The following is a 276,990-nucleotide window of genomic DNA, read 5'->3' on the forward strand; positions in this document are numbered from 1 at the left end:
ACCGGTGGTACCATCGCCATTGCCTTCTCCTCCTGTTCTAGTCGAGGGAAACTTGGAGTTCGAGATCTCCAGGATTCTCGACTCGAGAGCTCTCCGGGGTTCCCTCCAGTACCTGGTGCACTGGAGGGGATACGGTCCTGAGGAGAGGATGTGGGTTCCGGCGTCAGATGTCAACGCCAGCTGACTGGTGAGGGCCTTTCATAGGTCCCATCCGGATAAGGTTGGTCCAGGGTGTCCGGGGGGGGGGTACTGTCATGCCCCACTCTGACGATGTGCGGAAGTCGGCCAGGATAGCAGCACGAGTTTAGTATTTGTTTTTGTGTCGTGCTGGATCCGCCTCTCATCAGGTGCACTGGGTGGAGTCATTAGTTTAAATGGTCTCCAGCTAAGTGCTCTGAGCGGATTATACTGATCATTCTGGTCTGGGAAGTTTGGAGGAAAGGTTGGCTGTCAGTTCCTGCTCTCAGAGATAAGTGGCATTTCTAGTTTGGTTGTTTGTGTCATCTAGCCCATCCAGGTTCTGTGCGAGCAGGCTGCTCCTTTCTTCCCACTTCACCATCTCAGGGAGTTCAGGGTTTGGTCAGTCCAGGCTGGAGGACACAGCACACCTACCTTCAAGGTCTGCCTGTGGGCTGAGCAGTGCAGGGAAAGAGGTCAGGGATTTACTAGGAGGTGACCCTTCCCCTGTCTCTCGTCCAGAGCCTGGTTGGTGTGTTATTGTTTATACGGAGTGCACGTCCGCCGTGACAGCAGGTAGTCCCGGTATAAGGGGTTCTGGTTCAGGTGCGGGTCTCTCTTGATACCGTAGAACTCCGCTTTCCTCCTCCTTCAGGTGGCCAACCCGACCCCGGGCAGCTGGGTCTTCCTGCCAGCGGACACTGGGACCATTGGTTTTGGGAGTAGGCTCACTCCAGCGGCAAAGAGGCCTTTTGTAAAGACTCCCTTTTGTAAAGACTGTGACAGGCGTGAAGAAGATATGGCCTTTTCACAGACTGCCTGTTTACAAAAAGTTCTGTCCCCGAACGGTCATCTTGAATAAACCCTGTACCTCTGTCTATGTTGAACTTGAACCACAGCACAGTTCCAATCCTGCACTCTACTACGGGTTGTGAGGCAGCGGTCGATCAAGCAAAGGACCCAGTCCTCAATAGCTTTGTGATACTCCATGCATCGGTGGTTTGGCTGTCACTCTCCAGGGCACCATGGGATTGAGAGCATCAGTCTTTTCGCTCTTTCTGGGGGTGGCTCGCTTCCTCTGAGCGGCGGAGTGGTATCTCGTGTATCTGGTTGGAAGGTTGTTGCCACTAGGAGACGTATATCTCCTCATGTTCAGGCTTGGCTCCAGGGTCCTCACTGTCCCACACCAATTCCACCCCAGTCCGGCTGGCGAGGTCACTGATGCACCATCTTGCTTGCTCTGGTACTGGAACAGACAGAAAATGAAGGAGGGGCCTTCTGGGAGGGGCTTCTTCTCCCCCCTCTTCATGCAGTAACATCGCTCCTGGTGGGCAGGGCTGAGACCCTCCTGCTCCAACTGGGGGCGCTCCTGAACCTTCCCGCTCTAGTTGGGCATGAAGAAGCTGTGCCATTACATGTAAAAATTGCGTATTAACCCTTTGGTCGCCAGCGTGCAGCGTTTCGCACTGGTCACTCCACAACAGGTGCATTAAAGTCATTTTTAACTGTATATTTGTAAATCCAATAGGCTAATAAGTTCGTAGGCACACAGATTGGTACTGTCCCGCATCCTGTTCGTGACGTCAAAAATTGCAGCGCACCATGGGTGCAACGTCGGCCAGGGGATCCCTTTAAGATGTTAATAAAGGTTAAAGGTTTGTTGTGACGCCAGTTGCATTTCAGCAACGAGGGACTGGGTCCCCCTAAGTAGATGGTGTTGGTGGTACCAAGGTGTAGGAATGCCAGAGTGGGTGTAAGGGTTGCCTATAATGTCCCTTGAGGTGTGGCTTGTGGCACGTGTCAGGCGTAGTCGTCCGCAGCAGTGCAACTAAGATGGATAGGTGATGAAGGTGAGGATGAAATAAACTGAGTCCAGACTTGTTTTAAACGTTAAAAACAGCTTTACTTGAATAAACTTGCATCAGAAAACAATCTTCCAGCTTTATCTTGGTCACCAGCAAGCTTTGCATAGGTTCTGGTAGGCAAACACATTCGGCTCTACTACATCTGTCACTTTATTTAGCTCTGCTGTGCTATCAGATCAAATAGAAACTATATCTTTTCTGCTGTACTTAGCTTAGTAGTCTGACTCTGTCTTTATCTCTGTCTTGGGTATCTTTAGCTTTATCTTATCTCTGGTATCCTTAGTCCTGTCTTTATTCAGGGAATCTTTACTACTCTTGACTCTGGAGGCATTCAGCTTAGGCCTCCGGAGCCAGCAGGGAAGACAGTACTCAGAACTGCTACTGCAGGCTCGTCCAGCAGGGACAAGGGCCTGCTGCTTCACCTTGGAGGGGGTAAGCTAGACTCACTTTCACTAACTTAACTCCTCCCTCTCTAGAGAAGGCTAGAATGAATAGAAGATTCCATTATAGGTAAACTAGCTCTGCCATTGTTGCCGCCATCTGCTGGTGAACCAGACACACTGCATGAACGCAACACTTACATAGGAAAAGGAATGCACATTTATAAAAGTAATTAAGTATGTGACATTACATTAACATAGGAATCAGTGATGGTAATTACTGATGAGCGGCAGGGGCAATATTCAAATTTGCGATATAGTAAAGTTGAAAACCAGGCAAAAGGTAAGCCCACATAGTGGGTAAAGAGTCAAGAGGCAATAGATCAATAAGATCGAAAAACTGATGAACTATACTTGGTTATTTGTTTAAGAACATTTTCCAATCCTTCTTTGAATTATATCGCGGATAAATAGAGACTGGATACTCCTCACAAAGATTGCCAATTAGATAGGAGAAGTCACTTGTGCACTAGCGCTACTTGTGTATACATAACAGGATACAAGTTGATACACATAGCGCTATTTGTGCATTCATAATAGGATACAGAGTTGATACATTTGTGTATTCATAACAGTCTATTCGCTAAGGACAATTAGCGACGCTTAATACTCATGTGTATGTTTCATTTGGATATAGGATTATAATGTTTAATGCATTTTTAATGGTATAGAGGACAAGATCAGTTTTTTGGTCGAAGGCTGCCTATCCAATACAACCTCTCTACCTTACAATTGTATTGGGATACACTCCAGTGAGGTTTATTTGGACCAGACGACCTCTGTTCAAAAAATAAAAAATAAAAAAAATTTCTATATTCTTTTATATTTTTTATTAATAGTATTTTATTGTTTTACTGCTGTTTTGTTGTATGTTTCAAAAAATCCTGTCCTGTATTTCCATATATGAGTGCCCATCCATATTCTTTTTTCATCTGCTGGTGAACCAGACACACTGCATGAACGCACACTTACATAGGAAAGGAATGCACATTTATAAAAGTAATTAAGTATGTGAACATTACATTAACCATAGGAATCAGTGATGGTAATTACTGATGAGCGGCAGGGGCCAATATTCGAATTTGCGATATTTTGCGAATATTTGGGCGAATATTCGTCATAAATTCGCGAGTTCGAGAATTTGCCATTATTTTCTTTATTGCGAAAATCAGTAATGTAATATGCGCTTATTGCTCGCGCAATACAGGCGTGGGTCACTTTTACTACATTTTTTCAAGCTACTAGAAGTTCCTAAGACTGGAGAAAATGGTTGACACGGCAGAACATTCAATAGCTTTATATGCAGATAGAGTGCTCCAATATATTCGCTATTGCGCAAATCAGCAATTAATAATGTGCATATTTTGGCGCAATACGTGCGACTTCACATTTTACCAGGTCTGACTACATATTACTGATTGGTGCACTAAGTATTGTTGTGAACTTGTGACATCACAGCACTATGTCTGCAGCATGTATGTATGGACAGCAGAACCTATCACACTACCTAACACCCTGCACTGGAACCTATCAACTACACTATATCAGGATCTAACCTACACTGACTATCTCCCACTAACTATCTGTATTATATATATAAGCTAACAAACTATCTAATGTAGTGACACAGCAAAGCACAGAGCACAGCAATGACACTGCTGTCTCTCTCAGAACTGCAAAAAACTGTAGAAAATGGCTGCTGGGGAGGTTCTTATATAGTAAGGGGTAGGCAACTTTCCTATTGGTTGCTAGAGATGTTGCTAAGCTCAGACAAAGACATTGCAGCCTTCTCATTGGCCCACAAGCAAGAAGCAGGGAGGGATAATGGGTTCAGATGAAAAAAAATATAGAATATTCGCTAATACGAATATATAGCACTATATCCTAATCTTCGCGAATTCTCGTAGTGGCGATATTCACGATTAAAATTTGCGATTCGCCTATTCATGGCCAACACTAGTGGTAATGCCCCCTAGCTGAGCGTTACATGGGCAGAAGGAGAGTCAGGGTGCTAATGTTGGCATGACGGCCTTGAGGCAAAACACGGAGCATGGGAAAACCGTGCCACTCTTTTCTTCCCATTGACTTTAATGTCGTCTATTGCTCCTGATGTTCCTCCTCTTCCTTTTCCTTGTCACTTGTTTTGACAGCAATCGATCACCCAGGTGAGTGCAAAAAGAAAAAGTGTGCATGCACTCATCCAGCTGAACGTGCCACCAGGCCAAGTTGCTGGTACTATAGTCACTCCATTTCCATGTTTGTTGACTATGGAAGTAGTATGTAGTAGAATATGGAAATCATTCTTTTTTTATGCACCCCTTAGGGGGGCAGTCTCAATTATGACCATCCTCATCTTTTGCTGGCTATACTTCTTCCAAATTATCCTTTGCGGTCTCTATGTCTGAGAAAATTCAGCAAGATGCAGAGAGAGGAGGAGTTGGATATTTATGATGACATATCAATGGTAATTAGATGATATGGAAAAGCAGATGGCAGAAGATGGTTCTTTGACCTGTAGGGCCACACACCTAAGGCCTCATGCACACAAACATATTTTGTTTCCGTGTCCGTTCATTTTTTTTTGCGGATAGGATGCGGACCTATTCATTTCAATGGTTCTGCAAAAAATGCGAACAAGAACACCATGTGCTATCCGCATCCGTATGTCCGTTCCGTAGCCCTGCAAAAAATAAAATAACATGTCCTATTCTTGTCCGTTTTTAGGCATTGTTTACAATAGATCCGCAAAAAAAACGGATGGCATACGGACGTCATCCGTTTTTTTTCCGTCAGGCGTGGTTCTTGACACTCTCGTGACAGTACCCCCCTCTCTACGAGGGGCCTCCGGACACTCAGGACCAGGTCTCTCAGGATGAGAGGCATGAAAAGCCCGAACTAGCCTGTCGGCGTTTACCTCAGACGCAGGAACCCACATTCTTTCCTCGGGACCGTAACCTCTCCAATGCACCAGATATTGAAGAGAGCGGCGGACCCGACGAGAATTAACAATTTTGGATATCTGAAACTCTAGATTACCATCCACAACAACAGGAGGGGGTGGCAGCGGTGACGGTTCTAGAGGTGGAACATATTTTTTGAGTAACGACTTATGAAAGACGTTATGGATTTTAAAAGTCTGAGGTAGCTCCAGGCAAAAAGCCACAGGGTTGATGATGGCTACAATTTTGTAAGGGCCAATGAACCTAGGACCTAGTTTCCAAGAGGGAACCTTTAATTTAATATTCCTAGTAGACAACCACACATAGTCATTCACTCCTAGGTCCGGACCTGGCGACCGTCTCTTATCAGCCATGCATTTGTATTTACCTCCCATATTTTTCAAGTTAGCTTGCACCTTCTGCCATACCGATGAAAGAGATGACGAAAACCGTTCCTCTTCGGGAACCCCAGAAGAGCCCCCCTCTTTGAAAGTACAGAATTGGGGATGAAAACCATATGCACCAAGAAATGGTGACTTGCCAGTGGATTCCTGACAACGATTATTTATGGCAAACTCAGCTAACGGTAAATATTATGACCACAACTCTTGGTTTTCAGACAAAAAACATCTTAGATATGTCTCCAGGTTTTGGTTGGTGCGCTCAGTCTGTCCATTCGACTGAGGATGGAAAGCTGAGGAAAAGGACAAGTGTACCCCCAAACGGGAACAAAAAGCTTTCCAAAATTTAGAAATAAACTGGGTACCCCGATCCGAAACAACATCGGAAGGGACCCCGTGAAGCTTCACGATTTCACTAATGAATACCTGAGCAAGAGTCTTAGCATTAGGTAGTGCGGGTAACGCAATGAAGTGTACCATTTTGCTAAACCTGTCCACTACTACCAAAATAACTGTTTTACCCGCAGACAAAGGTAAGTCAGTGATAAAATCCATTGACAAATGTGTCCATGGTCTATTGGGAATGATGAGTGGTAATAGAGACCCTGCAGGACGTGTATGCGAAACTTTTGCGCGCGCACAGGTAGAACAAGAAGACACAAAATCCAATACATCCTGACGCAACCTTGGCCACCAAAAACGACGAGACAATAGCTCCAAGGTTGCTTTACTACCCGGGTGCCCAGCAAGTGCCGAATTATGATGTTCCTTTACTAATTCGAAACGCAGGTTCAACGGTACAAACAATTTCTCTGAGGGGCAAGAGACCGGGGCGTCCCCATGGGCCTCTAACACCTTCCCCTCCAAAGCAGAGTGTACCGCAGAAACAACCACTCCTCTTTGAAGAATGGGTACCGGATCACTCACATTACCCTCTCCAGGGAAACAACGAGATAGTGCATCAGCCTTGGCATTCTTTGCCCCAGGACGATAGGTAATAACAAAGTTAAACCTGGTAAAAAATAGCGACCACCTAGCTTGTCTAGGGATGAGACGCTTAGCTGATTCGAGGTACAGAAGATTTTTGTGGTCCCATAATCACAGTGACGGGGTGGACTGCCCCCTCTAAAAAGTGACGCCATTCTTCAAACGCTAGGTTAATAGCTAATAGTTCCCTATTGCCAATATCGTAGTTCTTTTCTGCTGCAGATAGTTTTTTAGAAAAGAAAAGCACAAGGACGCCATTTGCCAGGAGACGGACCCTGAGACAGCACCGCCCCCACTCCCACCTCTGACGCATCGACTTCAACAATAAAAGGCTGAGAGACATCAGGTTGGACTAGTACAGGTGCCGAGGTAAACCTCTCTTTTAGAGAGGAAAAAGCAACTTTAGCGGCGTCAGACCATTTAGAAAAATCAGTCCCCTTCCTAGTCATGTCAGTAAGGGGTTTTACAATAACTGAATAATTTTTAATGAATTTCCTATAGAAATTCGCAAAGCCCAAGAACCGTTGCAGTGCTTTGAGGTTCTCAGGAAGAGTCCCAATCTAAAATTGCCTGGACCTTCCTAGGATCCATACGGAAACCTGAAGCAGATAAAAAATAAGCCTATGGAATTGTATCTCCTGAACGGCGAAGACACATTTTTCAATTTAGCAAATAATTTATTTCGTCCGTTGGACCTGCAGTACTTGTCTGACAAGCACCTCATGTGTTCTCAGATCAGACGAATAATTAAAATATCATCTAGGTATATTACCACAATCCTGCGATTAGATGACTAAAAATGTCATTAACGTAAATGTTGAAAGACGGCAGGAGCATTGGTCAGACCGAAAGGCATAACTAGATTTTCATTAATGCCCCTCAGGGGTGTTAAAAGCTGTCTTCCACTTATCCCCCTCCTTGATACGAATCAGATTGTTGGCCCCCCTAAGATCAAGTTTGGAGAACCACCTAGCACCGCAATCTGGTTAAACAGGTCAGAATGAGAGGAAGAGGGTATGGGTCTCGGATGGTTATCCGATTTATTCACGAAATTCTAGGCAAGGACCGCAGGCCCCCATCTTTCTTTTTAACGAAGAAAAACCCTGCAGCAACGGGTGAAGAAGAGGGTCTGATGTGTCCCTTAGCCAAGCTGTCGGAGATATAATCTTTCATGGCTTGTCTCTCTAGACCCGAAAGATTATATAACCTGGTCTTGGGTAATTTTGCGCCGGGAATAAGGTTAACCAGGCAATCATAAGGACAGTGAGGTGGTAACTTCTGACAACCCTTTTCAGAAAAAACGTCCTCAAAATCCGAAATAAATGTAGGTAGGGTAGTTATGGAGGCGACTAAGCAATTGCTATTTAAGCAATTTTCTCTGTAATGCTCACTCCACTCCGATGTCTCCCTGGCCTGCCAATCCACCACTGGATTGTGCGCTACCAACTAGGGAAGGCCCAGCACTACCGGAGTGGGAAGCCCCTCCAGAACATAACATGAAAGCATCTCGTTATGGTGGTCCCCTACCCGAAGGTGTAAATTATGAACAATGTGGGTGAGGTTTCTCTGAGACAGAGGAGCAGAATCAATAGCGAATATGGGAATAGGTCTCTGTAGCGTACAGAGAGACAAACCCATAGTGCGGGCAAAATGGGCATCTATCAAATTTACCCCTGCTCCACTGTCTAGAAAGAAAGAAATAGTCTCCGTCTTAACACCAAAAACAATAACCGCTGGCAACACAAATTGCGATGTACGTATGGAGGAAACATATACCCCCCGGCTGACATCCTCCACACAGCCTGGGGTTAGTAGTTTTCCGACGGTCTTTTGTTTCTGAGGAAAGAAGGACAGACATTAATGAAATGACCCCTCTCCCCACAAAAAAGACAAACCCCACGCCTACGGCGAGCCTCAGGAGGACGGACCTGACGAGTAGTTCCTCCTAGCTGCATAGGCTCGTCTAAGTCCGTACAGACTAACTGCTGCTTGGGAGGGGTTACCAATTGCTCCGGTTTTTTCAACCTGTCCGTAAGGCGTCTATCTATTCGGATAGAAAGGGACATAACCGCATCAAGGGAAAAGGGGGTCTCATATAATGCAAGCGCATCCTTAACCCTTTCGGATAACCCAGAGCAGAACTGACCCTGAGAGCCGGGTCGTTCCATTGGGTATCCGTAGCCCACCTACGGAAGTCAGAGCAATACTCCTCTACCGGCCGCTCTCCTTGTTGGATCTCTTACTAGATTCTAAGTAGGTAAAAAAAAAAAAATTTTTTTTTTTTTACCCTACACAAAAATAAGGGCCAGATATAATGTAATGAGTCACGGCACAGGGAGGGAAAAGGGAAAGGCCCTGCCCAAGGGAGAGGGGAAAGGTGGGTGACCCCTGAATCACCTTGCGGCTGGCACCTGACTTCCCTGACGTCCCTAGACGGGTTCCTCACCCGTGCGGCGATCACGTGCCCTAAACCCTGGCTTTCCCTAAAATGAGCCCTAGATAGTGAACGGGTCCGGTGGGATCGCTAGTCCGCACCACTGACACTAAGAGGGAAACACCAGGGAGAGGACAGAGCAATACAGACAAACACATACACCCAGGTGGGCGACCACAGCAGACCACAAAGGTCCAACAGGGATCCGGAGGGTAACGTTCTGGACCAACAACCAGAGAACGCAGCAACACAGCTCCAGAGGGTCAGTATAGAAGTCCAGACAGGAAGCTCTATATCTGGCAACCAGAGAAGTGTGAGAGGGGAATATAAGGAGGTTGGGAGTGCTGGACAAGGAACAGCTGAAGAGAAGGAGCTACGGATCCCTGAGTGAGCCAAAAAGGGTTGCAAAGCAAACCAGAAAGCTACCATAAGGAAACAGCCCTATCTTACATAGAGCCGCGCAGCCAACCGCTGCTGACTTCTAGACCCAGGGTATAACGGAGTCGGCGAGGTTCTTGACACCCTCGTGACAGCTAATCATGGACCCATTAAAGTGAATGGGTTCCGCGATCCGCTGCGGCTGCCCCACAGTCAGTGTTCATGCATTATGACCCGGAATTTGCGGGCCGCAGCACGGTCACACAGGGCGCACACGTTCGTGTGTACGAGGCCTAAAAGATCTAGTAGGGCAGTGGTGGCGAACCTATGGCACAGGTGCCAAATGCGGCACTCAGAGCCCTCTCTGTGAGCACCCGCACCCTAGAAAAAGTCTATGGTGTACCAATATGCCTTAGACATAGATGCAATATGATCAGCACAGGCAGCGCATTGAATGCAGGCAGGTTATTAGTAGCAAAATTATAAAGTACATGGAAGATATACTATATTGGTGATTCAGGTTAAATTGCCGTGTTGGCACATTTGTGATAAATAAGTGGGTTTTGGGTTGCAGTTTGGGAACTCGGTCTCTAAAAGGTTCACCGTCACTGTATTAGGGTGAATAGTATTTTGACGCGCTTCCTACTGAGCTGTGCCTCGTGCACAGCACAGCAGGGAGGCTACCATGGCAGTCATGGGAAACTTCAAAAGCATCCAGGCTGCCTTGGTAACATTCGAAGCCCCTTGATTTCACAGTGGGGGGCTCTGATCGGAAGGAAGAGGGAGCCGCATGCCTCTGCCTTACCTCACAGATGCTGCGATCAGGTGTCTGCTATATGTTACTGTCTGCACCCGCACGTCTGGAGCAGGCTCACTGCAGAAGTCAGCTCCATACATTGCCTCATTCACCATGATGTAGTGGATATACCTGATTTATCATGATTTGCATCAAATAATTCGTTAGTCAAATCGAATTTCTTGTTAAAGTTCGGTGAATAGGCCGAATCAAAATTTTCAAAACTTCTAATTGCCAGCCTCCGCAATAAAAGTCCCAGATGGGTGTTACCGAACGGGGGGGGGGGGGGTGGGAGCCTCCCATCTGGTAACACCTATGTGACCTTCATTGCAAACTGCTAACAATTAATTCACGTCTGTAGGATAATAGGAGGACTGCACAACATAAACTTATGCAGCATACGGGTAGGTTACCCGACACTGCTAGAATGTAATGTGTGTATTCCCTTTAATCCAGTAGGCCCTGGTGCAGGCAATCTTTATTCCAGCCAGCAGAGGGGAGCCCCCCAGTTCAGTATAAATAGGCTAGGGCCTAGCCAGGAAGGGAGTTCAGAAGTTTCTAAAGCCTGAGGAAACTGGGAGAGAGACAGAGGCAAGTCAAGAAAAGCAAGAGGTACTCAAGACAACATTCTTTAGCCCCCAGCATGATGCCCTTTACCATGCCTTACTATTTCGGGGCCCCATGGTTTCCCCGCTATAAAGGAGAGACCCATACCCTAAGAGACTTTAAAGAAAAGTTCCTGGCATTATTCAAACTGTACCCCATAAATGCCGACCAGCAAATGGAAATCCTGCTAGCGCAACTGGAGGGAGCTGCCCGCAGGGAGGTATTATCCTGGCCTGCTACTGAGCGGAGTACTCTAGAGCAGATATTCACCCGCCTCAGGGCCACTTTTGAAACTAGGACTGCCTCAGAGATAAAGATGCACTTCTTTGGCAAGAAACAGAAGTCCGGTGAGTCCCTCCGTGACTATGCCCTATCACTTCAGGAGGCTTTAGGGGCTGTAATTCAGATAGATCCCAAAGAGGCTGATAACCAGGACCAGACCCTGAGGGAACAATTTATCAACGGGGTGTCTAGTGAGCAAATAAGGACCCAATTAAAGATGCTGTCCGCCCAGCACCCTAACAGTGCCTTTCTGGACTTTAAAGAACTGGCTATAAAAATTCTGGGGTCAGCAGTATCTACGGAGTTGAGCACCCCACCTGAGTCATCAGCCTGCAGGCCAAAACCGCTTATCTCTAACCAAGCTCAGGCCGGTCAAGCTGTTCAAGTGTCAGCTACCGATACTATTGCCATGCTGACAGAGCAAGTAAATCACCTCACTAAAAGTCTAGAGAAAGTGTGCAGAAAAATAGAGGAATGGGAAAAACCCATAATGACAGAAGAAGAATTCCTGTCACCTCCTAGGCCGTTCCCACCTCCTTACCAAGAGACTCACCCCAGGGATCCTGGGAGGCGTAATAGAGGTCGCAAGCGGCCCGTGTGTACATACTGCAAAAAGCTGGGACACACAGAATCCACGTGCTGGCAGTTAAACTGGCAACCCCTGAGGCTGAGGACACACCCTCGGGAGGTAGAACACTAGTTCCAGAGGATCCAAATTGATGCCCACGTTATGTGGTGTAGGATCCCATCCTAAAATCAATATAGAGATCAACGGGGTCCCCCCCTTTGAAGCCCTATTAGATACTGGGTCTCAGGTCACTACTATTCAGCTGCCCGCCTTTGAAAGATTCTGGACACCAACCAATTGACCCAGCCGCCTGAATCCTGGGTGGAAATTATCGCCAGCAATGGCAAACCAGTAAAGATTCATGGATACTGGGGAAACCCACCCTGCAGGTGGGAGAAGTAACCTTACCCACAACAGGGTGATAGTAGTACAGGCCGTCGACAGAGGAGGACAACCTGTCATTCTAGGCACCAATGTCTTCAAAAACTGTTATTCAGAAATACTTGCCGTTATTACACCAGACATTGCCCACTGCTTCCTCTGCATCCAAGAGGGTGATTCAAAAGACTATTACGGTGTTAAGTGCCCAGCAGAGGTTTGCTAATGGGAAAGGAGAAATTTGTACTGCCAGGATTAGTGATATTAAGCCTGTGACTTTGCCTCCTAATTCTCAAACTCTTTTATGGTGTCGTGCTGTCCTGGGAGTCCAAGGCCGAGATTATCCAGCCCTGGTGGAACCAATCCAGATGGAGGATTACCCTTATGTGAGAGCTGCCAAGTGCCTGGTGAACGTCTCCCAAGGTAAAGTACCTGTCCGTCTGATTAACCTGAGTGATCATCCTGTGGCGCTTACTAAGCATTGCCGTGTTGCCCAGCTTTCTCAGGTGTCCTTCCAAGACATCATTCGTCTTCCAGTGACAGAAAAGCCGCCAGCTGCAGGCAGTGGACGCCCGTCAGTGACCCAGCCACAAGTGCCCTGGTGGGAAGAGCTCCATGTAGGGGACGAGACTACCCCCCAACATCAACATGAAGGGATCCTACAGCTGGTCAAAGAGTACCACCAGGCCTTCAGTAAGCTGCTACTGATTATGGAGAGGTGAGTGCCATACAACACACCATACCTACTGGCTCTCATCTCCTATCAAGGAGATGATACAGACCTTTACCGCCTACTTCATATCAGACTGTAAAAGAAATGATCCAAGAGATGAAAGACTCTAAGTAATCCGGGACAGCCGTAGACCGTGGGCTGCACCCCTGGTCCTTGTAAGAAGAAGGACGGTGGTATCCGTTTCTGTGTGGATTATAGGAAAATTAATCAAATAACCACAAAGATGCATACCCACTGCCCCGCATTGAGGAGATCACTAACTGCACTTGGGCTCCTCTGCCTATTTCTCCACATTGGGACATGACCAGTGGCTACTGGCAAGTACCCATGGCCCCTGCAGATAGGAAAAGACTGCTTTCACTACTCCCATGGGCCATGTTTCGAATTCAATGTATGCGTTCGGGCTATGTAAAGCCCCAGGAACTTTCCAGAGACTAATGGAACGGTGTTTTGGGTCACAAAAACTTCGAAACATGCTGCTGTATCTAGATTACGTCAATGTGTACTCAAAAACATATGAAGACCATCAGGAAACATTTGCAGAAGTATTTGAAATCCTTATCAAATATGCTTGAAGGTAAAGGCCATCCAAAGTGTCACCTGCTCAAACCTCAGGTAAGATACCCTGGGGCATGTGGTCAGCGGAGAGGGCGTGCAACCTGACCCTGATAAGCTAGCGCTGTCCGTAATTGGCCGGTTCCTACTACTGTCAAGGAAGTGAGGGGTTTTCCTTGTTTTGCCGGCTACTATAGACGTTTTATCCCCCATATTTGCTCAAATAGCTGATCCTATCCAGGAGCTCTTGATGGGTCAACCCAAGAAAAGTCCTAGAACTCCTGTGCCCATTGAGTGGAATGAGGAAAGAGAGATAGCGTTCAATTGCTAAAAAAAAAACTGACCGAGCCTCCTGTGTTAGGTTATCCAGACTACAGCAAGCCCTTCCATCTGAATACTGATGCTAGCAAGCGAGGCCTGGGAGCTGTGTTAGCCAATCCAAGAGGGAAAAGAAAGAGTGATAGCTTATGCAAGCCGCTCCTGAAAGGAGCTTGAGAAAAATGACCAGAATTATAGTTCCTTCAAACCTAGAGTTCCTGGCATTAGTGTGGGCAGATGAAGAAAAATTCAGGATTATCTAGCCGCCACCCCGTTCATTGCATTCACTGACAATAACCCTCTGGCACATTTAAATACAGCTAAATTAGGGGGCCTTGGAGCAGAGATGGGCCTCCCGCCTCGCCAACTATGATTTCTCTGTAAAATATCGGGCTGGACTACTAATGAAAATGCTGATGCTTTATCCAGGCTTCCCACAAGGACAGCTCCTGATGATGTGCGAGATGCTTGGGAAGATGTAGAGATGCGGCTTTCTATAACAAATTTGCTCAACAGGATCAGGCTCGAGCTACCTATGAAAGAGCGGCAGTCCCTTCACCCCTCCAGTAGGCTGATCCTAAAGAAGAAAGGGTGGGTGAAACTACGTCAGAAAGTTAGAGTGCTGGGTGAGTTTTGGACTTCATACTAGTGGCAGAGCCCCTGAGAGGATTCGGCGTAAGAGTGCAGATCCTGAACTCATCAAACTGTGGAGACAGCGCCATCAACTCTTCATACAAAAGGTGTCCTATTGCTACGAGAAGCCTAGACCCCAGTGTCCAACGAGAGAGTGCACCAGATTTCTCATACCCCGACGAGATGCAGGTATGGTGTTGGAGATGTACCACAATCAATCCGGTCACTTTGGGGTCCAAAAGACTGAGGCTACTATCCGCCAGCGGTTTTACTGGGTGGGCATGAGAGAAGACATGGAGAAGTGGTTGTCGGGAGTGTGTAGCCTGTGCCTTAAAAAAAACGAAGTGAGCACCATGATCAGAGGGCACCACTGAGACCCATTGTAAGTACTCGTCCTCTGAACTTGTCGCCATCACCAGGTGAAACTGGGATCCAAGTCGCTCAGGGTATGCTTATGCCATGACTATTATTGACCATTTCACTAAGTTTGTTGTAGCGGTGCCTGTGAGAGACCAGACAGCCAAGACTACAGCCGAACTGTTCTGGAAGCACTTCCTCCTGCCCTACGGATGTCCAGAAAAGATCCTCACCGATCAAGGACCTGCTTTTGAGTCCCATCTGTTCCATGAACTGTGCTGCTTACACAACTGTAAGAAGATCCGGACAACGGCCTACCATCCTCAAGGTAATGGATTATGTGAAAAAATGAATCAGACCTTGATAGAGATGCTGAGGGCCGTGCCTCCTGAAACCAGAGGAGATTGGCCTAATCTGTTGCCACAGCTCATGTTCACATACAATCATACCATACATTGTTCCACCGGGTATACCCCTTTTTACTTGATGTTTGGGCGCCAAGGGACATTGCCTGCTGATCATTCATTGGACATACACGTACCTGATTGCATTAACCCATTACCTAACACTGACTGGGTTGCTGAACATCAAAGGCGATTGAATACAGCCAAAGCCATTGTTCAGGAACGTATGGACTATGCTAGGGACCGACAGCAGAGAGACTATGATCAAGCAGCCCATGCAGAACCCTTGACAATAGGGGCCGTGGTATGGTTAAAGAATGACCGCCGTACCAGTAAACTGGACAGTAAATGGGAGCGAAGTCCCTATGTTGTCACTGCAATCCCAAATGTTGGAACTCACACTTATGAGATCACCCGGGAAGGCAAGGGATCCCAAATTGTACACCGAAACCGGTTAAAGCTCTGCCTGACACCAGAACCCAGTGCAGAGAGTTCTGGATCTGAATATCCTGTGTCAGAGTCAGCAATACAGCCCGAGGATCCTATGCAGGCTGTCAGTAATCTAAGATATGACGCTGATCCCATGCATTGGCTTCTGACACCGTGGCTGAACTTGTTGGTGCCCGCTCCAGCACCTACTGTATCTTCACCTCCAGAAGAGCCGGTTCGAGATGCCCCGGATCCAGTTCCCCCTGTAGTGGATATTGTTGTTCCTGTTGTTCCTGACCAAGATCTCACTGATGGAGACCCTCCTGTTGTTTCTCTCTCTTCTACCTCGTTGCTAAGGGAAGAAGAGACCCCTATATTGAGAAGGTCTACCCGGATGACCAGGGGACGCCCGCCAGTCCGTTTAGGAGACTTTGACTATTCTGGTGGTGTCTCCTCCCAAACAGTTGCTACTGGTAATGCCTTGCTGGACATTTGTGCGCAAGAATGGACTCCCCCACGTGAGCCCTTGCCTGTGATGCACCCACAAGAAACTCCTGGGTAGTTCTGTTATTATACTGTCACCAAAGACAATGGACTAACCTGGTTCACCCTAAGTCCGCTGTGCCAGGTCAGCGGCCGTGCCTAAGAAGCAAGAAGACGCCCCTTTCCCTTGTGTCATTTGTTCATTGAGTTACAAATGTTAAATAATTATTTATTGTATTTATAATGGAATGCATATGTTATGTACCATGTTATGCCGGTTCAGGAAGGTGTGTGAGTACGAGGCCTTACTCACGTTAAAGTCTGGGGGTGTGCAGCATACGGGTAGGTTACCCGACACTGCTAGAATGTAATGTGTGTTTCTCTTTAAGCCAGTTAGGCCTGGTGCAGGCAATCTTTATTCCAGCCAGCAGAGGGAGCCCCCCAGTTCAGTATAAATAGGCTAGGGCCTAGCCAGGAAGGGAGTTCAGAAGTTTCTAGAGCCTGAGGAAACTGGGAGAGAGACAGAGGCAAGTCAAGAAAAGCAAGAGGTACTCAAGACAACAGAGGAGGTACTTGATAGAGATAAAACCAAGGATATACGCCAGAGCTAGGGCATTGGACCTTGGAGAAGAGTCTCTATGTTCCAGGATCAGTCAGGAATAGAGTGCAAGCTGCCTGTACTGCAAGTCCTGTGTTTAACACTCTAAAGTCACCTTGCTATATCTATATATATTGCCTGCATCAACTGTATTGAAAATCAACTGTCTTCAAAGGAACTGCGCTTCCGTCAATGTCCCTATATGATGACTACTAAAGTTTTGAATTCTGATATAACATCACGTGGGTTCCTCAATTATTCCTGCTATCAGTCAAACCGGCGTGCACCGTTTAATTGGCACTGGCGTCACGAACATTCTCATCATCACCTGCCCTTCAGAGAGTCAGCCGTCTCAGGTTAGTGTCTATTGCACTACAACACCCAGGAACACTATAACCCTAACTTGAGTACGCTGCACTTATATTAAAAGATGCTCCAGAATTATTACATGGGAATGCAAGCAGTTACTCGCAGTATGGATATGCGAAAGGTAGATCTCTAATAGCGCTATCGCCACTTACGGGGATTACCGGCGTTCGTTGGTCCTTTATTTACTTCCTGGGATTTGCGGGTCACCTAGCGGTTTTCCACAGGGCCGCGGACTGCGCATAGCGCTGCGCGACGACATCTCGACGCGCTCCGTGACGTCTGAAAGCGCCGCGCATGCGCGGTGAGCAGATGGGGACGCGCTGAGTGATGTCGCCGTGTACCATGGAGCTTTCCGCGCCCGAGTATGTGGACCACAGGTGTGTTTCATGAAGGTAATTCCCCCCACCCACCCACCTCATTTTCAGTCTATATATACCCTGCTTACATATAATTCTGTACCTCCTGACGAAGCCGTTGAGGTGAAACGCGCGTCGAGGTCTCGCGCTCAGGGTTTGACTTTCCATCCATCACCATGTCCTCAGGTACGTCCTGTCACTAGTACTGTATTACATCTTGCATGGGACCTTTGCTCGTATCAATAGTGAGTCTCCCATACAGATATATTTCTTCTGTGCATATTGGTACCATCCCTTCTCTCCGACTGAGATATTTATTTCTATCTTTAGTATCTACCATTATATTGGCCAGTCTAGGTATTTATGTACTGTGTCAGGTGCGAATCAGCCCATGGACTATCAGGTATGGTCATTTGTACAGTGGGTGCATAGTCCTACAGTGGCACTCACCATCCTGGTTCTCCTTGAGCTTTGATTTGGATTCATGGACTGCATCCTACTGTATGCTATATTTCACAGTAGTATTGGTGATTGATTGGTGTCATTTACCCTGTGCTTTTCCGTATCTTTGGATATCATCCTGTAGTTTCTCCACATTTTATATTTTATAAATAAACTTATATTTTGATACAACATTTCCACTTGTTCGTTCTGGTCTATCATAGTTTTCAAGTGGTAAATTATAGCTGTCTAGTTGGCAGTTGGCCTTTTTTGTAGGTTAATAGCATTGCATATATATATATTCATAGGCAATTCCTCATACATGGATTTCCGATCGCGTGATAAAAATTGGGTGTCACAATTGGGATCAGTTTTTGGCGACACTACAGTACAGGATACGGAGAAATGTGACAGCAAGGAGTTAAAGCACAAAATTAGAGAGGCCCTTAAAAAACGGACCAAGTTGTGGTGGAACAAGGCCGCCTTAGAAAATTACCTTAACAGGAATATTATACACGGGGGCTCCGGGTCCAGATTTATCCTACCTAGAGGGCGAGGACCCCACATTTACTTCTAAATGGGAGGAAACCCTCACGAAATGTTCACAGACTCTAATTGAACTACTAATTGGGGCGGATCGAGATCATTGGCGGCTGTGGAGAAGGACATTGACAGCCACAAGGACATATCCAGCAACTCCTGACCAAGTAGGAACTGGAGGGCTTTGATAAAAGTCTAGAGGAAGATCTGGTTTAAATGGGAAAGAGAGATCCAGACCATTAAAACCAAGAAATTCCAGAGAGATCTGGGAGATATCAGCAAAATAAAGTGTTCAGGTGGCAACGTACGAACCATTAGATCTGACCACGTTCACGATCCCAATCCCTATATCCTCTTTATCGGAAGAAGATGTGGCGGGTCTTTTTTAGAAGGACGTCCGGCCACTGTCCGTGGTCCGGATCCAGAATGGGTGGGTTACAATCTACGCACCCAGTACACAAACGGAAACATTGGAATGGGAACGGCCGAGGGAAGAGAGCAAAGAACTAAAGGTAATAAATCTTTCTACCATTAGTCTCAACCTCAGCACAACAACAGGTTTTTGCAGAAAGGGCTTATCTTTCTCTCCGGTTGGCAGATTTTGACTACTTTGAAGTAGTCCAAGATTAGAACTATTTGCCCGGAAATTACTGTTTAAAAAATACTACAATCGTGGCCATGAGGCTACCGCCTCTATGTCACCAGTTGAGAGACAGGCGATTAGAGACCTGGAATCCCTTTTGGAAGATCAGGTGGAAGTGACACCTAGTAGATCTCCCATACATCTGCACAGGCGCTCACAGACGTTCCCCTCCAAAACATTATGTCCCGCAGTGGATGTCTTTGTGAAGCTTGTCAAACAAGATCTAAATATCGATCACCCATATATTAGGGGGGATAACTTGACACGCCCACAGAGACAGGCACTGCGTGAGCTTCAAGATCTTAAAGAGGTAGTGATTAAACCTGCCGATAAGGGGGGGAATGTCGTGATATGGCCTGTGCAGATGTATGAAAAGGAGGTTTTTCGGCAATTGAATAACAAACAATGCTATAGCAGGATTGAGAGAGACCCCACCTCCATCTATAAGAAGGAACTTGATGACATCTTGAGGGATGCCTATGATCAGGGCATCATTACCCTTAAAATGATGGAGGGTTTGCGGGTTGATTTTCCCGTTAAACCTACTCTTTACCTGCTCCCCAAGGTGCACAAGAGCCGTACCCATCCTCCTGGACGCCCGATCGTTTCGGGGATCGGGAGTCTGTGTACCAATGTGGGGAGGTTCATTGACTTTTTTCTGCAAAAAAGTGTGGAGATTCTCCCGTCTTTCGTAAAAGATACGACTGACATGTTGAGACGGCTGAATGGAATTCACGTCGATGATGACGTAGTTCTCGTCACATGCGATATTGAATCGCTATACACGTCTATATACCACGACCAGGGAGTGCGGGCATCCAGATCCTTTCTAGTCATGACCGATTACGAGAATGACATGATTGAATTTATTTTGGCGTTATTGGAATTTACATTGACGCACAATTATTTTCTTTTTAAGGACCGCCTCTTCCTGCAGCTCCAGGGGACAGCAATGGGGGCATCTTGTGCCCCCTCATATGCCAACCTGTTCCTGGGGCTGTGGGAGAGGGAGGTCGTCCATGATACACCTGGATATGATGCCGCACTCCTATGGTCGAGGTATATAGACGATGTGTTCTTCTTATGGCAGGATACCATTCCTGCCCTAGAAGACTTTTTGGCTCGTCTTAACACGAATACACGCAATATCAAACTTACCTGGAAATACAGTCTTACGAATGTCGAATTTTTGGACATAATGATTATAAAGGGTCCTGATGGATATTTGTCCACCGATCTCTTTAGGAAGTCCACAGCTGTCAATGCCCTTCTCCACGCCTCCTCTGCTCACCATCCGAATACGATACAAGCAATACCCACAGGGCAATTCTTGAGAACTCGCAGGATTTGCTCTAATGAAGAGCATTTCGAACAGCAGGCATCAGCTTTGACGCAGCGATTCCTTGAAAGAGGATATAAAAACAATACGATCCAGCGGGGCTATGAGAGGGCCAAAAAAACATCAAGAGACTCGTTGCTGGTGAGTAGAATTAATAACAAAACCAAAAAAGATAATAATGTGAGATTTATTACCCCATTTAACAACAAGTGGAGGTTTATTCAGTATATTCTACGTAAACACTGGCCGGTCCTGCAAACGGATGGCGATCTGGCAGTGAGCCTTCCGGCATATCCTCAGATTACCTGGAGAAGGTCGCGCAATCTGCGCGACATCCTCACTAAGAGCCACTATATACCCAAATCTGTGGGAGGCATCTTTGGAAGTAAGGGCCCAAGCTGGGTACTTCCACCCTACGGTTCTGGTCATATAGTCACTTTGGATGGGTCGATTAGGTGACCCCCATGAGTATTAGCGCACTGAGTCTTGTTATTCACCAGGAAGCTATTTCCTGTAATTTATTAATTATTTATTAACTGTCACTTTTTGTTTGTGTATAGACAAGATTTTCTATGCCCATATGATAGTGTCTCTTTTTTAATTATGAATATAGGATGCGTCTTGAATCATTAGGTTTTGTTGAATAATTATATAAGCCATTTGCGCATCTTATATAGATTGGTTTTTAATCATGTGACTTATTATTATATATCGTGTATTATACCATCTCTGTATTTACAATATATAGACACTAATATATGGTGCATGTACTTAGATATATATAACTATCTGTATCTTGTCACAATATCTTATTATATTCACATGTATTTATGGCACTTTTGGTTCCATGTACCATGGTCCCTTTATATAAGTCTCTTGTTCTCACGGGTTTTTTTTAGTGTATGTGTGGGCCAGAGCAACGATTTGTATTTGAATGGGCTCTGTCCCACACTCTCACATATTTATATTCTACTCTATTCTTATATATTTAACTTTCTTTCACATATAAGTCATTCTTTTGGTTTCAGGCCCGTGTTATTTGTTGGGGGACTCAGTATGGATATGCGAAAGGTAGATCTCTAATAGCGCTATCGCCACTTACGGGATTACGGCGTTCGTTGGTCCTTTATTTACTTCCTGGGATTTGCGGGTCACCTGCGTTCCACTGGGCCGCGGACTGCGCATGCGCTGCGCGACGACATCTCGACGCGCTCCGTGACGTCTGTAAGCGCCGCGCATGCGCGGTGAGCAGATGGGGACGCGCTGAGTGATGTCGCCGTGTACCATGGAGCTTTCCGCGCCCGAGTATGTGGACCACAGGTGTGTTTCATGAAGGTAATTCCCCCCACCCACCCACCTCATTTTCAGTCTATATATACCCTGCTTACATATAATTCTGTACCTCCTGACGAAGCCGTTGAGGTGAAACGCGCGTCGAGGTCTCGCGCTCAGGGTTTGACTTTCCATCCATCACCATGTCCTCAGGTACGTCCTGTCACTAGTACTGTATTACATCTTGCATGGGACCTTTGCTCGTATCAATAGTGAGTCTCCCATACAGATATATTTCTTCTGTGCATATTGGTACCATCCCTTCTCTCCGACTGAGATATTTATTTCTATCTTTAGTATCTACCATTATATTGGCCAGTCTAGGTATTTATGTACTGTGTCAGGTGCGAATCAGCCCATGGACTATCAGGTATGGTCATTTGTACAGTGGGTGCATAGTCCTACAGTGGCACTCACCATCCTGGTTCTCCTTGAGCTTTGATTTGGATTCATGGACTGCATCCTACTGTATGCTATATTTCACAGTAGTATTGGTGATTGATTGGTGTCATTTACCCTGTGCTTTTCCGTATCTTTGGATATCATCCTGTAGTTTCTCCACATTTTATATTTTATAAATAAACTTATATTTTGATACAACATTTCCACTTGTTCGTTCTGTTCTCTATATATCAATGCAAATTGATATACTCTTCAGGTTTAGTGGAAAGCTGGGTGTTTGTATTTACTTGTATTTGAAACAACATGGTGGGAAATCGACTTGTACAGAGTAGGTTGGTAGTGGTGTTGGGAAGGTTGCGTCACCTGACATCACACGGCAGTAGAAGTGTCCATTGGGTGAAGGAAGGGTAGTAGTGCATAAGACCATGCTTCCCACGGGGATGGACCTGGAGCACAATGGAGGAAGTCATGGGTAAAGGGAGGGAGAGCACCCTGGCTCGCTGGTATGGGCATGTTAGAAGGTCCTGTGACCCACCTGGATGGAGTCCAGGACATGTACTTTGCCTGGCAAATTGGCAAAAATGAAACAGCAGACAGAAAGTGTACCCACCAAAAAATACCCCTCGCCTTTTGACAGTCCCAGCATTCCAGTGAGTGTGTGTCTGGCTGGAGCGGTACCGCCTGTGTAGCAGTGTCAAAACATTACAGCTTTATGATATACAGTATAAGGGTTCATGCACAGAACGTATTTTTTGTCCGTCTCTGTTCAGTTTTTTTGGAAATGACTCCATGTGCATCCCGTATCCATATGTCTGCAAACCCGTTCCGAAAAAAAATAGAACATGTCCTATTCTTGTCTGTTATGCGGACAAGGACAGGCATTGTTACAATAAAAAATAAATAAATGTATGTAACACGGACGTCACATGGATAGCATCCATTTTTTTGCAGATCTGTTTTTTGCTGACCGCAAAATACATACGGTTGTGTGCATGAGCCCTAAGAAAACCAACATTTAACTATACATTAAAATATAGTTTGCACTGGTATGAAATGTATGCTTCTGCATTGTACTATGAATGGGTTAATCAGGTAAAGTGTGGGAAGAAGTTATGTATCCTTAGAGAGATTATTTTATGTGACTTCTATAGTCATACATCATTTAATAAGTAGTCACTTGCATGATACTGTAGTGATTTTTTTGTCCACAAGATGGCACAGTAACACTCCTTACCTTCCATACGTAACCGTCATAGGTTTTGTAGAGCTATGGCTAAAAAAATAATGAAAGCATTTTATTTTTTTTCAGTAATAACACCACTTCCAGATGTTAGCTCAAGGTCTATAGTAAATATGAAAGGCGCGACACACAAGCTTTTATTTATTTATTATTATTATTTTTTGCTACTGGCGTTTTTGCTCATTATGTTGTGCATACTGGAGCTCTTAGCGCTTCTTCAGGTGTTTTGCCAACACACCTTTTCTATAGGGGGGAGAACACAATGAAGAAAATGCTAGTGGTAAGACATTTCTACTGTGTGCAAAAATGCCTGAAAAAAAATACACAGTAAACATTGCAAAAATCACAGGTGTCCAGTGTTTTTTTTTTTTTTTTTTTTTTTTTTTACAGGAAAAAAGGACAAGTAAAAACTTTGCGTGTAGGAACCCTAAAGTTACTGTAAGTTTTGACTATTGAATATTGATGTACTTTAAAAAATGCAGCTGCACTCAGGTGGGGTTTTATAGCTTTAAACAAAAGCAGCACATGCTCAATTGTGGAAAACAACCTTTTATCAATCCTGGGACCTATATATATATATTGTGTTTTTTTTTGCGGACCGCAAAATACATACGGTAGTGTGCATGAGGCCTAACTCATGCAGAACTCCAGTGAAGGTTTGCTGAAGACAATAGTCTGTTCTCAGGGGTGCACCACCAATGAGGCCAGGTGAGGCGATCACCTCAAGCAGCACCAGGAAGAGGCAAGAGGGGGGCAGCGTAAGGGCCATGGGCAATGAGCGCTTTCATTGTGGCAAAGGGGTTAGGTTAAGAAATTGGCATGGGGGGCGCCGTTTCAGTTTTCGCCTCAGGCAGCAGAAAGGCTAGGTGCACCCCTGTCTGTTCTCTATATATCAATGCAAATTGATATACTCTTCAGGTTTAGTGGAAAGCTGGGTGTTTGTATTTACTTGTATTTGAAGCAACATGGTGGGAAATCGACTTGTACAGAGTCAGTGGTTGGTAGTGGTGTTGGGGTGAAGGATGGGTAGTAGTGCATAAGACTATGCTTCCCACGGGGATGGACCTGAAGCTCAATGGAGGAAGTCATGGGTAAAGGGAGGGACAGCACTGGTATGGGCATGTGAGAAGGTCCCGTGACCCAGGGGCGGCCTGGGACGGGGGGGCAGGGAGGCAATTGGGCCCTTTTTAACAAATAATGTTTTATTTTTTTTATTCCTCAGGGCCGCACCGCCGATCACCACAGGCGGTGCGGACCTGGATGTAATTGCGGCGGCGGTGGTGGCGGCGGGCAGTAGGAGTTGAGCGCTTCAATTGTGGAAGCGCTCATCTCCATATTCATCTGTATCGCTGTCCTCAGGACAGAGATACAGATGACTGTGCTGCGGCAGGGCAGGGGAGGAAGAGGCGTCTCCCTTCCCTGTTCTTCTGATAGGCCGCAGGCACCGCTGCATCGCTGCTGATGGAGGTAAGTATTAGTGTTTTGGGTTTTTTTTCTTTGCGGGGGGATCTGGCACTATGGGGGGAGCTGGCATTTCTTACAGCCCCATTTTTTTTGGGGTGGCATTCTGGGCATTTCTTGCCCATTTTGGGGGGGCACTATGGGGGCATTTCTTACTGGCACATTATGTGGGGGTACCATGGGGAAGAGGAGCACTATGGGGGCATCTGGGGGCTCTAAAGGGGCTTTTTTTATTATTATTGGCACATTATGGGGGGCACTATAGGGGAGAGCGGCACTATGGGGCATCTGTTGACACTATAGGGGCATTATTTGGGGGCACTATGGGGAAGTGGGGGCTCTAAAGGGGCCTTTTTTATTGGCAAATTATGGGGGCACTATGGCATCTGGTGGCACTAAAGGGGCATTTTTTACTGGCACATGATGGGAGGAATTATAGGGGAGAGCGGAACTATGGGGGAGTGGAGCACTATTGGGGCATCTGGTGTCACTAAGAAGGGGCATTTTTTACTGGCACATTATGGGGGAGAGGAGCAATATAGGGGCATCTGCTAGGGGCACTAAGAAGGGGCATTTTTTTAACTGGCATATTATGGGGGACACTATGGGGAAGGGGGAGAGGAGCACTATGAGGGCATTTACTGGGGCACTATATAGGGGTATTTTATACTAGTATACATTATGGGGACATTAGCTCAACTGCGGGCACTAAGCGGGGGTATTTCATGTACTGTCATATAAGGAGAATTATTACTACTAGGAGGTATTATGGGGAGCTTTACTATTACTAGGGGGCTATGAGGAACATAATTACTAGTATGGGCACTATAGGGGCATTATTACTACTAAGTGTGGTCTGGCAGATAATTATTTCTATTGGTGGGATTTTGGGGAGCACTGTTACTTTGGGGGGCACCCTGGCACAGTATCAGCTTAGCACAATTATTTTTTGTGGGACATTATCTTTATACTATTAGTGTCTGGACGCAGTTATTTTTTAGAGCACTGTGTGCCAATAATTGTTGAAGGGGGCACTATCTGTGTGGTAGTAGTATTTCCAGGGGGACTGTTTCTGCAGTATAGTATTGGGGGTGGCAGGAAAGGGTGTTCAGAAGATGTGAAGATGATGGAAATGTGGGAAACTAATGTCTGTTTGTCAATCTCTGCAGAGACGGAAGATGGCTGAAAAATCATCATGGCGGTCTGGTCTGAATGGAGAAGATAAAGAAAGAGAACGTCTACAACAAAGGTGACATCACTGGATGTAAGAGGTATGGGGCGCTATGTAGGAGAGGAGATGCTCCAGCTCTTCCCCCTGCCATTTGCAGAAGGAGGATTCAGAGCTGGGTGAGGACGGGCAAAGGGGGCAGCAGGCCACAGGCGGGTGGCAGATGGTAGGGGGAACCACAAGCCTTGAGCAGGATCAGGGGAGGGAGGAGAGCGGAGGAGCTTCCTGGCTGTAGCCTGCTGTTTATTGTATAATGTGAAGCAGGCAGTGCAGCCAGGACAGGCCTCCCCCTCTCTCCGTATGATGTGTAGCGACAGGTCTCAACAATAGAATTTCAGCTGTACAGTGTTTGTTGGGAGTGGCCTATTATATGTAGGAGGGGCTTTTAATAATGGGCGGGGCTAAAATGGGCCACTTGACTGGATTTGCCCCCCAGGACTAAGGCTGCCAGCCCTCCCCTGCTGTGACCCACCTGGAAGGAGTCCAGGACATGTACTTTGCCTGGCATAATGGCAAAATTTTGTGTGTAGGAACCCTAAAGTTACTATACGTTTTGACTATTGAACATTGATGTACTTTAAAAAATGCAGCTGCACTCGGGGAGGGTTTCATAGCTTTGAAGAAAAGCAGCACATGCTCAATTGTGGAAAACAACCTTTTATCAATCTTGGGAACAATATATATATTTAGAGAAAATTCAAAAAGCCAGCAGCACTCCAGTAAAGTAAAAAAATCAACGTTTCAACTGCTTGTTGCGGTCTTTCTCAAGCTATGTGAACATGTGTTACAACAGCAGTATATAAAGGTGTACCAATTAATTACATAAAATATCCAATTAAAATAAAAACAATCAGAATTCATAGGAGCTATGTTTAAATAAATACATACTCATTAGGATCAATGTGAAATTACATATAATACAGATAAACATATAATACAGATAAAGTGACAGTGCTTCATGCAAAAATACATAGTACATGACAAAAGTGCATGATCAAATATAATTGATAATTAAAAATACAAGTGATTCCAATGTGTGGTGTTGATTAAAAACTTACAAAACCAGTTGGTAAACTGTGTCAGCCGAGCATCACGGTCTCAAGAGCGTCCACATTCAGTTAATGCGCATGCGCGAGATCGCTAGTTCCCGCGATATCCCAGGCGAAAAAGAACTCTATGGAAACCTCATCAAAGATGGCCAAATCTGAGGATACCTACATGTGCGCATGTCTGAGCAATAGATGCCACCCAAAACAAGGTCATTTGATCGTAGTTACATGATCCAGATCAAAACAGGTAAACATGGTCACTAATACATACAGGATCACAGCGACTGACAGCGAATCTAGACTGTGTCAGCAGTCAACGATTCACTAATGGTAGGTGGTGGAGACGCCGCCATGCGTCCCCAGGGCAAAGCGTCCCCCCAACTTCCTTCACGCTGTATAGACCCAAAAGTGATCAAAGTAAACTAATATAAAACCCAGGATTGGAAGTGTCTCAGCAGTCAGGTCATCACTGTTGTAGGGAGGCGAAGGCGTTGGCACGGGTCACCGTGTCAAACCGTCAGCGGCGCCCAAAAGACTTTAAACAAATCCAAACGTATGGCAAATGTAAATAGAAAACGGACCTAGTGTAAGAGAATATCATAGATAGTCATATGTACAAGTGGACAAAAATTGCGATTTACAGCATGACACATGTATAGTACTACAATGTATTAAAAAAAAAAAACTGAATGTGGATAGCTGGTGTAAGGCCGCGATGCTCAAATCATCACACCGGATGCCCTCTGGAGTTGTAACTCGTAGCTGAATCTAAAAATAGTAAACTATAAGCCTAGTTATTAACACACATGTCCAAAAGGACTACAACAGGGAAGGAGAACAACACGACACACGGGGAGAGACACCACTAGTTCACCCTGAAGTCAACATTCAGGCCGTTTGGTTTAAGTGTCTTCAAAGTGAATATCCAAAATAATTCTCGCTTTTTAAGGAGAGCTTTCTTATCACCACCACGTCTGCCCATCTGTACCTGCTCTAATACACGGAACCTAAGGTCTTTTTAAGAATGACCTGCCTCCTTAAAATGTTTGGAGACCAGCAAATCCATTTTCTCCTTCCTAATGGAATATCTATGTTGGTTTAAACATGTTTTGACATCCCACGTGGTCTCCCCAACATACCATGCCTCACATGGACATGACAGTAGGTAGACCACGTGGGACGAGTCACACGTTAAGTATTGAGCAATCTTGATTGTTTTATTTGTCACTGGATTAAGGAAGGAGTCCACCTTGAGCATGAGGCAACAATTCACACAGTGGTAGCATGGATAGCAACCAGTCCGTGTGGCAGGGCCGCCATCAGGGGGGTACAGCCGATACCCCAGTAAGGGGCCCAGACCCCGGGGGGGCCCGGTCAGTTCCAATAAAAAAAAAAAAAATTCTCCTTCCATTTGTCAGCAGGGGGGCAATTGATTATTCCTTGCCCCGTTGCCCGACCCCCCCCCGGGCCCCCGCTCCGCTGATTCCTGTATCATTTATACCAACCAACAACCTAACCTGCGGATGGTATCCGGCTCCGGCTGCATTCCCCTTTAAAAGTCTCTGAGCCACTGCGCAGAGGAATGTAGCTGCGCAGCGGCAGGTGACGTCAGAAGCTGTCGCTGCCTGCTGCTGCCTCACGCCGTGACGCCGCCGGCCTTCAGATTAGCGCGGCAGGAACTTCTCTTCTGGCCTCTGGCTGGGAGTGGGGGGGGGGACTGCCTGGCCCTGGAATCAAATCTGGAAAGAATTGTGGAGGTTGTGGAAGCCTGCCCAGCTGCCCTAGTGCCCTCGCCCCTCCATCACACACATGTTGTTGGACTTGGACTTGGATGGACCCACCTAATGATTCATTAAGGTCCATTAGGTTAGGTTATTACTTGACTTGTTTTCATAAGGGGCTGGGTGGGCTGGCAAGGGAGGGGTTAATAACAATAAGTGATGGATCATGGAGGATCATCATGGCCCTGGATAATGTTGCTCGGTCTTTGCTGGTCTTTGCTCGGGGGTAAAATGCAAAGCTGTTTTCTCAATTATTCCACAGGGCCATGATCCTCCATCACTTATTGTTATTAACCCCTCCCTTGCCAGCCCACCCAGCCCCATTTAGCTGTGTGTTCTGCTTTGAAAAAAAAGTTTAGACCATGAAGGGGTTAATTAAGTGTTGGAGGGGGTGTTATATATGTGCATATTGTGTTTGGGATCCATTTAAAGGGGTTGTCTGGGTTCAGAGCTGAACCCGGACATACCCTTATTTTCACCCAGACAGCCCCCCTCAGGCTAGCATCGGAGCGTCTCATGCTCCGATGCGCTCCCGTGCCCTGCGTGATTTAGCTCTTTTGTTTTCAATAACACACTGCCGGGCGGTAACTTCCGCCCGGCAGTGTGTTCGGTGACGTCACCAGCTCTGAGGGGCGGGCTTTAGCTCTGCCCTAGCCGTTTTACTGGCTAAGGCAGAGCTAAATCCCGCCCATCAGTGCCGGTTACGTCACCGGGGTTCCTGTAGCCCCATGGAGAGCCCCGGTACGTCACCAGAACTCCTAAAAATGCCTTTGCCCTGCGCAATTTAGCGCAGGGCAAAGGAGAGCATCGGAGCATTAACTGCTCCAATGCTCATGTCAGGGGGGCTGCCGGGGTGAAAATGGAGATATGTCCGGGTTCAGCTCTGAACCCGGACAACCCCTTTAACAAGTTTGACCAGTTGGGTTTGAGAGTGGTTGAGTGTCATCCACCGATCCCCCATAAAAATGTGTCATCCACAGCACCCCCATAAAAATGTGTCATCCAAAGATCCCCCATAAAAATGTGTCATCCACAGATCCCCCATAACAGTGTGTCATCCACAGATTCCCCCCATAACAGTGCTTCATCCACAGACCCCCCCCCCCCCCCCCCCCCATAACACTGTAACAGTAAACCTTGTGCTTTTCAGGTGTTTTTTCTTAAATGTGCCAGGGGCAGATTGCTAGGGCAGATTAGAACAGGTAGTGTAGTTAGTGTTAGTGTAGGGTCCTGCTTAAAGGGAAACTGTCACCAGTTTTATGGTGTCCTAACTAAGGGCAACATAAATAAGTGATTGATTCTCTTAGCACAATGCTGGGTCACTTTCTTTAATTGACCCAGTCAATCTGCCAACATCTTGTATTGAAAAGCTCCAGCTGATAATGATGAGTCCTGAATATTCATGAGCTCCTGACTCTCCCCGCCCACCTGCTGCTGATTGACAGTTTTTTTTCCCTATGAACCAGCAGCTGGTGGGCAGGGGAGTGGCTATAGCTCTGAATTAAATATACGCTGGACTCAATGACATCACGCCGGACTCTAATCAGATAATTAGCATGCGGCATCTTTGTGTGTATATTATGAGGTAACCATCTGTCACACCAGTAAGTGAATACATCTAAGGCACTGTTTAGTAGTTAATGATTGTATATAATTAGTTAGATTATAATCAAATATCCACATGACAGGTTCCCTTTAAAGGGTCTACCTTGTCGTGGTAGCAGGCTTCATATTATTTGGTCAAAAAATAATTCCTTACTGAAATCACAGATTATCACTTTTTACTGTCTTTGTAGTTGTAAAAAAAATATGAAATTGGGGGTGGGTCCTTGGGGGTAGAGGGGGGCCGGGAGGCGGAGTCTGGATGGATTCTAAAGGGGCACGGTAGGAGGGGGGGCCCAGGCCTTGAGCTGTGTAAGGGGCCCCAAAATTTCTGATGGCAGCCCTGCCGTGTGGGTCCACAAAGTGACCTCACAGTGGTCCTGTTGCTGCCTACATCAGACCTGACTAATCTATCACCCAAATTCCGCCCCCTACAGTAGGAAAAAAGTGGGGGTGTCCGAAACTCCTCAATCTGAGGGAAACTGTTACCAATAATCTTCCAATGTTTTCTGATGGCAGACGCAATTTGCGGACTGTCAGCAGAATACTGTGAAATAAAAGGAATGCGTGGGGCTACTGTAGTTTCATTGCAGGGAGTCTGCGCCTGGTTATTGTCAACCCGCAACCTGCTCTCTGAGTTTCTTGGGATACCCTCGAACTGCAAATTTCTTGCTCATTTCCATAAAACGTAAGTTCCTGGTGGATTTATCCCTCACAATCCTCTTAACACAAAGGAATTGGCTGTAGGGTATCGACTGAACCATGGAACCATGGAACGTGGTATAAATAACAGTATAAATAACAATAAATTATTGGTTTCACTATTAGATAATATGCAAAACACAGTCATGTCTGTGATGATTATATCAGAAGACAGCAGCACTATATCAGGACCAGGATTAAAGGTATTTACCAGAAATTCTGCACTGATGGAGTATCCTCGGGATAGGTCATCAGTAGGGATGAGTGAAGTTTTTAAAAATTAAATTCCGCAGCTTTGCCGAACTTTGAACTTTGACTTTGACTTTTTTTTTTCTTTTCTGGACAACTTATTAAAAAAGCATGGACAGTCAACATTTTTACGGACGAATTGGAAAGCACACTAAATGATAAAGATTATAAGTAATACAGGTTAATATACTGACAAAGATGCATTAGCGGTCTTTAGTTGGAGCCAGAAGATGATGATAATTATAAACACAATGATCTACTCAAGTACCACCAGCCTCAAGAAAATCACAGACACATCTATTTTTTTCACAGACGATGGAAAAAAGTGCCTTAATTTTTACAGACTGTCCAGACATTTCTGGATGGTTGGCCACCCTGGCCTCCACATATACGACGACATGCAGTTTAGTGAAGGGCATCCACAGCATACTGGGTGACACGGCTAATAAATGATGTCATTTTAAACTGAAAGCTGCTGTAAAGAGAAGCACAGTGAGAGAGATTTCTTAATAGCATCGTATTTTGTGCCTCTGCCATTTTTTTTATTTTCTATCATATTTATGAATAATGTCTTCTTTGAATTTGTCCTTAAAGGGGTTCTGCACTTTGTTTAAACTGATGATCTATCCTCTGGATAGATCATCAGCTTCTGATCGGCGGGGGTCCGACACCCGGGACCCCCGCCGATCAGCTGTTTCAGAAGGCAGCGGCGCTCCATCAGCCGCGGCCTTCTCACTGTTTACCGCTGGCCGAGTGAGGTCACGACTTGTATCAACTAGCGTGGGCAGGGTTAAGCTCTGTTCACTTGACTGGAGCTTAGCCCCGCCCAGGCCAGTTGATACTAGTCGTGATGTCACTGGGCCTGCGGTAAATAGTGAGAAGGCCGCGGCGCTGCTGGAGAGCCGTTGCCTTCTCAAACAGCTGATCGGCAGGGGGTCCCGGGTGTCAGACCCCCGCCGATCAGAAGCTGATGATCTATCCAGAGGATAGATCATCAGTTTAAACAAAGTGCAGAACCCCTTTAATTATTTTGTCTAATTTTACAACACTTTTTAGACCACCTTGTTGATAGTATAATTGTTGACCACAAGATTCGACATTCATTCACACATCTGTGTCTGTGCCTAAATCCGTAAAAAGGTGGTCAGTGATGCCTCCTTCAAGATGTTCGTGATGGATCCGTGTTGGGTCCGTGTGTCTGTTTTTTGCTGTCCACGTGTCATCCGTGTTTCACTGACACTGAACAGCTGAAAAATAATTTTCAAAGCATCTCTTCCTAATGATCCATGAAACAGGGCTGGCATCCGTGTTGCATCCGTGGTTTTCACGGACCCTTAGGCCCCTTTCACACGGGCGAGTATTCCGCGCGGATGCGATGCGTGAGGTGAACGCATTGCACCCGCACTGAATACCGACCCATTCATTTCTATGGGGCTGTTCACATGAGCGGTGATTTTCACGCATCATTTGTGCGTTGCGTAAAATCGCAGCATGCTCTATATTCTGCGTTTTTCACGCAACGCAGGCCCCATAGAAGTGAATGGGGTTGCGTGAAAATCGCAAGCATCCCCAAGCAAGTGCGGATGCGGTGCGATTTTTACGCACGGTTGCTAGGAGACGATCGGGATGGAGACCCGATCATTATTATTTTCCCTTATAACATGGTTATAAGGGAAAATAATAGCATTCTGAATACAGAATGCATAGTAAAACAGCGCTGGAGGGGTTAAAAAAAAATAAAAAACCATTTAACTCACCTTAGTTCACTTGATCGCGTAGCCGGCATCTTCTTCTGTCTCCTTTGTTGATCACATGGTATGTCACATGATCTTTTACCATGGTGAATCACCATGGTAAAAGATCATGTGACGTACCATGTGATGACCGGAGTGACGTCATCAAAGGTCCTTTACCTATAATTAATGCTCACCACAGGTCCTATTCAACAAAGGAGACAGAAGAAGATGCCGGCTACGCGATCAAGTGGACTAAGGTGAGTTAAATGTTTTTTGTTTTTTTTTTAACCCCTTCAGCGCTGTTTTACTATGCATTCTGTATTCAGAATGCTATTATTTTCCCTTATAACCATGTTATAAGGGAAAATAATACAATCTACAGAACACCGACCCCAAGCCTGAACTTCTGTGAAGAAGTTCGGGTTTGGGTACCAAACATGCGCGATTTTTCTCACGCGAGTGCAAAACGCATTACAATGTTTTGCACTCGCGCGGAAAAATCGTGGGTGTTCCCGCAACGCACCCGCACATTTTCCTGCAACGCCCGTGTGAAAGAGGTCTTAGACTATAATGGGCGTGATGGATCTGTGAACACGGACAAAATAGAGCATGCTAAAAACATGGACTCCTTAGACCATGCTAAAACACTGAATTGAACACACATTAAAATGAATGGGGGGGGGTGTTCTATCCGTGGAGAACACGTACAGCTCATGTTCGTGGAACACTGACGTGTGAATGCGGCTTAAGGCTGCGACTAAAGGAGGTGCAAAGTAGATCGACACAAAAAGTTGGCAGAAAAAATTGATTTGCAGACAGTCGTGACCTGCATGTCGCAAATTCTAGCCCATGTACTGTACATAATATACTCATCAAATTCTGGCACAAATAAAATAGGATTCTAGACATACAATAAAAGGGTTGGCCCATCTCATACATTGCCACCAATGTCATATAGGTGCAGGTTCCACCCCTGGGACATACACCTATCTCTAGAACGGAGCCCGCAAATTGAAGGAGAGCGGACTGGACAGTACATGCATGGCACCATTTCTATGGGACTGCCAAAAATAGCTGAGCACTTGATTACCCCTTTAATGCTTCTACCAAACGGCCGGGACCAGTGGTATGCCGTGTGGACCGGAGCAGCATTGGAACTGCAGCAACGGGGCACTAGTGGAGTTGGGTAATGCTTTTTTATTTTGAACCCTTTCTGCTTTTTTTTTTTCATTTGCCGTTTGTTTTTTTTGCCGTGGATTTTGTTTCTGAACTCATAGCCTAAACACCCCAGGTGAAATCCGTGGCAGAAATCACATATACTTAGGGTCCATTCAGATGACTGTAAGTGTTTAGCGGTCCGCAAAACAAGGATACCGGCAGTGTGCGTTATATATATATATATATAGAAATACCTTTTGTTTGCAGAACGCACACGGCCAGCCCTATATAGCAATGCCTATTCTTGATCACGGACAAGAATAGGACGTGCTCTATATTTTTTGCAGGGCCACGGAACGGAGCAATAGATGCGGACAGCACATGGTGTACTGTCTGCATCTTTTGCGGCCCCACTGAAATGAATGGGTCCGAACCCGTTCTGCAAAATGGATGCTGACCCAGAAATACAGTCATCTGAATGGACTCTTAAGGTGCATTTACACGCGCAGAGCTAAAGCTGATTGTCAGGAAGGAAGCGTTCCTTCCCGACAGTCGGACGCTCTTTCAGTGCGGGTAAAGCGCTGCATTTACATGCATTACTATTGCGATCGCTCCTCCTCTTATAGCATTGTTTCTAGGTGGCAGATCGTTGTTTGGACCGCACAATCTGCTGCACAGAAACTATAATTTATATGCCTGCACTAACGATCATTTAGCTCGTCTATCAGGTGATCGATAGCACCTCTAGACGGGCAGACTGTCGGGAGCAAGTGTTCGTAGGAACATGTATTCATGATAATCTTCCTGAATATCTGGACGTGTAAATCCAGCTTTAGTCACAATCCTTGAGATTTATAATCAGGTGTGTAATCTGCAGATCTTTTCTGCAGTGTGAGGATGAGATTATGTACTTGTCATCCACTTTGCTGGTACCGTAACACGATGCAGAGTGTATATGTCACGTGTGAACATGCTCAAAAGAGGCAATTTATAACAAGATTTTTGAGTGTACTAAAATTTTCACCACTGCTATGGGGATTTCACATTTTTTATTATCCTTAGACTATATGTACTGTATATTACACATAGTGATGAGCAGATCCGAATTTCAGGATAAATTTGATTCGCCGCAAAGCCAAATTTCCTCATGCTTCAAGGTAGCCAATCGATTTAAACTGAAATAGTGTAAAAAACAAAAAAATAATACTTACCTGATCCATTTGCTCGTGACGAGCCAGCCGCTGCTATCTTGCTTGACGTTCTCGGCCACAATCCTGTGCGTCACCACAGGCCGGGCGAGATTTTGTGCCAGACCTTCAAGTAAGATGGCGGCAGCCATCCTGTCGTGAAAAAATGGATCAGGTAAGTATTTTTTTTTTAAATGTTACACTCTCTTATTAACGGTATATCAAATGCCACAAGCATGTACAGTCATGTGAAAAAATTAGGACACCCTTTGAAAGCATGTGGTTTTTTGTAACATTTTTAATAAATGGTTATTTCATCTCCGTTTCAACAATACAGAGAGATTAAAGTAATCCAACTAAACAAAGAAAACTGAAGAAAAGTCTTTTCAAGATCTTCTGTAAATGTCATTCTACAAAAATGCCTATTCTAACTGAGGAAAAAGATAGGACACCCTCACATGTATTCCCTCTTAAATTGGCTCAGATCTCACACAGGTATATCACACCAGGTGCACATAATTAGTAGATCGTTACTCTGCATGTTGAATGAGGCTTGCCCTATTTAAACCTCAGACATTTAGTTTGGTGTGCTCCTGACTGTTGAAGTGAGAGTGAGCACCATGGTGAGAGCAAAAGAGCTGTCAGAGGACTTCAGAAAAAAGATTGTAGCAGCCTATGAGTCTGGGAAGGGATTTAAAAAGATCTCAAAAGATTTTGAAATCAGCCATTCCACTGTCCGGAAGATAGTCTACAAGTGGAGGGCTTTCAAAACAACTGCCAACATGCCCAGGACTGGTCGCCCCAGCAAGTTCACCCCAAGAGCAGACCGCAAGATGCTAAAAGAGGTATCCAAAAACCCTAAAGTGTCATCTCGAGAACTACAGCAGGCTCTGGCTACTGTTGATGTAGAAGTACATGCCTCTACAATCAGAAAGAGACTGTACAAGTTTAACTTGCATGGGAGGTGTGCAAGGAGGAAACCTTTGCTTTCCAAGAGAAACATCGAGGCCAGACTGACATTTGCCAGCGATAAAGTTGACAAAGACCAGGACTTCTGGAATAATGTTCTTTGGACAGATGAGTCCAAAATTGAATTATTTGGACACAACAGCAGAGGACATGTTTGGCGTAAACCAAACACAGCATTCCAAGAAAAGAACCTCATACCAACTGTGAAGCATGGAGGTGGAAGTGTCATGGTTTGGGGCTGCTTTGCTGCAGCAGGACCTGGTCAGCTCACCATCATAGAATCCACGATGAATTCTACTGTGTATCAGAAGGTGCTTGAAGAACATGTGAGACCATCAGTTAGAAAATTAAAGCTGAAGCGGAACTGGACCATGCAACATGACAATGACCCAAAACATACTAGTAAATCAACCAAAGATTGGCTGAAAAAGAAGAAATGGAGAGTCCTGGAATGGCCAAGTCAAAGTCCAGATTTGAATCCCATTGAGATGCTGTGGGGTGACTTGAAAAGGGCTGTACGTGCAAGAAACCCCTCAAACATCTCACAGCTGAAAAAGTTCTGCATTGAGGAGTGGGGTAAAATTTCCTCAGACCGATGTCGAAGACTGGTAGATGGCTACAAGAACCGTCTCACTGCAGTTATTTCAGCCAAAGGAGGTAACACTCGCTATTAGGGGCAAGGGTGTCCTATCTTTTTCCTCAGTTAGAATAGGCATTTTTGTAGAATGACATTTACAGAAGATCTTGAAAAGACTTTTCTTCAGTTTTCTTTGTTTAGTTGGATTACTTTAATCTCTCTGTATTGTTGAAACGGAGATGAAATAACCATTTATTAAAAATGTTACAAAAAACCACATGCTTTCAAAGGGTGTCCTAATTTTTTCACAAGACTGTATGAACGTGGCATCTGAGGGGTACAATGACGGGGAGCAGTGCAATCGCTGATCACTGTTATTGCATCCACTACTTACAGTACAAAGAAATGTGCTTCATGACAAATTACTTCTTGACAGATTTTTTTTGTAAAATTCGGCAAAGCAAACAAAACGAATTTTTTTATATTTCGCACATCACTAATTATACCTAAATATAAAATCTGAATGGGAATATTCTACATATTTTATGGTACTGTACATATCTTCAGTCTTTTTGGAAAGTTTTAGAAGCTATTAAATGAATAGATGAGTCTGTTATTTGATGCTCAGACAAAATAACAAAAAAACATGGTCATAAAAGGCAGAAAGATGCTCAAAACCCCATATGCTGTTGCGCATATATAATTAGGGGAGCAAATCCTGCAATCCCCAGCAAAAATGAATACAATGGTGGATGCCGGCAGCCAGGGCCGGCGCCACCCATAAGCAGAGTAGGCCACCGCGTAGAGCGCCACTCTTGCTGGGGGCGCGTTGCAAGGTATGTGCAGCGGGTGCAGGCCGCATCGGGTGACACCAGTCTGATGGGGTGTCACCCGCCGGACCCAAGTTCCCAACACCACTAGCACCCGCCCCCTTGTACTTGTGTGGCTGATCTGATCCTGTACTTGCCGGCTGCGTACGCATGAGTTCAGTCACTTCGGCGCGCAATCCTGCGAGACCCGTGACCTCCCGCGGTGGATCTCGCGGGATCCCGTGCCGCAGGACGGGATTGCGCGCCGAAGACACTGAACTTAACTGAACTCATGCTCACTCAGCCGGCAAGTACAGACTGTACAGGATCAGCGACACAAGTATGGGGGAAGGGCAAACTACATAATGGTGGGCAGTCTGGGGGCAAAATTAACTTGTGTGGTGGCAAAATTACTTAGTGGGGGGAAAATTACATAATTGAGGGCAGTGTGGGGGCAAAATTACTTAGTGTGGGGGCAAATTTCTTAGTGGGGGGCAAATTACATAATGGAGGGCAGTGTGGGGGGCAAACAACATAATTTGGGGCAGTGTGGGGGCAAATTAATGTGAGGCAGTGTGGGGGCAAATAACATAATGTGGGCAGTGTGGGGGGCAAATTAATTAATGTGAGGCAGTGTGGGGGGGAATTACTTAATGTGGGGCAGTGTAGGGGGCAAATCACATCATGTGTGGGGCAGTGTGGGGGCAAATTACATAATGTGAGGCAGTGTGGGGGGCAAATTACATAATGTGAGGCAGTGTGGGGGGCAAATTACATAATGTGGGCAGTATGGGAGGCAAATTACATAATGTGAGGCAGTGTGGGGTGCATATTACATAATGTGGGGCAGTATGGGAGGCAAATTACATAATGTGAGGCAGTGTGGGGTGGGGAATTACTTAATGTGGGGCAGTGTAGGGGGCAAATCACATCATGTGTGGGGCAGTGTGGGGGGGGGCAAATTACATAATGTGAGGCAGTGTGGGGTGCATATTACATAATGTGGGGCAGTATGGGGGGCAAATTACATAATGTGAGGCAGTGTGGGCTGGGGAATTACTTAATGTGGGGCAGTGTAGGGGGCAAATCACATCATGTGTGGGGCAGTGTGGGGGCAAATTACATAATGTGAGGCAGTGTGGGGGGCAAATTACATAATGTGAGGCAGTGTGGGGGGGCAAATTACATAATGTGGGGCAGTATGGGGGGCAAATTACATAATGTGAGGCAGTGTGGGGGGAATTACTTAATGTGGGGCAGTGTGGGCGGCAAATTACTTAATGTGAGGCAGTATGGAAGGCAAATTACATAATATGAGGCAGTGTGGGGTGCATATTACATAATGTGAGGCAGTGTGGGGGGGGAATTACTTAATGTGGGGCAGTGTAGGGGAAAATCACATCATGTGTGGAGCAGTGTGGGGACAAATTACATAATGTGAGGCAGTGTGGGGGCAAATTACATAATGTGAGGAAGTGTGGGGTGCATATTACATAATGTGTGGGCAGTATGGGGGGCAAATTACATAATGTGAGGCAGTGTGGGGGGGGAATTACTTAATGTGGGGCAGTGTGGGGGGCAAATTACTTAATGTGAGGCAGTGTGGGGGTTATATTACTTAATGTAGGGCAGTGTAGGGGGGAAATTACTTAATGTGGGGCAGTGTGGGGGGCAAATTACTTAATGTGAGGCAGTGTAGGGGGCAGTATTACTAATGAGGGTATTCTAGAAGGGAATTACTATTGGTGGGACTATGAGGAGCACTATTACTATGGGGGCACAATTATTTCTTCAGGACAGTATTTGTGGTATTGGGGCCGGGGCACAGCGAGCAGCAGGAGAACACTGTGGGGACTCCAGGTTGGGAGATAATGATAGAAAAGTGAGGACACTAAGATGTCTGTGTGTCACATTCTGCAGAGACGAGGTGGCTGAGAAAAGTGTCCGGACCGAATGGAGAAGATGATGACAGAAGATCTACATTGGAGGGACGTCACCTGGAGGCCCTGGATGTGAGAGGTACGTGCTGCTGTATATGTGCAATGCTGCTATTTATGTTTTGCATATGAGAAAATGTTTACAATTAAAATGTTTTAATTAAATGTTCTATTTTACTATTTTTATTATTTGGTCGAAAGGCTGATTGGGGAGGGGGGATTATAACGGGACTGCTGTAGAATATCTAAAATTAGCTGGTCAAGTAAAACAATCATTAAATAGGTGGCCGGCAAAAAAGGGGCGGTGTAACGGTCGCGTACACACACACACAGGGGGGAGGGAAGTGACCACTGCGCTCCACCCTTACCCCTGGCCCTGCCTACTTGCCTCGCGAGTCCTAATGACAGGGGACAACTGGACGGCAATCCCTAACTTGGAGTTAGTGCAGGGATGACAGACAGACAAACAACAGGACGTGAACGGACCGAGTCAATACCAGGAAAGCTGCAAAGTACAAATGGAGCAAGCAGAGAATTGTCAGGAGAAGCCGGGGTCATAAATACCAGGAGAGCAGAGAAGTACAAGAGGAGTCCTAAGAGAGTAGTCAGGTGGGAGCCGAGGTCACAATACCAGGACGGATGCGCAGTACAGGAGGATCAGGCAAAAGGATGGTCAAGGAACAGGATCAGGTAAGTATTCAGCAGTCCAACAAATACCAGGAACCTAGAAATTAACAGGCAACCTGTAGCCAGCAGGCTGCCTGTATTTATAGTGGGGAGTGAGGGTCATGTGACGTGGCCAGCGTCACATGACCGACAGACCAACCAGTCGAGCACCGAGTGATCAGCTCGGCGCTCAAGGCAGACTTAGGAGCAAGGAGCCAACCAGCTAGTAAAGCCGCCCTGGGAATGAGGTCAAACACAGAACCTCATTCCAAAAGCTAAGCAACAGTTCTGCAGGCAATGGGGGACCGAGTGCACCTTCGGAACCCCGTGACAGTACCCCCCCTTTTACGAGGGGCCACCGGACCCAAGACTTCAGGCGATGGCTTTTCAGGGTGTTCTAAATGAAATTTACGAACAAGTCTAGGAGCATGAACCTCCCTGGCAGGTACCCAAGATCTCACTTCAGGTCCATACCCCTTCCAGTGAATCAGGTACTGCAAGGAATTACGCACCTTCCTGACATCCACTATTTTAGACACCACATACTCGACAGCATCATTAACAAGAACTGGCGGAGGCGAGGCTTTTGATGGTACTACCGGTTCAAAATATTTTTTAAGCAGAGATTTATGGAACACATTATGAATGTGGAATGACTCAGGCAGCTCCAACCTAAAAGATACCGGGTTAATCACTTCCGTGATCTTATATGGTCCAATAAATCGAGGAGCAAATTTTTTAGAAGTTACCTTGAGAGATAGATTCCTGGAGGACAACCATACTTTATCCCCAACCTGAAAGTTTACCCCCCTTGAACGTCTCCTATCGGCCTTGAGTTTTTGAGAACATTGAGCCTTTTCTAGGTTCGATTGAACCCGGGCCCAAACTGTGCACAGTTCGGAGGAGAGTTTATCAGCTTCAGGGTTAGAGGTGGAGATGGACGACCCAGAATGAAAACGGGGATGAAAACCATGGTTACAAAAGAAAGGGGAGACCCCAGCAGAAGAATTGACACGGTTATTCAGAGCAAATTCAGCCAACGGAAGGAATTTGACCCATAATTGCTGGTCATCAGCAACATACAACCTCAGGAATTGTTCCACAGACTGATTAAGGCCTCCTGCACACGAACGTATTTTTTTGCGGTCCGTGACCGTTTTTTTCGTCCGTGGGTCTTCCTTGATTTTTGGAGGATCCACGGACATGAAAAAAAAGTCGTTTTGGTGTCCGCCTGGCCGTGCGGAGCCAAACGGATCCGTCCTGAATTACAATGCAAGTCAATGGGGACGGATCCGTTTGACGTTGACACAATATGGTGCCATTTCAAACGGATCCGTCCCCATTGACTTGCATTGTAAAGTCTGGAGTCCCTTTTATACCATTGGATCAGAGTTTTCTCCAATCCGATGGTATATTTTAACTTGAAGCGTCCCCATCACCATGGGAACGCCTCTATGTTAGAATATACTGTCGGATATGAGTTAGATCGTGAAACCTCATTTCCGACAGTATATTCTAACACAGAGGCGTTCCCATGGTGATGGGGACGCTTCTAGTTAGAATATACTACAAACTGTGTACATGACTGCCCCCTGCTGCCTAGCAGCATCCGATCTCTTACAGGGGGCTGTGATCAGCACAATTAACCCTTCAGGTGCCGCACCTGAAGGGGTTAATTGTGCTATCATATCCCCCTGTAAGAGATCAGGGCTGCCAGGCAGCAGGGGGCAGACCCCCCCCCCTCCCCAGTTTGAATATCATTGGTGGCTAGTGCGGCCCCCCCTTCCTCCCTCTATTGTAATAATTCCTTGGTGGCACAGTGTGCGCCCCCCCCCCCTTCCTCCCTCTATTGTAATAAATCGTTGGTGGCACAGTGTGCGCCCCCCCCCCTTCCTCCCTCTATTGTAATAAATCGTTGGTGGCACAGTGTGCGCCCCCCATTGGCCCCCCTCCCTCTATAGCATTAACAACATTGGTGGCCAGTGTGCGGCCTCCCATCTACCCCCCCCCCCCCCGATCATTGGTGGCAGCGGGTTACTAGCAATAGTACAATAGTAAAAGATTCTTCATACTTACCTGGGAGCTGCGATGTCTGCTTCCGGCCGGGAGCTCCCCCTACTGGTAAGTGACAGTTCATTTAGCAATGACACTTACCAGTAGGTGGAGCTCCCGGCCGGACACGAACATCGCAGCAGCCGGTAAGTATGAATCTTCTACTATTGTACTATTGCTAAGTAACCATGGCAACCAGCGTCCTGGTTGCCATGGTTACCGATCGGAGCCCCAGCGATTAAACTGGGACTCCGATCGGAACTCCGCTGCCACCAATGATGGGGGGGGGGGAGATGGGAGGCCGCACACGGGCCACCAATGTTGTTAATGCTATAGAGGGAGGGGGGGCCGATGGGGGGCGCACACTGTGCCACCAACGAATTATTACAATAGAGGGAGGAAGGGGGGGGGGCGCACACTGTGCCACCAACGAATAATTACAATAGAGGGAGGGGGGGGGGCCGCACTGGCCACCAATGATATTTAAACTGGGGAGGGGGGGGAGGGTCTGCCCCCTGCTGCCTGGCAGCCCTGATCTCTTATAGGGGGCCGTGATCAGCACAATTAACCCCTTCAGGTGCCGCACCTGAAGGGGTTAATTGTGCTGATCACGGCCCCCTGTAAGAGATCGGGTGCTGCCAGGCAGCAGGGGGCAGTCTTGTACAAAGTTTGTAGTGTATTCTAACTAGAAGCGTCCCCATCACCATGGGAACGCTTCTGTGTTAGAATATACTGTCGGTTCTGAGTTTTCACGAAGTGAAAACTCAGCTTTGAAAAAGCTTTTATGCAGACGGATCTTCGGATCCGTCTGTATAAAAACTAACCTACGGCCACGGATCACGGACACGGATGCCAATCTTGTGTGCATCCGTGTTCTTTCACGGACCCATTGACTTGAATGGGTCCGTGAACCGTTGGCCGTGAAAAAAATAGGACAGGTCATATTTTTTTCACGGCCAGTAAACACGGATCACTGATGCGGCTGCAAAACGGTGCATTTTCCGATTTTTCCACGGACCCATTGAAAGTCAATGGGTCCGCGAAAAAAAAGCGGAAAACGGCACAACGGCCACGGGTGCACACAACGGTCGTGTGCAGGAGGCCTAAGGCGTTCAGTCTGCCCATTACTCTCAGGATGGTAGGCGGAAGAAAAAGACAACGAAATTTTACATCTTTGACAGAAGGCCCTCCAGAATTTGGACACAAACTGCACACCCCTGTCCGAAACAATATTTTCCGGGATACCATGCAATCGAACAATTTCTTTCACAAAAATAGACGCCAGGGTTTTGGCATTCGGGAGTTTAGACAGGGGAATGAAATGGACCATCTTGCTAAACCTATCCACCACTACCCACACTACAGTCTTACCCTCCGCCAGCGGTAGGTCAGTTATAAAGTCCATCGAGATATGGGACCAGGGTCTACTGGGAATCGGTAGGGGTCGTAGGTTACCAGCAGGGAGAGTCCTAGGTGTCTTGGACCTGGCACAAACCTCACAGGCTGACACATAGGACTTGACATCCCTAGTTAGAGTGGGCCACCAATAAGATCTAGAAACCAGATCCTTAGTGCCCTCAACACCCGGATGTCCACAAAAGGCAGAATCGTGACACTCACCCAACAGCTGGAGACGAAATTGTACGGGAACAAACAACTTATCTGTTGGGGTGGATACCGGTGCCAGATGTTGTTCCGACCTAATGCGAGCCGAGATATCCTGGGTAAGAGCTGCTAAGAAGATTTTTGCTGGTAGGATGGATTCAGGTGGTACCTCAGTAGGTTGAAAAGCCTGGAAGCTCCGAGATAATGCGTCCGCCTTCACATTTTTACTTCCCGGCCTGAACGTGATGGAAAAATCAAAACGAGTAAAAAACAGAGCCCATCTAGCAGACTCGAGAAACATAAGGTTTTTATGGTCAGTGACAACAGTTACACAATGCCTTGCCCCCTCCAGAAAATGCCTCCACTCCTCAAATGCCCATTTAATGGCCAGCAGCTCCCTATTCCCTATGTCGTAGTTTCTCTCCGTGGGAGAGAATTTCCTGGAGAAGAAGGCACATGGTCTCAGATTAGTGAGGCTGGCAGGACCTTGTGAAAGGACTGCTCCTGCGCCGTCCTCGGACGCATCCACATCCACAATAAAAGGTTTCTCCTGATCAGGCTGGATCAGAATGGGAGCGCTACTGAATGCCTTTTTTAATTTTTCAAATGAAGAAATGGCCTCAGTAGACCAATTCTCCAAATCCGCCCCTTTCTTAGTAAGGTCGGTCAACGGTTTAGCAATTACGGAAAAATTCATAATAAATTTACGATAGTAATTGGCGAAACCTAAGAACCGTTGTAAGGCCTTTAAGGATGAAGGTCTTACCCATTCCTTAATTGCTAGTACCTTACCAGGATCCATCTTGAAGGCGTGAGGAGTCAGAACATGCCCTAGAAACAGAATCTCCTGCACACCAAAGACACATTTCTCTTGTTTAGCGGATAGCTGATTCTCCCTCAACACCTCTAATACTTGTCTAACATGAGACACATGGGATTCGAAGTCAGGAGAGAATATCAAAATGTCGTCAAGATAGACAATAACAAATTTACCTAAGAACTCCCTAAGAATGTCATTCATGAAGTTTTGGAACACAGCTGGGGCATTGCTGAGTCCAAAAGGCATCACCTGATATTCAAAGTGTCCTACCGGAGTATTGAACGCCGTCTTCCATTCGTCTCCCTCCTTGATTCGGATTAGATTGTATGCCCCTTTCAGGTCAATTTTGGAAAACCAGGTTGCCCCCAGGACCTGGTTAAATAAATCCGGAATCAATAGGAGGGAGTATCTATTCTGGACAGTGATTTTATTTAATCTCCGGTAATCGATACATGGCCTAAGACCACCATGTTTTTTCTTAACGAAGAAAAACCCCGCCCCCATAGGAGAGACAGAAGGTCTAATATGCCCTTTACCAAGGCTCTCCTTAATATAATCTTCCATGGCCTTGCGTTCGGGCATAGAAAGATTATAAATTCATCCTTTAGGAAACTTGGCCCCCTCTACTAGCTCTATGGTACAATCATAAGGTCTATGGGGGGGTAGAACCTCCGGGGTTGGTGATGAGAATACATCAGAATATTCTCTAACAACAGAGGGTAAAGTATCAGACTTTACTGAGACCCCAGCCTGTACCACGGACAGGCACGAGTCACACTTAGGCCCCCATCTCACCAACTCCCCATTGGACCAATCTATAGTGGGGTTATGTAGTCGGAGCCAAGGCAACCCTAGAACCACCTCAGCAGGTAGGTTCTCCAGGACTAGAAGCGAACATCTCTCTGAGTGGCACACACCCACGGTTAGAGAAATCTCAAAGGTACATAAGCTCACCGTACCACCAATAAGAGGAGTAGCATCAATAGCCATGACATGGATAGGAGTTGGTAAGGCAAACATAGGAATACCCAATCTAACAGCATACTCAGAGTCAATAAAGCTAGCCGCTGAGCCAGAATCAATAAAGGCCTTACCCGGCCATTTATCTACTCCCAGAGAAATCGTAATGGGTACCGAAAGCTTACATTTAGAAAATTCAGGGTGTACCTGGTCTTTAGGTTGCCTTGCCTTAGGAGACTTGACAGAGAGGACCTTCTTAGGACACTGGTTGATCCAATGGTCAGAATCTCCACAGTAAAAGCATTCTCCACGTCTGCGGCGAAGATTCCCTCGGGTCATGCCAACCTGCATGGGTTCCTCGGTGGAGACCTCAGCATTGTCTCTGGGATAGGCCTCTGGCTGGACCACCATCTGGGAAGAGAACTGTTGTTCCTGTCGTCTCTCAATAACCCGTCGGTCAAGTCGGACAACAAGGGTCATCATCTCCTCTAAGGTCTCTGGAAGTTGATAACTGACCAGAAGATCCTTTAATTTATCAGACAGACCTGACCTGAACTGACTCTTCAGGGCTGGTTCGTTCCATCCTGAGGGGACACACCACTTTCTGAATTGGGTGCAATAATCCTCCGCTGGTAAATTGCCCTGAACCAGTGCCTTTAGAGCCGTCTCGGCTACTAGAGCCCTGTCTGGTTCATCATAGAGGGTACCTAGGGCCTGAAAGAACTCCTCCACAGAATATAAACAACTGGCGCCAGCAGGTAAAGAGAACGCCCAGTCCTGGGGATCACCCTGTAATCGGGAAATGATAATGCCCACGCGTTGACTCTCGGGGCCAGAGGACACGGGGCGCAAACGGAAGTAAAGTTTGCAACTCTCCTTAAAAGAGAGAAACTTCTTCCGGTCTCCAGAAAAGGTTTCTGGGAGCTTAATCTGGGGCTCAAAATGCGGACTGGAGGCCTGAGGAGTGGAAGAGCCTTGCCCTAACTCAAAAGAGCTGAGTTTTTCCCCTAACTCCTGCACCATCTGCGTCAGATTAGAGACATAGTCAGTCAGGGTCACCAGAGGATTCATAATACAGTGGTTATTGGGCCTGTTAATCTGTAACGGTCGCGTACACACACACACACAGGGGGGAGGGAAGTGACCACTGCGCTCCACCCTTACCCCTGGCCCTGCCTACTTGCCTCGCGAGTCCTAATGACAGGGGACAACTGGACGGCAATCCCTAACTTGGAGTAAGTGCAGGGATGACAGACAGACAAACAACAGGACGTGAACAGACCGAGTCAATACCAGGAAAGCTGCAAAGTACAAATGGAGCAAGCAGAGAATTGTCAGGAGAAGCCGGGGTCATAAATACCAGGAGAGCAGAGAAGTACAAGAGGAGTCCTAAGAGAGTAGTCAGGTGGGAGCCGAGGTCACAATACCAGGACGGATGCGCAGTACAGGAGGATCAGGCAAAAGGATGGTCAAGGAACAGGATCAGGTAAGTATTCAGCAGTCCAACAAATACCAGGAACCTAGAAATTAACAGGCAACCTGTAGCCAGCAGGCTGCCTGTATTTATAGTGGGGAGTGAGGGTCATGTGACGTGGCCAGCGTCACATGACCGACAGACCAACCAGTCGAGCACCGAGTGATCAGCTCGGCGCTCAAGACAGACTTAGGAGCAAGGAGCCACCCAGCTAGTAAAGCCGCCCAGGGAATGAGGTCAAACACAGAACCTCATTCCAAAAGCTAAGCAACAGTTCTGCAGGCAATGGGGGACCGAGTGCACCTTCGGAACCCCGTGACAGGCGGTCAAAGGGATTGACCAATGGGCGGAGTCAAGGGGGCGGCAAAATTAGCTTTTGCCTAGGGTGGCAAAAATCCTTGCACCAGCCCTGCCGGCAGCAGACCACATGTACCACAGAAACATCCTACACGGGAGAGCCAAATGTGTGGATGTAATTGGCTATATAAAGCAAACATTTACAAAGAAAAAGTGGTGCACTACAATGGAAAATGCAATTGACAATATATGGCTAAATCCTCACACTGATATTAAAATGAGACTTTCGCCAATATATTCTTATATCAAGAACATACAAGAGCCCGCACACCCCGTCAAGGTCTCTCACAGTGGCACGGGACCTAACGCTAACCTATCTATGCCATATGAGCAATTACGGATAGGGGCATAGAGTCCGATACACAGCCAAGAACTCCCAGTTACCTCCAGCGTGAAATCACGCATACAATGGGAGGAGGGAGGAGGCTGTGAGTCCTACCTATCACCGGCTCATGTGACGCAGGCCGCACAGGTGCACCTGAATGTTACCATTAAATCAAAATCAAGTCAAACCTGGAGTTGCCACACTTCCAGGCATGCATGTACAGACAAAATAACACCAAAACGTGGTCATAAAAGGCAGAAAGATGATCAAAACCCCATATGCTGTTGCACATATATAATCGGGGGACCAAATCCTGCACATGTGATCCATAGCTAACAGCAATCCCCAGAAAAAATGCATACAATGGAGGATGCCGGCAGCGGACCACATGTACCACAAAGACATCCTACACGGGGGAGCCAAATGTGTGGATGTAATTGGCTATATAAAGCAAACATTTACAAAGAAAAAGTGGTGCACTACAAAGAAAAATGCTCTCTCCTCCCATTGTATGTGTGATTTCACGCTGGAGGCAACTGGGAGTTGTTGGCTGTGTGTCAGACTCTATGCCCCTATCCGTAATTGCTTATATGGCATAGATAGGTTGGTTGGGCTCCGGTATGTTCTTGATATAAGAATATATTGGCGAAAGTAAAAAAATTTAATCTAGAGGAAAAAAAGGAAAGAGGAAATTAAGCAGGCTGGTTTGAGAGCTTCAATTATACAAGCAGGCAAATAATGCGAGTTTGTGACCGTTCGCGTGTTTGAGTTCAAGTGTGTGCTTGTATTAAGTGTGTGACTTTAGATTACGTGACTTGAGATTCAGGGACTTGAGGAGGGGACTACAGTAAGCTAGATTCTTATCACTGCACTATATTGTATTTTTCTCTTTTCTTGCGTAATCCCCACTTAGTATGTGTTCCATTATTGACAGCGCAGTCCAGTGCAAATCTACAGGGAGTGCAGAATTATTAGGCAAGTTGTATTTTTGAGGATTAATTTTATTATTGAACAACAACCATGTTCTCAATGAACCCAAAAAACTCATTAATATCAAAGCTGAATATTTTTGGAAGTAGTTTTTAGTTTGTTTTTAGTTTTAGCTATTTTAGGGGGATATCTGTGTGTGCAGGTGACTATTACTGTGCATAATTATTGGGCAACTTAACAAAAAACAAATATATACCCATTTCAATTATTTATTTTTACCAGTGAAACCAATATAACATCTCAACATTCACAAATATACATTTCTGACATTCAAAAACAAAACAAAAACAAATCAGTGACCAATATAGCCACCTTTCTTTGCAAGGACACTCAAAAGCCTGCCATCCATGGATTCTGTCAGTGTTTTGATCTGTTCACCATCAACATTGCGTGCAGCAGCAACCACAGCCTCCCAGACACTGTTCAGAGAGGTGTACTGTTTTCCCTCCTTGTAAATCTCACATTTGATGATGGACCACAGGTTCTCAATGGGGTTCAGATCAGGTGAACAAGGAGGCCATGTCATTAGATTTTCTTCTTTTATACCCTTTCTTGCCAGCCACGCTGTGGAGTACTTGGACGCGTGTGATGGAGCATTGTCCTGCATGAAAATCATGTTTTTCTTGAAGGATGCAGACTTCTTCCTGTACCACTGCTTGAAGAAGGTGTCTTCCAGAAGCTGGCAGTAGGACTGGGAGTTGAGCTTGACTCCATCCTCAACCCGAAAAGGCCCCACAAGCTCATCTTTGATGATACCAGCCCAAACCAGTACTCCACCTCCACCTTGCTGGCGTCTGAGTCGGACTGGAGCTCTCTGCCCTTTACCAATCCAGCCACGGGCCCATCCATCTGGCCCATCAAGACTCACTCTCATTTCATCAGTCCATAAAACCTTACAAAAATCAGTCTTGAGATATTTCTTGGCCCAGTCTTGACGTTTCAGCTTGTGTGTATTGTTCAGTGGTGGTCGTCTTTCAGCCTTTCTTACCTTGGCCATGTCTCTGAGTATTGCACACCTTGTGCTTTTGGGCACTCCAGTGATGTTGCAGCTCTGAAATATGGCCAAACTGGTGGCAAGTGGCATCTTGGCAGCTGCACGCTTGACTTTTCTCAGTTCATGGGCAGTTATTTTGCGCCTTGGTTTTCCACACGCTTCTTGCGACCCTGTTGACTATTTTGAATGAAACGCTTGATTGTTCGATGATCACGCTTCAGAAGCTTTGCAATTTTAAGAGTGCTGCATCCCTCTGCAAGATATCTCACTATTTTTGACTTTTCTGAGCCTGTCAAGTCCTTCTTTTGACCCATTTTGCCAAAGGAAAGGAAGTTGCCTAATAATTATGCACACCTGATATAGGGTGTTGATGTCATTAGACCACACCCCTTCTCATTACAGAGATGCACATCACCTAATATGCTTAATTGGTAGTAGGCTTTCGAGCCTATACAGCTTGGAGTAAGACAACATGCATAAGGAGGATGATGTGGTAAAAATACTCATTTGCCTAATAATTCTGCACGCAGTGTAGTCTAATGTATGCAGTCCTGTCAGCTCCAGTAAGCAGGGGACCAGGAGAGCAGGGCAGGCCAGAAAGGTGCTGGTAGTGGGAGACTCAATTATTAGGGGTACAGATAGGACAATCTGTCACAAAGACCGGGATAGTCGAACGGCATGTTGTCTTCCTGGAGCTCGAGTTCGACACATCGCGGATCGGCTTAACAGATTACTGGGGGAAGGGGGGAATGGAGAAGATCCAGCGGTCATGGTCCATATCGAAACCAATGACAAAGTTAGAGGTAGGTGGAGCGTCCTTAAAAATTATTTTAGGGATTTAGGTAAAAAGTTTAGGGCAAGGACCTCAAAGGTAGTATTTTCTGAAATACTGCCGGTACCATGAGCCGCACAAGACCGGCAGCGGGAGATTAAGGAGGTTAACAAGTGGCTCAAGAACTGGTGTAGGAAGGAGGGGATGGGGTTCCTGGAGAACTGGGCCGACTTCTCTGTTGGCTACAGGCTCTATCGTAGGGATGGGCTGCACCTCAATGGGGAAGGGGCAGCTGTGTTGGGGGAGAAGATGGCTAGAAGGTTGGAGGAGTGTTTAAACTAGGGACTGGGGGGCAGGGTAATTACGTTATTGTCATGTTCTTACCTTCTTGCTGTTCTCCTTCGTTTGACATGTGCTGGCGGCCATCTTGGTTTCTGGGTTTCTTGTAGCCTTCCACCCTGCGGCTCCTCCTTCCCACTGGGAGGAGCTGGATGCCTAGCTCATATATATAGGAGGTCTGTGGCTTCAGTTCCTTGCTTGGTCCTCCTGTGTTCACATGCTTCTAAGACTGCTGCTGCTTCTGGTTCCTGATCCTGGCTTTGTCTGACTACCCTGCTGGTTCCTGATCCTGGCTTCGTCTGACTACCCTGCTGGTTCCTGATCCTGGCTTCGTCTAACTACCCTGCTGGTTCCTGATCCTGGCTTCGTCTGACTACCCTTCTGGTTCCTGATCTCTGGCCTCTCAAAGACTCTGCTTCGGTTTCACCATTCGTTTGGACTTTTGCTTTACAGCTTTATTTTCAATAAAGCCTTCTTATTTTCACTTATCTCTTGTTGTACGTCTGGTTCATGGTTCCGTGACATTAGGACCAAGCCATGAGTTCTGACGGTACAGGGCCATCCTCGCTACCCATGCTGGTTGCCAGACTTGATCAGCAGGATCACCTGTTGGGTCGGTTCGCTGTGGCGTTGCAAACCCTGCTTGAACGCACGGCTCATTTCGCTCCCGTTGCCGATGGGTCGGTTGTCGCTCCTACTGCCGCTCCGGTTGTTGCGCCAGAGTCTACCCCGACACCTGTTGTTGCGCCTGCGGTGTTTCGGGGTATGATCGGTTCTGCCCCTCTTCCACAGCGCTTTGGGGGAGAGCCAACTCAGTGCCGAGGTTTCCTTAACCAGGTGGGCATTTATTTCGAGTTGCTGCCACATGCCTTTCCTACTGAGAGATCAAAGGTGGGCTTCTTGATCTCGCTGCTCTCGGACAAGGCCTTGGCCTGGGCCAGCCCTTTTTGGGAGAACAACAATCCGGTGGTTGCCGAGTTTTCCGGTTTTGTTGCTTCTCTTCGGAAGGTATTCGATGTGCCGGCTCGTGCTGCCTCTGCCGCGAAGCTCCTTATGTCCATCAGACAGGGTTCACGATCCGTAGCTGAATACGCCATTGAGTTTCGTACCCTGGCAGCAGAGGTGGGCTGGAATAATGAGGCTCTGGTCGCTGCTTTCTCTCATGGTCTCTCGGATGCCTTGAAGGATGAGGTTGCAGCTAAGGACCTACCAGTGGAGCTCGAGTCTCTTATTTCTTTCCTGATATTGATTGACACCAGACTCAGGGAGAGACCTTCCTTTAAGGAGAGCCTGCGGAGGTCTTCTAACAGATTGGCGCCTACGTTTGCTGTCCCACCCGTGCCTCCCTCTCCTCCCACGCCTCCTGGGGATGACTTGTCTGGGGGTGAACCCATGCAGCTGGGGTTTGCTCGCCTGTCCGAGGGGGAGAGGGTACTCCGGAGACGCGAGGGTCGATGCATGTACTGTGGTCTCGGTGGGCATTTTCGGTTGGCATGTCCGAACCGTCCGGGAAACGCTCGTACCTGAGATCCTGTCGGGGGCAGATCTTGGGTGGAGTCTCCTCGTCCCCGGTTTCCCGTGTTGACAAACCACTGATCACTGTTGTCCTCTCCTGGGTCGGGGGCTCGGTGACGACCCAGGCGTTGGTGGACTCTGGTGCTGGTGGTTTGTTCATTGATAGTGTGTTCGCTGCCGCCAATTCCATTCCTCTGCAGGCTCGAGGTTCCCCACTGGCTTTTGAGGCGATAGACGGCAGACCCCTTCTGTCGTCACACGTGACTCATGAGACCCTTCCAGTGGGGATAGCCATTGGTGCCGTTCACAGAGAGTCGGTCTGCCTCCAGGTTATTTCGTCTCCACACTACTCGGTGGTCTTGGGGTACCCCTGGCTCCAGAAGCATAATCCGACTTTCGATTGGAGATCGGCAGAGATCCTCTCGTGGTCACCGCAGTGTGGGGCTAGTTGCATCCATGGGTCTGTCAAGTTGCTGTGTACTTCCTCGGACTCTCTGTTGCCTCCTGAATATGAGGAGTACCAGGATGTATTCGATAAGGTGCGCGCGGTTGCCCTACCTCCGCACCGCCCATACGATTGTGCCATAGAGTTACAACCTGGTGTCGTTCCTCCTCGTGGCAAAGTCTATCCACTGTCGGTAGGGGAGAATGAGGCCATGGAGGAGTACGTGAGGGAGGCGCTTTCACGCGGACACATTCGCAAATCCTTGTCCCCGGCAGGGGCTGGATTTTTCTTTGTGAAAAAGAACGGCGGTGAGTTGAGGCCTTGCATCGATTACAGGGGTCTCAATCGCATCACGATCAAGAACGCTTACCCGATACCCTTGATTTCCGAGCTGTTCGATCGCCTTAAAGGGGCCACGGTCTTTACCAAACTCGACCTGAGGGCGGCATATAACCTGGTAAGGATCAAGGCGGGCGATGAGTGGAAGACCGCGTTTAACACCAGGACCGGTCATTATGAATCCTTGGTTATGCCCTTTGGGTTGTGCAATGCGCCCGCAGTCTTTCAGGAATTCATCAACGATGTTTTCCGTGACCTGTTGCAGCAGTGTGTGGTGGTCTATTTGGATGACATCTTGGTATATTCTGAATCCATGGAGGCCCACATTCTGGATGTCAGACGAGTGTTGCAACGGTTACGAGAGAACAAGCTGTTCGGTAAGCTTGAGAAATGCGAATTTCACCGATCCCAGGTAACCTTCTTAGGTTACATCATTTCCGCTGAGGGGTTCTCCATGGATCCTGAGAAGGTTTCGGCTGTCTTACAGTGCCCCCAGCCCAGTGGTCTTCGTTCCCTGCAGCGCTTTTTGGGCTTCGCCAATTATTATCGGAAGTTCATCAGGGACTTTTCCATGCTAGCCAAGCCTCTCACGGATCTGACCAGGAAGGGCAGTAATTCCCAGGTCTGGCCGCTCGAGGCCATCCGAGCTTTTGAGGCTCTAAAGTCCGCCTTTGTGTCGGCTCCGATTCTGTCGCATCCCAACCCTGGGTTGCCCTTTGTCCTCGAGGTGGACGCGTCTGAGACGGGAGTAGGCGCCCTTCTGTCTCAGCGTAGAACACCAGAGGGTCCTCTGCTTCCTTGTGGGTTTTACTCCCGGAAACTGTCTTCCGCGGAGTGCAACTATCAGATTGGTGACAGGGAGTTATTGGCCATCGTGCAGGCCCTTAAAGAATGGAGGCACTTGCTCGAGGGTTCGGTGGTTCCGGTTCTCATCCTGACGGACCATAAGAATCTGACCTACCTTTCTGAGGCCAAGAGATTGACACCACGTCAGGCCAGATGGGCTCTGTTCTTGTCACGTTTTAATTACGTGGTCTCCTACCTACCCAGTTCCAAGAACATCAGGGCGGATGCCCTATCACGGCAGTACTCCGAGCTGTCCAGGGAAGAGTCGATTCCAACTTCGGTCATACCTCCGAATCAGATCCTGGCCGCCATTCGCACCAGCCTGACCTCTCCCCTGGGTGTGCAGATTTTGGCGGCTCAATCTGGTGCTCCCTCTGGGAGACCCAACGGCAGATGTTTTGTGCCTGAGGAGTTGCGCACTCGGTTGTTGCGAACCTACCATAACTCCAAGACCGCGGGGCATCCTGGAAAGAATCAGCTGTCCTGGGCTGTTTCACGTCTGTTCTGGTGGCCTTCCCTACGTTCCGACATCGCCGCATATGTAGCGGCATGCTCCGTTTGTGCCCACAGTAAGTCCCCTCGGCACCTTCCGTTGGGCCTTCTGCAACCCATAGCCACCGGGGAGCGCCCATGGTCACACCTGGGGATGGATTTCATTGTGGACCTCCCTGCATCCCGAGGCCATACGGTCATTCTCATGATTGTGGATCGGTTTTCCAAAATGTGCCACTGTGTTCCTCTCAAGAAGTTACCCTCTGCACAAGAGTTGGCCACGATTTTTGCCAGGGAGGTCTTCCGGTTGCACGGTTTGCCCAAGGAGATTGTGTCGGATCGGGGGAGTCAGTTTGTGTCCAGGTTCTGGCGCGCCTTTTGCTCCCAGTTGGGGATTCATCTCTCCTTCTCCTCGGCCTACCATCCTCAGTCCAATGGGGCCGCAGAACGATCCAATCAGGCCTTGGAGCAATTCCTTCGTTGCTATGTCTCCGATCACCAAGACAATTGGGTTGACCTTCTGCCTTGGGCTGAGTTTGCCAGGAACACGGCGGTGAACTCTTCCTCTGGGACGTCTCCCTTCATGGCCAATTATGGGTTCCAACCTGCCGTGTTACCGGAGGTATTCTCTCCCCAGGATATTCCGGCTGTGGAGGATCACCTTTCCGTCCTACGTGCTTCTTGGGTACAGATCCAGAAGTCCCTTGAGGCCTCTGCGCAGCGCCAGAGACTCCAGGCTGATCGCAGACGAGCGCCTGCTCCTTCCTACCAGGTCGGAGACCGTGTATGGTTGTCCACCCGCAACCTCAACCTTCGAGTGCCCACTCCCAAACTGGCGCCTCGCTTTGTTGGTCCCTTCCGAGTGCTTCGCAGGGTAAACCCGGTAGCCTATGCCCTTGCGCTTCCTCCTGGCATGCGGATCTCTAACGTGTTTCATGTCTCCCTGTTGAAGCCACTGGTGTGTAATCGTTTCACTTCCTCGGTTCCTCGGCCTCGTCCGGTCCGAGTGGGCAATCATGAGGAGTATGAGGTGAGCAATATCCTGGACTCACGCCTGGTCCGCGGTCGGGTGCAGTTTTTGGTCCATTGGCATGGTTATTGTCCAGAGGAGCGTTCCTGGGTTTCCTCCGCAGATGTCCATGCTCCTGCCTTGCTCCGAGCCTTCCACGCACGCTTCCCTCAGAAACCGTTTTTTGCTCCGCGGAGGAGGGGCCCTTGAGGGGGAGGTACTGTCATGGTCTTACCTTCTTGCTGTTCTCCTTCGTTTGACATGTGCTGGCGGCCATCTTGGTTTCTGGGTTTCTTGTAGCCTTCCACCCTGCGGCTCCTCCTTCCCACTGGGAGGAGCTGGATGCCTAGCTCATATATATAGGAGGTCTGTGGCTTCAGTTCCTTGCTTGGTCCTCCTGTGTTCACATGCTTCTAAGACTGCTGCTGCTTCTGGTTCCTGATCCTGGCTTTGTCTGACTACCCTGCTGGTTCCTGATCCTGGCTTCGTCTGACTACCCTGCTGGTTCCTGATCCTGGCTTCGTCTGACTACCCTGCTGGTTCCTGATCCTGGCTTCGTCTGACTACCCTTCTGGTTCCTGATCTCTGGCCTCTCAAAGACTCTGCTTCGGTTTCACCATTCGTTTGGACTTTTGCTTTACAGCTTTATTTTCAATAAAGCCTTCTTATTTTCACTTATCTCTTGTTGTACGTCTGGTTCATGGTTCCGTGACAGTTATAGGATGGGAAGATAGTGCAGATAGAGACCAGGGCAAGGTAATGGGACTGGGGGAGAAATGGAAGGAGGGACTAGAACAGCTCAAAAGGAAAAGTGTAGGGTACAAAATATACATAAACCTCTTAAATGCATGTATACTAATGCCAGAAGCCTGACTAATAAAACTAGGGAACTGGAATTAGTGATGTGTGAGGAGGACTATGACATAGTGGGAATAACTGAGACATGGCTGGATGATAGCTATGACTAGGCGGTTAATGTACAGGGTTACAGTCTGTTTAGAAAGGATCGCCAAAACCGGAGAGGGGGAGTGGTCTGCCTTTATGTAAAGTCCTGTCTAAAACCCACACTCCGGGAAGATATAAGTAAGGGACATGAACATGTGATGTCACTGTGTGTAGAAATACATGGAGGAAAAAACAATAAAAAAATTACTAATAGGAGTTTATTATAACCAACTAATATACCAGAGTCCACAGAAAATCTACTACTAAGCAAGATAGATGAGGCGGAAAATCATAATGAGGTGGTTATTATGGGGGACTTCATCTATTCAGATATAGACTGGGAAACTGAAACTTGTATATCTCATAAAGGAAACAGGTTCTTGGCAATAACCAAAGACAATTACCTTTCCCAACTGGTCCAGACACGACTAGAGGGACGGCCATACTGGAGTTCGTATTAACCAATAGACCTGACAAAACAAAAGATGTGCAGGTCGGGGGACACCTGGGAAATAGTGACCATAAAGTAATAACCTTCCAATTATCATTCAAAAGAGTGTTTCTTCAGGGAGGAACAAAAATACCAAACTTCAAAAAAGCTAAATTTAGCCAACTAAGAGAAGCTACAGGCCTTACTAACTGGGACAAAGTCCTCAAAAATAAAAATACAGCCACAAAATGGGATATTTTTAAAAGCATCGTAAAATCTAACTGAGAGAGGGACATACCTTATGGGAATGAAAGGTTAAGGAACAAGAAAAAAACAATGTGGATAAATAGAACTGTAAAGAAAGCAATAAATGACAAAAAGAAAGCATTTAAATCACTAAAACAGGAGGCTAGCAAGGAAGCACTGAAAAACTATAAGGAAAAAAATAGAATATGTAAAAAACTAATAAAAGCAGCCAAACTAGAGACTGAGAGATTAATTGCCAAAGAGAGCAAAACTAACCCTAAAATGTTTTTTAATTATATAAATGGTAAAAAGTATAAATCTGAAGGTGTCGGCCCTCTACAGAGTAATGAGGGGGGAGTTGCAGAGAGCAATGAGGAGAAAGCAAAGCTATTAAATATTTTTTTTCTCCACTGTATTCACTGAAGAAAATAAACTGTCAGATGAAATGCAGAATGTCAAAGTTAATTTGCCGTTAAAAGTGCCTTGTCTGACCCAGGAAGAAGTACAGCGGTATCTTAAAAAGATTAAAATAGACAAATTGCCAGGACCAGATGGCATACACCCCCGTATCCTAAGAGAATTAAGTAATGTCATAGCCAGACCATTATTTCTGATATTTAAGGACTCTATATTGACAGGGAGTGTTCCACAGGATTGGAGCATAGCAAATGTAGTGCCAATATTCAAAAAGGGTCCAAAAACAGAGCCTGGAAACTATAGGCCAGTAAGTTTAACATCTGTCGTGGGTAAACTGTTTGAAGACTTTCTAAGAGATGCTATCTTGGAGTACCTCAATGAAAATAAGCAAATAACGCCATAGCATGGCTTTATGAGGGATCGGTCATGTCAAACTAATTTAATCAGTTTCAATGAGGAGATAAGTTCAAGACTTGACAGCGGCGAATCAATGGATGTCGTATATCTGGACTTCTCCAAAGCATTTGACACTGTACCGCATAAAAGGTTAGTATATAAAATGAGAATGCTTGGACTGGGAGAAAATGTCTGTATGTGGGTAAGTAACTGGCTCAGTGATAGAAAACAGAGGGTGGTTATTAACGGTATACACTCAGATTGGGTCACTGTCACTAGTGGAGTACCTCAGGGGTCAGTATTGGGCCTTATTCTCTTCTATATATTTATTAATGATCTTGTAGAAGGCTTGCACAGTAAAAAAAAATTTTTTGAAGATGACACTAAACTGTGTAAAGTAATTGACATGGAAGAGGACAGTATACTGCTACTGATGGATCTGGATAGATTGGAGGCTTGGGCAGATAAGTGGCAGATGAGGTATAACACTGACAAATGTAAGGTTATGCACATTAGAAGGAATAATGCAAGTCACCTGTACATAGTAAATGGTAAAACACTGGGTAACACTGACATGGAAAAGGACCTAGGAATTTTAGTGAACAGCAAGCTAAGCTGTAAAAAAACAGTGTCAGGCAGCTGCTGCCAAGGCCAATAAGATAATGGGTTGCATCAAAAGGGGCATAGATTACCGTGATGAGAACATAGTCTTACGACTTTACAAATCATTAGTCAGACCACACATGGAGTACTGTGTACAGTTCTGGGCTCCTGTGAACAAGGCAGACATAGCAGAGCTGCAGAGGGTACAGAGGAGGGCAACTAAAGCAATAACTAGAATGGGGGGACTACAGTATCCTGAAAGATTATCAACATTAGGGTTATTCACTTTAGAAAAAAGATGACTGGGGGGAGATCTAATAACTATGTATAAATACAGTTGCAAGAAAAAGTATGTGAACCCTTTGGAATGATATGGATTTCTGCACAAATTGGTCATAAAATGTGATCTGATCTTCATCTAAGTCACAACAATAGACAATCACAGTCTGCTTAAACTAATAACACACAAAGAATTAAATGTTACCCTGTTTTTATTGAACACAGCATGTAAACATTCACAGTGCAGGTGGAAAAAGTATGTGAACCCTTGGAATTAATAACTGGTTGAACCTCCATTGGCAGCAATAACTTCGACCAAACGTTTCCTGTAGTTGCAGATCAGACGTGCACAACGGTCAGGAGTAATTCTTGACCATTCCTCTTTACAGAACTGTTTCAGTTCAGCAATATTCTTGGGATGTCTGGTGTGAATCGCTTTCTTGAGGTCATACCACAGCATCTCAATTGGGTTGAGGTCAGGACTCTGACTGGGCCACTCCAGAAGGCATATTTTTTTCTGTTTAAGCCATTCTGTTGTTGATTTACTTCTATGCTTTGGGTCGTTGTCCTGTTGCAACACCCATCTTCTGTTGAGCTTCAGCTGGTGGACAGATGGCCTTAAGTTCTCCTGCAAAATGTCTTGATAAACTTGGGAATTCATTTTTCCTTTGATGATAGCAATCCATCCAGGCCCTGACGCAGCAAAGCAGCCCCAAACCATGAGGCCCCCACCACCATACTTCACAGTTGGGATGAGGTTTTGATGTTGGTGTGCTGTGCCTCTTTTTCTCCACACATAGTGTTGTGTGTTTCTTCCAAACAACTCAACTTTGGTTTCATCTGTCCACAGAATATTTTGCCAGTACTGCTGTGGAACATCCAGGTGCTCCTGTGCAAACTGCAAACATGCCACAATGTTTTTTTTGGACAGCAGTGGCTTCCTCTGTGGTATCCTCCCATGAAATCCATTCTTGTTTAGTGTTTTACATATCATAGATTCGCTAACAGGGATGTTAGCATATGCCAGAGACATTTGTAAGTCTTTAGCTGACACTCTAGGATTCTTCTTCACCTCATTGAGCAGTCTGTGCTTCTCTCTTGCAGTCATCTTTACAGGACGGCCACTCCTAGGGAGAGTAGCAGCAGTGCTGAACTTTCTCCATTTATAGACAATTAGTCTTACCGTGGACTGATGAACAGCAAGGCTTTTGGATATACTTTTATAACCCTTTCCAGCTTTATGCAAGTCAACAATTCTTAATCGTAGGTCTTCTGACAGCTCTTTTTTGCGAGGCATCATTCACATCAGGCAACGCTTCTTGTGAAAAGCAAACCCAGAACTGGTATGTGTTTTTTATAGGGCAGGGCAGCTGTAACCAACACCTCCAATATCATCTCATTGATTGGACTCCAGTTGGCTGATACCTCACTCCAATTAGCTCTTGGAGATGTCATTAGTCTAGTGGTTCACATACTTTTTCCACCTGCACTGTGAATGTTTATATGGTGTTTTCAATAAAAACATGGTAACATGTAATTCTTTGTGTGTTATTAGTTTAAGCAGACTGTGATTGTCTTTAATTGTGACTTAGATGAAGATCAGATCACATTTTATGACCAATTTGTGCAGAAATCCATATCATTCCAAAGGGTTCACATACTTCTTCTTGCAACTGTATATCAGGGGTCAGTACAGAGATCTCTCCCATCATCTATTTATACCCAGGACTGTGACTGTGACGAGGGGACATCCTCTGCCTCTGGAGGAAAGAAGGCTCGTACATAAACATAGAAGAGGATTCTTTACGGTAAGAGCAGTGAGACTATGGAACTCTCTGCCTGAGGAGGTGGTGATGGTGAGTACAATAAAGGAATTCAAGAGGGGCCTGGATGTATTTCTGGAGTGTAATATTATTACTGGCTACAGCTACTAGAGATGGGTCGTTGATCCTGGGAGATATTCTGATTCACTGATTAGAGTCGGGAAGCAATTTTTTTCCTCTGGATCAACTTGCAGGATAACAGGCCGAAATGGATGGACAAATGTCTTTTTTCGGCCTTATATACTATGTTACTATGTTACTATTTTAATATCAGTGTGAGGGTTTAGCCATATATTGTCAATTGCATTTTCCATTGTAGTGCACCACTTTTTCTTTGTAATTGTTATTTGATGCTCCCTGCCTGTATGTATCCTAGGAGAGCTAGAGCACAGGAGAAAGTAAATAAGGATAATAAAAAAGCTATCTCAAAATATTTTTTTATGCCAAAAGGTAATATAAATTAGAAAGAGATCATTTATTTTTATATTGATTATGTAATATTAATATGTAATATTTTTGTATGTAAAATGTAATCAAAACAGAAGTTTTCACCTACAACAAGTGTAAAAAATAGCAAATACTGTAATGTTCCATCCATGCCATGAACAGGAAGAAAAACCTTACAGCAGATGGCACCAACAAGCTATTTTCAAGATTCACTCAGGGTCCTTTCATTTATCATAAATGTAATTTAATGCCATAATAACAGCAAGACCTATACAGCGGATTCAGAGCAAGAAAAAGGGAACAGGGTGACGTGAGCAGCCATCCGTACTCAGGGTCTGGAAGCCAACATAACACTGAAGACAACAGTCCTCTCAGGATGACAAGACACCTGCCGGAGACTTGCAGCAGCTACTACACCTCCAACAACACATTCGTGAATAGTTTCGAATGTCCAAGGAAGGATGACACCGTAGATCTGATATATTGCTGCGGATTTGTTGACTTAAAATATTGCTGCAATGAGCCAGGCAACTACTTCCCATATAAACATGACTACATGTTGTCTCTTAGGTAAGACCTCAACGTTCTTTTCTTAAAAGTTAAATTTTTTCTTATATCATGAATTTGAGGTTGACGTGAGTGAGGTTATAGTTATAGTAACATGATAAGAGAAAATTACAGTTACTTTTATTTCATATGATATTATTTTGATATTAATTTAGAATAATTAATAAGAGGTTAATATTAACATATTAGCTTAAAAAAACTTTTTATTGTGTTTTTTTTAGCTGTTGTAATGTGAAGTATCAGTCAATTTAAATGTTATTTTTTATGAAAGGAGACATTGGTTCAAATATAAAGCAACATGTGTATTAGTAATTATTCAACATTTTAGAAATGGATTGGTCATTAATCAGAACCTAAAATTTTTGTTTATTGAAAAGCTATTTTTTTGCTAATTATTTTTTGTGTTTTAAATTATTAAGCAAGCTTCCAAAAAAAGTTTTCATTTTGTACAGTAGTAGTAGTTTTTTTGCTTGTGTAAACCAGTATTTTAAAATAGATTTAAGATGTGAACAGGTCTTATGGCTCAGTGGTCTGCCACCTGGAGCTCCGGTGTTGTAAAACTTCTAGCTTCACATCTAAGGTGTTGCAGATCTTTGTTATTAAAGGGGAAGACATATGCATTGGCTTCTTGTCCCCACCCCCTACTCACACACTCCATGGTATTATTACTATGACTATAAGATAGTCAGAGGCTTTATGTGTGTATTTGAGGGTTCTACAGAAGGAAGGAGTCAGGCAGCCTTCCATAGAGGTAGTTAACCCCTTTACTACACTACCCTCAACCACCAGGATTATTATTAACCATAAACTACCTTTATTAACTATTTTTACTACCCTAGCTCACCAGAGGTTCTGTCAACTCCCTCACTGCCCTAGACCACCAGGGATGTTACTATAATCACCTTTACTGCCTAGACCCCAAATGATGTTACCATAAACCACACCACTACTCTAGTCCACCAAGGATGTCACCCAACCGATGCTGTATATAAAAATATGACTAACCAGGTGTTTTCTGGAGAAATATGAGCAAAAACATATATTTTTGACAATTATTATTTACGGTAGTTCAAATGTGAAAAGATGTAAGATATAATTACAAAAAACAAAATGGCTGCACACCGTTATATATATACAAACAATAGAGCTAAGAAATGGGGGTCATTCTAGATAAAAGTGGTACAATACCGACTATAAATGAGTATAAATGAATAATGGAAGCTCTTAGCGCACTTACGTGTCGGGCCCACCTACCAGAACCGACACGTATGTGCGCTAAGAGCTTCCATTATTCATTTATACTCATTTATAGTCGGTATTGTACCACTTTTATCTAGAATGACCCCCATTTCTTAGCTCTATTGTTTGTATATATAACGGTGTGCAGCCATTTTGTTTTTTGTAATTATGTTTGCTTCATGGATATGCACCTGTGATTCTGAAGGTTTTAGTCTAAATTTTCTTGCAAGATGTAAGATATAGGCATAGGGACTTAAACTTGTAAAGGGGCCCTAGGTGCCTGTACAGACAGTGGTGTTAAGTGACGATATTGACATCCTACTTACTTTATAATTGTATGTGTGTATAAATATATATATAGTCAGCCAGCTGCTTGACAACACATCTCAGCAAGAATAGAGCATGCACCAGATACAGCCTATAAAAGGTTGCACGGTAACAGGAGGGGTTCTACCTCAGGAAGGAGATGTTGGCTAGACTAGACGCATCACCGTGTGTATTTGGTGATCGGTTTTGCGGCAGTTGAAAAGAAGCGCAAGTGAATGCATCAAGGCAAGAGGTGTGTGTGAAAGAGTACTTGCCAGCAATTATACCAGAAGCATTGGAGAGGCAGAGACAGCCTTGTGTGATGGCAGGGAGGTACACAAATCTCATCGGGTCCTGTAGCAAATCTTAGTATGGGCCCATCTGCCCCACTCAGTACACATGCATGACACACTCCCAAGCAATGCATAACATAGGGAATTGAGTGAATTGATCCTACAGAAATCAAATTTGTTACGAATTTCCTTTGTAATTCACCCCACTTGAATCACTCAAAATGGCAGGTAACATTTCCCAAATCAGAAGATAGAGAAGAAAGCATCTGCCACCATAAAGGGGCAATTTTGACCTTTCTTTAATTATTGAAAAAAGTCTGCAGTGTTACTAAAACAGGCAGTTTGTTACCACCGGCACCCGTACGCTTACCCATAGCCATATATCTCACTGTTACTGACATTACTGATGCTGTCTTGATAGCTTGAAAGGGGTTGCATACAGTCATAGGAGACCTCAGACTTTTCAGGGTAATTGGTGAACTTATGGTTCTATTTATTTGTACCAAATTAAATCCGACGGCTAATTTGAATAGGACAATATAACAAAATAATAGCAAGGACAGGTGCACGCTGCAATCTTACTAAACCCTCAAACTGATTTTAAAATTGAGAGATTAGTCAACATATCCTACCGTGTAGGACATGTCTAAGCCTGGGCACCACGCCAAGGTTTCTCAAGTAGCCCGGGACCTAACATTCTCCTAACTGAGCCGTATGGGCAATACCAGGAGCCAGTGGGCAAATTACAGGAGCATGAGGCCGACTCACAAACAACTCACCAGTTACCTCCAGCATAAAACCATGCTTGCAATGGGAGGAGGGAGGAGTCTGCGAGTCCCACTCAAGACTGGCTGATATGTCCCAGGCTTCACAGGAGCACCTAAATGTGACCTGTAGATGGAAAACAGGCACATTAAAATTGGAGTTTATACACCTCCAGGAATCTCTATATATACAAACTGAAAAGACTAGCGTGGTATTAACCAAGCAGAACGTGCTCAAACCCACATGCAGTTGTGCATATATATAGGGGAGCAGATCCTGCACTTGTGGCCCGTTGCTAATGGCGATCCCCAGCAAAAATGCATACGGTGGAGGATGCCCGCAGCGAACCACAAGTACCACAATAGACATCCTACACAAGGTAGCAATTGTGTGGATGTGATAATCAATATAACAATATAACAAAATAATAGCAAGGACAGGTGCACGCTGCAATCTTACTAAACCCTCAAACTGATTTTAAAATTGAGAGATTAGTCAACATATCCTACCGTGTAGGACATGTCTAAGCGCGGGCACCACGCCAAGGTTTCTCAAGTAGCCCGGGACCTAACACTCTCCTAATTGAGCCATATGGGCAATACCAGGAGCCAGTGGGCGAATTACAGGAGCATGTCCTGCTTGGTTAATACCATGCTAGTCTTTTCAGTTTGTATACTAATTTGAATAGGACCCAAAATGAATGGTGCCTTGCAGCACTGGGGTCCTAGGTTCAAATCTGACCAAGGACAACATCTGCATGGAGTTTGTATGTCCTCATTGTGATAGAAACTTTTAAATACATAAAGGGAATCAACAAGGTAAAAGAGGAGAGAATATTTAAAAGAAGAAAAACTGCTACAAGAGGACAAAGTTTTAAATTAGAGGGGCAAAGGTTTAAAAGTAATATCAGGAAGTATTACTTTACTGAGAGAGTAGTGAATGCATGGAATAGCCTTCCTGCAGAAGTGGTAGCTGCAAATACAGTGGAGGAGTTTAAGCATGCATGGGATAGGCATAAGGCCATCCTTCATATAAGATGGGGCCAGGGGCTATCCATAGTATTCAGTATATTGGGCAGACTAGATGGGCCAAATGGTTCTTATCTGCCGACACATTCTATGCTTTGTATGTTTCTATGTTCATGTGGGTTTCCTCCGGGTATTCTGGTTTCCTCCCACACTCCAAAGACATACTGAAAGGGAACTTAGATTGTGAGCCCCATTGGGGGACACCCTGATGCTAATGTCCATAAAGCGCTGCAGAATATAGTAGAGCAATATAAGAGCATAAAATAAATAAATAAGCAGAGTTAATGTGGATCCAGGAAAAAGAATGGACACAGCTAAGAAGCCAAGAAGAGTTGCATGGGCTAAAAAGAGTTCTTGGTGCATTGTAACCCTGATTATTAGGTGGAGGTAAAGACTGTGGGGTTCCCACAGCGTTGCAGCACATTATAGAGCAGGAGGAGCTGAGCAGATTGATTTATTGTTTTGTGAGAAAAGGTTCAGCTGTTTGAGAAGGCACCGGCTCTCACGTGAGGGCCACGGCCTTCTCGCAGCTTACAAAGCACAGCTCCATACGTTGTATAGTGTCTGTGGTTGGTTTTGCAGCTCTGCCCCATTCACTTCTATGGGGCTGAGCTGCGCCTAGGCCATGTGACAGATGAACACGTTGTTCTGGCCTAGGAAAAGCTGAGAGAAGGCCACAGCACTAGTGCAAGCGCTGGTGCCTTCTCAAACAGCTGATCTGCGGGGGTCCTGGGTGTCAGACCTCCATAGTTCAGATACTGATGACCTAGGTCATCAGCTATAGAGTCTTAAAAAAAACCTTTAAATATCTGCTATTTCGGACTTCAGTTGTACACAGATGAGGCATTATCAGTGACTGACAGTGGAGTAGCAATAGGGGTCGCAGCGGTCGCAATTGTGACCAGGCCCCTAAGCCAGGAGGGCCCACAGGGCCCCCCTTGCCAGTAGCGCACTGCCAATTGCTGTACTTTTCACTTTATAACATGCAGTGCATCTTATAATGTGAATACTAGTATGCAGGAGGCGAAGGAGTAAAGCGCACTGTACTCACCCTCCCTGGTCTTCTCCGGATATCCAGGTCAGCGCTGCACTGTCCTGACTGCGTGCAGATTGACTGCAGGAGAGAACACGTAGAAGGAGAGGTAAGTGAATTTATTTATTTTGGGTTTCAGCTGAGTTCTAATGGGGATCAAACATGGAGGTCTAAATGCAGTGTATCCAGGGGAGGGCTGGCAGCCTTAGTCCTGGGGGACAAATCCAGTCCAGTGGCCCATTTTTATTTTGCAGACTTTTATTTACTTTTATACAGGAACACATTGCATTTACTGCTCCCCAATGTGGCACGTGTAGCGCGCTGCACCAATTCTTTTGCCCGCCCATTTTTCAAAGACCCCTTCATAGTTAAAAATGCGGCACGCGTAGTGTGCTGCACCGATTATTTTGCCTGGCCATTTTTCTAAAAGCCCTGTAGGAATTGAAAAACGCAGCGCGCATTTTTTTTTAGCCCCGCCCATTATTAAATCCTTAACCCCTTAAGGACTCATGACCAGTGTCACTTTAACCCCTTAGGGACACATGACGTACCGGTACGGCATGTTTCCCGAGTCCTTAAGGACACATGACGTACCGGTATGTGTGCACCGTCATGTGTTGTTCCGATCACCGCCGCCCAGCGGGCGGGCGGTGATCGGAACAAGGCGCCTGCTCAAATCATTGAGCAGGCACCTCAGCTAAATGTGCGGTTTGCGGCTTTTAGCTGGTGCGGCGGCAGTGCCATCGAGTCCCCATGGGGCTGTGGAGGGGACCCGATGGCATGGAAGGCAGCGCGATGCCTTCCTGAGGCATCTGCGCTGCCTTCTGGTGAAGAGCCTGTGAGATCCAGCCCCCTGGATCTCACAGGCCCCGGAAGCTGTATGAGTAATACACACAGTATTACTCATACAGCCAATGCATTCCAATACAGAAGTATTGGAATGCATTGTAAAGGAATATACCCCCAAAAGTACAAGTCCCAAAGTGGGACAAAAAATGAAGTGAAAAAAAAAGTTTAAAAAATAAAGTTTCCCCCCCCAAAAAATTAAAAGTGTCAAGTAAAAATAAACAAAAACGTCATTTTACCCAAATAAAGTAAAAAAAAATTGGTAAAAAATAGGGGGGGGGAGTATACATATTAGGTATCGCCACGTCCGTATAGAATATAAAAATATCACATGACCTAACCCCTCAGATGAACACCGTAAAAAATTAAAAATAAAAACTGTGCTAAATAAACCATTTTTTGTCACCTTACATCACAAAAAGTACAACAGCAAGCGATCAAAAAGTCATATGCACCCCAAAATAGTGCCAATCAAACCGTCACCTCATCCCGCAAAAATGAGACCAAAAACTGAAAAAAGTATGGCTCTCAGAATATGGAGACACTAAAATATGATTTTTTTTTGTTCCAAAAATGATATTATAGTGTAAAACTTACATAAATAAAATAAAAAGTATACATATTAGGTATCACCGCGTCCGTATCGACCGGCTCTATAAAAATATCACATGACCTAACCCCTCAGATGAACACCGTAAAAAATTTAAAATGAAGTAAAAAAAAAAACATTTTTATTTATAAAAAAAATACCAAATTTACCAAAAATTTGTAAAAAATTGCAAATTTCCAAGTTTCAATTTCTCTACTTCTATAATACATAGTAATACCTCCAAAAATAGTTATTACTTTACATTCTCCATATGTCTACTTCATGTTTGGATCATTTTGGTAACGATATTTTATTAAGTTTAGAAGCAAATCTTGAAATTTTTCAGAAATTTTCAAAAACTAAATTTTTAGGGACCAGTTCAGGTCTGAAGTCACTTTGCGAGGCTTACATAATAGAAACCACCCAAAAATGACCCCATTCTATCAACTACACCCCTCAAGGTATTCAAAACTGATTTTACAAACTTTGTTAACCCTTTAGGTGTTCCACAAGAATTAATGGAAAATAGAGATACAATTTCAAAATTTCACTTTTTTGGCAGATTTTCCATTTTAATATTTTTTTTCCAGTTACAAAGCAAGGGTTAACAGCCAAACCAAACTCAATATTTATGGCCCTGATTCTGTAGTTTACAGAAACACCCCATATGTGGTCGTAAACTACTTTACGGGCACACGGCAGGGCGCAGAAGGAAAGAAATGCCATATGGTTTTTGGAAGGCAGATTTTGCTGGACTGTTTTTCTTTACACCATGTCCTATTTGAATCCCCCCTGATGCACCCCTAGAGTAGAAACTCCATAAAAGTGACCCCATCTAAGAAACTACACCCCTCAAGGTATTCAAAACTGATTTTACAAACGTTGTTAACCCTTTAGGTGTTACGCAAGAATTAATGGAAAATAGAGATACAATTTAAAAATTTCACTTTTTTGGCAGATTTTCCATTTTAATAATTTTTTTCCAGTTACAAAGCAAGGGTTAACAGCCAAACCAAACTCAATATTTATGGCCCTGATTCTGTAGTTTACAGAAACACCTCATATGTGGTCGTAAACTACTGTACGGGCACACACGGCAGGGCGCAGAAGGAAAGGAATGCCATACGGTTTTTGGAAGGCAGATTTTGCTGGACTGGTTTTTTTGACACCATGTCCCATTTGAAGCCCCCCTGATGCACTCCTAGAGTAGAAACTCGATAAAAGTGACTTCATCTAAGAAACTACACCCCTCAAGGTATTCAAAACTGATTTTACGAACGTTGTTAGCCCTTTAGGTGTTCCACAAGAATTAATGGAAAATAGAGATCCCCCCCTATACATACAGGGGTTTGATTCAGCCATTTGAAATACAGCCATTTGAAATACAGCCATTTTGTGCAAAGAAATCTTTACTTCAGGCCTACACTGATTCAGGGCGTGTGTGATCCCCCCTATACATACAGGGGTTTGAATTAGGCATTTGAAATACAGCCATTTGAAATACAGCCTTTTTGTGCAAAGATATATTTTCTTCAGGCCTACACTGATTCAGGGCGTGTGAGATCCCCCCTATACATACAGGGGTTTGATTCAGCCATTTGAAATACAGCCATTTGAAATACAGCCATTTTGTGCAAAGAAATCTTTACTTCAGGCCTACACTGATTCAGGGTGTGTGTGTGACCCCCCCTATACATACAGGGGTTTGAATTAGGCATTTGAAATACAGCCATTTGAAATACAGCCATTTTGTGCAAATAAATCTTTACTTCAGGCCTACACTGATTCAGCGCGTGTGTGATCCCACCTATACATACAGGGGTTTGAATTAGGCATTTGAAATACAGCCATTTGAAATACAGCCTTTTTGTGCAAAGATATATTTACTTCAGGCCTACACTGATTCAGGGCGTGTGAGATCCCCCCTATACATACAGGGGTTTGAATTAGGCATTTAAAATACAGCCATTTTGTGCAAAGATATATTTACTTCAGGTCTACACTGATTCAGGGCGTCTGTGATCCCCCCTATACATACAGGGGTTTGAATTAGCCATTTGAAATACAGCCTTTTTGTGCAAAGATATATTTACTTCAGGCCTACACTGATTCAGGGCGTGTGAGATCCCCCTTATACATACAGGGGTTTGATTCAGCCATTTGAAATACAGCCATTTTGTGCAAAGAAATCTTTACTTCAGGCCTACACTGATTCAGGGCGAGTGTGATCCCCCCTATACATACAGGGGTTTGAATTAGGCATTTGAAATACAGCCATTTGAAATACAGCCTTTTTGTGCAAAGATATATTTTCTTCAGGCCTACACTGATTCAGGGCATGTGAGATCCCCCCTATACATACAGGGGTTTGAATTAGGCATTTGAAATACAGCCATTTGAAATACAGCCATTTTGTGCACATAAATATTTACTTCAGGCCTACAATGATTCAGGGCATGTGAGATCCCCCCTATACATCCAGGGGTTTGATTCAGCCATTTGAAATACAGCCATTTGAAATACAGCCTTTTTGTGCAAAGAAATCTTTACTTCAGGCCTACACTGATTCAGAACGTGTGTGATCCCCCCTATACATACAGGGGTTAGAATTAGGCATTTGAAATACAGCCTTTTTGTGCAAAGATATATTTAATTCAGGCCTACACTGATTCAGGGCGTGTGAGATCCCCCCTATACACACAGGGGTTTGATTCAGCCTTATGAAATACAGCCATTTGAAATACAGCCATTTTGTGCAAAGAAATCTTTACTTCAGGCCTACAATGATTCAGGGCGTGTGAGATCCCCCCTATACATACAGGGGTTTGATTCAGCCATTTGAAATACAGCCATTTGAAATACAGCCATTTTGTGCAAAGAAATCTTTACTTCAGGCCTACACTGATTCAGGGTGTGTGTGTGACCCCCCCTATACATACAGGGGTTTGAATTAGGCATTTGAAATACAGCCATTTGAAATACAGCCATTTTGTGCAAATAAATCTTTACTTCAGGCCTACACTGATTCAGGGTGTGTGTGTGACCCCCCCTATACATACAGGGGTTTGAATTATGCATTTGAAATACAGCCATTTGAAATACAGCCATTTTGTGCAAATAAATCTTTACTTCAGGCCTACACTGATTCAGCGCGTGTGTGATCCCACCTATACATACAGGGGTTTGAATTAGGCATTTGAAATACAGCCATTTGAAATACAGCCTTTTTGTGCAAAGATATATTTACTTCAGGCCTACACTGATTCAGGGCGTGTGAGATCCCCCCTATACATACAGGGGTTTGAATTAGGCATTTAAAATACAGCCATTTTGTGCAAAGATATATTTACTTCAGGCCTACACTGATTCAGGGCGTCTGTGATCCCCCCTATACATACAGGGGTTTGAATTAGCCATTTGAAATACAGCCTTTTTGTGCAAAGATATATTTACTTCAGGCCTACACTGATTCAGGGCGTGTGAGATCCCCCTTATACATACAGGGGTTTGATTCAGCCATTTGAAATACAGCCATTTTGTGCAAAGAAATCTTTACTTCAGGCCTACACTGATTCAGGGCGAGTGTGATCCCCCCTATACATACAGGGGTTTGAATTAGGCATTTGAAATACAGCCATTTGAAATACAGCCTTTTTGTGCAAAGATATATTTTCTTCAGGCCTACACTGATTCAGGGCATGTGAGATCCCCCCTATACATACAGGGGTTTGAATTAGGCATTTGAAATACAGCCATTTGAAATACAGCCATTTTGTGCACATAAATATTTACTTCAGGCCTACAATGATTCAGGGCATGTGAGATCCCCCCTATACATCCAGGGGTTTGATTCAGCCATTTGAAATACAGCCATTTGAAATACAGCCTTTTTGTGCAAAGAAATCTTTACTTCAGGCCTACACTGATTCAGAACGTGTGTGATCCCCCCTATACATACAGGGGTTAGAATTAGGCATTTGAAATACAGCCTTTTTGTGCAAAGATATATTTACTTCAGGCCTACACTGATTCAGGGCGTGTGAGATCCCCCCTATGCACACAGGGGTTTGATTCAGCCTTATGAAATACAGCCATTTGAAATACAGCCATTTTGTGCAAAGAAATCTTTACTTCAGGCCTACAATGATTCAGGGCGTGTGAGATCCCCCCTATACATACAGGGGTTTGATTCAGCCATTTGAAATACAGCCATTTGAAATACAGCTTTTTTGTGCAAAGATATATTTACTTCAGGCCTACACTGATTCAGGACGTGTGTTTTCCCCCCTATACATACAAGGGTTTGATTCAGCCATTTGAAATACAGCCATTTGAAATACAGCCATTTTGTGCAAAGAAATCTTTACTTCAGGCCTACACTGATTCAGGGCGTGTGTGATCCCCCCTATACATACAGGGGTTTAAATTAGGCATTTGAAATGCAGCCATTTGAAATACAGCCTTTTTGTGCAAAGATATATTTAATTCAGGCCTACACTGATTCAGGGCGTGTGAGATCCCCCCTATACATACAGGGGTTTGATTCAGCCATTTGAAATACAGCCATTTTGTGCAAAGAAATCTTTACTTCAGGCCTACACTGATTCAGAGCGTGTGAGATCCCCCCTATACATACAGGAGTTTGATTCAGCAATTTGAAATACAGCCATATGAAATACAGCCATTTTGTGCAAAGAAATCTTTACTTCAGGCCTACACTGATTCAGGGCATGTGTGATTCCCCCCTATACATACAGGAGTTTGAATTAGGCATTTGAAATGCAGCCATTTTGTGCAAAGATATATTTACTTTAGGCCTACACTGATTCAGGGCGTATGCGATCCCCCCTATGTATACAGGGGTTTGATTCAGCCATTTGAAATACAGCCATTTGAAATACAGCCATTTTGTGCAAAGATATATTTACTTCAGGCCTACAGAGGTTCAGGCCTTTTGAGATACTACCTCTACATACAGGGCTTTGAATTTTGCATTTGAAATACAGCCATTTTTGGCAAAAAAATCTTTTATTGAGGCCTATTCTGGTTCAGGCCGTATGAGATACACCCTTTACATACTGTCGTTCTATTCTACTATTAATTAAACACCCATTTTGGGCGAGATCCTAAATTTAAAAAATATGAGGAGAGCGTCAAATAAGGGAGGTGGCCCAGGTCGTGGTGCTGCTGGTGGAGCTCCTGTTGCAGAGAGAGGACGTGGTCGATCTGTGCCAGCTACACGCACAAGTGAAACCCCTTCCTCAGGTGCAAGTAGGCGACAAAACCTGCAGCCGTATTTGGTCGGGCCTAATGCTGCTCTACGAATGGTGAGGCCTGAACAAGTACAGGCGATAGTGGATTGGGTTGCTGACAGTGGATCCAGTTCCTTCACATTGTCTCCCACCCAGTCTCCTGCTGAAAGACCACAGTTGGCACCTGCAGCTGATGTCCATCAGTCTTTCACCTCACCCCCTTGCAAATCAGCCAAGCAGTCTGAGCCCCAAGTCATGCAGCAGTCTCTTCTGCTTTTTGATGACTCTGTTAGCAGGGTTTCCCAGGGCCATCTACCTAGCCCTGCCCCATAAGTGGAAGAGATTGAGTGCACCGATGCCCAACCACTTATTTTTCAAGATGAGTACATGGGAGGACCATCGCAGCACGTCTCGGATGATGACGAAACACAGGTTCCAACTGCTAGGGCTTTCGAAAGTGTGCAGACCGACAAGGAAGTCAGGGGTGAAGACTGGGTAAAAGATGATGTGGAAGACGATGAGGTCCTCGACCACACATGGAATCAAGGTCATGCGAGTGACCGATGTAGTTCGGAGGAAGAGGCGGTGGTCGCACAGAGCCACCAGCACAGCAGAAGGGGGAGCAGGGTGCAAAAGCGGAGCGGCCGTCCTCTAGACAGTACGCCTCCTACTGCCCACTGCAGCAAGGGACCGAGCACACCAAAGCCAGCTCCAAGGAGTTCCCTGGCGTGGCAGTTCTTCAGACAATGTGCTGATGACAAGACACGAGTGGTTTGCACGCTGTGCAATCAGAGCCTGAAGCGAGGCATAAACTTTCTCAACCTGAGCACAACCTGCATGACCAGGCATTTAAGTGCAAAGCACGAGCTGCAGTGGAGTAGACACCTCAAAAACCAAGAAAGGTCTCTGGCTCCTCCTGCTTCCTCTTTTGCTGCAGTCGCGGCCTCTTCATCCACCTCTGGAATGACAGTGCCACCTGGCAGCCCTCAAACAGAGGATCTGCCAGCAACACCAACACCTGGGTCACCAAGCATCTCCACAATGTCACACGGAAGCGTTCAGCTCTCCATATCCCAAACGCTGAAGAGGAAGAGGAAGTACCCCTGTAACATCCTGGAGTATGTCACTAAACTCTTTCTCCCTGCTACAACATGTCAGGTGCATATGTATTGTCATCTTGTGTAGTCTAACATTGCATTTTCCATTATATGTATTATGTATGCCTGTTTCATATTATTGCTGTAATTTCCATGTACACCAGCAGGTGGCAGCAATGTGTTTAGTTCAGTTTAGTATAGCTAGACTGGAATAGTTCATTCCAGTGTTTAGCTCCCCCTCTTCTAGGAGCAGAAGTGGGCTGGTCCCACACCCTGCAGCAAGGGAGGGAAGAAACCAGTTAGATCCAGTGTGTACCAGCCACCCCGGCTAGGGGAAGGCTGTGTTAGTAGGAGCTCCCAGAAACAGGGATCCCAAGACAGGATCAAGTCTCGGTTGAGGCCAAGATCACTCTTCCCAGCCTGAGCCATCAGCCTCAGCTGGTTGACAAGAAAAGCAGCCATCTCCAGCCTCCAGGAAGAAGCATTCCCTGTGAGCCAAGCTGTGACTACATATCCAGAGACCAGGAGAAGCCAAATTCCTCCTCAGCTAGTCAGGCCCATATCAAGCAGAAGACAGACAGAGCAGAAGATAAATACCTGCCAGACTCTCCGGGCATATAGTATAGGAGCAGAAGAGGCATTAACCCCTGCCATACATTGCCAATACCTGCTGGGACCTAAGGACTATTGCTGTACTCATATGGATTTATGCTGCACCCATTAAGTAAAGACAAGTTGGATTATATCACCAGTCTGGATCTCATTTACTATTACCCTCCTCAGTTGCTCCTATTAACACTTATTTTATTGCAAGTGAGCCAGGATCCAGGAGTCCAGCTGTACCAAGGTAGGAGACATCGTTGACATTACACAGAGACATTATCCCCCTCTGGCATTCCTCACCTGGTACGTGAGTTATTACATCTTAAAGGGCCCTCAGACTAAGACCTGCGCACATTGCAATTGGCGTCACAAACTAAAAGCTATTAATTTTGCGCCAGTGTGCATCAGTCCCAATCCGGCTTACTGCACCCCCCTACCCACCCGCGATCCCTAGCCCTGAATGCCAGCATTTCTAAATTACTTGCCTTTGAAATGCTGTCATTCCGTCTGGTGGAGATGGATAGTTTTAAAGGCCTTATGGCGGTGGCTGTCCCACAGTACGTCGTGCCCAGCCGCCACTACTTTTCAAGGCGAGCCATCCCTTCCCTTCACAACCAAGTAGGGAACAAAATCAGGTGTGCACTGCGCAATGCCATCTGTGGCAAGGTGCACCTGACTACAGATACGTGGACCAGTAAGCACGGTCAGGGCCGTTATATCTCCATAACAGCACACTGGGTAAATGCAGTGGCGGCTGGGCCTGAGGCTTGCAGGGCGCTTCAGTTTGCCTCCTGTTGCTTCCTCCTCCTACTCTGCTTCCTCATTCTCTACCAGCTCCTCATCCGGTCAGCGTAACACCTTCACCAACAACTTCAGCACAGCCAGGGGTAAACGACAGCAGGCAGTTTTAAAACTTATCTGTTTGGGGGACAAACCACACACCGCGCTGGAGCTGTGGACGGGCCTTGAACAACAGACCGATGAGTGGTTTGTGCCAGTCAGCCTCAAGCCCGGCCTGGTGGTGTGCGATAATGGGCGAAATCTCGTAGCAGCTCTGGGACTAGCCGGTTTGATGCACATCCCTTGTCTGGCGCATGTGCTGAATTTGGTGGTGCAGAGATTCCTTAAAAATGACCCCTACATGTCAGAGCTGCTGCATAAAGTGCGGGCCGTCTGTGCGCGCTTTCGGCGCTCTCACCCTGCTGCTGCTCGCCTGTCAGCGCTGCAGCGTAACTTCTGCCTTCCAGCTCACCACCTCATATGCGATGTGCCCACAAGGTGAAACTCCACCTTGCACATGCTGGCCATACTGTGCGAGCAGCAGCAGGCGATAGTGGAGTTTCAGCTGCAGCACGCACGGGTGAGTCGCTTGGCGGAACAGCACCTCTTCACCACCAATGACTGGGCCTCCATGCGAGACCTGTGTTCCTTGTCGCGCTGTTTCGAGTACTCCACTAACATGGCCAGTGCCGATAACGCCGTTCTCAGCGTTACTATCCCACTTCTATGCCTCCTTGAAAAAACGCTCCAGGCGATGATGGAAGAGGATGTGGCACAGGAGGAGGAGGAGGAGGAGGAGGAGGAAGAGGGATCATTTCGTAGGGTTTCCGGCCAGTCATTCCCAAGTTACTCTGAGGGTGGGTTCCTGCACCCACAAACCCAAGGTACACAATTGTCCAGCCAGGGCACAGTTCTGGAGGATGAGGAGGTGGAGGATGAGGAGGAGGAGATGCAAGAGGAGAAACCATGTTCACAGCAGGGTGGCACCCAGACCAGCTCATGGCCATCACTGGTGCGTGGATGGGGGGATACAGAGAACGATACACCTCCCACAGAGGACAGCTTTTCATTGCCTCGGGGCAGCCTGGCACACATGAGCGATTACATGCTACAGTGTCTCCGCAACGACCGCCGAGTTGCCCACATTCTAACTTGTGCTGATTACTGGGTGGCCACGCTGCTGGATCCCCGTTACAAGGACAACGTACTGTCCTTAATTCCGTCACTGGAGAAAGATCGTAAGATGCGCGAGTAAAAGCGCACGCTGGTAGACGCACTGCTGGTGGCATTCCCACCTGACAGCAGGGGCACAGTGGAAGCACAAGGCGAAGGCAGAGGACGAGGAAGAGGTCGCCAACGCAGCTGGGGCACCGCCAGCACCTCAGAAGGGTTAGCATGGCCGAAATGTGGAAAAGCTTTGTCAGCACGCCACAACAACCAGCACCACCAGCTGATATGGAACGTCTTAGCAGGAGGCAGCATTTCACCAACATGGTGGAGCAGTATGTGTGCACACGCCTACACGTACTGAATAACGGGTCTGCCCCCTTCAACTTCTGGGTCTCCAAATTGGGCACATGGCCTGAGCTTGCCCTTTACGCCATGGAGGTGCTGGCCTGCCCTGCAGCCAGTGTATTATCTGAACATGTGTTTAGCATGGCAGGGGGCGTCATCACAGACAAGCGCAGCCGCCTGTCCACAGCCAACGTGGACAAGCTCACGTTCATTAAAATCGTAAAGACTTGTCTGTACCTTGTGCAGAATAGACATTTATACCACCATCAAACATACATTCTTGTACTCAAGTCAAGTGCAATGATTCTTTATTTTCTTTTTATTATATTTGTCCCAATATTTTGGGGGCTACCTACCCCAATAAAAAAAAAAAAAAAAACATTGCTGGCTACCTCCTCCATTGCTGCCTCCACCTACAACACCACATTCACCGCCTCCTCAACCTCCGATTCCATATCCACCTCCTTCTCTGAGTTGCAGGTTAATAATTTGTAATTTTTAGTTATTTTATTTTATTTTAAGTTATTTCCCTATCCACATTTGTTTGCAGAGCAGTTGCCATGCTCTTAAGCACATTTTACTGCCTTTTACATCCCTCTAGCCTTTTCAAGGACTATTTTAGAGCCATTTTAATGCAAAAAAGTGCCAATTTTAGTGCCCTAAATTGAAAAAAAACCATTTTTGGCGTATACAAACCCCTGCTGTGCCTGGGTGACAGGGCCCTAAATCTCTCAAAATCATCTGTTCTATTGCTGGGTGACATGAACCCACCTTTTGCCGTGAATGAACCCCTGCTGTGCCTGGGTGACAGGGGCCTAAATCTCTCAATATCCTCTGTTCTATTGCTGGGTGACAAGAACCCCCTTTTGCCGTGAATGAACCCCTGCTGAGCCTGGGTGACAGGGGCCTAAATCTCTCAAAATCCTCTGTTCTATTGCTGGGTGACAAGAACCCACTTTTGCCGTGAATGAACCCCTGCTGTGCCTGGGTGACATGGGCCTCGTTCTCTCAAAATCCTCTGTTCTATTGCTGGGTGACATGAACCCCCTTTTGCCGTGAATAAACCCCTGCTTTGCATTGCTGACATGGAACTAAATTTAGTGAAAACATTGGTTACTAATCGGAAGATGCGCGACTACAAGCGCACGCTGATGATGGCATTCCCATCTGACAGCGGGGGCACAGTGGAAGCACAAGGCAGAGGAGGAGGAAGAGGTCGCCAACGCAGCTGGGGCACCGCCAGCACCTGAGAAGGTAGGGTTAGCATGGCCAAAATGTGGAAAATCTGCCCTGCAGCCAGTGTATAGTGTGAACGTGTGTTTAGCACTGCAGAGAGCATTATCACAGGCCGCAGCCAATGTGGACAAGCTTACGTTTATTAATATGAACTAGGCATGGATCCCACAGGACTTGTCCGTACCTTGTGCAGAATAGATTTTTATACCAGCCTCAACCATCCATTCTTGTACTCAAGTGCACTTATTCTTTGTTTTATTTTGTTATATGTCCCAATATTTTGGGGGATATCCCAATTTAAAAATAAAAAATAACACAAATCAGTGTTGGCTACCTATTCCTCCTTCACCGCCGCTTCCACCTACACCACCACGTCAACCTACACCATTTGGGTCCCCATTGACTTCAATGGGGTTCGGGTTCGGGGTCAAGTTCGGGTTCCGAACCCGAACTTTTTTTTCAAGTTCGGCCGAACTCGTCGAACCCGAACATCCAGATGTCCGCTCAACTCTAATTACAATACATCTGTACTGTAATGCATTGCCTGTCAGTGTATGACACTGAGTCATACACTAACAGGTTGCCTAGGAGACCCAGCCTGAGGCTGGATCTCCACAGCTCCCCTAGAAGGCATTTCCCGATGCCCAGACACTAATAGTATGAAGATAATGTCCCCCGAAAATAATTTTGCTAAGCTGATACTGTGCCAGGGTGCCCCCCAAAGTAACAGTGCTCCCCCAAATCCCACCAATAGAAATAATTCTCTGCCTGAGCACACTTAGTAGTAATAATGCCCCTATAGTGCCCATGCTAGTAATCATGTTCCTCATAGCCCCCCAGTAGTAGTAAAGCTCAGCATAATACCCCCTAGTAATAATAATTCTCCTTATAAAATGAAAGTACATCAAATACCCCCGCTTAGTGCCCGCAGTTGAGCTAATATCCCCATAATGTATGTCAGTATATAATACCCCTATATAGTGCCCCAGTAAATACCCTCGTAGTGCTCCTCTCCCCCTTCCCCATGGTGTCCCCCATAATATGCCAGTAAAAAATGCCCCTTCTTAGTGCCCCCAGCAGATGCCCCTATAGTGCTCTTCTCCCCCATAATGTGCCAGGAAAAAATGCCCCTTCTTAGTGCCACCAGATGCCCCAATAGTGCTCCACTCCCCCTTAGTGCCCCCAAATAATGCCCCATAGTGCCGCTCTCCCCTATAGTGCCTCCCATAATGTGCCAGTAAAATATGCCCCCTTAGCACCACCAGATGCGATAGTGCCCCCATAATGTGCCAATAAAAAAGGCCCCCTTTAGAGTCCCCACTTCCCCATAGTGCCCCCAAATAATGCCCCTATAGTGCAAATAGATGCCCCATAGTGCTGCTCTCCCCTATAGTGCCCCCATAGTGTGCCAATTTAAAAAAAAAGCCCCTTTAGAGCCTCCAGATGCCCCCATAGTGCTCCTCTCCCCCATGGTGCCCCCCCATAATGTGCCAGTTAGAAATGCCCCCATAGTGCCCCCCAAAATGGGCAAGAAATAAATGTCCACAGAGTGCCACCCCCAAAAAAATGGGGCTGTAAGAAATGCCAGATGCCCCCATAGTGCCAGCTCCCCCCGCAAAGAAAAAACAAACAAATAACACTAATACTTACCTCCATCAGCAGTGATGCGATGCAGCCCTCTTCCGGCCTGTGTCCCTGCTGTATGCTTCCCGGCTCAGGCGGCATGATGATAATGACGTCACTGCGCCGCCTGAGGCGGCCTCTGATAGGCCGCAGGCATTACTGCCTGCGGCCTATCAGAAGAACAGGGAAGGGAGCCGCAGCACAGGCATCTGTATCTCTGTCCTGAGGACAAGGATACAGATGAATATGGAGATGAGCACTTCCACAATGGAAGTGCTCATCTTCTACTGCCGCCCCATCGCCACCGGCAACTAGAACCAGGGCTGCGCCACCTGTGGTGATTAGCGATGCGGCCCTGAGGTATAAAAAAAATTATAAAAATGATTTGTTAAAGACGGACGTTTTTAACATGCTTTAGGGCGGCCTGGGGCGCAATTGCCTCCCTGCCCCCCGTCCCAGCCAGGCCCTGAGTGTATCATTCTGTAGTGGGGCCCTATTTGCAGAATGTCATTTCATGTATTTACAATTGCTGTCATTTCTATAACAGGCTGGTAAACCACCACTTCACATCAGTTACCATTTGGTGGTGCTGGTACTAAAGATATACACTACTCACAAAAAGTTAGGGATATTTTGCTTTAGGGTGAAATTTCAGGATGAGCCTAAAATGCACTCTGACCTTTACAGATGAACTTAATGTGACTTTCTCTAAACCTTTGAATGCACACTTCCAACTGTTCAATCTTTCAGTATTTTTTGCACAACTTGCTGTTCTCTAACAAGAAGCTTAATGGCATTCACAACAGGTGTTTGAACCACAAATCGCCCAATTAATTTTCTGTTTCAATTAGAATTTGTTTTTAAACAGTCCTCCTCATCATGTTGTTCATATTTTGACATTATGAGACCAAGATGACACCCAACGATTGAACCGAAGGCACAACCTTCTTTGAAGAAGGGAGGGTGTCGGGACTCTAGTTCGGCTTAGGAGTCCCTGCTCTGACTCTATATATAGCTATCCATATATGGAGTCAGTGCTTGGGGACACCCCAGTGTATTTAAATCTATTTTCTGAATAGTTTCTGCCAGGATTTGAACTCCCAATGCCATACATTAGGGGCAATGACCTTATCCACTCAGCTATAAAGCTGAATGCAGAACTGTGTTAGAAAAACCTCATAGAAGTTCCTGATGTAGTGAGTATTCCTATTCAGCAGAAGACTTATTTTATATTTCTGTGCAGGTTAACATGTCACTGTATCGTGTAGTGGTTAATGTCCTAATGTACAAGGTTGGGAGTTCGAATCCCAGCAGAAACATTTATATATTATTATAAGTTTTTAGCCATAATATATTTTTATATATTATTATATATTTAGAACATATATTATAATATATGTAAATATATAGATAATGGTAGCAGGCACTCACTAATTACAGCTGGATTCACTGTATTTATTGTTATAATTAAAAATATATATTTGTCAATAAATTAAAATATCAGCAATATAACATATACATTAAAAACTAAATAAAATGACTATACATCCTCAGTTACTCTCTATAAAAGTTACAATTTGTGGGGTCAGCTGAGTATATATCGTCTTTGGGTATTCACTGTTTGTTTGTATTAGCAATGTTAATAGCAGATTCAAGGCTCAGCAATTGTTTGTATAGAACAATTCCAAATATTTTTGAATATATTTATAGTTCCATCATTGCAAAGTGTTCAAGGTCCCAAGAAATAGTCAAATAGTTGTTTGAGCACACCGTATTGAGTGCGCTGGCACCTGGTTTGTTTCTTATAAGCTGTAAAAAATATAGCTGTGGAACAATTGTACACGTGTTGTCAATTTTGGGTAACTCACGGTTTTGAGGGGTGCTGGATTCCCGAGGATGTGCCTGGACGCGGCGTCCCGCGTGGTTTATGGCACTAATCTTACCTCTAAACCTTGCTTCCCCTCTGTGGAATATTCAGTGTAGTCACTTCCTTCATTCGGCGGTATTCCGTGACAGACGCTGAGTGCTCCGTGACAGACGCTATGTAAATATATAATGGCTAAAAACATCAGTAGTAGTTTCCCACATATTATGCATTCATATATATATCAGAAGTATGATTTAAATTTTTTGGGTAATTACACATTTATTTTGTGCCATACCTTTTTTACAATTACTAAAAAAATATAAAATATATAAATTCAAACTCTATTTATGAAATATCCCTGCCAGGATTCAAACTCCCAACCTTATACATTAGAGGCAAGGACCTTATCCACTCAGCTATAAAGCTGAATGCTAAACTGTGCCAGAAAAACTTCATAGAAGTTTCTGATGTAGTGAGTTTTCTGCTTATTTTATATTCCTGTGCAGGTTAACATGTAGCTCTATGGTGTAGTGGTTAACATCCTTGTCTCTAATGTACAAGGTTGAGAGTTCGAATCCTGGCTGAAACATTTCAGAAATAGAGATTAAATTTATATATTTTATAATTTTTAGAAATTGTAAAAAATGTATGGCACAAAATAAATGTGTAATTACTAAAAATAATTATATATATATATATATAAAAAGTAAAAAATCGGACTGCACTCCAAGCGTTTCTTCAAAAGAGTATGTTTTTAATCACCCATATGGTGGCAAAAGCAACGTTTCGGCTCAAGCATAAGCCTTTTTCAAGCATTGGTGAACAGTGAACAGCAAGTATATAAAGGTGTGCCAATACATACATTCAATCAAACAACATAATTGATACTTTAAAAATGATGCATGTGTACAATATATAAATATGTGCATAAACCGCATAATAATCATGATTATTAAAGTGACTAGTGCATTACATAAAATACAACTCCATAATATAGCAAATTACATGTGAAAACACCATAAGACATAAAATTGGTTACATCTGCAACGCATCAATATATCATTAGTGCATCAACTGTAATAGTGCACATGTGCAAATAAGGAAGACTAATGAATTGCTACCTGGGGGAATGATGGTACCCACATATACCATAGCGCTGATCGGTAATCAAAAAGTAATCATTACCTGTGTAGTTTACTGCCTTCTTCGTTCTACATAATCAGTTACTGTGGTTGTTGAATACCACTATAGCGCAGGTTGAATGAGTAACCATCTTTTCCAAAATGGTACACCCAAATCCACTCGTCACCCCAATGCTAGCAGCACGGCAGTGCCATCAGCATTGTAGGATCTTGCCCTGCTTAAATATATAACTGAGAGGGTACTCCTCATTACAACAGAACGCTATTAGAAAAAACGGCAGTATCAACTACAAAGAAAAGGTATAAAGTGCTCCCCCTTGAATTTTATCTTAGCGGGACATACGCATGGAACCCAGAGAAAAAGAGGAACGTAACAAAATTAATTTTTCGTGGGCTCATCATCCACCATTCCGGTTCATCAGTTTTCTGAGGTGCCTTCTGTGCAAGTGCTTCTAAAAAGATAATACACACAGTGTCAGTGACATATATTAATCAAATTACTTATTACACTTATATTAAAATCAGTATGATACTCATAATTTTGTGTTTGCCTATTTTTTGTCTTTTTTTAAACCAATGAATCTGTCATCTACAGGAGATAATGTGGAACTTACATCAGTGAAACATAGGGGCAAACTGACCTCCTCACCCGACTCCACCATATCTATAATCAATATTTAAACCCCTAGGGTGCAGACTTTGTAATGTCTGAATCCAGTGCATTTCTCTTTTTTTGAGTAGAGATACCCGATCTCCACCTCTCCGTGGCATTGGAACTTGATCTATAATCCAACATCTAAGGTCTTTTTCCTTATGCCCTAGTAACCCAAAATGTCTCGGGACTGGCAAATCTTTGCGTCCCTTTCTGATTGTGTAGCGATGGTTATTAAGCCTAGTCTTCAAGTCCGTGGAAGTTTCGCCTACATATAACAATTGGCATGGACAGGATAGGACATAGACTACAAATGAAGAGTCACATGTTAAATGAAAATTGATGGGATATATTTGTCCCGTATCAGGATGTGTGAATGTCCTGGACCTAGGGATCAAGCTGCAGTTAACACAATTCAGACACGGGAAACAATCCGTGCCTGATGGTGCCAACGTTGTCTGTCTGGCAATGGATTTAGGTCCCACATCCGCTCTCACCAGTTGGTCTCTTATATTTTTACACCTACGGTAGGCCCATAGGGGAGATGTTCTAAATTCTGGTACCGTTTTCAGGCAACTACCAAGTATTGGCCCGTGTCTTTTCAGGATTTTATTAATTGCGCCACTGTATTCTGAATAGGTGGACACAAACGTGATTTTTTTCTGTATCTTCCTGTTATCCTTGCCCTGCAATAGGGAGTCCCTGTCTACAGCTAGCGCTTTTTGTCTCTGCTCGGCGAGCAGTTTGTCCGGGTAACCCCGTTGTTTAAACTTAGTAACCATACTGTCAACAGTGTTTTCAAGGGTTTCACTGTCTGCTACAATTCGCCTTGCTCTTAAAAAAATGGGGGTATGGTAAATGTTTTACCATACTGCGTGGATGACAGCTCTCATACCTCAACATCATTTTCCTGTCAGTGGGTTTCGTATATAATAATGTAGATAACATTCCATTGGAGACCACGACATTGGTATCAAGGAATTGAACTGAGGTGTCTGAGTAAGTCACAGTAAACTGTAACTCACTATCCGCATCATTGAGGTACCGGTGGAAGTCTAACAACTGTTGTTCAGTACCTGTCCAGATGAGGAAGATGTCGTCTATGTATCTCCACCACCCCAAAATGTATTGGGCATGGCATGTATTTGGGGTGGTGGAGAAACATAGACGAAAATTGATGTGATATATTAGAAGCAAATGTATATTAGAAGCAAAGACATTAACCCCTACACTATACAGCTGCATGTTAACCTGCACAGAAATATAAATTAAGTCTTCAGCTTTATAGATGAGTGGATACCGTCCTTGTCTCTAATGTACAAAGGGTTGGGAGTTCAAATCCTGGTGGAAACTTTTCAGAAATAGACGCTAAATTACATTTGAGTACACGCGGTGTTCGGCCGAGCATGCTTGATGTACGCTAGCCTTTAGCTACATGCCAGGTGACTGACAGTTGTGCATGTATACACATTTATACAGAAAATGCTATCAGTCACTGATAAAACCTCCCAAGTGTACAGCTATTAGTGACTGAATGCTATCTCTGTATACACACTTACACAGAGAATGCTATCAACCACTGATAAAACCTCCCTGTGTACAACTGAAGTCAGAAATATCAGAGATTTAAATGTATAAATTACATGTTTTACTGAATCTTTTCCCACAAAACTATACATCAACCTGCTCTGCTTTTCCTGCTCTATAACCTGCTGTCTGCAGATTGCACTGCATTTTGTGGTGACAGGTTCCCTTTTAGAATGATTCTATTATATTTCAGCTTCAGCCATTGTTAAAAGAGACTGTTATTGTTAGAGAGACTGTTATAGGTGGGTCCATTATAGTTCAGCTCCAGCCATTGAGGAGAAACTGCTACTATGCATTATTAAGTGCAATTATTGCAGGGCCGTCTTCTGAGTTTTTCCTTTTGTACATATCTTAAAGGGGTTTTCTGGACTTTTAATATTGATGACCTATCCTCAGGATAGCCATAGCAGTAGCGAGCAGGAAGAGAGAAAGGAGACAGCACATGCACACTGCTTGCGCCTTCCCTTCATACAGCTAATCGGCAGGGGTGTCGGACCTGATATTGATGACCTTTCCTGAGGATAAAACCCTTTTAAAGTGGTTGTGTCATCTCAAGCATTGGTGACATATATCTAGGATATGCCAACAATGTCTGATAGCTGTGGGTCCCACCTTTGGGACCTGCACCTAACAGAAATTGGTGGTATATCCTAGTGATATGCCAACAATGTATGAGGTGAGACAACCGCTTTAAAGGGTTTCTATCACATCGTTTCACCTATTTAGCTTTCAGACACTAGCGATCCGCTAGTGTCTGCTTTATCTAACCATCCTAATATAAGAGCTTATTGTCCTGCCGTTTAGCTAAAAAAATAACTTATATAGATATGCAAATGAGCCTCTAGGTGCTATGGGGGCGTGATTAGCACCTAGAGGCTCCGTCTACCTTAACAAACTGCCGCCGCCCAGCGCGTCCCTCCAGCCCGCCCATCTCCTCCGGAATGCGATGCTCCTCGTATTCGGCGCATGCGCAGTGAATGTCTGATCGCTTCCCTGCTCAGACATCTCCACTGCGCCTGCGCCGATGACGTCATAGTGCTCCGAGGAACAGGCGCAGTGGAGATGTCTGAGCAGGGAAGCGATCAGACATTCACTGCGCATGCGCAGAACAGAGACGCGCACGGAGAGGATCGCTTCAGCTGGAGATGGGCGGGCTGGAGGGACGCGCTGGGCGGCGGCAGTTTGTTAAGGTAGACGGAGCCTCTAGGTGCTAATCACGCCCCCATAGCACCTAGAGGCTCATTTGCATATCTATATAAGTTATTTTTTTAGCTAAACGGCAGGACAATAAGCTCTTATATTAGGATGGTTAGATAAAGCAGACACTAGCGGATCGCTAGTGTCTGAAAGCTAAATAGGTGAAACAAAGTGATAGAAACCCTTTAAATGACTCCAGTAAAGAAAGAGTTAGTCTACATTCACACTCGTGTTTTGGCTTTCCATTTGTGAGATCCGTTCAGGGCTCTCACAAGCGGTCCAAAACAGATCAGTTTGCAAATGCATTCTGAATGGAAAAGGATCCGCTCAGAATGCATCCGTTTGCATCAGTTCAGTCTCCATTCCGCTTTGGAGACGGACACCAAAATGCTGCTTGCAGTGTTTTGGTGCCTGTGTGATGAAACTGAACCAAATTGGCACACAATGTAAGTCAATGGGGACGGATCCATTTTCACTGACACGATCTGGCACAATAGAAAATGGATTCGTCCTCCATTGACTTTCAATGGTGTTCAAGACGGATCCGTCATGGCTATGTTAAAGATAATACAAACTGATCCGTTCTAAACTGATGCAGATGGTTGTATTATCATGACGGATCCGCACAAAACGTGAGTGTTTTAACAACCCATATCTTCTATATAGACAAGAATTATAAATTGGTACTTACTGTACCTTACACTGAATTCTTTGAGGGTAGAAATTGCTCAGGGATTCTCACCTGGTTGAGAATATCGGAATTACAGAATTATTAGAGATTTCCCACAGCTTGGCTGGTCTGGTCTGGCTAGGTTTTGTGACAATGGGACACATTTGTTTATAGATTTGTGTGCAAAAATTATCAATGAAAATTGGGTGCCAAATGGATGTTCTGTCACTTTTAATGCAATTTTCGTTGTACGTACATTGATCGTGTTTCAAACTCTCCAGAAGACAATTTGTAGTAATGAAATGGGAGGTGTTGTTTGCATAGATAAATGGTGCTTTTGAACTTCATGAAGCGAACGGTGTTCTGCCCAGCTGGGTTAGAGAATCATTATACGTAGTAGTTCATTCTGCCAGAGCCTTGATAATTCTAAAGTTTTTAATGTTGTTATAGCACTATCTAGCGGTGTTAAGTTGTATTACACTTTGATTTTCCTGTTACAAAGACTACTGCATTGTGGGTGGTGCACTGCATTGTGGGAGTGCAAAGCATCCTGGGAAAGAGAAGCCTCCAGTCTCTAGGACACATCAGCAGAGCTGTTCTTTTGCATATCTCCTTCTGAAACTCCACCATCCCTGTAAAAGCATATCTGGTGAGAGATATACCTTTGTTTCATGGACATATGTTATGCAGAGCTGTCCAGTTAGTTGTAATTGTTACTCAGGGAGTTGTTACTACTGGTAGCTAGACATGTAATCTTATTTACAGGCAGCCATTTTATCAGGAACTTCAGTGTTAATGCAAATGTTATAGTACATGCTAGCTATACTTTATACTTATAGTTGCTATTTGTATTCTTGTGGTTTTACCAAACATTCCTGTTTTGCCAATCAAACAATCGTGTGTTACCAATAAACAAGTTAGACTTCAAAGAACAGTCCTCTTATTTGGAAGACAGGAATGGTTTATGCTGAATGTCAGACTGCACATTGTGTGAACGTATATATAAAGACAGAACACACTGCATAGAGCAGGACGGTAGTATGCTGTAGTAATCAAGTGCCTTTTTGACAGATTTTCTGCAAAATGGCAAATCTTTTATGCATGTTATAAACATTAGCCTGTTACCATTTATGACACAGTGGATAAATGTGAGACGATGGCCCACATTTATCACTGTATATAACAATGTCTCATTTGCTGTAAGACAGCAGATATGTATTAACCACTTGTACCAGGTACTGGGTGTGGCTTATTGCTTAGCCATGATATGTATTTATGAAATGCAACCTATTAACAAGATTAAAAGTGATCTGAAAGGAAGGCAAGGCACACATATATGTTTTTTGATAAAGAAATTTACTTTATACTTACATTTTGGCTAAAATCCTCCTAATACACCCCTGCTATCATTTCATGTGAGCTGGTAAAGAAAAACGATAGGAATTTATCATCCCCCCTTACGCCTCTTTTTGTCGTGGATTTTCAACTTTTCAATGCATTTGTGCTTTTTTTAGTTACAATCTGGATTTTACACTACCCTCATCAAGTCTACGAAAAGGGGGTGTGGCAATGGCATTGCGAGGGTGGGGCCATCAGTCCGGGTTAATTCATCATTATTTGCAACAGAAATTGGCTTAAATAATCACTGAAATCTACTGCATCTCCAAGTTGGAGAAGATTTTATTCCAGGGCACAGGGAGCTGGAGGATGCAGGTAATTTATGATGAGCCCTGAACAGCACCTTGAAATAACTTACGTGCCTCCTCCAGTAGCGCAGGCCCTATCAAGTCCAACGTAGCACAAAGTAGCCTTAATAAATCAGGTCCCAAAACTTGTCTTTATAAGTATGCCATATTTGAACATCAGTCTCAGTGAATCTCATACATGTTAAAACAAAAACAACAATGAAACAGGTGAAAGACAAAAAAGATCAGGGGCCATATTTATCCCTAAATACGCCACTGCATGTTTGCAACTTGCGCAAAAACTTTTGTGAACGTTTTGATGCTGGTGTTGCCACTTTCCCAAAAAGGCACAGTGGCGAGGTGCTGCCAGCTGTTCCAGCTCATCTGCATTGTTGGGTCTGATGTCTCTCATCTTCCTGTTGACAATACCTAATAGATTCACTATGAGGTTTAGGTCAGGTGAGTTTACTGGCCAATCAAGCACAGTGATATTGTGGTTATTAAACCAGGTATTGGTACCTTTGGCAGTGTGGGCAGGTGTCAAGTCCTGTTTAAAAATGAAATCAACATCTCCATAAAGCTTGTCAGCAGAGGGAAGCATGAAATGCTCTAAAATTTCCCGGTAGACGGCTGTCCTGACTTCGAACTTAATATAAAACAGTGTACCAACACCAGCAGATGATACAGCTCCTCAAACCATCACTGACTGTGAAAACTTCACACTGGACCTCAAGCAACTTTGATTGTGTGCCTCTCCACTCTCCCTCTAGACTCTGGGACCTTGATTTCCAAATGAAATGCAAAATTTACTTTCATCTGAAAACAGGACTTTGGACTACTGAGCAACAGTCCCATCCATGTTCTCGTTAGCCCACGTAAGATGCTTCTGACGTTTTCTCTAGGTCAAGAGTGGCTTGACACAACTAAAGTAACAGTTTTAGCCCATGTCCTGGATACATCTGTGTGTGGTAGCTCTTGAAGCATTGACTCCAACCACAGTCCACTCCTTGTAAATCTCCCCCAAATTCTTGAATGGCCTTTTCTTGGCAAGCCTTCAAGGCTGCGGTTTTTCCTGTTGCTTGTGCACCTTTTTCTTCCACACTTTTTCCTTCCACTCAACTTTCCATTAATATGCTTGGATACAGCACTCTGTGAACACCCAGGTTCTTTAGCAATGACCTTTTGTGGCTTACCCACCTTGTGGAGGGTGTCAATGTCTTCTGGACAATTCAGTCCAGTCAGTAGTCTTCCCCATGATTGTGTAGCCAAATGAATGAGACTGAGGGCCATTTAAACATCTAGGAGACCTTTGCAGGTGTTTTGTGTTAATTAGCTGATTAGAGTGTGACACCATGAGTCTACAATATTGAACTTTTTTCTAATTTTGTGATATACTGACTTTTGGGTTTTCATTAGCTGTAAGCCCTAATCATCAACAATAAAAAAAATTAACACAATTCAATTACTGAAATAAGTTAACTTTTCAATAATATTCTAATAAATTGAAATGTATCTGTATGCCCTTAATACACATAATATCATATTCTCTCATTTTCATCCTCTGCCATCACATTCATACTTTTTCTTCCCTCTTTTACTACAATTTACCCAAAGAAATAAAGACTGCTGGACAATATGCAACACATTCTTTTACTATGTTTTCTAGTATACTTACTCTCCTCATAATCACATTCTGGACTTCTACCAAAGCAGCAGATCCTCTTCCTCCCATAGCAGTACAGCCTTGCCTCCCTCCATAGCAGCACATTAGCTTGTTCTCCCTATAGCAAACCATTTTCCAGCTAACTTGCTGTGTGTTACGGCTCCTGGTCCCATGCTGCTTTTGGAGATGGGCTGAGTGTCCGCGAGAGGAGGAGGCACATAAGAGCCTGTTGTGGGAGCCGTCCCAAAGAATTTGTGGGTAAGGAAGTTTGGGGGGTCAAAAGGACCTGTGCAGGTAATGCTGTTGGGGTGCGGCCTTACTGTGTGTTAAGGCTTCTGGTCCCATACTGCTGTTGGAGATGGGACAGTGTCCGCGTGTGAAGGAGGCAGATAATAGCCTGCTGTGGGAGCCATCCCAAAGAATTTGCGTGTAAGGCGGGGTTGGGGGGGTCAAAAGGACCTGATAATGTTGCTGGGGTGCTGCCTCTCTGCTGCCACAAAAAACATTGACCAAGTGTGAAAGATATGTACTGTCCCTTCTCTTAACAGCTGCTCCATGTGTCCACCATGGAGTGCAGCTTGCTGCACAGCGAGAATTGCAAGGAGTGGTACTGTACGTGTTCTCCACCATGTCAGAGTAGATAACACTGTATTGCTTGGGGATGCAGGTTGGCTGTCACAAAGAGGACCAGGAGAAGGAGGACAAACTTGTTCTGATTGGGAGTGCTGGCCAGTTGTATTTTTCCAAAGGACCTGGTGATGCTGCAATAGACCTCTAGTAATATGATTGTGTTTGCTTATTTTATTCCTGCAGATCTTGCACACAGCTGTGGTTTTGTGTGCCTGCCTTGTAGAGAAAAAATGCCATATGGGAGTTGCTCGCACAGACCTACAGGCAGCCGAGCTCGGGCCTAACCCACCCACAGTGTCAGCAGCATCACCAGATTCCGAAGCTCTGGCTATTCTTTGGGAGGTACGTCGCCTCTGTTTTTTATTGCTGCCGTTGCCGCCCTCCGCCACTGATGTTACCTGCTTCTAAAGACCCCGCTCTGGAGTCCACCCCCTCCCTGCCGCTTTTATCCGACTGGGAGATATCATGGTGGGCTCCTTGGTCCCCTCCTCTGCTCTGCATTTGCCTCAACTGCCTCTGTTGCTGACCCCACCACCAATGCTGGGGCTACGGGTGCCACTATTACCACTACCAAAACAGCTATGCAACACAGCCTCTTCCTGAACCTCCTCCTCAGGGCAGCCAAAATGGTGATTGCTCTCCCACAAGTCATTATCAGGAAGACTTTCTTGACTGTCTGCCATTGGCTGTGGTATGGTTTTATTTCCACTTCTTAGAAAAGAGAAAGTTGCCCAACTAGGAAGGGGCAGTGAAGACAGAGTGGACGCCACTGAAAGCCTTCTCTGGGGCTGCAAGGAAGATGAGCAGGAGGAATGATATGACCCCTGGCTCGACGGCATGGTGTGATATTCTAAAGTCACCTGCATATCATCCTGCTGCGACTTAGAGGAGGAGAGCCATCCAATCCACAATCTCATCCTCTTTCTCTTCAATGATAATATTGCGCTTTTCTGATGCCAGCAGGGACATCTGCGGCTTACTACTACTACTACTACTTCTGGCCGGATAGGTGGTGCTGCTACTATCCACATTCTGGGTCTGGGTCTTTCATTTGGAACTCTTCCATATTCCTGACATTTTTGGGCCTAAATAAACACAGTTACACAAAGTATGGAATGGTTTGCAAATCTGGTTTCTAGAAGTTAAATACAGGGAGGCGCAATACAATGTCTTTCCCTTTCGACAAACACACTGAAGACACTGCTACTGACAGATGACTTTAGAAATAATGCAATATTGGCGACACTAAGGCTACTTTCACACTAGCGTTGTTTTAATCCGGCGTTTAATTCCGACACCGGAACTGCCCGCCGGATCCGGAAAAACGTGTGAAAACGGATTACATTTGAATCCTGATCAGGATTTTGATAACAATGAAAAAATGCATTGGAAAAAACGGATCCGCCATTTATGGACTTTAACTTTTTTTTCACATTTTTCGGGTTTAACATGCAAAAGCCGGATCCGGTTTGACTGAACACAAGTCAATGGGAAAAAGACCGGATCCGGCGTTCAGTCAAAGTGTTCAGGATTTTTGGCCGGAGGTAAAAATACAGCATGCTACGTTTTTCTGAAAAGACTGATCAGTCAAAAAGACTGAACTGAAGACATCCTGATGCATCCTGAAGGACGGACTCTCCATTCAGAATGCATGGGGATAAAACTGATCAGTTCTTTTCCGGATTTGAGCCCCTAGGACGGAACTCAGCGCCGGAAAAGAAAAACGCTAGTGTGAAAGTACCCTAACAGATTTGGGCCTAATGTCTTTTGTGCATTAAAATATGCATATTCAGAAAAAGGCTTTCAATAGTGTAAAACACAAGTTGTCAAACTCTTATGCTATTATTCCCCATCACCACACAAACACTTGAACTGTCTAGAGATGCAGCAACAAGGATTTGATGTAAACCGTCCGCTACACTGCGTATTACAAGACACATATATGCTGTGTTAAATCAACCAAAGATATAGAGATATCACGTAGATCACCAAAAATTCTCCAGAAGCTATAGTAATAGGTAATAAGGTCACTTATTGTTAAATCGTAATATTTATAATTAATATTCTTAAAAAAGATGGCCCTCAGATGAATAACTACAAAAATACAAGATTCCTTTCTGTCATACAATGAAAATACAAAAAGCTAGAAGCAATATGTAACTTTAGTGCTTGGCGACACTCAATAAAAACCTTAGTCCTACCACTTAGTAGAGAGGTTCCTTGTTGCAGACATATCCTGAGAGATGTGGATTATGACCAAATTCGCTCATCTCTAGTACCACCCACTGTTTAGCTAAAACAAACTTAAATCACCATATTGGTTCTTTATGCTCGTTCATCTGAACTGCAGTACTTGTTTTTTCCCATAATATGGAAATTAAAGTTCATCTTTATTATGGCCTTGTGAAAGCAACTCTAGCTGATATTCAGAAATCATCAGAGGCTCTACAGGGAGTGCAGAATTATTAGGCAAGTTGTATTTTTGAGGATTAATTTTATTATTGAACAACAACCATGTTCTCAATGAACCCAAAAAACTCATTAATATCAAAGCTGAATATTTTTGGAAGTAGTTTTTAGTTTGTTTTTAGTTTTAGCTATTTTAGGGGGATATCTGTGTGTGACGGTGACTGATACTGTGCATAATTATTAGGCAACTTAACAAAAAACAAATATATACCCATTTCAATTATTTATTTTTACCAGTGAAACCAATATAATATCTCAACATTCACAAATATACATTTCTGACATTCAAAAACAAAACAAAAACAAATCAGTGACCAATATAGCCACCTTTCTTTGCAAGGACACTCAAAAGCCTGTCATCCATGGATTCTGTCAGTGTTTTGATCTGTTCACCATCAACATTGCGTGCAGCAGCAACCACAGCCTCCCAGACACTGTTCAGAGAGGTGTACTGTTTTCCCTCCTTGTAAATCTCACATTTGATGATGGACCACAGGTTCTCAATAGGGTTCAGATCATGTGAACAAGGAGGCCATGTCATTAGATTTTCTTCTTTTATACCCTTTCTTGCCAGCCACTCTGTGGAGTACTTGGACGCGTGTGATGGAGCATTGTCCTGCATGAAAATCATGTTTTTCTTGAAGGATGCAGACTTCTTCCTGTACCACTGCTTGAAGAAGGTGTCTTCCAGAAACTGGCAGTAGGACTGGGAGTTGAGCTTGACTCCATCCTCAACCCGAAAAGGCCCCACAAGCTCATCTTTGATGATACCAGCCCAAACCAGTACTCCACCTCCACCTTGATGGCGTCTGAGTCGGACTGGAGCTCTCTGCCCTTTACCAATCCAGCCACGGGCCCGTCCATCTGGCCCATCAAGACTCACTCTCATTTCATCAGTTCATAAAACCTTAGAAAAATCAGTCTTGAGATATTTCTTGGCCCAGTCTTGACGTTTCAGCTTGTGTGTCTTGTTCAGTGGTGGTCGTCTTTCAGCCTTTCTTACCTTGGCCATGTCTTTGAGTATTGCACACCTTGTGCTTTTGGGCACTCCAGTGATGTTGCAGCTCTGAAATATGGCCAAACTGGTGGCAAGTGGCATCTTGGCAGCTGCACGCTTGACTTTTCTCAGTTCATGGGCAGTTATTTTGCGCCTTGGTTTTTCCACACGCTTCTTGCGACCCTGTTGACTATTTTGAATGAAACGCTTGATTGTTCGATGATCACGCTTCAGAAGCTTTGCAATTTTAAGAGTGCTGCATCCCTCTGCAAGATATCTCACTATTTTTGACTTTTCTGAGCCTGTCAAGTCCTTCTTTTGACCCATTTTGCCAAAGGAAAGGAAGTTGCCTAATAATTATGCACACCTGATATAGGGTGTTGATGTCATTAGACCACACCCCTTCTCATTACAGAGATGCACATCACCTAATATGCTTAATTGGTAGTAGGCTTTCGAGCCTATACAGCTTGGAGTAAGACAACATGCATAAAGTGGATGATGTGGTCAAAATACTAATTTGCCTAATAATTCTGTACAGGGTGTATATGCGACAGTTACCTAGTGTATATTGGATCTTGTACAGATAAGTGTCCTCAAGAGAGCCTGGTGGTGTTTCAACTATTTCTTGATTGTTTGGAGGTTTTGCTGGAACTAAACATTTATGATGTATCTACAAGATCTGTCATCATTATCAGATCAGAGGGGGTTTGATTCCATCACTGCCCTTACAACAGTCTATCAGGAATCAAACCCATGGTCATCACTATTTAGCTCCTTGAAGACCCCTTTAATGGTACATAATATGTCATACATATCACTAATGTCATGGTTAGCAAATGTAAAAATGTTCCATAGAAAAATTATGTGAAAAAATATTTCTGAGGTAGAATGTGGCACTCGTGTCCTATATGTTCAGGTGCTCAAGTTGTGGGGTCCCAACCCCGTTAGACAATAAAATAAACGTAGGCACTCCTTTGGTTTTGTTTTAAATATTGTGTTGATTTTTATTTGGTTTTCATATGCAAGGCAACTTGTCATGTACATGTGACCTTTTTCAGGTCCTAGTTGCCATTGGAAGAGAGGAAGAGAGAATAGTGGGTTGAGAAAGGTGAAATGTCACCATATGACAAATATTTCTGAACATCTGAGTCTGTATGAAGCTTTTATTCTCAAGGACACTGTAACCATGATTGATACTGTCAATTCTATTTCATATTGAATCTACACTCTTAAATAAAACATTATGTAACTAGCAGACAATGAGACTATTCATGAGGAAACCATCTAAAATCTAGAAATAGACAAGATTTCGCTAAGTTTCCCATTGTTTCTTTAAAGAAGTACTCCACAAAAATGTGTATTCTCTGGCCCATTAGAAAGGTAGTGATGGTAATCTTTATAATGGTGACTCTATTTATGTGTCATGTGACTAGCACTCTGACTCTCCAACTAAGGTTACTTTCACACTGGCGTTTTGGCTGTCCGTCTGATAAAACTGAGCCAAACGGATCCGTTCTGACACACAATGTAAGTCAATGGGGACGGATCCGTTTTCTATGACACAATCTGTCACAAATGTAAACTGATCCGTCCTCCATTGACTTTCAATGGTGTTTAAGACGGATCCGTCTTGGCTATGTTAAAGATAATACAAACTTATTTTTTTGACGGTAAATGACACAGGTATCTCCCAAAAGATAATAAGACGATGTACAAGAGGCATTATTATGGGGGGGGGGCGGGGGGGAATTCTCAGCTTTTAATTTACATTTGAGCAAAAAGTAGTCCAGTTCAAAATTATTCATACCCTTCACAAACTGTCACAGTCTGTGGGAAAATCAAAAAGTTCTATACCATTCCAAATACTCCAAGCTGTTCTAAAGCATCCTAATTACCCTGATTAATTGGGAAACAGCTGTTTTAATCAACTCAACAGGTGAAAAACAGCAGCTCTCTGCAGTTGGTTTGTGGACAGTCATGGCTAAGACTCAGTGAGGACCTGTGGCTGCGCATTGTGGCTGCTCACAAGTCAGGAAAGGGCTACAAGGCCATTTCTAAATGTTTTCAAGTTCAGTGGCTACAGTGCAAAGTTATTAGAAAAAAAATACAAGATGTTCCCGCACTGTGGCAAAATTTCAGAGGACGTGGTCGGAAGCCAAAAGTGACACCTGTGCTGGCCAGGAGGATAATTAGAGAGGTGAAAAGAATCCAAGGTCACCACAAAGGCCATCCTGGTGAATCTGGGCTCTGATGGTGGCAATGTCTCAAGGCAGACAATCCAACGGACACTGCACATTGCTGGGTTCCACGGATGCAGACCAAGGAGGACGCCACTTCTCCAGATAAGGCACACAAAAACTCGCTTGGCCTTTGCAAAAGCTTATCTGGACATAGAAGAAGACTTCTGGTCTTCTGTATTATGGTCAGATGAAACAGAAATTGAATTGTTTGGTCACAATGATGTTTCCTTCATTTGGTGTAAAAAAGGAGAAGCCTTCAACCCAAAGAACACCATCCCCACTGTCAAACATGGTGGTGGGAACCTAATGCTTTGGGGGTGTTTTTCAGCCAATAGACCAGGGAACCTAATCATAGTAAACGTCACCATGAAAAAAGAGCAATACATGAGGATTCTCAATGACAACATCAGGCAGTCTGCAGAGAAACTTGGCCTTGGGCACCAGTATACATTTCAGCATGACAATGACCCAAAACACACAGCAAAAGTGGTGAAGAAATGGTTAACAGACAACAACATTAATGTTTTAGAGTGGCCCAGCCAGAGTCCAGACTTGAATCCAATCGAGAATCTGTTGAGGGAGCTAAAGATCAGGGTGATGGCAAGAAGACCCTCCAACCTGAAAGATTTGGAGCTCATTGCTAAGATGAATGGGCAAAATACCTGTGGAGACATGCAAAAAGCTGGTCTGCAATTATAGGAAGCCTTTGATTGCTGTAATAGCCAATAAAGGCTTTTCTATTGATTATTGAGAAGGTATGAATAATTTTGGACTGACACTTTTTGCGTCTTATTATCTTTTGGAGACACCTATGTTATTTCCCGTCAAAAAATTACTTGCTGTTGAATAAAGAAACTTTATTTCAAAATTTGCCAGCCCTGTATATATATTCGCTACAATTTACATCATTAAACTTTCTAACAGGCCAGAAAATTAAAAAAAATTGTTGTGGGAGTGCTTTCTTAAAGAATAAATAACCTGATATGATATGATATGAAATGATATGTCATATCAAAAGTTTATATCTGTGGGGTTTTGAACGATGAGACCCCCACGATCTCTATTATGAGGGAAGAGAAGCGCATACATATCATGCTCTCTCCCTTCGCTGCTGAGGATGGAATCAAAACGGGCTCATAGACTTTTATGAAGCCCATCTTGTGCGGCAAGGAGAGAGAGCATGCTATTTGCATGCTTATCTCCCTCGTTCTAGGGATCAGTAGGGATCTCAAACCCCCACCTATCAACTTTTGGTACAGTATGACAAATGAAAAGCTTTTTGAAAAGTTAGCGACCCTTTAAAGTATTTAGGTTGCATAACCTATACGGTAGGGTAGTATCAAGTAATTTTTTTAAATTAAGAATATAAATAAAATAACTTTTATATACAATACATACAATTTTATTTTCAAAAATGCTCAGACTTACACTCAACCACAAAAAAGTGTAGTATGGGAAATAGCTCACCTCCTCACAACCACGAAGAGGTGCTCAGGTCTATATTGATTCACCCTTCAAGAATGCAAAAATGATATCCAGTACTAGAAGACTGGCACACTCGACATATGGGACTCTATGGATCAGTGTAAATCGCAAAAATTTATTATACATATAAATAAAATGGAATAAAAGGTAAATGTGGTATAAAATGTTTGAAAATTCAAACCTTGTACAATATGATAATAAACACTCGATACCTATTCTAATAAAAATCGCATAATAATTTGCTTAATAATTGCATAATACAGTGAGACAAAACATACATTTTTGCATCCTATACTGTGTGATATCCTTTATGTTGGTCGAATAGTCATCACTAAGAACCTATGACCATTTTCAGGTATAGTTCCTATGGCAGAAAGATCTTCCTTAGTTATGTCCTTTACTACAAAGGACATGCACAATGTCACAAAGCTCGAATCATTTCAAATTGGTTTCTTGAACATGACAATGAGTTCACTGTACTAAAATGGCCCTCACAGTCACCAGATCTCAACCCAATAGAGCATCTTTGGGATGTGGTGGAACGGGAGCTTCGTGCCCTGGATGTGCATCCCTCAAATCTCCATCAACTGCAAGATGCTATCTTATCAATATGGGCCAACATTTCTAAAGAATGCTATCAGCACCTTGTTGAATCAATGCCACGTAGAATTAAGGCAGTTCTGAAGGCAAAAGGGGGTCCAACACCGTATTAGTATGGTGTTCCTAATAATTCTTTAGGTGAGTGTATATACACATATATTCAAATGTATACGCACATTAGAGAACCATCTACATACACTGAAAAAAATATAAATGCAACACTTTCGGTTTTGCTCCCACTCAAAGATCTGAAACATTTTCTACATACACAAAAGACCCATTACTCTTAAATATTGTTCACAAATCTGTCTAAATCTGTGTTAGTAAGCACTTCTCCTTTGCCGAGATAATCCATCCCACCTCATAGTGTGGTATATCAAGGTGCTGATTTGACAGCATGAATATTGCACAGGTGTGCCTTAGACTGCCCACAATTAAAGCCCACTCTGAAATGTGCAGATGTCGCAACGGTTGAGGGAGCATGTAATTGGCATGTGTACTGCAGGAATGTCTACCAGAGCTGTTGCCCGTGCAATGAATGTTAATTTCTCTACCATAAGCTGTCTCCCATGGCGTTCCAGAGAACTTGGCAGTACATCCAACTGGCCTCACAACCGCAGACCACGTGTAACCACACCAGCCCACGACCTCCACATCCAGCATGTTCACCTCCATGATCGTCTGAGACCAGCCACCCGGACAGCTGCAGCAACAATCGGTTTGCATAACCAAAGAATTTCTGCACGAACTGTCTGATATTTGAGTTCAGCTCATGCAAAATGGGAGCAAAACCAAAAGTGTTGCATTTATATTTTTGTTCAGTGTATCTACACGTATATTTGCATGTTAGACATATAGACAGTGCCTTGAAAAAGTATTCATACCCCTTGAACTTTTTAAAAAATTTTCATGTTACACCCACAAACTTAAAGGGAATCTGTCACCTATTTTGAGCCTATAATACTGTTAACATAGCAATGTGCAATAAAGTATCTTCATTCCAGCATGTGTCCTCTTTCTTTTATTCAACTTTTCATTCAGATGAAAAAGCGATTTTTCCGATATGCAAATTAAGTTTCAAGATGCCCAGAGGGGCATTATTACTCTGCTCTAGTGCCCAGTAAAGCCCCCCCGCAGTGCCCAGCCCGCCTTTCTTCCAAGCCCAGCACGCCTCCTAAGAAATAAATGTACTCCTACATCCTTGCCGAACGGCGCCGCCCCCTCCACTACGTCAATTAATTTATTCACTGCACGGTCCTTGCTTCCTCCTATCTTGGCCTCTGAAATCCCGCGCAGGCGCAGTATCGCTGAGTACCTGCGCCTGTACGATTCTCCTGCTCCTGAGGGCTACAGCCTCAATAGTATCACTGGGCATGCGCCGAGCCCAGTGACGTAATCAGAGCGCTGTTGCCCTCTAGAGCAGGAGTATCGTGCAGGCACTCAGCGATACTTTCGGAGGCCAAGAGAGGAGGAAGCAAGGACGGTGCAGTGAATAAATTAAATTACGTAGTGGAGGGGGCGGCGCCGTTCGGCAAGAATGTGGGAGTACATTTATTTCTTAGAAGGCGTGCTGGGCTTGGAAGAAAGGCGGGCTGGGCACTGCAGGGGGGCACTACAGCAGAGTAATAACGCCCCTCTGAGCACCTTGAGACTTCATTTGCATATCAGAAAAATCGCTTTTTCATCTGAATGAAAAGTTGAATAAAAGAAAGAGGACACATGCAGAAATGAAGGTACTTTATTGCACATTGCTATGTTAACAGTATTATAGGCTCAAAATAGGTGACAGATTCCCTTTAAATGTATTTTATTAGGATTTTATGTGACAAACCAACACAAAGTAGCAAGTATGTGTGAAGTGAAAAGAAAATGATACATGGTTTTCAAAATTTATAATATAATAATAAGTAATAATCTGGAAAGTGTGGCGTGCATTTGTATTCAGCTCGCCTGAGTTAATATTTTGTAGCACCACCTTTCTCTGCAATTACAGCTACAAGTCTTTTGGGGTATGTCTCTACCAGTTTTACACATCTAGAGGCTGAAGTTTTTGCCCATTCTTCTTTGCAAAATAGCTCAAACTCAGTCAGATTGGATGGAGAGCATCTATGAACAGCAATTTTCAAGTTTTTTGCCACAGATTCTCAATAGGGTTTAGGTTGGGACTTTGGCTGGGCCATTCTAACACATGAATATGCTTTGATCTAAGCCATTCCTCTGTAGTTTTGGCTGTACATATGTTTAGGGTTGTTGTCCATCTGGAAGGTGAACCTCTGCCCCAGTCTGAAGTCTTTTGCAGCCTAACAGTTTTTCCTCCAGGATTGCCTTGTATTTAGCCCCATCCATCTTCCCATCAACTCTCACCAGCTTTCCTGTACCTGCTGAAGAAAAGCATTGTCACAGCATGATGCTGCCACCACCATACTTTACGGTGGGGATGGTGTTTTCAGGGTGATGTGCAGTGTTAGTTTTCTACCATACATAGTATTTTGCATTTAGGTCAAAAAGTAAAATTTTAGTCTCATCTGACCAGAACACCTTCTTACACATGTTTACTGTGTCCTGTCCTGCTTCTCTAATTAGTGCTGTCCTTGGCTAGGCTGTCAGCTTAGATGGATGGCCATGTCTCGGTAGGTTTGTAAATGTGCCATACTCCTTCCATTTTTGGATGATGGATTAAACAGTGCTCCAGGACATGTTCAGAGTTTGGGATATTTTTTTTATAACCTAACCCTGCTTTACAATTCTCCACAACTTTATCCCTGACCTGTCTGGTATGTTCCTTTGTGTTCATGAAGCTGTTTGATCACTAATGTTTACTAACAAACCCGTGAGGCCTACACAGAACAGCTGTAGTTATACTGAGAATAAATTACACACAGGTGGACTCTATTTACTAATTAGGTGACTTCTGAAGGTAATTGGTCACACTGGATTTTATTTAGGGTATCAGAGTACAGGGGGCTGAATACAAATGCACGCCACCCTTTCCAGGTTTCTGTTTATTAACATTTTTGAAAAGCATGTATCATTTTCTTTCCACTTCACACATACTTGCATACTTGCTACTTTGTGTTGGTGTATCACATAAAATCCCAATAAAATACATTTAAGTTTGTAGGTGTAGTGTGAAGAAATGTGGAAAAGTTCAAGGATATGACTATTTTTTCAATGCACTGTAGTCAAATGTATGCATACATTATAGACACGTCTATACATCTACACACAGATTTGGCAATATAAACATATTTTGGAAATTTTAATATTTTAATATTTTTGTGGGTTTTATAAAACTTTTTGTACATTTTTTTTACTGTCATTTTTGATCCTATTAGGTTGTACCAAAGACTGCAAAATACTACTATGGGATTTTAACTGGTGCCATACACTGATATTTCCTGACCCACCTGGGTCAGCTATTACTGAATAAAGACTACTCCAAGAGGTAGCCATCTAGTGGCTCCCCTGCAGAGCAGACGAGATCCCTGTATAAGGGTAAAATGGTGAAGACCAGGGGGCTGTTAGATAATGCCCTTAGCAGTAGCCCTAGGGTAAATCTGTTCTGTGACATAGTGGGTTCACACCCATTGTGACACACTGATCATATTTCAGGCTATGATTCTGTTGTAAATTAGCATTTCAATTTATGTAAGTTTCCATGGAATAGAAAAGGAAAACAAAAAGGTGCCAGCTTTTGTCCCACAGCTAGTAAAATTTCCATCATGAATTATACTGTCAGCTACAAATCTGTCTCCACTATGTTATTAAAACTAATTATGAAAGAGAGTATTTAATCACACTCTTAAAAACTCTGCATGAACTGATATCATGTAAAAGATAATTAGCCTATAGAGAGGAAAATGGTCTTCAGCATGAAAAGAATTGTTACAACTTATTACTATGATTATATACAGTAGAAAGTAGTATTTGCCAGATTTTTTTGCCATTCTGGGTTGGACTTTGTATGCTGCATCTTTTTTTGACAATGGTATCAAGCCAATTAGAATAGAGAAGGACAGTAAAGGAAGCTTCATTGTTTATACGGGCACATTGGCTCCTTCATAGGAGTGGATACACCTGGTACTGCAGCTTGTTCCCTGGAAGTGAATGAAGCGATGGCAAATGAGATACAAATGAGTCCTTAACAAACTCTGCCTCTAATGCCACCGGATGTAAGGCAACTATCCTATAAGTTAATGTTAGACCTTTTAAATAGGCCTTGAGACATGACTCGGACATTAAATAAGCCAGCACCTCATCTGCAGACAGTTTTTTTGGGGTGATTTCCCTTCATCAGTGCAGAGCAGAGAGTACTGGTTTAACTGGGTCGAACATTGATTTATAGGATAGCTGCCTTACATCTAGTGGCATTAGAGGCAGAGCTTGTTTACATCCCTTTCTTCCCAGAATTCCAGAGGAGCAGGAATGGCCTATAAGTCTCCTCATGCTGATTAAGGATAGTACCTCCTAAATACAGTTATTACCTGTAACATCTCCTCTGCCAGTGGACAGCCCTTCTCCAACAACACATCATGTATTCTTAAAGGGGTTGTCTAGGCTTTTACAATTGATGACCTATCCTGTCTGACACCTGGCAACCCCACTGATCAGCTATATGAGGGAACTTCTGAAAGGAGTTAATAAATACTGTGAATGGGGGACTGCTGAAAGGGGTTAATAAATACTGTGAGGGGCCTTCACATAAACCCTTTTCAGCAGTCCCTCATTCACAGTATTTATTATCCCTTTTCAGTCCCCTCTTCATACTGATTTATTTCCCCCTTTCAGCTGTTCCCAGGACCCACACAGTAGTTATTATTAACCCCTTTCAAAAATACCAGCGCCTGCCCTTCCCCCCTTTGAGCAATACCCGATGGCCCAGAGCACAGACCAGTGAGTACCTCAGCGCAGCTGCGCTCCTCAGAGTCTGTTCCTCCACTTCCTGCGTGGCCGCGCCTGCACAAACCAGAATTGACTGGCGCGATGCAGGCGCTGCCAGAGGTGGGACTGATGTCAGTGCGCTCTACGCCGTGATGTGAGTGATCTTTAAAGTGCCCCATACTCGTCGAGTCTAGAGTCGCCGATGACCACAAAAAAGGAGGACTTTTAGCCGTCCGTCCTGGCCTGGTCACCCTAATAGAGGCATGTGCAGTAAGCCGGATTGAGGTTATGCACACTGGCGCAGGTATAACTGATAGTTAAGAGTTTTTGTTTGTGACGCCAATTGCAGCGTGCGCAGGGTACAGTCTCAGGGCCCTTTTAAGGTGTTGCAACTCACGTACCAGGTGAGGAATGCCAGAGTGGGGATAACGTCTCTGTGTAGTAGCAGTAATAGTGTCAACGGTGTCTCCTACCTGGGTACGGCTGGACTCCTGGATCCTGGCTCACTTGCAATAAATGAGTGTGTTGCTAGTAGGAGTAATTGAGGAACTTGGTAGCAATGAATGAGATCCAGACTTGGAATATAACTCAACTTGTCTTTACTGGAGGCAGCATTAATCCACATGAGATACAGCAATAGTCCTTGGGTCCCAGCAGGTATTGGCAATGTATGGCAGGGATCAATATCTCTTCTGCTCCTATCATGTGCCTGGAGAATATGGCAGGAATCTGTCTTCTGCTCTGTCTATCTTCTGCTTGGTATGGGATTGACTAGCTGAGGAGGAATTTGGCTTCTCCTGGTTATTGGATAGTTACTCACAGTTATGCTCACAGGGAATGGTTCGTCCTGGAGATCTGGAGATGGCTGCTTGCTGGTCACCAGTTGAGGCTGAAGGGCTCAGACTGGGAAGGGTGATCTTTGGTCTCAGACGAGACTAGATTCTTGTTTGGATCCCTATTTCTGGGAGCTCCTACCAGCACAGCCTTCCCCTAGCTGGGGTGGCTGGCACACTAACTGTAACTTCCTTTCCTCCCCATGAGGCAGGATGTGGGAACATTCCACACCTCCTCAAAGAGGGTGGGAGCTAGACTGGAATGTACTATTCCAGTCTAGAAATGCTAAACTGTTACTAAGGTCCTGCTGACACATTGCTGCCACCTGCTGGTGTACATGAAAACTACAGCAAATACATGTAACTGTCACGGCTGTATGTGAGCAACAATAGTATACACCGTAAAAGAGCTACTGACCGGACCCAAACTAGGGAGGATAAAGGGTGACCCCTGTCAGACCCTCAAAGCTCTCCCTATGCTGCTAAAGCACATGCCCGGATCCAAATGGCGGAACGAGGCATGCCCACGTACCTAAGACTGATGACCACTGTAGCCCCTACAATAGTGGAAGGGGCACGGCCACCGGTGCCCTACTCAGTATATGGAGGGAACCGTGGCCACCTCAGATCCAGTCAGAAAATAATCAGGTACACAACAATGTCTGTACACTTAGCTGAAGGTGTTGCAGCCGCAGAGAAGACGGATCCAAGGACAGCTGGCAATATCCGGAGTGCTTGCTGCAGCAGAACACAGGTCCAGTGAACTGATAGCTACAAGTGAAGATACTAAAGCAAGAGCTACAACTGAAATGAGAACTATAATCCACGCCCTACAATAGGAGGAGGGGTGATATAAAGAGAGGGAAATCAAACGCATGAGGAACAGCTGGGAGGAAGGAAACCAAAAGTAAACAGAGCAGTGAGAACTCCTCCCAGCTCTAGTAGTGACATCATCACAGGGGTGGAGAAACAGAGCTGTGAGAACGTCCCAAAGCTCTGGTAGTGACAGTACCCCCCCCTCTACGGGTGGACTCCGGACACCCAGGACCCACCTTCTCAGGATGAGCCCTATGAAATGCCCTGATGAGGCGAGTGGCTTTAATGTCCGACACCGGAACCCACATCCTCTCCTCAGGACCATAACCCTTCCAATGAACGAGGTACTGAAGAGAACCGCGGACAATGCGAGAGTCCACAATTCTGGAAACCTCAAACTCCAGATTGCCATCAACCAAAATCGGAGGAGGAGGCAAAGAGGAGGGTACCGTGAGCTGGACATATGGTTTTAAGAGAGATCTGTGAAATACATTATGTATCTTCCAAACCCGTGGAAGATCAAGACGGAAGGCAACAGGATTGATGACTGACAAGATTTTATAAGGCCCAATAAACTTGGGACCCAATTTCCAGGAGGGAACCTTCAGTTTAATATTTCTTGTAGACAACCACACCAGATCACCCACATTCAGGTCCGGACCAGGCACACGTCTCTTATCAGCCACACGCCTATACCTCTCACTCATCTTTTTAAGATTACTCTGAATCTTTTGCCAAATGGTAGACAAAGACGAGGAAAATCTCTCCTCCTCAGGTAAACCAGAAAGAGCCCCTCCCGAGAATGTCCCAAACTGCGGATGGAACCCATATGCACCAAAGAATGGTGACTTATCAGAAGATTCCTGACGACGGTTGTTCAGAGCAAACTCAGCAAGAGGGAGAAATGAACACCAATCCTCCTGGTTCTCTGCCACAAAACAGCGCAAATATGTCTCCAGATTCTGATTGAGGCGCTCAGTCTGACCATTCGACTGCGGGTGAAAAGCAGAAGAGAAGGATAGCCGAACCCCCAGGCGAGAACAGAAAGCCTTCCAGAACCTGGACACAAACTGCGTGCCTCTATCGGAAACAATATCAGAGGGAATGCCGTGCAATTTAACAATATGGTCGACAAAAGCTTGCGCCAACGTTTTAGCATTGAGTAAACCAGGGAAAGGTACGAAATGAGCCATCTTGCTAAAACGGTCCACCACCACCAGGATCACCGACTTCCCCGAGGAACGAGGAAGATCCGTGATAAAGTCCATGGACAGGTGTGTCAAAGGACGGGAAGGTATGGGTAACGGGAGAAGGGAACCTGAAGGCCGTGAACGAGGGACCTTAGCGCGAGCGCACGTCTCACAAGCAGCCACAAAACCCTCCACCGACTTACGAAGAGCCGGCCACCAAAATCTCCGAGCAATGAGATCTACCGTGGCTCTACTCCCGGGGTGACCAGCAAGAACCGTATCATGATGCTCCTTAAAGAGTTTGTGACGTAGCTCAGGAGGCACGAACAACTTCCCAGAAGGACAACGGGCAGGTGCCTCAGTCTGGGCAGCCTGGACCTCGGCCTCCAAATCGGAATATAGAGCAGAAACAACTACCCCCTCCGCCAAAATGGGACCCGGGTCCTCAGAGTTTCCTCCTCCCGGAAAACAGCGAGAGAGAGCATCAGCCTTCACATTTTTTATCCCAGGTCGGAATGTAACAACAAAATTGAATCTGGAGAAGAACAGAGACCATCTGGCCTGTCTCGGATTCATACGCTGGGCCAACTCAAAGTATGCCAGATTCTTATGGTCGGTAAAAACGGTGATAGGGTGCCTGGCCCCCTCCAACCAATGGCGCCATTCCTCGAAAGCCAACTTGATGGCCAACAACTCCCTATCTCCCACATCATAGTTTCTCTCTGCCGGGGAGAGTTTTTTAGAGAAAAAGGCACAGGGTCGCCATTTGGCAGGAGAAGGGCCCTGGGACAAAACCGCACCCACACCCACCTCGGAAGCATCCACCTCAACAATAAAAGGTAAGGAAACATCGGGATGCACCAAGACGGGAGCAGACGCAAAACTCTCTTTAATCTTAGAAAAGGCTGCAAGCGCCTCCTCCGACCAAGAGGAAAAATCCGCCCCCTTTTTTGTCATGTCAGTAAGGGGTTTGACAACAGAGGAATAATTCAAAATGAACTTTCTGTAATAGTTCGCAAAACCCAGAAAGTGCATCAATGCCTTCTGATTTTTTAGGAAGCTCCCACTCAAGTACAGCACGGACCTTCTCCGGATCCATGCGAAAACCAGAAGCAGAGAGGAGAAAACCCAGAAATTGAATCTCCGATACCATAAAAAGACATTTCTCCAGCTTGGCGTACAATTAATTTTCCCGCAGAATCTGCAGAACCTGAAAAAGATGATCCTGATGGGTCTGAACATCAGGGGAAAAAATCAAAATATCATCAAGATACACCAATACAAATTTCCCCATTAAATGGTAGAAAATACTATTAACAAAATGCTGAAAGACGGCCGGAGCATTCATCAGGCCGAAAGGCATAACGAGATTCTCGAAATGCCCGTTAGGGGTATTAAAGGCCGTTTTCCATTCATCCCCCTCTCTGACCCTGACCAGGTTGTACGCGCCTCTCAAATCCAATTTGGAAAACACCTTGGCCCCAACAATTTGGTTGAAGAGGTCCGGGATACGGTTCAGCTCCCTAAAATCTAGGCAAGGTCTCAGAGAGCCATCTTTTTTTTTTAACAAAAAAAAAACCCGCGGCCACAGGTGACTTTGAGGGACGAATATGCCCCTTCTCGAGACTCTCAGAGATATAAGTTCGCATTGCGATTCTTTCCGGTTGTGAGAGATTGTAGAGGCATGCTTTTGGCAGCTTGGCGCCGGGAATGAGGTTAATGGGACAGTCAAACTCCCGGTGAGGAGGTAGCTCCTGAACACCGCTCTCGGAAAACACGTCCGAGAAATCAGAGAGAAATGATGGCACAGTTTTAGTAGACACCTCTGCAAAAGTCGCTGTGAGACAATTCTCTCTACAAAAGTCACTCCACTCATTTATTTGCCTTCCTTGCCAATCAATAGTGGGGTTATGTCTAGTGAGCCAGGGTAACCCCAAAACTAGAGGAGAAGGCAATCCGTTAAGGACAAAACAAGATATATCCTCCACATGAGTGTCACCTACAGCTAGCCGGATATTGTGAACAATGCCCTTCAGAGATCTCTGTGAGAGTGGAGCAGAGTCAATAGCAAAAACAGGTATATCCTTTTCTAATGTGCAAACCTGAAAACCATGCATGGCTACAAATTGAGTGTCAATAAGATTGACGGCCGCTCCACTATCGACAAAAATCTCACAAGAAATGACTTTGCTCTCTAGCGCCACCCTGGCAGACAGGAGAAAACGGGAACTGCAGGTCAGAGGAAAAGCATCAATTCCTACATCAACTTTGCCCAAAGTAGCAGATGAAGCAGAACTTGATGATTTACCTTTTGAGGTTTTTCTCTTATTATCGCTCTTAGTACAGTTCAAGAATCTCCTAGACGGACAAACATTTGCCAAATGACCTATGCCCCCACAACAAAAACACACCATACTCTGAGGACTAAATCCTCTTTTATCAGGGGCAAGTCGACCTAGTTGCATGGGCTCCTCCTCAGAGGGGAGCGAGACAGGATGAGGCCTCTGCACACTGAATGAGTCCGCACCACTGCCCCTAGACTGACAATGGCTGGACAGAGAGGTCTCGTTTCTTTCTCTTAGACGCCTGTCAATGACATGGCAGACTCTAAGGACGTTGGTCTCTCATGGAAAGCAAACGCATCTTTCAATCTCTCTGAGAGACCATAACAGAACTGACTCCGGAGTGCAGCATCATTCCAACCCGAATCAGCTGCCCATCTCCGAAATTCAGAACAATAAAGCTCCGCAGACAGTTTGTTCTGGCATAAAACACGTAAGTTAGATTCGGCCAGAGCAACACGATCCGGGTCATCATAAATCTGCCCCAGGGCCACAAAAAATCTTTCCACGGATCGAAGGGAGGGATCCCCTGATGGCAGAGAAAAAGCCCAAGTCTGAGCATTACCCCTGAGCAGGGAGATGACAATCCTCACCCTCTGCTCCTCCTTACCAGAGGAGTGGGGACACAACTCTCTGAAGCGAACAAAATTCTCACTGCCCCCGGAGAACGTTTCCGGAAGTGAGACCTTTGGCTCGCAACAGACTCCATGAGCCGGAGCAGAGCCCAATGCTTGAAGCTGAGTCATAGATTGACGGAGATCCGCTACTTCCAAAGAAAGACCCTGCATGCGGTCAACCAGGCCAGAAAGCGGATCCATGTCAAAAAAGGACGGTTTTGGTGGATTATAATGTCACGGCTGTATGTGAGCAACAATAGTATACACCGTAAAAGAGCTACTGACCGGACCCAAACTAGGGAGGATAAAGGGTGACCCCTGTCAGACCCTCAAAGCTCTCCCTATGCTGCTAAAGCACATGCCCGGATCCAAATGGCGGAACGAGGCATGCCCACGTGCCTAAGACTGATGACCACTGTAACCCCTACAATTGTGGAAGGGGCACGGCCACGGGTGCCCTACTCAGTATATGGAGGGAACCGTGGCCACCTCAGATCCAGTCAGAAAATAATCAGGTACACAACAATGTCTGTACACTTAGCTGAAGGTGTTGCAGCCGCAGAGAAGACGGATCCAAGGACAGCTGGCAATATCCGGAGTGCTTGCTGCAGCAGAACACAGGTCCAGTGAACTGATAGCTACAAGTGAAGATACTAAAGCAAGAGCTACAACTGAAATGAGAACTATAATCCACGCCCCCTACAATAGGAGGAGGGGTGATATAAAGAGAGGGAAATCAAACACATGAGGAACAGCTGGGAGGAAGGAAACCAAAAGTAAACAGAGCAGTGAGAACTACTCCCAGCTCTAGTAGTGACATCATCACAGGGGTGGAGAAACAGAGCTGTGAGAACGTCCCAAAGCTCTGGTAGTGACAGTAACAGGCTTAGAATAATGCACATTACTGTGGATGTGATATAAATTACACAGGATGACAATGCAAATACACTTAACATGTAGCAGGGTAAGAGTGTTTAGTAACATAACTCTGGGATGTTACATTCCCCTTTACTTTGAGTTAAGCCGCCCTCGGCTTATGCTTAGGAGGGAGAGGAACCAGCTCTGGGGTACCCAATAAAGTACAAAGTGCTGCGTGAATTACATATAGTGACATACATAGGCAAACATGAAACGGCTTTCCCCAGGTTCCTGCTCGCTAGAGTAAGGTGTCCAACACACAGTTTCCTTCTCTTGGTATAACCAAGTAACCTAAATACTGCACAAAGCAAAACCTTTACTGACTGACTTTGTATGTTCTGGATCCTTTAAACATCAAAGAAAGCATGGGGGTGTCTTTACTCTGTAGTCCCGCCATTGTGTAATGGAATGCCCGGAAATGAAAGGGTGGCTTTATCCTGTATTCCCTTTCCTGCACCAAAGCCTGAGAAATTTGGCTTAAAGCACGATCACTATGGTGACTAAGGGGTAGCTAAATTGTGGCTCTAAGGTTTGAGGCGCATTACCTTAGGCAAAAATGCTCAGAAGGGGAGGTATTTATCGTCTCCGTATACTTCGGCAATGTCACAGGAGCAGGGCATTACGATCCCATGGATCTCCTGGAAATAAGACACCTCAGGATGAGAACAATCCTGAACATGAAACAAGCGGGAAGGAGCGGTCCATGACTTCAAACGATTCCCGAAGCAGCGGGGTTACCCGTGTAGTTACTGGACCTGCCAGGACTTACCACTTGGTCCTACCCTGGGTACCTATGGGTATATATCACTGGGTGTAGGCCATTCGTTTTCAGTGTCCGTATGAAGGCAGTCCGTATAAAGGAAGGAGAGAATAAGAGCTGTCAAATAAGGCATAATTAAGTAAGTTGCTACATTTTTTGTTAAGTGCAATGGTAAGTGCAATTGTCACAAATAGTGCAGGAAGGTCACATTGCGGCACCTAGGAGAGAATACAAACAATAGGCATGTTTTACTTAAACGTTGCATAACAGGTAAACTTGTAATTAGTGCAATAATATTACATTGTATGAAATATCACAAAGAGCTCAGGTATCACGTTTGAGTCTTTTCTTTGGGTGCAAGCTTTTATGTTGCGGTAAAGCATTTTTAGTATAAGTAGTGCAATTTATTAGTGCAAGATTAGGCTCAACAATAACTGGAGTCCTTTGACTTGAAGTGCTTGTAGTAGTAGAATCCTCTGGAAACAGGTAAAAGTCAATTGTAATCCACAGGGATAAAAGTTAATTGTAATCCAAGGAGGTATAAAATGTTATATAAAAGCACAAGGCTATCAAGTAACCTGAGAAAGGGGATAAAACAATGAACTTGGACGTGAGGGGGTTAAATGCTGATGGGGGAGTCCTTACAGCATGACCATCAGGGTGAGGACAACCTAGGCAACCTGAAATAAAACGTTAAAACATACACAACGCCAACAAGTCCTCACCCGTCAGGAATAGTCCATGACGTGGCTCCCAAATGTCTTTATTTTTGAAGAGGACACATTTTAGAGGAGGGCATCCATGTCCTCCTCGCTGCTCGAGCTACTAAAGAGCATAAGAGGGCGCTCCTGCCTCTGGTAGCTCATTGTCGCAGCTGTGGTAGTGCGCCACTGACCTCTAGTGGTGGATGGTTGAATAAGCTGTGCAGACAGCCTAGAAAATGCAACTGTAACTTGCTGTAAACCAGAATCCCTGGCTGGTACAGAAGGGCTCAGAACCTCTGGCTGAAGGGGCTCTGGCAAGCATGTAGAAGGTGCCTGAGGCTGCTTCCAAGGCAGTATATACGGCTGCACCTTAGGATTAAAAGTTAGTACAGAATTATTGATCTGGCCTACCTGCAGGGTTGGTGGCGCGGCCAGGTCAGGAATGAGTGGTGCTGGTTCTGGCTGAGGCTGCTCCGTAAATCGCAGTCTGCCATCTAGGGTCTCCTGAAGACATCTCACTTTGCCCACAGAGCCTGGGTCCTCCTGCCAAGTCTCTGGGGTAGCTGCACGGGTTAGTGGTTTGTCCAACAAAGTCACGCCAGCAGCAAAGGGGCCCTGTACTGAGCGCATGGGGGTATACTCCACATGATCCCCCACATACAGGTTGTGACGGGCCTGCGGCAGGTAGTGGCGCTTTACTGAGCGACGGCCCACAAAGATTTCTGACCCGGAGTGGTTGTCTTGTAAAAACCCGACTCCCCTCTCAACGGAGAACCATAGGACGGTTCCTGTCCGTCTGATCAGTCTGGGGTCTCCTGGCTGAGGGTCGTCCACCACCTGTTTAACCCATTCCTTGACGGCGGATTTATATTTCCAAGCCGTCTGGGCAAAGGCGGTTATCTCCCATGGTACCTCGGGGTTCAGGCATCCCGGCTTAATGGGGGTAGAACTGGGCGGCGGAGTGGAAACACCAGCCGCCTCCGCCGCACCAGTGGGTGTCTTTGGCGGAGCAGGCCTAGGCTTGGTGGCAGTTTCAGGAGCCGCAGGACGCGGTGCAGGGGCAGATGCGACCGGACCGGGGCCTCAGGGAAAGCGGCAGCTCCTACCTGTTGTAGCGGCCGGGCGGCCGGTTCCGGTGCCTCCTGGTTATCGTTGCGGGGTCCCGTCTCGGTCTGCGGTGCAGGCTGGTCGGATTCTTGAGCAGCAGCGTCAGCGGCGTCCTCCGCGGAGACAGATGCAATGTCGGCAGCCATTTGGTAAGACGTGTCGCCTTCCGCGCTGACGGCAATAGAGGCGGAGGGATCCACAGCCTCCTGGGCCAGGGTTTTGTCTTCTTCCGCGGAGACCGGGGTAGTGACATCAACCTTATCTGGTACGTCAGGAACGCTGGTCAGGGTAAGAGGTGCATACTCTTTGGCCGCGAAGGGATCCACTGCCTCCGGGCTTGTAGCAAAGACGGAGGGCCCACTTTTCTTGACTAGCTGTGAGACTTGAATCTCCGGCGGGTGCTCGTCATACACTGGCTCTCAACCAATAACCATCTGGTTCCACTTAGGCTGAGGGAGCGCCATCTTCACTGCCTCCTTGATCATGAAGACTGCTAGAGATAAGGGTGGAGCCCAGAGGGAGGAGTCTATACTCCCTTGGTTCACATTACCAAGTTCATGGTGGGCAGTCTTTAGCTTTCTCGCTTCTAGGGGGGAGTATTCGACATCTTCACGCTTTTGAGAGGGCGTTACTGAGTTTTTACGCTTCTGAGGGGTGTATTCGATAATTTCGCACTCTTGAAGGGGCGTTACTGAATTTTTCCGCTTCTGAGGGGCGTATTCGACATCTTTGCGCACTTGAAAGTCATAAAGATGCTGCGCCATGAGGTAAACATGGCTGATTAACCCTTGCAGTGCTGACGCTCACAATGCAGCATTTTCTGGTCCGCAATGAAAGTAAAAAAGTCAATTTTCAGGGTTTTTTACACAATCTTCAGCCCTTGCAATACTGTGAAACATGCAATTAGATCCGGTTCTGTTGTAGCACAATTGGATCCAGTTCTGGCAGGGATAGGCACACAATTCGATCCGATCCTGTTCGTGACGCCAAAATATGCAGTAAGCCGGATTGGGGTTATGCACACTGGCGCAGGTATAACTGATAGTTAAGAGTTTTTGTTTGTGACGCCAATTGCAGCGTGCGCAGGGTACAGTCTCAGGGCCCTTTTAAGGTGTTGCAACTCACCTACCAGGTGAGGAATGCCAGAGTGGGGATAATGTCTCTGTGTAGTAGCAGTAATAGTGTCAATGGTGTCTCCTACCTGGGTACGGATGGACTCCTGGATCCTGGCTCACTTGCAATAAATGAGTGTGTTGCTACTAGGAGTAATTGAGGAACTTGGTAGCAATGAATGAGATCCAGACTTGGAATATAACTCAACTTGTCTTTACTGGAGGCAGCATTAATCCATATGAGATACAGCAATAGTCCTTGGGTCCCAGCAGGTATTGGCAATGTATGGCAGGGATCAATATCTCTTCTGCTTCTATCATGTGCCTGGAGAATATGTCATGAATCTGTCTTCTGCTCTGTCTATCTTCTGCTTGGTATGGGATTGACTAGCTGAGGAGGAATTTGGCTTCTCCTGGTTATTGGATAGTTACTCACAGTTATGCTCACAGGGAATGGTTCGTCCTGGATATCTGGAGATGGCTGCTTGCTGGTCACCAGTTGAGGCTGAAGGGCTCAGACTGGGAAGGGTGATCTTTGGTCTCAGACGAGACTAGATTCTGGTTTGGATCCCTATTTCTGGGAGCTCCTACCAGCACAGCCTTCCCCTAGCTGGGGTGGCTGGCACACTAACTGTAACTTCCTTTCCTCCCCATGAGGCAGGATGTAGGAACATTCCACACCTCCTCAAAGAGGGCGGGAGCTAGACTGGAATGTACTAGTCCGGTCTAGAAATGCTAAACTGTTACTAAGGTCCTGCTGACACATTGCTGCCACCTGCTGGTGTACATGAAAACTACAGCAAATACATGTAACAGGCTTAGAATAATGCACATTACTGTGGATGTGATATAAATTACACAGGATGACAATGCAAATACACTTAACATGTTGTAGCAGGGTAAGAGTGTTTAGTAACATAACTCTGGGATCTTACACGTCCACCCGGCATGGCAGAGTTATCCTCTGCGCTAATGTGCTTCCTGCCCCCCAGCCCTGGCCCATACTGAAGGACCAGTCAGTGAACACAGAAGTGTGCCACAGTAAGAGGACAGCAGCAGACTTAATATGAAGTTCATATATGGTATTGGTTGGATATGGGTATTTTTTGATGGGGGGAGGGCAGCAGCAAGCAGTGGGGTTTGGGGGGAAGGGGGACCTGTAGGATCATAGAGGACTCAGGAGGAATGTGTGCTTTCCCCCTACTCCCTCCCCCCTCACTCCCCAGGGAGAAGAGGGGGGAAGCACACTGTCCTCCTGAGTCCTCTATGATCCTAGAGGGCCCCCCAGCACATCAGTCACCTTGCAGGGGCGGGGGGAGAATATGATTGGTGGCTATGTGCACACTTAGCATCAGCATCAAACCCCTATTATTCCCCCCAAAATGACCAGGGCCAGGCCTCATTCCCCAGAACCCGCATTGCTCCTGATGCCCACATAGCCGCCACTGCCTCCCTCCCGTCACGCAGATTAATACATCCAGCGACATAGGGGGGTGCAGCCAATAGCAGGCCACATGGGAACGAGACTCCCTAGCATTGTGGGTGACGCTAGGGAGGCTCATTTCTGACGCAGCCTGCTAATGTCTGCACCCCCCCATTGGGCATAAGTAAGTATTAACTGTATGCAGTGCCTGGGCATTTTGGGGGGCATAATATGGGTTAGATAGCCCCTTTAACCCTTAGGATACCAGAGGTTTTTTAATTTATGCATTTTATTTTTTCTTCCCTATCTTCCTTGAACCATAACTTTTTTATTTTTCCATTCACATAGATGTCTGAGGGCTTTATTTTGTGGGAGAAGTTTTACTTTAATATGGCATACAATGTAGTGTGAAACGGGCAAAAAAAGTTCAATTGGGGTGGAATTTGAAGAAAAAACCCCCACAATTTTTCCACCTTTTTATGGGTTTTGTTCATATGGCATTCCCTTTGTGGCAAAACTGACCTGTGCCCTTCATTCTCTGGGTCAGTACGATTACAATGATACCACATATGTATAGGTTTTATATGTCTAAATAGTGTAAAAATACATTAACACTCTTTTTACATCACCATATTCTGACCCCCATAACTGTTTTATAGTTGTATGATCTACTGAACTGTGTGGGGGCTCATTTTTTGTGGGATAAACTGTAGTTTTTATTGATACCATTTTGGAGTGTGTGTGACTTTTTAATCACATTTTATAAAAAAAATTGGGGTTAGAGAAGAGATGAAAAAATATTAAGATGTGGGGGATGGGCTGTGTCAGGCTTTTGCGCAGTGAGCACAGGCAGGAGGAATGATATATATGCGGACTCCTGCCCTGCACTCGTTCAGCTTTGCTCGCATACATATGGTGTGCTGTGCCCACTCTGCTAAAGCCTGACATCGCTCATCTATGCCCGGCTTTACCAAAGCAAACAGGCAGGAGCAGTGATGTGTGCTGTACATGGCTCACTGCATCCCCAGGGAAATCCTTACTCCCATACAGAGAGAGTACGGATTATAAAGCGCTATAGGCACCTGAATTCAGCACCTATTTCTTATAGGTTTCTAACGGTTTCAGTAGAACATGTATACATTTTTTTATTCGCAAATGGGGGTGTGGCAGGGGAGGAGCCAGGAGGTGGGATGGGCCAGGGGTGGGTAGTGGGCGTGGTTGGGGGCCCAATTCAGACTCTATTGGGCCCAGTGATTTCTGTGTACGCCCCTGAATGCTGTTATTCCGTCTGGTGGAGACGGAGAGTTTTAAAAGCCTTATGGCGGTGGCTGTCCCACAGTACGTCGTTCCCAGCCACCACTACTTTTCCAGGCGAGCCATCCCTTCCCTGCACAACCAAGTGGGGGACAAAATCAGGTGCGCAATGCCATCTGTGGCAAGGTCCACCTAACTACGGATACGTGGACCAGTAAGCACGGTCAGAGACGTTATATCTCCCTAACAGCACACTGGGTAAATGCAGTGGTGGCTGGGCCTGAGGCGGATAGCAGTTTGGCGCATGTCCTTCCACCACCGAGGATTGTAGGGTGTTTCTCTCTGCCTCCTGTTGCTTCCTCCTCCTACTCTGCTTCTTCATCCTCTACCGCCTCCTCATCTGGTCAGCGTAACACCTTCACCACCAACTTCAGCACAGCCAGGGGTAAACGACAGCAGTCAGTTTTAAAACATCTGTTTGGCGGACAAACCCCACACCGCGCAGGAGCTGTGGACGGGCTTTGAACAACAGACCGATGAGTGGTTGGCGCCAGTCAGCCTCAAGCCCGGCCTGGTGGTGTGCGATAATGGGCGAAATCTCGTAGCAGCTCTGGGCCTAGCCGGTTTGACGCACATCCCTTGCCTGGCGCATGTGCTGAATTTGGTGGTGCAGAAATTCCTGAAAAATTACCCCAATATGTCAGAGCTGCTGCAGAAAGTGCGGACCGTCTGTGCGTGCTTTCGGCGTTTTCACCCTGCTGCTGCTCGTCTGTCTGCGCTGCAGTGTAACTTCGGCCTTCCGGCACACCGCCTCATATGCGACGTGCCCACAAGGTGGAACTCCACCTTGCACATGCTGGCCAGACTGTGCGAGCAGCAGCAGGCAATAGTGGAGTTTCAGCTGCAGCACGCACCGGTGGTCGCTCTGCGGAGCAGCACCACTTCACCACCAATCAGTGGGCCTCCATGCGAGACCTGTGTGCCTTGTTGCGCTGTTTCGAGTACTCCACCAACATGGCCAGTGCCGATGATGCCATTCTCAGCGTTACTATCCCACTTCTATGCCTCCTTGAAAAAACGCTTCGGGCGATGATGGAAGAGGATGGCACAGGAGGAGGAGGAAGAGCGATCATTTACAAGGGTTTTAAGGCCAGTCATTCACAAGTGGCTCAGAGGGTGGGTTCCTGCGCCAACATATGCCAGGTACACTATTGTCCAGCCAGGGCAGAGTTCTGGAGGATGACGAGGTGGAGGATGAGGATGAGGAGATGGAGGAGGAGGAACCATGTTCACAGCAGGGTGGCACACAAACCAGCTCATGGCCATCACTGGTGCGTGGAATGGGGTGATACAGAGGACACAGACTATACACCTCCCATAGAGGACAGCTTGTCATTGCCTCTGGGCAGCCTGGCACACATGAGTGATTACATGCTGCAGTGTCTCCACAACGACCGCCGAGATGGCCACATTTTAACTTGTGCTGATTACTGTGTGGCCACGCTGCTGGATCCCCGTTACAAGGACAACGTACCGTCCTTAATTCCGTCACTGGAGCGTGATCGTAAGATGCGCAAGTACAAGTGCACGCTGGTAGACGCGCTGCTGATGGACTTCCCACCTGATAGTAGGGGCACAGTGGAAGCACAAGGCGAAGGCAGAGGACGAGAAAGAGTTCGCCAACGTAGCTGGAGCATCGCCAGCACCTCAGAAGGCAGGGTTAGCATGGCCAAAATGTGGAAAAGATTTGTCAGCACGCTACAACAACCAGCACCACCAGCTGATATGGAACATCTTAGCAGGAGGCAGCATTTCAGCAACATGGTGGAGCAGTATGTGTTCACAAGCCTACACGTACTGAATGATGGGTCTGCCCCCTTCAACTTCTGGGTCTCCAAATTGGGCTCATAGCCTGAGCTTGCCCTTTACGCCTTGGAGGTGCTGGCCTGCCCTGCAGCCAGTGTATTGTCTGAAAGTGTGTTTAGCATGGCAGTGGGCGTTATCACAGACAAGCGCAGCCGCCTGTCCACAGCCTATTTGGACAAGCTCACGTTCAGTAAAATGAACCAGGCATGGATCCCACAGGACTTGTCCGTACCTTGTGCTGAATAGACATGTATAACGGCCTCAACCAGCCATTGTTATACTCCAGCGCACTTTCTTATTGTTTTATTTTTTTTATTTCCCAATGTTTTGGGGTGTACCCTAATTTAAACAACATAAAAAAAACTAAAAAACAGGGTTGGCTACCTCCTCCACCGCCGCTTCCACCTACACCACCATGTCCACCGCCTCCTCAACCTCCTACTCCATATGGACCTCCACCTCCTTGATCAAGATTATTATTTTTTATTTTTACGTATTTTATGTTATTTTAAGTCATTTCACTAATTCGTACAATACATTGTTGGGTGACATACCTACATTTTTGGCTGTGATATACCCCTGCTCTACATAGCGGACAGGGAAATACATTTCACTAATTTGTCTGTTACATTGTTGTGTGACATTCCCAAATTTTTAGCTGTGATATACCCCTGCTCTACAAAGTGGACAGGGAAATACATTTCACTAATTCATCTGTTAAATTGTTGAGTGAAATTCACCAATTTTTGGCTGTGATATACCCCTGCTCTACCTAGTGGACAGGGAAATACATTTCACTAATTCGTCTGTTACAATGTTGTGTGACATTCACCAATTTTTGGCTGTGATATACCCCTGCTCTACATAGTGGATAGGGAAATACATTTCACTAATTCGTCTGTTGCATTATTGTGTGACATTCACCAATTTTTGGCTGTGATATACCCCTGCTCTACATAGTGGAAAGGGAAATAAATTTCATTTCTTATTCGATCTCTTGTTTAATACATTAAGCATTCGATCTTTTTGCTCGATATAGCAGTCATCTGATTCTTTGTGATTCTTTGTGATCCTATATGGAAAGTTTTGTTTTTAAAGTTACATATGGTATGTTTTAATGTGAAGGTTTTATGTTTATTAAATTTACCAATTTGATGAAACTCTCTATGTTCTGAGTGCCCGTTATATATACTTATATACTCTGCACTGTTTATAGGGGTAAACTTATACGTGAGCACCTGATTCCATCCGGACTGGAGGTGAGCCGCCAGTTCATTTTTCAATTACATTTTATACCCCTTTTTTTCTGGCTGAGCTCCCCCAACCTGAGATGGACATATGGAGTTGCATCGAAACAAAATGTTCGAAGGTATATACTTTCGAATTTGAAACTAATAATGAGACAATTGAACAACAATCATCCACCAGATCGATAAGGGACAACTTTAGGGAATTAGAACATCTATTACATAAGAGATTAAGACAAAAATGGGAAATAAAATCGTTAAATCAATATTTAGAGAATAAATTTATCCCAAAGGGATTGCTATTAAGCAAAAGCCCAGCATACGATCTGGTGAATGAACCATTCCAAAAAGAATGGGGTGATTTTTTGATGAAACAATCAATGCTTTTAATTCAGATGATTATTAAGAGGAGAATAGAAATCCTAGATGAAACTATGGAACAGATCAATGGATTAAAAATAAATATAGATGCATATACTAAAAATGAGAAATTTATGGATTGGCAATCAAGAATTTGTAAGAGCTTAGATAAATTGGTATCAGAGATAATTGCAAAAAAAACTTAAAAAAATTAAGAAATACAAAAAATATTCAATCGAATAATCCCCAAACAATTTACAGTAATAAAGACAATATATCAGAAGATCGACCAGTGGGAATAAGGCCCAACGGAGAAATAAATACACAGAAATACCCACAAGAAAATCACTATGAAATACCTATTAACAATAGATTTGAGATATTGAGTGATCCCCCTTTTTTTTTAGACAGGACTCCCCCTCACCATCAAGCACGAAATCAAACAACACACAAGTCAACACGAGAAATTAGGTTTCCAACGCACAATTACAATTTAAGACAGAGACAAGAAAGAGAAACACACAGATACAACAGTCCACAACTCAATTCCTACAAAAAGAATTATTACCAAGATCACCAACAAAAATGGAGACACACATTACCAGAGAAGAATCACCATCACAAAACACAACATATGTACCAACAATCAAAAAGATATGGAGAGGACGACATAGTAAATTATTCAATAAGACACAAAGCACGACCACATTAGAAGATTCAATAGTTAATCTTAGTAACTATACACTGACAGATGCACAAAAATATTTACTGAACAAAGGGTTGAAGTTTACACCAACAACACGCCTTGATAAATTCAATACATACATAAGTATTGAAAAATACATTAGGAAGATTTGTCTAAAAAAGTATTATTTGAAAAATCCAATAGTAAAGGAGGATAACTATCTTCATTCTGAATATACACATACAAATTTAAAACCTAAATCGAAAAAATACCCACGTCAAGAAATCAGTGGAATCGGACCTTAGGAAGCTAAATGATAAAATAATAAGAAATAATTTATCTGGAGCAGAAAGTAGAGCAATAAAACAATTACAAGATAGCGAACAAATAGTAATAAGACCTGCTGACAAAGGGGGTGCAATTGTGATACAAGATGTAGATAAATACAATCTCGAATGTATCAGACAATTGTCTGACAACAGTACTTATAGACACCTCAAGAAAGACCCGACAGAGGACTTTATGGCAGAGCTTCTGTATGTCTGCCAGGGGGGGTTGGACAATGGGATTCTAACCGAACAAGAACATACATATATTGTGGGTACTCAAAAAAGAATCCCTGTCTTGTATTGTCTACCAAAGATCCACAAGGACAATCTAAACCAGACTGATAATTTCTGGAATAGGGTCCATTTCAGCTAATTTGTCACAATATGTGGACAATATATTGCAATCCTTTGTGGTGAAATCCTTCTCTTATATAAAGGACACCACAGATATAATAACCAGTCTGGAAAGCCTTTGCTGTGAGGAGAGTTGGATACTTGGGACACTAGACGTTAGCTCGTTCTACACTGAATTAATGCAGTTCGAAATAAGTTGAGTATAGATAATGTGATGAGGGAAGAACAGATCCAGTTTGTCTCATAACTACTTCTGGTTCAATTCAGATTTCTAGCTCCAAATATGGGGTACCGCCATGGGCACCAGGTTCGCCCCCAGCTATGTGAATATATTTATGTCGCAGTGGGAAGATGAGACCATCCTTCCTGAGCTGGGGATGAGCCTGGTGCTCTGGCGAAGATATATAGATGATATTGTCTTTGTTTGGGATGGACCAGAGGAAGCATTTTCTGTCTAGAATAAATAACAAACTAAGAAGACAGGTTGGCATCAGCAGGAGCTGCTCAAACCCACATGCAGTTGTGCATATATATAGGGGAGCAAATCCTGCACTTGTGGCCCGTTGCTAATGGCAATCCCCAGCAAAATGCATACAATGGAGGATGCCCGCGGCGAACCACAAGTACCACAATAGACATCCTACACAAGGTAACAAGTGCGGATGTGATAATTAATATAACAATATAACAAAACAATAACAAACATAGGTGCACTCTGCAGTCTCACTAATTCTCAAACTGATTTTAAAATTGAGAGATTAGTCAACATGTCCTACGGTGTAGAACATGTCTTAAGCCCGGACACCACGACAAGGTTTCTCAAGTAGCCCATTTAGAATAAATAACAACAATAGAAATTTAAAATTCACTTCAAACCATAGAAAAGAGACAGTTGATTTTTTGGATATAACTATACAGAAACAGGATTCGAAATTGATATGTAAAACCTATCAAAAAACCACCTGGAAGAACAGATATATACTGTTCTCCAGCTGTCATTTGCCTAACTGGCTGACGAATATTTCTACCAGCCAGTTTATATGTTTAAAAAGTACCAATCAAGAACAATTTAAGATTGAGGCCAATAAACTAAAAGAAAATTTTCTTGTTAAACAATATCCATCAGAAATAATAGATAGATCATTACAGAAGGTGGAGAAAATGGATAGAAGTTCTTTCTTTACACCAAAAACAACCAAGACAGAGCCCGATGAACAAATACGTCTTATACTACCATTTAACAGTCACTATAGAAAGGATTGTCAAAAGGTATTGGCATCATCTCCTTGTTGACAAGACAATAGGACCCTTCTTGAGTTCGACCCCTAAAATTACATACACCAAGGCACCCAATTTGGGTCTTAAGGTTGGGCCCACATGCAAAAAATTTAAAATACAGCAAAACACCCACTGGTTGGACCTGAAAGGATTTTATAGATGTGGTGTCTGCAAAAACTGCAGGACCACAAAATTCCCCAAAAAAAACAAGTAGTATCCAATCTACTGTTAACTCTTTCTGCATTGATATCAAAGAACATTTATCATGTAATTCTACAGATGTGATTAACTTGATTCAATGTGGAGGCCCTAAACAATATATAGGGCGAACTAAACATAGTCTTAAGAAAAGAGTGTCCGAACCCATTAATAATATCAAGAAGGGCTACTAACAACATTCCCTTTCGCGACACTTTAGAGATAAACATAACCAAGATCCATCGGGCCTGACTTTTACAGCCATCGAAAGGGTCAAAAGATCATGGCGCGGAGGGGATCATATCTCCGCTATGTCCAGACTCGAATCTAAAAGAATATATGAGTTTGACTCCCTGAGTCCTAAGGGCTTAAATGCAGAACTGGAAATTTTTGGTTTCCTTTGAGGATCGGCCTGGTTCCCCTCCTCCGATGCAGCATGGAGTGTCTGGCTGTTTATCATCACCTCAATGCTCCCTCTGGGGGGGGGGGGGGGGCAGGCCTCATTCTTCATAGAGGTCCCTTATTTGACAAACCATCCTTCCTATGAATGTGTTCTCTGTTTGAGCAAACTACTCCCCTTTAAGATATTTAAGATATTCATGATTAAATAAGACTTCTAAAACTGTCAAAAACTCCGAAGATTGCCTAGAAGATCAGCTGGAAACTTTAGAGGTCTTCCGAAGAAGTCTTTCAAGAAGACCATCTGAGAGATCTTCTCAATAGAACCTTTCGAGAAAATTTTTTCAAGGGAGTTTTCCAGAGAGATTTTTCTAGGGGATTCTGGAAGTAATTTTTCGGGAAAAACTTTGAGAGGTCTCGAAAGAAAATTTTGAGAAGTCTCGAAAGAAAGAAATTTTGAAAAGGTTCCCTAGGACCCTCTCTTGGAGAGAATTGATTGCGTTGTCTCTCCAAGACTACCTTGAAGGGTAACTTAGGGTAGTCTGGAATGATAATATAGAGATTCTACATAAATTACCCAAATAACGCATATGCGTTTTTGATGTGGTTTTAATGCGTTTTTACGCGATTTCGCGTTATCTCTGATTCCAATCCCAATCCTAATTGATATGGAAACTCTGTCTAAAAATTCATCATTTTTTTACGATATTGTGGTGGTGATGAGTAAAATGTTTTGAGATATATCCTTTTTGGGGAAAGATTCTAAATAAACTTTCCTATACATAATTTTTCTATATATAATTTCCTTATATAATTTTTCTTGAAACATTAGATTGTATTGGAATAACTCTATATTATATACTAGGAAACAATATGAATGTTCCCCCTTAAATATGTTATGTCTATAACGATGGAATATAGGTGGTATATGAATCGCATAGATATTGTATGTACACTTTTTGATGCACTATATACCTTTGTTGTAACATTTTGAACGTTATTTTAATTTAACACTTGTGTTTTAAATGTTGACTGATGAGACAAGAAGATCAACACTTTGGAACAGGTGAAACCACTCCTCCTAGTTAAACTGTGACCAATGACTGATTCAACTCCACCTCCTTAAAATCGTATATAAAATATGGACTGCTACTGTATATACAGAGATTCATAACAGCCACTGAAGAAGAGGTTTGCAACCTTGAAACGCGTATGGAAAATTAACTAAATAAATTATAAATGAGAAACAGCGAGCTGTAACTTTGAAATAGGTGACGTATCAAAAATCACGTGGGACGCCACGTGAGACGCCGCCAGACACGTGACCAATATTCTGAAGTTTTGACCAATAGAGCATGGATAACCGCTGCTTGCATAGCAAAAGAAACCTTCGCCGATTAGGCGTGTGGTCTGTCCAGCTGAATAACAACCGGGAGGTGGTGAAGACACGGTAAAAAGAGACTGCTTTTCTTCTTTAATAATATATATGCCTGCTCGCCTCTTGCCTATATGATTGCCCACTACATTAGAGTCTAACATATAAGAATCTCGTATGGTAATTCTATCAAGCTAACAGCGGTCATATATTTTACTAACAAGTGTTCAAGTGGCTTTATACACCACTATTAAGAATATAATCCTGAGGACTTTATACATTTATGTGGTTTCTGACGACTTTTTTCATAAATTTTTCCACCATCCTATCGATTGTTTTACAATCTCATTGATTTTTTTATCATCTATTCGATTTTTTTACCACTTATTCGATCTCTTGTTTGATACATTAAGCATTCGCTCTTTTTGTTCGATATAGCAGTCATCTGATTCTTTGTGATCCTATATGGAAAGTTTTATTTTTAAAGTTACATATGGTGTGTTTTAATGTGAAGGTTTTATGTTTATTAAATTTACCAATTTGATGCAACTCTCTATGTTCTGAGTGCCTGTTATATATACTTAAGTTTCAGTAATTCGTCTGTTACATTGTTGTATTGACATTCACCAATTTTTGGCTGTGATATACCCCTGCTCTACATTGTGGACAGGCAAATACATTTCACTAATTCGTCGGTCACATTGTTGGGTGACATTCACCAATTTTTGGCTGTGTTATACCCCTGCTCTAACTAGTGGACAGGGAAATACATTTCACTAATTGGTCTGTTACATTGTTGGGTGACAAATGCTCATCTTTTGCGCTAGAAAGTACATTTGCGGCCTACACTGCATTTAGGATAGTACGAATAGTGAGGCCAGAACAAGTATAGGCGATAGTAGATTGGGTGGCTGACAGTGCCTCCAGTTCCTTCACATTGTCTCCCACCCAGTCCCCTGCTGAAAGATCAGAGTTGGCACCTACAGCCCATGGCCATCTGTCTTTCAACTCACCCCCTTGCAAATCAGGCAAGCAGTCTGAGCCCCAAGTCATGCAAGCAGTCTCTGCTTTTTGATGACTCTGCTGGAAGGGTTCCCGTGGGACATCCACATAGCCCTGCCCTAGAAGTGGAAGAGATTGAGTGCACTGATGCCCAACCACTTATGTTTCAGGATGAGGACATGGAAAGACCACCGCAGCACGTCTCTGATGATGACGAAACATAGGTGCCAACTGCTGCGGCTTTCTGCAGTCTGCAGACAGACAAGGAAGGCAGCGGTAAAGGTTGGGTGGAAGATGATGTGGTACATGGAATCAAGGTCATGCGAGTGACGTGTGCAGTTTGGAGCACAGCAAAAGAGGGAGCAGGGTGAAAAAGCATCTGTTACATTCTTGGGTGACATTTTACCATTTTTGCCATGAATAAACCCCTGCTCTGCATAGGTGACATGGACCTAAATGTAAAAAAATCGTCTGTTACATTCTCAGGTGACATTTTACCATTTTTGCCATATACAAACCCCTGTTCTGCATAGGTGACAGGAACCTAATTTTTGTAAAATCAACTGTTCAATTGGTGGGTGACATGAACCCAGTTTTGCCGTTAAAAAAAACCCTGCTCTGCATAGGTGACAGGGACTTAAATTTCTAAAATTCGTCTTTAAATTGACGCGCGCCCCCTCCTTTCATTCGATCCTTCCGCTTTAACAACTTGTCCCACATTACCGCTCGATAACACATTTCAGCCATTGACCTCCCTTGGATGTGGTATCCCTTTCTGATGCTCCCTCTCCGGCATGGAACCCTGATTCCCCGTTACCCATGATCACCATGGTAGATGCAAAAAAGAACATCGAAAGTTGATAGAGAAGATATCCAATTGGATCGTGGACGTCACGAGGACGTGCGATCAGGCAGAAGTTATTTAGAGTCAACAAAGCGGCAGCAGGGCCTCTCCTTTCTAACATTTCCAAATCCAAAATACCGCAGTGACATTCCCTGTAATTTTTTATTAATCATTCCAATAACAGGGCATCTTAAGAGTCCTGTGTTGTTATTTATCATCACTACCTCCCCGAGTCGGGAGTTGGTAATTGCCGCGCACCCCCTCCTTTACTTGGATGCTTCTGCTTAAATAACTTGACCCACATTTCAGCCATTGACCTCCCTTGGATGTGGTATCCCTTCCTCAGGCTCCCTCTCCGGCATGGAACCCTGATTCCCTGTTACCCGTGATCACCATGGTAGGCGCATAAAATAACATGGAAAGTTGATAGGGAAGATATCCAATTGGATCAAGGTCGTCATGGGGACGTGCGATCAGGCCAAAGTTATCTAGAGTCAACAAAGCGGCAGCAGGGCCTCTCCTGTATAACGTTTCCTCATCCAAAATACCGCAGTGACATTCCCTGTAATTTTTTATTAATCATTCCAATAACAGGGCATCTTAAGAGTCCTGTATTGTTATTTATCGTCATTACCTCCCCGAGTCGGGAGTGGGTAATTGCCACGCGCCCCTTCCTTTACTTGGATGCTTCTGCTTCAATAACTTGACCCACATTTCCGCTCGATCACATTTCAGCCATTGACCTCCCTTCGATGTGGTATTCCTTTCTCAGGCTCTCTCTCCGGCATGGAACCCTGATTCCCCGTTACCCGTGATCACCATGGTAGGCGCATAAAAGAACATCGAAAGTTGATAGAGAAGATATCCAATTGGATCGTGGATGTCACGGGGACGTGCGATCAGGCAGAAGTTATCTAGAGTTAACAAAGTGGCAGCAGGGCCTCTCCTGTCTAAGGTTTCCTAATCCAAATTACTGCAGTGACATTCCCTGTAATTTTTAATTAATCATTCTAATAACAGGGCATCTTAAGAGTCCTGTATTGTTATTTATTATCACTTCAATGGGGTTCAGGTTCGGGGTCAAGTTCGGGTCCTGAACTCGAACTTCTTTGTGTAGTTCGGCCAAACCCGTCGAACCCGAACATCCAGGTGTCCGCTCAACTCTAATTGCAAAGTTTCTTTAAAAACCTCAGATGATCACAGATTGGTGTACCTGACCTGATGCATTTCCCTGCGTCACAGTACATTGTAGTGGGCTCTGCTCCTTTGTTTCGGTTCCTCAATCTGTATTTCTTTACGTTGTTAGACTACCTCAGGCTCTCCAGTTGGATTCAGGATAGCTTACATTTCACTCTGTGTAGTAAAGTCTTCTGCACACAGCTCTCTTACCGTTTCCATTTTAAAGACATTTTCATGGGGGCTTCAATGGTTGGAGATCCCTGCCGATCAGACATTTAGCACCTATCCTGTGGATAGGGGATAAGTTGTTGTAATAGGACAACCCTGTTACTCAATAGGTCTATGTCCTCCTATCAAGTCAATTAAGTTTGAAGAATAAAGCTGTTCATCTATGTCCCTAATAGTCATCAATGCTTAGAACAACAGAAGAAGGATGTAAAACTGTGCCCAGACCTCAAGTCTGTTGTATGGTATGCAGTGTATAGTGTGGTTAGTACTTTATTGCAAACATCTCCCACCTTTATAAATCAGATGCAAGCCTCGAAGGGACCCGACAAATATTATAATCATACAGTCTATAATCATCACACACAGAGAGGTTCTGTACGCCATGCAATCCAATGGAAATGATTACATAGCCTTAAAATGAAATAGGTTACTTATTTTAATTGATGTTGTGCTCATGTGATGTTAGAGATAAGTGCTGGGTGCTGGATTAGGATGTATGCAGAAGACCATACTTGCAATCTATGTTCATCATCAGAACCACTTCTCAGTCAGTATTTCCCTAGATTAACTTCCAATTGAAAACTGCTTGTTGAGAGTCACATGTTTAAAACATAAGGCACAGCATAGATTTTTATATAGATGTTTTATTACAGGGAACCTGTCACCATGAAAATGCAGTGCAATCTACAGGCATGTCATTTATTCATTTACTGTATTTTTCGTTTCAGAAGACACACCAGACCATTAAAAGACGAAAACATGCAATGCGACAATTCACTGGAATATAGAGTACAAAATTGCATAATAATAACAAGAGCTACACTATAAGTGCGAGATACTTGGCAAATCGTTTTGTACAAAATTATTTGAGCCCGTCTGCCGAGCGTCAAGGCGATCTCTGTTAGACGGGTTCCTACGCTAAATTCTACCTGTTAGGCGCCATGACGGCTACCATACACTTCAGGGAGTGTAGGATCCACAGCAGGCCCACTCCACAACACCACCGGCGCCAAATGGCTACCAAGGACTGCAGTGAGAGTCCACAAACTATCTCACTCCTGGTGCCATGGCTTCAGTGAGTGAAGTGGAGCAGGCCTGACTATGTACTAACACTAATTAAAATCAGCCTATGGGGCAGTCAGGGTGGTCAGGAGTGCATGACTGAGGAGGCAGCCACACCTCCAGTACAAACTGCAAAAGTATTTTTCGTTTCATTAGACACACCAGACCATTAGACACACCTAGGATCTAGAGTAAGAAAATAAGAAAAAAATATTTTTCATCAGACCTCAGATCAGACACCCAATCTTCATCAGACCCCAATCTTCATCAGACCCCCAATCCTTATGAGAACTCAGATCACACCCCCAAATCAGACTCCCAATCCTCATCAGCCCTCAAATCAGACCTCACCTCAGACCCCCAAATCTGACCTCCATTGACTATTAGATCTCAGACCCACATCAGACTTCAGATCAGACTCCATCAGACATAAAATAAATTAACTTACCTTTCCTGCTCCAGACCATGCAGCCACTCTGATCCAGCAGCTCTTCCTGCACTCACTGCCGGTCTTCTCCGGGTGCTTTGTTGTACTGACGTCACACAGCGTCAGGTGATAGTGCACACACTACGTCTTTATTAGTGTTGAGCAAACCCAAACTGTAAAGTTCGGGTTCGTCCCGAACTTTAGGATTTTTGGACCCCGGTCCCGAACATTTCAGTAAAAGTTCAGGTTCGGGTTCAATGTTCGGCTATTTTTTTTTGGCGCTTTTTGAAAGGCAGCGTTTGTCTGTGCCCTTAGAAGCCATCACAGCCATGCCTACTAATGGCATGGCTGTGATTGGAAAAGTGCAGCATGTGACCCAGCCTCTATATAAGCTGGAGTCACATAGCGCTGCACGTCACTCTGCTGTTACTAGTGTAGGGAGAGGATGCTGCTGCTGTGAGGGAGAGAATAGGAAAGAATCTTTAATCAGAAGTGCTTGTTAACTCAGGGATCTACCTAGATTTAGTTTTGTGGATGCAGTGCACAATCTTTTTAACCTGCCCTGAGCTCAGTGACACCAAAAAATAAGTTTTATCGGTCTGTTAGTTAGGTGAGCGGCGGCGGCCATTTTATGCAAGCTCAGTGCACCAGCACAGCATATGTGCTTTTGTGACATTCAAATCCAAGCTTGAAATACTGCAATAATAATCTGGGTTTAAAAAAAACACACATTTTTGGCAATATCCTACATCTGGTGCCTTTGCAGCATTTGTCAGTGTGCAATTTAAGCTAGAAATACAGCAATAATTTTCTGGGTTTTAAAAAAACACCCTTTTTGGGCAAAATACTCAATTTTACAGCCCTTGCTGCATCTGTACATGTGAAATTCAAGCATTATATACTGCTGTCATATTCTCTTATTTAAAAAAAACACCCATTTTGGGGCAAAGTACTTAATATTGCAGCCTTTGCTGCATCTGTGATTGTTAAAAACAAGCTTGAAATATTTCAATAATTTTCTGGGTTTTAAAAAACCTTTAAGTAGGTTGGAAAAGATGTTCTTTTCATAATCAAACAGATCTACTTACTGTTAAACCTACCGAAGGTATGGTACTATTCAACATCAGATGTTCCTCCCAGACACAAGAAACTATTTCTTTTTTTAGACTTCTGCTGCAAAATCTCTGTTCCCAATCTATTGGAATCAACCTACCACCTTGTCAATTCCACAATGGCTCCAGTAGGTACACCATATTTATCCTTATGGAGAAACTCTCTGCGAGATAGGAATACCCGATTCTTGCAATCTTAAATGGCTGGATTATCTTTTGGTCTTAAAGTACCTTTTTGCCATCAGGGATCTCCCTTGTGATCTACGCTCCCACTCTCCCTTTACCCCTCCTGCCCTTTCCACTATTTCTTCTTCTCCTCCATTGTCAAAAAACTCTTCATACCCAAAGCTACATTCCCTGTAAATTTATTAACGTGGTTTGGAAACTGACCGACGACAAGGCTCTTCTACTCAGGGTGCATTGATTCAACAAACTACACTCCTATTTGACAGCGCCTTTACGTGCCTTGCATCTGCCTCTCTATATTACTGATGCCGATTATGCTTGTAACTTGGCGTGTAATTTCCCCTATTAAAAGTTTAATAAAAAAGACAAATGTTGGAACCCCACAAATCTGATATTGGCTACCTATCCAGGGACCAATATTTTAGTCCCAGAAAACCCTTTTAATGTTCACACAATGACCTTTCACTGTACAGGCCACCAAAATGTGATATTGTCGTCAATGTAAAGGTTCAACCTCTGATACCTCTACCAAAAGCATTTTTTTAAGGACACAGGACCAAATTGTGTCTGGAATTGTAACTTAGTCCTGTACAATAACTGGTCCATGTTACCTTGTGAAATGACATCAGAACAAAACTATGACTGTATTTCCAAACAGGTTTACCAATACCTGAAAGAATTGCCCCTTACAGCTGATAGTAAATATTACTGTGGCAAAGCACTCAGTAACAGCTCTGGTTCAGTGGCGTCTCTAGCTTTAAAAGTTTGGGGGGGCACACTGGGGGCCAGGACAAAAGTAGGGGGGGCAGCTATAACAACGATACATTTACACAAGTACGCTTAGAAATGCTGCAATACTTTACCCAATACCTATAACCGCAACAGGGAAGAAAAGTCCAGCTGTCTGTGGATGACACTTTTATAGAGAGGGGGATCTGTGGATGACACTGCTATGGGGGGGTTCTGTGGATGCCACATACCGTATATAGCATCTTATGCTATATGTGTCATCCACAGATCCACCCCATGACAGTGTCATCCCCATTTCCCCTCCTGTACATATATAAAATAAAATAAACATATTTCACATGAAAACTTACAGTTACTTGGCTTGGCCCTTGGGGATCTCGGATGCCACTTCAACACTTGGCCGGGGGCTCGGCGGAGCTGATGTTGTGCTTTATCCTAATGAGAAAGATTTCATAATAAGGATTTGGAGAAGGGGCAGAGGGATAGCAGAGCAGGGTGAGGCTGGTGCTGCTACTAGGGGGTCATACCATGGGAAGTAATAAAGCCCCCCCCCAGTAGAAATAATTCTCCTTATAATGTGCAAAACATACCCCCTTATGCCCCCAGTTGAGCTAATGTCCCCCATAATGTGCCAGTATAAAATACCCCTATATAGTGCCCCAGTAAATGCCTCCATAGTGCTCCTCTCCCCCCTTCCTGCTAGTGCCCCCCATAATGTACCAGTATAAAATGCCCCATATATCGTGCCCCAATAGATGCCCTCAGTGTCCCCCATAATTTGCAAGTATAAAATACCCCTTCTTAGTGTCCCCCGTAGATGACTCCATAGTACTCCTGTCTCCCCTTCTCCATAGTACCCGCCATAATGTGTCCCAGTATAAAATGCTACTGTACAGAGCCCCTCATATAAAACACCCCTTCTTTGTGGCCTCAGTAGATGCCCCTATAGTGCCCACCAATAATGTGCCAGTAATAAGTGCCCCCAATGTGCCAGTAATAAGCCCCCATCACGTGCCAGTAACAAGAGCCCCCATCACGTGCCAGTAATAAGCCCCCCCATCACGTGCCAGTAATAAGCCCCCCCATTACGTGCCAGTAATAAGCCCCCCATCACGTGCCAGTAATAAGCCCCCCATCACGTGCTAATAATAAGCCCCCCATTACGTGCCAGTAATAAGCCCCCTATCCCGTGCGAGTAATAAGCCCCCCATCACGTGCCAGTAATAAGCCCCTCAATGTGCCAGTAATAATCCCCCCATCACATGCCAGTAATAAGCCCCCCCATTACGTGCTAGGAATAATCCCCCCATTACGTGCCAGTAATAAGCCCCCCCATTACGTGCCAGTATTAAGCCCCCCCATCATGTGCCAGTATTAAGCCCCCCCATGTTCCAGTATTAAGCCTCCCATCATGTGCCAGTATTAAGCCCCCCATCGTGCCAGTATTAAGCCCCCCCATCATGTGCCAGTATTAAGCCCCCCCATCATGTGGCAGTATTAAGTCCCCCCCATCATGTGGCAGTATTAAGTCCCCCCATCATCATGTGCCAGTATTAAGTCCCCCCATCATCATGTGCCAGTATTAAGTCCCCCCCATTGTAATAAGCCCCCCCCATTGTAATAAGCCCCCCCATTGTAATAAGCCCCCCAATGTGCCAGTAACACTATTGTAAAAAAAAATAAAACACTTATACTTACCTCAGTGTCAGCGATGCGATGCAGACTCTTCCTGTGTCCCGCGCTGTAAGGCTCAGGCGGCGCGATAACGTCATCGCTCCGCCTGCGCCGGCCTCTGATAGGCTGCCGGCCTAGTGCCTGCAGCCTATCAGAGGAAGGGGAAGGGAAACGCCTCTCCCTCCCCTGCACCTCCGCTGGCACAGGCACAGATTACAATGGAGATGAGCGCAATGGAAGCGCTCATCTCCCTGTGCCCAGCGGCGGCTCACTTAGGAGGGGGGGGATTTTAGTTGGGGGGGCACATGGGGGGGCACAGCATGATGTAGGGGGGGCCATGGCCCCCTCTGGCCCCCCCCCCTGGCAACGCCACTGCTCTGGTTGCTTTACTTGGCTATTTTCATGCTCTCGGGTCATACAATTGTTTTTAGAATATTCTGATTCAAAGATAAAAACGTGTTGATATGTTGACTACAGGACTTGGGTATTGGTCCTATGTGAAATCCAAGTTGAACTTTTGTTGAGCAGATGATTTTATTCTTTTTTCCTGCTCAATTGTTGGAATACTCTGGAATTACTCTGGTGAACCTTGGACCCACCAGAAAAATGTATGATGATGGCCAATAGCGATGAACGAACATCGGCCGGGACGTTTCGCGAACGCACGTTCGCGGCGGGCCCCATTGACTTTAATGGCAGGCAAACCTGAAAAACCTTCAGGTCATATTTGCAGCCACCAAATACTTACTAGAAGTGCACAAATAGTCCCATAACATGGACAGTAATATACCAGAGGGGGGTCATTGGCAAAAATTCCCACAAAAAATATGTATTTTAATCAGGGGTCTTTTCTATGTGTCTTAAAGGGAAACTCTCAAAAATGTGCCCTGCTGGAGCCTAGAAAAATTGTATTTTAGGCCACGGGAGTACAGGCCTCAAAAATTATGCATTCACCTGACAGAAAAGAACTTGTGATTATGTGGCTGGAGGTACATTAGGCGGTCACTGGATACAAATTTTACTGTAGGCCAGTACAGGCCCCAAAAATTAGGCATTCAGCTGACAGAAAAGAACTTGTAATTATGTGGCTGGAGGTACATTAGGCGGTCACTGGCTAAAAGTTTACTGTAGGCCAGTACAGGCCCCAAAAATTAGGCATTCACCTGACAGAAAGGGCCTTTTATGACGCTGTAAATACAGGAGGAACAGAAGTATTTGAACACCCTGCGATTTTGCAAGTTCTCCCACTTAGTAATCATGGAGGGGTCTGAAATTCACATTGTAAGTGTATTCCCACTCAGAGACAGAATAAAAAAAATACAATTCAGGAAATCACATTGTATGATTTTTAAAGAATTTATTTGTCTTGCACTGAACACCTGAGAAACAGCAAGAATTCTGGCTCTCAAAGACCTGTTACGGTTAGGGTTGAGCAAACCGGAACTGTAAAGTTCGGGTTCGTACCGAACTTTTGGATTTTTGGACCCCTTTCCGTAAAAGTTCGGGTTCGGTGTTTGGCGCTTTCTTGGCGCTTTTTGAAAGGCTGCACAGCAGCCAATCAACAAGCGGTTAACTGTCTGAACTTTGAAGCAATCATAGCCATGCCTACTAATGGCATGGCTGTGATTGGCCCGAGCAGCATGTGACCCAGGCTCTATATAAGCTTGAGTCACGTAGCGCTGCACATCACTCTGCTGTTACAAGTGTAGGGAGAGGATGCTGCTGGACTTGTGATTTCAGGGGGAGAATAGGAGAGAATCTAACTTATCGATCTACAGAGAAATAGTTGTGTGGGTGCAGGACACAAAAGTTTTACCCTGCCCTGAGGCCATTGACCAAAAAAAAATAACTTTTATAATTCTGATAGTTAGGTGGGTGGCAGCAACGATTTTATGCAAGCTCAGTGCACCAGCACTGCATCTGAGCTTTTGGGATATTGCAAATCACAATTTTTATGGCAAACTACAACATCTGGATTAGTCGGTCTGCAATTTAAGGTAGAAATACACCCATCATTTTCTGGGGTTTTAAAAACACGCAATTTTTTTAAAAAAACAGTATTTTCCAGATCTGCAAGTGTTAAATTCAAGTTTAATATATACAGCTTTCATATTCTGTTACCAAAAAAAGACTTTTTGGGCAATCTACAACATCTGTATTAGTCAGTGTGCAATTTAAGATAGAAATACACCCATCATTTTCTATGGTTTAAAAAACACACTTTTTTGACAAAAAACACTATTTTCAGGCCTTGCAGCATCAGCACGTGTGAAATTAAAGGCTTACCGTATTTTTCGCCCTATAAGACACACTTTTTTTGGGGGAAATAGCAGTGCGTCTTATGGGGCGAATGCTGCTGATTTTGCCGAATTTTCAATGATACACCCGCCGCGATGCCGCGCGGTGAGTGTATCAGCTGTGAGGGAGGAGGGGCTGGGGGCCGGCATCTGCTTTTATAATGACCGCGGGGCCCGTGCAGTGACTGTATTCTACTACACGGGCCCCGCTCACTGTATAATCGTATCTGTAATAGTTAATTGTTATGTACAGTACAGACCAAAAGTTTGGACACACCTTCACATTCAAAGAGTTTTCTTTATTTTCATGATTATGAAGGCATCAAAACTATGAATTAACACATGTGGAATTATATACATAACAAACAAGTGTGAAACAACTGAAAATATATCATATTCTAGGTTCTTCAAAGTAGCCACCTTTTGCTTTGATTACGGCTTTGCACACTCTTGGCATTCTCTTGATGAGCTTCAAGAGGTAGTCCCCTGAAATGGTCTTCCAACAGTCTTGAAGGAGTTCCCAGAGATGCTTAGCACTTGTTGGCCCTTTTGCCTTCACTCTGCGGTCCAGCTCACCCCAAACCATCTCGATTGGGTTCAGGTTCGGTGACTGTGGAGGCCAGGTCATCTGGCGCAGCACCCCATCACTCTCCTTCATGGTCAAATAGCCCTTACTTTCAAAGTTTTCCCAATTTTTCGGCTGACTGACTGACCTTCATTTCTTAAAGTAATGATGCCCACTCGTTTTTCTTTACTTAGCTGCTTTTTTCTTGCCATAATACAAATTCTAACAGTCTATTCAGTAGGACTACTCCGCGTCAGGGCACATTTCCGTGTTTAAATTGTAACAACTGTTCGAGTGTCATTAGAGGTTCAACTTTGACCCACCCTCATTCTGGAGAACAAATTCCTATTAAAGGCATGTTCAAATGCGATAGTAAAAATGTCATTTATATTTTGAAATGTCCCTGGGGTTTGGTCTATGTAGGGGAAACCTCAATGCGGATTAAAGATAGATTAAGTAAGCATAAATCCACTATCCGCACTGAGAATTTGTTGTTACCCCTACCACATCATTTCCATGAGAAGCGTCATGCGATATCGCAGTTGCGGTTTCAAGTGATTGAGAGTGTATCTTTACCTCGCCGTGGCGGCGACAGGAATAGTTTGCTTTTAAAGCGTGAGGCTTATTGGATCCACCGGTTACAAACTGTGGATCCAAGGGGGCTCAATCGCGAGTACAATATTTCCAGTTTCACTTAGTTCTTGACTATATTATTCTTATTATAAGAATTTAGATTATAATAATATATATTTAATTTGTCTCTTTCAGCGGACTTGATTCCTGAATTGTTATCAACTGTTCCATTGTTTCATCAATGTATTCACATAGATTTTTTTTTTGTTTTTTTGTTTTATTTTGGTTTATTGCATCTTTCATTACTTCACCTGATTTGTTTTTGTTTTGTTTTTGAATGTCAGAAATGTATATTTGTGAATGTTGAGATGTTATATTGGTTTCACTGGTAAAAATAAATAATTGAAATGGGTATATATTTGTTTTTTGTTAAGTTGCCTAATAATTATGCACAGTAATAGTCACCTGCACACACAGATATCCCCCTAAAATAGCTAAAACTAAAAACAAACTAAAAACTACTTCCAAAAATATTCAGCTTTGATATTAATGAGTTTTTTGGGTTCATTGAGAACATGGTTGTTGTTCAATAATAAAATTAATCCTCAAAAATACAACTTGCCTAATAATTCTGCACTCCCTGTATGTCCTTAATATGTGACTGAATAAACGCAACATTCATCATCATCGCGAGTGCCGGTCTTTCCTTCTTTATTGCAAGTATTGGGACGTCTCCCCACTGACTCGTGCACCGCGTCTATTCCAGCAGTGCCGACCCTTTCCTATATAATATTCAGTAGGACTATCAGCTGTGTATCCACCTGACTTCTCCTCAACGCAACTGATGGTCCCAACCCCTTTTTTAAGGCAAGAAATCCCACTTATTAAACCTGACAGGGCACACCTGTGAAGTGAAAACCATTTCAGGGGACTACCTCTTGAAGCTCATCAAGAGAATGCCAAGAGTGTGCAAAGCAGTAATCAAAGCAAAAGATGGCTACTTTGAAGAACCTAGAATATGACATATTTTCTGTTGTTTCACACTTGTTTGTTATGTATATAATTCCACATGTGTTAATTCATAATTTTGATGCCTTCAGTGTGAATCTACAATTTTCATAGTCATGAAAATAAAGAAAACTCTTTGAATGAGAAGGTGTGTCCAAACTTTTGGTCTGTACTATATATATATATATATATATATATACACTCACCTAAAGAATTATTAGGAACACCTGTTCTATTTCTCATTAATGCAATTATCTAGTCAACCAATCACATGGCAGTTGCTTCAATGCATTTAGGGGGGTGCTCCTGGTCAAGACAATCTCCTGAACTCCAAACTGAATGTCAGAATGGGAAAGAAAGGTGATTTAAGCAATTTTGAGCGTGGCATGGTTGTTGGTGCCAGACGGACTGGTCTGAGTATTTCACAATCTGCTCAGTTACTGGGATTTTCACGCACAACCATTTCTAGGGTTTACAAAGAATGGTGTGAAAAGGGAGAAACATCCAGTATGTGGCAGTCCTGTGGGCGAAAATGCCTTGTGGATGCTAGAGGTCAGAGGAGAATGGGCCGACTGATTCAAGCTGATAGAAGAGCAACGTTGACTGAAATAACCACTCGTTACAACCGAGGTATGCAGCAAAGCATTTGTGAAGCCACAACACGCACAACCTTGAGGCGGATGGGCTACAACAGCAGAAGACCCCACCGGGTACCACTCATCTCCACTACAAATAGGAAAAAGAGGCTACAATTTGCACGAGCTCACCAAAATTGGACTGTTGAAGACTGGAAAAATCTTACCTGGTCTGATGAGTCTCGATTTCTGTTGAGACATTCAAATGGTAGAGTCTGAATTTGGCGTAAACAGAATGAGAACATGTATCCATCCTCTGATGGCTACTTCCAGCAGGATAATGCACCATGTCACAAAGCTCGAATCATTTAAAATTGGTTTCTTGAACATGACAATGAGTTCACTGTACTAAAATGGCCCCAACAGTCACCAGATCTCAACCCAATAGAGCATCTTTGGGATGTGGTGGAACGGGAGCTTCGTGCCCTGGATGTGCATCCCTCAAATCTCCATCAACTGCAAGATGCTATCCTATCAATATGGGCCAACATTTCTAAAGAATGCTATCAGCACCTTGTTGAATCAATGCCACGTAGAATTAAGGCAGTTCTGAAGGCAAAAGGGGGTCCAACACCGTATTAGTATGGTGTTCCTAATAATTCTTTAGGTGAGTGTATATATATATATATATATATATATATACATATAACCAAAAAACGGAACAGCACCTCCAGAGACAAATCACAGGTGCAAGTTACCCGGCAATAATACAGCAAACAAATAAAGTAGCAGCACACCACTAAATGCACTAAGACTGAGTGAACAGGTGAATGTGTGAACAGGGTCAAATACATGACGCCAATACTTACTGATAAGCAGTGAAGAAGCTCTTAGCGCATATTATTGATCAAAATAATTTTTGTTCTGATCAAATGTATTATGCTTGACAAAGGCTCTAACCTGAGCCGAAACACGTGTCGCTTGTTTTCTGCTCTGTTCCACTGATGCTACATGCTTGGATAAAGCACCATCTCTACAAAACGACTCGAGTGCCGGTCTTTTCTCTGAATTACCTAGCGGGCTGTCTTTCCCTGACGCGTGCACCGGGACCTCTGGAAACGAGGAGTGCCGTCTGTGTCTATTCTACTACTATTGATCAAAACTATGTCTGGACCCTCCGTGTTAGAGTAGGTCCCACCAGATAAGAAGCTACCTTGTCGTCTGGTAGGTGGGCCCGACATATTTTTGATCAATAATATGCGCTAAGAGCTTCTTCACTGCTTATCAGTAAGTTTGGCGTCATGTATTTGACCCTATTCACACATTCACCTGTCCCACCTGATAAGAAGCTACCTTGTTGTCTGGTAGGTGGGCCTGACATATTTTTGATCAATAATATGCGCTAAGGCCTTGTGTGTATATATATATATATATATGTGTGACACATGAAGACACTAAAGACTATAAAGGAGATAAAAAACTGTGTGTTCTCTCCCATCTAAGGCCTTGTGTGTGTGTGTGTGTGTGTGTGTGTGTGTGTATATATATATATATATATATATACTGTATATATGTGACACATGAAGACACTAAAGACTATGTAGGAAAATATCTCCTGCATAGTGGAAAAGAGAGAAGAAAGAAAAGTAAGAAAGGACACAAAACATACAAAACATAAGGCATGCAAGCTCTACACATAGATAGGATGTTTGGGTTAAACCTTTTACTGGGCTAACCCCGCCCTCCATGGCACATGGCCGCCCAGTAATATTACAGATAGGCAGGTACAATCCACCTCATGCCTTGACTAATAGAAATACTTTTTAGAACTAGATGGTACACATTCGCACATTTCCCGAGAGTTCCACACCCAGAACATGCACAAATGCTTCCAAATGAATCAGCCGTTTTCTCAAAGATATATGGCCCAAATCGGACAACATCCATTTAATCTGGTACGAATATCCTACTGACCCAAAGTAAACCTCTGTTAGACATGGTTCCGAAAGGGGGGATCAGTCCCTGAGGAAGGACTTTTTAAAACAGGGTCGACCAAGAAAGGTGATATAGCATTCACATAGACACCAGAGCCACCAACCAATGTTTCATGTTGGGGCCCCCATGGTTCTGTGAGACCGGCATCAGCGTGCTATACCCGTTGGCAGCTTTCACCAAGAACATTGCTCTCAGAGCCAGCAGCCATTAGATCCCCCTCAAACCAACGGTGGCGGCTTTCACATGGGGGAGTAGGAACCCGAGTGCTGATCTATAGAATTTCCTTTGCAACGACCTGACCCGATCACGCTCTCATAACCATAATCTGGTAAGACCCTACACGGAGGCATATACAAAATAAACCTACATAACATTTCTAAGGCTACTTTCACACTTGCGGCAGGACGGATCCGATAGGCTGTTCACCCTGTTCACCCCGCCCCCATTATTGTCAATGGGGACGGAGCGGCGGTCTGGCGGCATGGCGAAATAGCGGAAGGACGGATCCGACAGGATGAACAGCCTGTCGGATCCATCCTGCTGCAAGTGTGAAAGTACCCTAAGCTAAAAAGAAAGTCCGCTATAGTCATTCTATGCTAATAACATTTTTTAAGACAGTTTCTCCTCTTTGTAATATGTCCCCTGTGTTCTTTGAATCTCTTGCTGAATCTTCGGTTTCCTCAGCTTGCCCTCGTCGATTGTGGTGCTCCTTGGGTGTTGTTGCCTCCATGATGATGCTCCATCCTTCGGCTCGATTCTTCGGGGAGTTGACTCTGAGGGAGGTCCTGATGTGGGGAGGTGTGGCGTGGTGATGAACGTTTAGTTGGACATCCTTTCCATCAAAGACATAGGTTGATCCGTGGTATATCCCGGAGCTGCCATGAGGATGTGATCATCTGCACGTGCCTGGGCGATCCGATCGATTAAACAGCAGGAGCATCTCACCAGGATATATAAGATAAAGAGAAAAACAACAACATGAGGATATATACTCCTATTTCCTTCAACTAGTTACCTATGGAAAAAAGGAAATCTCCAAAACCACCCAAAGCCGTGAAAGGATTCCTTCCCTCATTAGCAATAGCCCTAGCTCTGCCCTGAATTACAGTGACCTTATCCATATGGGCCTGGACTTTATCACTGGTATCTGCGATCCAAGTACAGCAGTCCTCTCCTATAAACTCACAGAAACCCCCCCTTAGAAGCTAAAAGATAATCCAGTGCCATCTTTTCCTGTAAGACGAGGGTTGGGCTGATGTACCTGTTGGCAAAGGAAACAAGAGCGAAATATCATCATAATCACTGTTTAATTTCTCAATCAGTTTTGCCACATATTCCTCTTATATCTGCTGCAAGTCTCCAGGCATCAAAATTAATGGACTCATTGTCCATGGGGTTGGGAAGGGTCTTCCCATCAAAATACTATTCCTCCCTTTGACCATAGACCGTTAGCGTCTTTGGTCAACCCTTGAACATCCCAATAAGCGATGTCTGCTGATGTTGGAAATGTTTGGAGCTGGGACAACATTATGTTATTTTCAGGCTTGAGCGGTACTAGCGGGGAATTTATAAAAACTTTGGTCGTGCAATTTTGTGTGACACGGAAGCTGCTTTTGCATGCCTGTCTACTAACCTGTTCCCCTGGGCAACTAGTGTCATTGAAGTTGTGTATGCCTGACACTTAATGACTGCAATGGCCTCTGGGAGTTGAATTACTGCAAGGAGATTTGAAATGAGTTGTGCATGGGCTTTCCTTCTGCAGTGCAGGTTAGATCATACATGGCGACGGAGTTTGGGCACCTTCATTGTGGGTTTGCTGTATTCATTCCCCACTGAATGGGATATTTAATGTGTGTTTGTCGAGTCTGTATGGGGATTGCTGAGCCTGGTCTGGGGGATGGTAAGGGCAATCTCTAACAAAATGCCCTGGTTGTTTACACCTAAAACATACACATGGGGTTTGTCTAGGTCCTGTGTGCTGCTGGAAACCGCGCTTGTCTGTATATCTACCCCTATTGTCATGGTAAGGGAGGGGCTGGGAGAAATGTGAATTTGTTCTGCACATTTATGTTATTCTGAAATCTCATCCTATGGGCCCTTTAGCCCTAGGAGAGAGTTCAAAAACAGCATTGGTGCAGTTGTTGGTGCGCAATAATGGACCTGGAGCCCTAGGGTGGTGGTAAGGATAACATCATATCCAAACAATCTTTGGGCAGTCATGTGTTGTGTGGACAGATTTTTTTTAAAAGGTATAGGACAGAGTGTGATGTGTACAGTGTGCTATCGTGTCCCAGTGTGATCGAGCTTGTCAATTCTACAGCCATTGCACATGCTGCCAAGGTCCTGAGACATGGTGGCATGCCCTGCACAGTGACTGGGAGTAGTTTGGATATATATGCAACAGGCCTCAACCGTCCTCCATGGTCTTTAGCTAACACAGCAGCTATGGTTTTGCAATTTTCACGTGCATACAGGTGAAATGGTACATTGTATTGTGGAATGCCCAATGCAGGGGCTGAAAAAAGAGAAATTTTGAACATCTCAAAAGCATCAATCATTTAAGACAGTGGATGGTAATGGGTCATTACCATCTGATTCCCCATTATTACAAAAGGGAATGCTTCAGCTCTTATGGGAGGGGTATCTCCTAGTTCAAAACCTTTAATCTTTTCTGCCCTTGCATATATTGTTCTACTGGGCTGTGCAGACTTTACAATTGGTTGATTAGCATACTCAGAGAAATGCTGTACTTCAGGTTCTGTAAAGCCAGATTCTGTTTTTAATTTAGTTAATACAGGGTACAATGGCACATATGGGGGTGGAGCAGGAGTTGGAGTCACGATGGGGGTTTTACTTTGCTGTCTTGTATTTGAACTGCCGAAGTCAGCCCAATAAGTTTGCACTGATATCCATGCTTGTCCACAAGTGAGAGTATGTAAACAGTCAATAGTGAATCCCCCTTCATTGTTTGACATGAGAGAGATGCCTAAATCTATTATTACATATACATATTATCCCAGTGAGGGTCTCCCTTATACCATAGAAAAGCGTCTGTCATTCAAACATAGGCCCTTGATCATGGCAATATGAAAATCTGAAAAAGACCCTTCTTTTGGGAATGGGTCAGTACATTTCATTCCTTCTGGCCATTTACACATATTATCAACCCAAGGATCAGTAAAAAATGGACCTATACACCTCTGGGCAAACATTTTTTGGACTTTCCCCCAATTCATTTTTAGGAGACAGTTTTACTATAGACTGATTTGCAGCAGACTTAGGAACATGATTTTCAGTTTCTTTTTGGGATCCTTCTTACCATAAGAATTGCCCATCTTACTTAGCTAAAAATATACAGTGAGATCAGCTGAATTTGAAGGTTTATCTAAGGATGATTATGTTTGTGTTTAGTGCAAAAATACTTACTGACAAACCTTATGTTTATCAGTTTATGTGTTTTTTATCCTATTTCTTCTAATCCAGCCTCATGACTACTCCTGAATTTATGGTTGATCTTAACCCTTTCACGACTGCAATCTGTATATATACGTGATAGCTGCACATGCCCCGTGCAGCTACCACGTATATACACGTTCTGGCAGCTCTTTAATCCAAGCGCTGCAAAGCGCTTGGATTTAAGCTTCTGCCCCTGTCCTGCTGCTGTCACGGACAGCATACAGTGCGGTAATGCCGGCAAGGGGCCAATCAGAGTGGCCCCTTGCCGGCAATCGATCCGATTGGTTAGTCTGTGCAGACTAACTAATCGGATCGCGGCAGTGTTAAAATGCCGGTTTCAGGCTCTGATCTGCGCTCTGCACAGATCGGTAATGTGTCCTGAAGCCCCTGATCTGTGCCCCCTCCTTGTTCATGTCCTGCCCCCGATGCGGTCCTGCCCCGATCTGTGCCCCCTCCTTGTTCTTGTTCTGCCCCCGATGCGGTCCGCCCCCTCCTGCACCGATCTGTGCCCCCTTCTTGTCCATCATCTTATCCTGCCCCCCCGAAGCGGTCCGCCCCCTCCTGCCCCGATCTGTAAGTAAAATGCTGCCCCCTCCTCCCCCGTTTCCAGCGCTGCCCCCTGCCCCCGATGCGGTCCCCCTTGTGTGTGTGATGGCGGCGGCTCCATTCCTGAGCCGCCGCCATCAGCAGCGTGTGTCAGCTCTATGCTGACACTGCTGTAACCCCATAGATGCCGCAGTAAAAAAGGCGAATATACCCCAAAATAGTACCAATCAAACCGTTACCTCATCCCGCAAAAAATGAGCCCATATTTAAGACAATCGCCCAAAAAAAAAAAAATAAGCTATGGCTCTCAGACTATGGAGACACTAAAACATCATTTTTTTGGTTTCAGAAATGCTATTATTGTGTAAAACTTAAATAAATAAGAAAAAGTATACATATTAGGTATTGCCACATCCGTAACGATCTGCTCTATAAAACTGTCACATGACCTAACCCCTCAGATGAACGCTGTAAAAAAACAAAAAAAAAACTGTTCCAAAACAGCCAATTTTTTGGCCACCTTGTCCCATAAAGTGTAATAATGAATGATCAAAAAATCCTATGTACCCAAAAATGGTACCAATAAAAACCTCAACTCTTTCTGCAAAAAATGAGCCCCTGCACAAGACGATCGGTAGAAAAATAAAAAACATATGGCGTTCAGAAAACCAATCCAGCAAAATCTGCCTTCCAAAAACCGTATGGCATTCCTTTCCTTCTGCGCCCTGCCGTGTGCCCGAACATCAGTTTAGGACCACATGTGGGGTGTTTCTGTAAACCGCGGAATCAGGGTAATAAATATTGAGTTTTGTTTGGCTGTTAACCCTTAATGTGTTAAAGAAAAAAATGTAATAAAATAGAAAATCTGCTTAAAAAAGTGAAATTTTGAAATTTCATCTCCATTTTCCTTTAATTCTTGTGGAACACCTAAAGGGTTAATAATGTTTGTAAAATTGGTTTTGAATACCTTGAGGGGTGTAGTTTCTACAATGGGGTCATTTATGGGGTTATCCACTATGTAGGCCCCACAAAGTGACTTCAGACCTGAACTAGTCCTTAAAAAGTGGGTTTTGGAAATTTTCTTAAAAATTGTAAGAATTGCTTCTAAACTTCTAAGCCTTCTAACGTCCTAAAAAAATAAAATAACATTTCCAAAATGATGCCAACATAAGTAGACATATGGGGAATGTTATGTAATAAATATTTTATGAGGTATCACTTTCTGTTTTAGAAGCAGAGAAATTGAAATTTAGAAAATTGCAAATTTTTAAAATTTTTGGGTAAATTTGGGATTTTTTTAAAAAAAGGAGATATATATTGACTCAAATTTATGACTGTCATAAAGTACAATGTGTCACGAGAAAACAATCTCAGAATGGCGTGGATAAGTAAAAGTGTTCCAAAGCTATTACCACTTAAAGTGACGCATGTCAGATTTGTAAATTTTGACCTGGACACTGGGGCATCAATGACCTTTGGTCATGAAAGGGTTAAACTATTCTGGATGGTATTACTTCTAATCTAGGCTCATGACTACCCCTGAATTTTTGGGCTGATTTTAATCTATTCTGGATGGACAATTTTATAGCTTCAATTTCAGCATGAACTCGCATACAATCTATACATAATCTATATACAGTCTATACAGTAAAATTCAACCTTATATATACAGTGGGATGCGAAAGTTTGGGCAACCTTGTTAATCGTCATGATTTTCCTGTATAAATCGTTGGTTGTTACGATAAAAAAATGTCAGTTAAAAATATCATATAGGAGACACGCACAGTGATATTTGAGAAGTGAAATGAAGTTTATTGGATTTACAGAAAGTGTGCTATAATTGTTTAAACAAAATTAGGCAGGTGCATAAATTTGGGCACTGTTGTCATTTTATTGATTCCAAAACCTTTAGAACTAATTATTGGAACTCAAATTGTCTTGGTAAGCTCAGTGACCCCTGACCTACATACACAGGTGAATCCAATTATGAGAAAGAATATTTATGGGGGTCAATTGTAAGTTTCCCTCCTCTTTTAATTTTCTCTGAAGAGTAGCAACATGGGGGTCTCAAAACAACTCTCAAATGACCTGAAGACAAAGATTGTTCACCATCATGGTTTAGGGGAAGGTTACAGAAAGCTGTCTCAGAGATTTCAGCTGTCTGTTTCCACAGTTAGGAACATATTGAGGAAATGGAAGACCACAGGCTCAGTTCAAGTTAAGGCTCGAAGTGGCAGACCAAGAAAAATCTCGGATAGACAGAAGCGACGATTGGTAAGAACAGTCAGAGTCAACCCACAGACCAGCACCAAAGACCTACAACATCATCTTGCTGCAGATGGAGTCACTGTGCATCGATCAACTATTCGGCGCACTTTACACAAGGAGATGCTGTATGCGAGAGTGATGCAGAGGAAGCCTTTTCTCCGCCCACAGCACAAAAAGTGCTTCTTGAGGTGGGCTAAAGCACATTTGGACAAGCCAGCTTCATTTTGGAATAAGGTGCTGTGGACTGATGAAACTAAAATGGAGTTATTTGGCCATAACAAGGGGCGTTATGCATGGAGGAAAAAGAGCACAGCATTCCAAGAAAAACACCTGCTACCTACAGTAAAATATGGTGGTGGTTCCATCATCCTGTGGGGCTGTGTGGCCAGTGCAGGGACTGGGAATCTTGTCAAAGTTGAGGGACGCATGGATTCCACTCAGTATCAGCAGATGCTGGAGACCAATGTCCAGGAATCAGTGACAAAGCTGAAGCTGCGCCGGGGCTGGATCTTTCAACAAGACACTAAACACTGCTCAAAATCCACTAAGGCATTTATGCAGAGGAACAAGTACAACGTTCTGGAATGGCCATCTCAGTCCCCAGACCTGAATATAATTGAAAATCTGTGGTGTGACTTAAAGAGAGCTGTCCATGCTCGGAAGCCATCAAACCTGAATGAACTAAAGATGTTTTGTAAAGAGGAATGGTCCAAAATACCTTCAATCAGAATCCAGACTCTCATTGGAACCTACAGGAAGCGTTTAGAGGCTGTAATTTCTGCAAAAGGAGGATCTACTAAATATTGATTTCATTTCTTTTTTGTGGTGCCCAAATCTACGCACCTGCCTAATTTTGTTTAAACAATTATAGCACACTTTCTGTAAATCCAATAAACTTCATTTCACTTCTCAAATATCACTGTGTGTGTCTCCTATATGATATATTTAACTGACATTTTTTATCGTAACAACCAACGATTTATACAGGAAAATCATGACGATTAACAAGGTTGCCCAAACTTTCGCATCCCACTGTATATAATGACTAAAAATGCTTAAGCAACTATACAGCAATATACAGTTTTAGCAAAGGATATTCGTTGCACATTAGTTCTTATGAATGAGAGGCTTAATAGTCTTATTTCATGCATATTTAGGCTCCTGAGCTCCCCTTACCCAGGAACTTCAGGTGTAAACAGTCCATAAGTCCCAAGGGATAGCACTGCTGCTGGGGGATCTGAAGGTCAATAACGCTCCCTCCCTCCTTCTTCCACTTATCCTACGGCAGCGGCAAGTGGCCGTGTGGGAGACGGACTAAGGCTACTTTCACACTAGCGTTCGGGGCTCCGCTCGTGAGCTCCGTTTGAAGGCTCTCACAAGCGGCCCCGAACGCATCCGTCCAGCCCTAATGCATTCTCAGTGGAGGCGGATCCGCTCAGAATGCATCAGTCTGCCAGCGTTCAGCCTCCGCTCCGCTCAGCGAGCGGACACCTGAACGCTGCTTGCAGCGTTCGGGTGTCCGCCTGGCCGTGCGGAGGCAAGAGGATCCGTCCAGACTTACAATTTAAGTCAATGGGGACGGATCCGTTTGAAGATGACACTATATGGCTCAATTTTCAAACGGATCCGTCCCCCATTGACTTTCAATGTAAAGTCTGGACGGATCCGTTTGAAGCTACTTTCAGACTTAGAATTTTTTCTACAATATAATGCAGACGGATCCGTTCTGAACGGATCCAAAGTCTGCATTATATGAGCGGATCCGTCTGGGCAGACCCAAGACGGATCCGCTCTGAACGGTAGTGTGAAAGTAGGCTATGCCGATTGGTTTAAGCAGCCGAGCAGCAGTTTGCAGCCGCTTACTAACATCAGCTCAACATGCAGGATGGCACTGAAGAGGAGAGAGAAGACATGCAGGCTGGCGGCATTCAGCTTCAATGGCTGCCGTCTGCCCTACACTTCTCCTAGAGGCCTAGGGGCACCGCTTAACTTGCTGGTGGTGCGCTCCTGGTTATCAGCAAGCAATGGGCCGCCACCCTGCCTGCCATCTTTTTGAACAGTGGGCCGGCCCCGTCTCCTGATATGTGCAATGCGGTGCCTGCGCCGCACGCACGCTGGGTCCTCACTCAGCCCGCTTGTACTGCAGCCATGTTTCTGGGCAGGTTCGCTTTATGTTTAATCATATTTTATTAATTTTTTAAAGAATAAAACGTACAAAACATCAAGGAGACACCTACAGACTAGGCGCTCCTTATTAAGTTATAGGTTTGCTTTATAAGATGCACTGACTTTCCCCTCCCCACTTTAGGGGGAAAGAGTGCGTCTTATAAAGCGAAAAATATGGTACCTGAGAACTACTTCACTGTATGTATAATTTCCTAAGGGTACTTCCCGACTTGCGGCAGAGGATTCCGGCAGGCACTGATCCGGATGCGGATCCGTCTGACAAATGCATTGAAATACCAGATCCGCCTCTCCGGTGTTATCCGGAAAAATGGATCCGGTATATATTTTTTTTTGCATTTTTAAAGGTCTGCGCATACGCAGACCGGAAAGCCGGATCCATTTTGCCAGCATTTAGGCAAGTGATGAGTTTTTTTGGCCTGAGAGAAAACTGCAGTATGCTGCATTAGGATAAAACTGATTAGTTTTTTTCCAGTATTGAGTTACTGTGACGAAACGTAATACCGGAATACAAAAACGCTAGTGTGAAAGTACCCTAATGTAAAAGGGAAGAACATTAAACCTTCTCTTAAACTTTAGCAAATGACTTCTCCTAGGGATGTAATGTCGAAAGGTGTAATTTCCTAATGAGGTTTAATCTGAAAGTTGCTTAATTAAGATACTTAATGTCACATTTTTCATGACTATGATGTTGATATGACCCGTTTTGCAAAAATGCTTTTTTCATTTTACTTTTTTTTTGTATCTGAACATTAAATTGTTGCTTCTTAATGTGACAAGTGTACTAATTGTCAAAATGCTGAAACTTAAAAAGAGCAAGATGAAAAGAAACAATCTCTGCACAGCTAATTAGTCTTTCCACTGTGTTTGAAAATCAAAATCTTACATTTCTTACACAGTTTACTGTTTGGTAGAGAGCCAGTATGTCAGAGTTTAAAATAACTTCTGACAGGTCATATTTAGGAGTGAATTTGTGGAGGTATCAGGTTGCTTAAACAAAGGGGCAATAGTGCTCGGCGGATGTGCTATAATGTGTTGCGCCCCTGTAACTGTGATTTCCATTAGAACTTTGGTTCTAATGGAAAGCTTAGCAGATTGATTTCCACGCTCAAAGAACATTTAAGGCAACTAACCTGGTAAGCACAAGCAAACAAAGCTAAAGGTGCACAAAATTTGCAGTTCTCTAGAATAGGGTTACTGCAAAGGATTAACTGCTGTAATGTCATACAGGGAGTGCAGAATTATTAGGCAAATGAGTATTTTGACCACATCATCCTCTTTATGCATGTTGTCTTACTCCAAGCTGTATAGGCTCGAAAGCCTACTACCAATTAAGCATATTAGGTGATGTGCATCTCTGTAATGAGAAGGGGTGTGGTCTAATGACATCAACACCCTATATTAGGTGTGCATAATTATTAGGCAACTTCCTTTCCTTTGGCAAAATGGGTCAAAAGAAGGACTTGACAGGCTCAGAAAAGTCAAAAATAGTGAGATATCTTGCAGAGGGATGCAGCACTCTTAAAATTGCAAAGCTTCTGAAGCGTGATCATCGAACAATCAAGCGTTTCATTCAAAATAGTCAACCGGGTCGCAAGAAGCGTGTGGAAAAACCAAGGCGCAAAATAACTGCCATGAACTGAGAAAAGTCAAGCGTGCAGCTGCCAAGATGCCACTTGCCACCAGTTTGGCCATATTTCAGAGCTGCAACATCACTGGAGTGCCCAAAAGCACAAGGTGTGCAATACTCAGAGACATGGCCAAGGTAAGAAAGGCTGAAAGACGACCACCACTGAACAAGACACACAAGCTGAAACGTCAAGACTGGGCCAAGAAATATCTCAAGACTGATTTTTCTAAGGTTTTATGGACTGATGAAATGAGAGTGAGTCTTGATGGGCCAGATGGATGGGCCCGTGGCTGGATTGGTAAAGGGAAGAGAGCTTCAGTCCGACTCAGACGCCAGCAAGGTGGAGGTGGAGTACTGGTTTGGGCTGGTATCATCAAAGATGAGCTTGTGGGGCCTTTTCGGGTTGAGGATGGAGTCAAGCTCAACTCCCAGTCCTACTGCCAGTTACTGGAAGACACCTTCTTCAAGCAGTGGTACAGGAACAAGTCTGCATCCTTCAAGAAAAACATGATTTTCATGCAGGACAATGTTCCATCACACGCGTCCAAGTACTCCACAGCGTGGCTGGCAAGAAAGGGTATAAAAGAAGAAAATCTAATGACATGGCCTCCTTGTTCACCTGATCTGAACCCCATTGAGAACCTGTGGTCCATCATCAAATGTGAGATTTACAAGGAGGGAAAACAGTACACCTCTCTGAACAGTGTCTGGGAGGCTGTGGTTGCTGCTGCACGCAATGTTGATGGTGAACAGATCAAAACACTGACAGAATCCATGGATGGCAGGCTTTTGAGTGTCCTTGCAAAGAAAGGTGGCTATATTGGTCACTGATTTGTTTTTGTTTTGTTTTTGAATGTCAGAAATGTATATTTGTGAATGTTGAGATGTTATATTGGTTTCACTGGTAAAAATAAATAATTGAAATGGGTATATATTTGTTTTTTGTTAAGTTGCCTGATAATTATGCACAGTAATAGTCACCTGCACACACAGATATCCCCCTAAAATAGCTAAAACTAAAAACAAACTAAAAACTACTTCCAAGAATATTCAGCTTTGATATTAATGAGTTTTTTTGGTTCATTGAGAACATGGTTGTTGTTCAATAATAAAATTAATCCTCAAAAATACAACTTGCCTAATAATTCTGCACTCCCTGTATTGCCAAGTTAAATTTTGTGATTTGTTGTGTTTGTGTACCTAATAGCACTGTATGGACAATTAAGGGTTAAACCTGTGTTTACAGGTTGGATTGGTAGGGATATGGATATTGGGTCCACCCCCAGAGGAGTCTAGTCTAAGCAGAGGAAAAGGATAAATGTATGTGAGAAAGTTCTGCAGCCAGAGAACCACCATCTCTGAGACCTCTATAGCTAAAGAACATCTGCTACACTCCAGAGTACTTCAGAGTGAGAGAAGGAAGTTAAAAGGTCCATAAACCACAAAGATGTGCATTGAAATAAGTCAGCAAGGTATTGTGCACATTTATGGCAGTGAGACTTACTGCTATGAGAGGGAACATTGCTAGCATGCCCTTCCACACTTAGAGATGGTTTCAGCCGTATCTTAAATCTGTTCCCCCTACCCCCAGTCCAGGAATTTGCAGAAGGATTTGACAAGAATCTCAATGAAAGCCTAAGGTTTCGCAGAGAGACAGAGAGGAGTACTATAACCTCCATCATTGCTGTCATCCATATGTTGCTATTGGAGAAAGATTGCACTGTGTTATATGCCTTGAAACTATGCCTTGTTATTGTCAGATGTACTACTACTCCTAGTATTGATACAAACTGGCCTGGTTACTGACTCTACCATTTTCAGCCATTGCACCTTCCCTCCTGCCTTGCACCCAGACCAACACCTAACATCAAGGGAACCTCAACTGCTACCAGGCAGGAGCCCTAACACCGGGGTGTGCCCTTAGGGAAGAAAGGGTGCACCCTTCAGTCACTGCATGGCCCCAGGGTGCACCTCCCCTCCCCGCCTCCTCTTAGAGTGGCTACACATTCTGCTATGACATGTCAGAAGTTTTGTATAATGTAATTGACATAATTCACATCTTAAACACTATGGACACATTTTGAGACATTATTTTTATTACTGTATTCTGTTTGTCTTGGGCTACAAATCATTTTTCTGATTGGTCCTAAAAAGAATTTTAACAGTTTGTCTTCAAAAGCTTTCAGGTATCGATTCTCCTTCTTTCTGTGGGAGAGCTGCTCTGTCTGCTCAGTCTGTAGCCCTTATATCTGGTCTCCTGACAGCTCATAAAATTAAGCTGAACTTGTTATTTTGATAACAATTTAGCTTATATGAGTGTTAGTAAAGATACAGGCTACACTGGCTACAGATCAAGCTGACTCAGCAGCTCTCTGATGGAAGTGATGGTAGCAAAACATGTTACCCCGATGATGTCTTCAGCGGAGCTGAGCTCTCTGTTCCAAGGCTAAGGGGGTTATTTATGACCATATATACGCCACTTTTCTGTCGCATATCATGGTGCTAAAGAATCTGCAACTTATTCCCCGTTTATGCCAAGTCTAAAAAAGTGGGCATGGCATGGGCGGGGAAGGGGACGGTCCAGCAGACCCACCTTATTCATAATTTGCTATGCCTGTTTTAGGTGTAGAAAGTGGTCTAAATGTAAGACAGCAAGGAAGCTGTCTTACATTTAGAATCGGCGGTGGATACGCCAAAGTTATGCAGAGACCAGCGCATCTACATAACTTTGGCGATCCACCACCAGCTATCGGGCTTATTAAGACTGGTGTCTAAAACGTTGGTCTTAATAAATGTGCCCCTAAGTGTTTTCTAGTCTCCTGGCCCATCCTAGCCCCACCTAAAGGTTACTACACATTTACAGTTACTGCATACTACAGAAATGCAGCCAGGGATGGCCATCACTATGCAGTTACATGAAGTTGAAGGGGAAGAACCAATTAAAACCCCTGCTTTACTTTCCACCCCTGGTACTTAGTTTCAAATCAAATTAAAGGTATCTACAGAATAAGTGACCTGTTGTACATACAGTAATCTATCAACGTTATTCATTAAAGAATATTGCCCCTAATTGTTTAACAGTGAAACCTCCTTGGCACCTCTGTGCTTCCTAAAAAAACAAAAAAAGACATAGTATTTATTGGATTAACTAGAGTTTCTTTAGTTAGGATCTTCTTTGCTTCTGATCTTTAGAATCCTTCTCTCGTCATTAGTAGAGGCAATGGCATCAGCCCATATAGTTTAAAGGGTTCTCACAACACTCAGAAGTATCAAAGTCAATTCTCAGTTTACTGGTGCTCTGTACACTAGACTGCATGGCGTTTCATACCAGGATATAACTTTCCTGGTTGTCAGCCGCTCTTACTAAAAGTCCAGTCTTTGTGACTTTGCCTAGCACAGTCTCTCACCCCTCCTCACTCCGTGTTGATGTACGAGGGGATTGCATGTGCAATCACAATCCTAAATGCAGGTTTCACAGGCTCTTTTCAGTCATTGTGGGACAGTCCATAATCTTGTCTAGGGGAGGAGCTGTGACACCAGGAGCTCCTCCCTTCATTAGTCTGCAGGTTCTAAAGTCATCAGCCCTGCTGGTTGGTTGATCTACTGCAGGAAGTCTTGGGTAGACATCTACCTTTGTGATTCACCCCTGGACAACAGTAGCGCAAGCAGGAAGGCCTTGTTCTGCTTGGCAGACTGGTGGTTGAAGTATTTTCCTGTTGGGTGGCAGGCAGGCCAACATAAGCTATGAGTTACCACACCTGGTGTTGTTAACTTGAGCAGCACCTGGGCCCTGATGAGGTTGTCAGTCCAGCTGATACAGCTGCACTTAGGAAAGAATTGAAAACAAACTTAGGCTACTTTCACACTAGCGTTTCAGTTTTCTGGTATTGAGATCCGTCATAGGGGCTTAATACAGAAAAAACACTTCAGTTTTGTCCCCATTCATTGTCAGTGGGGACAAAACTGAACTGAACAGAATGGAATGCTCCAAAATGCATTATGTTCCGTTTAGTTGGGTTCCCATACCGGAGAGCAAACTGCAACATGTTGTAGTTTGCTTTCCGTCCTGGGATGCAGAGCAAGATGGACCCGGCATGACCCACAATGCAAGTCAATGGGGACGGATCCGTTTTCTCTGCCACAATCTGCCACAATAGAAAACGGATCCGTCCCCTATTGACTTTCAATGGAGTTCATGACGAATCTGTCTTGGCTATGTTAACCCTTTCATGACCAAGGGTCATTGATGCCCCAGTGTCCAGGTCAAAATTTACAAATCTGACATGCGTCACTTTATGTTGTAATAGCTTTGGAACACTTTTATTTATCCAAGCCATTCTGAGATTGTTTTCTCGTGACATATTGTACTTCATGATAGTCAAAAATTTGAGTCAATATATTTCACCTTTATTTATGAAAAAATCCCAAATTTACCCAAAATTTGGAAAAATTCACAATTTTCTAAATTTACATTTCTCTGCTTCTAAAACAGAAAGTCATACCTAATAAAATATTTATTACTTAACATTTCCCATATGTCTACTTTATGTTGGCATCATTTTGGAAATGTCATTTTATTTTTTTAGGGCGTTGGAAGGCTTAGAAGTTTAGAAGCAGTTCTTACAATTTTTAAGAAAATTTCCAAAACCCACTTTTTAAGGACCAGTTCAGGTCTAAAGTCACTTTGTGGGGCTTACAAAGTGGAAACCCCCCATAAATGACCCCATTGTAGAAACTACACCCCTTAAGTAATTCAAAACTGATTTTACAAACTTTGTTAACCGTTTAGGTGTTCCACAAGAATTAAAGGAAAATGGAGATGACATTTCTAAATTTCACTTTTTTGGCAGATTTTCCATTTTATAAAAAAAAATTCTTTAACACATTGAGGGTTAACAGCCAAACAAAACTCAATATTTATTACCCTGATTCTGCGGTTTACAGAAACACCCCACATGTGGTCGTAAACTGATGTAAGGGCGCACGGCAGGGCGCAGAAGGAAAGGAACGCCGTATGGTTTTTGGAAGGCAGATTTTGCTAAACTGGTTTTAGATGCCTTGTCCCATTTAAAGCCCCCCTGATGCACCGTTACACTAGAAACTCCCAAAAAGTGACCCTATTTTGGAAACTAGGGGATAAGGTGCCAGTTTTATTGGTACTATTTTGGGGTACATATGATTTTTAATTGCTCTATATTAAGTTTTTTGTGAGGCAAGGTAACCGAAAAATGGCTGTTTTGGCACCGTTTATTTTTTATTTTTTTTACAAGATTCATCTGACAGGGTAGATCATGTGCTATTTTTATAGAGCAGGTTGTTACGGACACAATGATATCAAATATGTCTACTTTCTTTGTTGGTTTGTTTCAGTTTTACATAATGAAGCATTTTTGAAAAAGAAATTATGTTTTTGTGTGTCCATTTTCTGAATGCCATATGTTTTTTATTTTTCTGCCGATCGTCTTGTGCAGTGGCTCGTTTTTTGCAGAAAGAGTTGAGGTTTTTATTGGTACCATTTTTGGGTACATAGGATTTTTTGACCATTCATTATTACACTTTATGGGGCAAGGTGACCAAAAAATTGGCTGTTTTGGAACAGTTTTTATTTATTTATTTTTACAGCGTTTATCTGAGGAGTTAGGTCATGTGACAGTTTTATAGAGCAGATCGTTACAGACGTGGCAATACCTAATATGTATACTTTTTTTATTTATTTAAGTTTTACACAATAATAGCATTTCTGAAACCATAAAAATGATGTTTTAGTGTCTCCATAGTCTGAGAGCCATAGCTTTTTTATTTTTTGGGCGATTGTCTTAAATAGGGTATCATTTTTTGCGGGATGAGGTGACGGTTTGATTGGTACTATTTTGGGGGTCATAAGCCTTTTTGATCGCTTGCTGTTGCACTTTTTGTGATGTAAGGTGCCAAAAATGGCTTTTTTTACACAGTTTTTATATTTTTTTTTTTATGGTGTTTATCGGACGGGGTCTATCATGTAATATATTTATAGAGACGGTCGTTACGGTCGTGGTGATACCTAATATGTGTATTTTTATTTATTTTTTTATAGGAAAAGGCAATTTATTTATTTTAATTTTACATTTTTATTTATTTATTTATTTTTACTTTTATTATTTTCACTTTTTTTTTTATCAAGTCCCTCTTGAATCTTGAAGATCCAGTGGGGCTGATGGTTGTACTATACTTTGCAATGCTCTTGCATTGCAAAGTATAATACAATCAGATGCCCTGTAGGTGGCAACAGCGGACGCTTTTGGAAAGCGTCCAGTTGCCATGGCAACCATCGGGCGCTGCAATCGCAGCACAGCAGCCCCGATGGTGGAGAGAGGGAGCCCCCTCCCTCTATTAAGCCCATGGATGCCGCTGCCGTGGCATCTATGGGGTTACAGCAGAGTGTCAGCATAGAGCTGACACTCTCTGCTGATGGCGGAGGCTCAGGAATGGAGCCGCCGCCATCACACACAGCAGGGGGATCGGGGGCAGCGCTGGAAAGGGGGGGGTCGGGGGTGATTCGGCCGCCAGCATTGAGGGAGACTTGGGCAGGACTAATGTATGGGGCGGGGAGGGGGCGGACCGCATCAGGACAGGAGGCAGGAGATCAGCGCAGGAGGCAAGAGAGGGGCACAGATTGGGGGGGGCACAGATCGGAGGGGCACAGAGGGGCACCAAGGGCTTGGAGGGGCACAGATCGGGGGGCATGAGGAACATTACCTGCTTTCAGGCTCTGATCTGCAGAGCGCAGATCAGAGCCTGAAACCGGCATTTTTTCACTGCCACGATCCGATTGGTTAGTCTGCACAGACTAACCAATCGGATCGATTGTCGGCAAGGGGCCACTCTGATTGGTCCCTTGCCGGCATTACTGAACTGTATGCTGTCCGTGACAGCAGCAGTGCAGGGGCAGAAGCTTTAATCTAAGCGTTTTGCAGCGCTTGGATTAAAGAACAGTCTTGACGTTTATAGACGTGATAGCTGCACGGGGCATGTGCAGCTATCACGTATATATACAGATTGCAGTCGGGAAGGGGTTAAAGATAATACAACCGGATCCGTCCATAACGGATGCAGATGGTTGTATTATCAGTAATGGAAGCGTTTTTGCTGAACCTTGCCGGATCCAGTGAAAACGCTAGTGTGAAAGTAGCCTTAGGCCTATTGCACACGACCGTATGGCTTTTTCAGTGTTTTGCGATCCGTTTTTCACGGATCCGTTGTTCCGTTTTTTGTTTCCGTTGTGTTTCCGTTTCTGTTCCGTTTTTCCGTTCCGTTTTTCCGTATGGCATATACAGTATACAGTAATTACATAGATAAAATTGGGCTGGGCATAACATTTTCAATAGATGGTTCAGCAAAAAACGGAACGGAAACGGAAGACATACGGATGCATTTCCGTATGTGTTCCGTTTTTTTGCGGACCCATTGACTTGAATAGAGCCACGGACTGTGATTTGCGGGCAATAATAGGACATGTTCTATGTTAAAACGGAACGGAAAAACGGAAATACGGAAACGGAATGCATACAGAGTACATTCCGTTTTTTTTGCGGAACCATTGAAATGAATGGTTCCGTATACGGACCGTATACGGAACGCAAAAAACGTCCAGTAAACGGGAAAAAAAACGTCCGTGTGCAATAGGCCTTAAACAGTTCCACATATTCTAGCAGGAATAAGTCCATTTCAAAATAAGTTTAGCTTGGAAATAACTCAGTCCATGGGTTTTAACTCAGTCCAAAATAACTCTGTCTATGGCAATTTGAGCTGTTGATGGAGTAAAGTATGTTTCAAAAACTTCCTTCTGTCATTTACTTCCTACCACCCCTGCATCAGATGGTTTAAACAAAACAAAAAAATGTCCCGTTATGACTTTTCTCTGTCAAACACTGCTTTTAAATAACATTGCCCAATAGAAACAAAAGGTCCCGTACAAAGCAAAAAAATGTTGCCAAACCCTATACCTATGTTTCATTGTGCACTCACGCTACATAAACATGTACTATTCTCAATTATTTGTTCAGTATTTTACCCAATATGATAACACTTTATGGAGGACCTTATCTTTGTCCTTAACTAGTGATGAGCGAGCATGCTCGGCCAAATACCTGTTCGGCTCAAGCATCGCTATGCTCGGCACATGGCGGTACTCGGCCGAGTACCACATGTGCTCGAGCGCCATGCTCGAGTCTCCTCTCCGCACGTTTAGCGCCTGCTAAGCAGCCAATAAACGTGCAGGTAAGTATTTCCATCACTGTAATGCCACTAGCCATGTTTTCTAGTGCCATTACAGTGATTGGCTGGCCGGAACTCATCATCGGGGGCTATATAGCACCCGGTCACGCGGGTTTGGCTCATTGCGAGTCTGAGAAAGCTGCTGTTAGGAAGGGACAGAGAGTGTAGGGAGAATTTGATCGCAAATTACTAATTTTAAAGACGTTTCAAAGACCCAAAAGTCCTTTTAGGGACTATTGTGTGTGTTGGCAGCAATTTGAAAGTGCAAAGTTGCACTCTATTATTATTATTTTTTTTCTAATTTACATATATTTCCCAGAATCTGACCACATTTTTGCTGTCTGCGGTTTAATCCGTTAATCTCAGTGCTCTGCATTTGAACACAATCTGTGGTTTTCAGGGCCATATATTGGGAGAAAGTGAAAAAAATATATACATATTTCGCAGAATATGAACACATTTTTGCTGTCTGCGGTTTAATCCGTTAATCTCAGTGCTCTGCATTTGAACACCGTCTGTGGTTTTCAGGGCCTTATATTGGGAAAAAGTGAATAAAAAAAAATATATATATATTTCTCAGAAACTCAACACATTTTTGGAGTCTGCAGTTTAATCCGTTAATCTCAGTGCTCTGCATTTGAACACCGTCAGTGGTTGTTAGGGCCATATATTGGGAATAATATAGTTATAAATATAAACAACATCATAAAACAGTGTCTGTACTGCAGATTCCAATAATCTGTGGCTAAAATAGTGTCCAAAATCTGTGCTGTTCTGTGTCATATACAGGGAGTGCAGAATTATTAGGCAAGTTGTATTTTTGAGGATTAATTTTATTATTGAACAACAACCATGTTCTCAATGAACCCAAAAAACTCATTAATATCAAAGCTGAATATTTTTGGAAGTAGTTTTTAGTTTGTTTTTAGTTTTAGCTATTTTAGGGGGATATCTGTGTGTGCAGGTGACTATTACTGTGCATAATTATTAGGCAACTTAACAAAAAACAAATATATACCCATTTCAATTATTTATTTTTACCAGTGAAACCAATATAACATCTCAACATTCACAAATATACATTTCTGACATTCAAAAACAAAACAAAAACAAATCAGTGACCAATATAGCCACCTTTCTTTGCAAGGACACTCAAAAGCCTGCCATCCATGGATTCTGTCAGTGTTTTGATCTGTTCACCATCAACATTGCGTGCAGCAGCAACCACAGCCTCCCAGACACTGTTCAGAGAGGTGTACTGTTTTCCCTCCTTGTAAATCTCACATTTGATGATGGACCACAGGTTCTCAATGGGGTTCAGATCAGGTGAACAAGGGGGCCATGTCATTAGATTTTCTTCTTTTATACCCTTTCTTGCCAGCCACGCTGTGGAGTACTTGGACGCGTGTGATGGAGCATTGTCCTGCATGAAAATCATGTTTTTCTTGAAGGATGCAGACTTCTTCCTGTACCACTGCTTGAAGAAGGTGTCTTCCAGAAACTGGCAGTAGGACTGGGAGTTGAGCTTGACTCCATCCTCAACCCGAAAAGGCCCCACAAGCTCATCTTTGATGATACCAGCCCAAACCAGTACTCCACCTCCACCTTGCTGGCGTCTGAGTCGGACTGGAGCTCTCTGCCCTTTACCAATCCAGCCACGGGCCCATCCATCTGGCCCATCAAGACTCACTCTCATTTCATCAGTCCATAAAACATTAGAAAAATCAGTCTTGAGATATTTCTTGGCCCAGTCTTGACGTTTCAGCTTGTGTGTCTTGTTCAGTGGTGGTCGTCTTTCAGCCTTTCTTACCTTGGCCATGTCTCTGAGTATTGCACACCTTGTGCTTTTTGGCACTCCAGTGATGTTGCAGCTCTGAAATATGGCCAAACTGGTGGCAAGTGGCATCTTGGCAGCTGCACGCTTGACTTTTCTCAGTTCATGGGCAGTTATTTTGCGCCTTGGTTTTTCCACACGCTTCTTGCGACCCTGTTGACTATTTTGAATGAAACGCTTGATTGTTCGATGATCACGCTTCAGAAGCTTTGCAATTTTAAGAGTGCTGCATCCCTCTGCAAGATATCTCACTATTTTTGACTTTTCTGAGCCTGTCAAGTCCTTCTTTTGACCCATTTTGCCAAAGGAAAGGAAGTTGCCTAATAATTATGCACACCTAATATAGGGTGTTGATGTCATTAGACCACACCCCTTCTCATTACAGAGATGCACATCACCTAATATGCTTAATTGGTAGTAGGCTTTCGAGCCTATACAGCTTGGAGTAAGACAACATGCATAAAGAGGATGATGTGGTCAAAATACTCATTTGCCTAATAATTCTGCACGCAGTGTACTGTACTGCATCTGAAAACGGAGTCTTTTGTGAACAGTAAAAAAAACAGCGTCACAACCAGTAACAAATCCATAAATATAAGGAAGGCGAGCACTAAGGGGCAGTGGGGTTGCAAAAGGGAGAAGTCGGCCCACACCAAACAGGCCCGCAACCGTTACACCGAGCACCCCCATGCGTAAATCTACCTTGCCAAGGGGTAGGTGTTCCGCAGTATGGCGCTTTTTTTGAGGAAAGTGCAGAGGACAAAAGAGTGGTAGTTTGCAACCTGTGCCGTACCAAAATGAGCCGGGGCGTGAACACTAGCAACCTCACCACCACCAGCATGATCCGCCACATGGCATCCAAGCACCCTAATAAGTGGGCCGAATGCCTGGGTCCACAATCTGGGTCTGCAGGTCACACCACTGCCTCCTCTTCCCCTTTGTTACGTGCTGTCCAATCCCCTGTCCAAGACGCAGGCCCGGATGCCTCTCGCCCTGCACCTGGACCTTCGCATGAACCATCAGCAACAACATCCACTTCCCTGTCACAGCGCAGCATCCAAATGTCCATAACACAGTCATTTGAATGCAAGCGCAAATACCCACCCACCCACCCACAGGCCTTAGCACTAAACTGCCAACTTTCAAAATTACTGGCCCTTGATATGTTGCCATTTAGGCTTGTGGACACTGAGGCCTTCCGCAGCCTGATGTCGGCGACCGTCCCTCGGTATGCAGTCCCCAGCCGCTACTATTTTTCATGGTGTGCCGTGCCTGCCTTACACCAGCATGTGTCCCAGAACATCACCCGTGCCCTTACCAACGCAGTTACTAGGAAGGTCCACTTAACCACGGACACATGGACAAGTGCTGGTTGCCAGGGATGCTACATTTCCCTGACCGCACACTGACTGAATGTGGTGGAGGCCGGGAGTGAGTCGTACCCTGGGATGGCACAAGTGCTTCCCACGCCCAGGATTGCGGGCCCTACGTCCATCAGGGTCTCCGCCAGCAGCTATGTTACTGGTTTCAACCCCCACTTCTCCTCCTCCGCCTCATCCTCCTCCACTTCCACCTCCGGCGCCAGTTAGCCATCAGTCGCTAGCTGGAAGCAGTGTATCACTGCTGTGGGTAAGCGTCAACAGGCAGTGCTGAAGCTGATCTGCTTAGGGAACAAACAGCACACTGCCGCAGAGCTTTGGCAGGGTATAAGGAACCAGACCGAGCTGTGGCTCTCGCCACTCAACCTAGAACCAGGCGTGGTTGTGTCTGACAATGGCCGTAACTTGGTGGCGGCTTTGGAGCTCGGCAACCTGACAAACATCCCATGCCTAGCCCATGTCTTAAACTTTGTGGTTCAGCGGTTTATCAAAACATACCCAAAATTTGCCAGAGCTACTAGTGAAGGCGCACCGCGTGTGTGTCCATTTCCGCAAGTCGTCCACAGCTTCAGCCGGTCTGTCAACGCTGCAGCAGCGCTTGCGGCTTCCAGCTCACCGACTGTTGTGCGATGTGAGCTGGAACTCTACGTTCTACATGTTGGCCAGGCTTTGTGAGCAGCAGAGGGCAGTTGTGGAATACCAGCTGCAACATGGTCGTCGCCTTTCGAGTCAACTGCCACTATTCACAAGCGAGGAGTGGGCATTGATGTCAGACCTCTGTGAGGTTTTAAAAAACTCTGATGAATCCACACAGATGGTTAGTGGCGATAACGCTATTATCAGCGGAACCATCCCACTGCTGTGTCTACTCAAACGATCGCTGCTCACAATTAAGGACGACACTCTGAATGTGGCAGATGAGGAAATGGGGGAGGAAATTACACAGGGTGATAGCCAGACCACCCACAGTTCGTCTTCTCAGCGCGAATTGGACCATGAAGAGGAGGAGGAGCTGGAGACAGTTGCCTCTGCTACAGAGGGTAGTACCCATGGAACTTTAAGTCCATCTGTTCAGCGTGGATGGGCAGAAGAAGAGGAGGAGGAAAAGCAGATGGAGATTCATCCTGATGTCGACATCGACGTCTTGCCTGTTGGTACTCTGGCACGCATGGCTGAATTCATGTTAGGCTGCCTTTCCCGCGACCCTCGCGTTATATGCATTTTAGATAACACGGATTACTGGGTGTTCACCCTTCTCGACCCCCGCTACAAAGAGAACTTCTCATATCTCATTCCTGTGGTGGAGAGGACGAGTAAAATGGTGCAATACCAGAAGGTACTTGTCGAGAGATTGCTCCAGAATTTTCCATCTGTCAACGCTGGCGGCAGAGTCCGTACTTCCTTAGGCAACCGGGGAAGTGAGACAATGTGAACACACAGCAGTTCCAACAAAGCCAGGGCAACACTCTCCAAGGCATGTGACACTTTCATGACACCCCGCCAGCAACCTCACTCTGAAGTGCGGTCTAGTGGTACAAGGAGGGAAAAGTTTTGGAAGATGGTGAAGGAATACATAGCAGACCGTGTCAGCGTCCTAAATGATCCCTCAGTCCCTTACAACTACTGGGTGTCCAAGCTGGACACGTGGCACGAACTTGCGCTCTACGCCCTGCCGCCAGCGTTTTGTCTAAGCGTCTATTTAGTGCTGCTGGTGGCATAATAACAGATAAGCATATCCGCTTGTCCACTGGCAATGCTGACAGGTTGACTCAGATAACAATGAATAAGGCCTGGATTGCCCCAGATTTCTCAACTCCACCAGAGGAGAGCTGAGCTGAGGATGAACATAAAGGCAATTTCAATCTATCATTTATAATGTACTCAATCTACTGTCGTGTATTCCCATGCACCTTTTCCACCACAAAAAAGAGTGTATGGTTGAATCTTTTTTCTCCTCCTCCTCATCATTGTATATATTCCCTCCACTCTAATTTTTTTATAGGGTCTGCTCAACAGCAGGCCCTTAACTCAATTTTTTTTACTGGGTCTGCTCAACTGCAGGGCCTCAACTCAAATTTTTTTAGAGCGTCTGCTCATCTGCAGGCACTCACATAATGTTTGAGAGCATCTGCTCATCTGCAGGCGCTCGCATATAATGTTTGAGAGTGTCTGCTCATCTGCAGGCACTTGCATATAATGTTTGAGAGCGTTAGCTCGAATATTCAGCTAAAAATTCTCGAAATATCGCGAATTTGAATATTGCCTATGCTGCTCATCACTAATAACATTCAACATCTAATTGAACAGACATGGAAACATACAAACATCTCATCTCATTCCATAACACAAATAAAACATGATTAGAAAAAAAAAAAAGTGGTTCCTCTCCACCCACTCAGTACCTCAATTTGTCCATTCACTTTTTACTTGCTGTTAATATGCCTTATTGTTAGTATGCACACACACTTTACTTGCCTTCATACAAGTACCCAGTTTTCCTGTAACTCAACAACGTATTCACACAGAGCTATTCATAGACAAACCCAATTCTGCACTAAGGCTACATTCACACGACCGTAGTGTATTGCGGATCCGCAAAACACGGATACCGGCCCGTGTGCGTTACGGGATTTGCGGACCGCACACGTCCACCACTACCATATAAAATGCCTATTCTTGTCCGCAATTGCAATTTTTTTTTTTTGCGGGGCCGCGGAATGGAACTACGAATTCATTGAAATGAATGGGTCCGCACCCGTTCCACTATTTTCTTATTCAAATGGGCGTGTGAATGTAACCTAAGACACATATTACAAACTCAATTGCCTATTTCTGGCTAATAATGCACATGCTTCTTATAACCTCTTCTACAAACAGAAAGTTATACAAATAGATGCAAATCCAGTAATTCAAGAACATAAAAAATGCATTGAACAGAATAACAAGATCAATACAATGCCATGTGGACTTAACCTGTAGAATACCAGCCCCATACATGTACAGCGCTGGAAACTGGGACAGAAAACCAAGCGCTGTACAGCTAGGGAGCTCTGATCAGCTGCAGGGGTCCGGCAGTCACTGATAGACGGACCCCTGCTGTATGCGCCGGCATCAGTGAAAACACCGATGCCGACGCATTAACCCTTGCACTGCAGCGTTCAGCGTGGCACGTGCGGTATCCTGATGGGTGCGGGGTGTCCATCGGGTCCCCGCGCTGCTGTGTCGGGACCCGATGGCAGGCAGAGCAAAGACACTGAATTTCAAAAAGGCTAATTTCCCTGGGTTGAGGGCAGCTTTTCAGGGCATAGACTGGGAGCAGCTACTGTCACATAATAATACAGAGGATAAATGGAAGAGCTTCAAATCCACATTGAGTAATTGAACAAAAAAATGTATTCCTTTAGGTAACAAGTATAAACGGCTAAAATTAAACCCCCCATGGCTTACAGCTACTGTAAAAAAAGCAATAAAAGACAAAAAGATACAATCTGAGGGGTCAGTTGTTGCATTTGAAGATTACAAAGGGCTTAATAAAATCTGCAAAAAGGAGATAAAATTAGCAAAGATACAAAACTAACAGCAGGTAGCAAAAGAAAGGAAAACAAATCCCAATTATTATTTTTTTATATATATAAATGCTAAAAAACCTAGGTCTGAGCAGGTAGGTCCCCTAAATAATGGTAAAGGGGGGGTAGTCACTGAAGATAAGGAAAAGGCAGAGTTCCTAAATAGTTTTTTTTAGCTCTGTATATACAAAAGAAGAGAAAGGAGCTGATATCTGTGGCTCCGGGGTTGTTAGTACATCCAGTGATATACTCAATTGGCTAACTGTAGATATGGTCCAAGAGAAGTTAAAGGGAACCTGTCACCAGTTTTATGGTGTCCTAACTAAGGGCAACATAAATAAGTGACTGATTCCCTTAGCACAATGCTGGGTCACTTTCTTTAATTGACCCAGTCAATCTGCCAACATCTTGTATTGAAAAGCTCCAGCTGATAATGATGAGTCCTGAATATTCATGAGCCCCTGACTCTCCCCACCTACCTGCTGCTGAATGACAGTTTGTTTCCATATAAACCAGCAGCAGGTGGGCAGGGGAGTGGCTATAGCTGTTAATTAAATATACGCTGGACTTAATGACATCACGCCAGACTCCAATCAGCTCATTAGCATGCGGCATCTTTGTGTGTATATTATGAGATAACCATTTGTCACACCAGTAAGTGAATACATCTAAGGTACTTTTTAGTAGTTAATGATTGTATATAATTAGTTAGATTATAATCAAATATCCACATGACAGGTTCCCTTTAAATAGGGTAAATGTGAACAAAACTCCGGGTCCAGATGGATTACACCCAAGAGTGCTTAAAGAGCTCTGTTTAATCATTGCTGTGCCCCTGTTTATAATTTCTAAGGATTCTCTAGGGACTGGTACAGTGCCAAGTGATTGGTGCAAGGCAAACGTGGTGCCCTTATTCAAAAAATGAACAAGATCCTCCACAGGTAATTATAGACCAGTTAGTTTAACTTCTGTTGTGGGAAAAATGTTTGAAGGAATCTTAAAGGACTATATACAGGAGTATGTGACTATAAATAATATACGCTGGACTCAATGACATCACGCCAGACTCCAATCAGCTCATTAGCATGCGGCATGCGGCATCTTTGTGTGTATATTATGAGATAACCATCTGTCACACCAGTAATTGAATACATCTAAGGTACTTTTTAGTAGTTAATGATTGTATATAATTAGTTAGATTATAATCAAATATCCACATGACAGGTTCCCTTTAAATAGGGTAAATGTGAACAAAACTCCGGGTCCAGATGGATTACACCCAAGAGTGCTTAAAGAGCTCTGTTCAATCATTTCTGTGCCCCTGTTTATAATTTTTAAGGATTCTCTAGGGACTGGTACAGTGCCAAGTGATTGGCGCAAGGCAAACGTGGTGCCCTTATTCAAAAAATGATCAAGATCCTCCACAGGTAATTATAGACCAGTTAGTTTAACTTCTGTTGTGGCAAAAATGTTTGAAGGAATCTTAAGGGACTATATACAGGAGTATGTGACTATAAATAATATTATAAGTGATAACCAGCATGGGTTTACCAAGGACAGAAGTTGTCAGACTAACCTGATTTGTTTTTATGAGGAGGTGAGTAGTAGCTTGGACAGAGGGGCGGCTGTGGATGTAGTGTTTCTGGATCTTGCAAAGGCTTTTGATACTGTCCCTCATAGACCCTTAATAAGTAAAGTAAGGTCTATTGGCTTGGAAAGTTTTTAATTGGATTGAAAACTGGCTGAAGGACCGTGTTCAGAGAGCTGTGGTAAATGATTCCTATTAAGAATGGTCCCAGGTTATAAGTGGTGTACCCCAAGGTTCAGTGCTGGGCCCTTTATTATTTAATTAATTTTTTAATGATATTCAGGACGGGATTAATAGCACCATATCTATTTTTGAAGATGACACTAAACTGTGTAGAATTTATGGTCTATGGAAGAGGTCCACAAACTACAAACTGACTTGAACACTATGAGTGATTGGGCATCAACTTAGCAAATGAGGTTCAATGTGGACAAATGTAAAGTTATGCATCTTGGTAGTAATAATCTCTGTGCTTCATATGTCCTAGGTGATGTAGCGCTGGGAGAGTCACTTATAGAGAAGGATTTGGGTGTCCTTGTGGATGGTAGATTAAATTATAGTATACAATGTCAATCAGCTGCTTCTAAGGCCCCCAGGATATTGTCATGCATTAAACGAGGCATGGACTCGCGTGGCAGGGATGTAATACTACCACTTTACAAAGCGCTGGTGCGGCCTCATCTGGAATACGCAGTTCATTTCTGGGCACCAGTACATAGAAAGGATGCACTGCAGCTGGAAAAAGTACAGAGGAGAGCGAATAAAATGATAAGGGGCATGGAGGGTCTTAGTTATGAAGAAAGATTAAACAAATTGAATTTATTTAGTCTTGAGAAGAGACGTCTAAGGGGGGACATGATTAACCTGTAAAAGTATATAAATGGACCATGCAAAAAATACGGCGAGTCTCACTTCCTTCTGGGATTCGCGTCCCCACCTATCTCTTGGTTGAACTTGATGGACGTTTGTCTTTTTTCAACCGTATTAACTATGTAACTATGTAACTATGTAAGGTAGACCGATGCCTTCCTTAGGCATCATGGCTGACTTCCGTGAGAACCTGTGAAATCCAGCCCCCTGGATCTCACAGGCAGGAAACTGTAAGTGTATTACAGTGAGTAATACACTTACAGCCAATGCATTACAGAAGTATTGTAATGCATTGTACAGGGGATCAGACCCCCAAATTTTGAAGTCTTAGAGTGGGACAAAAAAGTAGTTAAAAAAAGAAAGTTTTACAAAAAAAATTAAAAGTTTAAAGTAAAAAAAAAAAGTGTCTTTTTCCCAAAATAAAGTAAACATATTTTTTCTTTAAATAGGGAAAAAAAGAAAAGTAGACATACGTATTAGGTATTGCCACATCTGTAACTACCTGCTCTATAAAAATATCACATTATATGCCCCCTCAGGTGAATGCTGTAAAAAAAATCTTTTTTAAACTATGCCAAAACAGCCATTTTTTTTACCTTGCCTCACAAAAAGTGTAATACCAAGTGATCAAAAAGTCTTATGTACCACAAAATGATACTAATAAAACCGTCATCTCATCCTGCAAAAAATAAACCCCTACTTAAGACAATTGCCCCAAAAATAAAATAGGGCTCTCAGAAAATGGCAACACAAAAACAAGATTTTATTCTGTTCAAAAATAATTTCACTGTGTTAAACTTAACAAAAATAATAATTATAGACATATTAGGTATCGCCGCATCCATAACAACCTGCTCTATAAAAATATCACATTATATGCCCCCTCGGGTGAATGCTGTAAAAAAAAAAAAATATGCTAAAACAGACATTTTTTTTTCACCTTGCCTCACAAAAAGTTTAATACCAAGCGATCAAAAAGTCTTATGTACCCCTAAATGGTACCAATCAAATCATCACCTCATCCTTCAAAAAATGAGCCCCAACATAAGACAATCACTTAAAAAATAAAAGTAATGGCACTCATAAACTTATCTATCAAAATCTGAGCTGCAAAAGCCATATGGCACTCCTTCCGTTCTGAGTCCTGCCATGTGCCCCCACAGCAAATTACCACCACATATGGAGTGTTGCTGTATTCAGGAGAAAATTGGTAACAAATTATGGGGTGCTTTTTCTCCTGTTACCCCTTGTGAAAATGAAAAATTTGGGGCTAAAGCAACATTTTATTGGAAGAAACTATACTTTTCATTTTTACAGCCAAGTGTTTCCAAATTCCGTAAAATGCCTAGGGCGTCAAAGTGCTTAGTACCCTCCTTAACATATTCTTTAATGTGTGGAGTTTCTAAAATGGGGTCACTTTTGGAGGGTTTCCACTGTAGGGGTATGTCAGAGTCTCTTCAAAAACAAAATGGTGCCTAAAAACCATTCTAGCGAAATCTGCCTCCAAAATCCATATGGCGCTCCTTTCCTTCTGACCACTGCCCATAGAGCAGTTTACCTCCACATATGGGGTATTTCTGTAAACTGAAGAATCAGAGTAGAGTGTATTGATGTTTATTTTGCTGTTAACCCTTGCTGTGTTGCAAGAAAAAAATCGATTAACATAAAAATCTACCCAAAAAGTTAAATTTTTTAATTTCACCTCCATTTTCCTTTAATTCTTGTGCAACACCTTAAGGGTTAAAAAAAAGTTTGTAGCATCAGTTCTGAATAATTTGAGGGGTGTAGTTTCTAAAATGGGGTAATTTATGGATGGTTTCCATTACGTAGGCCCCTCAAAATCACTTTATAACTGAATTGGTGCTTAAAAACATGGTTTTGGAAATTTTGTTGAAAATTTGAAAAATAGCTTCTAAACTTCTAAGCCTTCTAACGTCCTAAAAAAATAAAATGACATTTACAAAATTATTCCAACATAAAGCAGACATATGGGGAATGTTGACTGATAACCATTTTATGAGGTATTACTGTCTTAAAAGTAGAGAAATTAAAATTTAGAAAATTGTGATTTTTTTTCCAAATTTTTGGTAAATTTTAGATTTTTTAAATAAAGGTGAAATATATTGACTCAAATTTACCACTGTCATGAAGTACAATGTGTCACGAGAAAACAATCTCAGAATGGCTTGGATAAGTAAAAGCGTTCCAAAGTTACCCCATAAAGTGACACATGACAGTATACTACTACAGAGCGATCTGGATAGACTGGAGGCTTGGGCAGATAAGTGGCAGATGAGGTTTAACACTGACAAATGTAAAGTTATGCACATGGAAAGGAATAATGCAAGTCACCCGTACATACTAAATGGTAATACACTTGGTAACACTGACATGGAAAAAGATCTAGGAATTTTAATAAACAGCAAACTAAGCTGCAAAAACCAGTGTCAGGCAGCTGCCACCAAGGCCAATAAGATAATGGGTTGCATCAAAAGGGGCATAGATGCCCGTGACGAGAACATAGTCCTGCCACTTTACAAATCATTAGTCAGACCACACATGGAGTACTGTGTACAGTTCTGGGCTCCTATGAACAAGGCAGACATAGCAGAGCCGGAGAGGGTCCAGAGGAGGGCAACTAAAGTAATAACTGGAATGTGGCAACTACAGTTCCTTGAAAGATTATCAAAATTAGGGTTATTCACTTTAGAAAAAAGATGACTGAGGGGAGATCTAATTACTATGTATAAATATATCAGGGGTCAGTACAGAGATCTACCCCATCATCTATTTATCCCCAGGACTGTAACTGTGACGAGGGGACATCCTCTGCGTCTGGAGGAAAGAAGGTTTGTACACAAACATAGAAGAGGATTCTTTACGGTAAGAGCAGTGAGACTATGGAACTCTCTGCCTGAGGAGGTGGTAATGGTGAGTACAATAAAGGAATTCAAGAGGGGCCTGGATGTATTTCTGGAGTGTAATAATATTACAGGCTATAGCTACTAGAGAGGGGTCGTTGATCCAGGGAGTGTCACGGAACCATGAACCAGACGTACAACAAGAGATAAGTGAAAATAAGAAGGCTTTATTGAAAATAAAGCTATAAAGCAAAAGTCCAAACGGATGGCGAAACCGAAGCAGAGTCTTAGCGAAGCCAGAGGTCAGGAACCAGAAGGGTAGTCAGACGAAGCCAGGATCAGGAACCAGCAGGGTAGTCAGACGAAGCCAGGATCAGGAACCAGCAGGGTAGTCGGACGAAACCAGGATCAGGAACCAGCAGGGTAGTCGGACGAAACCAGGATCAGGAACCAGAAGCAGCAGCAGTCTTAGAAGCATGTGAACACAGGAGGACCAAGCAAGGAACTGAAGCCACAGACCTCCTATATATATGAGCTAGGCATCCAGCTCCTCCCAGTGGGAAGGAGGAGCCGCAGGGTGGGAGGCTACAAGAAACCCAGAAACCAAGATGGCCGCCAGCACATGTCAAACGAAGGAGAACAGCAAGAAGGTAAGACCATGACAGGGAGTTATTCTGATTGCCTGATTGGAGTCGGGAAGGAATTTTTTATTCCCCTAAAGTGAGGAAAATTGGCTTCTACCTCACAGGGTTATTTTTTTTTGCCTTCCCCTGGATCAACTTGCAGGATGACAGGTCGAACTGGATGGACAAATGTCTTTTTTCGGCCTTAGGTACTATGTTACTATGTCCGATTTTCAAATATCGGTCTGGGAATTAAGGTGCAATGTGGCCTGGTACTGAAAGGGTTAAACATTATATAAGGGATATCCCGTATTATACACAATCATCATTAAAACCACTTATTATTTAAGTACACATATAAAATAAAGTTCATAATTTTTTTCTCTACACATGCTGCACATTCTCCTCCCTAAAAGATAAGAACGCCGTCTGTGAAAGAAAGAAAACTAAATAGTTAATCTTCACTCTGTCTTCTAGTGTATAATCTATATTAAACCAAATAAAAACAATAAACAATGCAACATTTCAAGCCTTAATCACTTATTTTACTTATCACTACAGGCAGACATAGCAGAGCTGGAGAGGGTCCAGAGGAGGGCAACTAAAGTAATAACTGGAATGTGGCAACTACAGTTCCTTGAAAGATTATCAAAATTAGGGTTATTCACTTTAGAAAAAAGATGACTGAGGGGAGATCTAATTACTATGTATAAATATATCAGGGGTCAGTACAGAGATCTACCCCATCATCTATTTATCCCCAGGACTGTAACTGTGACGAGGGGACATCCTCTGCGTCTGGAGGAAAGAAGGTTTGTACACAAACATAGAAGAGGATTCTTTACGGTAAGAGCAGTGAGACTATGGAACTCTCTGCCTGAGAAGGTGGTGATGGTGAGTACAATAAGGGAATTCAAGAGGGGTCTGGATGTATTTCTGGAGTGTAATAATATTACAGGCTATAGCTACTAGAGAGGGGTCGTTGATCCAGGGAGTTATTCTGATTGCCTGATTGGAGTCGGGAAGGAATTTTTTATTCCCCAAAAGTGAGGAAAATTGGCTTCTACCTCACAGGGTTATTTTTTTTTGCCTTCCCCTGGATCAACTTGCAGGATGACAGGTCGAACTGGATGGACAAATGTCTTTTTTCGGCCTTAGGTACTATGTTACTATGTCAGATTTTCAAATATCGGTCTGGGAATTAAGGTGCAATGTGGCCTGGTACTGAAAGGGTTAAACATTATATAAGGGATATCCCGTATTATACACAATCATCATTAAAACCACTTATTATTTAAGTACACATATAAAATAAAGTTCATAATTTTTTTCTCTACACATGCTGCACATTCTCCTCCCTAAAAGATAAGAACGCTGTCTGTGAAAGAAAGAAAACTAAATAATTAATCTTCACTCTGTCTTCTAGTGTATAATCTATATTAAACCAAATAAAAACATTTAACAATGCAACATTTCAAGCCTTAATCAATTATTTTACTTATCACTACATTTTCTCTTATATCGGCATACTTTCAGTTAGTTTTCCCTGCTCCCCCCTTTTTTTCTCTGAACAAAGAGATGTAACTCTGCGCGGGATCGAAACCAAAATATGTGTGTACTCGTAACAACTCATACCAAGCGCAGAATCTAGGAGAGGTTGGCGGCTTACCTATAAGAACAGTCACAGTTAACCCACAGTTAAAGGGATCTATACACTTTTACCAGGCCTAGACTGGTAATATGCCCTACCAGGTGGGCCATCAGTATAGTAATGATGCTTAGAAAGCTAAAGGACCTGTGTTGATGTCATCACAGGTCCTGAACCATCCAGTCGTAAAGGAACTGCACTGATAAGTGTAGTTCTAAGGTTAGGATGGTGCGGGACCTGTGATGAACTGATGTATATAGAAGAACTGCAGGAGAAGCTCTGCAGCATCACTGCTCCTGTCCTGCAAGTCCCAAGAGAGGTGAGACATAGGGGAAAAATATGATGGCAGTGGGGAAGGGGTTGTCAGGGGGCAACGCAGCTGTGGGGAACAGAGCCTCAGATCAACAAAAGAAAAACTGTGTCTATACAAGAACTTGGATTGGGAGATTGCTGGTGACAGATACCTTTTTAAATGGTGTCTGCCCAGCAGGCCTATGAGAATTTTATTAGTACTACCCAGATTAGTACTAGTAAATTTCATTTAGGCTCCCACAGTAATAATCTTGGCTTTAATCCAGAGTGTCTTACATGTACGACGTGGTATAAAAGCTCCTGGAATCTAGCAGGAGCAGATTAGTGACAGCCAAGGTCCTCCACAAGAAGAAAGAAGAGATTTATTACTGCTTCTGACTTCTCCTTTGCTTGATACAAAGTGCTCAATGAGCACTGTACAGGGCCTAGAGGAAGCAGCTATGTTGCTTCCACTAGCGGACCCAGCAATCACGTTATGTCCAGGTGTCTCGGGACATAGCAAGGCTGCTTGGTCTTAGCAGACCATAATCAGCTCTGGCTGTGTAAAAAGCAGTGTGTCCATAGGTTAAGGGGCGCAATACTTGGCTTGCCCTGGAAGCTGGCAAGCCACGTTGCACCACTAGTTGCATTCATGGCTCAATTTTTCCATTTGTGTTCTTTCCTCAGTATAACATTAAAATAAACAGAATAGCAATTATATTACCAAACCAATCAACATATGATGACTGCAGTCAAAACTTGCCTCCCCATCTGCACTGCATGAACAATTTATCAGACTGATTTAGACAATGATCATATATGTGCAAAAATGAAGAGGTAAAGAAAAAGAGACGGCATTCACCAGTGTCTTGGAAAACGATTCTTCTCTTTATTTCTTCAAGACAATGTTTGAATCGTGTACAGAAGGGTAAAGGCGAACAAACTTACATTTCATACAGGCACAGGTAAGTAGAGACGGCCGTTTCGCGCTTACGCAGGCCACTAATGTCATCACGCTATTGCGTCTCACTCTTTATGCCCTAGTCCAGAGTCATCATGAAACCACTGACATTTCTAGAGATCAGCAGTATGAAAACAAATCTGACATAAAAGGTACACCAAATAAGGTTACTCATTTGCTTCATATGAACACACTTAAATAGTTTTTATCATTGAGGCCTAATGGGCCCATCGCTCCTCAGCAGATTGTCCATCTAGCTTCTTTACATAATAGAGTGCGATGTCTATCTCCCCCTTGCGGTGGGTATGGAACCAGCTCTATCCCTGAAAAGCTCAAGACACTTGGATTACCTCCATGGGCTTCTCTTACTTGTTCTTTCAAACGGGAACATCCCTTTCCTGAACTAATAGAGTTCACATGTTCTCTAAATCTTTCACATAGATTTCTAATTGTCTTACCTATGTAAAAACAGCTATATTGGCATGTTATTAGATACACTACGTATTTACTCTTACATGTTATAAGGGTATTGACTATTGACCCTATGGTACAATCCCCAAAATTCAGATATTTTCATTGGGGGATATACTTACAAAACAAACATCATATAACGAATGATTATACAGTTGCAAGAAAAAGTATGTGAACCCTTTGGAATGATATGGATTTCTACACAAATTGGTCATAAAATGTGATCTGATCTTCATCTAAGTCACAACAATAGACAATCACAGTCTGCTTAAACTAATAACACACAAAGAATTAAATGTTACCATGTTTTTATTGAACACACCATGTAAACATTCACAGTGCAGGTGGAAAAAGTATGTGAACCCTTGGAATTAATAACTGGTTGAACCTCCTTTGGCAGCAATAACTTCAACCAAACGTTTCACGTAGTTGCAGATCAGACGTGCACAACGGTCATGAGTAATTCTTGACCATTCCTCTTTACAGAACTGTTTTAGTTCAGCAATATTCTTGGGATGTCTGGTGTGAATCGCTTTCTTGAGGTCATGTCACAGCATCTCAATCAGGTTGAGGTCAGGACTCTGATTGGGCCACTCCAGAAGGCGTATTTTCTTCTGTTTAAGCCATTCTGTTGTTGATTTACTTCTATGCTTTGGGTCGTTGTCCTGTTGCAACACCCATCTTCTGTTGAGCTTCAGCTGGTGGACAGATGGCCTTAAGTTCTCCTGCAAAATGTTTTGATAAACTTGGGAATTCATTTTTCCTCCGATGATTGCAAACCATCCAGGCCCCGACGAAGCAAAGCAGCCCCAAACCATAATGCCCCCACCACCATACTTCACAGCTGGGATGAGGTTTTGATGTTGGTGTGCTGTGCCTTTTTTTCTCCACACATAGTGTGTGTTTCTTCCAAACAACTCAACTTTGGTTTCATCTGTCCACAGAATATTTAGCCAGTACTACTGTGGAACATCTAGGTGCTCTTGTGCAAATTGAAAACGTGCAGCAATCTTTTTGGACAGCAGTGGCTTCCTCTGTGGTATCCTCCCATGAAATAAATTCTTGTTTAGTGTTTTACGTATCGTAGATTCGCTAACAGGGATGTTAGCATATGCCAGAGACTTTTGTAAGTCTTTAGCTGACACTCTAGGATTCTTCTTCACCTCATTGAGCAGTCTGCGCTGTGCTCTTGCAGTCATCTTTGCAGGAGGGCCACTCCTAGGGAGAGTAGCAGCAGTGCTGAACTTTTTCCATTTATAGACAATTTGTCTTACCATGGACTGATGAACAGCAAGGCTTTTGGAGATACTTTTATAACCCTTTCCAGCTTTATGCAAGTCAGCAATTCTTAATCGTAGGTCTTCTGAGAGCTCTTTTGTGCGAGGCATCATTCACATCAGGCAATGCTTCTTGTGAAATGCAAACCCAGAACTGGTGTGTGTTTTTTATAGGGCAGGGCAGCTGTAACCAACACCTCCAATCTCATCTCATTGATTGGACTCCAGTTGACTGACACCTCAGTCCAATTAGCTCTTAGAGATGTCATTAGTCTAGGGGTTCATATACTTTTTCCACCTGCACTGCGAATGTTTACATGGTGTGTTCAATAAAAACATGGTAACATTTAATTCTTTGTGTGTTATTAGTTTAAGCAGACTGTGATTGTCTATTGTTGTGACTTAGATGAAGATCAGATCACATTTTATGACCAATTTGTGCAGAAATCCATATCATTCCAAAGGGTTCACATACTTTTTCTTGCTACTGTATATGTGATATCACTACCAAGAGGCCCTTAGGTTTCAAAATCCCTCTCTGCCTATGTCACTGACAAACGCTAATAGCATAGCATACCAGTCACATGCCCATTCCATGCCTGAGTCACTTTGGTTCCTGTTTACTTATGTTAGTTTAGATTGACTCGAATGCTCCCTAACTATCCTTATTGATCACTGCCTGCCTTGTATGACTATGTTTCTTCATAATACAGTAATTCTACTTTTGGTCTGCTTCATACCTCCCAACTTTCAAAATTAACAAAGAGGGACACCGTGCGGCGCACTAGGCCATGCCTCTAATTCCGCCCAAAACATAACTATGCACCTAATCCCAACCAGTCCTCTTAATGCCCCCACATGGTAATTATTCCCTTTTCATGCTACCGAACAGTATTTATGCCCACATTGTGCCCCCTCACAAAATTATGCCCAGCTGTTCCCACAGTATTATGCCCTGTTATGTGCCCCAAATAATATGTCTAGTTATGTGCCCCCAGTAATATGCCCAGTTATGTGGCCTCAGTAATATGCCCAGTCTGCCCCCCCAGTAATATGCCCAGCTGTGCCCCCAGTAATATGCCCAACTGTGCCCCCAGTCATATGTCCAATTATGTGCCTCCTCACAGAAAGTAAAAAAAAAAAAAACACCACATACTTACCTCGTTCCAAGCAGCAGTAGGACATCGGCCCTGCCCCCCACATAGACAAGAGGTGTGGAGCGCTGGCATGGGGGAGGAATGATGAAGCAAGGAGCCGATGCCGGTTCTCTGCATCATCATAATACACAGGCGACTGTCTCTGCTTCCTATGGAAGCAAAGACAGCTGCCGGAAAGTGAGACATAGCTCCCCGTACCCGGACAGCCACTGCAATCTGGGACGGTTGGGAGGTATGCTGCTTACCTATCCAAAACAAATAACCCACTACTTTTAACAATTTGAAAAAAATAAAATAAAAAATATATATATATATATATAAATTCATGGAGACCTACAGTAGCTGTGCAGGGTACTGTAGCAGATTCCATTTAAATGGCCATACTACAGTCTTCTGTACAGTATTTAGCAGGGGTGCCTAGGTGCAGGGAGCAACAGTGAAGTTAATGCAATGTTAAACTGGTGCTGCAGCCCCACCATCCTCCAGTCACTGGAGGTCCCTGAGGTCATAAAATATCCTAGAGATACCCATTATATTGTTACCCATTAAATGTTTTGTGCAATAAATATATTATGACTCCAGTGGTGCACATAGCTGGAGGCCACACATGTACAGTACTTATCTCCTTTGGGTTACTCTGCAGCTCTACTTGTTCATATTGGCTGATGTATGTCAGCATAAGACCACAATATCTTGTAAGCATGTATTATAAGGATATAATGGTCGTGATCTACAAAACCTTAACTTCACAAAGAGAGAACCTCATGGAGCTTGCACGTCTACCTGAGTTCCTTCTGGGTACTCAGGTTTACCGTCACACTCCATAGGTGTACTGATTTATTGGCTTCCATTAAATCATCCCGGTGTGTGCTTGTTATGGAAAATTAGACTGGAAACCACATTGGATATCAGGCTGACTGTTTCTGTACATAGCTCTTGGGTATGTTGGGGCCACATAAGCAATAGGAAACAAATGACAGCAATCACAGAGTACAGAGGGTTAATTTCTAATTATCGATATTGTCCAGCAAATATAAACATTCATTTATTTGACCAGAGCTATGTTATTTTAATGACATTACTCTGGGATTGTAATTTGTGAGAAAACAAGGAACATCTAAAAAAACATCATTAAAGTCATTATTATTAATGTCTCAGCGAAAAAGAACACAGTAGTTGTGTGGAAATACAGTCAGGTCCATAAATATTGGGACATCGACACAATTCTAACATTTTTGGCTCTATACACCACTACAATGGATTTGAAATGAAACGAACAATATGTGCTTTAACTGCAGACTGTCAGCTTTAATTTGAGGGTATTTACATCCAAATCAGGTGAACGGTGTAGGAATTACAACAGTTGGCATATGTGCCTCCCACTTGTTAAGGAACCAAAAGTAATGGGACATAATAACAATCATAAATCAAACTTTGTGATCGCACACTACATCCAGCACTCTGCCCTCCATGCTGGATGAGACATTGGTTTATATTTTGGCCAAAGCACTCATGAGACAGCCTTGACGCGGTGAGTGTGAACAAAGGATCCCAGCAGTCGCGTCTTTGTGAATCAAATGTCTTTTATTCCATAGACCAGGACCAGGTTTCGGCAATGTGCCTTCATCAACAGGTATGATTGATGAAGGCACATTGCCGAAACCTGGTCCTGGTCTATGGAATAAAAGACATTTGATTCACAAAGACGCGACTGCTGGGATCCTTTGTTCATATTACTGTGGATTGACGTCCTCTCCCGTGCAGCGTGCATTTGAGTGAGTGCTGGTTTCCCCACATCTAAATTTGACGCGGTGAGTGGCTTACTATGCTTTGGCCAAAATATAAACCAATGTCTCATCCAGCATGGAGGGCAGAGTGCTGGATGTAGTGTGCGATCACATTTGCATTTTCCGTTTGTATATGTATTTCGCCATAGCGATCTGCACCTACAGGCAGGTTGTGCTGACCCAACCCCTTATAAATCAAACTTTCACTTTTTAATACTTGGTTGCAAATCCTTTGCAGTCAATTACAGCCTGGAGTCTGGAACGCATAGACATCACCAGACGCTGGGTTTCATCCCTGGTGATGCTCTGTCAGGCCTCTACTGCAACTGTCTTCAGTTCCTGCTTGTTTTTGGGGCATTTTCCCTTCAGTTTTGTCTTCAGCAAGTGAAATGCATGCTCAATCGGATTCAGGTCAGGTTATTGACTTGGCCATTGCATAACATTCCACTTCTTTCCCTTAAAAAACTCTTTGGTTGCTTTTGCAGTATGCTTTGGGTCATTGTCCATCTGCACTGTGAAGCACCGTCCAATGAGTTCTGAAGCATTTGGCTGAATATGAGCAGATAATATTGCCCGAAACACTTCAGAATTCATCCTGCTGCTTTTGTCAGCAGTCACATCATCAATAAATACTAGAGAACCAGTTCCATTGGCAGCCATACATGCCCACGCCATGACACTACCACCACCATGCTTCACTGATGAGGTGGTATGCTTAGGATCATGAGCAGTTCCTTTCCTTCTCCATACTCTTCTCTTCCCATCACTCTGGTACAAGTTGATCTTGGTCTCATCTGTCCATAGGATGTTGTTCCAGAACTGTGAAGGCTTTTTTAGATGTCATTTGACAAACTCTAATCTGGCCTTCCTGTTTTTGAGGTTCACCAATGGTTTACCTTCTGTATTCACTCTGGTGAAGTCTTCTCTTGATTGTTGACTTTGACACACATACACCTACCTCCTGGAGAGTGTTCTTGATCTGGCCAACTGTTGTGAAGGGTGTTTTCTTCACCAGGGAAAGAATTCTTCGGTCATCCACCACAGTTGTTTTCCGTGGTCTTCCGGGTCTTTTGGTGTTGCTGAGCTCACCGGTGCGTTCCTTCTTTTTAAGAATGTTCCAAACAGTTGTTTTGGCCACGCCTAATGTTTTTGCTATCTCTCTGATGGGTTTGTTGTGTTTTTTTCAGCCTAATGATGGCTTGCTTCACTGATATGACAGCTCTTTGGATCTCATCTTGAGAGTTGACAGCAACAGATTCCAGATGCAAATAGCACACTTGAAATGAACTCTGGACCTTTTATCTGCTCATTGTAATTGGGATAACACACACCTGGCCATGGAACAGCTGAGAAGCCAATTGTCCCATTACTTTTGGTCCCTTAACAAGTGGGAGGCACATATGCAAACTGTTGTAATTCCTATGCCGTTCACCTGATTTGGATGTAAATACCCTCAAATTAAAGCTGACAGTCTGCAGTTAAAGCACATCTTGTTCGTTTCATTTCAAATCTATTGTGGTGGTGTATAGATCCAAAAATGTTAGAATTGTGTTGATGTCCCAATATTTATGGACCTGACTGTATGTAAATAGCTGTAAATTATGCAGAATGTCCTTTGTCATATTTTGCAGAATATTCCGGTACTTTGAGAATTAACTTCCAGTTGCCAAGAACGAGGTTGGAAATTACATGGTGCGGCAGGCTTTTATTCAGGACTGATCGTCGTGATTTGTTGAATTACATTATCTTTCATTCCCAATGTGAAACAACAAAGCAGCAACATGACAAAGCAAAACATTTTGTTTTGTGATGTTGAAAAGATGTTCTGTTACACATAGCAAGTCTGACTAACAAAATCCGAAAAAAGCCATGTGAGCCTAGTGTTTTTGGATTATGAAATACTCTCAAATTGGAGGACGCTCACCAGCTACCTGGAGCCTGGCCTACTGACCACCTCTCAGCAAAAACTGTATTTATATATGAAAAAACAAATTGGCTGGCTCACATTAATTTGCATGCATATTTACTAATTCATACAAACATTTAGCATTTAATACAATACATAAAATCACTTAATAAAAAATTCAATTAATACATGTAAGTTAGTGATCCTGGTCCCTTAGATGCAGAGCTCACGCATGTATATAAAAAATGTACCTAAGTAGTACAAAATGCGGTTATTGAGATGTTGGTTAGATCTTATGACCAAATGGTGTCGGATTTTTTTATAAAACGCATTGAGTTCTCAATGGAGGATAAATTGGGAGCACATTGTAATTTTTGATACACTGTATTTACCAGCTTACTTCAACTCTGTTGCTGGGTAGTTTTTAACACATCAGTATATCGCCTGATATGACCACTTTGTTGCACTGCTTTAGCTTCAATTGTACTGCTGGTTAGTACTTTGGATGTTAGTGGAACACTTGTTCAGGCCACTTTCTATTGCAACAGTTTCAGTTATGCTGTTAATTAGTGGTTAGTGTGTGAGTAACACGTTGGATTCGGCCACATATATCAACGGTAGTACTTTCAACCACATGTATCAAAGCGTGAATGGTAAATGAAAAGGGACACACTCAGACTCAGATGGGGGCACTAAATCAGCAAAATTTGTACAATTTATTAACACATATACACATAAAAAGATGGCAAATCCCCTAAAAATGGGGACCATACATAAAATAAAATGGCCCTAACAAAAACAACCCCTATATATCCTGTACTGGCTGTATACCACTTGAGGAGCAAGTGTTCCGTCTCATGCACCAGTGTACAGCTGCTCCTCTGACTGTCCAGCATAAAATTTACATCAGCTTCGCACTATAATGAGTGCACCAGATGGTGAGTCCCATGTGCCAATACACTATAATGTAGATAGCCGTTGCGCTGTAGAGAAGCGTGTAACAATTCATCCACTGACATCAATGGCTAGCCAGCTGCATAGGCACAAACTTCAAATGTAGTCCAGTTTATACACGTACTATATTCATGATCAGTCACTTATGGCAGCTCGAAATTAGCCTCAGCAACAGTGCTCAGTGTATGCACAGCTACCAAACAAACTCCTCACAGGAGCCGGGTCTTACCCTTCTTCACTGCGACTCTGCAGCGCTGGTTCCAGGCGGCCGCACACCAGCGGCGTCCCACGTGGTGTGCTAAACCTCAGCGTGGCGTCCCATGTGACCTGGTTACTCTGGAGACCGGATGAAGCTGAAGTGACGTCACTAGTGAGGGACGGCTTTCACCGGATCTAAATCTTCCCGACTTTCTTTCTTTATATATAAAGATATTGTCTCTACTGGACTGATGAGACACACGCTCCCTCCTTACGCCAGATGCGTTTCGAGGTACTGTACCTCTTCCTCAGTGGCCAACTGAGTGAGCGTTTCCACACTCTTATATAGGGGACTAATACTCCCATAGTGCATCACTTCATTCTGCATTCCTAAAACTCTGAAATGGAATAGGATGTCCACATTCGCATACATATTCAAATCCTGATGTGCAGTGGGCCTATATACTCTAAAATACCCAATTAAATGCTAGATACCACATGTCATATATAATATATAATAAAATCTATTAAAATATTAAAACTTATAAATATGCTACCATATTTGGAATTGGAGAAAATAGCGCAAGTTACCCAACAGCGCAACAAAGTGTCGCATAAATCATACAGTAACGCAGCATAAACGCGTGAAAACCGCATCCGTAGACACTAGCGTCTACCATGCGGTACTGCTGTCAATGAGTTGCAATTCTCCATCATATGTAGGGTATATATATATATATCAGCGTACCACTTATAAGATAGAGAGGAACGCGGCAATATACACTAAGAGCATATGTCCTGCAATTATACTCTACGGTTCCCTCAAAACACGCCACTCATATACATTCGTTCCTCAAGAACCTTGTAAGAAATGGAACGTCCTGGATCCCAGAGAGGTACATGCACAAGGGGAGCTATCTGATAGGGAGGGAATGTCGATAAACGACCAGACTCCGATGTCCCATCACCACCAGACAACCCCCCAATTCTCACAGAAATCCAAAAACCTCCATTTCGCCATTTAAGCCCCTTGGGATCATCGTGTCAAATTCGAAGATCCTTCGTGATTCTTGCCTAGACATGTGATTCCCACCTCTCCAGGACCGCCTGAATTTCTCAATCGCCATGAATCTTAGAACGGTGGGATCACAATTGTGCATCAATTTGAAATGTCTCGACAAGGAATGTGTATCCAAAATGTGGTGCACATTTCAAAATCAAATAGAATACTGGGACCTGATTTTAACTTTTTAAATAGTATCAAGTGGGATCAAATATCCGGACCGGATCACCCCTAAATGTGATGATAATACAGTACTATCATTATTTCATCGGTATCCTTCACATTGTGCGTTTTTTTTTCTTTTTCTCCCTTATATTGAATCAAAGAAAACATACATAAATTGCCCTTCTATCAATTGTCTTAACATAATAAGTGACAAAACCAGTGAAAAAATGAAAAATCAATACAAAAAAATACAAAAATATGAAAGTAAAAATAAAAAAATATAAAATATACAATATAATGAAAATAGACAGAATAAAAATAAAAGAATATATGGAGAGGTACGTTTGTTGTTGTATAGGGGTGAGAGGCTTTTACAGATGTGGCTGTCGCCAGAACTGCAAACAGACACATTTTTCGAGAAAGATAAGTACAATTAAATCAACAACAAACAACTACACGTGAGAAATAAAAGAACTACTCAAAACGCAAAAAACTATATATTGGACAAACAAAAAGGGCCCTAAAAGTAAGAATTGCAGAACATATTGGTAACATCAAAAAAGGATATGAAAACCACACATTGTCTAATCATTTTAAAACACACCATGCCAGCAATCCAATGGATTTAACATTTTTAGCAATTGAGTCAGTTAGTGAAAGGGGGGTGATTTCATTTCCCAAATGTCAAGGTGTGAAGCAAAGAAAATATATGATTTCGGATCTCTGATCCCAAAAGGTCTTAATGCGGAACTGGAGATTTTCAGGTGGCTTTAGATAGGTGAGGGCACAGAACACATTAGTCATCGATGCTTAGCTGGTTATCAGTGCATTGACGCCTTCTGTGACTTTCCCCTCACCCCTATACAACAATAAACGTACCTCTCCATATATTTTAAAAATTTTATTCTGTCTATTTACATTATATTGTATATTTTTTATTTTTTATTTTAATTTTATTTTTACTTTCATATTTTTGTATTTTTTTGCATTGATTTTTCATTTTTTTTACCTGTTTTGTCACTCATTATGTCAAGACAAGTGATAGAAGGGCAATTTATGTATGTTTTCTGTGATACAATATAAGGCCTCATGCACACGACCGTTGTGTGCATCCGCGTCCATGGTTCCGTTTTCCGTTTTTTTTCACGGCTCCATTGACTTTCAAAAATCTGAAAATGCACCGTTTGGCAGCCGCATCCGTGATCCATGTTTCCTGGCCGTGAAAAAAATATGACCTGTTCTATTTTTTTCACGGTCAACGGTTCGCGGACCCATTCAAGTCAATGGGTCCGTGAAAAATCACGGATGCACACAAGATTGTCATCCGCGTCCGTGATCCGTGGCCGTGATCCGTGTCCGTTTTTTCCTATCATTTCAATGGCAAACTTGACTTGGATTTTTTTTTCACTTTTCATGTCCGTGGATCCTCCAAAAATCAAGGAAGACCCATGGACGAAAAAACGGTTACGGATCACGGACCAACGGAACCCCGTTTTTGCGGACCGTGAAAAAATACTGTCGTGTGCATGAGGCCTAAGGGAGAAAAATAAAAAAAATGCACAATGTGAAGGATACCGATGAAATTATCACATTTAGGGGTGACCCGGTCCGGATATTTGATCCCACTTGATACTACGACTTGCGACTCGGATGCGGACCAAAACAACGGTCGTGTGCATGAGGCCTAACACGGTCATATTCTGACATCTAAGTTTGCCGCATAGACATATCAAGTACCGCATGAATACATTGATCACTTAGATACGCTTTGATACACGTGGCTGAATGACTTACCGTTGATATATGTGTCCGAATCCAACGTGTTACTCACACACTAACCACTAATTAACAGCATAACTGAAACTGTTGCAATAGAAAGTGGCCTGAACAAGTGTTCCACTAACATCCAAAGTACTAACCAGCAGTACAATTGAAGCTAAAACAGTGCAACAAAGTGGTCATATCAGGCGATATACTGATGTGTTAAAAACTACCCAGCAACAGAGTTGAAGTAAGCTGGTAAATACAGTGTATCAAAAATTACAATGTGCTCCCAATTTATCCTCCATTGAGAACTCAATGCGTTTTATAAAAAAATCCGACACCATTTGGTCATAAGATCTAACCAACATCTCAATAACCGCATTTTGTACTACTAAGGGTACTTTCACACTTGCGTTGTTTTATTCCGGCAGGCAGTTCCGTTGCCTGAACTGACTGCCTGATCAGTCAGAAAAATGCATTGCAATACCGGATCCGTTTTTCCAGACCGGAAGGAGGGATCCGGCACTAATACATTCCGGCATTCAGGCAAGTCTTCAGTTTTTTTCGCTGGAGATAAAACCATAGCATGCTACAGTTTTCTCTTTTGCCTGATCAGTCAAAATGACTGAACTGAAGACATCCTGATGCATCCTGAACGGATTGCTCTCCATTCAGAATGCATGGGGATATGCCTGATCAGTTCTTTTCCGGCATAGAGCCCCTGTGACGGAACTCTATGCCGGAAAAGAAAAACGCTAATGTGAAAGTAGCCTTAGGTACATTTTCTATATACATGCGTGAGCTCCGCATAAGGGACCAGGATCACTAACTTACATGTATTAATTTTATTTTTTATTAAGTGATTTTATGTATTGTATTAAATGCTAAATGTATGTATGTATTTTATGAACCGTCAAATTAGTAAAGACGCATGCAAATTAATGTGAGCGAGCCAATTTGTTTTTGGATTATGATTTAGAAAAATTGCTCTTTTTTTTTTTGTAGAGAAGATGCCAACTCTCCTGACATGTCTGTCTTAGTAAATTTTCCATAAAATAATTCTGAAGCATACTATTTAATACTCTTTGTTGTGCTGTTACTCTGTCATTCCTCCTGGAAAAATATGTAAATAAAATGACAATTGGGCATTACTAGTGTTGAGCGAATTGAAGTCCACAAAGTGGACTTCGATCTGAATTTCAGGATAAATTGGATTTGCTGCGAAGCTGAATTTCCTTGATTTTACCTGAAATAGTGCAAACAAAAAACAAAAAAATCATACTTGCCTCAACCATTTGCTCGCGACGGGCCAGCCATCGCCATGAAGATCTCATATGATTAATACAATGATGCAATGACCAGGATCGGAGACAATCCAGGTCAATTAACTCTTCAGATGCTTACACCAGGAAACTGGCACAGATTACACCTAAAATATACACCAGCTCCATTGCTGGCATAGATTTCAATTCTGGTGCAAGGACTTGCACAGATGAACCTCAATTATTAGGATGCAGATTATTAATCTGATGTTAGTGGGGAATAGATTAAATGAGTCCTCCAGAAATTATTTAAAATATCCGAAAGCAACCTGTCCTAGAATGTGCAGAGGGCCCGTTGGCTCCACTTGCAGAGCTGCCTAGGGGTGTGAGGGGCTGGGCCTCACTATACACTATGCTCTGAGACTTGCATATACTACACATTGGGGAGTTTTCCTGTCAGGCTGCTCAGCCATGATGGCATATCGTAGGCACGATCACATCATTACCATCATTTGTAGAGCAGTATATTGTGAAATAAGGTCACACCCACACACACCTCTAGGCAGCTCTGTAAGTGGTGGCAACCAGTCCTGCTCACATTGTAGGACAGGCTGATGGCAGCCATTCTACAACATTCCCAGAGAACCCCTTTAAGACCAGCATGTAAAACACCGGTCCTAATAAATGTTTAATGTGTGTTTTTTACATAAGGCCGCTTTCACACAGTCAGTGTTTGGTCAGTGTTTGATCAGTGATTTCCCTCAATTTCCCCTCAATGATTGCGAGCCAAAAATAAGAATGGAGCCTACACAGAGATAAAATATACAGTGCATTCGGAAAGTCTTCAGACCCTTTCACTTTTTTCACATTTTGTTCTCTTGTAGCCTTGTGCTAAAATAAAAATAATAAAAAATTAGCCTGCTCTCATTACCACATAATGGGAAAGTGACTACAGAATTTTAGGATTTTTTGCAAATTTATTAAAATAATTTTTATTTTATTTTGCATGGACATAAATATTCAATTCCCTTTGATATGATACTTGACATTTAGCTCTAGGGTCCCCCCCATTTCTCTTGATCATCTTTGAGATGTTTCTACATCTTGATTGGAATCCACCTGTGGCAAACTCAGTTAATTAGACATGATTTGGAAAAACACACCCCTGTCTATATAAGGTCTCACCACTGACAATGCATATCAGAGCAAAAACCAAGCCATCAGGAGGAAAGGGCTACCCTAAGAGCTCAGAGACAGGATTGGTGGAGGCACAGATCTGGAGAAGGGTACAAAACAATTTCTGCTGTCCTGAAAGTTACCAAGAGAACAGTGGCATCCATAATTCTGAAATGAAGGAAGTTTGGAACAACGAGGGCCAAAGATCCTGTTTGCACATGGGAGAACCGTCCAGAAGGTCAATTATCACTGCAGCACTCTACAAGTCTGGGCTATATGGCAGAGTGGCTGGAAAGTAGCCTTTCCTCAGTAAAAGGCACATGAAGGTTAGTGTTGATCGAGCACCAAAGTGCTCGGGTGCTCAAGTAGAACACGCTAGAAAGTCAATGGCAGATGAGGAATTGAGGCATACAGATGCAGGTAAATAATGAACAGGATCCATGGCTATACATAGCGCTGAGGAGATTAGATTAAACAGGCTGTGGCAATGCACTGGTGATATTAGAGGAGGAGGGTTTCTGTGGATTGGGTGGAGGGGGAGGAGCTAGATGGGAGGAGAGAGTATATAAGGCGCCAATTTGAAATTAACAGTGAGACACCTGACATCCCAAAAGCCTGCATCCTGGCTCAAGTCTCCCAGAGGGTCCTGATTGAGGGGCACCAAGTGAGAGTCTTTATTGTGAGACTTAAGCTAAGTATATATGATCCCCTGACGAACCGGTCTTGATATTATTGACTGGGTAAACGCTGCGTCGGGATATTTGTTTGGTTTATATACATACTAATATTTATTGGTTTTGTCCTTTAGTGGTATACCTATTTATGTATTCAGCAGGTTAATATAGCCATATATCCCCTTTTAATTACAATAGGGCTTAACAGGGGTATATAGGTTAGGTACGAGGACAGGGAACCCCTACCATTAAGTGGTGTCCCTAGGCTTAGGTCTAGGGAGAGACACATAGGGAACAATAGGTATTTATTATCTGTTTCCCATTGTGGCTCCTATTCTTCATTTCCCTGGAGTAATCATTGATAGATATCCTCACCATGTCCTGAATGGCTATATTTACAAACCGTGAGTAACCTCAGAATAATTCAAAAGCAATTTTTTGTTCTGAGACAATAAGTATTCCATCTGTATCTACAGTGCTGCCCATAATTACTCATACCCCTGGCAAATTTTGACTTAAAGTTACTTTTATTCAACCAGCAAGTAATTTTTTGACGGGAAATGACATAGGTGTCTCCCAAAAGATAATAAGACGATGTACAAGAGGCATTATTGTGGGGGGGGAAAACATTTCTTAGCTTTTATTTACATTAGAGCAAAAAGTGTCCAGTCCAAAATGATTCATACCCTTCTCAATAATCAATAGAAAAGCCTTTATTGGCTATTACAGCAATCAAACACTTCCTATAATTGCAGACCAGCTTTTTGCATGTCTCCACAGATATTTTTGCCCATTCATCTTTAGCAATGAGCTCCAAATCTTTCAGGTTGGAGGGTCTTCTTGCCATCACCCTGATCTTAAGCTCCCTCCACAGATTCTCAATTGGATTCAAGTCTGGACTCAGGCTGGGCCACTCTAAAACGTTAATGTTGTTGTCTGCTAACCATTTCTTCACCACTTTTGCTGTGTGTTTTGGGTCATTGTCATGCTGAAATGTCCACTGGTGCCCAAGGCCAAGTTTCTCTGCAGACTGCCTGATGTTGTCGTTAAGAATCCTTATGTATTGCTCTTTTTTCATGGTGCCATTTACTGTGATTAGGTTCCCTGGTCCATTGGCTGAAAAACACCCCCAAAGCATTAGGTTCCCACCACCATTTTTGACAGTGGGGATGGTGTTCTTTGGGTTGAAGGCTTCTCCTTTTTTACGCCAAATGAAGGAAACATCATTGTGACCAAACAATTATATTTTTGTTTCATCTGACCATAACACAGAAGACCAGAAGTCTTCTTCTTTGTCCAGATGAGCTTTTGCAAAGGCCAAGGGAGCTTTTGTGTGCTTTATCTGGAGAAGTGGTGTCCTCCTTGGTCTGCATTGTGCAGTGTCCGTTGGATTGTCTGCCTTGAGACAATGCCACCAGGATGGCCTTGGTGGTGATCCTTGGATTATTTTTCCCCTCTCTAACTATCCTCCTGGCCAGCACAGGTGTCACTTTTGGCTTCCGACCACGTCCTCTGAGATTTTCCACAGTGCGGAACATCTTGTATTTTTTGCTGAAATGTAAATAAAAGCTGAGAAGTGTTTTATTTTCCACAATAATGCTTCTTGTACATCTTTTGGGAGACACCTATGTCACAAAAAATTACTTACTGGTTGAATAAAAGTAACTTTAAGTCAAAATTTGCCTGGGGTATGAATAATTATGGGCAGCACTGTATGTTTTCCTGACCCATGGGGTCTAAGCTTGATTTGAGCTTATGTTTTTAAGATACCATTAAAAGTAATATTTTATATAATTAAGATTCCATTAAAAGTAATATTTTATATAAATGGGAAGGTGTTTAAAGCTTGCATATAATTTATTCTCCCTCATATGTCTATACACCGCTGAGGCGGTCTGGTTTTAATCAAGAGAAAGGCAGCATAACATAAAGTCAGCCATGTGTTCCAGAGTCCCAACAGACAAGACTTTGCTGTCCTCATCAGGAGAATGACTCTCATTCTCCTCATCCTCTTCCTCCTCTTCGGCCCATCCACTCTAAACAGCAGGAATAAACCTGCTGTGGGTACTACACTCTGTAGCAGAGGCAACCGTCTCCTGCTCCTCCTCCTCATCATCATCCAATTCATGCTGAGGGTGGTCTTGCTATCACCCTGTGTACTGTCTTCCCCCATTTCCACCTCTTCCACATGCAAAGCGTCCACCTTCATTGTGAGCAGCAAGCGTTTCAGTAGACACAGAAGTGGAATGGTTACGCTGATAATAGCAGCATCGCCGCTCACCATTTGTGTTGATTCCTCAAAGTTGCGTAAAACCTCACAGAGGTCAGACATCCATGGCCACTCGTCGCTTGTGAAGAGCGGAAGCTGACTGGAAAGGTGACGACCAAGTTGCAGCTGGTATTCCACTACTGCCATCTGCTGTTCATAAAGCCTGGCCAACATGTGGAATGTGGAGTTCCAGCGCGTGCTCACGTCGCACAACAGTCAGTGAGCTGGCAATTGCAAGTGCTGCTGCAGCGTTGCCAGACCGGCGGCAGCTGTAGATGACTTTCAGAAATGGGCACACATGCGGCGCACCTTCACCAGTAGCTCAGGCAAATTGGGGTAGGTTTTCAGAAACTGCTGAACCACTAAGTTGAACACGTGGGCTAGGCATGGTATTTGTGTGAGCTTGCCGAGCTCCAAAGCCACCACCAAGTTATGGCCATTATCAGACACAACCATGCCTGGTTGTAGGTTGAGTGGCGAGAGCCACAGCTCAGTCTGGTCCCTTATACCCTGCCACAGCTCTGCGGCGGTATGCTGTTTGTCACCTAAGCAAATTAGTTTCAGCACAGCCTGTTGCCGCTTGCCCACTGCAGTGCTACACTGCTTCCAGCTACTGACTGATGGCTAACTGGTGCTGCAAGATGAGAATTCAGGGGTGGAAGTGGAGGAGGTGGTGGAGGAGGAGAAGGGGGGTTGCAGCCACTAATGTAGAGGGTGGCAAAAATCCTGATGAAAGTAGGGCCCGCAATCCTTGGCATGGGTAGCAACTGTGCCATCCCAGTGTACGACTCGTTCACCCAGTGTGCCGTCAGGGAAATGTAGCATCCCTGGCCAAAAGCACTTGTCCATGTGTCAGTCGTTAAGTGAACCTTCCCAATGACTGCGTTGGTCAGGGCACGGGTGATGTTACGGGACACATGCTGGTGTAAGACGGGGACGGCACACTGGGAAAAATAGTGGCGGCTGGGGACTGAGTAATGAGTTACGGCTTCCGCCATCAGGCTGCGGAAAGCCTCAGTGTCCACAAGCCTAAATGGCTACATTTTCAGGGACAGCAATTTGGAAAGGTGCGCATTTAGTGCTATGGCATGTAAGTGGGTGGCTGAATATTTGCGCTTTCATTCAAAGGCCAGGGGTATGGACATCTGTACGCTGCACTGGGACACAGAAGCGCATTTGCTAGCTGATGGTGCTTGAGAAGGTCCAGGTGCAGGGCGGGAGGCATCCGGGCCTGCATCTTGGACAGGGGATTGGCCAGCACGTAACACAGGGGAATAGGAGGCAGTGGTGTGACCTGCAGACACTGATTGTGGACCCAAGCTTTTGGACCACCTATTAGGGTGCTTTGTCCCATGTGGCGGATCATGCTGGTGGTGGTGAGGTTACTAGTGTTCACGCCTCTGCTCATTTTGTTACAGTACAGAGAGTAGTGGATGCATGGAATAGCCTTCCTGCAGAAGTGGTAGCTGCAAATACAGTGAAGGGGTTTAAGCATGCATGGGATAGGCATAAGGCCATCCTTCATATAAGATAGGGCCGGGGCTATCCATAGTATTCAGTATATTGGGCAGACTAGATGGGCCAAATGGTTCTTATCTGCCGACACATTCTATGTTTCTATGTTTCTATGTTTCTACAGGTTGAAATAACAATTCTTTTATCGTCCGTACTTCCCTAAAAAATGTGCCAGACTGCGGAACACCTACCCATTGGCAAGGGAGATTGCTGCAAGGGGGTGCTCCGGAGAAGAGTTGCGGGCCTGTTTGGTGTGGCCCACCTTCTCCCTTTTGCCACCCCACTGCTTCTTCCAGCCTGTTGTGGTGCTGCAGATCCCTCCCCCACACTAAGTTTCGATGATACAGATGCCAACAGAATTCTTTCACAAGTGACACTCCCAACGGATTTCTTGAATATACCAACGTGCGAGGAACATGCGTGCGTATAGGAAAATAGACTGGGAGAGAGAACTTTGGAGGTTAACCTCCTATGAATTTCTGGCCTAAATTTCACAGTAACGTCTAATCCCAGATGTGCAGTATATCAGAGGGTTTTTTAACCCCAGTAATCAAAAAGCCGTATTTGTGGCCTAAATTTTACAGTCACTTATGCACCTCTAATCCCATATGTGCAGTATATCAGAGTTTTTTTTTTTAACCCCAGTAAGCAAAAGCTGTATTTGTGGCCTACATTTCACAGTAATTTATGCACCTCTAATCCCAGATGTGCAGTATATCAGAGTTGTTTTTTTTAACCCCAGTAAGCAAAAGCTGTATTTGTGGCATAAATTTCACAGTAACTTATGCACGTCTAATCCCAGATGTGCAGTATATCAGAGGGGGTTTTTTAACCCCAGTAAGCAAAAGCTGTATTTGTGGCCTAAATTTCACAGTAATTTATGCACGTCTAATCCCAGATGTGCAGTATATCAGAGGGTTTTATAACCCCAGTAAGCAAAAAGCTGTATTTCTGGCCTAAATGTGACACTCACTTATGCACCTATAATCCTAGATGTGCACTATATGACTATATGAAACAGATGTTTTTTTTTCACCCCAGTAAGCAAAAAGCCGTATTTGTGGCCTAAATTTCACAGTCACTTATGCACGTCTAATCCCAGATGTGCTGTATATGAAACAGAGGGGTTTGTTTCACCCAGTATGCCCCAGTATGCCAAAGCTGTATTTCTGGCCTAAATGTGATACTCACTTATGCACCTATAATCCTAGATGTGCACTATATGAAACAGATGTTTTTTTTTCACCCAAGTATGCCCCAGTAAGCAAAAAGCCGTATTTGTGGCCTAAATTTCACAGTCACTTATGCACGTCTAATACCAGATGTGCAGTATATGAAACAGAGGGGTTTGTTTCACCCAGTATGCCAAAGCTGTATTTCTGGCCTAAATGTGACACTAATTTATGCACCTATAATCCTAGATGTGCACTATATGAAACAGATGTTTTTTTTTTCACCCAAGTATGCCCCAGTATAAGAAAGCCGTATTTCTGGCCTAAATTTCACAGTAACTTATGCACGTCTAATCCCAGATGTGCAGTATATCAGAGGGTTTTTTAACCCCAGTAAGCAAAAAGCCGTATTTGTGGCCTAAATTTCACAGTCACTTATGCACGTCTAATCCCAGATGTGCAGTATATCAGAGGGGTTTTTAACCCCAGTAAGCAAAAAGCTGTATTTCTGGCCTAAATGTGACACTCACTTATGCACCTATAATCCTAGATGTGCACTATATGAAACAGATGTTTTTCTTTCGCCCCAGTATGCCCCAGTATGAGAAAGCCATATTTCTGGCCTAAATTTCACAGTCACTTATGCAGCGATAATCCTAGATGTGCACTATATGAAAAAAAGTTTTTTTTTAACCCCAGTGTCTCAAAGCAGTATTTCTGAGAGGCCCAAATCAAGGAATGGCGATGAAAAGAGCTCCTCGGAATATCCGAATGTGGGATCACTTGTTTGGCAATCCTCATGGTGAGGATTCTGTTGACCACTCTTGGCTAATGAGACTGGACTTTGTGGAAGATAGGGTGGTGCTGTCCCGACTGGAAACATTATCTGCTGCAATCCAACCGACCACCTGGTCGCACTGGTCTGACTTCAAGAGTGATGTCCTGCGCTGCCCTGCAAACTGGGACATGAAGTTATGTATCGTGGATGAGTGTGTTTCTTGTTCTCTGGCAACAGGCACAGTTTCACCGCGCCCAGGGCCACGGCCTCTGCGTGCACCATCATCAGCACGGCCACTTCCCCGTCCTTTACTGCTCGCCTTCTGCATATTAAATGGTATATATGCTTGCAAGTATGTCACACGTACAGTAGCAGCCAACAAACGTGCGAGGAGGAGACACGAACCTCACGCCCGAGCATACGTGGTATTCGGCTGAACACCACGATGTGCTGAGCATCGCGATGCACGAGCCGAACTAGTGTTCGGCCGAGCCAGCTCGATCAACACTAATGAAAGCTTGTCTGGCTGAGAATGTGGGAAACAAGATTCTCTGCTCTGATGAAACCAAGAATTAACTTTTGATCTGAATTCTAAGCAGCATGTCTGGAAGAAGGAGTGGCTTAAGGAAAACTCTGTGAATGTCCTTCAGTGGCCCAGCCAGAGCCCTGACTTGAACCCAAATCAAACATCTCTGAAAAAAGTGAAAGGGTCTGAAGACTTTCCAAATATTCTGAAATGGAAATATTTGCATTTGTTCTGTGTTTTTGACCGGCACCTGGCTTTGGCTCCGAATCACTGATGGAAATCACTGACCAAACACTGACAGCATGAAAGTGACCTTAGTAACATTGTTAGACCCGGCATCTGTTAGTGGGACTAATACTATAATACTAGGCTCACACCACATTCACACATTACATTCACCAGGAGCCTTTGGAAAGTACCACCCCTGATGTATTAACTTCCATAAAAAAGTACAATGTGTACTTTTTTGTCTATAGTTGTACTTAGGAGTATAGCCAAAGAAGGGTATATTTACATTACAGATTTTTTTTTTAAACTGTCCCATTCATCTAAATGGGGCTTGCAGAAATGAATGCACATGCTGCAGAAACAACCCCGTTCAGATGTATGGAAAAATTTTCAGTCTCAGAGATTTCTGCAAAAAATCTGGTAAGATTATATACAGATCAGTATCCTAAGCTTTCCAATACTGACATAGAGTATACCAATAAATACTGCCTCTCAATGCCATAGATGTCTTTGGAAAATTGAATTATCAGGAGAATTTCCCCCACCAAAGGTCTCTCTTACCCAGGCAACAAACAATTTACGATAAAATGAACATAATGAATTGTCAGCTAATCTAACGTAATGCTCCAGTGCACACTTGTTGTTAATTGATGTAATTATATTTTCATCTATTTGAAAGGTGTATTCTGGGACTACTTTCATGGCCTCTTGACAAGGTGCAGAATTATCAGTTTAGATTTTTTTATCCAGTGGTTTGTTATACAGTAGGCTGTGAATATAGAATTAAATTAAAAAGACACTTCCATCAGGTATATTTAAACTGATTATTTATAGAAAACTTTTTTTATCATTTCAGGCTTTTTTTATTTGTATTTCAGCAGTACTATATCTTTAAAAATGTAATACCAAATCTTGTCCTTTTCTAGCAAATACAACTCAACATCAACCATCCAAAAACATTGTGAGCCGTCTACAACACATAATAAAATGATAGTAGAGAAAACACAACTGATGATGCAACTAGAAGTAATGATAGAGACTGCACTTCGGCAACTTAAATTGCTGATACAAACTAGTGCAAGAACGGAAAAGCCTCCCTTCATATATGCCATAAATTCAAATTCAAGCAATTATTACAGCTCCGGGAGAATGGGGTTACACCAGAGTAGCAGGTAAAGAAACAGGAATCCGATCTATCCCTGCTGCAGTGAAAAGAACATCCATTGATAAAGATGAGAAAAGTTTTGAAAAATTTGATTCGGCAACTTCGCTGAAGTTTTCCAAGAAATTTGATTAGTTACGAATTAATTTGTCACAAATCATTATAAATCAGGTACGGTACACCCAGGCCACTCTGCCTTAGGGTACGACCACATGGCGTGGCTGTGCTGTGGGCAGGTTGCGGCCATGGTGCGGTTAAGAACCGCGTAGCCAATTAGCCTGCAGCTGCCTTTCATTTAATAATGAAGACCACACTTTATAGTCCTTCATTGTTAATGGCCGTGCAGCGCCTTTAAACAGGGTCTGTTGCTGGTATGGGGTTTGGCTGGTTAGGTGGGGGGACAATATGCATATCATTGCTGTTCTAGCCTGCAATCTCCTGCAGGTTATTTGACAGTAAACACTGAATATTAATCAGCTATGACATACTCACTTCTCCAACCCCAGCTCTTTCCTGCCCTACAGATGAGAGCTCTTCTTCTGCCATCTGCTTTTCCCCCTTTTCCACATCATCTAACATCGATGAGAATACGTCATCAGGAACATCCAGCTCCTCCTCTCTCCGCATCTTACTGACTTTTCTAGGACATGGAGACTTTGAAGTAAAGCCAGCAAAAGATGAGGATGGTCATCATTAAGACCTGGCCCCCCTAAGTAGTGCAGACTGGATGGTATTGGTTAGCACGCACGCAATAAAGGAGCCCATCTTATTGGTATTGAATTACATATCTGACGCAGAGTAAGTCTCCCTGAACTCTGCCTGTACACCACCTGCACTCTCCCTCTCCAATATTCTTCTACAAATTGTTTTCAGCAACACCGTCCGTAGCGTATGAGCGATTGCCACGTCTCTCTCTATGCTCTACTCACAGGACAATCACAGAGACCGCACGGGATGAGAGTTTTATAGGGCTGCGACATCACAGGGGATGCATATATATACAGTACAGACCAAAAGTTTGGACACACCTTCTCATTCAAAGAGTTTTCTTTATTTTCATGACTATGAAGGCATCAAAACTATGAATTAACACATGTGGAATTATATACATAACAAACAAGTGTGAAACAATTGAACATATTCTAGGTTCTTCAAAATAGCCACCTTTTGCTTTGATTACTGCTTTGCACACTTTTGGCATTCTCTTGATGAGCTTCAAGAGGTAGTCCCCTGAAATGGTTTTCACTTCACAGGTGTGCCCTGTCAGGTTTAATAAGTGGTATTTCTTGCCTTATAAATGGGGTTAGGACCATCAGTTGCGTTGAGGAGAAGTCAGGTGGATACACAGCTGATAGTCCTACTGAATAGACTGTTAGAATTTGTATTATGGCAAGAAAAAAGCAGCTAAGTAAAGAAAAACGAGTGGCCATCATTACTTTAAGAAATGAAGGTCAGTCAGTCAGCCGAAAAATTGGGAAAACTTTGAAAGTAAGGGCTATTTGACCATGAAGGAGAGTGATGGGGTGCTGCTCCAGATGACCTGGCCTCCACAGTCACCGGACCTGAACCCAATCGAGATGGTTTGGGGTGAGCTGGACCGCAGAGTGAAGGCAAAAGGGCCAACAAGTGCTAAGCACTCTGGGAACTCCTTCAAGACTGTTGGAAGACCATTTCAGGGGACTACCTCTAGAAGCTCATCAAGAGAATGCCAAGAGTGTGCAAAGCAGTAATCAAAGCAAAAGGTGGCTACTTTGAGGAACCTAGAATATGACATATTTTCAGTTGTTTTACACAAGAGGACACAGTTTTAAATTAGAGGGGCAAAGGTTTAAAAGTAATATAAGGAAGTATTACTTTACTGAGAGAGTAGTGGATGCATGGAATAGCCTTCCTGCAGAAGTGGTAGCTGCAAATACAGTGAAGGGGTTTAAGCATGCATGGGATAGGCATAAGGCTATCCTTCATATAAGATAGGGCCAGGGACTATTAATAGGATTCAGATATATTGGGCAGACTAGATGGGCCAAATGGTTCTTATCTGCCGACACATTCTATGTTTCTATGTATATAATTCCACATGTGTTAATTCATAGTTTTGATGCCTTCAGTGTGAATCTACAATTTTCATAGTGAAAATAAAGAAAACTCTTTGAATGAGAAGGTGTGTCCAAACTTTTGTACTGTATATATATATATATATATATATATAGATATGTATATATAGTCCAAAAAATAGAGCAGCACTGCAGGATAATGTGGAAAATAGTGGTTCATTCACCCATAGGTGATGCAACGTTTCAGCTCCAACATGAAGCCTATGGGTGAATAAACCACTATTTTCCACATTATCCTGGAGTGCTGCTCTATTTTTTGGACTGGATTTTTGGGTAAGCTTGCCCTTTTGAGCCTGCACCCGCAGTATTGTTTATAGGTTGGTGCTGCCTTACTTTTTCTATTGTGTATATATATATATATTAGAGGTGGGACAATGAATCCGTCAAATCCACGAATCCCTCTAATCTTGTGGGATACGTGGACTCGAATCCCGACATAATTTAGTAAAATTCGAATCCGACGAATCCCGTGACACGATATGGCAATTTAGCCGACCCAAAAATGCTGCGATTAGTTTACCTAATAATACACGGCCGCCGCCAGGTTTATCAACAGAGGGAGGAGGGGCTGGGGGCCAGCATCTGGATTAGGAATGACAGTGGGGACCGGTGCAGTCCCTGTATTCTAATGCACCAGCCCCGCTCACTGTTGTATAATCTTATCTAAACTGTAGGCATTGTTAAGATATAATAATCATTTGTAATCCAGCTGTATTACTTACAACTTTGTCCTGGAGGAGGCAGGCCAGGGGGGCGGGCGGGCGGCGTGTCACTCACTACATCATGCACCTGCGCCGCCCACTTTATGAATGAAGCAGGCGGTGTGGGCGCGTGACGTAGTGAGTGACGCGTCGCACGCCCGTCCTCCCGGCCTGCCTCCTGCCTGCCTCCTCCCTCCTCTCTGCTATGGAACTTAGTTTTATGTAATACAGCTGGATTACAAATGATTATTATATTTTAACAATGCCTACAGGTTAGATAAGATTATACAACAGTGAGCGGGGCCGGTGCAATAGAATACAGGAACTGCACCGGTCCCCACTGTCATTCCTAAAAAAAAGTTCTTACCCATGATGACGTATCCCTATCACCGTGTCTGTATAGGAAAAGAAAATCAAATTATTTCAGAAATTAAACAAGAAATCGCACTCTCTATTAATTCCATTTGGGGTGAGTGTGTCCAGCTTGTGAATCCAATACGATTCTCTTTGTTGTAGACAAAATGTCCGGTTTACTGCTCGTCGTAGTGGTGGTAACTGTTCTATGACCTGGTATTGTAATTGGGAAATTTGGTGGTTGTATTGTTTGAAATGGGCAGATATAGGAAGTAGGCAAAACTAGGGCAAATGTAGTTTACTCTTTATTTCCTTAGAAATGTGGAAGATATCTGGTCATGTTCCTCAGTATCTACATACTACATGATTCTATATGTAGTAGATACATATGGAATCAGACAGTAGTAGGCACAGCAGCAGGGTCCTAGTACAAACTGTACATGAGAGACAGACCCATGTTAAATGTATAACTAACATTTCAACAAAGTCTGCATTGCTCATATATGAAAGCAGCATCTTAGGGGTACAATGACGGGGAGCAGCCGCTGCTTCTCATTGCACCCACTACTTACAAACGTATGCAATTTGTGACAAAATAATTCACCACGAATAAAAAAAAATAGTAAAATTTGGCAGTGTAGCTGAATCAAACTTATCAATAATTCGCTCATCTCTAGCTGTAACCTTGGTTTTGTTTTAAAGCTTAGACTGACAGCTTTAATATACCTTTTCTAGCTGCTACACAGCTTGAGATATGCCAGGATAATGCAGCCCTCCCCCCCTTCCACCAGTGGTGATCTGTAGGCAAACGCTGCACCCTCTCGACTTTGACAGGACCAGGTAGTGAAAACATCAACACACCTGGCCCTGTCAATTAGAGTGGAGAGGGCATGGCAGTTGCAGAAAAAGCTGAGCCTGTAGGAGTAATGACAACGCCCCCATTGCCCCTAGAGGCTCATTTGCATATATTAAAACTGTATGAACATGGGACCAGCACAGATGCATTCAGCAGCAAAGTGTGCATGCAACATGTCAGCCAGTTTCATAGGTACAAATCTGCTGATAGACGCCCTTTAAGACAACCCCCATGAACAGCTTTCAGTACACGAGGAAGATATTATCAGTGATTTATAGTATCCTTTGTGTGTGTGTATACACAGATAGCTGTCAGTCACTGATAACACTTCCCCCTTGTACTGAGGACTGTTCACAGGGGTGGACTTAAAGAGGACCTGTCACCACTCCTGAGATGCCCGTTTTAATTGCTTCATGCATTCACCATGTAATAACAATTCTGGAACATCTATTCTTATGTCTCTATGATGTGCCATTCCCTTATTATTTCTACCAGAAGTTCTAATTGAATTGCTATTATTCTTTAGTAAGGGTACAGAGGGGAAGTAACCAGTTGGGGGTGTGTACCTGCACAGACTCACTCTATCCAATCAGTGCTGCCATTGTCAGTCTGTGCAGGTACACACCCCCAACTGGTTACCTCCCCTCTGTACCCTTACTGCAGACTGCTAGCAATTCATTCATAACTTCTAGTAGAAATAATAAAGCAATGGCACAACATAGAGCAGGGGTCAGAAACCTTCAGCACTCCAGCTGTTGTGAAACTACAATTCCCAACATGCTCTATTCACCGCTATGAGAGTTTTGAGAAGAGCAGAGCAAGTATGCATGCTGGGAGTTGTAGTTTCACAACAGCTGGAGTGCCGAAAGTTGCCTACCCCTGACATAGAGATATAAAAATAGATGTTCCAGAATGTTATTACATAGGGAATGTATGACGCTATTAAGATAGGCATGTAAGGAGAAGTTTAACTATAGAAAGAATAAGTATAAAAGTTTTGCAGAATCTTTTCCCGCAAAATTATATATCAATCTGCTCAGCTCCTTCTGCTCTATAACCTACTGTCTTTAGATTGCATTGAACTTTTTGGTGACAGGTCCTCTTCAATCAGCTGAGCTTTTATTTTTAGAAATAGTCCATATAACTTTCTACTTGGGTCACACTTTTACCCCTGAATACAAACTTTTATGCAATTGTAGGAAAAAATGATATTTTAACACAAAAATTGCATGAAGGTGAATATAAAAGGCTGAGTGTCTTTTTAAACATGTGCCAATTGACCACTTTCAGAAAATATATGTGTATCGGGGTTTAGTAGGATTTTTTTATTTCACAGTTTAGGTTTTATTTGTATATGTAAAAACTGTAAAAATTTGTCCTGGTTAGCAGAGGTGTAAAATGTAAAGAAAAAACAAACAAACAAACATGGCATCGAAAGGGTTAAAGAGAAAGTCTCATCCATAACCTCATGTTTGGAGCATGAAGAGGAATTGAAACTATCTATAGACCTAATAGGAGAAATTCTTTTTAAAATGAGGCTTTTAAGGAGTACTATCTGATTGGACATAATAAAAATTTGAAGCAGATAGAGCAGCTGGCTGTTGGGGGCTTCAGTATACAAGCAAACAAAAGCTTATTGTATTTACCATAGAACAGATGTTCCCATTGACCAGCAATGAATAAATGCCTGAGTGCTCAGCCAGAAATAAGTGTACCCACTTTTACTGCCTTTTATAGTGATTTGCATTGTCTGGTTTGAAATATTGTAATATTGAATAATCTTTCCCTGCAATTGTAAATCGTTTTTTTAGCACAATGAAGTTTTTTCTAACACTGTCCCTAGCGTCTGGTGACGTCTCTCCCAGCACTAAGTACACTGGTAAATGGCAGAATCCAAGATGGCTGAGGCTATTTATAGGGCTGTGACATCACAGGGCTGGCTGCTGATTGGCTGCATGCATGGCATTATGGGTGATCCCACCTTCCCAGAGTTCCTTGCTCCATGTCCTCACACGTGCAGCAGCCATTTTAGGAAAAAATGCGATTCGTTACCACGAAGCGTGAGGAAATTCGGCTTCGGTGCGAATTGAATTTTTCCTGAAATTCGGATTGAATTCCACTTCGTCAGCTTCGATTCGCTCATCTCTACTGGGCACCAAAAGACTGTTGGTACAGATGAGCGAATTTCCTAAAATTTGTTTCAGGTTTGATTTGATTGATTCGGCCGTCAGGTTCGTGTTGGTCCAAATAAATTTGACCTGTAACAAAAGTGCCCCAAATGCCCTGAAATGTCATGCATAACACTCTGCACTGTAGGAAATCGTATACGTTGTAAAGTTAAAAATGCTACACACATTATCCCTTTTTGGGGGCGAATTTCTGCCCATGTTTATAAACACACAATGGTATATGAAGACGCAATGGCTTGTTGTTTTGTATTTTTTGGAAACAGTTTCATGTTTATTATACTGTGCAGGGTAGGGTTCCCAGCAGGAGCAGTGCAGTATGGAACATGATTGTTACAAAGCTGTTATTTACCCTGTTAGTCGGAATGGATGAAGCACATGGTGAGAACAATGGATGGCGGCCATTTTAACCACTTCCCATCTGGGCCCTTTGCCCCCTTCCTGACCAGGCCAAATTTTGCAAAACGGACATATCTCACTTTATGTGGTAATAACTTTGGAACGCCTTTATTTATCCAAGTCATTCAGAGATTGTTTTCTCGTGACACATTGTACTTCATGATAGTCATAAATTTGAGTCAAAATATTTCAGCTTTATTTATGAAAAAATCCCAAATTTACCCAAAAATGTAAAAAAAATCGCAATTTTCTAAATTTCAATTTCTCTGCTTTTAAAACAGAAAGTGATACCTCATAAAATATTTATTATTTAACATTCCCCATATGTCTACTTTATGTTGGCATCATTTTGGAAATGTCATTTTATTTTTTTAGGACGTTAGAAGGCTTAGAAGTTTAGAAGCAATTCTTCAAATTTTTAAGAAAATTGCCAAAACCCACTTTATAAGGACCAGTTCAGGTCTGAAGTCACTTTGTGGGGCCTACATAGTGGATACCCCCATAAATGACCCCATTGTAGAAACTACACCCCTCAAGGTATTCAAAACCGATTTTACAAACTTTGTTAACCCTTTAGGCGTTCCACAAGAATTAAAGGAAAATGGAGATCAAATTTTTAAATTTCACTTTTTTGGCAGATTTTCCATTTTAATCAATTTTTTTCTCTAACACATCGATGGTTAACAGCCAAACAAAACTCAATATTTATTACCCAGATTCTGCGGTTTACAGAAACACCCCACATGTGGTCGTAAACTGCTGTATGGGCACACGGCAGGGCGCAGAAGGAAAGGAACTCCACATGGTTTTTAGATGCCATGTCCCATTTGAAGCCCCCTGATGCACCCTTACAGTAGAAACTCCCAAGAAGTGACCCCATTTTGGAAACTAGGGGATAAGGTGCCAGTTTTATTAGTACTATTTTTGGGTACATATGATTTTTTGATCATTCAATATAACACTTTATGGGGCAAGGTGACCAAAAAATTGGTTGTTTTAGCACAGTTTCTATTTATTTATTTTTACAGCGTTCACCTTAGGGGTTCAGTCAAGTGACATTTTTATAGAGCAGATTGTTACGGACGTAGCGATACCTAATATGTATACTTTTTCTCATTTATTAAAGTTTTACACAATAATAGCATTTTTGAAACCAAAAAATTATGTTTTAATGTGTCCATGTTCTGAGAGCTATAGTTTTTTTATTTTTTGAGAGATTTTCTTATGTAGGGGCTCATTTTTTGCGGGATGAGGTGACGGTTTTATTGGTACCATTTTGTGGGACATACGCGTTTTTGATCACTTGGTGTTGCACCTTTTGTGATGCAAGGTGACAAAAATTGCTTGTTTTGACACAGTTTTTTTTTTTTTTTTTTTACGGTGTTCACCCGAGGGGTTAGGTCATGTGATATTTTTATAGAGCTGGTTTTTACGGACGCGGCAATACCTAATATGTATACTTTTTTTTATTTGTTTCACTTTAACACAATAATAGCATTTTTGAAACCAAAAAAATTATGTTTTAGTGTCTCCATGTTCTAAGAGCTATAGTTTTTTTATTTTTTGAGAGATTTTCTTATGTAGGGGCTCATTTTTTGCGGGATGAGGTGACGGTTTTATTGGTACCATTTTGTGGGACATACGCGTTTTTGATCACTTGGTGTTGCACCTTTTGTGATGCAAGGTGACAAAAATTGCTTGTTTTGACACAGTTTTTTTTATTTATTTTTTACGGTGTTCATCCGAGGGGTTAGGTCATGTGATATTTTTATAGAGCTGGTTTTTACGGACGCGGCAATACTAAATATGTCTATTTTACTTTATTTTTTCTATTTTAATTTTTTTTTTTTTATTCCTAACTTGGGAACTTTTTTTTTTTTTACATGTGAAACTTTATTTTATTTTATTTTTTCAACCCTTTATTTTTTTTATTTTTTTTTACACTTTTCGTCCCCCATAAGGTCATACAAGACCTCTGGGGGACATTTACTTCACTTTTTCTTTTTTTTTTCACAGTTGATTTCTCCTGTAACTGGGGCTGAGATAGTAGCCCCAGTTACAGGACAAATGCACCCCTATAGAGGCTGTACAGCAGCAATCCAGCACTGTACAGCCTCACAGCAGGGCTGATCGAGGTCTCTGAGAGACCTCACACAGCCCCTGCACTCTCCGGTCACGGCGGTCACATGACCGCCGGGCCGGAACAGGAAGCGCACAGCGCTTCCTGCTCTGCAGACACAGCGCTCGGTGAGCGCTGTGTCTGCAGCGATCGTGAAGGCAGGGACACCTGGGAACTGTCCCTGCCTTGTCTTAGGGTTGCCCTGCTGTCACTGACAGCGGGCAACCCGATCAGCAGCTGCACGATTAGCGTGCAGCTGCTATTTCTGACAGGACGTTTTAAAACGTGCTGTCAGAAATAGACGTCCACCCATAGGACGTTTATATCCTATGGGCGGACGTGAGGCGGTTAACTCACAGACACTGTTCTGAATTATCTTGCCTGTATTTGGTGCACAGAGACATCATTCAGTAGTTTGAAACTACCAAACAGGGGACACATTTATTAGTGACTATTTTCTGTATAACTTGTATATTTTCGGTGTAACTGGCATAAAACTGTATCTTCCAAACTACTGAACGGATCTGGGTGAATTTCGGATATGTGGTTCACCCAGATCCCCCGGGGGTTATTGTTATGGGGTTATTGCATGTTTTGGGGTTCCTGTGATATGTTTTATAAAACTGTATTTCTCTGCCTGTGATAATTATATTAGCCATTGTATTCAGTAATCTTATCACAGGCAGAAAGGAGGATTTTGTGTGGGAGTGTCTGTGTTTATTGTACGGATTGATTGGTTGTATTTCAAACCCTTGTGGGCAGTACTATGTTTGTGGATTGTAAATAAAAGAGGCTGTATGCCCCAGGACAGTCAGTCCTAGCTTGACCTCCAAATCGCAGCCTCGCCTCGTTTTGTGGGGGAAAGATTATCCTAGCTGTAAAATAGCTAGTGGGATTGTTCTACATTTACAGGATCCTTCTGGATATCGAGACGAAGCGGCTCCTCTCTCTCTCCCTAAACAGAGATCCAGACTATCCAAGCAGTCCAGCTTCCAGCTAGCCTGGGAGTAACTGTAACATTTGGATGGCAGCGGTGGGATTGTCCTGGATTTCCTAGGAGAGGTACTGAACGGATGGAGAGCGCTTACGAAAAATTGAAATGTGCGACCCAGAAGGATTTACTCGAAAGCAGAGGGGGGAACGCCAGCAACCGTCCGAGAAGGGAACTGATCGCAGAATTAACCGAACTGGATCAGGGCTTCACGATGGCAGAAACCCCGACCACGAGTAGTGACGAAAAGACCAGGATTGTTCGGGGGAGGCTCTCGCTATACGGGCCGAACCCACCTATGGAACTGGTGCAGCAGTTGATGGCAGAAGCGGATGAGGATATACGGAAGGTAATCGTTCCTGTCGAAAATGCCGGGAGGCCAAAGATACCCTATGCGGCTTTTAGACCCTTCCTAGAGAGCGAGACAGGAATCGATGAATATTTGGCGGACTTCGAAAGGCAATGTGCCCTGCACCAGATTCCCAACAGAGAGTGGCCCACGATATTGTCTGGGAAACTATTGTCTGGGAAACTATCCGGGCGAGCCCTGGAAGCATTTCGGACTCTGGGCGCTGAGGAAGTGACACAGTATGCGCTGGTCAAAGAGACACTGTTGCGGCGGTACGCTGTAACTCCTGACACGTATCGCCGACAATTTCGTAGCACGAAAAAGAAGCCTAACGATACACATATGGAATGGGCGCACCGAATGCGGAGAGCGGCAAATTACTGGATGAGCGGAAGTAAAGCTGTGACTGGTGAGGAAATTTTACAATTATTTCTCTTAGAACATTTTTATAAGACGAAGCAGCCAAATTGGCCGATGAACATTACGACTCCCGTCTACACGAACCCACGAACTACCGAACCCCAGCACGGGTCGAACACAAAGATGTTTACCGTACGTCGCCACGTACCGAATTCCGAGCCCCGGTGCCCGCGGGGCCCGTACGGTACTCAGGACCACCGAATAACAACTCTGATCGTCCCAGACCGACCTGCTACCGATGCAAGTAACCAGGGCACCTCAAGGCTAGCTGCCCCCTTAATGCACACCAGACCCCCCGGAATTATAATTACCCCTCTGGGTCATCTCGTCCTGCCCGGGCGCTCTGTGTTAACCAAGAGGCCCCTATGGAGGAATATTTGGGACCACTTCACGAAGCAGATCCTGTATATGCTGCTTCGGATAACCGCCAGCACCATCGGCAGAAGGTATGGCTCGAGGGGCGATCTACCGAGGGGTTAAGAGACACGGGGGCTACCATTACACTGGTCCAGAGCCATTTGGTGCCGGAGCACAAGCGATCAGGGCAGACTGTGGCCGTTAGAGTGGCGGGGGGGGATGTGTACAAAATTCCGACGGCTAAAGTACATCTTGATTGGGGAGCGGGAAAGGGGGCCGTGAACGTGGGCATAATGGATAATTTACCTGCCGAAGTACTACTGGGCAACGATTTGGGCCCCATGACTTCTGCCTATGCTCCAGTATACAACAACGAGGCGAACCCAGTGACTACCCGAGCCCAAGCCCGAACGGAGCGAGAACTCTCACCAGTGCGGGAGACACAGGTAAGACCTACCCCGACCTTGACTGACCCGTTAGGTCCCATACCCTGGGACACCCCAGATGCTTTCGAGACAGAGTCTAAGACTGACCCGACATTACAAAAGTACCGGGAACGAGCAGAGACCGAAGGGAGCGGGTCAGATAACAAAACCTTTTTATGGGAAAAGGGAAAGCTATATCGCTTGATGGAGAAAAGGGGGCAGCATAGGCGACAGCTGGTAGTGCCCCACAAATACAGTCGAGAAATACTCAAGATAGGACACGACATTCCCTTGGCAGGCCACCTAGCTGTAACCCGCACACTACACCGCATTACTCACACGTTCTTTTGGCCAGGGGTACACGCTGATGTTAGGACTTATTGTAATACCTGTGATGTGTGTCAACGAGTAGGGAGGAGAGGCGATCACCCTAAAGCTCATCTAGTAAATATGCCCATTGTGGAGGAACCCTTCAGCAGGGTTGCTATTGACCTAGTGGGACCGCTGGCTACCCCTAGTCCCTCCGGTAAGCGCTACATTCTTACCGTAGTGGACTGAGCTGTCGCCCTATCCATCATCCAAGCGGATACGGTAGCGAATGCTCTGGTGCAGGTGTTCTCCCGGGTAGGATTTCCGAAAGAAATCCTGTCCGACCGAGGCACCCAATTTACTGCCGAATTGACTCAGCAACTCTGGCAGGTTTGCAAAATTAAGTCCCTCCTGAGCTCTCCATACCACCCCCAGACTAATGGACTTTGTGAGAGGTTCAATGGGACCCTCAAAAAAATGCTCTTGTTAACGCTCCTGTCTTGGCGGCCCCAGCCCTCAACAAACGTTTTATCGTCCATACAGACGGTTCCATGTTCGGGCTGGGAGCTGTCCTCAGCCAAGTAGGCGAAGACGGAGGGGAGCACCCAGTTGCCTACATCAGCCGTAAGCTCCTGCCACGCAAAGTCAGCTATGCAGTGGTAGAAAAAGAGTGTTTGGCTTTGGTGTGGGCACTAAAGAAATCGACTCCCTATTTGTATGGACAAGAGTTCACTCTGGTTACAGACCATAACCCGTTGGTGTGGCTAAACCGGGTCTCTGGGGATAACGGCAGACTTTTACGTTGGAGTTTATCATTACAACCCTTCAACTTCACCAATACCTACAGACCTGGGAAACAGAATGGCAACGCCGACGGGTTGTCCAGACAAACAGACCTCAGCCCAGCATAACCAGCGGTCTGGACAGCCTTAGTCTGCCCCGAAAAGGGGTCAGACAGTGTCTGCCAGAGTGTTCCACAAAAAGGGAGCACTGTTACAAAACTGTTATTTACCCTGTTAGTCGGAATGGATGAAGCACATGGTGAGAACAATGGATGGCGGCCATTTTAACTCACAGACACTGTTCTGAATTTTCAACACGGTGCTATCTTGCCTGTATTTGGTGCACAGAGACATCATTCAGTAGTTTGAAACTACCAAACAGGGGACACATTTATTAATGACTATTTTCTGTATAACTTGTATATTTTCGGTGTAACTGGCATAAAACTGTTTCTTCCAAACTACTGAACGGATCTGGGTGAATTTCGGATATGTGGTTCACCCAGATCCCCCGGGGGTTATTGTTATGGGGTTATTGCATGTTTTGGGGTTCCTGTGATATGTTTTATAAAACTGTATTTCTCTGCCTGTGATAATTATATTAGCCATTGTATTCAGTAATCTTATCACAGGCAGAAAAGAGGATTTTGTGTGGGAGTGTCTGTGTTTATTGTACGGATTGATTGGTTGTATTTCAAACCCCTGTGGGCAGTACTATGTTTGTGGATTGTAAATAAAAGAGGCTGTATGCCCCAGGACAGTCAGTCCTAGCTTGACCTCCAAATCGCAGCCTCGCCTCGTTTTGTGGGGGAAAGATTATCCTAGCTGTAAAATAGCTAGTGGGATTGTTCTACATTTACAGGATCCTTCTGGATATCGAGACGAAGCGGCTCCTCTCTCTCTCCCTAAACAGAGATCCAGACTATCCAACCGGTCCAGCTTCCAGCTAGCCTGGGAGTAACCGTAACAATGATGAATAGGGCAGAAGATGTATGGCTGTGTAGTGGTACTCGAAGCAGCAGCAGTACAGTTTGGAATATAACAGTAGTAGTAGTTTTAGTAGTAGTAGTAGTAGTAGTTGTAACAGCAGTATCATAGTATGGAACATGATGGTCAAGGCAGGACATCTATGGCTGTGTAGGGGTAGTAGTAGCGGCTACAACAACACAGTATGGAACATAATGGACAGATTAGTAGAATATTGCAGATTTCTGTCTGTGATTATGAATTACATGATGGAGACTGGGATGATATACATTAACTTTTTGAGGACCAAGCCAATTTTCATTTTTGCAATTTTTTTCATCCCCACCTTCCAAGAGCCATAACTTTTTACATTTTCTGTTTACTTAGTCATTTGAGGGCTTTTCTTTGCAGTTGTATTTTAAAGGCATCATTTAATTTACCAAATCTTGGATATTTTTTAAAAAACATGCTTTCATTTAGTTTTTCTACTGTGATTTTTTGGACCCTTAGAGGACTCAAAGGTGTAATTTTCTCATTGTTTATACTATAGACTGGAACACAATACTATTGCAGTGTAAGGGATTTTCACTGGTTGCATGGCTGCTATAGCAGCTGATAAGAATACCTGTCACGGCTTGGAGGTTGTTTGCCGTGACACTTTTGCTGCGCATGCTGGTTGCCGGTGGCAACGTGTTGTTGTATTTTATGCGTGTGTGCTTTCCCTTTAAGGCTGTTGCCCTTCCTTTCTGGTGTGCACAGGGTTAAGGTGTGAGCAAGGTGGAGCTGGGTGTGGTCTCAGGTCTCTTCATATATTGTTGCTGTGAGATTGAGATCATTGTTATGTCTGCCTTTGTATGAGAAGGAGCTTGCTCCTTTCTTGGATGCTATCTGAGGGCCATCCTAGTTTGACATCGATGTCATCTGCGATGTCATCCCCTTGTCTTCCCTTTGTTTCTATTTCTTTACCTATCCTTACTTGTTTTGGGTATGGTGTGTGATGTACAGGGTGTTTGTTGTATGTCATTTGGTGTTCCACGTATGGTCTATTTGGTGTTTGTAGTCCAGCATGGTTGTTTGACATTTCCCCTGTTTGTCTGTACCTCTGGAAGGGGGAACTACAACTCAGGTAAGCAGCACTGTCTGGGTCCGCAATGCATCTTGCCGCATGGTGGTCCGGGCAGTACTACTGCTCCTTTGTTTGGTGTTTGTACTGAGTCCCGATTTGTGTGTTTGGGCTTAAGTGCTTTTCACAGGATTCAGTGGTTATGGTACGGACGACTTGTTCCTTTTAGTGGTTGTGGGCAGGTAAGTGACGTTGTGGTCCTGTGGTCTGTTGTCATTCTGCCATGGGACACTTACCTGTCGAGTTTGTCCTCTGCTTACTGTCTGCTCCTCTCCTTGCACCTAGGCCTGCTGGAGACATCCGTGTTGTGGATGAACTGGTCGTCTCATTTTCCTGACCTTTATCACAGGGATCATCAGGGCCAGTTAGGGTCCGAGGTTCCGGCCCGTGAGCCCTCCTACCATCTGGGTCCGCTCATGCGGTTAATTCCCTACAATGTACGGTGGGGGGTTTCCCCATTCCCCACCATGACAGTACCACAATTTTGCCATGGGGGATAAGATCAGTGGACAGAGGGAAACCCTCCCTCTATCTAAACATTTAGATGCCGTGGTTGCTATTGACCGCAGTATCTGGGAACATGAGATCCGCCTTCTTCATTTTCCCTGCTCTTCACTGTTGTCTTCTGATCTGTAAAATAGCGGGTGCTATTTTGAGCATTTCTTCCTAAATGAATCACAAAAGTTTAAAAGGGTTTTCCAAGATTTTATAACTGATGACCTGGCCATGAGACCGATGAACATGTCATCACTGGCCTAAAAAAGGCTGAGAGAAGGCTAAGGTTCTACTGCAAGCGCTGTTGCCTTCTCAAACAGCTGATCGTCGAGGATCCTGGGTGTCGGACCCCCATGATAAGATACTGATGATCTATCCAGAGGATACGTCATCAGTATAAATGTTTCATAAAAACCCTTTAAATTTCACTGGATTCCAAAGTTTTTAGGAAATTCTTAACAAACTTGGTTCATTTAGGGAGTGCAGAATTATTAGGCAAGTTGTATTTTTGAGGATTAATTTTATTATTGAACAACAACCATGTTCTCAATGAACCCAAAAAACTCATTAATATCAAAGCTGAATATTTTTGGAAGTAGTTTTTAGTTTGTTTTTAGTTTTAGCTATTTTAGGGGGATATCTGTGTGTGCAGGTGACTATTACTGTGCATAATTATCAGGCAACTTAACAAAAAACAAATATATACCCATTTCAATTATTTATTTTTACCAGTGAAACCAATATAACATCTCAACATTCACAAATATACATTTCTGACATTCAAAAACAAAACAAAAACAAATCAGTGACCAATATAGCCACCTTTCTTTGCAAGGACACTCAAAAGCCTGCCATCGATGGATTCTGTCAGTGTTTTGATCTGTTCACCATCAACATTGCGTGCAGCAGCAACCACAGCCTCCCAGACACTGTTCAGAGAGGTGTACTGTTTTCCCTCCTTGTAAATCTCACATTTGATTATGGACCACAGGTTCTCAATGGGGTTCAGATCAGGTGAACAAGGAGGCCATGTCATTAGATTTTCTTCTTTTATACCCTTTCTTGCCAGCCACGCTGTGGAGTACTTGGACGCGTGTGATGGAGCATTGTCCTGCATGAAAATCATGTTTTTCTTGAAGGATGCAGACTTCTTCCTGTACCACTGCTTGAAGAAGGTGTCTTCCAGAAACTGGCAGTAGGACTGGGAGTTGAGTTTGACTCCATCCTCAACCCGAAAAGGCCCCACAAGCTCATCTTTGATGATACCAGCCCAAACCAGTACTCCACCTTGCTGGCGTCTGAGTCGGACTGGAGCTCTCTGCCCTTTACCAATCCAGCCACGGGCCCATCCATCTGGCCTATCAAGACTCACTCTCATTTCATCAGTCCATAAAACCTTAGAAAAATCAGTCTTGAGATATTTCTTGGCCCAGTCTTGACGTTTCAGCTTGTGTGTCTTGTTCAGTGGTGGTCGTCTTTCAGCCTTTCTTACCTTGGCCATGTCTCTGAGTATTGCACACCTTGTGCTTTTGGGCACCCCAGTGATGTTGCAGCTCTGAAATATGGCCAAACTGGTGGCAAGTGGCATATGTTGGCAAGTTATTTTGCGCCTTGGTTTTTCCACACGCTTCTTGCGACCCTGTTGACTATTTTGAATGAAACGCTTGATTGTTCGATGATCACGCTTCAGAAGCTTTGCAATTTTAAGAGTGCTGCATCCCTCTGCAAGATATCTCACTATTTTTGACTTTTCTGAGCCTGTCAAGTCCTTCTTTTGACCCATTTTGCCAAAGGAAAGGAAGTTGCCTGATAATTATGCACACCTAATATAGGGTGTTGATGTCATTAGACCACACCCCTTCTCATTACAGAGATGCACATCACCTAATATGCTTAATTGGTAGTAGGCTTTCGAGCCTATACAGCTTGGAGTAAGACAACATGCATAAAGAGGATGATGTGGTCAAAATACTCATTTGCCTAATAATTCTGCACTCCCTGTATTTGTTAAATGTTAATTAGTTGTCTTCCTTATAAGCTGGCGTTTGCCAGTTTACTGTTAGAAAGAGAAATAAGCAGATAATGTCTGAATGCTACTGTACTTTCAGTAAATCCATCCAAAATGTTTACGGAGAGCTTTTCTATTATTGGTAATGGATACTGCAGTCGGAATGCATTGTTTGGGAAATATACATACTTATTTTCTGTTATGAACAACATTTTTATTTCTTTATCTGCGTTATATATGATAATACTATGTTCTACTCCACTGTGGTAAAACTATGACTCCCAAGATGTACACTTGCTTGGCTGTTCTCAGAACTCTGTAGAAATAATGGAGCATGCTGGGAGCCATAGTTTCACCACAGCTGATGTGCCGGAGGTTAGCCATCACTGTAATGGCGATGTGAACACTGCAGTGTACGTTATGTTTGGCATATGCTCTAGGAAAGCTCCACAGAATGTAGCGATAAGGCCATTTAAAGTCGATGGATATCAAAAGTGTGTCTTTTTGACATCTGTATGGTACAGGGTTGCAAACCGTCCATAGATTCACAAACAGTCCATAAAACAGGGAGGGGGGAGATTTATCAAACTGGTGTAAAGTAGAAGTGGCTTAATTGCCCATAGCAAGAAATCAGATTCCACTTTTCATTTTTCACAGCTACTTTTGCAAAATGAAAGGTGGAATCTGATTGATTGCTATGTGCAACTAAGCCAGTTCTACTTTACACCAGTTTGATAACTCTCCCCCAGGGCGTTTTCTTCTGCCGTCTGTAACATCCGACAGAAAAAAGCCTGTCCATGAATCATCTTCCTGCCTTGCAGGCACCTTGATGTACAGTAGGCCACAGGCCTCTTCCAGGCCAGCCTGCAGGCTAATGTTACAGTAGCTCTGTCCCAGTGCAGACGGCACACCACGTGATGATGTCATCACATCTGCATGTTCGCCATGACGTGATCGGGATGGAGTCAACTCAGGCTGCAGACTAGCTAGAAGAGGCCTGATGGTTGTGGCCTACATCACGGACAGTGGCATGAAGAAGGAATCAAGTAAGTATTACATTTTTCTATCCTTTTCACTTCTGAGCTAAAGACCACAGGGCACTATAGGGGGCTATCTAAACTACTGGGGGCACTATGGGGACAATCTGAACTCAAGGAACACTATGGGGGGTATCTAAACTACTGGGGGCACTATGGGGACTATATAAACTACTGGAAGCACTATAAGGGGCTATGTAAACTATCGGTAGCACTATATGGGGCTATTTAAACTATTGGGGGCCCTATAGAAGGCTATCTGAACTACTGAGGCACCATAGGGAGCTATCTAAACTACTGGGGGCTTTCTAAACTACTGAGGCACTATAAGGAGCTATCTAAACTAATGAGAGTTTCTAAACTACTGGGGACACTATGGGGGCTATCTAAACTACTGGGGGGCACTATGGGGACTATCTAAACTACTGGTATCACTTTAGGGGCTATCTAAACTATTGGGGGCACTATAGGGGGCTATATAAACTACTGGGGGCTATCTAAACTACTGGAGGCTCTATAGGGGGATATCTGAACTACTGGGGGCCCTAAAGAGGGCTATCTAAACTACTGAGGCACTATAGAGGGCTATTTAAAGTACTTGGGCTATCTAAACTACTGGTAGCACTATGGGGGCTATCTAAACTACTTGGGACAGTATATGGGCTATCTAAACTCCCGGGGGCACTATAGGGGCTATCTAATCTACTGGAGGCACTATAGGGGACTATCTAATCCACTAAGGGCACTATAGGGGGCTATCTAATACATTGAGGGCATTAAAGGGGGCTATCTAAACTACGGGGGCACTATAGGGGGCTATCTAATCTACTTGGGGCACTATAGGGAGCTATATAATCTACTGGGGCACTATAGGGGGCTATCTTATCAATTGAGGGCACTATAGGGGGCTATCTAATCCATTGAGGGCATTATAGGGCGCTATCTAAACTACTGGAGGCACTATAGGCGGCTTTCTAATCTACTTGGGGCACTATAGGGGGCTATCTAATCCACTCTGAGAGCACTATAGGGGGCTATCTTATCCATTTAGGGCATTATAGGGGCTATCTAATCTACTGGGGGCACAATAGGGGGGTATCTTATCCACTGAGGGCACTATAGAGGGGGGATATAAACCACTGGGGGCACTATAGGGGGCTATCTAAACTATTGGGGGCATTATAGCAGGCTATCTAAGCTACTTGGGAATATCTAAACTACTGGGGGAACTATAACGGGCTATATAAAGTACTTGGGCACTATAGGGGACTATCTAAACCACTGGGAGACACTATAGGTGGCTATCTGAACTACTGGGGGCACTATAGGGGGGGGGGAGACAGTGAGGGAATGTTTGTCGAGCAGGCGGGGTGTCGCTTCATGGGTTTCCCCCCCCCCCTCCTCTTCCTCATTTGCCTCTTCCCATCAGCCTCAGGTCCCTTTCATATCCAACAACCAAACTCCTTACCAGTTGAGAAACCGCACGAAGGGTGGGGACAATTGCCCCTAACTGATAGTCTCCATATTATTAACCTTTCCTCTCGTATGTTGACTAACGTTGAGATGAATGTATTACACTCCTTTGTACCTACGACTAAATTTTATATTTTCACATGGATTAAAGATTTTTTGTAGACGACTTAAGTGGCACAAGTTCTATTTGAATACCAATAAACAAACATGTACAGAATTAGGACTTAACGTAGATGATTTCCCTGATCTACAGACCCTGATGGACCTATGGGAGGAGGGTTCGAAAGAACTAGGTGAGGGTCCTTTTACCAATCTACGTCCAACTAGCACTAGATTACCACCTTCCATGAACTCGGAACATATAGACTTTTTTACAGTTGGTAGGTACCGCATTGGAGCAGTAATAAATCAATACATCATAACTTGTCTCAATGTGAATCAGAAGCCCTTAGAAGCCTTGAAACTGACAACACAATCGTAATAAAATCGTCTGACAAAGGTGGTAATTTGGTCATAATTGACCACCCACAATATCAGAAAATGTGCTTAGATTTGCTAAATGATAAGAACAGTTATAGGACCCTCCCCAGAGATCCCTCCCCTGTGTTCCAGACACAGCTCAAATCTATTCTTCAGGAGGGTCTTGAAAAGGGAGTCATTAACAAAACAGAATATCTGTTTCTTTTTCCAAAGTCTCCACAACTGGCAACCTTTTATTGTCTCCCGAAGGTGCATAAGAGACTGCATGTCCTAAAGGGTCGCGCCATTGTATCAGGGGTTGACTCCCTTACACATCCCTGCAGAGTGTACCTAGATAGGGTTCTGAGGGATTTTGTGCTGTCTTTGCCGTCATACACGAGAGACACTATGGTTTTTTACGCAAGATTGAAGCGACTCTAACTGCTTCCTTGCCAGTATAGATGTGGAATCCCTATACACATCTATACCTCATGATAGAGGTATGGCAGCAACAGCACACTATCTCATGACCAGAAGTACTCATTTTGAGAACCATAATCAATTTATTATGCGCCTTCTAGAATACACTCTCACCCATAATTTCTTCTTATTTAATGGATCTTTTTACCACCAGCTCAGGCGGACAGCTATGGGAGCCCTTGTGCCCCGACTTATACTAATCTCCTCCTGGGCTGGTGGGAAGACAAATACGTTTTCCCAGACCATCACGTCTGGTGGAGCGACAAGATCCTTTTCTGGACGCGCTACATTGATGATGTTTTTCTCATCTGGAGCGGTGTCAGGGAAGAATTTAACGATCTTATCATCACTCTTAATTATAATGATATTGGTTTAAGTTTCACGTATGGAATACAATCTGAATGCATCACTTTTCTTGATGTAGAGGTAAGATTTACCTCAGGAAACCTGACAACTTCAGTGTTTCGTAAACCTACAGCTACGAATAGCATCTTACATTGGAGTAGTCAACACCCAGCCACAGTAAAAAGAGGTATTCCTAAGGGGCAATACAGGAATTGCTCCAACAATGAGAATTTTTATCATGAGTCAAAAAAACAAAAAAATAGACTCAGAGAGGCTACCCTAACTCTACCCTGAAAGAAGCCTTCCAGATAGCAGAGGAAAGTAGGAGGAGTGATCTCCTTGTACAGAAGGTAAAAAAAAGATGATAATCTGATCCGTCTGATTGTGACATTTGATGTAGCCAATAAAGAAATCGTGAACATTCTAAAAACCTACTGCCCAATTTTAGCCATGGATAAGGACCTCTCTAAAGCCATTGTACCCTTTCCACAGATCACATACCGTAAGGGCAGAAGTCTTAAGGACCGTTTGGTACACAGTCATTATACTGGCCCAAAACATCAGGGTACTTGGCTTGATAGAAGAAACATAGAATGTGTCGGCAGATAAGAACCATTTGGCCCATCTAGTCTGCCCAATATACTGAATACTATGAATAGCCCCTGGCCCTATCTTATATGAAGGATGGCCTTATGCCTATCCCATGCATGCTTAAACTCCTCCACTGTATTTGCAGCTACCACTTCTGCAGGAAGGCTATTCCATGCATCCACTACTCTCTCAGTAAAGTAATACTTCCTGATATTACTTTTAAACCTTTGCCCCTCTAATTTAAAACTATGTCCTCTTGTAGCAGTTTTTCTTCTTTTAAATATTCTCTCCTCTTTTACCTTGTTGATTCCCTTTATGTATTTAAAAGTTTCTATCATATCCCCTCTGTCTCGTCTTTCTTCCAAGCTATACATGTTAAGGTCCTTTAACCTTTCCTGGTAAGTTTTATCCTGCAATCCATGTACCAGTTTAGTAGCTCTTCTCTGAACTCTCTCCAAAGTATCAGTATCCTTCTGGAGATATGGTCTCCAGTACTGAGCACAATACTCCAAATGAGGTCTCACTAGTGCTCTGTAGAGCGGCATGAGCACCTCCCTCTTTCTACTGGTAATTCCTCTCCCTATACACCCAAGCATTCTGGGAGTCTTCAGATGTGGTACGTGCAAGGCTTGTAAGTTCATACGAACATCAAAAACTGTAACTTGTTCTGTAACCAATTTTATTCATACTATTAGAGACTTTATGAATTGCAAGACTAAGGGCTCTTTCACACTTGCGTTGTCCGGATCCGGCATGTACTCCACTTGCCGGAATTACACTCCGGATCCGGAAAAACGCAATTGTACTGAAAGCATTTGAAGACGGAACCGTCTTCCAAATGCTTTCAGTGTTACTATGGCACCCAGGACGCTATTAAAGTCCTGGTTGCCATAGTAGGAGCGGGGAGCGGGGGAGCGGTATACTTATATTCCGTGCGGCTCCCGGGGCGCTCCAGAATGACGTCAGAGCGCCCCATGCGCATGGATGACGTGATCCATGCGATCACGTGATCCATGCGCTTGGGGCGCCCTGACGTCACTCTGGAGCGCCCGGGGAGCCGCACGGACGGTAAGTACACTGCTCCCCCGCTCCCCGCTACACTTACCATGGCTGTCAGGACATTAGCGTCCCGGCAGCCATGGTAACCACTCTGAAAAAGCTAAATGTCGGCTCCGGCAATGCGCCGAAACGACGTTTAGCTTAAGGCCGGATCCGGATCAATGCCTTCTAATGGGCATTAATTCCGGATCCGGCCTTGCGGCAAGTGTTCCGGATTTTTGGCCGGAGCAAAAAGCGCAGCATGCTGCGGTATTTTCTCCGGCCAACAAACGTTCCGTACCGGAACTGAAGACATCCTGATGCATCCTGAACGGATTACTCTCCATTCAGAATGCATTAGGATAATCCTGATCAGGATTCTTCCGGCATAGAGCCCCGACGACGGAACTCTATGCCGGAAGACAATAACGCAGGTGTGAAAGAGCCCTAAGGGAGTCGTTTACATATGCCAATGCTCCTGCCCCAAGGATCATATCGGGAAGACTTTCAGAGAATTCAGATGGAGAGTATATGAACATACTAATGATATTATTAAACGTAAAGATACCCTCATTGCTAATTATGTTAATCAACATCATGGGGGTAACCTGAATTCCATCATTTTTTTCAGCACTGGAGGTTGTTCCATTGTCTCCAAGGAAGGGTGACTGGGATCGGAAGATTCTCCAGAAGAAAACTGAGTGGATTTATCGCTTCTGTTGCCAGTCACCGGACGGTCTCAATGAGAGACTGACCTATACGTGTTTTATTTGAACAGTTCCTCCTGCCCTATGGGCTCTGCCTCAAGTAATACTGTTATTGTCCCCATCTGGTCCATTTTGGTGCGAGAAGCACCTTTATTATTTATGGTGACCCCTTCTATCTGGGTCCCCTTATCTGTCTGTTAGTGACCGGTGATACCCCATCACAGTATGAGGTCCCTCTCACTTTCGCCAGTATCTGTTTATCCCTTATTTGTTTCTCTCCCCTTTCAATAATAGGTACAGTAGCTAGTGATAATTTATATACACCAATTACATAACCACTAAACACACACAATAGTATTTCTGGGGTCGATTATAAGTATCTTCTGGGGGCGCATAGTATATATTTCTAATGGCCCTCTCTTTCTGACCTCTGTGCCTTTTCTTCTCCCTAATCGGAGCTTTGTGTTCCACACGTGCGTTCCGAATACCGGAAGTCACGTGTTTGCACATCACCTATGCGCTCCATTGGCAGGAAGTCCTCTCTCCGGCGTCCGAAAGTTACTATTGGCGCTTGCGCTTAAATTTTGAGCGCTGGCGTCCGTCACTAGCTACAATAGCTCCCCGAATATCGGTGTGCCAGGCGGTGTGGGTTACCCATGCCAGCTATGTGCGATACAATTCTCTTGTTGGTTAAACAATTAGATGGTGACATTTTCTCTCTAAATGTATTTTTTCAGCTATATGTATCCACTGACATGGTGTTCTTCATTTTAACCCCACAAGTGACTTCAGAGAGCTAAGTATCTTAACCTCTTATCTATTGCTTTATCCCTACGAATTTCTTTAGTGATCACCCCCTGATGAACCGCGAGTTGCGGATGAAATGCGTCAGAGTTGTTATATCTCAGGTTATCTGTATATCCAAATACATTTTGTTATGCAGTATATACACATTGGGTATGTACTTCTATGTAGGGTCTCAACAGGGTGTTGTTCAGGGTCTAGGTACGAGGACAGGGTGCTTCACCATCAGGGGGCATCCCTGGGCAGAGATTACCGTTAGGGTTGGATAGGGATAGAATTTCCATCTATCCAGCCTCCTAACCTCTGTCACCCCAGAGATACCTCTAAAATACCTGCACCATCCCTGTTAATTTAGGTTCCATATATTTTTATTGTTAGGCGAGTGCCAATTTTTCACATTTTGGTTATCATCAGGTTTGTCCTGTTACCCATAATATATAAATAAAGGTAATTTTAGAAGCACGTTTATTTCTCTTCCTCATTTACATTAATTAAATTATTACGTGCCTATCATCTGTAACATCTGTTATTATATTCTAATTTACACTATAGGGGGCTATCTAAACTACTGGGGGCACTATAGGGGGCTATATAATCTACTGAGGGCTATCTAAACTACTGGGGCACTATGGGGGCTATCTAAACTACTAGGGACAGTATATGGTCTATCTAAACTACTGGGGGAACTATAAGGGACTATCTGAACTACTGGTAGCACTATGAGGGCTATATAAACTACTGATAGCACTATGGGGGCTATCTAAACTATTAGGGCACTATATGGAGCTATCTAGGCTACTGGGAGAACTATAGTGGGCTATCTAAACTACTGGGAGTACTAGAGTGGACAATTTAGGCTACTGGTGGCACTATAAGGGGTATTATAATTGCTGAGGGCACTATAAGGGATATTATAATTACTGGGAGCACTATAGTGGGGCCTTATTATTTCTGGGAACACTACTGGAGGCACTATGAGAAAAATTATTTCTATTATGGGGAATTATTACTACTACTGGTACTATTGGGGGTGTTACCAATATTTGGTACAATATGAAGGGCACTACTGCTAATATTAATGAGGGCACACTGGGAGAGTTTTATTTTTATTAGTGGGACATTTGGGAGCACTGTTACTATAGGGGGCCTACCTGTATGGCACTGTTATTTCTACAGTATGCAAGGTTGTTTTTACTGGCAGCCTACGCAAGTATTCCACTGGACTTTACATTCAGTGCATGCGCTAAGAGTTTGTACATATACACCGGGGGCCCAGTGATGCCTGAAGAGGGGCATCATATGGTCAGAGTCGGGAGGACTGTTGGACCGTATTCCCCCAAGGTATAGCATGGTCATAGTCAGAAGGACTGCTGGACTACTATGGCTGTGTGAAGCCAGATTTTCAAATGTGAACAACAAACTATAGGTGAGATAGGAATGTGCTGTGTATTAGTGATTGCCTAGACGGGCAAGGTTTGTTTATTTTGTGGTGCGACACTGGAACTGTGTTCATCGTGCCAAGTGGTGACAAGTGCTGTGTGACAAATAAAGCACAGTTTTTGCTGAGAAACCTCTTGTTTGATGAGAGGTCTGTCTTTGCCGTCCTGCTTGAGAAAGCGATCCTATAACTGTGTAGGGGCCATAGACTCTTTTTGAGCCTCCTCACTATATACAAGCACAACTCTCAGTCATGTTCTTCTTTCCATTAATTTTGGAAATTGGTGGAGGTCTAAGTACTGGAAATGTAATGATTAAATTTTATGACATGCCAGTATGAATTGTCAGAAATCTCCTAAAATGACAGTGACCCTTTAAAAAACCGGAAAGGATAACCATGGCATAGATGAAAAGTGTAAAAAAAATAATTTGATATCTTTCATCTGTGCTGAGTTTTATGAAGTGTAGCATTTGATCATAGTTACATAGTTACAAAGTTAATACGGTTGAAAAAATACATAAGTCTATCAAGTTCAACCAAGGGATAGGTGGGGACGCGAATCCTAGAAAGAAGTGAGACTCAGATTTCTACATGTTTTCATAAGCATTAATGTAATTATATTTAAGAATTCATCTAAACCATTTTAAAAACTGTCCACTGTTACAGCTGTGACCACGTCCTGAGGAAGTCTATTCCACAAATTCACAGTTCTTACAGTAAAGAAGCTTTGATGCTCCAGTCGGCGGCAGTGCCCCCTTGTCTTTGGAGGGCATTTTATATGGAACAACTTTTCACCATATTTTTTGAATGGCCCAGTTTTATATTTGTATAGGAAAATCATGTCCCCCCTTAGACGTCTCTTCTCAAGACTAAATAAATTATTTTAATCTTTCTTCATAACTAAGACCCTCCATGCCCCTTATCGATTTAGTCGCTCTCCTCTGTGCTTTTTCCAGCTGCAGAGCGCCCTTTCTATGGACTGGTGCCCAGAACTGAACTGCATATTCCAGATGAGGCCGCACCAGCGCTTTGTAAAGTTGTGGTATTACATGCCTGCCCTGTGAGTCCATGCCTTGTTTAATGCATGACAATATCCTGGTGGCCTTAGAAGCAGCTGATTGACATTGTATGCTGTTGTTTAATTTAAGATCTACAAGAACACCCAAATCCTTCTCTATAAGTGACTCTTCCAGTGTTACATCCCCTCGGACATATAAAGCACAAAGATTATTACTACCAAGATGCATAGAAACATAGAAACATAGAATGTGTCGGCAGATAAGAACCATTTGGCCCATCTAGTCTGCCCAATATATCTGAATCCTATGAATAGTCCCTGGCCCTATCTTATATGAAGGATAGCCTTATGCCTATTCCATGCATGCTTAAACCCCTTCACTGTATTTGCAGCTACCACTTCTGCAGGAAGGCTATTCCATGCATCCACTACTCTCTCAGTAAAGTAATACTTCCTTATATTACTTTTAAACCTTTGCCCCTCTAATTTAAAACTGTGTCCTCTTGTGGTAGTTTTTCTTCTTTTAAATATGCTCTCCTCCTTTACCGAGTTGATTCCCTTTATGTATTTAAAAGTTTCTATCATATCCCCTCTGTCTCTTCTTTCTTCCAAGCTATACATATTAAGGTCCTTTAACCTTTCCTGGTAAGTTTTATCCTGCAATCCATGTACTAGTTTAGTAGCTCTTCTCTGAACTCTCTCTAGAGTATCTATATCCTTCTGGAGATATGGCCTCCAGTACTGCGCACAATACTCCAAGTGAGGTCTCACCAGTGTTCTGTACAGCGGCATAAGCACTTCACTCTTTCTACTGCTTATACCTCTCCCTATACATCCAAGCATTCTGCTGGCATTTCGTGCTGCTCTATTACATTGTCTTCCCACCTTTAAGTCTTCTGAAATAATTACTCCTAAATCCCTTTCCTCAGATACTGAGGTCAGGACTATGTCAAATATTCTATATTCTGCCCTTGGGTTTTTACGCCCCAGGTGCATTATCTTGCACTTATCCACATTAAATTTCAGTTGCCAGAGTTCTGACCATTCTTCTAGTTTTCCTAAATCCTTTTCCATTTGGCGTTTCCCTCCAGGAACATCAACCCTGTTACATATCTTTGTGTCATCAGCAAAAAGACAAACCTTACCATCGAGGCCTTTTGCAATATCACTTATGAAGATATTAAACAAAATTGGTCCCAGTACAGATCCCTGTGGATCCCCACTGGTAACATGACCTTGTTTTGAATGTTCTCCATTGACTACAACCCTCTGTTGTCTGTCACTCAGCCACTGCCTAATCCACTCAACAATATGGGAGTCCATGCTCAATGACTGCAGTTTATTGATAAGTCTTCTATGTGGGACAGTGTCAAAAGCCTTACTAAAATCTAGATATGCGATGTCTACTGCACCTCCACCGTCTATTATTTTAGTCACCCAGTAAAAAAAATCTATAAGATTTGTTTGACATGATCTCCCTGAAGTAAACCCATGTTGTTTTTCATCTTGCAATCCATGGGATTTTAGATGTTCCACAATCCTATCCTTTAATAGGGTTTCCATTAATTTGCCTACTATTGATGTCAGACTCACTGGTCTATAGTTGCTCGATTCCTCCCTACTACCTTTCTTGTGAATGGGCACGACATTTGCCAATTTCCAATCTTCCGGGACGACTCCTGTTACTAATGATTGGTTAAATAAATCTGTTAACGGTTTTGCCAGCTCACCACTAAGCTCTTTTAATAATTTTGGGTGTATCTCATCAGGCCCCTGTGACTTATTTGTCTTCACCTTAGACAGCAAACTTAGAACATCTTCCTCTGTAAAGATACATGCATCAAACAATTTATTAGTCATCCTTTCTAGTGGAGGTCCTTCTCCTTTTTCTTTTGTAAAAACTGAACAGAAGTATTCATTAAGGCAGTCGGCTAGCCCTTTATTCTCTTCTACATACCTTCCGTCCTTTGTTTTTAATTTAGTTATTCCTTGTTTTAATTTCCTTTTTTCATTTATATATCTGAAGAATGTCTTATCCCCTTTTTTCATAGACTGAGCTAGTTTTTCCTCTGCCTGCGCTTTAGAAGTTCTTATAACTTGCTTGGCCTCTCTCTGCCTAATCTTGTAGATTTCCTTATCTTCATTGCTCTGGGTTTTTTTATAATTACAAAATGCTAGCTTTTTATTTTTAATGATTTGGGCCACTTCTGCTGAGTACCACAGTGGTCTCTTCCTTTTTTTGCTTTTACTGACAAGTCTAATGCAATTTTCTGTTGCCTTCAATAATGCACCTTTTAAGTAGTCCCATTTCTCCTGGACTCCATGTAATCCGTTCCAGTCTGATAAGGACTCATTTATGACTAATTTCATTTTTGAAAAGTTTGTTTTTCTAAAATCTAAAACTTTTGTTTTTGTGTGGTGGGACTCTTTCACAGTTCTTATATTAAACCACACTGACTGGTGATCACTAGATCCCAAGGTTTCGCCTACAATGACATCATATACCGAATCCCCATTTGTGAATACCAAATCCAAAATGGCCTCCCTCCGGGTTGGCTCCTCAACCACTTGTTGTAGAGATAACCCCAGTAGGGAATTTAGAATATCTGTACTCCTGGTAGAACTTGCTATTTTGGTTTTCCAGTTTATATCTGGAAGATTGAAATCTCCCATAATGATAACTTCTCCTTTCATTGTCATTTTAGCTATTTCTTCAACTAGTAGATCATCTAGTTCTTTAACTTGACCAGGTGGTCTATATATCACACCTACACGAGTTACTGCATGGTTAGCAAACTGCAACGTAACCCAAACTGACTCTATGTTGGCCTCACCAACTTGTATTAGGTTAGATTTAATGCTATCTTTCACATACAGGGCCACTCCTCCTCCTTTCTTGCCTTCTCTGTCTCTTCTGTATAAAGAGTACCCTGGTATGGTTATGTCCCAGTCATTTCTTTCATTAAACCATGTCTCCGTAACAGCCACTAAATCTACATTCTCAGATGCCATTATTGACCCAAGTTCATTGATTTTTTTTACCTAAACTGCGAGCATTTGTAGACAGGACTCTGAGCTTATCATTTCTTAACCTCTGTGCTTCTGACCTGTTCTGGCATTGTTTCGGGGGGCAATTGGACTCTTTTATTTTCACTCTTTTGCCCCCCCTTCCTAGTTTAAATACTCTTTCGCAAATTCTTGGAGTTGTTCACTAAGTACATTTGTTCCTTTGAGAGAAAGATGCAAACCATCTTTTTTGTACAGTTCCTTTCTATTCCAAGTAGAGCTATCATGAGAAACAAAGCCAAATCCTTGCTCTTGACACCATTTACTAAGCCATATGTTGAACTCCTTTATGCGCCTCTGCCTATCAATCTGAACATTATGCACAGGCAGAACATCAGAAAATGAAATGGTGGATGCAAAATCCTGTACGTCATTACCAAGTGTGATAAAAGATTTTTTCACCTCTGACACTTCATTGCAAGCCAGGTCATTTGTCCCTAGATGGACAAGAACATCCACGTCCCCTTCCTGCTTTGCTTGCTTAACAATATTAATAATACATCTTCTATCTCTTCTAGCAGTAGCCCCAGGGAGACATCTCACAAAACCATTTTCTTTAAGCTCCACACTTCTTATGATTGAATCACCCAGCAACAGCTGCTTCCTTTGAGACTTCACTTTATCTTTTTTGTTGCATACATTAGACATAGGAGTTGATGGTTTCTCACCCTCTGTGCTTGAGTCCATATCCATGTTGTCCTTACATTCTGAGAGTGCTGCAAATGAATTATGGAGAACCACCGACTGTGGGACATGTCTTCTATCCACCACTCTAAGACTTCCCGAACCTACAGTACCCCATCTGCCATTTCTGGGGGTCCTCTGTGGCAGTGGCATTGCAGCAGTCCTAGCTGGAGTTTGTTTAACAGATAATTTAAATATTTCAGATTTCAAAAATGCAATTTCCTGCTGCAGTAAGGAGAACTGTCTACAGATCTGACAGCATCCGAATCTCCAAAGAGTGGAACATGAAATAAATGCACAACAATTCCTGCACTGAACCAAGTCTGCCATTTTAAAGAGGAGAAGAAAAAAAAAAAGAAAAAAATTTGTAAATTTAAATCAAACAAATCTTACCTTTTTTTTTTTTTGTATTGTTTCCACCTTCCAGCCTACCTTCTGACTATCTCCTGCAATATCTCTTTACTGTACTTAATGTAGTACTTGAAGGTAGTACTTGCAGCTAATGAATTAGGCCAGCTAATGAGTCTGTCTCTATATATACACACACTGCTTCCCAAGATCCTCCCCCAGCAACAAATGTAACACCTTAGTGAGCTAGGCTCATTAGCAAACGCACAATAGCAAACACCTGACCAAATTCCTTACCTCTTTTCAAGCAATGGTCAGAAAAAACAACACAGATGAGCCAGTTGCAGACTCCAAGCCAATTTCTTGCAGTATCTCTTCAATCTCTTCAGTCTCCTGCAATATCTCTTTACTGTACTTAATGTAGTACTTGAAGGTAGTACTTGCAGCTAATGAATTAGGCCAGCTAATGAGTCTGTCTCTATATATACACACACTGCTTCCCAAGCTCCTCCCCCAGCAACAAATGTAACACCTTAGTGAGCTAGGCTCATTAGCAAACGCACAATAGCAAACACCTGACCAAATTCCTTACCTCTTTTCAAGCAATGGTCAGAAAAAACAACACAGATGAGCCAGTTGCAGACTCCAAGCCAATCTCTTGCAGTATCTCTTCAATCTCTTCAGTCTCCTGCAATATCTCTTTACTGTACTTAATGTAGTACTTGAAGGTAGTACTTGCAGCTAATGAATTAGGCCAGCTAATGAGTCTGTCTCTATATATACACACACTGCTTCCAAGCTCCTCCCCCAGCAACAAATGTAACACCTTAGTAAGCTAGGCTCATTAGCAAACGCACAATAGCAAACACCTGACCAAATTCCTTACCTCTTTTCAAGCAATGGTCAGAAAAAACAACACAGATGAGCCAGTTGCAGACTCCAAGCCAATCTCTTGCAGTATCTCTTCAATCTCTTCAGTCTCCTGCAATATCTCTTTACTGTACTTAATGTAGTACTTGAAGGTAGTACTTGCAGCTAATGAATTAGGCCAGCTAATGAGTCTGTCTCTATATATACACACACTGCTTCCCAAGCTCCTCCCCCAGCAACAAATGTAACACCTTAGTGAGCTAGGCTCATTAGCAAACGCACAATAGCAAACACCTGACCAAATTCCTTACCTCTTTTCAAGCAATGGTCAGAAAAAACAACACAGATGAGCCAGTTGCAGACTCCAAGCCAATCTCTTGCAGTATCTCTTGAATCTCTTCAATCTCCTGCAATATCTCTTTACATTTATCCACATTGAACCTCATTTGCCAAGTTGATATCCAATCACTCAGAGTGTTCAAGTCAGCTTGTATTTTATGGACATCTTCCATAGACTGGACTGTACTACAAAGCTTAGTGTCATCTGAAAAAATTGAAATGCCGCTATTAATACCATCTTCGATATCATTAATAAATAAATTAAATAATAGAGGACCCAGCACTGAACCTTGGGGTACACCACTTATAACCCGGGACCATTCTGAATAGGAGTCATTGACCACAACTCTCTGGACACGGTCCTTCAGCCAGTTTTCAATCCAATCATAACCTATACTTTCCAAGCCTATAGACCTTACTTTACCTATTAAATGTCTATTCGAGACAGTATCAAAAGCCTTTGAAAAATCCAGAAACACTACATCCACAGCCACCTCCTCATAAAAACAAATCAGGTTAGTCTGACAACTTTTTTCCTTGCTAAACCCATGTTGGTAGGGGTGGATTGGCCATAGACCTTACAGGGAAATTTTCTCACGGCCGGCCAGTGGAAGTTTTTGGGAATGCATTTTGTCCTGCTGGCAGTATTTTCTGATGGACTGTGGTATTTGGCTGTGTTGGGGTGGTATAATGTGCCACAATATGGTATTGCCGGCCCTGCCTTCCATCAATTTGGACCTGACTACAAATCGGGGCCACTTTTAGTATATTTTCCAGGGCCACTTTAAGTTCCCAGTCCGCCCCTGCATGTTGGTTATCACTTACAATATTAATTACAGTCACATACTCCTGTATATAGTTCCTTAAGAGTCCTTCAAACATTTTTCCCCACACAAAGTTAAACTAACTGGTCTATAATTACCTGTGGAGGACCTATATCCTTTTTTGAACATGGGCACCACATTTACCTTGTGCCAATCACTTGGCACTGTACCAGTACCTATAGAATCTTAAAAAATTATAAACAGGGGCACAGCAATGACTGGACTGAGCTCTTTAAGAACTTTTGGGTGTAATCCATCTGGACCCGGAGCCTTGTTCACATTTACCTTATTTAACTTAGCTTGGAAAATATTTACAGTTAGCCAATTAAGTATATTACTGGATGTACTAACAGCCCATTTAGTAACTCTGCCTTTTCCATATCTTTAGTGACTAACCCCCCTTTACCATTATTTAGGGGATTCTACCTGCCCAGACTTTTTTTAGCATTTATATATTTAAAAAAATGTTGGCATTTGTTTTGCTCTCTGTTACTACTTGCTGTTAGTTTTATATTTTTGCTAATTTTATCTCCTTTTTACAGATTTTATTAAAAAGGACCTTTCATGGGTCCAGACATTATGAAATAACTACCAGGATATGTAGGGCATAGTGCACTGATCTAATATTGCTTACTAATTTGTCTGGGCGCCGCTCCGTTCGCCCGCTGTGCCCCCCTGCAGTTTTCCCGGCTGGTATGCTAATGAATAGCATTGGTACAGGGAGGAGGAGACTGCCCTGTTTCTCAATGGGCGCCTCCTTCTCCCTGGCTGTAGCGCGGTCCAATCGCAGTGGAGAGCGTCACAGCTAGGGAGAAAAAAAAACTCACGTTCTCCCTGCCTGTGACGCTCTCCGCTGTGATTGGACCGCACTACAGCCAGGGAGAAGGAGACGCCCATTGAAAAACAGGGCAGTCTCCTCCTCCCTGTACTGATGCTATTCATTAGCATACCAGGGTGGCACAGCGGGCGAACGGAGCAGCGCCCAGACAAACTAGTAAGTAATATTACATCCGTGCACAGTGCCCTATATAACCTGCTAGTTATTTTCATAATATCTGGACCCATGAAAGGTCTTAAGCCCTTTGTAAACTTCAAAGGCTACAGCTGACCCTTCAGATTTGTATTTTTTTTAATGCCCTTTTTTGTCATTTATTGCCTTTTTTACAGTAGCTGTAAGCCATGGGGGGTTTAATTTTAGTCGTTTATACTTGTTACCTTAAGGAATAAAAAAATGTATTGCAATTACTAAATGTGGATTTAAAGCTCTCCCATTTATCCTCAGTATTATTATGTGACAGTAGCTGCTCTCAGTCTATGCCCTGAAATGCTGCCCTCAACCCAGGGAAATTTGCCTTTTTAAAATTCTGTGTTTTTGCTCTGCCTGACAGAGTTTGCTTTTTTGAGTGTAGGGGGAATATAATTATATTGTGGTCACTATTACCTAGTGTTTCTCAAACAGTAACATCTCCAACAAGCTCTGCATCATTAGAAATTACCAGATCCAACAGAGCATCGCCCCTAGTGTGAGCTTCTATAAACTTGCCCATAAAGTGGTCCTGCAGCAAGTTGAGGAATCTTCTCCCCTTTGCGGTTGAGGCAGAACCATGACCCCAGTCAATGTCTGGAAAGTTAAAATCTCCCATTATGACCACTGTACTAGCTTGTGCAGCCCGCTCTATTTGGTTATACAATTGTGTTTCTACAGTTGCAAGAAAAAGTATGTGAACCCTTTGGAATGATATGGATTTCTGCACAAATTGGTCATAAAATGTGATCTGATCTTCATCTAAGTCACAACAATAGACAATCACAGTCTGCTTAAAACTAATAACACACAAAGAATTAAATGTTACCATGTTTTTATTGAACACACAATGTAAACATTCACAGTGCAGGTGGAAAAAGTATGTGAACCCTTGGATTTAATAACTGGTTGAACCTCCTTTGGCAGCAATAACTTCAACCAAACGTTTCCTGTAGTTGCAGATCAGACGTGCACAACGGTCAGGCGTAATTCTTGACCATTCCTCTTTACAGAACTGTTTCAGTTCAGCAATATTCTTGGGATGTCTGGTGTGAATCGCTTTCTTGAGGTCATGCCACAGCATCTCAATTGGGTTGAGGTCAGGACTCTGACTGGGCCACTCCAGAAGGCGTATTTTCTTCTGTTTAAGCCATTCTGTTGTTGATTTACTTCTATGCTTTGGTTCGTTGTCCTGTTGCAACACCCATCTTCTGTTGAGCTTCAGCTGGTGGACAGATGGCCTTAAGTTCTCCTGCAAAATGTCTTTATAAACTTGGGAATTCATTTTTCCTTCGATGATAGAAGGGGCCCTGACACAGCAAAGCAGCTCCAAACCATGATGCCCCCACCACCATACTTCACAGTTGGGAGGAGGTTTTGATGTTGGTATGCTGTGCCTCTTTTTCTCCACACATAGTGTTGTGTGTTTCTTCCAAACAACTCAACTTTGGTTTCATCTGTCCACAGAATATTTTTCCAGTACTGCTGTGGAACATCCAGGTGCTCTTGTGCAAATTGTAAACGTGCAGCAATGGTTTTTTTTGGACAGCAGTGGCTTCCTCTGTGGTATCCTCCCATGAAATCCATTTTTGTTTAGTGTTTTACGTATCGTAGATTCGCTAACAGGGATGTTAGCATATGCCAGAGATTTTTGTAAGTCTTTAGCTGACACTGTAGGATTCTTCTTCACCTCATTGAGCAGTCTGCGCTGTGCTCTTGCAGTCATCTTTACAGGACAGCCACTCATAGGGAGAGTAGCAGCAGTGCTGAACTTTCTCCATTTATAGACAATTTGTCTTACCGTGGACTGATGAACAGCAAGGCTTTCGGAGATACTTTTATAACCCTTTCCAGCTTTATGCAAGTCAACAATTCTTAATCGTAGGTCTTCTGAGAGCTCTTTTGTGCGAGGCCCCATTCACATCAGGCAATGATTCTTGTGAAAAGCAAACCCAGAACTGGTGTGTGTTTTTTATAGGGCAGGGCAGCTGTAACCAACACCTCGAATCTCATCTCATTGATTGGACTCCAGTTGGCTGAAACCTCACTCCAATTAGCTCTTGATGTCATTAGTCTAGGGGTTCACATACTTTTTCCACCTGCACTGTGAATGTTTACATGGTGTGTTCAATAAAAACATAGTTTTTAATTCTTTGTGTGTTAATAGTTTAAGCAGACTGTGATTGTCTATTGTTGTGACTTAGATGAAGATCAGATCACATTTTATGACCAATTTGTGCAGAAATACATATCATTCCAAAGGGTTCACATACTTTTTCTTGCAACTGTATCTCCTCTGTGATGTTAGGGGGTCTATAGATTACACCAAGTATTATTTTTTTCAGTGTTTATATCACTTTGAACTTTCACCCATAAGGTTTTCACATCCTCACCATCCACATCCACAATTGCCTCTTTCACACTTGTCTTCAGATCACTCCTCACATACAGGCACACGCCACCACCTTTTCTATTGACCCTGTCTTTCCTAAATAGTGTAAAACCCTCAATATTAACAGCTCAGTCATGCGAAGAGTCCAACCATGTCTCAGCCACAACAACTACATCTATGTGCTCGTCTAGTACCGAGTGGCAAACATACAATGTGTAGTAGAGAATAATGGCACTCACCCGGGAGTACAAATCTTCTTGCTTTATTGCTTTCTGTGGGTTACATAAACATAGGCATGAACATCTAGACAACGGCTGTTTCATGTATACCTGCACTTCGTCTGGCCAAGTGGCAAACATGTCAACCAAACTCCATATTGCAGACAGTTGTGAGACTGGCACGCAGTTGTGATATATCCAAATACCATGTGGCCCATGTTAAAAATGGATTGGCAGTCACTTGGTTATCACTATTGCCTGTAAACAATACGCAATCAACTTTTAACACTCTAAAAGTGAACCGTGCAGGCTTACATAGCCATGCAGTTTTTGGCTGCCTCACAGCCACATCAGCACCATGAGGCAGATTCTCCATCTGTGCCCCGCTCTTAGGCTAGGTCTACACGATGACATGTGTCGAGCAACAGATAGGGCACAACTACACTGCAACATTTGTCGCGCTACATTTTGTCGAACCAATGTCGCGTGACAATTTTTATAATGATAGTCTATGGTGTCGCACTGCGACATGCTGCGACTGCGACGCAGACAGTCGGCGAAAAATCCATCTCAAATGGATTTTTTGCGACTGTCGCATCGTACTCGCAGCATGTCGTAGTGCGACACCATAGACTATCATTATAAAAATGTCGGGTAGACCTAGCCTTAATGTTTCATAGGAATTGATTGATAAGGATAGGCAATTGATAAACTTTTCCTTCGCACAAATTAATGTTAACCGCATGACCACCAAGACCACCACCATTTTAATATTGTTGGAGATTTCGATTAACTCAAGATCTTTATGATCACACTGACAAACAAAAATGATAATTAAAAATTTCCATGAAATATCTAGTAGTGCAGTGTCAGTATTAGGGCTCATTCACACGGCCATGTGAATTCTGTATTGTGGCCCAAAGCCATTGACTTGAATGGTCCGTGATCCGCAATATAGAAGAAAGATAGGACATTTCCTATCTTTTCCTGTGTGGAGGCACGGACCCGAAAGCCCATGGAATCGCTTCGTAGTGCTTCCATGAACTTCCGATCCATGTCTCCCTTCCGCACCACGCTGTATCTTGCGGATTGCGGACCTTTTCAAATCAATTGGTCCGCATCCATGATAGGGGATTCACATGGCCGGTGCGCGTATTTTATGGACCTGCCGTTTGCAGTCTGCAATACGGGCACGGATTACCTACAGTCATGTGAATAAGCCCTTAGGGTCAGTAAGTAGGGGTGGACCATAAGTGCAATCTGTGCAGCTGATTGCACTTATGGTCCAGCAAGTATGAAGGCCCAGTACAACCTTGGAGGCAAGCTGGAAGAAATATCGGATAGGTGGGGATTCAACTAGCTGTTGTCTTGTAACTCCAGTACTTGAAGTCAGCACCAGTCAACTACACAGCAGCATCCATTATGTAGTGGACAGAGCTGGTAACTGCAGCACTTTTCCCATGGAAGAAAATGGGCTGAGCTCTGCAGTACCCTGCTCCATCCAGTCCGCAATGAATGGTGCTGACTTCAAGTGCTAGAGCTACAAGGTAACAGCTGATCATGGGGGATTTGGGGAGATGGATCCCAACCTATCTGATTGATGGCCTATGCTGAGGACAGGGCATCACTCTCAAAATCCTGTACAACCTTTTAAAGGGTGTAATTTAGGATAAGCTGTGAATAGCCCCATGGTTTGCATGGTCACACTGTTCAAGCCTCATCTCAGCTGCAACTTGGCCAGGCCTTAACCTTAGAAGTCAATGCACATTACTTGTACATGGGCAAATATTAATTCCTGCTGCACCTTGTGACTGGATCTCAGTACAGATGTTATTCGAAAAAGTTTTCTAATTTTTTTAAATGTACCTCAATAAATTGCTCCTTTAGCACCCAGGGCCAGATGTTTTGTTACCTACTACATACTAATGCAATGTCTTGTGTGTTCTCTTGCAGTATAGGAGCTCTTATTGGCCTGGCGATTGCGGCATTGGTTTTACTAGCATTTGTTGTCAGCGTGTGCGTTCTGTGCTATTTATTTCTATATACAAAACCACAGAGGATAGAGACGGGTTTGAAACTACAACATTCCGGCTCATCATCACACAGAGGTATGTTCAATCCAGGTTCATACAAGAAAATTACTTATTTATTGTCTGTTAAATACATAAAAAAGTCACAAGTTCTCTTTAAAGGGAACCTGTCAGCTCCATTATGCTCTCCTCTCTGACAGCAGGTAAGGTAGTAACAGACACGCTGGTTATAACCGTGTGTCACTCATGTATCCAGATGCTATAGTTATGGAGACATCACATTTTAAAAGTTGCAGTGCTTCCTCCCTATCAGTGGGTACCTACCATGGAGGCAGACCATGCGGCATCTATGAGGCCCTAGGGGAGGGTAACAGGCACTAAACTCCTGTTCCCGACATAAAACAACTGCCATTTCTGGCAGCTGTCACTAGGAGGAGCTCAGTGAGCAATGTGCCACCCCCCCCCCCCTTCCCCCTCCAGGGCACGAACGGGGTCCCAGTGTGTAGGAAATGCCGAATGGTGATGCGGCCATACTAGTTCTGTGTGTCAGTGTTCCTACCTCAATACCGTCGCTCTCCAGGGTAAGGCCCCATTCACACGTCCGTAAGTGTTGTCCGCACCCGTTCCGCAATTGTGCGGAATGGGTGCGGACCCATTCATTCTCTATGGGGACTGAATGGATGTGGAGAGCACACTATGTGCTCTCCGCATCTGCATTTCTGGAGCGCAGCCCCGATCTTCTGGTCCGTAGCTCCAGAAAAAAATAGAGCATGTCCTATTCTTGTCCGCAATTGCAGAGAAGAATAGGCATTTCTATAGGGGTGCCGGCCGGGTGTATTGCGGATCCGCAATTTGCGGATCCGCAATGCACTACGGACGTGTGAATGGACCCTTAGGCTCCGCAGAATTCAAAGGAACTGTAGTTGGAGGAATAAAAGAGGCCAGACTTGATAAAGTTCAACCATTTTACTGAAATAAACTTGGATCCAGAATATATTTGATCTTTCTCTGGCTCCAGCAGGTTCTGGGGTGTACTGGCAGGTGAACTTGAACATTTTGCTTTGCCTTTCTCTGCTGTACTAAACTCTGGCTTTGGTCTGGTATCTGGACTTTCTAGAGGTTCTGGTACCTTTTTGAGTGGGGTGCCTTTGGCTGTTGACCCCCCTCATAATACACAGTCTATAAACTGCAAGGAGTCAGGGGCTCTATGAGCTGCTTCCCCTGGATGACTCCTTCTGCAGGAGGGGAGCTTTCAACTCTCGACTCAACTACGTATCTCTTCTTCCTCCAACCTCTCCCTTGGTAGGAATTAAGACTAGCCCACTGCTGCCCAAAAGAGGGAGAATGGAATGGTACAGTAAGTTCCATTCTATCTAAAGGTCTTTCTCTGCCAGGTACACTGCCACCTGCTGGATAACTAGGCACATTACATGTACAGACAATACATAAGTTACATAGCAATGTTACTAAGGCACATAAAGGACCTGGAAACAAGTACACAGATGACATTATTTGTTAGCCACTCGAGATAGTAGCAGGGTGTAGGAATGGTAGTGCCCGCTTTGGGGTACTACACGCGCAAAAAAATATTTGTTTACAGTTTCCATTCATTTCAATGGTAACTATAAATTCCTGTGCACTGAGCTGACCCTAGTGGTAGCTGCAGGCGGTTTTATCATATACCATGTGAAAAAATCTGAAGACTTATAGCTGTATGGGGAGATTTACCAGTGTATGTATACCAGTTTCCTGGGTTGAAAACATTTAGAAATACGGTATTCAAAATGTGGCCATATTTATAAAGCACTTGTTTTACTTATTCCAACATAGAAGTCAGGTAAAACTGGTGATGTGGTACGTCACTTTCGTTATATAAATTTTTTTCCTCCACATAAAAATATATCAAATAAGTAAAGATGAGCGAATCGAATCCCATGAAGTGGAATTCGATCCGAATTTCCTCGTGCTTCGTGTTAGCGAATCAATTTAACCTGAAACAGTGTAAAAAACTAAAAAATTCATACTTACCTCCTGCATTTGCTCGTGACGGGCCACCAGCCGCCATCTTCATTGAAGATCTCTTCTGAAATCCCGTGCATTGTGACATATGACGTCACCATGCTGGCCGACTAGATGACGTCATCTCGCGCCGCGTGAGATTTTGCGTCAGATATTTAATGGGGTTCTGCAGTTTTTTAAACTGATGATCTATCCTCTGGATAGATCATCAGCATCTGATCGGTGGGGGTCCGCCACCCAGGACCCCTGCCGATCAGCTGTTTGAGAAGGCAAGGGAGCTGGCAGTAGTGCCGCGGCCTTATCGCTGTTTACCGCAGGCTCAGTGACGTCACGACTAGAATCAATGGCCTGGGCGGGGCTAAGCTCCATTCAAGTGAACAGAGCTTAGCCACGCCCAGGCCATTGATACTAGTCGTGACGTCACTGGGCATGCGGTAAACAGCAAGAAGACCGCGGTGCTACTGCCAGCTCCTTTGCCTTCTCAAACAGCTGAGAAGTCCTGGGTCCTGGGTGTCGGCCCCCCCGCCGATCATCAGTTTAAAAAAACTGCAGAACCCCTTTAAGCAATTTTACACAGTTTTTACACTCAGATGCCGTGATCATGTATGAACGCGGCATCTGAGGAGTACAATGACGGGGGGCAGCGCTATCGCAGCTCCTTGTCATTGCACCCACTACTTACAAAAAAATGTGCTTCATGACGAAGTAATGTTTTTTTTAAATTCGGCGAATCAGCCAAATCGAGCTTTTTAAAAATTTGCTAATCTCTACAAATAAGTGTTGATATTATTAGAAATGATGCATTCTTTACCTTTTATTTACACTGCCTCCTACCTCTCAATGGCCTCATAAAAACATTGCCTCAGCCCCCATATAGCCTCCCATCCCTCAACTCAGCCTTTATATAGCCTCGCACCCCCCAGCTCAGCCGATATACTGTATTGTCTCCCACTTTCCTTATGCACCTTATGGAACATAGCCATGTTTACAGGACCACCATCATTAGGACTTCCTAATCCCTTCCAATCCCCCTGTTCAGCATTTTCTTGTTATGCACCTAGTAGCTACTATAGGATGTGTATACACTTACCTTTGGGACCCCACCTGTAAACTGAAACAACTTTCACATGCTTTCTTTAGGCATTGCTGCAAACCATTTCAAATTTAAAGTAATTTTCTGGCTTTATGGAAAGGCAACCCACAATGAAAAGTTCCGTAGCTTCTTAATATACTTTATACTTCATTACAGTTTTGGATCTTTTTTCACATCATGTTTGTTGTAGTTTAGAAGTTGTCAGTTTCCAGCCTATGCCTCTATATAGTCATACAGTTGCATACATCTCCCCCGCTCACGGCAGGGAAGGGGCAGCCAGAAGGCCTGTCTCATTTACCGTTTTCTATGCCTGTTTCAGCTGTAGAAAAAGGTCTAAATGTAAGACAGCTCGGAAGTTGTCTTACATTTAGAACTGGCAGAGGATCCCCCAAATTTATGAAGAGGCCTCTTCATAACTTCGGCAGAACCACCCATAGCTTAGGGGTTTATTAAGAACGGCGTCTAAAATGCCATCTTAATAAATGTGCCCCAAAATGTTTGACCAAAATGTACAACTAACATGATGTAGACTGTGTCATGAAAAAAAACTGTGTTAGAATCATTTGAAAAATGGGGCTGCGTCCTGAAGACCAAAATAGCCTGCATCCTTAGGGGGTTAAATAAAATGTATACCAAAGGATACTAGTCAGACAAATATATCAAAGGGACACATGAATACTAGCCTATAGATACATTTGGCATATGTCCCGAGAGCCAAACATATGCTATAACCTTGATGGAAACAAAGTTGAAGGAGGAACTGTCACCTCTCCTGATATGTCTGCTATAGTAAATAGTTGTATTCCACATGAAATGACAATTCTGGATTAGCTCTGTTGTACCAATGTTGATGAATAACGGTCCAAATGGGTGTTACCAGTTGTGGGGTGTGTGTCTCTGTACAGTCTGACGCTATCCAATCAATGCTGCCAGTGTCAGACTGGATACACCCCAAACTGATAACACTCATCTGGACCTTTATTCCTCACATTTTAGTAGAAATAATAAAGGAACGGCACATTATAGAATTGTTTTTACATGGGGAATGTAAGTAGTTACTAAAATATGCGTCAGAAGAGGTTACAGGTCCTCTTCAAGATATTAATTTGCTGTCAGTAGGTAAAAAACATCTTTGATGCTCAGAAGCGGAAAACCCATAGAGACCAAGTCCTGATCACCGCTAAGTTTGGTCGATTGGATCCATTCTAGGATAGGACCTGAGAAGTAAACAGCCTGGATTCCATATCTATACATGTATAGATACGTTAGCAATCTACTAGGACGGGACTGGGTTTTCCTCATGTATGTCACTTGCAAAGAAATTGCCTAGATTGGACATTCATATTTCAGCAGTGGGAGTGACTCCATCATCAGGATGGGTTTTTGTCACGCTGGTGGTCCGTGCCCGTCGTGGTCTTGCTGTCCTGGGCAGGTGCGGACGTTGCTGTGCTCTCCCTGTGTGAATTGGCATTAGAGCTCTTTCCTTCAAAACTGAGAGAGTTAATACCTTCCTTCTGCCCCTGTCCAGGTGCTGGTTAAGTTGCTGATCAGTCTCCCTATTTAGCTGTGCTGTGGATATACCTCCTTGCCTGAGCTTTGAGGTTATTCCTTGCTAGTAAACAGTGAAGGTGATCTTGTCTGGATAGCTGTGTACCGAACCTTGTCTGTCTACCGATTATGCTCCTTGCTGCCTGCCCAGACCTGGGAACTGTAACCCAGATGATGCTTGTACTCAGCCTGCCCTGACCTTGGAACTGCTATTTGGAATACGCAAGTACTCAGCCTGCCCTGACTATTGGACTGTGTTCAGACTACGCTTTTGCCTGTGTCCTTGGTGCTTCTCTGACCTCCATGGGTCAGCAGCCAACTACACCAGGATTACTTCAGGAGGTAGCAGCCTGGTTGGTTACTTGCAGCGAAGTCCAGATCCTTGTACAGGGGTTAAAGGGTAAACCCAGGGAACCACCAGGACAACGCCCTTAGGTTTAGCCCAAAGCCAAACTGGTTAGTTCACACAGTGAGTCCACACCCACTGTCCATAACAGTTTTCAGCCTCTAAATGTAAGCTAAGCTGTATCCATTCACTGACAGCAAATTATTCCAACTATTGTATGGTTTAGTTTGCAATGACATTTTGCCCAAGAATTGTGGTGCAATTTTGGAGCTAAGTGTCGCATCTAAGGTGACAGCCCCATTTCCTGATGTCATGCCCTTTTGTGATGGCCTAGGCACAGAGGATTGCGCTAAAGCTAGATGAGCCAAATTACACACAAAAAATACACCAAATTGCTCTAAATCTTGGCACAAGTTACAAGAAGTTCTAGGTGCACTAACATTAAGGCCACTTTCACATGCCAGGATATCACAGACATGTGCTATCTGTGTTCTGCACGAACAGCAGGCGTATATATATGTTTATTCACACTTTCTTGGTTTCCACTGATTGTGGGCCAGTGCAAAAACAGGGGCATGAACTACTTTGGCTTTGCAGACCAAATATGTCCATTGAATTTTATGGTTGCGTGAAAACTGCTGACACTACACAGTTGGCATCCATGGCATTCTGACAGTGGCTTTCACTGACCATATCTTTTTCAGCCTAGCAGTGCACATCAAATACAGACGACACATGGAGTGCAGAAAAACAAAACATGGACCAACAATGGAGCCCTTACAGACATCTACACAGATGAAACACTAACCGTCTTGTCACGGACATTATCACAGAGGTGGTACATGCCATATAAATGTAATATAATACTCTATCTATCTCATATCTATCTCATATCTATCTCATATCTATCTATCTATCTATCTATCTATCCACACAAATGTACATCATATAGTACAGACTGAAGAATAGAAATGCATCTTAAAGGCTATGGACACCTCAGGGGGCATATTTTTCATTTTACTCATTTTGTCCTTATTAAAAAATTTCAGTCGTTTCTGAGTTACAAGGGTTAAAAAATCAATCTGTTTGCAAGCTATCACTTTCTGTTTTCTTTGAATCCTGTCAGCTGACAGCTCATGTAGAGCTCTTATTTCTGATCTCCTGATCTGATAAACACTTATTTAAGCCATATTCTTATCAGTTTGATAAGAATTGAGCTATAATGAGTCTTTGAGGTCAGGAGATTAGAGATAAGAGCTCTACATGAGCTGTCACCTGACAGGATTCAAAGAAAACAGAAAGTAATAGCTTGCAAACTGACTGATTTTTTTTAACCCTTGTATATAGAATGTGTCGGCAGATAAGAACCATTTGGCCCATCTAGTCTGCCCAATATACTGAGTACTATGGATAGCCCCTGCCCAATATACTGAGTACTATGGATAGCCCCTGGCCCTATCTTATATGAAGGATAGCCTTATGCCTATCCCATGCATGCTTAAACCCCTTCACTGTATTTGCAGCTACCACTTCTGCAGGAAGGCTATTCCATGCATCCACTACTCTCTCAGTAAAGTAATACTTCCTTATATTACTTTTAAACCTTTGCCCCTCTAATTTAAAACTGTGTCCTCTTGTGGTAGTTTTTCTTCTTTTAAATATGCTCTCCTCCTTTACCGAGTTGATTCCCTTTATGTATTTAAAAGTTTCTATCATATCCCCTCTGTCTCTTCTTTCTTCCAAGCTAAACATATTAAGGTCCTTTAACCTTTCCTGGTAAGTTTTATCCTGCAATCCATGTACTAGTTTAGTAGCTCTTCTCTGAACTCTCTCTAGAGTATCTATATCCTTCTGGAGATATGGCCTCCAGTACTGCGCACAATACTCCAAGTGAGGTCTCACCAGTGTTCTGTACAGCGGCATAAGCACTTCACTCTTTCTACTGCTTATACCTCTCCCTATACATCCAAGCATTCTGCTGGCATTTCGTGCTGCTCTATTACATTGTCTTCCCACCTTTAAGTCTTCTGAAATAATTACTCCTAAATCCCTTTCCTCAGATACTGAGGTCAGGACTGTGTCAAATATTCTATATTCTGCCCTTGGGTTTTTACGCCCCAGGTGCATTATCTTGCACTTATCCACATTAAATTTCAGTTTCCAGAGTTCTGACCATTCTTCTAGTTTTCCTAAATCCTTTTCCATTTGGCGTTTCCCTCCAGGAACATCAACCCTGTTACATATCTTTGTGTCATCAGCAAAAAGACAAACCTTACCATCGATGCCATTTGCAATATCACTTTTGAAGATATTAAACAAAATCGGTCCCAGTACAGATCCCTGTGGAACCCCACTGGTAACATGACCTTGTTTTGAATGTTCTCCATTGACTACAACCCTCTGTTGTCTGTCACTCAGCCACTGCCTAATCCACTCAACAATATGGGAGTCCATGCTCAATGACTGCAGTTTATTGATAAGTCTTCTATGTGGGACAGTGTCAAAAGCCTTACTAAAATCTAGATATGCGATGTCTACTGCACCTCCACCGTCTATTATTTTATTCACCCAGTCAAAAAAATCTATAAGATTTGTTTGACATGATCTCCCTGAAGTAAACCCATGTTGTTTTTCATCTTGCAATCCATGGGATTTTAGATGTTCCACAATCCTATCCTTTAATAGGGTTTCCATTAATTTGCCTACTATTGATGTCAGACTCACTGGTCTATAGTTGCTCGATTCCTCCCTACTACCTTTCTTGTGAATGGGCACGACATTTGCCAATTTCAAATCTTCCGGGACGACTCTCGTTACTAATGATTGGGTAAATAAATCTGTTAACGGTTTTGCCAGCTCACCACTAAGCTCTTTTAATAATTTTGGGTGTATCTCATCAGGCCCCTGTGACTTATTTGTCTTCACCTTAGACAGCAAACTTAGAACATCTTCCTCTGTAAAGATACATGCATCAAACGATTTATTAGTCATTCTTTCTAGTGGAGGTCCTTCTCCTTTTTCTTTTGTAAAAACTGAACAGAAGTATTCATTAAGGCAGTCGGCTAGCCCTTTATTCTCTTCTACATACCTTCCGTCCTTTGTTTTTAATTTAGTTATTCCTTGTTTTAATTTCCTTTTTTCATTTATATATCTGAAGAATGTCTTATCCCCTTTTTTCATAGACTGAGCTAGTTTTTCTTCTGCCTGCGCTTTAGAAGTTCTTATAACTTGCTTGGCCTCTCTCTGCCTAATCTTGTAGATTTCCTTATCTTCATTGCTCTGGTTTTTTTTATAATTACAAAATGCTAGCTTTTTATTTTTAATGATTTGGGCCACTTCTGCTGAGTACCACAGTGGTCTCCTCCTTTTTTTGCTTTTACTGATATCAGCAATGTTGAAGATTTTTAATAAAGGCCCATTGGAAAAAAATATTTGTAGTCCAAAATAAGTAAAATCCAATCCATAAAAGATGTCCCCCGAAGGTGTTCATAGCCTTTAGGTTTTCGCTAACTTGTATGCAACAGCAGCAGCAGTGTGAACCATACGTTCTAATAAGAGCTTGAATATGACAACGGCCAATATCATCATCTTACACTGTTTTCACTGAGCCACACTGAGAGTCAGGGATTCATCATCAGCTGCTTCGCAGGCATATTAAAGTCAGATGCCAAAAGTCCATTGTTCTCCATATTTACTCTTAACGTTAATGCAATTCACTCAAACAATGGGGAACCTCTACACTGCTTTTCGAGTTGCAATGCAACATAAGATATTGATATCCTAGTGCACACTGTAGAAAGGCGCAAGGGTCCATCGTTGACGGAAGGTATGTGTCACCGAGGTTCCTGGCCTCGGTGGAGTAAGAGCCAATTTTCACGTGTCCGCATTGGGCACATTTGATATCAGCTGCTAGGAGATGGGCGCAGTGCCATCCCGGACATTTTGATCTGTGAGGGAGTCAGTGTGTGGGGCATTTAATAGGAGTACTTTGGGGTGTTATTCTAGTTCAGACAGTGTGAGTGCATAGTACTCGGATAGAACACTGTATACAGGATCTAGTCCCCCTCCTTGCCCCCACTACAGCCTATGTCCCCCCCAGTGTCTGGTAATTGTCTGTAGGTGCATTACACCACGACCAGCTGTGGTGAATGCGCTACAGGTGATTTGGACTTATCACCCGACAAGCTACAATTGGCAATTGGTAGTTGGTCACAACAGGACCACAGGGTTTGCTTATGAGTCAGTGACTAATCTCCTCATATCCCGCAGTTTGGCATAAGGGGTATTTCTAAAGGAGGATCTTCTAACCAACCCATTACCAATTTAACCATATGTTTAGCTGAATAAGGGTCAGTCCTGATCGTGATTATTTTGCAATAGTATATGTTTTAACATATACACATACAAACGTTCTATTCATCAGTGAAAGTGTCATACTGTTTGTTGCCATAAGTGTGAATAAAACACTGAAATTTTTTTTGAGTTACAAACTGATCTTTGCCTCTATACTGCGTCCGCTTGTCCTGTGTACCAGAGCGAATCCCTACTGGGCAGTGCAGTGAGGCCGTGAAGGCCGACACACTTGTATGTCCTACACCTAACCAGGAGGTTACAATCCGTGTCCCTCGACAAAATGGAAGCTGTCAAGAAAGCCCTTATGGAGGCTAACCTGCAACAGTGGAAAGCCAATAAGCAGCAGCAGGAAACAAACCAGCTGCTTTTACAACATGTTATGGCTTTACAAGCAGCAGGAGCATCCCAGAGTGTCCACGATGCCTGGAAAGTGGACCATGCAGCGTTCCCCAAGTTGACCCCCACAGACGATGTCGAGACCTATTTGGCGATCTTCAAGAAGGTAGCCGTGAGAGAGAAGCTAACCCGGCGAACCCATGGAGACTAACTATGGATACCGCAACTCATTGTACGCCAGGAAGCTGTGTGCAACAGGTATCCCAGAGACTATGGACAATAACCACCTGTGCCAGTAGGAGACACTCTGGCAGTGGCTTTGTTGGACACAGGGAGTCTGGAGCTACCCTGGTGCAGCCCAACGAGTATACTGGCCGAAAAATCCATGAGGTGGCCGTTGCCACCACTTTACCTTATGAACTAATAATAGGGAGAAACTTTCTGGGCTTCCCAGCCCTGTGGCCAGCTGTGAGAGTTGTTGATGCCCCTGAGTCAGGGGTTACTCCAGCAGAGTGGCCTGGCTAGGGTGGGAGGCCAGAACCTTGGGAACCTGAGGCCGAAGGGCCAGCGGTAGGCGTTACCGCCACTTCGGTGGAAGAGGGGGAGACAACCCCGCTGAGTGTGTTTGTAGGAGACGTTGAGGACCTGCCGTCGTGTCCTGGATTGGCAGACCTCAATGACTCCGGTGAAAATTTCGGAACCGCACAACACCTGGACCCAACCTTATCCCGGGCCTGGGAGAATGTTGTAATAATTGATAGTGAACTACAAAAACCTGGGGCCGAGTCGATGTTTCCCCATTTTTGTCTTTCAGCAGGAAATGCTGTATCGGGTAAACCAACTACGGGGTGAGCATATTGAACAGCTGGTGGTGCCCAAGGCATATCGCAAGCTCATATTAGAGCTTGCCCACCAACATGTTCTTGGCGGTCACTTGGGATGGCAGAAAACGCAGGACCAGATACTACAGCGGTTTTACTGGCCCAGTGTGTTCAGAGAGGTAGAAGAGTTTTGTAAGTCTTGCCCAACCTGCCACATAACGAGCCCCCCGCCACATTTCCGGAGTCCCTGGTACCTCTCCTGATTATCGAGATCCTGTTCGAGCGAATCACTAATCCCAGTACCGAAGTCTGCCAGAGGGCACCAACACATCTTGGTCGTCCTCGACTACGCCGCTCGGTACCCGGAGGCGGTGCCACTACGACATACATCAGCCAAACTCATAGTTAAGGAGTTAATGGAGATGTTTTCCCGAGTGGGACTACCTAAAGAGGTTCTGACTGACTAAGGAACCCCTTTTATGTCTAAGGTCGTGAGGGAACTCTGTAAGTTGATCCACATAAAACATCTACGGATGTCCGTGTATCATCCGCAAACGGATGGCCTGGTAGAAAGATTTAATCAAACATTAAAAAACATGTTAAAAAGAGTGGTGTCACAGTGCGAGAGGTGCCCCTGGCCTCTACTGGGTTCTCGCCCTTCGAACTGCTATATGGCAGACACCCTTGGACATAGCCAAAGAAGCATGGGAACAACATCCCACACTGCACAAAAGTGTTATTGAGTACGTCACCCAGATGCAAGGACGGATGGAGACAGTGTTGCCTCTGGTCAAGGAGCATATGGAGGCAGTGCAGCGAGCCCAAAGTAGGGTCTATAATCGGCAGGCTCAGGTCCGGAACTTTAACCCGGGTGATCGGGTTTTGGTTCTGGTACCAACCGTAGACAGTAAGTTCCTAGCTAGGTGGCAGGGGCCCTACGAGGTACTCGAGAAAGTTGGAGAGGTAAATTACAAGGTACACCAGCCGGGGCGGCGAAAGCCGGAGCAGGTGTACCATGTGAATTTACTAAAACCATGGAAAAATAGGGAGTCCTCTACTGAAGACAGGTTTTCCAGGAGAAGAGGTTCAGGCCCCTCGGTCTGATGCAAGAGAAGCAGTTGCCACAGTAAAAATTGCTCACAGCCTCTCCTCTAAACAGACTCAGGAAGCCAGGGAGTTCATTAGTCGGCACGCGGATATGTTCTCGAACCTCCCTGGATGCACTTCCATAATCTAGCATGACATTGTCACTGAGCCTCAGGCAAAAGTCCGGTTAAAACCATACCGGGTACCCGAGGCTTGGCGACAAGCCATCTCGGAGGAAGTGCAGCTAATGCTGCAACTAGACCTCATTGAGGAGTCCAAAAGAGAATGGGCCAGTCCGATAGTCTTAATACCCAAGCCGGATGGGACGTTACGGTTCTGTAACGATTTTCGCAAACTAAACGAAATCTCCAAGTTCGATGCGTATGCCATGTCCTGGGTAGATGAGCTTATCGAGAGGTTAGGACAAGCCCGATATTTTTCTGTTTTGGACCTCACGAAGGGCTACTGTCAGGTGCCCTTAACGGAAGCTGCCAAAGAGAAAACTGCCTTTCTCACCCCTGAGGGGCAGTATCAGTATAAAGTGTTACCCTTTGGTCTGCATGGTGCCCCCGCCACGTTCCCACTCATAGACATCGTACTTCGTCCACATCGTCAGTACACATCGGCTTACCTGAACGATATCGTCATCCACAGTACTGACTGGGAAAGTCATCTACCCAAAGTGCAGGCTGTAGTGGACTCCCTTAGGAAGGCTGGACTGACCGCTAACCCAAAGTAATGAGCGATAGCGTTAGAGGAGACTAAGCACCTGGGGTATGTCATTGGATGTGGAGTTATCAAACCCCAAGTGAATAAAATAGAGACGATTCGGAATTGGCCCCGACCTGTCACCACTAGGCAAGTAAAGTCGTTCTTGGGAATGGTGGGCTATTATTTGAGGTTCGTTCCCCATTTTGCCACTTTAGAGGCACCATTGACAGGGCTCTTGAAGGGATGAAAGTCTGTGATAGTCCACTGGAATGACCAGGCGGAAGAGGCTTTTTCCGCTTAGAAGTCGGTCCTGTGCAGGTCACCGGTTTTGGTGACGCCCGACTTCAACAGGGAGTTTGTGGTACAGACCGATGCCTCTGAAGTAGGCCTCGGAGCTGTACTCTCTCAAGAAATCAATGGGGAGTAACATCCTGTTGTTTTCCTGAGCCGCAAACTCACCCCAGCCGAGACTAGGTACAGTATAGCGGAGAGAGAGTACCTGGCCATCAAATGGGCATTTGAGTCTCTCCGCTATTATCTGTTGGGGAGAAAGTTCCATCTGGTGACCAACCACTCCCCTCTCAAGTGGATGAGCCAGGCCAAAGAGAGGAATATTAGGACTCTGGACTGGCACTCTAAATGTGTGTTTAAATATATTGATGATAAACAGATCACCACTATAATGCATTAGCAATGGTTAAAAACACAATAAATAATAAAAAAAATAGTAAGCATACAATGGTCTATGCCTCAAACAAATGGGGGGGGGGGATAGAGGTCTAGAATAGCTAATGAGGCCACCCAGAGTAAGTTCATTCAAAGTTCCTTCAGAAGATGTTTTGATAGTTCAGGGATCTGTGTTAAATTCGTGTGTTACACAGTATTAGAAAAGGAGGGACACGTCTCCTATGAATAAAAGTCCACTTATTATCGCACAAATTGTGAAAAACAATCTTCCCGTGTGGTTACACCTTTTAAAATGGATCCTTGGTGTTTATATAATCCGAATTTTATGACAGTGAAAAATGCACAAGTAGCCAAAAAACGCAAGAAAACCGCATACTATGAAAAAGAAGCCGAATCTTAAGGTTCCTGGCCTCGGTGGAGTAAGAGCCAATTTTCACGTGTCAGCAGCAATTGCTGTTTGACACCTAGCTATTTAGTATAGCTGTGTAGCTGATCTGGGACGGCTCTTACTCGGAGTAGTCAAAGTGCTGGGTGGGTGACTACTCCCCACGTTCCAGACCGGGTCTTTACTGGCCTATGAAAAACGCAGCCATCAGTGTCAGCTGTGTTTGATTACCTCTCTCTCTGACAGAGAAGCTCTGGCAATCACTTGGATTGGGTTTTGAGCCGTGTGCTTGGTTGGAGGCCTGAGTTTGGGAGGTCTGCTCTGTCCTGAGCAAATGCCGATTGGGTGCGAACTAACACCTAGGATAACAGGTGACTGTGTTGCTGTATGAACTGTCTAGGTGTGAACAAACACCAAAACTGCAAATGGATTGTCGTACTGTTTGTTGCCATAAGTGTGAATAAAACACTGAAGTTTTTTTTGAGTTACTAACTGGTCTTTGCTTCTATACTGCGTCAGCATGACCTGTCTACCAGAGCGAATCCCCACAACACGTGACTTAATCACTAGGGTTTTGGAGAGTTCTGTGAAGGTTGAACTGACATAATCTTTGGTTTTATACAAACAAAATTCAAAGAAGGTCTCCACAGTAGATGTTATTTCTTCAGAGACTGGAGGGAACAGTCAGATGCGTACATCAAGGAACGGGGCATCTAATGAAATAAGAATCTGGTCCTTTTTTTGGGGGCTGATTTTGTGCCAGTGGTGTGCCTAGAGTCCTATGGGCCCGAGAGCTACTTTTGGTCCTGGCCTGGGAGCGAGCCCTGGCTACATCCCCTTATTTTGGAAGTTCTCCATGTTCTCCTGCTTAGGCTACAGTGACTAAAGTTGATGAAAATTGATGACAATTTCAACCATAACGAAAGTTCATAGCCTGAAATTTAACAATGAAAGGTTGTTTTTAACTGAGAGATGTCAGGAAATCATCATCTGGAAAGAAGTTGGCCATGTTAGCCAATGGACAAAAAAATCTTTCATTCTTTCGTAATATCTTTCAACTATGAACAGTCTTTATAAGAGCATTCTCATAAAGATCGTTCGTTCTTTGCCCAGTGCATTGAATATGTATGTCTAGGCAAATATGTACTTAAAGGGCATCTCTCAGCAGATTTGTACCTATGACACTGGCTGACCTGTTACATGTGCGCTTGGCAGCTGAAGGCATCTGTGTTGGTTCCATCTTCCTATGTGCCCACATTCCATTGAAAACTGATGTTTTAATGTATGCAAATGAGCCCCTAGGAGCTACGGGGGTGTTGCCATTACACATAAAGGGTCTGCTTTCTCTGCAAATGCCGCACCCTTTCCACTTTAGGAGAAGTGAGGGCCAAGCGTGGTAATGTTTACACTGCCTGGCCCTGTCAAAGTGGAGGTGGCGCTGCAGTTACAGAAAGAGTAGAGCCTCTTGGTATAACAACAACGCCCCCGCTGCTCCTAGAGACTCATTTGCATATATTAAAACATCATTTTTCTCAGCAATGCGGGCACATATGAACATGGGACCAACACAGATGCCTTCAGCTGCCAAGCGCACATGTAACAGGTCAGCCAGTTTTATAGGAACAAATCTGCTGACCTTAAAGCTTGCCATACACATGAGACTGAAGTCGACCAAGTTTTGATAAATTGGCTTAAACAATGCATGTGTGTATGGCATGACCAGCTCAGTTCCTCACTGCCTGGACAGCCGTTTTAGTCTGGCCTGTTACTGGTGGAATTGTTTGTAAGAACCACCACACCGACAACTGATCAGATTCAATTTGGCTGCTAATGGTCTCCTGTGTATGACCAACTTAAATTGTGAATTTGCAGAACAATCGTTCACAGATGATCATTCAATGGTTTTTCAACCAGTGACCATCTTCTATCCAATGTGTAAGGCCACCTTAACCCCATATGTACTACCAATACCCCTGGTGTGATGTTTCAGAAATGTATGTATTTGTACGTTATACATATGCTTTATTATACTGTTATTTACCATATATCATGAACCATGCTCATCCATTGAAAGAATCCATATCTTACATTGTCCTTTCTATCAGCACAAGTGAATGCAGGATTAATCTTATTAGAGAACAGCATGTATGGGTGCAGCACATCTACAGCTCATAAACGTAAACCAGTCTAAAAGGAAAGGTTAGAGAAATGAAACACAATAAAAAGGAAGAAATAATACATGTTTGCCCTTCAGAAAGACCAGTGAATATGAGATGGCTTCTGTAAGCCTAATGAAAACAAAAGGTTGTGTGATGTCTTAAAATCCTCAGGGATGTCGTGAGAAGCAGCCTGATTATTATTACCCGCATATTACTAGATAGAAGCATGTGTGAATTTATATATAGATCATACATATGGATAGTGAGGGTGCAGAAGATGCAGTAACACCCGGGCCCCGATGCCACAGGGATCTTCTAAGCTGATCTGTACAGTAAAATGGTGCGATGGTGTCCTTATACTGTAATGTAGCAGAGCCAGAGAGCATTGTTATGTGAATCACAATACACTTTTTTCTTTCTATTGTTGGTTTTACCTTCATTATGTTATTACTTTTGTACAACTGGAAACTATTATATTACAGAGACGCAGTCCTAGTTGTACAAAAGCAATAATGTAATAATATTAATATTTAGAAACCAAGTCAAAAAGAACGAATTAAGAATCAAGATGTTACACTGTTTAAAGGCAATCTATCACTAGGAAAGACCGCTTTAAAGGGGTTGTCCAAGTTTTCCATGTTGATGACCTATCCTCAGGATAGGTCCACAATATTAGATTGGTGGGAGGCCAACACCCGGCACCCCCACCGATCCCTGTTTGAAGAGGAGGGGGCACTCCAGTGAGGTCAGTGATGAAAAATTTATCGCTCATATGACCTAGGTGCAGCTCAGTCCCATTTAAGTGAATGAGGCTGAGCTGCAATACCAAGCATGGCCGCTTTCCAACGGATGGTGTTGTGCTTGGTAAGCTGCAAGGAGGTTGCAGCGCTCACAGGAGTGCAGCAGCCTTCTCAAACAGGTGATCGGAGAAGTCTCAGGTGTGGGACCTCTGCCATGGGGCACACCCACAGCAGAGGTCCCACACCTGAGACTTCTCCGATCTGCTGGGATGGGGCAGGGAGAGGCGTTTCCCTTCCCTGTTCCTCTAATGGACTGCAGGCACTAGGTCTAAAGCCTATCAGAGGCCGGCACAGGTGGCGTGATGACATCCTAATCGTCACCATACAGCGCAGGACATAGGCCAGGACATAGGCCAGAAGAGGCCTGCATTGCAACGCTGCCAGAAGCCTGGAGGCAAGTATTAGTATTTTTTAATTTGGCATAATGCTGTTGGATGCACTATGGGGCGGGGACGAGCACTATAGGAGCACTATATAGGGGAATTTTCTACTGGCACATTATGGGGGCACTATGGAGAAGGGGAGGACAGAATCACTATGGGGGCACTAAGAGGTATTTTACACTGGCACATTATGGGTGACACTATGAGGGCATCGACTAGAGGCACTATATAGGGGCATTTTATGCTGGCACACATTATGGGGGCACTGTGGGGAAGAGGAACACTATGGGGTCATCTACTGGGGGCACTATATAGCAGCATTTTATACTGGCCCACATTATGCGGGAGACAAGCACTATGAGGGCATCTACTGGGGGCACTATATAGGGGCATTTTATACTGGCACACATTATGGGGGGAGAGGAGCACTATGGGGATACTTACTGGGGGCACCACATAAGGGCATTTTAACCTGGCAAACATTATGAGGGGTACTATGGGGAAAAGGAGAGAGGAGCACTATGGGGGCATTTACTGGGGCACTATACATGGGCATTTTATACTGGCACACATTATGAGGGACACTATGAGGGCATCTACTGGGGAACTATATAGGGGAATTTTATAGTGGCACCTTATGGGGGGCATTATGGGGAAGGGGGAGAGGAGCACTATGGAGGCATTTACTGGGGGCACTATATAGGGGTATTTTATACTGGCATACATTATATGGGGACATTAGCTCACCCGGAGGCACTAAGAGGGGGTATTTTATACTGGTAAAAGAGGAGAAAATGACAGGAGGCAGCGCCTCATGTGTGGTGCTGTTTTGTATAGAGAAAATGCAAAAATACTGTTGCGCTTACCCTCTGTTGTTGTGAGGAGTCACAACAACTGAATTTGGCTCCTGGTGGTATTATCCGACCAGCATATGGAGTGCCTGCACTGCTGCCTCGGTTCCTACCGGTGCCGGGGATGCGGCTGTCTGGATGAAGAATAGAATGAAGAAGTAAAAGGCAAGATGGAACCTCTATATCGGCGCTGTCAGCAGGAATGTGATAACAAGTAGGTATTGATAAAAGCAGGTATAGGTTTATTCACAGTCTGTTTTTCAGGGGCGGAGGGCCCCCTTCATCAGGACAGTAGTACAGTTAACAGGACACATTCAGGGTTTAAAAGGCACTTTTGGCGCGCAAGTTGAGAGATAGGGAGGGAGGAGAACAAACAGGGGTGTGTTCATGCATACATACATATGCTAATAAATTCAATTATTCTAAAAGAACATAGTTATTGTCAGAAGAGCCTTATATGTATTTAATTCATTTCATTTTTCAACCTATTTAATCATTAATGCGGTGGTATGTGTACAAGATATGCAGCGCGATCTCCTGCCTTTTTCATTTAACTACACTGCGTGCAGAATTATTAGGCAAATGAGTATTTTGACCACATCATCCTCTTTATGCATGTTGTCTTACTCCAAGCTGTATAGGCTCGAAAGCCTACTACCAATTAAGCATATTAGGTGATGTGCATCTCTGTAATTAGAAGGGGTGTGGTCTAATGACATCAACACCCTATATTAGGTGTGCATAATTATTAGGCAACTTACTTTCCTTTGGCAAAATGGGTCAAAAGAAGGACTTGACAGGCTCAGAAAAGTCAAAAATAGTGAGATATCTTGCAGAGGGATGCAGCACTCTTAAAATTGCAAAGCTTCTGAAGCGTAATCATCGAACAATCAAGCGTTTCATTCAAAATAGTCAACAGGGTCGCAAGAAGCGTGTGGAAAAACCAAGGCGCAAAATAACTGCCCATGAACTGAGAAAAGTCAAGCGTGCAGCTGCCAAGATGCCATTTGCCACCAGTATGGCCATATTTCAGAGCTGCAACATCACTGGAGTGCCCAAAAGCACAAGGTGTGCAATACTCAGAGACATGGCCAAGGTAAGAAAGGCTGAAAGACGACCACCACTGAACAAGACACACAAGCTGAAACGTCAAGACTGGGCCAAGAAATATCTCAAGACTGATTTTTCTAAGGTTTTTTGGACTGATGAAATGAGAGTGAATCTTGATGGGCCAGATGGATGGGCCCGTGGCTGGATTGGTAAAGGGCAGAGAGCTTCAGTCCGACTCAGACGCCAGCAAGGTGGAGGTGGAGTACTGGTTTGGGCTGGTATCATCAAAGATGAGCTTGTGGGGCCTTTTCGGGTTGAGGATGGAGTCAAGCTCAACTCCCAGTCCTACTGCCAGTTTCTGGAAGACACCTTCTTCAAGCAGTGGTACAGGAAGAAGTCTGCATCCTTCAAGAAAAACATGATTTTCATGCAGGACAATGCTCCATCACACGCGTCCAAGTACTCCACAGCGTGGCTGGCAAGAAAGGGTATAAAAGAAGAAAATCTAATGACATGGCCTCCTTGTTCACCTGATCTGAACCCCATTGAGAACCTGTGGTCCATCATCAAATGTGAGATTTACAAGGAGGGAAAACAGTACACCTCTCTGAACAGTGTCTGGGAGGCTGTGGTTGCTGCTGCACGCAATGTTGATGGTGAACAGATAAAAACACTGACAGAATCCATGGATGGCAGGCTTTTGAGTGTCCTTGCAAAGAAAAGTGGCTATATTGGTCACTGATTTGTTTTTGTTTTGTTTTTGAATGTCAGAAATGTATATTTGTGAATGTTGAGATGTTATATTGGTTTCACTGGTAAAAATAAATAATTGAAATGGGTATATATTTGTTTTTTGTTAAGTTGCCTAATAATTATGCACAGTAATAGTCACCTGCACACACAGATATCCCCCTCAAATAGCTAAAACTAAAAACAAACTAAAAACTACTTCCAAAAATATTCAGCTTTGATATTAATGAGTTTTTTGGGTTCATTGAGAACATGGTTGTTGTTCAATAATAAAATTAATCCTCAAAAATACAACTTGCCTAATAATTCTGCACTCCCTGTAGAAGCGTTTGCGAGCAGCTGCATATGGAAGTGGATACTGTGTGTGGTGTTTGTCTCAGCTCAGTTGCTTTGTGAGGATTCCCGTTGTGTGACTGTTCTTATAAAAGAGGGCTGGGTTCGGATCACTGGTGGGAGCCGTGGCTATCAGACGGAGCCGAAGCCCGGCGTATGTACTCTATGTGACGGGGGGAGAGGAAGTTCCTTCCAGGGGAATAGACATAGATGACCCATTACACAAACTACTTAAAGAGGGCGCTACCCTTAGATCCAGGATCTCTATATGGTACTCTGCTCTCACCTTAAAGGAAGTAGGAGGTAAACAGCCTTTTATGTCAAACTAGGAAGCTGAACTGGGGAAAGTATTCCCTCTATCCTCCTGGACAGCAGCTTTACACTGGTCTGTGAAATGTTCCAGGTGTATCAATCACACAGAACAAAGCAGGGAAATCCAACTCAGATGGTATTTAACCCCAAATAGGTTGTCCCACATCATCCCTGGCTACTCACCTCTCTGTTGCAGAGGATGTGGCAACATTGGCACTCCAACCCACATGTGGTGGTATTGTCTGTCATTGGGAGGTTTTTGGATAGCCATATCTACACTGACACGGGAAGTGACGGATCTGCAATTGGTGTTGGATTGATTGAGATCCCACATGAAGCTAGATGGATTGTAGCCCATATTCTCAATTCCAACAAAAAGGTAATAGCACGCCAATGGAAAGTAGCACGATCTCCCTCCATTGCCGAAGTGATCCAACTGGTTAATTTCCACATGCATTGCGAATTGGTCTTTGCCCCAACGATGCACAATAGAATAGCTATGCATAATAGGTGGCTTGGGTGGTTGTCCAGTATATATGCTCTACCGCTGCCGGCGAGCATAGGCTAGATATGCAGAATACTTGGCCCATTCTCTGCTATATTCCGATTTTTAAACTAATCCCAGACAAGTGTACCAGGGTCTCCCCCCCCCTTATTGTTATTGTCACTTGTCCATATACGCAGCGCTTTTCTACAACCTTTATTGAAAAAGAAGTACCAGGTTGCAGCATTCAAGTGGATGCCCTGATACCATCACATAACGTGATGCAAAATTAAGCAATTTGTATGTTTATTGTACATTTTTTTACGTTATGTGCCCTTATGCATGGCTGCGTCCATGAACTACGTTTTCTGTCATTGTAACTACAATAAAAATTATTGCTTCAAAAAAAATTTAGGATACGTCGTCTGTCCCTGCTAGCGGTAGCACCAGAGAGACATCTCACAAAACCATTTTCCTCAAACTTCACACCTCTTATGATGGAATCGCCCACCAACTGCTTACTTTCAGTCCTCACCTTATCCTTTTTGTCTTTGGCTGCAGTCTTGCATACCTTAGGCATAGGAGATGATTGTTGCTCACCCACTGTGCCTGAGCCGTCCTCCATGTTGCTCTTACACTCTGAAAGTGCTGCAAATGAATTATAGAGAGCCACAGACTTTGGGACATGTCTTCTATCAACAACTCTAAGTCTACCAGAACCTATAGTAACCCATCTTCCATTTCTAGGGGGCCTCTGTGGCAGTGGCATTGCAACATTCCCAGCCTGACTTTGTTTAACAGTTAATTTACAAATCCCAGATTTCAAAAAAGCTATTTCCTGCTGCATTACGGAGAGCTGTCTACAGATCAGACAGCATCCAAAACTCTGAAGAGTGGAACATGAAATAAAAGCACAATTCCTGCACTGAACCAGGTCTGCCATTTTAAAGAGGGTAAAGGTTTTAAACAAACAAATCTTACTTTTTAGATTGTATCCACCTCCAGATTACCTCCTGAATTTCTCTAGTGCACTTAGAAAAGCTGCACTTTGAGAATGATGCAAGCTATAATACTATGTTGCTATATATACACACACTCCCACAAAAGCTCCTCCCCCAACAACAAATTTATTGGCATACACATTAATGGCCCTATTAATTAGCCACCAAAAACACAGCTGAAGTTCTGCTGTTTTGAAGCAGTGTCTGAGTAGCCACCAAAAACAGCTGAAGTTCTGCAGTTTTGAAGCAGTGTCTGAGTAGCCACCAAAAACACAGCTGAAGTTCTGCTACAGTGGAAAGCTCTAAGTTAGTCTCCTGAATATCTCTAGTGCACTTTGACATGCTGCACTTTGAGAATTAGGCAAGCTGTAATTAAATAGAATTAAAATATGACCCACTGCTACTTTGGTATAGACTACTTTGGTATAGACTAAAACTGATCTATCTGATACCTATTATATACTCTTCTCCCAGCTACCAGCAGGTCCATACCAGCTTCTCTATAATGTGCCACATATATGAACATGCCGAACCCATACCTATAAATCCCCATAGCGGTTTTCCTATAATAGTGCCCACATGAATATACGGAATACACATCAGACGAAAAGGAACATCCCACCTCCAATACCAGCCCCCCCCCTCTCCCCTGGAAGGAACCTCTTCTCCCCCCCCCGTCACATAGAGTACATGCGCCGGGCTTCGGCTCCGTTTGACAACCACGGCTCCCGCCAGTGATCCGAACCCAGCACTCTTTTAACATACAAAGGCCTCATGCACACGGACGTTTTTTTTGCGGTCCGCAAAATGTATTTCCGTTGTTCCATGATCCGTGACCGTTTTTTCGTCCGTGGGTCTTCCTTGATTTTTGGAGGATCCACGGACATGAAAAAAAGTTGTTTTGGTGTCCGCCTGGCCGTGCGGAGCCAAACGGATCCGTCCTGACGTTGCAAGTCAATGGGGATGGATCCATTTGACGTTGACACAATATGGTGCAATTGCAAACGGATCTGTCCCCATTGACTTTCAATGTAAAGTCAGGAGTCCCTATTATACCATCGGATCAGAGTTTTCTCCAATCCGATGATACATTTTAACTTGAAGCGTCCCCATCACCATGGGAACGCCTCTATGTTAGAATATACCATCGGATTTGAGTTAGATTGTGAAAACTCATATCCGACAGTATATTCTAACACAGAGGCGTTCCCATAGTGATGGGGACGCTTCAAGTTAGAATATACTACGAACTGTGTACATGACTGCCCCCTGCTGCCTGGCAGCACCCGATCTCTTACAGGGGGCTGTGATCCGCACAATTAACACCTCAGGTGCCGCACCTGAGGGGTTAATTGTGCGTATAATAGCCCCCTGTAAGAGATCAGGTGCTGCCAGGCAGGAGGGGGCACACCCTCCTCCCTCCCCAGTTTTAAATTCATTGGTGGCCAGTGCGGCCCCCCCTCCCTCCCCTGTATTACTGTACATTCATTGGTGGCCAGTGGGCCCCCCCTCCCTCCCCTGTATTACTCTACATTCAATGGTGGCCAGTGGGCCACCACTCCCTCCCCCTCCTAATTAAAATCCCCCCCCCCATAATTGGTGGCAGCGGAGAGTTCCGATCGGAGTCCCAGTTTAATCGCTGGGACTCCGATCGGTAACCATAGCAACCAGGACGCTACTGCAGTCCTGGTTGCCATGGTTACTTAGCAATTTTAGAAGCATTATACTTACATGCGCTGTCTGTGACCGGCCGGGCGCTCCTCCTACTGGTAAGTGAAAGGTCTGTGCGGCGCATTGCTTATAGCACAGACCTGTCATTTACCAGTAGGAGGAGCGCCCGGCCGGTCACAGACATCGCAGGTAAGTATAATGCTTCTAAAGATTGCTAAGTAACCATGGCAACCAGGACTGCAGTAGCGTCCTGGTTGCCATGGTTACCGATTGGAGCCCCAGCGATTAAACTGGGACTCCGATCGGAACTCTCCGCTGCCTCCAATGATAGGGGGGGATTTTAATTAGGAGGGGGAGGGCCACCTATGAATGTACAGTAATACAGGGGAGGGAGGGGGGGCCCACTGGCCACCAATGAATGTACAGTAATACAGGGGATGGAGGGGGTTCCCACTGGCCACCAATAAATGTACAGTAATACAGGGGAGGATGGGGGGGCCGCACTGGCCACCAATGAATGTAATACAGGGGAGGGAGGGAGGGGGGGCACACTGGCAACCAATGAATTTAAAACTACGGAGGGAGGCACCTGAGGGGTTAATTGTGCGGATCACAGCCCCCTGTAAGAGATCGGGTGCTGCCAGGCAGCAGGGGGCAGTCATGTACACAGTTCTTAGTATATTCTAACTTGAAGCGTCCCCATCACTATGGGAACGCCTCTGTGTTAGAATATACTGTCGGATCTGAGTTTTCACAAAGTGAAAACTCAGCTCTGAAAAAGCTTTTATGCAGACGGATCTGCGATCCGTCTGTGTGAAAGTAGCCTATGGGCACGGATCATGGACGCGGATGCCAATCTTGTGTGCATCCGTGTTTTTTCACGGACCCATTGACTTGAATGGGTCCGTGAACCGTTGTCTGTCAAAAAAATAGGACAGGTCCTATTTTTTTGACGGACAGGAAACACGGATCACGGCCGCGGATGAACAGCGGTGCATTTTCCGAGTTTTCAACGGACCCATTGAAAGTCAATGGGTCCGCAGAAAATCACGGAAAACGGAACAACGGCCACAGATGCACACAACGGTCGTGTGCATGAGGCCAAAGAAAGAACAGTCACACAACAGGAATCCTTTACAAAGCAACTGAGCTGAGACAAACACCACACAAAGTATCCACTTCCATATGCAGCCGCTTGCAAACGCCTCTAGTTAAAGGAAAAAGGCAGATCATGCTGCACATCTTGTACACATACCACCGCATTAATGATTAAATAGGTGGAAAAATAAATGAATTAAATACATATAAGGCTCTTCTGATAATAACTACCGTATGTTCTTTTAGAATAATTAAATATATTAGCATATGTATGTATGCATGAACACACCCCTGTTTGTTCTCCTCCCTCCCTATCTCTCAACTTGCGCGCCAAAAGTTCCTTTTAAACCCTGATCGTGTCCTGTTAACTGTACTACTGTCCTGATGAAGGGGGCCCTCCGTCCCTGTAAATTGTGTACTGTGAATAAACCTATACCTGCTTTTATCAATACCTACCTGGTATCGCATCCCTGCTGACAGCGCCAATATAGAGGTTCCATCTTGCCTTCTACTTCTTCATTCTATTTTTGTACTGGAACATAGAACGGGGGCATGTTTGTACTAGTTCACATTATAAGGGGGCATTTTTTTGTACTGGCTCTCATATTAAGGGGCCTTTTTTTGCACTGGCACACATTAGGTGGCATTTTTCTACTGTCACATTATAAGGAGAATTATTACTACTGGGGAGCATTATGGTGAGCTACTTCGGGGGGACTATTTGGAACATGATTACTAGTATAGGCACTAAGGGGGCATTATTACATTTGGGGCACAGTGGGAACATTATTACTATTGGGAGCACTATTATTACTATGTGTACTCTGGCAGAGAATTATTACTATCAATGGTAGGACTTTGGGGAACACTATTACTGTGAGGGCACCCTGGCACAGTATCAGCTTAGCACAATTATTTTGGGGGACATTATGTTTACACTATTAATGTCAGGGACACTATTTGCTGGACTCAGTTATCTTTTATGGTACTGTATGCCAATAATTATTGAAGGGGGCACTATTGGGGAGCACAGCAGGCACAGTATTGTGGGTGGCAGGATGGGGTGGTCAGAAGGTGGGAGGATGATGGAAAAGTAGGAAACTAAGTTGTCTGTTTGTCGAACTTCAGAGATGAGAAATGGCTGAAAAATCATCATTGTGGAGAAGGTAAGGAAATAGAACATAAACATCAAAGGAGATGAAACTGGATGTAAGAGGTATGTGGGGCTATTTTATCCTGTATATTTTGTAGTGATGTATGTAATGTTAGGGAGGAAGGGGTTAGGTTGAGAATTTGGCATGAGGATTGGTGTGGGGGGGGGGGGGGGGGTTGTGAAGCTACCATTGTTTTCCAGCACTGTCTTAACTCTCTTGGGCATGGAATTCCCCTATAGCTTCATAGGTTGCCACTCGAATCCTTTTCCACTCCTCCATGATGACATCACAGAGCTGGTGGATGTTAGAGACCTTGCGCTCCTCCACCTTCCATTTGAAGATGCCCCACAGATGTTCATTAGGATTTAGGTCTGGAGACATGCTTGGCCAGTCCCGCACCTTTACCCTCAGTTTCTTTAGCATGGCAGTGGTCATCTTGGATCTGTGTTTGGGGTCATTATCATGTTGGAATACTACCCTGCGGCCCAGTTTCCGAAGGTAGGGGATCATGCTCTCCTTTAGTATGTCACAGAACATATTGGCATTCAAGGTTCCCTCAATGAACTGTAGCTCCCCACAGCCGGCAGCACTCATGCAGCTTCAAACCATGACCCTCCCACCACCATGCTTAAATGTAGGCAAGACACACTTGTCTGTGTACTCGCCTGGTTGCTGCCACACATGCTTGACACCATCTGAACCAAATAAGTTTATTTTGGTCTCATCAGACCACAAGACATGGTTCTAGTAATCAATGTTCTTAGTCTGCTTGTCTTCAGCAAACGGTTTGCGAGCTCTCTTGTGCATTATCTTTAGAAGAGGCTTCCTTCTGGGACGACAGCCATGGAGACCAATTTGATGCAATGTGCGGCGTATGGTCTGAGCACTTACAGGCTGACCCCCCCACCCCTTGAACCTCTGCAGCAATGCTGGCAGCACTCGCATGTCTATTTTGAAAAGACAGCCTCTGGATATGATGCTGAGCATGTGCACTCACTTTCTTTGGTTGACCATGACGAGGCCTGTTCTGAGTGGAGCCTGTCTTGTTAAACCTCTGTATGGTCTTGGCCACTGTGCTGCAGTTCAGTTTCAGGATGTTGGCAATCTTATAGCCTAGGCCAGGGATGGGCAAACTGCGGCTATCCATCTGTTGTAAAACTACAACTCCCAGTATGCCCATGGGATTTGTAGTTTTACATCAGCTGGAGAGCTGCAGTTTGCCCATCCCTGGCCTAGGCCATCTTTATGTAGAGCAACAATTCTTTTTTTCAGATCCTTAGAGATTTATTTGCCTTGAGGTCCAATGTTGAACTTCCATTGACCAGTATGAGAGAGTGTGAGAGCGATAACACCAAATGTAACAAACCTGCTCCCCATTCACCCCTGAGACCTTGTAACACTATGAGTCACATGACACGGGGAGGGAAAATGGCTAATTGGGCACAATTTGGCCATTTTCACTTAGCGGTGTACTCAAATTTACAAGCTGTACACTGTCTACTTTACATTGTATAAAAGTGTCAGATCTTCAGTGTTGTCCCATGAAAAGATATAATAAAATATTTACAAAAATGTGAGGGGTGTACTCACTTTTGTGAGATACTGTAATTTTATCTGCCTGGTGTTTGTTGGTAGTGCACAATTATATGTAGGAGGGGCTTATAATAATGGTCCGGGACTAACATTTTGCCGCCTTTATTTTCCTCAGACACCTCTGAAGCAAAATTTCTAGGTGCTCCTCTGCCACTGCTAATCTCATATTGTTGACCTTTCCTGCAGATAGATCATCAATATAAGACTCTCGTAAAACCCATTCAACTTAAGACATCTAACAGCTGGCCAATGAAACCAACCAGTTCCTGATCAGATCCTTCTCCCAGATGACCAGTGTGAATATTAGCTGTAACATTAAAATCGTGACTGGAGAAGTAAACATTGATTTTCTTGTGACAATGACATCTGCCAAGGGGTGGAATATATCAGGCAGCAAGTGAACAGTCACTTCTCGAAGTCTGTGGAGAAAAAATGGGCAAAGTAAACATTGGAACGTCTGACAAGGGCCAAATTTTGGTGGCTAGACAACTGGCAAAAGTGCACCAAATCACCGTGGATTGTACTGAATCCATGTATGCCAATATGGGATGGTCCTCACTCCCATTAGTCAATCCAAAAAGCAGAACAGGCAGGAGTATCTATCGTCTGTTAAAGGGGAATTCCGGTTAGATGAAGTTATCCCCTATCCGATAATCATTAGATCAATGGGAGTCCTACCACTGGGACCATTTTTGTGATTGGTGTGGATCCCCGCTGTCACGGGGTTCCAAAGGTGCACTCGGTCCCCCATTGCCCGCAGAACTGTTGCTTAGCTTTTGGAATGAGGTTCTGTGTTTGACCTCATTCCCAGGGCGGCTTTACTAGCTGGGTGGCTCCCTGCTCCTAGTCTGCCTTGAGCGCCGAGCTGATCACTCGGTGCTCGACTGGTTGGTCTGTCGGTCATGTGACGCTGGCCACGTCACATGACCCTCACTCCCCACTATAAATACAGGCAGCCTGCTGGCTACAGGTTGCCTGTTAATTTCTAGGTTCCTGGTTATTTGTTGGACTACTGAATATTTACCTGATCCTGTTCCCTGACGATCCTCTGCCTGCTCCTCCTGTACTGCGCATACATCCTGGTTTTGTGACCTCTGCTCCCACCTGACTACTCTCTTAGGACTCCTCTTGTACTTCGCTACTCTCCTGGTATTTGACCCCGGCTTCTCCTGACCATTCTTTGCTTAATCCGTTGTACTGCGTAGCTCTCTTGGTTCTGACCCGGTCCGTTCATGTTCCGTATTTTGTCTAGTCTGTCTTCCCTGCACATATCCTAAGTTAGGGACTGCCGTCCAGTTGTCCCCTGTCATCAGGACTCGTGAGGCAAGTAGGCAGGGCCAGGGGTGAGGGTGGAGCGCAGTGGTCACTACCCTTCCCCGTGTGTGTGTGGACGTAACCGTTACAGATTAACAGGCCCAATAACCACTGTATCATGAATCCTCTTACTACCCTGACTGACCATGTCTCTAACTTGACACAGAGGGTGCAGGAGCTAGGAGAGAAACTCCGTTCTTGTGAGTTAGGGCAAGGTTCTTCCACTCCTCTGTCCTCCAGTCCATATTTTGAACCCCAGATCAAGCTCCCAGAACCCTTTTCTGGAGACCGGAAGAGGTTTCTCTCCTTTAAGGAGAATTGCAAACTCTACTTCCGTTTGCGCCCCGTGTCCTCCGGTCCCGAGAGCCAACGCGTGGGGATTATCATTTCTCTACTACAGGGTTATCCCCAGGACTGGGCATTTTCGTTACCTCCTGGGGCCAGTTGTCTAACTTCTGTGGAGGGGTTTTTTCAGGCCCTGGGTACCCTCTATAACGAACCAGACAGGGCCCTGGTAGCCGAGACAGCTCTTAGGGCACTGGTTCAGGGCCATCTCCCTGCGGAGGAGTATTGCACCGAATTCAGACGGTGGTGTGTCCCCTCAGGATGGAATGAACCAGCCCTGAAGAGTCAGTTAAGGTCTGGTCTATCTGATAATTTAAAAGATCTATTGGTCAATTACCAAATTCCTGAGACCTTAGAGGAGATGATGACCCTAGTTGTCCGACTTGACAGACGAGTTAGAGAGAGACGACAAGAACGACAGTTCTGTTCTCAGATGGTGGTCCAGCCAGAGGCCTTTTCCAGGGACAACACTGAGGTCTCCACCGAGGAACCCATGCAGGTTGGCATGACCCGGGGTAATCTTCGTCGCAGACGCGGAGAGTGCTTCTACTGTGGAGATCCTGGCCATTGGATCAACAAGTGTCCTAAGAGGGACCTCTCTGACAAGTCTTCTAAGGCAAGACAACCTAAAGACCAGGTACACCCAGATTTTTCTAAAGGTAAGCTTTTGGTACCCATAACAATTTCTCTGGGGGTTAGTGGCCGGGTAAGGCCTTTATTGACTCCGGTTCAGCGGCCAGCTTTATTGACTTTGAGTTTGCTTGTAAATTGGGTATTCCAATGTTTGCTTTACCTACACCTATCCATGTCATGGCTATTGATGCTACTCCCCTGATTGGTGGTACGGTGAGGTCATGTACCTCTGAAATTTCTCTGTCCGTGGGTGTGTGCCACTCTGAGAGATGTTCTCTTCTAGTCCTGGAGAACCTACCGGTTAAGGTGGTACTAGGATTGCCTTGGCTCCGTTTACATAACCCCACAATTGATTGGTCCAAAGGAGAGTTGGTGAAATGGGGACCTAAGTGTGACTCATGCTTGTCCGTGGTCCAGGCTGGGGTTTCAGTAAGGTCTAATACATTACCCTCTGTTATTAAGGAATATTCTGATGTGTTCTCGTCCCTTACTCCAGAGGTTCTACCCCCCCATAGACCTTATGATTGCGCCATAGAGCTAATTGAGGGTGCCGAATTTCCTAAAGGTCGAATTTATAATCTTTCAGGGCCCGAACGCAAGGCTATGGAAGATTATATTAAGGAGAGCCTTGCTAAAGGGCATATTAGACCTTCAGTCTCTCCTATGGGAGCAGGGTTTTTCTTTGTTAAAAAGAAGGATGGTGGTCTTAGGCCTTATATTGATTACCGGAGATTAAATAAAATCACTGTCCAAAATAGATACTCTCTCCCATTGATTCCGGATTTATTTAACCAGGTTTTGGGGGCAACCTGGTTTTCCAAGATTGACCTGAAAGGGGCATACAATCTAATCCGAATCAAGGAGGGAGACGAATGGAAGACAGCGTTCAATACTCCGATAGGACACTTTGAATATCAGGTGATGCCTTTTGGACTCAGCAATGCCCCAGCTGTGTTCCAAAACTTAATGAACGATATTCTTAGGGAGTTCTTAGGTAAATTTATTATTGTCTATCTTGACGACATTTTGATATTCTCTCCTGATTTCGAATCTCATGTGTCCCATGTCAAACAAGTATTAGAGGTGTTGAGGGAGAACCAGCTATCCGCTAAGCAAGAGAAATGTGTCTTTGGTGTACAGGAGATACTTTTTCTAGGGCATGTTTTGACTCCTCACGCCTTTAAGATGGATCCTGGTAAGGTTTTAGCAATTAAGGAATGGGTAAGGCCTTCATCCTTAAAGGCTTTACAACGGTTTTTGGGTTTCGCTAATTACTACCGTAAATTTATCATGAATTTTTCTGTAATTGCTAAGCCATTGACCGACCTTACTAAGAAAGGGGCGGATTTGGAGAATTGGTCTACCAAGGCCATTTCTTAATTTGAAACATTAAAAAAGGCATTTAGTAGCGCTCCCATTCTGATCCAGCCTGATCAGGAGAGACCCTTTGTTGTGGAGGTGGATGCATCCGAGGACGGCGCAGGAGCAGTCCTTTCACAAGGTCCTGCTAGCCTCACTAACCTGAGACCGTGTGCCTTCTTCTCTAGGAAATTCTCTCCCACGGAGAGAAACTACGACATAGGGAATAGGGAGCTGTTGGCCATTAAATGGGCATTTGAGGAGTGGAGCCATTTTTTGGAGGGGGCAAGGCATCGAGTAACTGTTGTCACTGACCATAAAAACCTAATATTTCTCGAGTCCGCTAAGAGGTTGAATTCCCGACAAGCCCGATGGGCTCTGTTTTTTACCCGTTTTGATTTCTCCATTACGTTCAGGCCGGGAAGTAAAAATGTGAAGGCAGACGCATTATCTCGGAGCTTCCATGCTTTTCAACCCACTGAGACGCCGCCTGAATCCATCCTACCAGCAAACATCTTCTTAGCGGCTCTAACCCAGGATATCTCGGCTCGCATTAAGGCTGAACAACATATGGCACCGGTATCCACCCCAACAGATAAGTTGTTTGTTCCCGTACAATTTCGTCTCCAGCTGTTGGGTGAGTGTCACGATTCTGCCTTTTGTGGACATCCGGGTATTGAGGGCACTAAGGATCTGGTTTCTAGATCTTATTGGTGGCCCACTCTGACCAGGGATGTCAAGTCCTACGTGTCAGCCTGTGAGGTTTGTGCCAGGTCTAAGACACCTAGGACTCGCCCTGCTGGTAACCTACGACCCCTACCCATTCCCAGTAGACCCTGGTCCCATATCTCGATGGACTTTATAACTGACCTACCACTGGCGGAGGGTAAGACTGTGGTTTGGGTAGTGGTCGATAGGTTTAGCAAGATGGTTCATTTCATTCCCCTGTCTAAACTTCCGAATGCTAAAACCCTGGCATCTATTTTTGTGAGAGAGATTGTTCGTTTACATGGCATCCCGGAAAATATTGTTTCGGACAGGGGTGTGCAGTTTGTGTCCAAATTCTGGAGGGCCTTCTGTCAAAGATGTAAAATTTCGTTGTCTTTTTCTTCCGCCTACCATCCTGAGAGTAATGGGCAGACTGAACGCCTTAATCAGTCTGTGGAACAATTCCTGAGGTTGTATGTTGCTGATGACCAGCAATTATGGGTCAAATTCCTTCCGTTGGCTGAATTTGCTCTGAATAACCGTGTCAATTCTTCTGCTGGTGTCTCCCCTTTCTTTTGTAACCATGGTTTTCATCCCCGTTTTCATTCTGGGTCGTCCGTCTCCTCCTCTAACCCTGAAGCTGATAAACTCTCCTCCGAACTGTGCACTGTTTGGGCCCGGGTTCAATCGAACCCAGAAAAGGCTCAAAGTTCTCAAAAACTCAAGGCCGATAGGAGACGTTCAAGGGGGGTGAACTTTCAGGTTGGGGATAAAGTATGGTTGTCCTCCAAGAATCTATCTCTCAAGGTAGCTTCTAGAAAATTTGCTCCTCGTTTTATTGGTCGATATAAGATCACGGAGGTGATTAACCCGGTATCATTTAGGTTGGAGCTGCCCGAGTCATTCCACATTCATAATGTGTTCCATAAATCTCTACTTAAAAAATATTTTGAACCGGTAGTACCATCGAAAGCCTCGCCTCCGCCGGTTCTTGTTAATGATGCTGTCGAGTATGTGGTGTCTAATATAGTGGATGTCAGGAAGGTGCGTAATTCCTTGCAGTACCTGATTCACTGGAAGGGGTATGGACCTGAAGAGAGATCTTGGGTACCTGCCAGGGAGGTTCATGCTCCTAGACTTGTTCGTAAATTTCATTTAGAACACCCTGAAAAGCCATCGCCTGAAGTCTTGGGTCCGGTGGCCCCTCGTAAAAGGGGGGGTACTATCACGGGGTTCCGAAGGTGCACTCGGTCCCCCATTGCCCGCAGAACTGTTGCTTAGCTTTTGGAATAAGGTTCTGTGTTTGACCTCATTCCCAGGGCGGCTTTACTAGCTGGGTGACTCCCTGCTCCTAGTCTGCCTTGAGCGCCGAGCTGATCACTCGGTGCTCGACTGGTTGGTCTGTCGGTCATGTGACGCTGGCCACGTCACATGACCCTCACTCCCCACTATAAATACAGGCAGCCTGCTGGCTACAGGTTGCCTGTTAATTTCTAGGTTCCTGGCTATTTGTTGGACTACTGAATATTTACCTGATCCTGTTCCCTAACGATCCTCTGCCTGCTCCTCCTGTGCTGCGCATACATCCTGGTTTTGTGACCTCGGCTCCCACCTGACTACTCTCTTAGGACTCCTCTTGTACTTCGCTACTCTCCTGGTATTTGACCCCGGCTTCTCCTGACCATTCTTTGCTTAATCCGTTGTACTGCGTAGCTCTCTTGGTTCTGACCCGGTCCGTTCATGTTCCGTATTTTGTCTTGTCTGTCTTCCCTGCACATATCCTAAGTTAGGGACTGCCGTCCAGTTGTCCCCTGTCATCAGGACTCGTGAGGCAAGTAGGCAGGGCCAGGGGTGAGGGTGGAGCACAGTGGTCACTACCCTTCCCCCTGTGTGTGTGTGGACGTGACCGTTACACCCCACTGATCTAATCGTTATCTCGTATCCTGTGGATAGGGAATAACTTAATCTAACTGAAATACCTTTAACAACCTCTTCAAGCTGAGAAAGAACCGGCTATTTTAAGGAGTCAAAGCATTGCATTTTTCTGTATGTTGTTGGATCAATAAAAATGTAATGAATGATGGATCCTGTTGCCTTGTTTGCTTTTTGACTACACGACTGGTTCACAATATCTCCAAAATACCAGGTCATGTGGGGTGTTACTGGTATGCAGTGGTTAGTGCCTACCAAAAGCGGTCCAAAGAAGGACAACTAGTGCACCAATGACAGGGTCATGGGCACACAAGATTTAATGATACATGAGTCGAGCAATGGCCCCATCGGAGTCTGGAAGACCTGGTATCTTCCAATGTGTCTAGTTGTCTACTAGTCAGTTATACAGCAGCTGTAGTATTTAAGGGACACTCCCAATAGAACTGGGTATTTTTAGAGAAAACATTTTTCTTTAACATTTTTGGCTATTTTTCTTTTTTTTTTTCATTTCATCCGTACTATACAGAACAGAAGTCAGTGGCGTACTGCCAATAGAGGCAGGGTACGCCACTGCTATGGGGCCCGCGGCACCAGGGGGCCCGGAGCGCTCGGAAGGCCCCGCCCCCTCCGTTTATTTTAGCTAAGTAGTAAGAAGTACTAGTACAATTATCAAACACACACTGGGCGGCGCAGGGACCGCGGCACTTGCCTTTTATCGGCGGGCCCCTCCCTCCTCCCTCCACTATTAACCTGCTCATCATGCTGCCTCACTTGATTCTCCCGCCCGGCCAGCCTGCAGGTGTGTTCTAATTTTCACACTGGCCAATCAGCGCAAGTCAGCTGCAGCACAAAGAGGCAGCTGCTGATTGGCCAGTGTTTGCGGGTAGCAGGGGCGGGCGCCGGACATACACTGTACACATTCATTCATTCTCTCTCTGACCTGAGCGACGAGTTCAGTGAAGTAGGCAGCTGCCTGGCTGCACCCTGCATCGATCCCAGCCCCAGACTGAAGGACTGCCTGCCCGCTCCTGACCGAACACGGTTGGTGCCGGACTGCCAGTGGTTTGCTATATTGGGAAGGGTCCCCAGCCAGGAATGGGATGGATAGATAGGTTAATGCAGGCTGCAGCATTGCCAGGCAGCAGCAAGATAACTCATAGGGAGGGGGGGCCCATAGAGAACAGTCTGCTTTCCTCCTACTCTGTCCTGTATGAGCCCTCCCCCCTAATCCTCTATGAGCCCCCTTAATGCCCCCATTACCCCAAAATGTCCAGAGGGGGAGGAGTAGGAGGAAAGCACACTGTCCTCTATGAGCCCCCCCCCCCTGAGTCCTCTATGAGCCCCCAACCTCTAATGCCCCCCAAAATGCCAGGGGGAGAGGAGTAGAAGGAAAGCACACTGTCCTGAGCATTTTGGGGGGCATTAAGGGTTTGGGGGGCTCATAGAGGACAGTCTGCTTCCCTCCTACTCTGTCCTGTATGAGCCCCCCCCCTGAATCCTCTATGAGCCCCCCTTATACCCCCATTACCCCAAAATGCCCAGGGGGAAGGAGGAGTAGGAGACAAGCACACTGTTCTGAGTCTCTCCGCCCCCCCTGAGTCCTCTATGAGCCTCCTGCCTCCCAACCCCTAATGCCCCCATTACTCCAAAATGCCCAGGGGGAGAGGAGTAGAAGGAAAGCACACTGTCCTGAGCATTTTGGGGGGCATTAAGAGTTTGGGGGGCTCACAGTGGACAGTGTGCTCTCCTACTCCTCCCCCCCGGGCATTTTTGGGGGCATTAGGGATTCTTTAATGGGGGTGTGGCATGGGAGGAGCCAGGACAGGAGGTGGGATGGGCCAGGGGTGGGTAGTGGGCGGGGTTAGGGGGCCCAATTCAGATGCTTGCTATGGGGCCCAGTGATTTCTATGTACGCCCCTGACAGAAGTACAAATACTTGTCTTTCTGTTGCAGTCAGGACAGAGACAAAACTCATAAAGATAGGAATCCCATTGTTATTTTACTGCTGCTGTGAGGTAAAGATGTTATATGTTATTAAAAAAAAAGTAGATGTAGAATTAGCTTAGTTATTCTATTGTTCTCTTAGTAGGACTAGATAAAAGATGCCCTCAGAAGAGCATTGTACTTATCAGTGTAATGTGTGATGCTGTAATTCAGTCATTCATCGGGTTGACTAAGAAAATCAAGCTTGGCTGTTTGCCAGGAAGTGGAATGCATGAAGTGACTTCAAAAAATTATATATAAAAAAACATAAAAAAAATTAAATAAAATACATAGAATACACAAAATGTTGATGGCAGTGTACCCTTTTAAAGATAATCAGTTAACATCTATTAAGCAATTACTGTTAAGATCTGCATTTACACAATGGATGTCTAAATATAATGAAGAACAGTTATGAGACAATCCTGGTTCAGATACTATACAATACCGTGTAAAGCACGGCTCATCAATGAGCTTTGATTCAAATCAGCATCTGGATTAGACGAGACTGCAAAAAGGTATAAAATGGAGTTACACAGAAACAGAGAAGAATGATGATGGCATAAAAAGAGCACACATCCAGTATAGTCTGCCCTTATACAGTCAGGTCCATAAATATTGGGACATGGACAAAATTCTAAAATTTCTGGCTCTATACACCACCACAATGGATTTGAAATTAAACAAACAAGATGTGCTTTACCTGCAGACTGTCAGCTTTAATTGGAGGGTATTTACATCCAAATCAGGTGAACGGTGCAGGAATTACAACAGTTTGCATATGTGCTTCCCACTTGTTAAGGGACCAAAAGTAATGGGACAGAATAATAATCATAAATCAAACTTTCACTTTTTAATACTTGGTTGCAAATCCTTTGCAGTCAATTACAGCCTGAAGTCTGGAACGCATAGACATCACCAGACGCTGGGTTTCATCCTTGGTGATGCTCTGCCAGGCCTCTACTGCAACTGTCTTCAGTTCCTGCTTCTTCTTGGGGCATTTTTCCTTCAGTTTTGTCTTCAGCAAGTGAAATGCATGCTCAATCGGATTCAGGTCAGGTGATGGACTTGGCCATTGCAGAACATTCCACTTCTTTCCCTTAAAAAACTCTTTGGTTGCTTTTGCAGTATGCTTTTGGGTCATTGTCTATCTGCACTGTGAAGCACCGTTCAATGAGTTCTGAAGCATTTGGCTGAATATGAGCAGATAATATTGCCCGAAACACTTCAGAAATAATCCTGCTGCTTTTGTCCGCTGTCACACCATCAATAAATACAAGAGAAGCAGCTCCATTGGCAGCCATACATGCCCATGCCATGACACTACCACCACCATGCTTCACTGATGATGTGGTATGCTTAGGATCATGAGCAGTTCCTTTCCTTCTCCATACTCTTCTCTTCGCATCACTCTGGTACAAGTTGATCTTGGTCTCATCTGTCCATAGGATGTTCCAGAACTGTGAAGGCTTTTTTAGATGTTGTTTGGCAAACTCTAATCTGGCCTTCCTGTTTTTGAGGCTCACCAATGGTTTCCATCTTGTGGTGAACCCTCTGTATTCACTCTGGTGAAGTCTTCTCTTGATTGTTGACTTTGACACACATACACCTATCTCCTGGAGAGTGTTCTTGATCTGGCCAACTTTTGTGAAGGGTGTTTTCTTCATCTGGGAAATAATTCTTCGGCCATCCACCACAGTTGTTTTCCGTGGTCTTCCGGGTCTTTTGGTGTTGCTGAGCTCACCGGTGCGTTCCTTCTTTTTAAGAATGTTCCAAACAGTTGTTTTGGCCAGGCCTAATGTTCTTTCTATCTCTCTGATGGGTTTGTTTTGTTTTTTCAGCCTAATGATGGCTTGCTTCACTGATAGTGACAGCTTTTTGAATCTCATCTTGAGAGTTGACAGCAACAGATTCCAAATGCAAATAGCACACTGGAAATGAACTCTGGACCTTTTATCTGCTCATTGTAATTAGGATAATGAGGGAATAACACACACCTGGCCATGGAACAGCTGAGAAGCCAATTGTCCCATTACTTTTGGTCCTATAACAAGTGGGAGGCACATATGCAAACTGTTGTAATTCCTACACCGTTCACCTGATTTGGATGTAAATACCCTCAAATTAAAGCTGACAGTCTGCAGGTAAAGCACATCTTGTTCGTTTCATTTCAAATCCATTTTGGAGGTGTATACAGCCAAAAATGTTAGAATTGTGTCGATGTCCCAATATTTATGGACCTGGCTGTATTTTCATTTCATTTTTCTTGTAGGATTGATATGTTTATCAGAGGCATAGCTATAAAGAAAGCTGGGGAAGCGACTGCTTTGTGGCCTGAACTCACAAGGTGCCCCCTCAGGACGAGATTTTATTTTCAGGGCCCCCTCAACAGTATTATACAATGCCATTATATACAGTGACACTGTAGGAAACAGATGGACTGGCTGCCGGGCCTCATCTGAGAGCTTGATCTTCACTAGCCTCAGGAGTAGGAGTTGTGAAGAAGTTGCTGCGGGGAGGATGGCCTGTTCAAAAATTTGCTGTGGGGCCCAGTCAGTTGTAGTTACGCCACTAATATTTATCTATGCTAGGTTTACGTTCAGCTACTGTAGATCTGCTAGAAGCTTGTTCCAAGCTTCAACTAAACTTACTAAAATACTAATTTCTTTAATTTCTAATCTTCCCCAACTAATGGCAGATTGTGCCCCAGTGTTCTCATGCTCAGGTTTGTTTTAATTAGTAACATAGGTAACATAGGTTATAAGGCTGTCCATCCTAAAACTTTTTTAAGCCTTCAAAAGTGTTTTCCAAGACTTTAGTACTGATGACTAGGGTTGAGCGAACCCGAACTGTAAAGTTCGGGTTCGTACCAAACTTTATGGTGTTCGGCACCCGAACATTTCAGTAAAAGTTCGGGTTCGGTGTTTGGGTAATATTAATATACCATCGGATCAGAGTTTTCTCCAATCCGATGGTATATTTTAACTTGAAGCGTCCCCATCACCATGGGAACGCCTCTATGTTAGAATATACCATCGGATTTGAGTTAGATCGTGAAAACTCAGATCCGACAGTATATTCTAACACAGAGGCGTTCCCATAGTGATGGGGACGCTTCAAGTTAGAATATACTGAGAACTGTGGACATAACGGCCCCCTGCTGCCTGGCAGCACCTGATCTCTTACAGGGGGCTGTGATCCGCACAATTAATCCCTCAGGTGCCGCACCTGAGGGGTTAATTGTGCGGATCACAGCCCCCTGTAAGAGATCAGGTGCTGCCAGGCAGCAGGGGGGCAGACCCCCCTCCCTCTCAGTATTAAAATCATTGGTGGCCAGTGCGGCTCCCCCACCCCCACCCACCCTCTATTAAAATCATTGGTGTCCAGTGCGGCCTCCCCTCTCCACCCCCCTAATTAAAATCATTGGTTAACAACCCCCCTCCCCCCCCATCATTGGTGGCAGCGGAGCGGCAGTTCCGATCGGAGTCCCAGTTTAATTGCTGGGGCTCCGATCGGTTACCATGGCAGCCAGGACGCTACTGCAGTCCTGGCTGCCAAGGTTACTTAGCACTTTTAGCAGCATTATACTTACATGCGCTGTCTGTGGCCGGCCGGCGCTCCTCCTACTGGTAAGTGAAAGGTCTGTGCGGCGCATTGCTTATAGCACAGACCTGTCACTTACCAATAGGAGTAGCGCCCGGCCGGCCACAGACAACGCATGATAACCGATCGGCCGGCCACCTGGCTGCCATGGTAACCGATCGGAGCCCCAGCGATTAAACTGGGACTCCAATCGGAATTGCCGGTCCGCTGCCACCAATGATGGGGGGGAGGGGGTTGTTAACCTGTGGCCACTGCCACCAATGATTTTAATTAGGGGTGGGGGGGGAGGCCGCACTGGACACCAATGATTTTAATAGGGGGGGCGCACTGGCCACGAATGATTTTAATACTGGGGAGGGAGGGGGGATCTGGCCCCTGCTGCCTGGCAGCACCCGATCTCTTACAGGGGACTGAGATCCGCACAATTAACGCCTCAGGTGCGGCAGGGGGCAGTTATGTACACAGTTCTTAGCATATTCTTTTTTTAAAGTTCGGCCGAACTCCCCGAACATCTAGGTGTTCGCTCAACTCTACTCATGACCTATCTTCCTAGCGACTACTTTGCCGCTACATTCATTCAACAGCTGATTGGCGGGGGTCCCGGGGTTGAACTCCCGCCTATCAGATAATGATAACTTATCCAGAGGACAGGTCATCAGTACTAAAGTATTGGAAAACCTCTTTAACCTATTTAAATGTTTTGATCATGTCACTCCATTCCCTTCTTTTCTCTCGCCCTCCTTCACTCCAAATGTTTGGAAACTACAACTCCCAGAATGCTCCATTAACTTCTATGGGAGTTGTGAGAACAGCTGAGCATGTTTATATGCTGGGAGTTGTAGTTTCACAGCAGCCGGAGTGCAAAAGGTTGCTGATCCCTGCTCTAGCCTATACACAATAACTTCTCTGGAATATTGTGCATCACATAATTTTATAAAAACTATACAAGTTAGACTGCAAACGCTGACATTAATTGCACCAGATGCATAAAATGTGTTCTCATGAAGAAAAAACCTCTCCATCTAAAAAAAATTATTACTGGGGTATATGTATCTATAGGGGCGCACAAAGTGGCTTGGGCCCACCCTCAGTGCCCTTAACTGTTCATTTGCATATGGATTAAAAGTACTTTCTCCAGAATGAAGCATCAGATCACTTAAGTGAAAGGTATCATTACATTCAGCCCTACAAGGCATTGCACCAGGTTTATCAGTGATTTCCTGTGGCAGACTCTTTCATGACACTACTGATGCACTGCTGGAGGCCTAGATAATGCAGCATAGATCATAGACCTCTGTTTTCCTGGTCTCTTTGGGAAAGGTTGTCCCCATCAGTTCCTGAGAACTGTAAGGCTGAATTCACACGGGCGAGATTTCCACGCGGGTGCAATGCGTGAGTTGAACGCATTGCACCCGCACTGAATCCTGACCCATTCACTTCTATGGGGCTGTGCACATGAGCGATGATTTTCACGCATCACTTATGCGTTGTGTGAAAATCGCAGCATGCTCTATATAGTGCGTTTATCAAGCAACGCAGGCCCCATAGAAGTAAATGGGGCTGAGTGAAAATCGTAAGCATCCGCAAGCAAGTGCGGATGCGGTGCGATTTTCACGCATGGTTGCTAAGATGACAGTATTATAACATGGTTATAAGGGAAAATAATAGCATTCTTTAATACAGAATGCTTAGTAGAAGGTCAATTGAGGGTTAAAAAAAAATAATAATTAACTCACCTCCTCCTCTTGATCGCGTAGTTGCTGATCTCTTCTTACTTCTTTAATCATGAGCTGCCGGCTAAAGGACCTGTGGTGACGTCAAATCACATGGTACAATCACATGGTCCATCACCGTGGTGATGGACCATGTGATTGGACCATGTGATGATCTCAGTGACGTCACCACAGGTCCTTTGACAGGTCCTGAAGAAAGAAAAGGAGACCGGCAGCTATGCGATCAAGAGGAGAAGGTGAGTTAATTTCTTTTTATTTTTTAACCCTCAATTGACCTTCTACTAAGCATTCTGTATTAAAGAATGCTATTATTTTCCCTTATAACCATGTTATAAGGGAAAATAATTACATCTACACACCACCGAACCCAAACCTGAACTTCAGTAAAGAAGTTCGGGTCTGGGTACCACATTCAGGTTTTTATCACGCGCGTGCAAAACGCATTGCACCCGCGCGATAAAAACTGAACAACGGAACGCAATTGCAGTCAAAACTGACTGCAAATGGGTACCTACTCGCGCGGGTTTGCCGCAGTACACCCGGAACGCATCCTGAACAAATCCGTCACGCCTGTGTGAACTCAGCCTAATAGTCTGATATTATCACTTAATATAAAGCACACACAGTCTGCTGCACTGTCTACACAGGAAATACGGGAAAGCAGCACATTTCTCCAATATGGACACCACAAGAAACATCCTAAAAATGTATCTCTACGATATTTTAAAAAATAAAACACATTATTTTTCCTCTACAAACTTACTGTACATCTATTTGAAGCCAAGATTAAAGGGGTTATCCAGGAAATGATAATGATGACCTGTCCTCAGGATAGGTCATCATTATTACATCGACGGGGGTCCAAGTCCTAGGACCTCACCGATCAGCTGTTTCAGGGAGCCGCTGCGTTCATTGGAGCTCAGGTGAGTTCTGCAGGCTCTCAGCCGCTTTCCATAGTATAGTGGCTGTGCTTGGTATTGCAGCTCAGCTCCATTGACTTCATGTGACCGCTACGGTGATGTCACTGGCCTAGGAAGAGGCAGCAGCGCTTGCGGAGCATCCAGCCTCTTCTAACATCTGATCAGTGGGGGTCCCAGGAGTCTGACCACCACCAATCTGATATTGATGACCTATCCTGAGGTTAGGTCATCAATATCTTTTACCACATAACCTCTTTAAATATGAGACATTCCATTTAAACCCAGTCTGTTTATTCTTCTGTGTTTAGAATTAAAAATTATGGTGACCTTAAAGGGATCCTCTCAGATGCTCTTTGGTCCAAAACCAACCCTAGTACCTGATAGTGCACATGATGCTGTCTCCAATGGTACCCTTCTTATGGACCATCGTTATCTCATTTATGGACCATCATTATCTCATTCAAAACCTTTGTAACGTTTATGTACTGTAAAATATGCTGATTTGAGTCATGGGGATGAAGAACTCCATTCTCCTAATCCAGCCTCTCTGGTTTAACTGATGTCCCAGATTCAGATTTGGCTGGAATTCGAATTTTTGGGAAATTCAAGACTAATTCAATTAGTTTAGAATCGATTGACTCATTTGTACTAATTTATATATGTTACAAAAGTTTTTTTAGTTCAATGAGATAATAATGGGATATAAGAAGGAGACTTTTGCAGACAGCATCAAGTGGGGAGGAAGGGGGGGGGGGGGGTCAAAAAATAAGTAAAATATCATTAAACACAGAACATTCGGCTTGGTATAAGAAGTTGTACATAGAGTGTCCAGTACTTTCTGTTTTACATGCTATTATTACCCTGAACAACACACACAATAATCAACTTATGAAATGATTTCATTTTTCCATTTTAGTTAGAACAATTATTGCTTTGTGTTTTTGTTTTTCCTGTAACAATTTAAATTGGCACCTTTGCCTTTTCATTAGCACATGTCCAACGCACATAAATCATACACATCATCCAAAGCAGAATGTAATAGCTTTCACAAAGGGAAACTAATTATTATGGGGCAAAGTAATGCGGCCTCTGTGAGTGGAAGTGATGCAGCTGTTTATTTAGGAACAATTAGATTTACAAAACGGCAAAAACAATACCAAAAAGACAATTAACCCCATAATGACCCATAGCAACCAG

The 276,990-nt window shown here is 44.0% G+C and overlaps 1 protein-coding gene across 1 annotated transcript; it reads left to right on the forward strand.

Annotated features, from left to right (window-relative positions):
* Nucleotides 1–61,830: 61,830 nt before the first annotated feature.
* On the forward strand, nucleotides 61,831–243,592 carry SHISAL2B (shisa like 2B). Its single transcript, XM_040419625.1, has 3 exons — nucleotides 61,831–62,024; nucleotides 234,163–234,317; nucleotides 243,585–243,592. Exons 1-3 carry the CDS (start codon nucleotides 61,831–61,833, stop codon nucleotides 243,590–243,592), a joined length of 357 nt encoding a protein of 118 aa, XP_040275559.1.
* The last annotated feature ends 33,398 nt before the right edge of the window (nucleotides 243,593–276,990 follow it).

The sequence above is a fragment of the Bufo bufo genome, chromosome 2 (assembly GCF_905171765.1).
Source record: "Bufo bufo chromosome 2, aBufBuf1.1, whole genome shotgun sequence".
NCBI lineage: Eukaryota > Metazoa > Chordata > Amphibia > Anura > Bufonidae > Bufo > Bufo bufo.

Bases quoted from the DNA above. Each gene is read 5' to 3' on its own strand.
- SHISAL2B (XM_040419625.1), top strand. From the start codon at position 61,831: ATGACAAGACACCTGCCGGAGACTTGCAGCAGCTACTACACCTCCAAC. The intron at 62,025-234,162 runs GTAAGACCTCAA...GTTCTCTTGCAG, and splicing joins GACTACATGTTGTCTCTTAG to TATAGGAGCTCTTATTGGCC.